Genomic DNA, 283,803 nt, shown 5'->3' with positions numbered 1-283,803 from the left:
ATTTTTAAAAGATGTAAGAGTGGGGCGGGTATAAGGGAGCAACCATTTAACTTCAAGTGAGAGGGGGGTATGTTTTTTTTCTTAGAAATTTTTCACTGCGCAAAGTGGGAACAAAGTTTGTTCACTTTTCAACGCAATCAATCAGATTATTTTTCAATGTTGTACACTATAAGGTATGGAAGGAACTTTCAATCAAAATATTTTTTACGACATGTGCTTGACTTGAATATTTTTTGATTTGATTTTTGTGGTAATAAGCATTGTGTATAAGTTTCCTTCTATTTGGTTGAGGCAAACTAAAGTTAGAGAACAGAAACGAAAAGTTAAGCATTTTTTCCATTTGTATAGGGGCATAACTGTAGAACAGTAAAATTGAAGCCACCAAAATTCAAACTTGATGGGTTTTATGATACTAGTCATTGTGTATATATTTCATAACATTTGGTTGAGGCAAACTAAAGTTATAGAACAGAAACAAATTTGGGACGTACAGACTGACAAGGGTAAAACTTGATGCCCCCTCTGCTACTGTGGGGGGCATGAAAATAGATATGACGTTAACAACAACCAACCAACACTGAATTACAGGCTCATGGCTATAAAATACATACTAGACGTCACATTAATCAAACCAAATGATGCCATCTTTGCTACATTGGAAGGCTATAAAGCATCTTTCTGGAAACCTAAAAGATCCTCTCAATTTTGTTTCCAATTTATTTCCATCTCAATTGTTACACATTTAACTATAACTGGTCCTATATAGATAACTATACATTATTGATGTTGCTCATTGTTGAAGGTTGTACAAAGACCTGTAGTTACTTGTCACTTTCCTTGGTCATTTAATCTCTATTTGATAGTTGTCTCATAGTTAATCCTGCCACATCTCCTCATTATATTTTACATTGTCTCATAGTTAATCCTACCACATCTCCTCATTATATTTTACATTGTCTCATAGTTAATCCTACCACATCTCCTCATTATATTTTACATCTAAAGTGAACACAGTAAATGATGTATAAATATATACAGAGATTTAAATCTAAAACGGACACAAAATGCTCAAACCATTGAAGGTAAACTTTGCCTTAAAGAATTGAAACCTTTGTTGTTCAGCAAAGTATTCATTACCTCAAATACATATACTGAAAATCTCAAGTCTTATTAATACAGTTTAGAAACTTGCAAGTTTGATGGTGACTTAACAAATTCCATCTTATCAATACAAAATATTGAATGTCAGATACAGATTATTTTTGTTATGTCCCAAAAACTGAATTAATTTAATAAATCAAAACAAATTGCATAAATTTGTGGGTGTAGTCCTGTAGTCATAAAGGACCAATACTGTGGGTATAGTCCTGAGTCATAATGGACCAATACTGTGGGTATAGTCCTGAGTCATAAAGGACCAATACTGTGGGTATAGTCCTGAGTCATAATGGACCAATACTGTGGGTTTAGTACTGAGTCATAAAGGACCAATACTGTGGGTTTAGTCCTGAGTCATAGAGGACCAATAATGTGGGTTTAGTCCTGAGTCATAATGGACCAATACTGTGGGTATAGTCCTGAGTCATAAAGGACCAATACTGTGGGTATAGTCCTGAGTCATAAAGGACCAATACTGTGGGTATAGTCCTGAGTCATAATGGACCAATACTGTGGGTATAGTCCTGAGTCATAATGGACCAATACTGTGGGTTTAGTCCTGAGTCATAAAGCACCAATACTGTGGGTATAGTCCTGAGTCATAATGGACCAATACTGTGGGTTAAGTCCTGAGTCATAATGGACCAATACTGTGGGTATAGTCCTGAGTCATAATGGACCAATACTGTGGGTATAGTCCTGAGTCATAATGGACCAATACTGTGGGTATAGTACTGAGTCATAATGGACCAATACTGTGGGTATAGTCCTGAGTCATAAAGGACCAATACTGTGCGTATAGTCCTGAGTCATAAAGGACCAATACTGTGGGTATAGTCCTGAGTCATAAAGGACCAATACTGTGTACCCACTAAACCCACGAAAATTGATAACCAACGAATAATAATGAATCCACAGTACATAAATGTGGGCCAATTTCTTTTTATGGCCCCGCAACGAAGTAGTCGGTGCCATATATTTTACCCTTGTCTGTAATTCCGTAATTCCTTAAATCCGGCATTCCGCAACAAACCATTATACAGAGTTTTTTTCTAAACGCCTTCAGGTATTGGGCTGATTTTTGGTATGTGAGTTAACCATGATGATTTACAGATCAAGTTCAAGTTTCGTTCTGCTTTTCACTAATTTCTGCTGAAATTATGGGCTTTGGACTTAGGTAGCAATAAACAGTTAGGAAAAAATACTAAAATTTGCCCTTATGAATTTTACCATCCCCTTTTCATTGCTTTCTTGCAATATCAAGCTTACTGTTTGTGTCATATATGGGCATATGTATGTAATCAGAATCTTCCATAGATTTTATATCCAGTATATAAAATGGTAAAATATAATTTCTTTTTGGTGTATCCATGGCAACAATCTGCATTTATTTCTTATAAAATATTGCAAAAAGGGGGGAAAGATGTCACATATTTCCCCAAAATTTGGCTAAAAGTAGAATTTCAATCGCTTGAAGTAATACCTTTTCTGAAACTGTGTACTTATATCTTTCAGCAAATCCAATGAAAATCATATGTCTTTTATCTCATTTTTTTGTAAAATTGCGTCAAAAACTTCGTGTAGAAAAAGAGTGTTTGTAAACAGTACATTAGTTTCTGGACCGATGGCCGGTCTAGCTATGAAAATACAGATTGCCAAACAGAAAACAGCCTATAAAACATGTAAAAAATAATCTTGATGCACTTATAAACCATCTTTGAAGGCTAAATTAGCACGCATCTGTCTAAAAATGAATTTTATTACACAATAACTTTTCTATTTGAAAAATCCACAGGGGTCAAAATGCGAAACTAAACTCCTAACTGTGTATTGCTACCTTAGATAAATTGTTGAAAATCACAGTTATATGGACTTTTTTTCTTAACGCTTTCAGATATTGGGATGATTTTTCGCATGTGAGTTAACCAACATGAGTTACAGATTAAGTTTAAGTTTTGTTTCGCTCGGCTATATTTTGCCAAATTACAGGCTATGGACTTTGATAAATTGTTGAATATAACCATTATAGTCTTTTTTTCTAAACGATTTCAGATATTGGGCTAATTTTTGGTATGTGAGTCATACAGATCAAGTTTAAATTTCGTTTTGCCCAGCTGATTATTGCTGTAATTTCGGGGATCTGGAGTTTGATAAATTTTTGAAAATCACAGTTATACAGGTTGGGAACAAACCCCCTGTATGGTGATTATACCTGTATAGAGGGATAATCCTTCTTTAGAGGGATAAAATTATCCCTCTGTAGAGGGGTATTTTTGTTTGCACTGGATTTAAAGCAAATTAGGGCAGAACGGCATTTTCTATTTATATTGGCTATAATCTCTAGCATTATATGCATCAACATATGCACTTTACTAAAAATTGGGATAACCAGTTTTCTGCAAAAAGTGACAAAACTTGCAATCTATTGTATACCTATCTGAACACCTGATCAACAACAAAAGGAATAGTTGACCTTTAAATTTCATGTTAAATCTAACAATAGAAATTCTGTTCAGTGATGCATAAGTGAGTAGAATTTACCTGATCATCACAGCTTTCAATCATGGTGAACAATAGATTTTATTTTTAGTCAGATAAGCATCACTGGGCATGTGCATATTAAATTAAGTACATCAATTGGTGCATCAACTGTTCCAGGTTACTGCCATAATAAGTAAAGAATGCTATTCTACCCTATTTTGATGTAAATCCAGTCTAAACAAAAATACCCCTCTATAGAGGGATACTTTTATCCCTCTAAAGAAGGATTATCCCTCTATACAAGTATAATCACCATACACAGGGTTTGTTCCCAACCTGATATAAGGACCTTTTTTCTAAATGCTTTCAAATATTGGGCTTATTTTTGGTATGTGAGCTAACCAGGATTATTACAGATCAAGTTTAAGTTTTGCTCCGCTAGTTTTTGCCAAAATAAAGGGTTTACAACTTTGAAAATTTTTGAAAATCACAGTTATATAGACATTTTTCTATACGCCTCCAGTTTTTGAGCTGATTTTTGATATGTGAGACTACCATCATGTTTGTGTCCACATGTGTTATTAAAATTGCAGATGTTTTAACTTTTTGGGACAGGGCCATTCATGTGGCTTTTACACATCTAGTTTTAATATATATTGGTTAACAGGAAAGAATTATATAATTTTACTACATTAAAACAATGGAATTTTCTGCAACTTTATTGAAAAATTATTTATATCACAGAAAACAGTAACAATTGAAATATACAATAATTCAACAATAATAAATATATACAATAAAGACTTCAAAAGTATCTTAAATAGTAGATACATATACTTACAAAAAATGAAACTTTGATCTTTAAGATAGAATATTTATTCTATCAATATTTAAACAACAAAAATTTCAACAACAGGCACTTTAAAAAAAAATATGTTGACTATGCGTCATGTATGACAAAAAATACTCTATAAAAACATAGAGATATAAATCAGTGCTTTCTGTGGAAAAAAAAATATGGTGTTTTGGAGAAAATAGTTTTCCATAATTTGTTAATGGACTTCTACCTTTAAATTAGTACCTATTTGAAAGCTTTAATTATAATATCTATCTGTTATATACTTTGATACTGCTGTTATATCCAAATTATTAAAGAATTTATAGTGGATACATTACCATATGATTAAATGGTGGAAATACAATTTCTTGGTTTCATTGTAGTATTGATTTTAATGTTGTAAAATTCTGGTAAATTGCAAAATGGAAGTTTTATTTAAAAGATTTCAGATATGATTAGTGTATGATTATACAAATATTCTGTCTGATTAAAATACTGATTTGCTCACAATCATGTGTGACGTGTCCATGCTTTGGCAACACACTTTAATTTCTGTTTCGGAAATACACCAGTCAATGCCTGACTTATAATTTTTTAAGGTGTGCTTCATTGGGACAAAGCCAGCAAATCCTGAAAGTTCTTAAAAAAAGAAGTTAGAAAATGCTGTCAGATCCTTGTAATGGAATCATGAACACAAGACCTTAATTTTAATCAGACAAACAAATATTCCAATATTCCCTAAAAATTCACACATATATATGTTGATACACACAACAGTTTAATCTACCTAAATGTCTAACCAAGCTTTGGCCTTTTAATTTTCCAATCACCTATAAAAAAAAAATCTAAATAATATTTATTTCATTCAGTCGTTACTACTTTAGAATGCTGAAGATTTGACATTGGTGTGAAGTGTTAATGGGTTACATAGTAACAGAATTATAGTCCTCCTAGTGTGTATCCACCTCCACTACCTCCGGTCCAGAAGTTACTCCTTTGTTGTGTTCCTATTACAGTCTGCCCCTGCATCTGGGCATATTGGGCAGCATTAGGTGCATATCCAGGTGGAGGGGGCTGAAAACAAACAGAAGAAATTAATTCTCTGTTTATGTGAAATCCTTATCAATGAATGTGAAAAATAAACATTACTTAAATAATAAGGAGTAGGTCAAGTAAGACCCCTTTTTTAGACCCAAAATAAATCAGTTTTACAAAATTGTTAAAATGTAAATTTTAAGCTATTTATTTGACAGAAGAATGGTTCTGTTACATAAATATGGGCTGTTTTTGACAATATAATCTACATCTATCGGGGACAAGCATCATTAAATCATGCAAAATTACTGAAATCTTCACAATTTTAGTATTTGACTTAAATTTTGGACGGTTTCCGTCTTAAATGGATGTAGCCGCATTTGAGTTCATTCTGAATATTTAAATGTAAGTTGTATTTGATGATTTTACATAACACATATAAAGGTTGAGAGTGAACACAGATGAGGCTACTTTCATTTTTGACAAAAACCATCTGAAAAGTGACATATTATGGCATATTTGATAAATTTTCATATTAAAGCTTGAATTTGATCTTCTTTAATAACTAAATCAGTTCATATCTTTCACATAAACTAATTGAATCGACTGAAGTAGACACTGTAGTGTTTAAAAAGTGTCCAAAATCTTTCATCAGATGAACCTGAAGTTTGAGACCAAAATCTGCCCTTACCGTACCTACTTGTTTAAAAAAAAATTATCCTAAAAATACACTGGATACAATGTAAGAATCTATATATACATTGAACTTTTAAAAAGTTATCCCAAAAAGACATGACCAAATAATTATTAATTGCAAGTATTGACAAATATACACAAACTCAATATTGTTCAATGTTAAAGATCTGAAGTCAATGAACCATGACTACAATATGACATGATATTAATGTACATGTGGTTACACACAGATCATAACAACAAATAATTAATAGAGTATGTTAGATAGAACAGGATGTTTTAGATTGGCTTGCTTGTTAGAATACTTAAAAGTTGTATGAGCTCTGACATGTATATAAACATTGTTCACAACAAACCCTTTAATAGGATTGACATTATTAAGATTCTTTGATTTTGGAAAGCCAAATCATATACACATTATTTTAACATGTCTAACATGACATTCTTCAAACGCTTTAAGTACACACACTTGGTTATATGAATATATTGTTTGGGCTGTTCCGATCATACACTATAGTCATATGCTTTTTTATGAATGAGCTACCCAATGTCGTAGTAAGATAATGTAACAATATAAGCATTTTACGAATATAGACGCTTGTGAAACTGAAAATCATCACAACAAGGAAACGGGAACAAACAATGCTAAAATGATTTATAAACCATTTTTTTATACATACAAGTAAATTATCATTTAAATTTATCTAAACCTCTCTAAATATGTTATTGAAAATAGTTTAAGCATGTCACTTATTCAGTTTGCTCCTTTCTTTAACATCAAATTAAAAGTGCGTTTATTTTAAAAACGGCAAATATTTGCCTACACCTTGAGCGCCTTGATCCAAAAGAATTGCTGTATTTGTCCTATTAGAAAACAATTAATTCATGGGGGCTTGAATTTATACTGAATTTACAACCAGTTTGCCATTTATGCCACTATTTTAACCCTCGCTGTCGCTCATGGTAAAATATTTAGTATAAAGGGCCAACCTGTGCTTATATCAGTATAAATTCAAGTCCCCATGAATTATTTCATAATTATATACATGTACTTATTGATGATTTTGATTTGATATGATACAGATGTTGTGGTTTGTCTTCAATGAAGCCCGTACAAGCATGACTAATGGCTGGTACAGAACAATTGCTATTACTCTTAAACTTACAGGTATATTGGGCTGTGCTATTCCGTCAAATCTGGCACCTGAATCAAAGACATTATTGGCTACAAATGGTTGTGGTTGTTGTGTTGGATAACCTCCTTGTTGTGTTGGATAACCTCCTTGTTGTGTTGGATAACCTTGTTGTGGAGGGGCCTAAAATAAAAAATAAAAACTTACTATAACAGACAAGAAGGATATGTACATTTTTTACAAAAGTAGTCTGCTCAATTAAATTTAATTAAATTAAATGGTATTTGTTTTGCAAGAAAAAGTATGCTTACTTTTACATACTGAAATGTGCATGTTCATTGATTCCATACTACCTTCTAATTAAGAACAAGAAACTGCTTTCTTGGTTCTGACCTAATTATTATTGGCGAAAGGAGATATTATAAAAACAATTGAACATTTTATTTTTATTCATGAATATTTAGACAATTGACAAGCTCTAATGTTGTTTTTACGATAATATTTCTTTCATTTTATCAAAATTTAGTTTATTTAATCAAAATTGTTTATGCTGTTAAAACTCCCATTGAATAATAACAAAATTATAACTTGTTACAAACATTTTCAGAAAAAAAACCAGATTAGATGAAGGATTGAGCACTCACAAACATGTTTAACACGCCACATTCTGTATTTGCCAGTTCCAATTCATGAGGATCATGTTATTCAGTGGTTGCTGCCTGTCATATTTGATTTTTATATATTGTTTTGTCGTAAATCAAGTTGTTGGTTGTCCATTTAATTTTAAATTTAAGTAAACAAAATTACTGACTAAAGAACTTATGAAATTACTAGACTTGACACTCAGTGCAGGTATATTCAGAAATCCTTAAACATATTATTATGACTCACATGAAAAAAGTTCAGCAGTTACTATACATATGCTATTAAAGACACTTACGTATGAATAGGGTGGTGGTGGTCCCTGAGGTGGTGCACCATAGGCTCCAGGAGATTGATAAGACTGTGCCATGTGAGTTACTGTCATACCTGGAGCTGGTGAGCCATCTGTTAAAAATGTTAAATACAAAGGTTTTCACTTTACATGCTTTATAAGTTGAAGAAACTTTTGATCTTATCAAAAATGCATTGGACATTATATAAAATCATATTTTCATCTTAATCGCATGGATCAGATGTCACATACTTGGACATTATAACTACATTGCGAGTGCGTCATGATTTTGCTATAGGAGGTAAAGCAACAGGGCATGAGTTCAGTAGATTGAGTACCTTTAAAACACTTTGAGCTAACTTTGCCAGTCTGTAAGTGCATTCACACTTTGAGCTAACTTTGCCATTAAGTAGGTGTGTTCACACTTAGATAAGCTATACATGTACTATTTTTAACATCTTTAGTACTAATTTATTTATGTGTAGTTGAGGTTTTACTTTTGTCATCTTGTAAAGAAGAAAGTATGATAAAAGCTATTATTTAGCCCCTGAAATCACAAATATGGTAAAACTTTTCAAACATATGAAGAGATACATGAATAGAATGATATAATCAGTTTATTTTAGTGTATAAATATAACTTTTATAATGTCCCTATGATCATGATGAAGTAATAAGTATAGCATGCATTTTACTCTTAGTATTAAAAATTTGACAAAAGAGATACATGTATGTGCAGATCCAAAGTCTAAAATACACCATTTTTTACCTATACCATGTTGGGAAAATTTGAGTGTTGATGTCTTTTGTGGCGACATATTTTTATTTATTTTAAGACAACTGTGAATACCTAGCTGAATCCACTAGTTTTTACCCTATCATACAATCACCTCTTCAGGTATTGGTTCACTTGATAGAACTACATTCTAGGTTACTGGTATGTTGAATACATGTACTTCAATTACTTACGAGCAAAGCTACTACTGTATCCTGGTGGCCCTTGCTGATATTGTTGAGTAGGGTAACCAGCAGTGGGATAACCCTGGGTAGGATACCCTGGTGTTTGGTAAGGTGACTTATTTGGTTTTCCTGGAGAGAACAAAAAAAAAATTATTGTCATACATATAGCTCAATAATAACTATTTAATTAAAATATATACCAACAGTTAATGGCAAAGCACAAAACTAATAGAATGAAAAAACAACCACTAAAAAACATATATATATATTTGCAGAATATAAAATAAACATAATGTATGTGTAGCAAACAAGTGCAAATAAAAGATGTAGGATATACATGATATATGCAGGGTTCATTCTACATGTTAAAGGAAGATGTACATCTCCAGTATTCATATATATTTAAAAACATCATTAAATGATGTACACTATAACAGTATGACAGTGGAATTAGTTGTTCTCTTTGCTAACAAGCTTCTGTAAATGTTTCCTGAAATTCAGTGGAGATTTGAAATGGTTTAATCATGTTCCCAAGAAGTTAACCATAGACTGTATCTAAATGAAAACTGCATGCATGTCCATTTTTTCCAGGATTTTTCATAGGCCCATATACATTTTTACAGCACTTGCCAGGTATATTTTTTACAAGTGATGATTGTTAGGTACATTTGTACACTTACATGACTTATGTAAAGAAACACAGATTTACAAACTAAGCTGCAGATCATTGTTTTGTATTGGCTGATGTAATTAAGTCTTGATGAAAAACATTTTTTACAAATCACACAAGCCTGAAATAGGTCCTAGTTTTGTTTCCAATTCATGTGTTTAAGTCATGTAAGTTAAGTGTGATGATATGTTGGAAATTGATCTGTTCTCCAATTCATTTTGAATGTTAGCTGTAATCATTACTGTAAAACTAATTCTGGAGATAAAAAAAACTAGCATGGCAGGGATTGCTTCAGATAAAGAAAAACTAGCATGGCAGGGATTGCTTCAGATAAAGAAAAACTAGCATGGCAGGGATTGCTTCAGATAAAGAAAAACTAGCATGGCAGGGATTGCTTCAGATAAAGAAAAACTAGCATGGCAGGGATTGCTTCAGATAAAGAATCAAAGAGCTGAATAGCTCTGAGGGGAAAGACGGCCCTTGTTTCTATTTCATTTTTTTTTTGGGGGGGGGGGGGGGTATCTTTTGATAGTCTTCATATAAAGAATGAAAAAAAAGAACAGCTAGAACATGTGGAAGGTTGACACTATTGGGGGGGGGGGGTATCTTTTGATAGTCTTCATATAAAGAATGAAAAAAAAGAACAGCTAGAACATGTGGAAGGTTGACACTATTGGAATCAATTGTTGTTTAATGTAATTTCGTTTCTTTAGTTTAGGATTCAATTTAGACCAATGGAAGAGATCTGCCTGCATCTTCTAAATCTAAACATTCAATTAAAGTTGATAGTTAACAAGAAGTAATTGTAACAGGATGCTGTTACGAAGTCTCCCAAACAAAGCTCCCATAACTCGCCATTCATATGTTCATTTGATTTGATTTTTTGTCCCAAGAATATATATGGCTTACGAGTAGGGATCTCCACCATTTACAAGTATTCAAACAGAAGGGGGTGGTGGTGACCCCCCAGGAAGTTACCTACATTTCATTTGATTTGTTTTATTGTCCCCTACAAGAATATATATGGTTTTAGGGTGGGGATCTGGACCGTTTACAAGATAATAGCACATTCTCAAATTGAACAGGGTGGGGCGACCCCCAGGAACTTCCCTTTAATTTCATTTCATTTGTTTTATTGTCCCCTACAAGAATATATATGGTTTAGGGGTGGGGATGTTGACCGTTCACAAGTTTTCAAACAAGAGGGGGTGGGGTGACCCCCTCCAGACTTCCCTTTTATTTCATTTCATTTGTTTTATTGTCCCCTACAAGAATATATATGGTTTAGGGGTGGGGATCTGGACCACTTAAAAGATAATAGTACATTCTCAAATTGAACGGGGTGGGGGTGACCCCCAGGAACTTCCATTTAATTTCATGTGATTTGTTTTATTGTCCCATACAAGAATATGTATGGTTTAGGGGTGGGGATGTTGACCGTTTACAAGTTTTCAAACAAGAGGGGGTGGGGTGACCCCCTAGGGACTTCCCTCTTATTTCATTTCATTTGTTTTATTGTCCCCTACAAGAATATATATGGTTTAGGGGTGGGGATGTTGACCGTTTACAAGTTTTCAAACAAGAGGGGGTGGGGTGACCCCCCAGGGACTTCCCTTTAACTTTATTTCATTTGTTTTATTGTCCCCTACAAGACTATATATGGTTTAGGGGTGGGGATCTGGACCATTTACAAGATAATAGCACATTATGAAATTGAACGGGGTGGGGATGACCCCCGGGTACCTCCCTTTAATTGCATTTGATTTGTTTTATTGTCCCAATCAGGAATATATATGGTTTAGGGGTGGGGATCTGGATCGGTTACAAGATATAAGCATATTCTCAAATTGAAGGGGGTGGGGATGAACTCCCAGGGACTCCCCCTATATTTCATGTGATTTGTTTTATTGTCCTATAATCATTTCTGAAGACTGCATGTATCTACCACTTACAGTTTTCAAGTTATATTCATTTGAAATTTTTAGAAAATAAAATCCCATAGGGTTCTATAGTAAAACCCTCCCTTCTTTCTACCCCCCAAAATAGCCCTTAATAGACCCTAATGCACAAACGAAAGATTGATGGCTCACCTAGACATATTAGTCTACCATTTAACGAAATCCTAAGTCAATCTGACAAGCGGTTTTGGAGAAACGCTGCGGACAAGTTCATTTTTTAAAGTGGCGGAAGAGGAAGAGGAAGAGGAAGAGGAAGAAGAAGAATAATAAAAATAATAAGAACTGACCAAAAACAATAAGTCTCCAAACTTTGTTTGGGAGACTTAATTATCTAAAATTCAACTAGTTGAATTCTGTCATTTAACAACAACTACAATTATTTTTGAAATCTTAATAGTGTACGACTGAACTGCAAGCTAGGACCATTTTCCACTTTTTGTGACAGTACTCTTAAGATTTTTAATTTTTTTCTTAAAAAAGTTAGGACTGAAAAATCTATTCAGTTTTAAATTTCCATTGATAAAGTTCCCAGTTACATCTCTCATCACAGGGATACATGTACTAATTAAAAAAACCAATATGATTGATGCGAACTGTGTGAAGCTTGTTTCCAAATCCTACATTTTGAAATATTTGTAAAATTTCATGAATAAATAGGTTTAAACTACAAAATGCAACATTTGTAATTTTTTTTGTTACTATTACAATGATTATGTTGGTACACAAAATTTAGTTTTAATGGAAGACTTCTTATCATATACTAAATGTCACATTTTAAGTGTTTATTTTAGTGGATAATTAGCTCATAAATTGAGGTGCTCCTGAATTGGAGGAAGATTCTCAAAACAGAGTTTTACAGAAAAAAATGGAAAAGATTGTTTCTCTCCCCAATCTTATGTAGCCCCTCGGACTTTTGGTTACTTTGAAAGTTGTTGACCTACAAATTAAAGTATTGCATGTTGATGTTTGAATCATCTACAGCAACCATCATTATGTTTAAATTTAACAAATACTATTTTTTAATAGGTGCACAATCTTTGAGAATGATTTAAATAACCAGTGAAGGATATCCCTGCTTATGCGTAGTGTGGCATTTCAACAATGACGTCACTATAAAATATAATGTAGGTATGATATATTTAGAATATCTCGTCATACTGATTTTTCCGGATTGTTAAAGAAACGTAAATAGTGTAAAGGAGAGCTCAATATACGATAATTTCGGGAGAGACAGAAGGGAAATGTGTAAAAAAGTGTTTAAAGTCAATTTATTCATTTGTGTCTCCCCATCTCATCATTCTCAGTAAGATTTGTTGGGGGTTTTTCCACACTATAAAAACAAAATGAATGATGTGAGGGAATGTCACTCTGGTCAACCCCATTGGGGATTGACGGCTTGAAGCCGTCTTCCCCAAAAACTAGCATGGCAGGGATTGCTTCAGATAAAGAAAAACTAGCCTCTAAAGACTGGTTTTGAAATTTCTTCCTATTATTCAATTATGACCACGATGACCCACTACAGGTGCGGATCCAGCCATTTTAAAAAGGGGGGTTCCCAACCCAGGACAAAGGGGGGGGGGGGGTTCCAACTATATGTTCCCATTCAAATGCATTGATCGGCCCAAAAAAAGGGGGGTTCTAACCCCCGGAACCCCCCCCCCTTTGGATCCGCCAATGCACTATAAGACCATAATTTTCAGAAATCAATGTTTTAAAATTATCATGATTATGCACATTTTGTGAATCATTCATAAAGAATTTTTGTGAAATTAGCTCAGGTAGGTCTCCTCATCAGGGGTCTCATTGAGTGGGGGTCTGATCCCGGATCCCGTTAATTGTTTAGTGAGAATCCTGTATCCTGTGTCTCGCCGTTCTTCGTTTCCAGTTTTCATGCTTAATTGTTCGACTTTCACATGTCACTCTTTAAAAAACCAGCCAATCCTGCATCACGCTTGGACCCAAGGCCAATGAGACCCACCTCATCAAGAACTTAATTTGACAGAACATGCTCATAAAAATAATATGTTGAAATTAATAAAAATGTTTAAATTTTAATTTAACTGATACATGTACAAGTAACTTATCAGAATTAGCTAAATTTGCCTGTAACATTTATTATGTTGTTGTTATCTTTGTAAACAAGGATGTAGATTAACAAACAAAAAATATTAATTTAGTAGAACATGTAGAAATAAACCTTAGTTTTTCTCTTCTCATTTTTATAGACAGTAATAATTTTTATCCTGGATAACTTGATAATTTTAGCAGATCTTTAACACTGTTGTACGTCTCTTACCTGACATTCTAAAATTTCGTAATAATATTGTTTACAATTCTCTCTTGTGAGCTTTGATCATCAGTTCTGGTTGACTGATTTCTCACGATTCCTTATAAAAGATAACAAAACAATATCAGTAAATCTGTAAAAAAAAGTTAAATTTACAGGTTCGTCAATTAGATATGAATATTGTTATAATCATTATTTTCAATTTTCTATAAATTATTATGTATGGATAATAAACTGGATGAATATTTTAAGATTTGTTATCAAATAGTTTAGCATTTAACGCCCTCTGTGGGGAATTTTTGTACAAACGGGAGACAATCCAAATGAGGTCAATCGCTATTGATTCCATAATGAAATGAAATTCAATAGGAAACGACTACATAAATGGTAAAAAAATCAATTAATGTAACACAGTTTCACGTTTTTATATTAATGTCATATTTCATAACAGATTTGTGTTAGAGTTCAGCAGATTTTTCAAAAATAAACACACTTTTGTCAAAAATGATATGGACGGTCGCCATTTTGAAGAGGTTATCTTTTAAAACAACGAATTTTTTGTCCAAGTTCTTTGTAATTTGAACATCTCAACTTGTTTTAATGGGATCGTTTGAATGATTACACTATTATTTAAAAACGGGCTACATTTTTTACAATGAATTTTAAAAAAAGAAACAGAAATATATCATTCAACAGATAAACTCATAAAGGAGGACCAAGGAACTGATTATTCATCTTTATTTTTATCAATGACACTTTAAAGTACAGAGGGAAAATTAACATATTTATAATTCTTGGATTCTTAATGAATTTGTCAGTTTGTTGGTTAAACTTCTGAGTATGAGTGAGAACCTGTTTGAAGTTGAGATGCAACAAATGTCTTCACAAATTTACACCAATAGTCAATATATTCATGTACATTGCCATATTGTCGTGTTTCAGTTAAAAAAAGATGAGTAGGATAGCGCAATCACATATGTTAACTCAAAATTTAATATCATTGTGCAAATGTAGTGTAAGAAGATTCCAATAACTGTCACATTCATGCAGTTCTCTATACATTTCCAATGTCACATGCGGAAGCTATACACCTTATCGCTAATCCCGGCTGACCCGGCCGCTTGAACTTTTGACGCATACAACAATCACTTTTCCATTGTGGCGTCAGATATTTTGTTTTATGACGTCAAAATATTACGGGAACTTGTGTGATATCCAGTAATGGCGGACAAATAGCGATAAGGTGTATTACATATGTACTTCATAGTAAAAGCTGATTAGTGGTTAACTCCAACATTAAAAAATTCTTAAATTGGTCTACAAAATATAATTGCTTAATAAATGTGCCAGATCTACAGAATATGTACATTTGTATCACAAGCTCCACAAATTTCATTAAAAACTTTGACATTTAGTTCTTCTGATCAAACAGAGTTACATTTTGTATTGGGAAACATTTATGATTGGTAAAATGGAAGAAAAAATCCTTTGTCCCTTTTACCAGTCATGCCAGTTCTGATTCTGTATATAGCAGGGGTCTCCACTGATTTATGATGGTGCAAACATCTGCTGCCACCGTCAAATGATCCCCTCCATCGTTAAATTATAGTGTTTCCTACAGGTGGTTTTGGCGTGTAATGGCGCCCTGCCGCGATTTCTCGACGCCCTGCCCTTTTTGGGGAAAAAATTTGGCGCCCTGCCCTAGTTTTGTCGAAATTCCTGACGCCATGCCTTTACGGTACTGAAAGACATATTTTATGAATACCACTCGAGTTATTTCCCTTCAAACGTAAACAAAAGTTCACTAGGACGCCATTTTGTAATCGATTTCGTAATCAGCTGATTAGCAAACTGCAATAGACTGAATAGTGAATACAGATACTAATCACGCGTCCTGATTGTATCCCCCAAGTCCCAGAAACATCGTTTTGCCTAGAAGATTAATGATATGACATTGTTTTGACAAGAAACTAAACCGGAAAACGATTTCAAAACATCGATTGCTTAGATCAATATTTTTGACAGCTGATAGATTTGTAATTTACATAATATACATTGTTTGCATGGTTGAACAAGCCAATGAACGGCGATCATGAGACATTTGTCAAAGTGAAAAGTAAAAATTTTTTGCAAACTATTTTTAAATACAAATGCTTGACTGTACCTTAAATGAAATGAATAAAAATCCAAACTAAATTATTAAAAGCAGAATAATCCAGAAAATAAATGAATTCCTTGATGAAATGTTGTCTTTTGTTTACAAACATGTCACATGATCATTTTAGGCGGGGAAAAATACTTGATAAAACACCTAAGTAATAGACAACTATTTCTGGCTATTTATAGACATTTAAAATAAACAGCTGATATGGTAGTGCCATGAAAGTAATAAACTTGGTGTATCTATATTAATTTAATTTGGAAAAGGGTGTAGAGGGGAAGGGGTTAATTTGTAAAGTTTTTTTTTTTGTAATTTACTAAATTTTGGTTACTAAAAATGACCAGACAAATTCTTTAAGTTAATCATTTTAAATAGTCCATTCATATTTAAAAAAAAAACCAACCTATCACCCTGATCTTTTTTATGAAACTCTGGCTTTGGCAAACCAACATTTTTTTTCAATGTGGTCCCACATCAAGAATATGATAGACCCAGAAAGAAGTCTGTTACATGTATATATTTTGAACAATAACTATTAAGAGGTCATTAAACTAGTATTTTTTAAATGAATCCATTTTATAGAAATTGCCTGTTTATGTTAAGTAAGTGCCCTAAAATTGTTGTCTATCGCGCTTAATGTGCCCTCTGAGCTAACAATTACCCTGCCCTTTTTAAAAGCTGCAGGAAACACTAAATTATCACTATTACATTTCCCTATTTCTCTTTAATTTGCACCATTTGCATTGTTGAAGTCGATTTTGTTAGTCATGCATGTTTTTACTCAGTTTAGACCAAAAAACATGTTGATAATTTATAGCATAATACATGTGATACTGGTGGAAGTATTATTTGACAATTTCAAAGAAAACAAGCTAGTATATATAAAAAAGAAGATGTGGTATGATTGCCAATGAGACAACTGTCCACAAGAGACCAAAATGACACAGACATTAACAACTATAGGTCACCGTACGACCTTCAACAATGAGCAAAGCCCATACCGCATAGTCCGCTATAAAAGGCCCTGATATGACAATGTAAAACAATTCTAACAAGAAAACTAACGGCCTTATTTATATAAGAAAAATGAAGGAAAAACAAATATGTAACACATAAACAAATGACAACCACTGAATTACAGGCTCCTGACTTGGGACAGGCACATACATAAATAATGTGGCGGGGTTAAACATGTTAGTGGGATCCCAACCCTCCCCCTATCCTGGGACAGTGGAATAGGTTGGTTTTGTGGAAAATTAGAGTCAGTTTGGTGAGAGTACAAAAAAAAAATGATAAATGTAAACTTTACTTTTTTTTTATCTTGACAAGAAAACAATATCTTAACATGTTTTGGCTACAAATTATGGGGTCACACACACTTTGGTTATCAGTCATTAGGACTGTTAAATTGGCTAAATTCAGGCCTCGACAATAACGCTTGTCCAATTGTCCGGTACCACAGGTAAAAATGGTCCGACAAGTAAAAGCTATACCAAGCTTGTCCGATGGGACAAGTAGAATCGCAGAAAATAAATTTTAATCCAACTTTGATGAACAAAGTATAATTATTAACAAAAAACAAGAAAAGAAGATTTGTTTGACATCTTTCCTTTTTAAACTGAAACTAATTGAACTTTTTATTTCTCAAGACCCCTCAGACTTGCAATCGATAATTTAAAACTGGTTCTTTGTCAAGTACTTTTAACAGGTAAAAAGCACACTTTTCTCAGAAACCAGTCTTACCGATCCCATTCAACCATGCACTTTTTAGATAAGGTAACTTTAAAAGACAGTTTGTCACCAGCTCGGAAATGATTCGGCTCCAAGTTTAATAGACAGTTGGGCACTGTAGGAGACATATTTCATAGACATGATTAATATACAGTTTGGCAAGGCAGTAGAAATTTCTGGACCAAGACAAACATGACAAATCAGAACTTCTTTTCCTAACTTATTTTGTTGCTTTATAATAATTAATACCAATGTCCATAACATATTTTTTAAATAAGAATGAGGAAATTATTTACCATAAAAATCATCAAATCATGTTTGATCTTTATGTAGAAAAAAAACAATACTTGCAATGCAGTGACCTATAGTTGTTAATTTCTGTGTCATTTGGTCTTTTGTCTCATTGACAATCATACCTCATATGCTTTTTATTGATTGCATTTGAATAAACTTTTTTCAACTTTTAAAAAAATAGGATAAAAATCCAATGAGTGTACATTTAGAGGCCAATCAGATGGTGCCTCATGTGCAAAGTATGATGAGACTTTAGCATTGATAAAAACTAGAACCTAAGTCCTGTGACACAACTAAATTCAGTTGTTCATGGCTCATATCTTTTAAAAGTATTTCAAAGGATATAAATCAAATTCTGTTCAATTTTTTTTAATTCATTTTGTTCCTTGAATCAACTTGAAATGCAAAAAAGGTTAATATTAAGAATTTTTTTGGACAAGTTACAATTTCATTTGGACAGGTAAGTTTTGGTATGTACTTGTCCTACTGGACAAGTTGAAAAAAAAGTTATTGTAGAGGCCTGGAATTTATTTGAAGGAAGATCTGGCCCATGAAGTCTGTTTTCATCCACAAAACATATCTACCAATATCTTCTAAAGTTTTTACCTATTCTGTACATTTGTATGTATTTTCAAGCATGTCAGGCATGTCTTCAGCACTGAATGTATATTGTTTTGTATGTATTTTCAAGCATGTCAGGCATGTCTTCAGCACTGAATGTTTATTGTTTCATATATTATTTCATTCTGTTTAAATTTTAGATCCAGATTTGATTAATTATAAGTTCACAAAATGGATATCAACTGACTTTGATGTGAAAAATTTCTGCTTATAACATTTCTACTCAAGATTTAAATAAGGTTAAAAAATGGCAGGATCACGTCAGAATCCACATGGATTGAAGCAGATTGGATTAGACCAGATTTGGGATGATCTACGAGGAGGAATCAAACATGTATACAACCGACAGAGCATGGCTAGAAACAGATACATGGAACTATACACGTATCCTTTTACATTTAATGTGAATTTGTGATTCATTCAGAGATTAATAAAAACATTTCAGTTTAAACATAGACAAATGATAGATGTGTTCTACTGTAAATTTAACTGAATTTTCAAATTTTTAGTAGGTGGGGAGGGGGGGGGGGAGAGATTAATACCATGAATTTTGGGGTTTATAACCAATGATCTTACATGCTGCATAACATGCAGTTAGAAAAGTAAGGTTTAAACAATTCAAACTTTATATTTGGGCTGCTTGTTTGTTATTTATATCAACTCAGGCCCGTAGCCAGGAATTTCAAAAGGGGGGTTCGTTTGACTCAAAAACTTGACTTTAACAGTCACAATTCGAACAGAACATTGACTTTAACAGTGCTTATTTGTTTTCAAGGGGGGGTTCGTCCGAACCCCCCCCTGGCTACGGGTATGCAACTACACTTGCATTAAGATGCATTATATTAAAAAAAAAACATACTATAGATTCTTTATCTACATATTCTTTAAGAACTTGAATAGTTCTCTGACATTAATTTTTTTTTATATCATTGTTTGTATTGTATTATGAAAATTATTGATGTTGTTAATGTTTATGCCCTTTTGGGCCCATAATTGGAAATAAATATCTTCTTCTTCTTCTTATAACAAATGCAAAAAGCTTTGAACATTATTGGTTTTGAAAATATTAAGCCACTATGAAACACATTATTTTAACATAACTCAACGGTCAGTAAAGCAGGTAAAACAATTCATCCTGTGCACTTCTGTTTTATTCAAATTCTAAATAGCACTGGTAAACATGAACAAATGGAACCACATGTGAACTTGTCATTTAATCAAATAATGCTTCCTTAATGCTTACTTAGACATGTTTACAATTACTGTACAAGTGTTCATCAGTCTGGACAAGCTGGTCAACAGTCATCTTCAAGGGCACAAGGTGGGCGTCGCCCAAAACCACCAACAGGAGGAGCCCAGTTTGTTGGATTTGAGCTGTATAAAAGACTAAAAGATTTTCTTAAATCCTACCTGGTCACAGTGTTGAGGGTATGTTACACATCATGTTATACATTTACTTTCTTTTGTTTGAAATCAGACTTACCAATTTGATTTATATTGAACACTATTCAATGATATGATGTTCAATTATAATTTTATATAATAAAAAGCCTTGGACAATTTTTCTTGATACAAATGCATACACAGAAACATCTACTGTTAATTTTTTTCTTGCAATTTGGACATAACATTCTTCATGAAGCAGAACCTATGGGAAACAGGACGTTAAATTTGAATGCATTTTTATCTGCCCTTGCCACTGTTTTATGGCCTTAAAGGATATCATATATTAGTGATCAACAGCCCATATTTCTAATTGTTTATATTGCTCTTCTTGACACATTTAACATTGTTTAAACCAAAGGGGGGAAAAGTTTTAAACATTATACATTTGGCTTTTATGTCAGTTTCATAGGTTTATATTCTGAACATGGACGTTGCCAAATTTTTCACCAGCACTTTTTTATATGTCAAATTTTAATGTTACATGTATCTCCAACAGGACGGACAAGATTTTCTTGATGAGCAGGTTCTATCATTCTACACCAAACAATGGGAGGATTATCAGTTTTCCAGTAAGGTATTAAATGGAGTGTGTGCCTATCTAAACAGACATTGGGTCAGGAGAGAATGTGACGAAGGAACTAAAGGCATTTATGAAATTTATTCTGTAAGTACTAACAGAAGAATAAGTTATAGGTTATTTAAAACAATAACATTACATCTTAAAGGTACATCAAATTATATTTTTTTTTATTGTTAATCATGTGTTAATAGGATCTCAAACAAAAACACCTACATATGATTTGTAATGACAGAAATCTTTGCCACTTCAGTCAGTTTTGATAAACTTCAAATTTGTGAGTTCATGGATTGTAGTGAGAATTGAAGTAGCTGTCTATATTTGTGTATAGGGAGAAAACTGGAAAAAATATAAGAAAACTACTTTTAACACTTTTTTATTTGTTTCAGCTTGCATTAATTATATGGAGAGATAATTTATTCAAACCACTGAATAAACAAGTAACAAATGCTGTGCTTAAACTAATAGAAAAGGAGAGATATGGTGAAACCATTAACACCAGACTTGTTAGTGGTGTAATTAATTGTTATGGTGAGTAGATATGGTGAAACCATTAACACCAGACTTATCAGTGGTGTAATTAATTGTTATGATGAGTAGATATGGTGAAACCATTAACTATAGACCTGTCAGTTGTGTAATTAATTGTTATGATGAGTAGATATGGTGAAACTATCAACACCAGACTTGTCAGTGGTGTAATTAATTGTTATGGTGAGTAGATATGGTGAAACCATTATCATCAGACTTGTCAGTGCCCCGCTGAGTGGTTTAATTAATTGTTATGGTAAACAGCTGATACTGTCAAGTGAAAAAAAACATAATCAAATAAGTTGAAACCTTTTGCTGTTGTGTTGGCCAATATTTGATTGTAATCCTTTAAATCATTAAAAATAAGTAAAAAATTATAGATTTTCACCATATCATATATCTCTTAATTATTAATTAGAATGGCCAAATATCTATTTTATTAAAAACCCTATTCAAGGCCATTTTGATTTGTTTCTTAAAATATGTTTACTATTTAGTCGAGGTTACAATTTGTCTACATTTTAGTTGAGCTTTTCTTGATTGAAGATGACCTTTCAATAAAAAGGTCTTTCATTGAGTGTTTACTACAAATACCCTGAGAATGTAATTTATTTGAAAGGCTGAATATACTATAATCTTTAAAATCCTATTGAAGACCATCTATGAAATATGTGTTCAAATAGGATGTCAACAAATTTTGTCCATTTTAGTTGAGCTTGGCCTGAATGAAGATGACCCTTCTACTAAAGGTCCCACATTAAGTGTTTATAAAGATCACTTTGAGAATCCATTCTTGGATGATACAGAACAGTTTTATACAAGAGAGAGTACAGAGTTTCTCAGACAAAATCCTGTTACAGAATATATGAAAAAGGTAACATAACTTACTGGTTGAATGTAAGAGATGGCATTTAGAAGTTAAGTTAAATTCTTTTAGAATTATCATTGTTATAACAAATTATACAGGCTATCTATGCAGAACTTGTATTGTGTTTTCTTTAGATGAAAATTTTTCCAACTGTGTATACACCAATATAAAACATATATGTTATGTGTTTTCATCTTTTCAAGTTAACTTTATCAAATCTTTCATAATGAGGACACAATAATTAATTCCAAGAGGACAAACTCATAGACCATTTTGATCAGTTTTCAGATTTGTAGTTATATAAGAAGTATTTTTTAAAATGTATGACAACATTTTGTTGTGAGGGGTGAAATATCTGCATAATGGGTCAACCCATGGTAAAATTAACTTTTGCTGTTCAGTAATTCATAACACTAATAATTTTGATGAAAAAGTTCATGAAAACTGAATTAGTGACATGCTTTAACAACTTGCAATAACACTATTGACAGGTTTTGACAAATTTGACTGATAATCTTACTTTTTTTGTATATTTTTAGGCTGAAGCCAGACTAATGGAAGAACACAAGAGAGTACAGTTGTATTTACATGAAAGTACACAAGATGTTCTAGCCAGGAAGTGTGAGAAAGTTCTCATAGAGAAACATCTGGAAATATTCCACTGTGAATTCCAGAATCTCTTACATGATGATAAAAATGATGGTTAGTATGGGGAAAATTAGAAAACATTTTTAAGAAAAAAGAGCGTTTGCTCCAAATGATTTCCGTTGGAAGTGTCCTCTGAAATTTAACCTTACTGAAAAGTGGAGCTATATTGAAATCCTCTTGTCTAACTGTTTGTTCAAAAATGAAGATTTGTCACATTTTCCTCAGAAACCGTTTAAACAGAATGGTAATTTTTGGTCAGTTGATCTGATGAGTAAAGCCCTTTCCATTTGTCTGTCTGTAACTCAAAGCCAAATTTCCAAACAATTTTTAACAAAACTATTACCGGTATATAGGGTTCAGTACACAGTGTTACAATGTATCTCCTATTGATTGATTTTACTTACTTTGATTTGTATCATTTTTCTGTGGCAAAAAAAAACCACCCTCTAACATATCACAAAGTATTTAGAACCAAAAACTTCATTTATCTTTAGTCATTACAAAGGAGGCAGAAGGTAATTTATACTATTCACATTTTCTTTTAGATTTAGGAAGAATGTATCAATTGGTGTCTAGGATACAGGATGGTCTGGGAGAACTGAAGAATTTGTTAGAAACACATATATATAACCAAGGAATGGAAGCTATAGATAAATGTGGAGAGGCTGGGCTCAATGTAAGTGTATTTCCTGTAGATTAGATCTTCACTACATTCTCATGTGTATTTTACTGTTAACTTGTCCACAGTGGACATCTAATTCACATTAACCTAGTTGTTGTTATCTCCTATTATGTTATTATATTAAATAGAATATTAGATACTCAAATTAACATAAATATGATTTCAAATGTTCAATATGACGAACATTTTTTTTTACAATTTTGGTTATAAAAAAAGATCATGAATAACTTTCCATGGTTTTTGTCGAGCCTTCGACTTTAGTCGAAAAAGCGAGACTAAGCGATCCTACATTCCGTCGTCGTCGGCGGCGTCAACAAATATTCACTCTGTGGTTAAAGTTTTTGAAATTTTAATAACTTTCTTAAACTATACTGGATTTCTACCAAACTTTGACAGAAGCTTGTTTATGATCATAAGGTAGTATCCAAAAGTAAATTTTGTAAAAATAAAATTCCATTTTTTCCGTATTTTACTATAAATGGACTTAGTTTTTTCTGCGAGGAAACAAAACATTCACTCTGTAGTTAAAGTTTTTAGAATTTTAATAACTTTCTCAAACTATCCTGGGTTTGTACTAAACTTGCACAGAAGCTTGTTTATGATCATAAGATAATATCTAGAAGTAAATTTTGAAAAAATAAAATTCCATTTTTTCCATATTTTACTTATAAATGGACTTAGTTTTTTCTGCGGAGAAACATTACATTCACTCTGTGGTTAAAGTTTTTAGAACTTTCTTAAACTATCCTGGGTTTGTACCAAATTTGGACAGAAGCTTGTTTATGATCATAAGATAGTATCCAGAAGTAAATTTTGTAAATAAATAAATCCATTTTTTCCATATTTTACTTTTAAATGGACTTAGTTTTTCTCCAGGGAACCATTACATTCACTCTGTGGTTAAAGTTTTAAAAATTTTAATAACTTTCTTAAACTATCCTGGGTTTGTACCAAACTTGGACAGAAGCTTATTTATGATCATAATATTGTATCCAGAAGTAAAGTTTGTAAAAAGATTACTCAGTTTTTTCTGTAATTTACTTTTAAATGGACTTAGATTTTCTTGCAATCATAAAATAGTACATGTAACAAGAGGAATATTTTTATTGATTTTTTCCCTCATTGTTGTTGAGTCTGCAATTTACAGCAAAAATAGGCGAGACACTGGGTTCCGCGGAACCCTTACAAATTTTTATTATTTTTAATTTTACAGGACCCTAAGATATATGTACAGACAATTTTAGATGTTCATAAGAAATATCATGCCTTAGTGCTGACGGCATTTAGTAATGACTCAGGGTTTGTGGCAGCCTTAGATAAGGTAAGTTATATATCATTAACCCTTTCCTCCATAATGATGCCTTTTGACGCCACCCCTTTACTCCATAATGACGCCTGTGTAGTGCCTAGGTTGAAACGTCTTACCTACGAAAAAACTTTATCAGACTTAATAAAATTTGTATCTAATATAAAAAGGGTATTCATAAAAAGATCTAACTGGAATTTCATTGATGAAATATTCGTTTTCGCAATGCATTAATAATTTAAACCTGATGATTTTTTTTTTTTATTGAAAAAAATCCTGTGAGAATCAAGTATGTAAAAAATAATTTCATAACATTTTTGTGTAAGAATTAGAAATAATTTAACAACATTCCATTTTTATTACAACTGTATCATTTGTTTATTGTTGAAATTAAAAGAATACAACTGTGATGAGGGCTATTCCATTTAAATGGTGTGGTTGGGTAGGAAAAAAAGTTCTTAGTTTTGGTCAAGTGTCATTTATGGTTGTTTGTCTACTAAATGATTGCATCATACTGATAAAAAAGAATGTTTGATACGGAGGGATTTAAGATATGCACTGTTAAAGTAGACTGTTGGTGTATAAACAAAAATAAGGAGATGTGGTATGATTACCAATGAGACGACTATCAATTAGAGTTCAAATGAAGTGGATTTAAGTAAATAATAGCCACCATACAGCCTTCAACAAGGAGGAAAAAACTGTACTGTATAGTTGGCTATAAAAGGCCCAGACATGAAAAATATGAAACTATTCAAAGGAGATAACTAAGGGCCGAATTAAAAAGTTGGTGTGGTTAAACATATTTATTAAGGCTAAAACCTCTCCTATAAACCTAAAATTAAGCTTTTTAAATTTGAGCATTTGCAATGTTGTAAGGGCTCTGTCATAACATTTTCTTTGGTAATAAAACACTTCACTTGAGTAAAAACTTATGTTTTATATTGTAACGCATGAAATTGATGATAAATGATTAAATGACAAAATTAACCTTAATTGAATTGCTAGATAGGTTATTATATAGCAATTAAATATAAACCTCAGGCAAGTAATAGATTATAGATACAACTATAGTGAGTAACCAAAGTTTTATATTTCAGGCGTGTGGTAGATTTATAAATAATAATTCAGTAACAAAGTTAGCTAATTCCTCGAGTAAATCACCTGAATTGTTAGCAAGATACTGTGATCTTTTACTTAAAAAGAGGTATGTCAGTTCTGTTAAAATTTATAATCTGCTTTTCCTTTGTATTTAAAGTTGGAAGCATTACTGTAAATTCAGAAACTATTGCGTGCATTTATTTATTGTGATTTTGTCATGTAAGACTTAAATGCAATTTTAATTTTATGATTTTGAGAAAAATCCTGTTGAATTCATATAAAATATTTCAAAATGCGAGTTTGAATTATTGCGTTAACAACTCTGTTGCATTTTTGCAGTAATGAAAACCTCGCAATAATTTCTGCATTTCCAGTATATGACATAAAGTGTTAACTGATGTTCAAGTATTTGTGTGGGTATTAGGGCAAATTTTTTCAACATTCAGTAAAATTCAGAATTGGAGAAAAAGAAAGTTTGGTAAATTCAACCTCAGTCTAATGAGTTCAAAAGCTTTGGGAATGTAAACATTCTTCGGGTCTATACATTGTTTATTGTAGTTAAGGAAAGTCAATTTGGATTATGTTTGGCTAGATAACCTTTGGACTTTTAAATTAAGTTAAACTCACAAATGTCACATTTTCATGTATAAGTTTATAAGTCTTCAAAGCTTAAATTGTAACATTGTTGAAGTTATTTTAATTGATAAATTAGTTGTAATTTTAAATGAAATATTTTTCATTATTTGCTGCTATGAATGAAGTGTTCAGATACTGACAATACTTATTTTTGACAGTTCCAAGAACCCAGAGGAAGCTGAATTAGAAGATACATTAAATCAAGTGGTATGAAACTTAATTTATTATGCAATAAACGCAACAGAATTATCTTTAAGAAAACTTGGATCTATTGTTTTTGAGAAAAGTAGTGACTGAATATCATGTATAATATAATGATGAGAAAAATTCAGAATTTGAGAAGTAATTGATAAGAAAGAGAAACTATTCTCTTAAGTGTTTATTTATCATTTTGTGCATTCACAGTCACCCGAAACATAAACTTCATTTATAAAACATATCATTTATTCATAATCCTCTTGAAAATTGAGCCTGTTTATAATTACACTAGTATGGAATCAGTCTACCAGTTGAATTCATATGTTATCTACAAATATATATTGATAAAAAGAAGTCGGAAACATTTATTGCTAATTCTGATGCATTCTATGTTCTGATAGCTTGATTTTTAATTTTTTTTTTTTAGTGTAGTATTATACGTTAAATACTTTTCAAATATCTTTCAATATATAAAATATAAAGTAAAATTGCAATGTTAATTATGGGATTATGATAATAAAGTTCATGCTAAGAACAAAAGATATCTTGTACATGTTTGTCCATTATTCTTTTTATACTTCAACCAGTTAAACATTGGCACAAGTAAATATTTGTTCCCTTTTCACATTTTCTTTACATATATTTAAGGTGGTACCCAACACTTTCACTAAAATTCATTTGGCTTGTTTAATTTTCATAAAATGTTCGCAAATTATTTACTTTGACCCTTTTACAAAAATATAAAAAAATATAAAAATTTGAACCAAGCATTTTATCAGAAAAATTACACTGGTTATATAGCAGTTTGACAAACACTAATTTTGATCATTGTGAAGCTTTATATTGCCTTCACAAGGCAACGTAATTAAAACGTTTAGCTGATATTACAGAGTTATCTCCCTGTAGTGTTAGGTACCACCTTAATATCCTCTGTCTTTTGTAGATGATAGTGTTTAAATATTTGATATCCTCTGTCTTTTGTAGATGATAGTGTTTAAATATTTAACATCCTCTGTCTTTTCTAGATGATAGTGTTTAAATATTTAATATCCTCTGTCTTTTGTAGATGATAGTGTTTAAATATTTAATATCCTCTGTGTAGATGATAGTGTTTAAATATTTAATATCCTCTGTCTAGATGATAGTGTTTAAATATTTAATATCCTCTGTCTAGATGATAGTGTTTAAATATTTAATATCCTCTGTCTTTTGTAGATGATAGTGTTTAAATACATAGAAGATAAAGATGTGTTCCAGAAATTCTATAGTAAAATGTTGGCTAAGAGATTAGTGCAACACATGTCTGCAAGTGATGATGCTGAAGCTAGTATGATCTCAAAATTAAAGGTAATATTATATCCCTGTTCAGAAAGGAGGGGAAAAACAAAAATAAAGGTAATATTATACCCCTGTTCAGAAAGGAGGAGGAAAACTGGTTTATTTGTTTTCCATCATATATAAAAAAAGATGTGGTATGATTGCCAATGAGACAACTGTCCACAAGACACCAAAATGACACAGACATTAACAACTATAGGTCAGCGTAGGGCCTTCAACAATGAGCAAAGCCAATACTGCATAGTCATGAATTTTTTCACAATAACAACAGATTAAAACTTCCTGAAATTTAGAATCAAGTTCTTGTTAGAATATTTTACTTTGTGATACCTTTTTACATTAATTCCTATCAACTATCCCCCCAGTGATATCATTCGTGAGTAATAGCTATCATTTAGACTTGTTGTTTACGACACTCATACAAAACAAACAATTTTACTTTCCTAATACATATTAATGTATATTTTTATGAAGAATAGAAATAATAACAATGCTGAATTTTTGGCAAGTGCAAAATAAATATACTTATACTATCTTACATGGTATGTTGATTTAGATTGTATTACATAAATATGATGTGAAGAGTGTTTAAGATGAATGAGAGAAAGCAGGATAAACATCAATGGGACAGCTACCAAACAACACAGATTAACCAAAATTGACATGTAGTGATTGTCAAATCCGTCACTTGTTGATTTTCCAAGTGACAATCCAGTTATACAGTTTGAATAAAGATCTGTTCAATAAATCTCAACTATATGGTTCAGCTTGTCTGTTAGGTACAATTGATCGATTGATTAATGTTTAACACCACTTTCAACACTATTCTGCTATTTCATGGCAGACAGTTTTTATTTGGAGAGGAAGCCAATAAAGACCACTGACCTTCAGTGTGAAAACTGACAATCCTAGTCAATGAAGGTTGATGTTGAGTGTACCTTCTCTTTGCTGGATTGGAACTCACAACCTCAGTGTTTACAGGCTTATAATACAGTAGTTGGACCACTAGGTCACTGTTTAGTACAAAGAATGCCCCCAAATCATCGCACAAATATGTTCTTGATCTAATTTGTGTGTAATAATTGCCACTGAATGTTAGACACCAAACCATAATCATCATCTTTACTGAACAGAGCCAAACTGAAACATTTAAGAATCACATAGTAACACAGTACATTTTATAAAATAAGTGTTTTAAAAACCTTTTGTAAATTAACTATTATATTTATACTTTTGCAAGAGTTGAGCAAAAGGTAATCAATACATGTGTAACCTGTTAAATCATATGTTAATTGGTTTCATTAAAGTTTTAATTCACACTTGATTTGTTTTTATTTTGATAGCAAGCCTGTGGATTTGAGTATACATCCAAACTTCAAAGAATGTTTCAGGACATCAGCGTCAGTAAAGAACTTAACGATCAATTCAGGGAACATCTCAAAAAATCTCCTGCTGAAGACCAGCTGGATAGTAAGTTTTCATTGAGGCACCATAGGTTAAAAAAATAAACATCAGTCCATTTCTGCATGGTAACTATATGCTTAGGGCAATTCAAGAGAAAATGTGTGGGGAGTTGGGGAATTTTTTTTTAAACCCCACTAATGACTACATATAATTTTTATTTTCACTATAAAAGAATTGAATATACAACTATTGCTATAACAATTGACAAGATTTTTCTTGAACCTGTTCTGTAAATTGCTTATATTTTTTGTTGTAGTTGATTTCAGCGTACAGGTGCTAAGCTCAGGGTCGTGGCCTTTTCAACAGTCTTGTACATTCGCTCTGCCACAAGAGGTAAGATATTTGAAAGAAATAAAATCAACTGAATGAGAACAATATTATACCCCCACTATAAAAGTGATATCTTGTTGGTGTTTATTCGAATGTTTGTTATTTGTCCAACAATATTTTCATCACACTTTTCTTGTAAACTTTTAACAGAATGACTTCAGATGTGGTAAGCAGCTGACAGTGATACAAACTTTTGAACATCCACTTCCTGTTTACCAATATTTATATAATGTGGGATCTAATTATCTAGATATGGGATGCATTCTTGTTAATATTGATTAATGAATAGTTTAAACATATTTACAGTAGAAATTTAAAATACAGATAATTTTCATCAGGTAAAATTTCTGTGTTAGATCTCCTGACATAATCGATACCATTAATGTTTCCAGGTTCTGAATTGTTCTAGGTTAATAGTGCATGAATTTAAATTATGCTGTAAGAACCTCTCAAAACCAATGGATACAAACCACGATTACTGCTCTCAGACAAATTTGCTGACTTAAAACCTGCAGAATTCCAAATTTAACAAAAACTATTATAAAGTTTACTGAAATCACTGCATTAATTAGACAAAAAATAGATGTTTAACCTGTATAAGCATGTTTACTTTGATCTGATAATTTCAAGTATAATGATTTTTAATGTTTTCATGTAATAATTTGAAGACAACACATTTTCACTAGTATACAACACAGAATCTTAGGGACAACATCAAAAGTTCAATGTGGGATAAAAAACTTAATTCACACAGTTTTTTCACTGACCACTAACACAACGTCATTTAGATAACAGGGAAAAATATAACACATCATCATCTAGATGACAGGGAAAAAAAATAATGGTTCTGAATATCTATATGAACTGTGAATTGAATGTATGTTGTTAATTTCAGATGGAGAGAAGTTTTCAAAGATTTACCTGTTTCTATAGTAACCGCCACAGTGGTAGAAAATTAAATTGGTTGTATCATATGTCTAAAGGAGAGTTGGTCACACATTGTTTTAAAAATAGATATACATTACAGGTGGGTTTTACATTTCATATTGTATCAAACTAATTTATGCCTACTATGGGATGGTTTTTAGACTGTACTTGACACACCAATGCATATAAAATTTTCAATAAAATTCAAGTTAAAACAAAATGAATACTTGTGTTTTTGGTAAGAATAGTGATCATTTGTCACAACTAATTACTAAAGTCCTTGCCATGATTGATAGTGTTAGAAAAATTCTCCTTATTAAACAAATTTTTAAACCAAATATGGAATTTTCAAGTAACCATGCAATGCTGCAGACAGGAAAAGAAGTCATAGACTCGTGAAAAGTACACATTTTGTGAAAATCTTTTCACCAAAACTTCATTTCATACATATTCTACCTAAATGTCAACAATTGAGCCATAAAAGTAATACTAATAGTCCTAAAGAAAAAAAATACTTTTGTATGAAACTGTCTCACTGATTTTCAATGAAATGTGCAACAAGAATTTTCATCACAAGAAGAAGATTTCATAGAGGAAAAAATCATTCTATGTTCATTTTAATTCAAAATCATGCAGTGTTCTCGCCAGAAATTTTGGATAGCATCACATTTGGCGTAAAACAAATATATTGTTTTCAATGTAATTTGTCTTGTCGTGGCAATGCTCTATTTCCATTATGATATATGCGTTATAGTTTATTACAAAATGTATTATTTTTTTTGTATGCTATAGGTCCTTATTTTGCGTTATAGTTTATTACAAAATGTATTATTTTTTTTGTATGCTATAGGTCCTTATTTGGTGAATAAAATATTCTTTTCAACCCTATCCTTTGTGTCAATATCATTCATGACTGAGAATACAATTAAACTATAACCATGATAACAGTATTCTTAATTTATGTTTTCTATATTCATTTATAGTTCCAGATTTTTTTTTCCTCTTGGGCCAAATAAAAATATATATGTGTGGTGCCAGTTACCCTACCTACCCAGTTAAAAAAATCTTTATCATGTCTATGAAATATATTAGTTCATGGTATTCAATGAATCAGTCCCAGTTGTTTCTTTTTACCAAAATGATATATATTCTTAACAAAGTTATCTAACAAAAAGTCTTTTAATGCTTAGTTTTCTCTTTAGGTATCATTGTTTTCTGTCTACTGTGCCATTTGTGCAAATGTAGTTATTATCGTGAAATACGGATTTTTTTCATATCTGGTCCAGTTCCAACCAGTAGTTTACACTAAAATATTAAATCAGTGTTCTCCCCAGGCCGTTTTAGCGTCGCGGTACCGCGACGCTATATTTTTTCACCGTGATGCTATAATAATTCCCGCGACGCTATAATTATTTTACTTGTCCTCAATTTTGAACTTTCATCTATTATCGATTATGATCATAAAAATTATATCACCTTTAATTGTAATCCCTTTAAGTCGGACACTAAAGGCAATTAAGAGATTAAATAGCTAGGTGTTAATTGCCCTCAGGGTGATAACTGTTTGGATGCGAATATCCCAAGCTGACACTTGAGACACGACTAATACCACGTGTCTGCAATAACCAATTTCGACATGGAAAAATGCAATCACAAAACAATTCGAAATCTACGTTTTGTATTATGAAACTTCAAAGATTGAAACAATTTTTATTTTTTTTAAAAAAGGTCGTTTATTTGTGCAACTCTCCAAAAATTACTTTCTTTCTCTTCCGGTATTTAAATACGAGAGCGAGAATTTTGGTTTAGAGCTAAAATAAGTTTAATACTTCTTTAAAAAGTTATCATAATTGGCTTAAGTTTATGTTTAATTCATTTAATGCATTAAAAGCGTCTTATTCATTCACAATCTCTTGTCAAACAATGTTTATTCTCGGACTCATTTTCGTAAATTTTTCTACGGCCGCCATTGCACATTTTTGTGTAAACTACGGATCGGAAACGGACCAGATATGACAAAAATCCGCATTTTCACGATAATGACAACAGATGGACAGTAGACAGAAAAAATATACCAAGAGAGAATACTATGCTTTAACAGACTATTTGTTAGATGACTTTGTTAAAAATACATATCATTTTAATGTAAAAATAAGAAACAACTGGAACTAATTCATTAAGTGCCATGAAACAATGAATTTCATAAACATGATAAAAAAAAGTTTTTAAATTGATTTTTTTTGCTACTTTTGCTACTTTATCTTTACTTGATATACTATAAAAAATAGTTAATTTTGTGTACTAGATATTTAGTTTTGTATATATACAGGTTGATCTATAATGAACCATTCATTCATTCATTTGACTTATTGTTGGGTAATTGAAACCACATATTTATTTTTATTTGGCACAAGAGGAAAAAAATAATTCTGTAACTATAAATGAATAAAGAAAACATAAACTGAAACAACTGTTTTTGTGGTTATAGTTTAATTGTATTCTCAGTTATGAATTGAACAATATAAACTAAAACATATTAAAGAAATAGAGCATCAAAGCGACGCGACAAACGAAATTAAAAAAAATACAGTTATTTTTATTTACGCAAAATGTGATGCTATCCAAAATTTCTGGGGAGAACACTGATTAAATGACTGCCGAAAGCAATAAAAAATATGAAAATAAACAATGTTTGACAAGAGATTTGGAATGAATATGGCGTTTTTAATGCATTAAATGGATGAAACATAAACTAAAGCCAATTATGATCACTTTCTCAAGAAAGACCAAAACTTATTTAGCTCATAATCAAACTTTTCACTTGCGATTTACAAAATGTGATAGGAAGAGAAAGAAAGTAATACTACTGTAATATTTTACAGACCACATGGTGTTAATCATGTCACAAGTGACAGCTTGGGGTATTCCTATCCAAACAGTTATCTCCCAAAGGGCAATTAACACCTATTTGATCACTCTTAAGGTAGATAGGGTGTCTTCCTCCATCTTGGATTTTGAAATACTAGAAAACAAGGTCTAGATCTTTGATGAAATGTGCAAATTTTTATAGTAGTAGGTAATTCATGTGTAAGAATTTTCATTATAATATAGAAAATGCCATGTTTGATCATATTTATGATTGTATTTTACAAAAATAAGAATTCTTTTGTTTGATTCATTTTTTTCCAACTTTCTCAAATAAGGGGAGGCAACTCAAATGCAAGGGCAGATAATTCAGATAGTGTTACTTTTACAATAGAATGTGTTAGGAATTTACCCATTTTTACATGTAGCAAGAAAACGAGTCCGGTGACCCCATTTTTTCTTTTTCTTATCTGAAAGCATAATATTGGAGCTATCTTCTCATATTTTATCTCAAAAATCTATGGTGTGGTTTGCGTTTTATGGCGGAAAAATGGGTTTTCCATGCATTATCCTGACAATTTTGCACAACCTGTAGTGTGAAAATTAGTCCGGTGACCCATTCTTTTTATTAATGTTTTTAAACAAGCAGGATATGAACTACATTTTGGCAAATTATTAAAAGATTCTATGGATTATAATTTAGACACCCCATCTACCTTAATTGTTTATTGTCCAACTTGAAGGAATATTTTTATGATCATAAGCGGTAATTAGATGAAACTTCAAAATTTAGGACATGGCTTTGCCATTTAGAAACGAGAAAAATGGCTTTGCCATTTAGAAACGAGAAAAATGACATTCTCAAAATGATTATAGCGTTGTGGAAATTATTATAGCGTCGTGGGAAGAAAATATAGCGTCGCGGTACCGCGACGCTAAAACGGCCTGGGGAGAACACTGTGACATGTATGTAATACTACCAGAATTTGGGCACACATAAGTCCACATGCGCTACTGCCTTTAAGTGAACATAGGAAAAAAATACCCTATGCAGGTTGTAATTGACTGCTCTATAGGCTAACATGCAAAACAGCTGATCTTTGAAAATAAAAAAATAAAAAATGCTACATAGAAAAATAAATTCATGTTCATATCATGTATGTACTTATGTGAAATGTTAAATTGAAATTTAATCAAAAGAAAAGTGGGTCATGCCACGAAGAATAAAAAGTAACGTAACTCTGAAGTCCAAACTATTTTTTTCTACTATCTGTTTGCTGTTTTTACTAGGCCACACCACTTCCAGTAAACATGATATACTTACACTTTCCTGGATTGATATCCCAAAAAAGATGCAAGATTTTATTTAGATTTATATATATGTTTCAATTCAGCATAAACTTTTAATCAAACAGAAAAAATTAGTCCAGAAAAAAAATCAGAAAAAAATGGACTATTTTGTTTCCCTCCATTTTATGACATGCACTGGAAACTGGAGTAGTAATACAAGACTGGTAGTACCAGGTACCTTAAGGTTTTATTAGAACATAATTACTGGAGTGCAATTTTATAAAAGCTATTATTTTATTGGTTTAAATTTTTATTGATTTGATATACGTTTTCTTAAATACTTTTCAGGCCTCCACATTTCAAATTGCCGTCCTTTTACAGTTTAATTTAGAAAATAGTTTAACAGTTCAACAATTACTGGATAGTACACAAATCAAATTGGTAAGTATATGTGCAATACTTGGATATAGATAGAACAGAATTGATATCAAAATGAATTGAAACTGCAACCAAACAAAAAGTAATTATGAAATAAGAATGTCACTATTTTCTTTTTACTCTGTGCAGATCTATAAATATTGCTCAGTATTAAGGTTCTTTTGTATTAATGTTGTATTGCATGTCCCACAGATATTCCATATTCTTTATTTATGAATATTTCTGTTTTGATGTATATTTGAATCTTTCTAGATACCAGACAATTTAAATCACTTATTTTGAATTAAGAGAATACCACTTCAAGTTTCAGATACTGTTCAATTCTAAGACTGAAATGTACTGTAACTTTTACATTCATAGCTTGATTTAATATTAGTATATGTTCTGTTTTAGGATATGTTACAGCAAGTTCTCCAGATATTGTTCAATTCTAAGGCTGAAATGTACTGTTACTTTTACACTCATAGCTTGATATAATATTAGTATATGTTTTGTTTTAGGATATGTTACAGCAAGTTCTCCAGATACTGCTCAAATCTAAGTTACTAGTTACAGACGATGATGAAAATGAACTTGTCCCTATGTCACAACTGTCTCTTTTCTTTGGATACAAAAAGTAAGTCTTGACAAACAAATAAAACTCACAAAATGATCAACCTTTGTTTTTAAATTTTTACTCAATATTCTTTATGTCTCATTCTTAGCGTTAGCAAAATTTATGGTGATTATCTCAAGCTTCCATCACTTAATCTTTTAAAAATTTCAGTATGTACTTTCTGAACTGCAATTAGGATGTTATGTTTAGTTTTTCTTGACTGTTAGTCATTATGGATTAACAGGATGAACAAATCTTGAGTTAACTATTTATGTCACATCTAGGGGCATTATGTTTATTCGATCTGTGTGTCCGTTTGGTTAGTCTTAACTCTTTACTAACAGTCATTTTGGAGTTACAGGATGAACAAATCTTGAGTTAACTATTTATGTCACATCTAGGGGCATTATGTTTATTCGATCTGTGTGTCCGTTTGGTTAGTCTTAACTCTTTACTAACAGTCATTTTGGAGTTACAGGATGAACAAATCTTGAGTTAACTATTTATGTCACATCTAGGGGTATTATGTTTATTTGATCTGTGTGTCCCTTTGGTTAGTCTTGACTCTTTACTAACAGTCATTTTGGAGTTACAGGATGAACTAATCGTGAGTTTACTTTTTTTGTTGATAAAATTTGATCTTGATATAATGTCCAAAGAAAATGTTTTTATCTATCTGTATGATAAGGAAGACATAAGCTACAGTAGTCTTGTGACATATTTGTATAGATTTTTTTTTTAAATCTGGTATATGAGAATCTGTGATCTTTGTTCAAAACGGTGAATACCAGCATAGATGCTGTAATGATATGATATATTAATGAAGAAACAATAATTGGATATGATAATATATATTTTCAGTAAAAAGTTACGTGTAAATATAAACGTTCCAATGAAACAAGAGGTGAAAATAGAACAGGAAGCTACACACAAACACATTGAAGAAGATCGAAAACTTCTAATTCAGGTACATATATATAATGAAATAGAATATACCTAAAATGGGAGCATGTTATTTAGGAGATAACTGTATTGTATTTTAAGCTCCGACGGCATTAATTAGGGATTTGATGGTTACAAATTAAGTTTACTGGCGATGCGTTAGCGGAGATAGTAAACGGGTATTTGCGACCATCAAATCCCAAATTGATGCCGTCGGAGCTTAAAATACAATATTGTTATCTCCATTCTAATGAAACTGACAGAAAAAAACATTAAAACATGAATTTAAAATCTGTCATATGCCGTCTGGGCTTGTGCGTATGTCCCATAGCATCAATTGTAAATTGATGCTATGTAAGAATGTGACGTTATCCAATCAAAATAAAGGTTACACACGTTGTTGCATTAGAATAAACTGTGGCATATAAGTGGAAGGCACACTGATTGTAGGACATCAGGCTTATTCTCCTTTCAACTTATTATTTTGCCATCCAATTTTTCCCTAGAAAAAACATAAAATGAAAAATGAAAAAAATATTTCTAATATAGGTATTTTTTTTTGGAAACTCCATTGCAAACTTGCAACTGTATAAACAGCAAATCTTCTACCATATAGTGAGTGCTCCTCCTTCAAAATAAAAGTTAATTTATCCTAACGCTAAATTGTAAACATTTACTTATGATGAGTAATCTTCTACTGAAAATAATAGTTATATTATCCTAACAATAAAAGTGTTATACAACATAGTGTTGAAAATACTGTTAAAGCTTTACATGATAGAATATGAAACACTCCTTCACAAATTACAGTTGAGTAGGACGTCTATGTACAATAGTGATGCTGTGGGCTCAATGGTTTCACTTGATAAATATACAAACCTGCAATACAAGACATTATTATTAACATCAAAACTCTACAGGATGAAAAAAAAACAACATTTAACAAATTGTGTGCGTCCAAAGTGCTTTTCAGAATTTCCTTCAATTAGCAATGCTCAAGGCCTTAGTATTTGAATGCCAAGGATGAATAAGAACCAAATCAGTTGAAGAGCTTTTCAACAAAAAGGACCTTTAAAAAAATCTAAATTTGAACTTGAGTAAATCTAACTTCTATAAGTTTTGATTAAAATGCTTTATGTAAAATCAATGGAGAAAAATAATAAAATATTGATGTATTCATTTCTTGTATGTTTTTAGGCAGCCATAGTACGTATAATGAAAATGAGAAAGACATCAAAACATCAACAACTTTTAGGAGAAGTTTTGAACCAGCTATCATCTAGATTTAAACCAAGAGTTCCTGTGATTAAGGTACTTCATTTTTTTTTTAAAGTTTTGTGTGAGATTTTTGGCCAAGCAGTACATGGGGTAGCAGTACATGGGGTACAAGTTTTTGTAGCAAAGAATTCTATGAGTCAACAAGATGTATGTAAAACTCAATGTGTAAAAATTAAACAATTATAAGTAGGGCCTTTAACATGGAGACTTTGCTTGGCGCACACTGAACACCAAACTATAAAGGGCCCCAAATTAACAAGTATTAAACAATTCAAAGATTTGTAAGGGTTCCACGGAACCCAGTGTCTCGCCTACTTTAGCTGTTAATCGCAGACTCAACAAAAATGAGGAAAAACATCAATAAGATTGCAAGAAGTTTGGTAAAAATCCAGGATAGTTTATGAGTCTAATAAATGTTTTATAAAAAGTCCATTTATAAGTAAAATACCGAAAAAGTGGAATTTTTTTTTTCAAAATTTACTTCTGAATAATATCTTATGATACAAAGCAATCTTTTGTCCAAGTTTGGTAGAAATCCAGGATAGTTTAAGAACATTATAAAAAATTTAAAAACTTAAACCAAAGAGTTAATGTTTTGTTTCTGGCAAAAAAACTAAGTCCATTTATAAGTGAAATACGGAAAAGTGGAAATTAATTTTCACAAAATTTTCTTCTTGATACTATCTTATGATCATAAACAAGCTTCTGTCCAATTTTGGTAGAAATCCAGTATAGTTTATGAAAGTTATTAAAATTTCAAAAACTAACCACAGAGTGAATATTTGTAGACACTGTCGACGATGCCGACGACGGAATGTAGGATTGTGTAGTCTCACTTTTTCAACAAAAAGGAAAACAAACAAACAAATCTATATAAAACATGAGAAAAACTTATGAGCCACATCAACAAACCACAACCACTAAACAACAGGTTCCTGTTAAAAAGTCTGATGTAATGATCACATATATTGTCAAGACAACCACTTGATTAATAAACTAGAGGGTCCAAGGACCCTGTGTCGCTCACCTGATATTTTTATTTACAATTGTTGCATGATAAACGCAACTGTTGTACTGTCGTTTAGATACTAAAAAGTGCATTTGAAACCTATGTTTTATTTCAGCCATGTGGGCAGGCACGGTCATCATACACAGTGGTCCCTGGATATCCTAGTGGTGATTTAAACCAAGTTTGTTTAAATTCAACAGTTGTTTCAGGGGAGAATTTTTGTAAAATTTATCTAACAAGAAATGCAAAGTAATGAGAAAGTTGTGAAGTAGTTTTGTTGTTGCGCAACCCCCCCCCCCCACTTTGCCAAAAAAACCAAAAAGGTAATAAAAAATTATCATATAAGGGCAATCTATCCTATTAATGATTTCTGCAAAATTCAGTTGATTGTGCAAGGGTTGTATAGCCAGCTGAGGTCGTTAAAAACTCTCTTTCTTTTGTTGTTGCAGATAGATCTTGACCTGATAAGCAATTTTATTTCTTATGCAGCAAAAATACTGCAATCTGATTGGTTAATTACCCCGGTGTAAATAACACCCCACCCTGGTTCACCCCGGGATAAATAAAATTTTGCCAAAAATTTCGGAATTTTTTATTTTTTTTTGCCAAGAAAAAAAATTTTTTTAAAATAAAAAAAAAAAAAAAAAAAAAAAATTTTAAATAAAAAATATTTAAAAAAAATTTTTTTCCGGAAAACTCAAAGAACACAAAATTTTTCTGATTTTTTCCAAAAATTAAGTAAAAAGTATTTTACAATGCGCAGCAACATAGACATTGAAAAAAACGTTACACTGTAAATTTTTCATTACCATTTTTTCAATTTTACATCCTGGTTTCAAAATGAGTTAAGGAAATGTTCATAAGAAATAAATTCGTTATCTTGGTGTAATCAGGGGTGTACAGAATTTTACACCGTTGTTGAAAATTCATACACCCATTCGGCTGCGCCTCAGGGTGTATGAATTTTCAACAACGGTGTAAAATTCTGTACACCCCTGATTACACCAAGATAACTAATATTACCACATGTCAGATTTGCTCTAAATGTTTTAGTTTTTGAGTGATAAGCCAAAAACTGCATTTTACCCCTATGTTCTATTTTTAGCCATGGCGGCCATCTTGATTGGTTGGCCGGGTCACCGGACACAATTTTTAAACTAGATACCCCAATGATGATTGTGGCCAAGTTTGGTTTAATTTGGTCCAGTAGTTTCAGAGGAGAAGATTTTGTAAAAGATAACTAAGATTTACGAAAAATGGTTAAAAATTGACTATAAAGGGCAATAACTCCTAAAGGGGTCAACAGACCATTTTGGTCATGTTGACTTATTTGTAGATCTTACTTAGCTGAACATTTTTGCTGTTTACAGTTTATCTCTATCTATAATAATATTCAAGATAATAACCAAAAACAGCAAAATTTCCTTAAAATTACCAATCAGGGGCAGCAACCTATCAACGAGTTGTCCAATTCATCTTAAAATTTCAGGGCAGATAGATCTTGACCTGATAAACAATTTTACTACATGTCAGATTTGCTCTAAATGCTTCGGTTTTTGAGTGATAAGCCAAAAACTGCGTTTTACCCCTATGTTCTATTTTTAGCCATGGCGGCCATCTTGGTTGGTTGGCCGGATCACCAAACACAATTTTTAAACTAGATACCCCAATGATGATTGTGGCCAAGTTTGGTTTAATTTGGTCCAGTAGTTTCAGAGGAGAAGATTTTTGTAAAAGATAATTAAGATTTACGAAAAATGGTTAAAAATTGACTATAAAGGGCAATAACTTCTAAAGGGGTCAACAGACCATTTTGGTCATGTTGACTTATTTGTAGATCTTACTTTGTTGAACATTTTTGCTGTTCACAGTTTATCTCTATCTATAATAATATTCAAGATAATAACCAAAAACAGTAAAATTTTCTCAAAATTACCAATTCAGGGGCAGCAACCTATCAACAGGTTGTCCGATTCATCTGAAAATTTCAGGGCAGATAGATCTTGACCTGATAAACAATTTTACCCCATGTCAGATTTGCTCTAAATGCTTTGGTTTTTGAGTTATAAGCCAAAAACTGCATTTTACCCCTATGTTCTATTTTTAGCCATGGCGGCCATCTTGGTTGGTTGGGCGGGTCACCGGACACAATTTTTAAATAAGATACCCCAATAATGATTGTGGCCAAGTTTGGTTTAATTTGGTCCAGTAGTTTCAGAGGAGAAGATTTTTGTAAAAGTTAACGACGGACGACGACGACGGACGACGGACGCCGGACGCCAAGTGATGAGAAAAGCTCACTTTGCCCTTCGGGCCAGGTGAGCTAATAAAAATGAGAAGGGATGGGAAATCATATTAACTTCACTGAACTGTTTACAAAACTTTTAGAATAATATTTTGTTTATTTTTCTCTTTCAGAAATGTATAGACATTTTGATAGAGAAGGAATATCTAGAACGTGTTGAAGGACAGAAGGATACATACAGTTACTTAGCATAAATTTAAACTCACTGCTGTTTTGTAAATTCACCTTAAAATGTCTGCCAATGACAAGGGAGTGAATTCATCAAAGTATGAAAGGGAGATAACTGAATTTTGTTTTTGTTTTGATAAGAGGAATTGAGGAAATGATGAATTTGCAGAATGTTTGTCAGTTGTGAATGCAGACAAGATTTCTACTAGAGTTCAACAGTTTAGTTTGTTACGCCCTCAGATACAATTACTTTTTGCTGGACTGTTAGTTTTTTCTCTCTATTTTATTGAACGTTCTTGAATTAGATATTGAACATACTTTGTACTAAACTGTCATGTTTGTGCCAACGATGTATAACTCTTTCCCGTTGTATATCTTTTACCTATATATTCTATACTAGGGCTATATAAGTGAAATAACAAACTTACAAAAGGTGTGTAATACTAATAGGATAAAATAACAAAGATATTCTAGTGAAAAAACTGGCATTAGATTCCTGGTAAGGCAAAATCAAGTCAATGAACTGTTATTTATTTACATTGAAAAAATTGATGTCATCCAATTGTCCTATAAATAGCTGCTGCATTGCTATTTTTCTGTCAGATATTTTGTTCTTTTAAAATATTAAAAAAGATTATTTTTTTGTTTAGCAATTACAGATTTCCATGTTAAAAGGAGTGTTTTTCCAGTTTTCATCACATCATTTAAAATGTCCAACAGTTATACCTTTGAGACGACTGCTTGGGTTTCTGTTTACAAGTTTTCGCTGTCAAATATCATACATTTTATGTACCAGATACCAAAACAGAAACTTTCATCAATCAGTTCAGAATTTTGGATTTATTTTTCAAATTTGAAGGTTTCACTTGGATGCAATTTCATTATTAATTAAGAAAAAAACCTGATTAAAAAGATTTGGGGATGTGGGAGTTTTACTTTTCTTTAGTCCTAATTATTTTTTTGTATATTTTGTTTACCACATCAAAACAGCATTTTGTATTAATTTTGCTGTTTATCCTAAGTTGTGCAATGTACATTTTTAATTTGTTTTATTTATTTATGGTTTTTATATCTTTAAGATGGTAGTGCAAGCAGTTTGTACACATATACTGCTTGTATAACACTGAAGAAAAACCAAAAAGTGCTTGTTGTGTGCTTAATTAGTTTGCTTTTTCAACAAATGAAGAGCTTAGATTGCTCCTCTGATTTGAAACATAAGATTTTCAAATTAAACATTAACTGCATTATATAAACTTGATTCCGTAAGTGTTTGACTTGTAAAAATTCATCATTTCACCTTTTTTTCTTTCATTTTAGGATAACATAAGAATTAGCCAAATTAAGTTGTGTGTATGTCGATGAAAGTGTATGTACTGCATTTTTGCAGTTGAGAAAAAGAATAGTATTTGAGTGTAACTGTGATGTCATTTCTGTTTTTAAGAATCCTTTTTTTGTTATGCAAAAAGTTTATGATCTAAATATATATATTACTACTATTAAATTTAACAATACCTCAGATATGACTAAATGTTAATTTGTGTGTTAAAAAACAACCCATATTTACTTTTAGTTTGTGGTAATCAAAACCAATTTTCAAAATTAAATAGTTATATTTGAATTCCTAAAACATCTTTGGATTATAGAACATATCAAATTTTTTAAAATTAATAAAGTTTAACTTAACTGTACAATTTTTTATGTGTTTATGTTAATTAAATTACAAATACCAGATTTCAATATGATTGCAAAACTTCAGGTTCTTTTATTGTACCATCATATCGTCCATTTGATTAAATCATTTCGTGGAGTAATGTGTTCTCATTGATCAGTACTGGAAATGAAAGTAAACTAAGATTTAAACCAAACCCTTTATAGAAAATAAAAAATAATGTATTCTTTTCAATACAGAATAGATGTTTTCACTAAATTAGAAAAAACAAATTTCAACAGAACAACATCCCATACCATTTTCTTGATATTGAGAGTCAGAAAGGACCCATTTCAAAATTTAAACAAATCCAATAAACGCTGCATAGGTTCTCTGTTTTGAAAAGTTCTTTAGATCAACTTTGATATCAGTAGTATAACCATGTCAGAGTCTTAGCTCTGCTTTGTTGATCCATACATAGTGTTGTCATATCATGCTGTGCTAGACACAGCTCAACATTTAGTATTTTCAAATTACTGTTATGACTTTTTTTCGTTGTAGAATAAGTTGAAAATCTATTTTACAATGTACATATATTTAATTGCCAAATATTACAGTGTTGCCCAATCGCTAGGCAATTCTATCTTGTTTCAGACAAATATTACAGTGTTGCCCAATCGCTAGGCAATTCTATCTTGTTTCAGACAATTGTTTTTGTTTGTTGAATATTCTCAAATTTTATATTCTCATTGAGTATTCTGTGTTTTTAAAAAATTATCTTCAAATACTTTTGTCTTTCATATCATGTTCCTGTTTTCATGGAATTTAGAAAAGAAAAATAAATACTACAGCTGTTGATATCGAACATGATGTTATTTGTTTTAACAACATATTGGTTTTTTATTATAGATAGTGTTGTAATTGACTTTTTTTGTTCTTCGAAACTTACCTTCATGGTCCCATAGCCTCTTTGCCTCAATGTCAGAAGTCTTGATATCCTGGACAAGGTAAAACCAAAGCTGTTTTTCCATCAAGCACCAAACATTAAGATGTAAGAATTAAAAAACTGATAAGACTCATCAGTCAGAAAAATTGTGTGTGAGGTAGATGATATGATAATATTTATAAAAAAAAAAGTTATTCTAAATTCAACATTTTTTTTCAAGGTATATTTGATAAATTTCTTTTTTTTTGTTTGTTGATTTTCAGTTGTTTTACCTGAACTTTCAAGAGCAAAAACTATACATTTAAATGAGAACTAAAAGATCCCATTTCAAGGAATACCGATAATGTTTGGTTCATCATAACATAAGACTAAAGACTTTTGGGCCCCTTTCATACATATTCTCAGTTCTGTTGACATTTTAAGTTTCCAACCTATTATATTCCTTGTTGATATATACTCATTCTGAATATGCATAAAATAATTTCCATTGGATTTACAGCAAACAAGAATCAATCAACCATCCTTGCCCCACATGCTCATAAAATAAGGTTATACTATCCCCCCTGCAAAATAAAGTGAAATGCAACACTATATATATTTTACACACAATAATATTTAAAATAGATTGATAGTTACATACCTAGTTTACTTTGACAATAATTTCTTTTCCCTTGTTTAGAAATGTAACAGATTACAGCTGTGCTGTATGAACCACACTAGTTTGGTCACAAATATTTTCATGGTTAATTCAGACTGGCTGTACAAAATAAAAGCAATTACCAAGAATCTCTTGCACCAATAATTGATATAATTTATTAATCTGTTCTTTTTCATCTGAATAAAAAAAATGACATATTGCTGATTTCATTCTTCTTATTTTGTCTTGCCTGCCACGAACATCACATAATGCGGTACATAATGGTAACCCACTGGCAGCTGTGAAACTATTTGTGTAAAGCTTTATACATGTATTTCAGAAGACCATGATGCTTCATAATATTTTACAAAGTTTTTGTTTGTTATATGTCCTTTGTCCTTGACCTCATTTTTGTCTCGCTTGACAGAGTCAAAAAGCAAGACATAGGTATGCTGTTTCTGGCAGCACCGCGTCAACAATGTATTAGTTTATGATTAGGTCTAGTTAGTGGTGAACCACAAGTTGTAGGTCAAATATATTTGGTGTAGTTTGTGATAAGGTCAGTGCAATGGGAACCATTAGTGGTAGGCCAATGTTAATTGTTATTCAGTTGTAATAAGCATGAGCAAATCTCATTTCAATGGATAATGTTTGACCCTGTCCCCTCAGTCATGGTCTATCGACTTTGAAACTTGCTTAGTTTACATGTATTAGTTTGTGATTAGATCAGTTTAAGATCAACTGCTTATATTAAGTCAATGATATTTGGTATGCTAATTAATTGGCATTTGTAAGTATTGTTTCCATGGAGATTTTATACGTCAACCCCTTCTTCATGGTTCATTGACTTTATCATAGTTCTGTTTACAAGTTAATTAGTATGCAGTTGTATTAGCATTGAAACATCTCATTTACATGGAGATGGTTTAGCCATATACCTCAGTCATGGTTCATTGACTTTGAATATTAGCCTAACTTGTTAAGTATTGCCAATTTAATTTCAACATTTGCATTATCAAAATTACATATCTCTGTGATAACAGTTAATCATTGTGAAGCGACTGCTTTCCTGTGAGATAATCATTTATATTTGGAAATGGAATAACCATGTTTGGTAAATGGCTTTAATGGGATCCTTGCAAGGTCTATGTGACGTCCATCAGACAGGGTTTCATGGATCAGTGACCAAGTTTAAGGTTTTGTGGCGAAGTCCATGTTTTAGATAGTTTAAGCAATAGATCAACTATATTAGGTGTATAGATGTACATTTCCAACTTGCATGTTTCCTCTTGACCATGACCTCATTTTCATGGTTCATTGTTCAAGTTTTTGTGGCTTGGTCTGTTTCCTAGATACTATAAGCAATGGTGGATTTATATTTGGTGTATGGATTGATTGTGAAAAAGATATATTTTCAATGGTTGAACAATTCAGGCTCTTAAGAAACCTCTTGTTCAGACATGGAAAATGAAAGCAAATGCATAGAAAAATGTTGTTAGTTAATTTTTGGTCTCATGTTTTTGGCAAAATCTGAAACAATTTGATGGTTTTGTTCCATACTATCTTTCTTCTTGCAATAAAGACAAGTCAACAACCTCACTTGGGGAGAAAATTTGAAGCAATATGAATATTTTTATGCAACACTCCATAGCGAAGTGGTCCTGAAGTTTTACCCTCATTAGTCTTTACATCCTATATGGTTTCCATTCTCTTACTTTTGTTTGCCTCAACGAAATGTTAGGAAACTTATTCACAATGCATATTACCTCGAATCACAGATAAATTTTGAATTTTTGTTGGCATCACTTATACCTTTCTAGAGTTATGTCCCTTTACAAATGGAAAACCTTTCTGAATTTTTCGTTTCAATTCTCATACTTTTGTTTGCCTCAACCAAATGTTGTAAATCTTGTAAACGATGCTCAAACTTCTTATTACCACAAAACTAAGATAAAGTTTGAATTTGGCTTGCTTCACTTTTACATTTTACGATGTCCCTTTAAAACTTATATGCAAGTGAAGGCATCATCTGTGTCCCAATGACATGTTCCCCATTTATTTGGATATCCACAGAAATCTTTGAGAGTTTACCAATGATTTAGTGCACCAAGGTAAATTTCTAGTATATACACTTCTTGGTTTGGAAATAAATTGCTGATGAGTCACTGTGACTTTTTATTTGCAAGCACTGTTGTAGGGTGGTTATTTTGTAATTTTAGTATTCCAGTAATATTTGAATTAAAAATGGACAATGTTAGATTCTACGAATGATTGAAAATTCAGCGAAAAAAATTATTTGGCAAATTAGAACCTAGAAGATTCTGGGTGGTCATCTTTGAAAGTATGCCCCATGACTCTACATGGCAACCAAGAGGGCCACCCCTTAACATAAAACTGAAATACATGAAGGGTTTTGATTAAACTTGAAAGGACAAGAACTATTGAGTTGTATTATCATTTGTAAAATTTTCCACCTGTTTCAGTTAGAAGTTTGTCTATCATGTGTAAATTCAAAATTCAGTTTGGTCTACTGTAAACCAGGTAACTGGTTAGTGATTACAGGCACCTGGGAGCCTCTGTTTTTGGACAAATTGTGTGAAATTTGCCAAAAAATATTGAAGCAGTAGGTTGAAAAAAATATTCAAAGTCCTAGTGTTAGCTTTCTTATCATTTGATGTAAGAGGGTAGTTTGTAGCAATGGCAATCAAAGCACATTCTGGTTCTCATATTGAAATTTCTTACTGGTACTCGTCTACGAAGTTAAGCAAGCAACATTCAATCAATATTAGTTTTCTGATTTCCTCGGTGTAATAAATAAGATTGATGCAACTGTCAATTTCTGAAATAAATTAATAAAAATCTGCTTTGGATTGACATCGAATGCATTTGGTGTTTATCATAACATCCATGGAGCAACGGGGCCAAGAAACATGTTTAAACGTTATTTTTACTGTTTGCACTGTGACCGTCTAAAAATAGAAATCTATGTATCCTTAAGGATACATTCGGCATCTACACCAGTGTGCCAAAAGGATACATTCTGCATGCGCGCTGGTGTGCCAAAAGGATGCATTCGGCATGAAAGGGTTAAAGATAAGGAAATGTGGTATGATTGTCCAAGACAAATTTATATGTAGAAGGGTTTGTACAGGGCTTATCAATTTAATTCCAAGTGAAGAATTTAAAAGAAGCCATTACAGTGTCACTTATACAACCAAGTTAGCAACCAATATGGCAAATGACCACACCATTTTTTTAGTCAAAAAATTTAGCCAGTCAATAATACTATGGTTTTGTGTGATGGTCATAAAAGTTGCCCAATTTATACAAAATGCCCTTTCACAATGGTAAGACTATTGCAACATTTATTTTGAATCAATCAACACTATTTTTCTGCAACTTCACCCTTCTCAAGATTGAATTAAGAATCACTCAAGATTCAGTATTGACAATGATCCCATACTGTAAATTCAGAAATTTTTGTGAGATTTTTATTTTCCAAGTAATGTGACAGAGTATCGCAATAATAAGATCTTGCATTTTGGATATGGTATAGATATATCTGTAAACAGCTTAACAGAATTCACAATATTTGCTGAAATTACAGTATTCAGGTAATATCTGAGTTTAATGTACAGGTAAATTAAATGAGGTAATACACGTCAGGGCCATAAATCAGTGCATTACCAAATCAATGTACTATTGGTTTGACCCAACGAACTCATCAACTATGTAAAAATGTCAAAAAGAAAGGAGACAAAGTCGGTCAACCAATGCTAATACAACACACCAAATAAAATGGACTGCCTATTGTTGTTAAGGGCATACGATACAGTTACAGGGGAGATAATGACGTTGCTAACGTAAAATGTTATTTTCGCGACGTCAAACTATGACATATCGGGAAAAGATGCATTTTTCGACTGATTTTTATCATTCAAACTGATTTAATTTGAAAACGAGTGCATGGACCCCTATTTTTTAAAACGGCAATTTGTTTCATTTTGCAAGGAGATTATGTGACCCAAATTTTATAAAACTGTAAATAGAGGAATTTTTTTAATTTTGCTAAACATGCAGCAAAAAATGACGTTTGTTCCTCTATTCATGAACATTTGATAAATATGAGTTATTTCTGAATAAAAATTGCATAATTTTTAATGATACTTATAAAATACAGAAATTACCGATTCTTTAACAAAAAAACATTTGTGTTTTATCTTTTAAAACAAAAAAGTTATGTCTTTCTTTTCAAAAAGAAAATACGGACACAAATCTGAATTTTGAGCAAATATACAAAATTTCGACCTCATTTTACTCAAAAAGAAGCACATGAAGGTATATTTTTTATTACTTATTTGATATAATCAGGTAAAAAATAGCCTACACGTATATGCAAATTTTCATCAACTTGTAAATACAGGTTCAAAACTGTATCGTAAGCCCTTAATTTCTGTGTCATTTTGTCTCATTTGCAATCACCCACATCTTCTTTTTTATATGACTGTCAAAATATGTATTATGTATCAATTTATGATTTTATTTTAAAATGTAGAATATAATTTTTCATAGATTTCATGGTTAAAGATGAATAAAATTGAGAATAGAAATGGGGAATATGTCAAAGAGACAACAACCCAACCAAAGAGCAGACAAGTCGAAAGGCCACCAATGCATCAACGTAGAGAGAAAATCCTGTATCCAGAGGTGGTCCTCTGCTAGCCTCTAAATGATTTTAAATTTACAATTTTTCTAAAGGCTTATAGATGATAATTCATATTAATCCATGAATCAAATATCTTACAAATATGATTTAGTAACAACTACAGAAATAAATGAATCCACATTATGTCTGGTCTACTCTGACTTTTGTTGCCAGTGGAATAACAATCTTGAGGGATAATAAGTCATGTACAAAAAAATGTAGTAAGATCTGTTCAGTACATTTATTTTAATTACAACATATAACATAATAACTCATTTTAAACAGTTGTGACAAAAATCTGTTGTATTTACGTCTTAATAAATCCACAATAACAAAATATAAATAAAATGACTCTTAATATGAACAGATTGTTTGTCACATTGAATTTTAAATGAGTGTGTTGAAGTCAGTTTTTTTTTTGCTGTGGTAAATAGTATAATCATAGGCATTATTTGCATTCATACTCCTTCCTTATATGATCTGTCATTTACGATTTGCATTCCTTCAAATACAAAAAATTGAAAAATTTTGTCAGCCAAATTCTTTGCTAAAGTTGAATGTTTGTACTTTTTGTCCAAATTCAAAGTAAAAATGATGAAATGATGAGGTGGAATCTGTTTGCTAATACTGTCAATCAATTATGAGCCTCTGAAAAAATGAAAAAAAATCAATTAGTTAAAATAACATACCAGTAACTTGTAAAAAATGTTGTACATGTGTACCCTTTTAAATTTGTTAAAGGTTATCCATTAAATTACATAAACTGTTATCACAGAGATATGTCTCCCCTTTTTGTAATTTTGATTTTAATATTGAAATCCATATAGCAATACTCTAACATCTTACACAAGTTATGCAAATATTCAAAGTTAATGAACCATGACCGAGTTATAAGGCTAAACAGTATCCATGTAAATGAAATGTGCCAATGCTAATACAACTGCATACCAAATACCATTGACTTATTATAAGTCGTTCCCAAATCTAAATACAAACATCAACTTGTAAACTATGTAAAAGTTTCAAGGTCAATGAACCATGAAGAGGTGGTGGGGCTATATAATCACCATGGAAACAATACTTGCAAATGCCAAAAAATTTGCATACCATATATCATTGACTTTACATAAGCAGTTCATCTTAAACTGATCTAATCACAAACTAAGGTAGCAATACACAGTTAGAAGTTTAGTTTCCCATTATGGCTGGCACCTTTTAAATATGAAAGTTTTTTTCAGGTCCATAAATCATTGTAGTGTTTATCAACAAAGATTTTGCGCTCGTTTATGGAAAAAACAAGCAGAAATGCATATGATTTTTTTTAACCACTTGATAGATATAAACATATGATTTCAGGAAAGGTATCACCGTAATTGATTGAAATTTTCCTTTGGACCAAATTTTGGAGACTTTTGTGACATGTTCACCCCCTTTTTTGCTATATTTTGTATCAAAGAAATGCAGATTGTTGCCATGGTTACACCCAAAAGGGATAATTTTTGACCATTTTGACCATTAGAAATCAAATCTATGGAAGATTCTCTTTCTATAAATATATTTGTTAGAAAGCAGGGTAAAGATGGTGTTTAAAAATTGTGAGTGTCAATTTTAAGTTTTTTTCCTAACTGTGTATTGCTACCTAATACATGTAAACTAACATTAGTTTCAAGGGCATTAGACTGTGACTGAGGGGCAAGGCCAAATATTCTCCATGGAAATGAGATGTGCCAAAGCTTATACAACTGAATACAAATTAACATTGGCCTACCACTAATGATTCCCCTTGAGCTGACCTAATCACAAACTAATACACGATAACTTTAAAGAAAATTCAAAGTCAATATACCATGACTAAGGGGCAGAGCCAAATTATCTCCATGGAAATGAGATATGCCAATGCTTATACAACTCCCTACCAAGTATCATTGACCTAACACTTGTGGTTCCCAATAAACTGACCTAATCACAAACTAATACAGGTATAACAAGTAAAAAGTTTCGAAATCAATAGACCATGACTGAGGGGGCAGTGCCAAAGAATCTCCATGGAAATGAGATGTGCCAATGCTTATACAACAGCATACCAAATATGATTGACCAACAACTTGTCGTCCATCATAAACTAGACCTAATCACACACTAATACATTGTTGACGTCATCGCCCTCGTCAGAAACAGCAACCCTATGTCTCACTTTTTGACTCTGTCAAGGCGAGACAATTAGGCCAGGATTTTTTAATTTGTTGGTTTACGGATCCGCCAACCCGATTTTTCCGATTTCCAGAATAAAAATAAAATTGACTTTTCATGCTTTTTTATTCCCGCCGACCCTAACAAATGCATTATCCCTGAAAAATAATTAAATAATTTTTTTTTATGAAATGAAATGCATTAATCACTAACAAAATTGATAACACTTTCTGTTGTGAAAAAATAAAACTTCCAGTTTACGTTTCTAAAAATAGACAAATCAATTATAACTGACCTTGAAATGTCGTTTGCGCAAATAATATTGCGGAACGAAACTTGTGTTTAAAACCAATTACACAATAAGTTCGTTTCCCTTATTTGTCATCAGTCCGTAAGATGCATCACCTCATAGAATTAGACTTGTCCAAAAGTGGACAGGGTAAAGGCATCAAGTTGAAGTACTGAATATTAACAAATCATTTGGAATTTTCTTGTTTCATAGATAATAAAAAAATTATCGTCCATTTGGATAAAAAACGGGAATGCGAGACAACAGATTAACCCGATAATCTCGTTTTGCAGTGGATGAGTCTATTAGGTTTTTAACACGTGTGTTGAAACTTATTTTCGTACGACGTTTTTATATTTTTTTCTTTATCAGTTTTCGTGCTTGAATATCATTTTTCACCAAGTTTTCTGGAATTGATAAAGAGCTACGCGAATTTATTTTTCTTGTTTCTGAAATGACGATTTAATTTCGTCTTTGACCGTGCACCCCCCCTTTTTTTACTGTAAATTATTAGACAATGTCATGCGATGTTTATAACAGTTGAGCAATAATATTTCATCGAACTAAAATTTAAGAAATGATGATAAAATAGCATAACAAACATATTGTTAGAAAGGTGAAATATATATTGATTTTGCGTATTTTTCTGTCTTCAAAGATGATTTTTTTCTTTTTTTTTTCCCGACCGACCGACCCGACTTTTTCATGGGGAAAATCCGTAAACCATCAAATTAAAAAAACGTGGCCTTATAAAACTATGGAAAAAATTACCAATAATTCATACTTAATTGTTCACTCTAAAATCCTCAATACAATAATTTAATTCTTAAGGAAATAAGAGTTGCACTACCTTGTTCTTACAAGATGTAAAATTATCTTCATGAATATGTGTGAAACATGTACTACGCTACTTGATGTTAAACATACGTTTGTCATTTTACAAGATGATAACCAATTCTTATAATTTATGAAAGTACATGTTACTCTTATGCATTTTCCTATTACAAACTCTTTTTTATCTAACATTAACTCAAGCAATGACACAATTTTCTTCATATATTTATATCATCTCAAAATCATGTTTATTGAGCATTATATACATGATATACTTACATATTGATATATCCAATACATTGTACAACAAAAAATGAAATTATAAACAATCTTACAGAAAATTATGTAAATATAATATACAGGTAAAAGTATATCTTTTGTTAAACTTACACAATGATGTTGTTGATTGGGATGTGTATCAACTTAACAAAGAATCCGATGAACCCCATAATAGCAAAACCTATTGCTGTTGCCATGGCAATCTTCTGAAATTCTAAAAAGAAAGAAAAAAAATAATTCTGAATATATAATATTTAATGTATATAAATTATCTTTAAACTAAGGTATATTTTGTACTGTTTAGTTAATATAGAAAACTTGTGGTTTTCAGGTGTGGCTAAGCAGAATACTCAATTGTATTGAGTTGGTCTGTATCTATTGTATTTGCAATCACTCTCCTCTTACTGGATTTTTGACAGCCACATCTACCATGTCTTCTCTATCCTCTTTTCAAATACATTAATTTTAAAGTTTAATAAATAAATCACTCAGAGAACAAGAATGTTACGTATAGAACCTGAAATAAATATAGACATTTAACTAATAAAATTGAGAATTGAAATGGGGAATGCGCCAAAGAGACAACAACCCGACCATAGAAAAAAACAACAGCAGAAGGTCACCAACAGGTCTTCAATGTAGCGAGAAATTCCCGCACCCGGAGGCGTCCTTCAGCTGGCCCCTAAACAAATATATATTAGTTCAGTGATAATGAACGCCATACTAATTTCCAAATTGTAAACAAGAAATTAAAATTAAAATAATACAAGACTAACAAAGGCCATAGGCTCCTGAATTGGGACAGGTGCAAAAATGTGGCGGGGTTAAACATGTTTGTGAGATCTCAACCCTCCCCCTATACCTCTACTCATCCGTCCTCTAGCCAATGTAGAAAAGTAATTGCATAACAATACGCACATTAAAATTCAGTTCAAGAGAAGTCCAAGTCTGATGTCAGAAGATGTAACCAAAGAAAAAAAACAAAATGACAACAATACATAAATAACAACAGACTACTAGCAGTTAACTGACATGCCAGCTCCAGACTTCAATTTAACTGACTGAAAGATTATGATTTCATCATATGAACATCAGGCACAATCCTTCCCGTTAGGGGTTTAGTATCATACCATCATAACATATATGAGAAGAACATAACCCATGTCATGCCAACAACTGGTTTTTTAATAAATGTGTTTAGTTCAGATGCAAATACCCTATAAGTGAATCAATATTAACGCCAAAATATGCAATCTTTAATGACCTGACAACAGTATCGTAACTATTTCCCTTTTTAATAAGTCTATTCAAAAGTTTTGTTAGTTTTTGAGGTGAATACTGACACCTTTGTGCTTTATAACCATTTCAAACTCTATACATGCACCCACCTTTCCTATCTGGTTTTGTACATCTTTTAACTAATCTGATGGAATCTTTGGCAAATTGCTTGGCTGGGTCAACTAATTGCATAACCTGATCCATGTCTATTATAAAGAAAATAAGTATGCATCAAATCTTGGTATGATATATGCAAAAAGATGCTCAAATATCATTTTAAAATTTATTGTGAAAATGTAACACTAGGCCAAAATAAATAAATAGTGTGTTTCCGGTTTCCCGACCCTACCTCCGTTTCTGACGCCGACCCTAAACATTTTATTGACAAAAATAAAAAAATATCAAAAATCCGGATTTTTCGGTCTGTCCGGATCCGACTCTTCGTTTAGAAAACTACAGATCTTCAAAACATTTGATAGCAATGACCAATACAGATAAGTCAAGCGTTTCAAGAACCAAGATTTAAAATAAACAAGCATGGCTTTGAACAACTGTGCAGCATATTAGCTGTCAAATATGCAAAATGTAATCACATGGTTGCAAAATATTTAATAGTAAAATGAGTTCAATTTACTGTTAAAATCCACAGTAACTCGGTAAAAATCCTAGGATTTTTCAAAATACAGATATGGATAGTAAACTGCACACTGCAATAGTCGTGTCAGCGTCAAATACGTTAGTATTAGTAATACATAACAAATAGATAGGAAATACTAAAAATTGACGACAAGGGGCAGACAATGTGTAAAAAGAAATAGAAAGCTTTCTCCAGTAGGCAGACATGGTGTATGATTCATGTTCATTTATAAATGAATCTGCCCCTGCACCATGTCTACTTTTTATTCTTTTAAATTTTCTCAGGCTGGTCCCACAACAGTTTATAAGGAAAAGAAGAAGAAAGAGAAGGGAAAAAATGAGGCCCCTCATGGGGGGGGTCCTAGTAATCACATAATCACCATTTTTTTGCCAATATAATCACATAATCATTAAATATTTGCTTATCTTTAGTAATCAAATAATCATAAACTAAAAATACAGTCCTAGGTAATCAAATAATCATGAAATATTTGGCTTAATAATCAAATAATCATTAAAAAAACGGCCAAGTAATCACATAATCAAAAACCCCATGAGGGCCCTCAAAAATCATGTCCTATTAAAATATCTACAATTTTTTTCCATAAATTTAATAAGAAAGATTCTCACTTTTCTCAAAACCTAAATTTTAACAATATTGTCAGAACCCCACTCTGCAAGATTAAATTCTGTCAACAGGTCAAACATCAAAACACATCTGTTCATTAAATAAAGAGGGTGCAAGAGTACTACCCCTCGAACAATCATAATAAGTCGCTGCTTTAGCATCAATTTGCAGTGTTTTTACTACTAAAAAAAGGGGTAGGAATCTGTTCCCACATGTATACCCTGTGGGACAGAAAACAGAAAATTAAAAAAGCTGTAGATTTGAGTACTATTATCAAAGAAGCATGCAGGCACATCAAATGATTTTTTTCTGCTGTCATCGATAGAAAAAAATAAAAAGTTTTCATAAAATAAAATGTTTTACCTACCTACCCTACCTAATTTTTTTCGGGCTGAAATAGGAAACACACTATTTATTTATTTTGGCCCTATCTCAATTTACACTAAACAGTGGATTATTTGTGAATAAAGGTATAACCCACCATTAATTGTATTAGTTATCCCTGACCTAAGTTACCTGTATATATTACATATACAATGTACATGTGTCTAATATTTAAAAAGTTCAAATCATATCAACTAACATTTAACAATAGCATACATTGAACAAGTGTTTTTAATAATTTGATAAGTTTATTCAGTTATTTGTTTTGCTTCTTCTGCACAAACATCATTTTCTTAAGGCAGTATTAAAAATTAACCATACGTTCTACTTAAAACTGATAAGACAAAATATCACACAGGTTATCTTTCTTTGTAAATCTTGATTATTTCCATTACACTAAGTATTTATCAAGAGACTTAAAAATAATGTGGTAAGTGCAGATATATTTCCAATGATTATAAATGTATTGCTCGTGTAAATAGAAACGAACAATTAACATATGTGAAAACAAATGAGTTGTATACCTGATGAAATATCAAAGAATATTGACACGTCATAAAATTTTAAAATATTTGTAAAGCCTAAATATTCATTTTGAGACTAAAATATAAAATCATTATTTCAAAATCAAAACAATTTGAAACCAAATACGAGAAACATTTTATACCTGTGTCTTTAAGCTTCTGTTTCTGTTAAAATACAAGTAATAAAATGCTTGGTACAAACGACGACTCAAACCGGAAGTTGCTGGCGATTGAAAGGACTTGCCCTGCAGACAAAAATATCGTTGTTTTAATTGGATAAAATTTATAACTGGGAGCTTCTAAAATAAATATCGTGTACCGAGCTAAACTTCAAAATGCTGTTAATATTAACAAGGATTTGTATAATACTATACAAATCCTTGATCTTGAAGGTAAAATAATGTATGAACCTTAACTATTTGCTAACTTTCACACACATCTGAAAGAGCAAGGTCGAATTTCCCCGGCATTAATTAAGTTTTTTTCAAGGATTTAGACTACTATATGATTTTTCATTTCTTATGTTAGATCCATATTTCCCTTGTCAGCATCATATGGTGTTTATATATTTCAACGTGTTCAAATTCGTGTATGTAACAATGTATTATATTTTAACGAATAAATCTATGTAAATACAGAAAAATTGTTACCCGTGACCAGGCCGTTTTCGATATCACAAACTAGTCAGTTAATAAAACATTTACTAAATTTCCTCATCGGTACAAGGACATCATTCGTAAATATAAATGAACATGCACGGACATCTTATACGACGAGGTATTTCACATCCAATATTTTATGGTAATGCTCTATAAAAAAATGTGGGCTTTCACCTGAAAAGCTAACAAAACTTTTAAACAGACTAGAAAGTATACCGTATAACGTTAGTTACAATACTGTTGTTAGGTCATTAAAGCCGGATAGCATATTTTGGCTTTAACATTGATTTACTTATAGGGTCTTTTCATCGGAAACAAACCCATTCATTCTAAAACCAGTTGTTGGCATGATACGGGTTATCATCACGGTTTTTTCCCATATATTTTATGATGGTATAATACTAAACCCCTAACGAGAGGGGTTGTGATTGACATTCATATGATGGAGGCATACTCTTTCAATCAGTTTAATTGATGTCTGGAGCTGACAGGCATGTCAGTCACTGCTAGTAGCCCTTTGTTAATTTATGTATCATCGTCATTTTGTTTAGTTTCTTTTGTTACCTATTCTGATATCGGACTCGGGCTTCTTTTAAACTTAGTTTTTGTGTGCGTATTGTTCTGTTTTTTTTTTTTTTTTTTTTTTTTTTTTTTTTTTTACATTGGCTAGAGGAATAGGGGAGGATTGAGATCTAAAAAAAAAGTTTAACCTCGCCGTTTGTGCGCCTGTCTAAAGTCAGGAGCCCTGGCCTTTTTTAGTCTTGTATGATTTTTAATTTTAGTTAATTTATATATTTCGGAGTTTGATATGACGTCCATTACCAGACTTAACTAATCGATCAGATCGGTAATCGAACACTAATCGATCATATTTGATCAGTACTCGATTGATGACTTGAAGTCATCGATCAGTAATCGATCAAACTCTCTCAGGAGTTTGATCGATTAGTGATCGATTAGATTACTGATCGATTTAAGACCGATTACTGATGGATTAGTGATTGATTAATGACAGATTAGTGATTGTATTGTTATTGAGAAAACAATGCTATTCCAGAAATAATCCACCCCCTTATGGAAGACATCAGTTGTGAAATAAAAATTCCATGCAAATATTTTCACCATTGCCAATTCCAGGATTTACTCAGCAATACATGTTTATACAATATGCAGTCGTAACCAAGAGAAGCGTATCTAAAAGCTTAGTCCTAACATATTACTGATTAAAAACTACATTTTTGTAGGTTTACACGTGTATATTCGTCCTTATAGCTATGACATCTTGAAAGGCTATTGTACTTTTTTTCTTTTACGCCTTTCATTGACGGAAGGCGTCAAAGCAAAATTGAAAATAGCCTTCCAATTATTATAATTACAAATGTATATGGACTACTGCATGTTTATATAATTATATATGACGTACAACATTATTTCCATGATAATTTGGATCCAGCACGTACCAAACCCTTTCAATATCATATTTTTACTTATCAACAATGTATATCTGTCATAAAAGCATATAAATGTTTTTGTATGAAAATAAGATAAACCTAAAGTATTGATGTATTTAACAAATGAAAGATACATTGCCATTTCGTCTAAGCACATCAGAATTTCTTTTCAGGATACATTTGTTGTAATGTAATGTTTCATTATTATATATTGTTAATGTTAATTAAGTGAAAATGTCAAAATAATAGGATCAAAAGCACAAACAGCAAATAAATAGCTGGTAAGATTGCATGGAAAAATTGATTTAGAGATAATTGATTTGACCACACTATTGGAAACATTAACAAACATAAAAAAATAAAAGATTCTGACATCTAATTAGTTTCAGACACTTGTGATATAAACAGGAAAGTTGAAAACTTCACCTCCATCTAAATTTCAAGATTTTATCACGAAATATGTAATTATTATAGAGCTTGAAATAGTGCTCATGGTGACCAGCTCATCCCTACCACTCAATTTATTCAAAAACACTACCTGCTAAAGTTTACTTAGGAATGCAATAATCATTCCATAAGATTTCTAGACCTTGAAATCCTCAAAGACGAACACATGACAATACTGGTGTTTAAGATATGAAATGCTATCAAAAAAAATACAGAAAAATTCCAACATCTTCATAAAAACCGAAACCAACCCATTTGGAACTTTAAATCCTATATTAAAGTCAAAAGTATTCATTTACATAGAAACACAAACCAGAAAGAAAACTCTTTATTAAAAGACTATTTTATTAAATGAAATTGGTAAAACAAATTTTATCAAATTCCATGACAGAAAAGATAAACATGATTAAGGAAAAGGAAAAAGTTTAAAATAGATGTTATGTATCATTCATTACATATTATCATCCTCAAGCAGAAGAACTTCAAAAAGTATTCAGGAAATACTGGTATCTTATTAAAACAGATTCTTCAATAGGTGCTACATTGTGTATCATATCCCATTAAAACCTACCCATAGGATTCAAAAGAAATAGAACATTGGTGAATTAATGAAATGACCTATAAAATAGTTTGTATGAAGGTCACAATTCCTTCAAAATATTTCACTGTGCAGAACTAATTAATGACCATCATCATGTAAACCTCACATGTTTATACAAACTGATATTCTTATAAGAAAAAAATATACCAGGAAACACTTAATTCAACATTTATTGAAATAGGTTAAAATAGTCAGAAAATCAAAAATCCAAAAAATCTAAATTCAAAACAAAATTATGAAAAATCAATAAAATTAAAACAGTAATAAAAAAAAATGACAAACAGAAGAAGTGGTCTCTGCTGAAACTTTCCCTTTAATCAACATATTTCCAGAAAAACTCTAAACATTGCTACACAGTATCAATGAAAGGCCGGAACAATGATTTCTTGTTGCACTATGCAACTACAAATCATAGGTAGATATAACAGCCTTATTTATTTAAAAACAAATATGTAACACATAATAAAAAAAGACAATCACTGATTTACAGGCACCTGACTTGTGACAGGCACACTCAGCAGGCACATACTCAATTCTTTTTAAAAACATCTTTGATTTCTTATTCATATTCATTTTACTTATCTTTAGTAATATATGCTTTCATGTGAAAATAAAACACTAACCACAAATACTCTACTATTGCCTTGTATTAGGACTATTTTAAAATTTTAGAAAAAAGGGGGGATCTTCTGTATGTAAATTCAAAAGTCAATAGACAGTTTTTCACTGACTGATAACAATCTATTTATTTTTATCAGTATTTTGCAATCCATAGAAGAGTCATAGTCCACAGCTGGTCATTTCTGGTCAGTCTTCTACAATATTGTGGTCATTAGACAATATCCTGCTGTGAAGACAAACAAGTGTGTTTGAATAAATGATGTATCAATTTTCTGTTAATTGGTAAATTTCTGGCTATTTAGTTGTGACCTAAAATCTGGCATTTAGTTAATAATGTTATAGGACAAACCCTAAATTTCATCATAAAGTTAAGGTTATATCAAATTGCACAATTTATTTGTGTTGATTAATCCTTATATATGAAAAATTAACTTGGTTGAAATTTTCATCTTCTTAATAACATCACAAGTGTCTGAAGCTAATATTATATGTCAAAATTAATTTTGATGTGTTAACAAAGATCATTAACTTAAAAGGCATCAAATATTTATCCAACCATAGAAGTATATATAAACTACTATATTCAAGTCAAATGTTGTTGTTAAAATCTATTTTTTCACTCTTTTGGTCTTTTGTAACTTGTAACTTGCACACATATAAAAGTTAGAGTTTTTATATCAATAATTATGACATCTTGGATGTCAATGAAAGACGTAAAAGAAAAAAATACAATAGCCTTTCAAGACGTCATAGTTATTGTACTAATATACACAGGTAAACCTACAAAAATGTAGTTTTTAATCAGGAATATGTAAGGGCTAAGCTTTTAGATATGCTTCTCTTGGTTACGACTGCATATTGTATAAACATGTATTGCTGAGTAAATCCTGGATTTTTTTGCATATTTAGACAGAAACATAAATTCAAGACTAAAAAAAAATAAACACTGATGTCTTCCATAGGTATAAGTTCTAACCTTTACACTCAAATTTCCAGACATATTGACAACATCATGAAAAAAAATTCCAGTATCTTCTTAACAGTAAAATGATTTTAAATTTTAGAATTCCAGAAAATTTTGGCAAAGGTGAAAATATTTCCATGGAACTTTTATTTCACAAATGATGCCTCTCATAAGGCTTATTTCTGGAATAGCATTGTTTTCACAATACAATCACTAATCTGTCATTAATCAATCACTAATCCATCAGTAATCGGTCTTAAATCGATCAGTAATCTAATCGATCACTAATCGATCAAACTCCTGAGAGAGTTTGATCGATTACTGATCGATGACTTCAAGTCATCAATCGAGTACTGATCGAATATGATTGATTAGTGTTCGATTACCGATCTGATCGATTAGTTAAGTCTGGCCATTATTACTGAACTAGTATACATTTTTGTTTGTGAGCCATCTGAAGCACGCCTCCGGGTGCGGGATTTTCTCGCTGCATTGAAGACCCATGGATGGCCTTCTGCTCTTTAGTTTTATTGTTCACACCGGTCTCTTTGACACATTCCCCATTTCCATTCTCACTTCAAGTAAACTTTCAAAGAAATATCGTAGAATTGATTTTTTTGAAGTGTATATAACAATATTTTGGTTTTCTCACACTCTTGTATGGACTACTTTTCGTCCTGATATGTCACATGATATAATATTTGTCACTCCATGGGCGTTAAACACAATCCGTCTATCCAACTTGTTGTAATGTTATTTCATTGATTGTGGAATTTGTGGTAAGTATAAAAAGCTTCCACTCCCAAGTTAAACAATAAAAAAAAATCTTCAATGTTTGAAAATATTTAGTAATTGTTGTAAAGGTATCGCAGAAAAATATCAATGAACATTAATTACTAACTAATTAAATTGGTTCTAACCGCACAATTCAGGAATGTGTAGTGTCAGAGCACCAGTGCCAGCCAGATTGACGAAATATGTATCTTGAAAGCCAATTGAATTGAATTGATGATTGAGTTGCGTATAAATAGTGGATACTTAATTGTGACGGTTCTTACCATGGCAAGAGACGATTCGAATAATGTGACCACCGAAAACATTAGCGGATCCCTTAGAGTAGATGCCTGTGTTGTCTAAATTTTTCTTCCGTAGTCATACAATCATCGAGGAAAATTAGGTGTGATTCCTCCTTTTCCCTTCAGCATGTTCTACAGATCCAAAGTCCATCGTATTGCAATTGTAACAGAACAGCTATCTAACATTAACATGCTGTACATGATAGCAAAACAATTATTTGGAATGATGTCAATAGAGAGCTGGTAGATCCTAGTATGGTATCTGTCGTAATAATTGGGTGATCATACCTATTCATTATTTTAATATAGTTCTATCTTTCTTTATTCCAATAAGAAGTTAAAAAGCGCATTACATGATAAACACCCTCATCCCTCTTGAGTCACATTGTATTTCCCTTTTTGCCTGGCTATTGCAAGTGAAAATAAAACAAGAGGTGCTCAACTTCACTGGCACCGAAAAAGGGCTTTATTGTAAACTTATTTCAACTAGGATGGTATTAATATCGTTTTTATTATACAAACAACTAAAACGTGTCACTCAGTTACACATACTTGCTCGCCAAATGAGTTAATCTTTTATTCTCACTTATATGATGTGGCACATTATTTTATGTCTCTAGGATCATGTGAACAGAGAGAATTATTTCAAAATAATTTATTTACAATACCATATTAATAACTGTTTGGAGGTAAGCAAACTGTTTTATGTTTTTTTCTATCTTTCTTCTGACAGATTCTGCTACAATATTTGGAAACTTTGCAAGCACTGCACACCTTCAAAGACGGGTCACTTTTATTGCAGTTCCAGCAATTATTTAAAAACACACTTTCAGAAATATCATTCACTTCTACTTTGAACTTGGAAATCACATATTGAATCATCAATCTGAAGTACTGATCCAGTTGAATTTTATTCCTGGAGAGAGCAAGAGCTTTATCAGAGTTGGACAACAACCATTCAAATTGAGAAACGTCATGGTCGACAATGCCGTGCTGTTTTGTCACGTGGTCTCCCATGTACAGCCCGTCTGGATCTTTAACAGATTTTTTGGTATATTTCCCGAATCGCTTTGTTTTGATGAATATGGGTTGTGGTATATCCTCGACAGAAGTATTATCAACAATATTACCTTCGATGTTTAACCAAACATGAGGTAAATGTATTCCATCCGGATCTATGACACCGTTCGGTTGATGAACTCCATAAACTATTGTAGCTTTTACTCCTACTGCTTCTAGACAACGATTAAGAACAAGATTAACTATTGCACATGCATTTGTTACGCGCAGTGTTCTTGCATATGAAAACTTGTTTTTAAAATGTCATTGATTTTTTCTGCATTCTTCACAGTTTGTGGTACTCCAAATGGAAATTCTGCAAAATTTATTTCTACTAATGTATAGCTCTGAAAATTAAAAAAAGACAAATGAAACGATCATATTGTATCTATCAAGAAAAAGATATATTATTAGCGAAACCAATGATTTGTATAGTAAATCACTTGACACCAACTGCCTAAGGCAAAGTTGACATTACATGAATTTTGACATTCGTTTAACCTCCATGTGAATCATATAGCTCATCAAGTATTCACATCCTTCGGGTTTTTTTTTTTAAATATTCGGGTTTCATAGAATTGTGCACCGGATGCACTAAATTTATAAAGAATTAACTAGACAATGTGATGCTGATTTAAACGGCAGCACAAATCTCATAATTAAAATAATAAAATACCATGAAACTATCTGTAGCTTCAGATAGTATACATAGAGGATACCGGCTCTGGAAAGAACCGGTCATAATAAAAACCAGACAAACATATATACATGTATTTCATTAACCACAAGCTATCCGTAAGCAAGGATTTAGAAACTAATTCTGAACGTATCAACATCGAACATTGAAATTGAGAAATGCTGTAAGGCAATTGTTTGTATTTGTCTTTGTTTGCGTCCACGTTTGTTTGTATGATTTGCCGGATCAGGTGGCATGAGATAAAATAACTACACTACTAGTACTAATAATTATGTTTTATGGTCGGGTGTACCAGAGACACGTATATATCATATATATGTCTCTGGGTGTACGTAATTAACATGTAGTTTTTAGTTTGGTCAGCTGAGACAAGGACGTATAACTAACAACTAACTAATATACGTCCTTGGCTGAGACAAATGTCTCTGGTTTGATGATTCTATAAACACTGCATGACTTTTCAGTCCTATTTAACATAAATTTATTTCATTAAGTAAGACAATCTTTTTCAAAAATTAAGAAATTGGACATTTGATTTAAAGTCATATGTTTATCTTATATCATTATTTAGTTTGAATAAAAACATTTTAAGTGTAAACCTATTTGTGACTAATTTCAATAAGCATTTTCAAGAATTTCTGATGATTTTAATTGTTAAAAAATTATGCAAAAGTGTATCATGTTTTTCTTCTTCTCGATCCTTCTTGTTTATAAGTTATTGTGTGTGCGTGTGTATTTATGTCTTACTTCCTAGTTAGCTGGCAAGCGTAACTAATCACGGGAATAATTAACAGATTATTAAAGAATTTTTGGTTAGATTTATATATTTTGTCGACTTAACTGGACTCGATTTCCTGTTCTATTCTTCAATGGTTTAGATGCAGTACTAAATTATAGATTGCTTGCTGAATTTGTAAAGAAAATAAAAGACCGACGGTCACGGCGGTGACTCAACAATCATACCGCCCAAACCATGTCATGGTCAGTGAATCAGTGATATTAGTCCATCAGCTAGTTTTCAAAAGCGCTCTAGTTAAGGAGTTTGTGTTACACCCCAGGGTACCGCGATTTTTTTTGATAGAATTCAACTTCAGTATCTTATTTATAAAATACAAGGTGTTAGACCAAAAATAAAGTGTCCAAAAGAGGTTTAAAAACGTCCCTTACAATGGTCCCCTTATTTAGCTATCGAGACTAAGTAATTTGTAATTAAAATTTTTAATATTAAGCGATTGAAAAAAAATAAAGTATAGGTTAAAACAACTAAAACAGATATAAAACTATCATATTTAATGTAAAACTAAAGATTTTTTGTTTTAAAAAAGTGTGTATTTACATTACAAACAATCCGATTTTTTGGGTTAAAATTAAGGCATATTTTCTCATTTCATGAAGAAATTCGTAATACAATTATCCTTTTTTGTGAATAAAACTTTAAAATTGACCAGTATGCAATGTTTAAACTATTTACAGTATGTATATATGGTCTAAAATATGAATTATTCAATAAAACATAATGTACGTGCAAATACTCGTAAAATACCGGAAATCATCAAATTACCGTCTTCGATTCAGTCGACAATATATTCATACCTGAGTGCACATATACGCACTTTAAGCTTATCAATTTGCAACTGAAAACCAGGGCCGTAACTACCTATGAGGCAGGGGAGGCAACTGCCTCCCCTGAAATTTCTACACCAAATTTTTTTTTTTAAGTAATAAAATGAAATATGTACAGCAAGAACTTGAATTTATATTATAAACAACACAAGTTTCAGTTTTAACAGTGTTATCAAGATACGTGATATATCTGTCCTTTTCCGGAATTTTGATCGAAAGTTAACCGTTTCAGTATAGCTTTATTCATTTTTTCGTGTGGCCGTCTGTCTGTTATTCAGTATATATTCGTACGAGAACACATATAAAACTTTGCTTTCGACAATTTTGAATAAAACTTAACCATTTACATTCATTTAGGGGCTCAATTAAGCAGAGGAAGTTCCCTTCGTATTGTGAATCTTTTATGATATCGGAAATTCGTTACCGGCTGAATCAGCTGTTGGATCGTTTTTTTTTTAACGTCTCCCGATCGCACGAGAACATTATGGTCAATGCCTTAGTAGTTAAACACTCCCATTCGTTGTAGCAGGGACTTTCTATACTAAGTATATACTTAGAATAGAAAGTCCCTGGTTGTAGTTATATACATGTCTGTTCAGCTTACAACGATATTGAAATTGAAGGTCCTCGATAAAAAAAAAATATCTTGCGTTCTATGATCTTGCTTTATATGTTGTTTTTAAAACTTACCAGTTTAATTTCTAACAAAATTATCTTTAAATACAGATAATAATTGTTTGCATAAAAATTGCTTCCAGGAACCAGCAATACTTATGTGTTTCTTAAAGTAAGGAAATCGAAGGAAACGGGTTATTTTTAGACATTTTACTGAGAGAAAAAAAATCGGTGGTCACCATGTATTTACTGTTAATAATTATAGGTCAAAGTACGGCCATCAAGACGGAGCCTTGGCTCACCCCGAACAGCAATCTCAGGCCCAGACAGCTTGTTTTTGCATAAAAATTGCTTCCAGGTTCAAGCAATACTGATGTTTCTAAAAGTAAGGAAATCGAAGGAATACGGGTTATTTTTAGCCATTTTACTGAGAAAAAAAATCGGCCGGGGGGGGGGGGGGCACCTCTCTTGGGGGCCTCAATCGGCGGCCCCCAAACCCCTGCCTCCCCTGAATTCGAACCCTAGTTACGGCCCTGAAAACAAACATTTAATTGTCGATTATATTGTTTTTGTGAGTCAAATTATTTTATAAAGTAAATGTGTAACAAATTTTTATGAAAAAATTACAAATTAAAGTTAATTTTTAGCGTTTTGAAAAGGTGCACTCTATCGAACTCAATAAAGGTGTGCTTTTTTACATTTTGTGTTTTAGCTATGTGGTGATTGAGTTAAGATTGTTAAGTCATTCGATCGATAAACATTGCTTTGAACGTAGGTCAAATAGTCAGTTGGGGAATTTGTTAAGACTTTTTACTTTCGTTGGCACAAAATTATGTCGATTTGACATACCATCTGGTTATTATTTATTTACTTTTCGTAATATATACATTGTTCCTCATTTGATAGTGCTTTTTATCATTTTTCTTTCCTTCTTGATTGGATATATTGCTTCACTATTGTTTTATAAATTTTGTACATATTGTCACACTACATGTGCTTTTATAACAGTCATTTGGAAACGGTTTGGCGATGCAGGGCTGGGCGCTCTCCTGTTGGAGTCTGGAGTTATTGGGTCAGGTTCTTTGACTGGTGTATTTGAAGGTAAACATTATAATCGAGCGCTGCGATTGCTCAAAATTGTTTTTGAAGCTTTTGAACGATTACGTTGGGAAGCATTTGGTTCTTGGCTGAATTCAAATGATGAGAATGATATTCTCGATCCTAATTTTCAGCATCTGTTCTGTCAATCTTAGCTCAAATCAGACAAAATTTAACAGAAAACAACTTAAAAACCTTGCTAATTTCACCTTATGTTGGTAAACTATTTGAGGCCTTTAGTGTTTATTGCAATCTAAGTGAGGAACTAATGAAAAAGTTCTGGAATTCTTGCATAGAAATGGTCGAACTTTTATTGGTATTTATAAGAGCAACAAGGGAAGGTAATTAGAAACTTCATTTGGCATGTGTTGAAAAAATGTTACCATGGTTTTTCGCATATTACGTCAAAACTATTCCCGATACATGTCAGTCTATTTGCTTCATATGCAAAATCTGCCAAATACATATCCTGATGCCCATGTATATCTTTCATCTGGTGGTTTTTGTGTTCAGAGAAGCTCTCATGGATTTTCTAGATCTCCAGTTGACCAAACAATCGAGCAAACGTTGAACAGAGATACCAAAACAAGAGATGGCGTTGTTGGTTTCAGTTTGAATAAAGGTTCTGTTAAACGTTGGTTGCTAAATGCACATGAAAGAGCTTCAATATCATCAAAATGTCGAGATTTGGCATGAATAGTTAATCCTGAAACATCCACACAAACAGAACTTGACAAAAGTCGAATGAAATGAGATGAAACTGACGTTTTGAAATTGGTTCAAACACTGAAAAGGTGGACAAACCCATTTGAGACATTTGAGCAGCTATCAGGCTTGTCATCGGGCACTGTTTCTTCCTCTGAATTAATGTGCGACGCCTATAAAAAGGGAAAGTTTTGCATCAGACAATTTCATCAGTGAACGGCTTGTTCAAAAGTCTATCGGCATTTTCAAACCAATTAAAAGACAATCATTGCTTACATTTTCAACAAAGGAAATAAAAGGTAAGCAGTTAATAACTGATATATGAACAACAACACATTGAAAGTAGATATAGAGTAATAGCACAGACAAGACAGTTGGATATGCGAGAGGTCCTCAAGTTTGAATAAGGTCCTCTTCCATAGTCTCTTGCAAACGTTGATGGTACACTAGTAAAGACAAATAAATCTGTCCTTGCTGGTCTTTTAGAAAAGGGCGTTGAACAAATGCAAGCTATTCCTGATGAAAGCAAGCATGTGGATATTTGATGGCATGGCAGTCATTCAATCCATCACAAGGATACCAAGTACTTTTTCTGTTTGTCAAATGTTGTTTTTAAAACCACCCTTTCAGTTTCAAATAGAGCTCCCCGCATAGATTTTGTCACTGATCAGTATCCCACAATATCCATAAAAAAAATTAGAACGGGATCGCAGGTCCTTGGGAGGGCAAATCATAACAATAATTTCGAGACCATCACAATCGTGTCCTGGGCAATGGAAGAAATTGTTGTCAGTTGGTAGAAACAAAGTTGCTCTTGTTTAATCCTTGTGTCGGAATGGAGTAAACAATCCTATAGATTTTATACACTTGAAGGAATTGATTTATTTGTATCACTGTTGAAAATGAAATAATGACAAGTGTAAAATGCACTGAGCTTCTAAGCAAACAGGAAGAAGCCGACACAAAAATGTTTCTTCGTGCAAAACACGCAGCTGACAAAGGTTACGATCCCATTGTAATAAAATCAATCAGATGTGGAAGTTTTGGCCTGCTATTTTCAGAATCGCATCAGTTCAAATATTATTCTTCTGATAGGTACGTCTTCCAAATGCAGATTATTAAATGTGCAATCAATGTGCGCAAAATTGGGGGAGAATGTTTGTAGAGCACTGACAGGATTTCACGCCTTTAGTGGTTGTGATTCAGTTAGTGCTTTGTCTGGTAAGGGAAAAAGCAAAGCATTTGGCGTTTTGAATCGTTCAGTGGAGTTTTCAGAAGGTCTATCCCGTTTTGGTGAAAATTTTAAAGAGGTAGGCGAAGAACTGTCAAAACACTCGAGAGGTTTTTTGTGCTATATATGGATACAATTATAATAACATCAATGAATTTCAGATTTTTTTTGCTATGCAAAAAACATTCATTGTCATCTACTGACCCAACAAAAGATGCAATGTTAAAGCACATCAAACGATTCAACATTCAGGCAAAGATTTGGAAATCTACTCTATAACACAACACTGTTCCATCGCCAAACAACCCTGATTGGATTGTTAAGAACGATTTGATCAGCATCAATTGGATAGACCAACCGCCAGCGTTAGATGCTTTATTGATACTGATAAGCTGTTCATGTATAGCTGCGTTGGTTGTGCCACCAAAAGATGTTCATGTATTCCACACGGTTTATCCTGTACAGATGGCTGCAAATATACAAGTGATTGTAGCAACAAGAATAATCAAATCGTTGATATGGCTGACGATGACGACGAAGATGATAAAGATGATGGTGATGATGATTCGGTAGATGGCGTTGACGAAAATGAAGATGATTCTATGGATTGACCTTCTTCATGACCTTAAAAAGTGGTGATTCTGTTGTTAAAAGATCTTTAATATAGATCTTGAAACCCTGACAGTTCTTTTATTTTTTTAATACTATGTGTGTTTTTCAATAATGACTGTGATATACATTGTTTATGTTTGTGTTTGCCATTGATTCCATGTTTTTTTCCCTTCCTTACCTTTGAATTTTGTTCAACTGCCTTCAGTTACTTGATGCTCTATGTTTCAATGTAAAAAATTTACCTTTTTTTATCAAGAAAACTAGTATGTATGATTTGGTTCATTCAACATCATGCATTTTGGATATAACCCTCCCCCTTTTTGTCTTGGTCCTATACGATTTAAAAATTAAATACAAATTAGCCTCCGTATCAATAAGATCTGATTTGTTCAATTTAATAAGGGTAATTGTACCGAATACTTGGTTATTTTTTCTTTTTTCTGTATATATGTGTGAAACAAAATTTTTGATATACTCTTAAATAAGACCCCTTTTAACCCCTTTTGGACACTTTTTCAAAAGTCTAACACCTCTTAAAATATTCTTCAGACATTACTCTTTAGACTTATACTAAAAAATTGCGGTACCCGGGGGTGTAACACAGAACTAAAATTTTGCCTTACCAGCTAATGGACTATATGTGTTATGTCAAGGATTCGTATAGTATCTTAGTATACACATCCTTAGTTATATCAGAACTTATTACCTCATTGTGTTTTTAAAACAGTTATTGGCATTCTCTTGGACTATTTAATTACTAATTAGTCAGCCATCTCAAGGATTTGTATAGTAACTTAATTACTATATCCAGAGACATATATACACAATATGTGTATATATGTCTCTGCTATAATCTGTAATCTGTATAATAAATTCTGCCAGTCAAGGCACACCTCCAATTATAGCTGGAGTGACATCCACCACCACGAATATATATATAATTAAAAACCAATTGTTCAGAGAACAATGGAAGGTCTTTCCACTAGTTAAGATCTATTTTGATATTGAAATATGAAAAATCTGTTTAAAATGTTAGTTCCTATGGCTTTATGATGTATTTATATGAATTTAAAGCAAAGGTCAAAATCTAGAACGTCATATTAACCTATGACCTTGACCTCAATTTCAAGGTCACAAACCAAGGACCTTAAATCAAAAGACCCTAGGTCTTTAATGTGTTTGGTTAATGAGTAATATCACTTTACGTGTAATTCTAAATGTAAGATGGGCAAAAATTCCCATTTATTGTCTGCGCACCCTTTCAACCAAAATATACAAGTAAGGACATGTCGCAACTAACAATTTATGAAAAATTGTTTGTTGATATGTCATAAGGTATTTGAAAATAAATGAAAATAAGCCAAAATCAAAATTTAGAATATGACCTTGACCTTTGATTTTGACCTCATTTTTATTTTTTTGGACCAAGGACCTCAAATCTAAAGACCCTTTGTCTTTATCACTTATGGTTTACCATTTAGAAATGTATATCACTTAATTAAATTGAAAAGGGGGAATAACTCTCATATGGAGTCTTCGTAAAGCTTCGGTCCAAATGAATATCCTAATCCTGAAGATGTAACGAGCAATTTGGTAAAATAAATTTGTCGTAATCTTGAACGGTTGCAAAGGAGTAGTGGCCACAAGAAAAACAGTGTTTGGGGAGATAACTCTTACAACGTTAAGTATTTTGTTACGCAGTTGTAAATTTTTAAAGCGTATAAACTATACGACATCATATTCTAAATATCTAAGCGACATCTTTTGAAACATCAATACTACGCAAGAAAAAAAATTAGGCGGAAGAAAAAAAAAAAAAAAAAAAATAATTAAAAACCAATTGTTCAGAGAACAATTGTAGGTCTTTCCACTAGAAAAGATCTATTTTGATATTGGAATATTAAAAATCAGTTTAAAATGTTAGTTCCTATGGCTGTATGATGTATTTATATGAATTTAAAGCAAAGGTCAAAATCTAGAACGTCATATTAACCTATGACCTTGACCTCAATTTCAAGTTCACAAACCAAGACCTTAAATCAAAAGACCCAAGGTCTTTAATATGTTTGGTTTATTAGTAATATCACTTTACGCGTAATTCTAAATGTAAGATGGGCAAAAACTCCTATTTATTGTCTGCGCACCCTTTCAATCAAAATATACAAGTAAGGACATGTCGCAACTAACAATTTATGAAAAATTATTTGTCGATATGTCATAAGGTATTTGAAAATAAATGAAAATAAGCCAAAATCAACATTTAGAATATGACCTTGACCTTTGACCTTGACCTCATTTTTATTATTTTCGACCAAGGACCCCAAATCTAAAGACCCTATGTCTTTATCACTTATGGTTTACCATTTAGAAATGCATATCACTTAATTTAAGGGAAAAGGGGGAATAACTCTCATATGGAGTCTCCGTAAAGCTTCGGTCCAAATGAATATCCTAATCCTGAAGATGCAACGAGCAATTTGGTAAAATAAATTTGTCGTAATCTTTAACGGTTGCGAAGGAGTAGTGGCCACAAGAAAAACAGTGTTTGGGGAGATAACTCTTACAACGTAAAGTAGTTTGTTACACAGTTGTAAATTTTTAAAGCGTATAAACTATACGATACCATATTCCAAATATCTAAGCAACATCTTTTGAAACATCAATAATACGCAAGAAAAAAAATTAGGCGGAAGAAAAAAAAAAAAAAAAATAATAATAATAATAATAATTAAAAACCAATTGTTCAGAGAACAATTGAAGGTCTTTCCACTAGTAAAGATCTATTTTGATATTGAAATATGAAAAATTAGTTTAAAATGTTAGTTCCTATGGCTTTGTGATGTATTAATATGAATTTAAAGCAAAGGTCAAAATCTAGAACGTCCTATTAGCCTATGACCTTGACCTCAATTTCAAGGTCACAAACCAAGGACCTTAAATCAAAAGACCCTAGGTCTTCAATATGTTTGGTTAATGAGTAATATCACTTTATGCGTAATTCTAAATAGAAGATGGGCAAAAACTCCAATTTATTGTCTGCGCACCCTTTCAATCAAAATATACAAGTAAGGACATGTCGCAACTAGCAATTTATGAAAATGTTTTTGTCGAAATGTCATACGGTATTTGAAAATAAGTGAAAATAAGCCAAAATCAAAATTTAGAATATGACCTTGACCTTTGACCTTGACCTTATTTTCATTTTTTTGGACCAAGGGACTCAATTCCAAAGACCCTAGGTCTCTATCACTTATGGTTTACCATGTAGAAATGCATATCTCTTAATTTAATGGAAAAGGGGGAATAACTCTCATATGGAGTTTCTGTAAAGCTTCAGTCCAAATGAATATCCTAATCCTGAAGAAGTAACGAGCAATTTGGTAAAATAAATTTGTCGTAATCTTTTACGGTTGGGAAGGAGTAGTGGCCACAAGAAAAACAGTGTTTGGAGAGATAACTCTTACAACGTAAAGTATTTTGTTACGCAGTTGTTAATTTTTAAAGCGTATAAACTATACGACATCATATTCCAAATATCTAAGCGACATCTTTTGAAACATCAATACTACGCAAGAAAAAAATTTAGGCGGAAGAAAAAAAAAAAAAAAATAATAATAATCAGAACAAATTCAATAGGTCTTTCCACGGAAAGGTGGAAAGACCTAATTAAAAACCAATTGTTCAAAGAACAATTGAAGGTCTTTCAACTAATAAAGATCTATTTTGATATGAAAATATTAAAATTCAGTTGAAAATGTCAGTTCCTATGGCTTTATGATGTATAAATATGAATTTAAAGCAAAGGTCATAATCTAGAACGTCCAATTAACCTTTGACCTTGACCTCATTTTCAAGGTCATAGACTAAACATCTCGAATCAAAAGACACTAGTTCCTTAATATGTATGGTTCATGAGTAATATCACTTTACACATAATTCTAAATATAAGAGGGGCGAAAACTCACATTTATTGTCTACGCACCCTTGCAACCAAAATTTGTAAGTTACGACATGTCGCAACTAACAATTTAGTAAAAATAATTTGTCGATATCTTATAAGGTTAATGAAAATAAGTGAAAATAAGCCAAAATCAAAATTTAGAATTTGACCTTGACCTTTGACCTTGAACCAATTTTCATTTTTTTGGACCAAGGATCTTAAATCAAAAGACCCTAGGTCTCTATCATTTATGGTTTACCAGTTAGAAATGCATATCACTTATATCATATACAAAAGGGGGGATAACTCTCATATGGAGTTTCCGGATAGCTTCGGTTAAAATTAAAATCCTAATCCTGAAGATGTAACAAGCAATTTGGTAAAATAAATTTGTCGTTATCTTTTACGGTTGCGAAGGAGTAGTGGCCACAAGAAAAACAGTGTTTGGGGAGATAACTCTCACAACGTAAAGTTTTTAGTTACGCCTTTGTCAATTTTTAAAGCGTATAAACTTTACGATATCATATTCCAAATATCTAAGCGACATCTTTTGAAACATCAATAATACGCAAGAAAAAAGTTAGGCGGAAGAAAAAAAATAATAATAATAATCAGAACAAAACCTATAGGTCTTTCAACCGAAAGGTTGAAAGACCTAATAATCAGAACAAATTCAATAGGTCTTTCCACGGAAAGGTGGAAAGACCTAATAATAATAATCAGAACAAATTCAATAGGTCTTTCCACGGAAAGGTGGAAAGACCTAATTATCACACAAATAATGGTTCCATCCACCGGAATATTATATACACAAATGTCAATTTATACTATACGCAATAGGCAATTTTAAAATCTAAAATTATCTAAATAAGAAGTGATAATTTGGACTGTCTTATGCTGAGTCACTTACATAACACTTTAATTATATACAATTATATATAATTAACTAATAGTCTTAAACTTTCCTCCTCTTTTTGAGTTGTTTAGTATCCAGACCAAGAAGTCTATATCTTGTTGTATGGAGTAGGTGTAACATTTTCCTACATTGAGGTTCAAGAATTTTTGATATATTATCAAATATTTGATCACTGTTATTTTTGCAATAGTTGTAAGGATCGCAAATCAATCGGAGTAGTTCAATGTTATTGAGTCTGTTGCTCTCAGAGAAAATTCTACCAGCAGTTCTCACTATTTTTTCCAATATGGGTTTTCTTACAGCATCTAGAGTTACACAAGTAAGCAGGAAATGGGATAATGTTTCTTCTCCATTTTTGCATAATTGACATGTTGGGTCCACTGCATTAGAGTTATATTTGGCTCTTTGTGATTGTAGGATGTATACCCCTGTTGCAATTTTCACTCGTGGTGGCAATTTTTGTATTATTTTTGGGTCAGAAGTAGATATACTGATCAACGGATGACAATGACCAAGGCTGTATATTGGAGATAAATATTGTAGGCTATTGAAATGTTCTTTCTCATCCAAGATCTTTCTATGCCAGTATGTTTTAATTTTATTCACCATGCTTCTTTTCCATGTTTCTTTTGTTGTTATTGTATCCAAAAATTCTACTGGGTCTGTTAGTTGATATTTAAAACAAATTTTCTTTGCATCTATGAACCAACTGTTGCTTTTGCACGATTTAATTTTCAATTGACGGTTTGCTATTTTCCATTCAACAGTTGATTTGTCAGAACATAGAATATTTCCAAGTAAAGTTATAATTTTTATATCAATTTCAGCATTTATGGGTAGTAATCCAGATAATAAATATATAGCCGGGTCTGCAGTTGATATTGGTAAAGATAATATTTGCTTTATCGTTTTCTTGTAGAAAGATTGTAATATTTTCAAAGATTTGCTGTTGGTCATTACAACATCTAGTCCATATAGTAGGATAGGCATAACATATGTTCTGAAGGTGGATATAGATGTGGATGGGTCTAGTCCATTTTCTCCATGCAAGCCACTTGCCATTAAACTGTATAAAGCTCTTCTTGCCTTCTTAATGTTTTCCTCCGCAGTTACTAGTTGTGTGTTACAGTTCGATCTTTGTATCCCAACATGTGTGGTTTTATCAACTGTAGGCATTTCCCTATCATCCATAAGAAGTGGCATATCATTATGGGCATTGGTGTTGGTTTGGATAGGTAGTACAACGCTTTTAGTAGGTTGTATTATATATGACTCTCTTTTGCTGTAATCATTAGCTATGTTGACTAGTATTTGTGCTTCAAACTGAGAATTACTAGTTATGGTAAGATCATCAGCACAAGTAGGCGCACTACAGTTGATCGTTCCAATATGTCCTCCAAACCCAGTGTTACATATTTCGTTTAATAGATCGTTTACATAAACTTTGTAAAGGTCGGCATTAAGAGTACCTCCTTGTCGGACACCTTGTTCAATATTAAATGCATTTGATTGTTCACCGTTCAATTTGACACTGGATCTTGCATTTTTATATAGATCATCAATCATGAGTATTTCTTGCGGTGTGAGTCCCATGTGAAATAATTTGCGTATAAGGCTCGAATGTTTTACTACGTCAAAGGCCGACTTAGCATCTAGCATAACAAATATTGTTTCTTTTTTCAGATCTTTGTTCTCTCGTTGAAATTCCTCCATAATTAAAGAGCAATATAAAGGAGATGCATTCTATATCTCAAATACAATCCTTGGCATTCAATTTCTATACTTCAATAATTACAGGGGCGGATCCAGGACTTCGATGTCTGGGGGGGGGCACCATGAACCAATATTTTTGTTGTTAAATATATATATGCGGATTTGAGTGGGTGCTAGGTTTGTTTTTGTGTTTTTTTGTGTGTTTTTTTTTTTGGGGGGGGGGGGGGGGGGTCAAATCATTATTTCTGTATTTCGATATGTTTTAAGTTTTTTACTTTTGCACTTTATTGCCAATTGATCTTTATTATATTCGACCTAAACATGCATCAAATGTTTGCCACTGGACGTTTAACAACCATGCAACAATTTAAACAATATTTTCTTTATATTTCATCAACTCTATATTCTGTTATCTATATTTTTTGGCCCCGACTTATACTTTTTTGCACATTATTCGAATATCTGCAAAACACCTTTATATCTTCATAAGTGGTGACCTTTTGCATAGCCTCGTCCATGTACATGCATGGTAATTGAAACAAGACCAATAAAAACAAATATAACTGCATGCTTCGGCTTTTAGAGAAATGTTTAAGTCCAAGATTCTGTTACAAACTAAATTTTAACGAAAATCAAGTAGCATTTTATTAATGATTATTTAATAGGAAATGTCAATTTATTTTTCCTGGACGAGGGAAAGCATTAGGGTAAAGGGGAGGGGGAGTAAATTTTTTTGTTGATTTCCCTTCCATAAGAGGGGAATGAAATATGATATTATTTAAAAAAAAAAACATATCTTCTAAGTTATCAAAAAATAAATAGTTTAATTTGTTGCTAAATAAATTCAAAAAAAGAAAGTTTTGGAAAAAAGTACATTTACAGGAAATGTTTGTACCTTTTCTTCAAAAACACAGATCAGACGTTTCACCTGGTAATCGATCTTAATCGGTATTGTATTATAAACCAATACAATTTTGTACTATTCCAATCATAATGTAAATGTATTTTGATCTATTTTACATAAAATCTTTTGCATAGACATATTACACACAGGTGTCAATATTTACACACCCACCGATAAGTTGTCATAAATCACGCATGGGGACGCTGGTATTAATTAACGGCCAGTTTAAGAAGCCTAATCAAGCTGTGACAATTTCCGCACTAGATAAGAAGTTTCAGTATCAATAAAATTATGTTAGAAAAAAAATTGTTGACCTGAACTGGGGGGGCACGTGCCCCTTGTGCCCCCCGGTAAATCCGCCACTGAATTATTATTAATAACTTATGATCATTATTTTAGAAGTTACAAAATCCCTTGTTCCACACAAACAGATTAAGAATATTCTTGTTCAGATTTCGTTATTTGGAATTTGACAGCTAATAAAATTTTGCGTTATATTTTTGTTCGGAGTCGAGTGCTTATTTTTGGTAAAAGTAAACGATAGGATTTTCCCTACAACCTCGTTTTCATCTGTCAACACACAGTTCAAGAAATGGTTGCATCAACATTTGGGTTATGTAAGTTTCAATGTAGGTGTTATAAAGCATCTGTAACCTATCGTATTCAATTATTTGTGACAGTTGTTTACTGTATTCTTGAATTAGGTAGGACGGTCGGTATATAATTCCGGACACTGTGGAAAAAGCGGCTCTTGGCATATACCACATTTCCTTATAATTTAGACATTCTCTGGTTTTATTTATAATCTAGCTTATGCAACCACTTATTAAAGTCAAGTTAATAATATCAGCTAACATTATACATTCTAATTTACCAAATGTGCTGCACCTCTGTAATAACATATATAGTGAAAGAGGTAAAATCAATGCCATATATATAGTGTATAATAATTATTATAGTCGCAGGTAAAAATTTAAACAGTCACATGTAGGGTATCAGGTCCGTTCGTGCCCAATACAGTTTCGCACCCTACACGTTCGCACCTGGCACGTTCGCTCCCAAGGTCGGTTTGGACCCAATTTTATATAAAATTCCAGTTGAATAATTAGAAAATCAAGATTGTTTTTTTTTAGTTGATTTGATGTAAAAACTGCATCTATTTAGCTGGGTATGAGTAAAACACAAAAGATTTTAACAGCTTGGCCCCTTCGATCTGAAACAATGGAACAAAAAATCATAGCAATGCACTAACGGAAACATGATTAAAATTTATTCAACACAAAAAAATACGTTGTCATAGTCTCACTTTATTTTGAAACAATGAAATAAAAGTGAGCAATACACTTAACCAAAACATGATTAAGATTTATTCAACTAAAAAAAAAACCACATTGTCTCACTCTAATTTAGGACAATGACAAAAAATATACTTATAGGAATACACTTGCCAAAACTTGATTACAAAGTTATTAAAGACAAAACCGATAAAAATTGGGCGCGAATGTGATAATGTGCGAACGTGAATGGGCGCGAACGGACCCGGATTCCACATGTACAAGGTGTACAAGGAAGATATAGGACATCAGACTTCGTCTGGTTATATCATACCATGTGACAAATCTTTTGTGTTAGTGATACATAAGGACCATCACCTAATAGTCTGATTCATCTCTATTATAAATTTTGAATTAATTTACAGGAATCTTCTACCACGAAGTGCTTCGTTGTTTATAGTTGTGACACAGTTATTTAAGACAGGACCACCAACAGCAAGCTTCTTTTCTATGGGAGAAATGTCATCAAAGATCCAGATGCCTCAGAAGGATGAAGCCCTTGCAGGTAAAACCACCTTCTTGTGCAGTTCTTTATACATGTTATATATACAAACTAAAATCATAAAATTGAATTGAAAATGGAAATGGGGAATGTGTCAAAGAGACAACAACCCGACCATAGAACAGACAACAGACGAAGGCCACCAATGGGTCTTCAACACAGCGAGAAACTCCTGCACCCAGAGGCTTCCTTCGGCTGGCCCCTAAACAAATATCTATACTTGTTCTGTGATAATGGACGTCATACTTAACTCCGAATTATACTCAAGAAACTAAAATTAAAAATCATACAAGACTAACAAAGGCCAGAGGCTCCTGACTTGGGACAGGTGCAAAAATGTCAGTATTTATTATTTATTATTCATTATTAATGTTATTTGTATGTCCCCATTATATGGAAGAACTTTTTTTGCTTTTCACAGGCAAATTTTGATACATGAATATCTTGTGAAATTCATGTGAAATGACTTTTCATGATTTTAATTCACTAGACAAAAAACCAAAAAATGTTTTTAAAAATATCACTATGAAAATGAAATTTTTATTATATTTATTATACCCTCAGGGCTGAGCCACGCAAACCTCTAAGTCAAAAAAATTAGTTATCAATTAAAATCAATGCCTCCCCACAAAAGATGAATGGTTGTGCTGAAGTACATATAGAAATCTGAAAGCTTAACCTGAGTGTGCATAAGGTGTATGTTAATGAAATTTTCTACTTAAGGAAGACCAGAGAAAATGACAGTATCACCCAAACATGCTGTTAATGGTAACACTATCAAAGAACCATTCCTTGAAGGCATGGAAATGGCAATGTTTGGTAAGTACATCTACTGTTAATGGTAACACTATCAAAGAACCATTCCTTGAAGGCATGGAAATGGCAATGTTTGGTAAGTACAGTGAAGTACATGTATTACAGACAATGTAAACACTGTGTATCATCGGTACAGCAGATATAGCTGTAAAGGTATTTCTAAGGGTAAAAAGCTTTATACCATACATGCATTTAACAATGCACTGTACAGAAGTATTTATGTGGTCAGCTATACACCGTACACAACACTTCTTTTCTGAATAAAATATCTAAGAATATTAACATATATATAAAAGATTTCAATGCCATTTATTTAAGATACATTTGAATTAGGTTGACAGTAAACAGTGTGACTATTTGGAAAAGAATGAATATCAATATCTGAAAATAAAAAGTTTTATTCTATTTTTAGGACTTGGATGTTTCTGGGGAGCTGAAAGAAAGTTTTGGAAACACAATGGAGTATTTTCTACTATGGTTTGTGTTTAAGATTAGCAATTGTTAAAAAAAGATTCAGTCATTGTTAATGTTATAAATTTATGTTTTGATGTAACACTACATGCTTTATGTGTTGAGATTTTCCCTGTCAAAGAATTTCAAAGTCTATTGTAAAAAAATTCAGTAACTATAGTCATTATAACAGATTGTCTCATTTTGTTATTAAAAAAGGTGATGTGGTCTGATTTGAAGCAAGAAATAACATTTTTCAGAATGCAATTGATTTTGATGTAGGCAACTATAGGCCACTGTACTTCCTTCAGCAATGAGTGAAACTCATTTAGTATAGTATAGTCCAGCTATAAAAGGCCAAATCATGACAAGATGTAAAACAATTCAAATGAGAAAACCAACAGCCTGATTTTATAACTGTAACCATGTATGTAGTCAAATGTTTGATAACTTTTGTTCAGTAAAAATTATGTTTTTAAGCAGGTAATGTAAGAAATCTAAGATATGTAAACCATTTTTTTACATTTTATATCAGTTCATCTATTCCTTTATCCTAAAATTCTGCAGGCGTTGAATTTTTATTATTTTGTTTTAACAATACTCCACTACAGCATTTTACACTTTTTGTCTTAAAGGGAAAATTCGGGATTTTTTACTTATGGTTTAAATATGTTCATTATGACAAAATATATATATTCACAAAGTTTTATCGGTATATGTCCAGTAATAAAGGAGAAATTCAACAATTAATGAAAAATTATTAACTACTTCCTGTAGGTCGTGACGTTTTCTCCTGGTTTTTGCATGCCGGGATTTAAAATACAATCAGTAAAAGTCTTGGTTTTTAATGATATTTAAACGTTATCGTAAGCGCGCCGATGACTTATGGTTTATCTAATAAACATCCGATAATAAGAAGATAAGACGCACAGACGTGCAATTGTACACATTCATGAGATAAATTTTCTATGTTAAACGTATATATTCGAATTATTTTTGTAGACAACCAAAAAAGTTATAAATTTATTAATTAATGCATTTTCGGACTGATATATGAGGTGAACAAATTAAAGTACAATAATCTGTAAAGACAATATGTTGGTGTACTCTTATTGACCTTTTACTATCTCTGCTATGACTAGATTTATACGATGTGTGTATTCACGGTTCTGTGGCAAATTGAATACTCGTAGATAGCTTGTTGAAAGGTAAATTGTTATTTGCACTTCGGTATTTAACCACGCCTCTAGGGCACACCTTGCCAGGTGTGACTGTCTATTCAGATCAGTGGATTATAAAACAAGGGAGCATTCAATATACACATCTATAATACTAATTCAAGTTTGTGACAAATAAAAATAGATCGCCGTGGAATTATTTAATTATATTTGCTGTATCATTTATTTCAATTCAAATAAATTAATTTACTAAGTAATAAACAATTTTCGGTTAAAGACGGGAAACTTAATTCATGTGTCAGAATGAAATGATATACACCTCTTGTCCTTGATTTAAGTCTCATTAAAAAGGGGAAATTAGAAATAGCTTTACCAAAGCATTTTGATTTTCTTTATTAGGCAAAAAATGTACGAGAACACTTACATTTAGACTTTTGAAAGCCATGTATTAATTGATATCTGAAACTATCTGAAGATATGTATAACTCTACCTAAGCGGAGTATAATATGTACGAACAAAGAAAAAATACTTTTGTTTTTAAATCTTTGCACATTAATGATTAATTATTGTTATCTTTTGTTCATTTAATTACTTAATTAGTACCTAAAATATGTCTACCGCTTGGCATTAAAACTCGGTTTAGTAGGAAGGGGTTATGTCATATACTAGATTATATTATTTGGATGAGGATTTGAGCTATCCTATAAAACACATTTATTAGTTAACTACATTCGAGACCAAAGGATATTAATTTAAATGATTCAATTAACTTTACTCACATATTACTTATATGTCCATCTTATGATTTTTGCGTGCTTGTTTTTATAGAACAGTTTATATATGGTCAAAAATTTATCATAAAATCATAACTAAAAATGTCTTGTTCGGAGAATGATAGTACTATAACAGTGGTTCCAGTCAGTCAAAAGAGTCAGATTTTGACGAGTATGGTCATTTTGGGTACGCACTAGAGCCAGAGTATACCGAGGAAGAGCTCCATGAAATGGAAGCTGCAGAAAGTTCCCGAAATCAAGATATCCTTAGCAACCATCGCTAGTTTTTAAAACACAGATTGGTGTTCGTGTATTAAATGCATACTTATGCCGTTATTAACAGAATGTCTTTGTTGCCACGAATTTACTCTCTTTGATGGTAATATTGAATTGGGTGAATGCATTAGTAACAGCATCGATTTCAGAACAGTTTGTCTGAACCCGGTTGTTCTTGAAACTAACTATATAAGTTTTTTTTAAGTACAATCGTATTCATATTATACATGTTAAATGAATGAACAAATATTAAACCTATCTGTTTATTGTTTTCCGCCCATGTCTGCTCATCACCCTGCAGAAATAAAGTTTGTCGCACGAAAAAATGGTGTTAATTCCAGAGTCAAAATTTAAAGAACTTATTTTCCATGTTTTTTGGTATTGTTCGAAAGAGAATTGACCTAACAGAAGAATTACTATCTTAGGCTGTCAGTAACACATGTAGAGCAGTGGGTCGTTGTTGGACATGTAAATCTTATAAAGTGTATCATCTGTTAAATTTGCAGGTCACTGAAAGGGGAAGTTCCATACGGAAGTAGGTTTTGAGATTGATTTTTTTTATATCCAGTGACACATTTTACATGCGTATTCTTGAACGTTTGATACATCATTTACTCTCAAATTGCAAAAAACGAAAACTTCCACTTGTATTTATAGTATTTGTTGAAATAGTCCTCGTCTCACAACGTATAATACTCTATCTATTTGACCAACGATGTTCAAAAACAAAAGACAACGAATTTTATGTCATCTTTCCCTATTTTTGAATGTAACTTATAAGGCTGTTCAACTGGCAAGAATACCGCTAAAGCGGATAAGCAGTTTATTCTTTAAATTGCTATCATATCACGGCAAGAAAGAAAATAAATCCTGAAATTGATTTGAAACTTTAATACTCAATAGTTTTCCTAGAAAATACTCACACCCCTTTGGGATTATTAGTGTACGTCCAGCTGCATATATTTTACATGAATGTCGGAACAATTGTGATGATGACGAATTTCTTCCTTTATTCGAGAACAATCTAATTGATATATAAAACTGGGATTTTACTATGTTCATAACTTTGATGAACCAAAGCAAGATATATATCGACCTGTATTTAAATCAAACTGGTTCTCTTCTTCTTCTTCTTCTTCTTTTTTTTTGGTATACAATATAGTCTGATACATGTATATATTTTGAATTGCACTATAGTTCCGTAACTTTCTATCCAGGCGTATAAGCCAACATCGAAAAGTGCGTACATTTTTTAAATCAATATTTTGGGTATGTTCCAGTCTGTCCTTTACTATTGACAAATTACATTTTCCCAAATTAACCCTCGGAAAAAATATGTATATAGATTTTTATTTCTTCAAATCTTTTTTTTTTTGTGGTATTTTTTATATTTTCATAAATAATATTCTTTACACCAGAAATGTTATTTATAAACATTCAAGCGTACGAGTTAAGTTATTGGCATCATATCACTTTCTGACACACAAGACAGAGATGTGTATTATACACCTGATAGTTCAAAATGAAAAGTTATTAGTCTGCCGTGTACACTGATCAATACCTACAGAAGTGAAACGATGCATGAACTTGCAAGCCCGACAGGAAATCGCTTGAATACCTGGACGTGTCACCTGAGTCCTCACACCCCTCACAATACCTTTGGGAGTAATACCTTTAGCCATGCTGGTGATCAGATGAGGAAAGATCCGAATTTATTTGAATAAAGTTTATTACTTTAAAGAATTATGAAAACAATTTTCACGGAACACTTATTTATTATTTGAACTTTGACTTTTTAACTCATTCCAATATTAACTGTTTAAAAATAACAGATATATAATAATGGTCATTTTCCCTCAGCATTTTCCGTATCAAGTTTATAGTTAGTCAGATAAAACAATCGTACGATTGACAAGATATCGACACGCAATTACGACTACATCGGTTACTGTAGTTTTGGTTCTTTGTGTTTTATAGACATATCGTGATTATAATCGTAGAAGATGACAAAATGGCGGAGCGTAGAAAATTGATACTCAAAATTTAAAATCGATGTTGATCTCTTATCTAGCGGAATAAAACTTTAATATCTATAAATTTTAGCCTTTTTATACAGAATGGACATAATATCAATTTTTGATTTTTTTGCGAAGTTTCCCTTTAATTCAGCTCTTATATAATCTCATGTTTTCTATATTTTTCACCCCTTAAGACACTGTGTTTAAACTAAATACCAGTGGCAGATTTAAAGGAGTAGGTACCTGCCTCGACCCTTTTGTAAGAAAATTGTTGATTATTGAGGGATTGCTGGACTCTAGAGAGGACCCCTTCTTATGCTAGTTTGTGGCATGGGCCCCCTTATAAAAAATTCTGAATCTTCCACTGAGTACTGAAGGGAAGACAATTTAAGAATTTATAAATTTGCCTTTCACACATTGATTGCAATATTGTATGTGTAATGACATCTGTATCAGTCTGAAATACATTTTAAAGGTTAAATTCTTAATGAATTCCTAAATGCCATTTTGAGAGAAAGGTTTGATTAAATGATGTGTTTTTGTTTTCAGGTAGGATATTCTGGTGGATTTACACCTAACCCTACATATAAAGAAGTTTGTTCAGGTGGAACAGGCCATAATGAAGTAGTCAGACTTGTGTTTGATCCAAAGAAAACATCTTATGCAGATATTTTAAAGGTAATAGTATAGAACTTTTCTTCAAAATTAAACTACCATTGCTTGTACTTTAAAAAGTCATCACTTTACCAAATGAGGTAGATAATAAGCTATGATAGTCAAACCTGCTTAAAAAGACAACCTGTATTAATGCAAAAACTGTATAAAAAGACTATTAATAGTGCATTTTGTAAAGCTTGTGTATTAAAAGACCACCTTTCTTTATATGAGACTACATATTTGCTCTCCCTTAAAAGTGATCTCTAAAAACAGGTTCAAAACAGGTTTCACTGTTTTTTTAATAGTTGAGTTTATAAAAACCAGATACAGACGGGTTGAACATGGAATCTAACCTTTGCACACAACCCAATATAAAATGAATAACTCATTGAACAAACAATTCATGGTTCATCTATATCCACATAATCCATGGAAATTAGAATCCAATGAAGAATAATGAATCTGCAGTAACCCTAAAAATCTTGCTTGAACATTATAAATCATGGTTGTGGCTGAACATGTTTAAAACTGATTGACTGACATTTTTAAAACAATACAGGTACCATAATTAGTTACATACTTCTGTTTCAGTTATTTTGGGAAAGTCACAACCCAACACATGGAATGAGACAAGGAAATGATGTTGGCACCCAGTATAGGTCAGGAATCTATTACTATGGCGAACAGCAAGAACAGGAAGCTAAGGAATCTCGTACAGCCTATCAAAAACTTTTAACAGAAAAAGGCCATGATAAAATAACAACTGAAATATTACCAGCTGAAGAGTTTTATTACGCTGAGGACTATCATCAACAATATTTACATAAAAATCCAAACGGATATTGTGGACTTGGGGGCACTGGTGTTTCATGTCCTATAGGTCTGTTTGCAAAAAAGTCAAATGATAAAGAAGAATTGTGATTAAATTTTTTTCAACCCCGAAGATTTCACATTCATTGCATAGTTTAAATAATGTATTTCTTGATTAATTAACTATTATTATCTAACAGAATAGTACCATTAAATTCACCATTACAGAAAAGGTCCTAGAATATATTATCACACAATAGCAATATGTTGGTGAAATGCAGATTCAAAGAACTTAGAAAAAAATGAACATGTTGGAATGTTATAGTTAAAAAAAATCAATTGCTTATTTATGATATTTTATGTTCGATTGTTTTCAATTCAGGGACTATTGTGTTTGGGCATATTTTTCAATAAATCAGTGTTGTGGAACTTTATTTTAAGATATATGATATAGGTGATTGCATACTATCAGTGAAAGAAAAAATATGTATGAGTATTCAAGAAAGCTATTTGTTTTTCTACATTTTCTGTATTTTGTTATTTGCTGTGTATTCAACAGGCATTAATTTATTTGTAAAATAAAGAAAATCAAAACAGTTATAATTGGTGTGTTGAATATTAAAGAATGCAAGCATTATATGTATGATCTACTTTTGTACCTTTAATTCATATTATATTGGTTTTAATTATCACAAAAAGAGGCAGAAATAATCCGAGACATTTAAAACTCATAAACACTACATAGAAAACTAAAGACAGAGCAATTTAAACACCAGCAATAGCCTTGTGATCTCAGGTATCTTATGGTAAGTAAAGATATGTTTCATAACAATCTGATGTAGGAACATTGTCCTTGATCTAATTTATATGGTTAAGTGAATGCTTAAAAATAACTGTAATTTTATGTCTTGAATTTTCTGTATCAGTATTCAAGGTTAAGTCGGTTATTTATTTCAGACAATAAATCATCTATATTTGGTGTTAAGAATTACTGAAAGGTATAAATATCTACATGTCAGGGTTATTTGACCTTTGTATCATTCATGGTTCATTTGTTAATTTTATTTTTTTATGGTTAAGCCTGCTTCTCAGATCTATAAGCAAATGGTCACCTCTATATGGTGTTTGTAATGATTGTAAGGGTTACAGAGATATACTATAGGAAGATGTGGTATGAGTGCCAATGTCTGTCTGATAGAATTCATCTGAAAGTGATCTCATTTAAATTAACCATTGGTAATGTTATGGCTTTTTTGTAATAAAACCTTTATCATTAAGACTTTCAACAATAATTCAACACTGTTATGTAATATAACTGTTTTTACCTTGTCCTGTGAATGAAATTCATTCAGAAAATGTGTATTACTATATTGGTTTACTTTTATAAATTGTGACTTTGAGTGAGAGTTGTCTCATTGGCACTCATACCACATCTTCCTATATCTATTATGTCTATCTTTAATACTATTTAATCCATCCAATATTCAGAACTTTTAAGCTGTGGTCAAGGTCATATGGCACATGAAATATGCACATGATCAACATATTGTATAGTTTAAAACAAACCAATCATGTATCAAAACTGATACATAATAATTAAGTGTGTAAACATATAGTCATTCGGTACAATGTCTAGGACCAACAAGTCCATGTGACATATGACAGACAGACATAATGTTTACTCTTCACACAGAATCCACATACACTGTACCAAAGAGATCTATTTCTGAAAATTCACCATGAGAACAATGTAATTGTAAAAGACACAAGAGAAAGGAAAATACTGTCCGACATTTACTCCTCAAAACAATAATCAATAATTACATTAGATGTATGTTTCAGTATATTACGTTATTCTGATTGGCCAACTGCACATCACACGTTATTCCATAAGCAATTGCATTACTCAATAAAACTTTTCATTCATGATAACACGAGGTCCCACAATAAAGTGCACAGGTGAATTAAATAACAAATTGATAAAATTTGTGCGCTTCATACAAAATGTACTTCAATCAACGCTTTTACGCCCCAATGAATTTACAAAAAGAAGCATTCAATTCTTAAATATCAAATCATATATAATATTGATGGGCATACCAAATCTAAAAACCATACCCAGACAAAAAGAAATTGAAATAAAACTGAGTCAAGGTCAGGTAACAATGACTCGCTGACAAGGTCTTGTATTGTTTTAGCCACCTCCATATCAATTTTGGTAGATATACGTTGCAGAAGGAATAAAACAAAGGTATTTGAAATTGCTAATGCTGTAACCAACATGCAGTAGATACAACAAAACAAAACCAGTTCTATAGATTTCATTGCAGGCAAGACTAAAGTACCATATAAAACAAGCAGTTTGTGAGTATTGCATGGCAATACAAAGTCCCCTGCTGATTAAAAATTGATTGTGCTGGAACAAAATCCTAATTTGATCTATAATTTGACATGGTGTAAACTATATAACAAATATTAAGTCAAAATTTTCAAGCATGGCGAAAAAAAGATGTGGAAAACTAATTATTTGAGTGAATTTTCTAGATCCAAGAACCATAACTCTGCATAAAAATTACCAGAACGAAATTAAATTCCAATTTGGTCTGTAACATGTCACAATAAAACTATATACCAATTATAAACTGAATATCTTCAAGCATGACAAAAAAAAAGTTTTTCCAAGGACCATAACTCTGCACAAAATTATCAGACCAGAACAATATTCCAACTTGATCTGTAACTTGCCATGATCAAACAATATACCAAATATCAGACCAATATCTTCAAGCACAAAAAAAATAAGTGTGGAAAACTAATTTGCCAGACTGACGGATGGACAAACAGACAGATAAGATAGACAAACAGATTGCAAACCGAAAGTCCCCTTCGACTTTGTCGGTAGGGGACTAAAAACAATTCTAATCATATCATTAATACCTGTATTGTAGATATTTATTACAGGCAAGACAAAAGTATCATAAAACATAAATCTGTATTGTTACAGGTATAAAAAATGTAGCATATAACATAACAAAAATCTGACTAAATATTAATAAAGTTCCCTGAAATAATTTAACATTCTTCATGATTTTTTAAAATAATTAACAATGTAAATATATCATTAACAATTTTGGCACAATTTGGTAGTCAAGATACAACGACTAGTTCTAGTTATCACATGATAAACATATAGAATCCTTATTGTCACGCATATCTCATCATGAGTTTAATTTCTTTATTATTCAACCAAGAGTGGATCTCCAACATATATTCTCTTCCCAACAGCAGAATCATCATGTCTTAAATGGATTCCAAAGGGAATCTGAAAAATAAACACAGAACCATGGTCAAACATATTTATTGTGGATTTAATATCAATTGTTGGATACCAATTTCTATGGATTGTGTGGGTGAAGGTGTAATTTAAATCTCTAACAGGGTAAACATTTATCTGAAGTTCGACTCATCATAAACATCAACATTTTATTGTCAATAAGCCTTCCTAATCCAACAGTTAAGAGTTTTGAACGATTATTATTACATCATTTAAAAGTATGAATTATATTTGATAAAATCATAACAAAAAAGTAACATTTACTCAAGACATTACTAAGCATGCATTCAAATTTCAAATTAGTGTAAAATTTTAGAATACTTTCTTACCTTCTTGCCCCTCCATGCTGCTAATGTTTTCAGAGGTTCCTTACTCCTTTCACTTGTGTCCTGATCTAGACACACCATCTGACATCTAGTACAACCACCCTGACTCTGTAAATTAAAAAAAATAAATAAAAAAAAGACAGGATATTTATTTTATTATTGATAAATGTTTTCTTTTTTTATATTTGCACAGATTGACTACACTTAACTAAGGAGTAGGTTCAATAAGAACCTTTTTTGGCCCCAAAATATAGCAGTTTTACAAAATTGTGAAAATGTTATCTTTTAGCTATTTATTGGATAGTTGAATGCTTATGCTACATAAATATGGGCTGTTTTTGACAATGCAATGCACATATATCGAGTACTAGCGTCATTAAGACATGCTAAATTACTGAATTCTTCACAATTTTCGCATTTTAGTTAAATTTTAGATGGTTACGTCTGAAATGAAAGTGGTCGCATTTGTGTTCATTCATTATATTGAAATGTAAGTTGTATTTGATGATAAAACATAACATATATGTAGGACTCTAAAGTGCGATGGTACTCTAAAGTGCGATGGTCACGCTAAAGTGCGATGGTCACGCTAAAGTGCGATGGTCTACGCTAAAGTACGATGGTGTATCACGCTAAAGTGCGAAGGTTGTTTGTTCGCTAAAGTACGATGGTATATCACGCTAAAGTGCGATGGAACAAAAAGTTAAAGATTAGAGGGATCAAAACATCGAGGTTTAAACATAGTTTTTTTTAGCAAAAGCAAGTATGCTTAGGTATAACATATGCTTCATAATTTATCTATAGGCTAAAGTGATTGTTTCTAAATTAAAAAGACTGACCAAAGTACGTAACAATTGCTAAAAAGGTAATTTATGTGTCGCAAAATATTAATATGTAAAATGAAGCGTATTGAATATTTGGATAATTGGTGTAGATTGCCGTAACGTACACTAATGGGAACACATCCTCTTACAATTGTCCTTTTTACATTACAGATGCAAAATTGGATTATTGTCGGAATATGTAACATTTATTTGTTTAATTTAAATGACAAGGATTTACCAACTAAGAATATCATACTGATATACTTGACCTGTATTTTATGGTTAATACCATTGTGCTTAGATCAAGAAATATTTTATCATATGGTATTTTTACTATCACCTGGAAACCATAAAAATATCTATGGTTGAAAACTGTATGTTGCTCTTATGATGTGTATTGGTTATTTTAGTTGTTGGGTTGCTGTCTCATTTACATATACCTTACACATCTTTTTTTCGTGTGTATATCACTATATTTCATCACCTGTAAGGATGAGGTATAGCAAGTTCTGATAAAATAAAAGGCTAATATATACAATTATGCAAGTTCTTAGCTTATTACTTGTAACAACACAATGGATTAAATATTAAATTACCAAGAATTTGTTATTTCCAATATTAACTGTTGCCCAACCGTCTTCTTCAAAAGCTAGGCCACCACCTATAACAATATTAGCACGGAATCTGTTTAGAAGGTTCTCCAGTTCTGTAAATGGAAATATAGTCATTTTTTCGAATTTTCTTGTAAAACTTAATATCAAAGTGTTGACATAATTAGTGAAAGACATTTACTTGTTTTTTATTTTAATTTGCACCATAAATAATACAGTTTTATGATATTTTTTTCCTACTTTGTAGAATAGACAAAATATGGTGTATTGATTCATATAACAAAAAAAACTTGACAAAACAAAATCAAAGGAAATTTTTTTATTGCTGTACTTCATCACAAAGTCACAACAAATACTTCACACCTAACTGCAATTTCATGATGGTCCCTAGCAACAGGTTGTGTGTAATACTTTACTAATTATTGATCATATTTATTAAAAACAAATTAGTTGTAAGGAAAATTTTTGAACTAAAAAGTATAATTGGCAAAGTAATTTGAGAAAAACTGTCAATTATTATACTTCAGTCTCAATAAGTATTGGCACTTATTTATATTAATAAATCCGAGTCCTGTAAAGCAAAGCACAAACTTGAACTGATCCTAATTAAACCAAAAGTGAGAAAATAAAAAAGCCAAAATTGGGAATGTGTCCATTGGACACAGGTGATGCACCAGCTTGCATTAAACGATATAAAGGGAAATAACTCAAGAACGTTAAAAGTGACACCACCATAATTCACACTTGAGTGTTTTGTGTATAAAAGTCATAACATTTGGTTGAGGCAAATTTAAAATGTAAGGTTTAGGTAAATACCAAAATTAGGATTCTCTTCACTCTGTTGTATTCTGTGCTGTAAATCTTCAACACTCTGTCTACATATCAGTAAATATTGGGACTCATTGGCTAAGGAAAGTTTGGAAACATTTTCTGTATCTGAAAGATAAGAAAATACATTTAAATATTCATACAGGGCATAGCTATTGTATATGCACTCATACACAAGATCTAGAGTTCAACAAAACACAAAATTGGTACCCATGAAATTAAAAGAAAAAAGAATTCATACATTTGCTAAGTACAGAAACTTTTGCCAAAAAATCTTAAGATTATGTTCTCTTCTAAGCATCTGAATGAGTAATTTGCGAAATAAAGAAAGATATTTTTTTAACAAAAAAGCATAAATAATATTGGTATAAAATAAATTCCAAAAATGTTACAAATAAAATATATTCAGAAAAAACATATGAAAATGTAAATTTTAAATTCAGGACTATACAAAACACCACAAATTAACTAAAATAATCATCTTGTTGATTTTTACCATCATCTGTTTTATCCAGTTTACATTTTCTTGACCTTGTTCTATCTTGCTGGATAAGCCTACATCCTGGTTTATTTAACACCTCACTGATCCACTGTCCCACTGTATCTCCACAATCTACACCAGTAATTCTGTTTGTAAAACAAATACCAAGATCATTAACTCATCAACAGACATCAAATTTATAAAATAAATACTAATGCTCATATGACAAATTCATACAAATATAGTGTTATAAAAGCTAGATGTGTTATGATTGCTAATGATACAACTATCCATCAAATACAAATGAAGTGGATATAAGCAAAAAAATATTATAGGCCACAATAAAGCCTTCATCAATGATAAAAACCAATAGAATACCATTAGTTATGGAAGCCCTTGACTTGACCTAACCTAACCAAGAACAAACCCTTACTTAGTTCTTAAATACAGCAACCTGTAATGTAAAAGAAGGTCCATTTTATTTGCTTAAATTCAACAACTGTTTTCACTGGTATGCTGAATTAGTAATTACTGTAAATTCAGAAAATATTGCCATGTTTTTATTAGTGCGAATAATACCACTAGGTAAATAATGCAACAGTGTGAATTGCAATATGATTTCTGATATATAAAAACATTTCCTGAAATGGCAATAAGCAGTCTCACAATTTTGTCCATTTTCATAACTTGCAATCATTAATGCACAAATTAATTTCTGAATTAACAGTACTTTTTTGTTTAAATTTTATACCAATGATCTGATGTACTGTCTGACAGGTTTAAATCAAGGTTCAATATATTAGTGTAATGTCCATGTCATACCTGTCTCCACACACTTTCCCAACACATGGTAAGATTGATTGCTGACCTTGACCTTGGTCACTGCTGTCTAAAGGAACTGTTACTGAACACATATCTGAAAAGGTAGAAATACCAAAAATGGGTCAAAGTTTCTAAAAGTCAAGTAAAGTGAAATTAATATAAATGTGAAGTTCTACAAAGAAAAAAAATAACCACACAGAGAAAATGAGATGTTGAAAGGGGTGAGCTTTCAATAAAGTTATGACATTTTTAGGTATTACCAATGTTATTTCAACTGATCGGGCGGAGCTTACGTTTTAATTTGCATAAGGACAGTCTATTTAAAGATTTGTGTGATAAGGATGATTGTCGTTATAATCATTACTGATTTCTAATCACCTATCAGTCTCATCAAAGGAATTTACAAAAGAATGACTGGACACTTCATTGATGAGTTTATTCTAAAACACCTATCTATAGATGGACTGGTTTATTAATGAGCGAATCGGTTAAACTCCGCCCAGTCAAGTGAAATAAATTGAGTAATATTTCTGATCATAGGATCAATACTTAGGCTAAATGAGATGATTTGTATTGTTAATGCTCACCTTCTTTTTTATGCAATACCTAGTTCTTGTCTTTATTTAAATGACAAAACAATTTCTTACTTTCCTTCAAAAAAACTTGTTTCTATTAAGTTCTTTGTAAAGACAAACCAGGAAATTTCCAAATTTAGTAGGGTGCTAAATTTTATAACAATTCCAACAAAAGTCTAAAGTTTCAAGCTAATTGATCCAACCATTTGGAGTTAGTGCATGATACCTGAACAAAATGCCTTAAATAAGTCAGACAGGTGAATGAAAACAATATTATTTTTTATTATACCTCAGTATGTTTTTTCTATATGCAAAATAATGAAATAGTTGTGCTATTTCCTTCCACAAACTATTTGCCAGTTAATAGTTTCACAGACTATTACCCTGGTGAATAGTTTAATCATCATTTTTCTCGTACTTTTTCATACTTATTTTTCATTGGTCAATAATGACGTAATGAACAATTCTGCTTGGATTTGTACACTTGGCAACGGCAAACTCTAATATTGTAAACATTATAATCTGTTCGTGTCTATCTTAATTTCAAATTAATATATCACTTACCAGAAGGAATTAAAAAAGAAAAAGAAAATCTTCGTGACACATTTTTAAAAGATAAAAAAAATCGTCGTCTTCATAAACTGTGATTGCTTTGGTGTACAGTACTTTAGCTAGTCTAGTAGAATTCATTTGCATGGAAATTTTAATACAAGTTTTCCTAGATCTCTTGATTACAGAAAATAAAATATTAACAAATACAACATGGACTATAAAAGATACTTATGGTTCATATTGTGCATGTTTATGTGACATTTCTATTTTCTTTCAGATGATGTTTGTAGACTTTTTGGAAAGTTGTTTTCTTCGGTATAATAAAACACTTATTGACTGGTTATGATGGTAATATCAACTTTGTTGTCCCTTTGATACTAACTAAAATGGACAAAAGACTTACAGTTAGTTCTGCAGGCATGTTCACCAGTCAATCATATTGTAACAAAAATTTGCCTCTATCCTGTTAAATTATGCAGTGCTTTTGAGGTAATGTATATTTTGTCTTTATGCAAACCTTATGCTACAAATGCATTTCTTAATGGACAATTCAATATTTGTTTTGCATAATTGTTTAAATCTTAAATACATTTCAGACCATTTCTGACTAATTATTATTTAAGTAAAGTCTTGGACATAACTCACAATCTGAGTTCAATCAATGCATGTGAAAATAATTATTTTGTTCGTCCAATTCATACCCTTTTAGCATTTAAGTAAAATAATTGTAGTTGCGGATTTGATAAACAATTTCTTTGATAATTGAAGTTCAAAAACATGCCTACCTATTTCCCACGTACACCTCTTTGATACTAACTATTGCCCTTGCCTCGTCTCGAGCAAGAGTTGGAATCTCAGGGACAACAAACTTGCTATTACCCTCATAACCAGTCAATAGTTGTATAGTAATTAACAATTTTTTACCTTGATACCTAAGAACTAAACATTTTCTGACTAGATCAATCTGTGTTTTAATGAGACAAAGTTTGGGTACCCTCTTCTGACTGATGGTAACACCACTCTCTGAGACAATCATCCATTCTCTGTCAAACTTTAGGCCTGTTTCACAAATCTCCCAATCTCTTACCTAAAAGTGAAATACACAATTACATGACTCTTCATTATCAAAATATTTTTTTCTAAATGCATGTATTATAAATTGCAAACTGAATGAGGCTATTGTGGAGATATAAGATATACTGTTAACAGGAAAATTTCCTTGGCAGTTTAATTTTTTCGCTTTTTCTTGATAACAGTTGAAATCTACTATTTCACAGAACTCTGACCACAAAGATGAAGACCATACATGACCGCATGCCAATAGAATAAATGCAGATAAGTCGTGAGATGAATTATTCAAAACATCGGTCAATCAGACAGTAACCAAACAAAGTCATTTGACCTTTGATTCTTTAGAAATGAATATATGATGCATATTTTAGAGATTTGCTAGTTTATTAACCAGACCGTTTTGTCAATTTTTAAAATACATTCTACAAACAAAACACGAAAATATATTCAAAATTGCTTATTATCATTCAGAAAAACCATATAGCAAAAATTTTATCAGAAAGTAAAAAGTCATAAATTTAAAGAGATGACTGCCTTGCATTACAATATGAATTGGACAAACAAAATAATTATTTTCACATGCATTGATTAAACTTAGATTGTGAGTTTGTCCAAGACTTAACTTAAATAAAAATTAGTCGGAAATGGTCTGAAATGCATTTAAAATTTAAACAATTATGTAAATCCTATATTGAATTGTCCATTAAGAAATGCATTTGTAGCATAAGGTTTACATAAAGACAAAATACTTTACCTGAAAAGCACCACATGATTTAACAGGATAGAGGCAAATATTTGTAACAATATAATTGGTTGGTGAACATGCCTGCATAACTAACTGCAAGTCTGTTGTCCAATGAGAATTTGTCTTTTGATCAGAAGCTTTGTTTGAGCATAAGGTAAGATCACATTGTTCATTATCTTGTTTTACATTGGATATCACAGATTGCACACTAGATGACAAATAAAAATCAGACACATCTGACTGTTTCTCAGTTATCACAGAATCTAAAGTTTTATTCACATCACATTTATATTGTTTGGACTGAACATCTTGAGCAAAATTTGGTTTGTTTTTATTTTCCATAAAACAGTCACATATAAATGTAAGACAATGCTGAGCATCTTCAATGGTGGACATATAACTGAATGATATACGGACAGATCCTGTTGGTTTACCATTTATCAGATCTCTGTCATCACCACACACATGACCTGCCTGTAGAAAAAAGATTAATCAAATTTGATTATTTAGAAGTTCCTAGGATTAGTCTCATCTGTTTTATGATTCCCTAAGCAATTTGCAAAACCATTGGTATTTTGGGTTCTCAATGCTTTTCGACTTCATAATTTTATTTATCCTTTTTAAAATTTTTGATTTGATTTTATAGATGAAACGCCAATCTGACATACATAATTTTAATCCTGGTATTCTGCCATGGTGATCAGAAAATGGCTCACTTGACTCAACTTAGTTTTATCTACCTACAATATTTTTGACCAAATATAAAAAATTTCCTTATCACAGAACCTGAGAAATATGTCACCAAAGTTACTGATGCACTGACAGAAGGGTGGACTAACAGAGAAATGGTCAGACAAGGTCAATGCAGAATACAAACCACAATCTAATAATGCTATATCAATAAGTGGTGAATCATATTATTATTTTCAAATAGAAGTCTGTTAATTTTCTCGTTTGAATTGTTTTACATGTGTCATTTCAGGGCTTTTTATAGCTGACTATGCATATGGGCTTTTCACATTGTTGAAGTACAGTGACCTATAGTTGTTAATTTCTGTGTCATTTGATCTTTTGTTGAAAGTTGTCTCATCAGCAATTATACCACATCTTCTTTTTTATATTAAAAGTTTCTATTGAAATACTGTACCTCAAAGTTATCTTTGATTTGTTCTGCAGTTAGTTGTAAGTATTTTTGACAGGCTCCTATATTACAGAAACAACCAGTCCTCAAGTGTATATTATATAACTGGGCCATTTTATCTACCTACAAAGAAAGATTCATGTACAATAACAATATGTTTTTGAGAAGACTGATAAATAAAAATAATCATCATGAAATCAAAACTAATAATTTTTCAATTTGTTTCAAGTGGTGGGAGCAAGTTTGACAAAGAAATATTTTTTGATGTGGTAAAATATGTGTCAATATTCTAAGTGGTGTATGCTTGTAATTATTTTCCTGCTATGTTATTATTCATGAGATATTTTTTATGCTTAAACTTTTCTTCATCCTCGAGTTTTCATATAGGTAAATTGTTGTCATCACTTCAGTTATCCCTAGCCTTGCTTGTTTTTATCTTTATATGGGGTGTGAGTTTATTGCGAATTACAAATAATTTAATTTGATATTTCTGTAACATTCAATACCTCAGCAAATCCAATATAACTTCCATCTGGTCTTTTAAGATTAAAGTTCACAATTGGTCCTTGCTTTGATGGGTCAGAAAAATCTCCATGGCAATAAATATCTGCTACTTGTTGACTGTTACCATGGTGAAGACTCTGAAGATAATGATGGAAGTACTGTGCCACAATAAATGTGTGTCTAGATATAGACTTCATTCCACCTATTATAAATAACAAAAGTTTAAGCATGTATACATGTATATTTGCTTTGGATAAAATTGAAATAAATTGATACTGACGACTCATTTTAAGATCTTATCATAAAAAGTACAGGTTCCAGCCCCGGCGGGGGAGGAAGTTACGAATCAAATCTACTCTAACATCGTTAGGTAGATTTTCTAGGCACTTTATATATATATATATTTTCTCAGAGCAAAAAGTTGATATCAACATTTTTGGGGGAAAGACTACTGTTGATATCATATAAATTTTATATAAAACGGTCAAATTTTTGTAATTTTTTGTAAAACATTACATTGATGATGTGCTTGAGATGTCAAAAGGATATCACAAAAACATTTTTTTTTCATAATAACTATTTTTCATAACCTTTTCCTGTGAATCTATAATCAGTATAGTGTCCTCATGGAGAACATGCAAAATATTGATTAGCTTCCGTATCACAGTGTTTTATGGGAGGTACTATTTTGTCTGTTAATTTTTTGATACTGGTTATTCCACAAACATGTGTCAAGTACATTGACAACATGCATCACTTTTTTTTTTTAAGGTAGACACTGTGTTTCATTTACCTCCAAGGTTCTTGAGAGAATCCAAACCATGTCTTAATGCTATTATATCTAAAAATGGTACTGTGCCATCTTCAAACCTGAAAAATATTCAAAATGTTTCAATTACAATACAATTAATATGCTGTAATAATCTTAATACATATAATTTAAAGGCTGCTGTAGTGTAAAATAGACAACTCAATCTTCCACAGAAACTTCATAAACACCTAAAATAGTTCTACCTTCACTATGACGTTTCATAAAAAAATCTTCTACTAGTATTGTAAACAAAAAGTTTATATCCACCCCTAACCCTGAACCCCTTGATTTCTTCAACTGATATCTAATTGTATTTATACTGGTAAAACTACAAAGCTATAAAACTAGAGGCTCTAAAGAGCCTGTGTCGCTCACCTTGGTCTATGTGAATATTAAACAAAGGAAGCAGATTGAAAATTGACTACAAAGTTCAATAACTCCTACAGGGGTCAATTGACCATTTCGTTCATGTTGACTTATTTGTAGATCTTACTTTGCTGAAAATTATTGCTGTTTATAGTTTACCTATATCTATAATAATATTCAATATAATAACCAAAAACAGCAAAATGTCCTTAAAATTAACAATTCAGGGGCCGCAACCCAAAAACAGGTTGTCCAATTCATCTGAAAATTTCAGGGCAGATAGATCTTGACCTGATTAACAATTTTACTTCATGTCAGATTTTCTCTAAATTATTTGGTTTTTGAGTTATAAGCCAAAAACTGCATTTTACCCCTATGTTCTATTTTTAGCAGTGGCGGCCATCTTGGTTTGATGGCCAGGTCACCGGACACATTTTTTAAACAAGAAACCCCAAAGATGATTGTGGCCAAGTTTGGATCAATTTGGCACAGCAGTTTCAGAGAAGAAGATTTTAGTAAAAGATATATAAAATTTACGAAAAATGGTTAAAAATTGACTTTAAAGGGCAATAACTCCTAAAGAGGTCAACTGACCATTTTGGTCATGTTGACTTATTTGTAACTCTGACCTTGCTGAACATTATTGCTGTTTACAGTTTACCTATATCTATAATAATATTCAATATAATAACCAAAAACAGCAAAATTTCCTTAAAATTAACAATTCAGGGGCCGCAACCCAAAAACTGGTTGTCCAATTCATCTGAAAATTTCAGGGCAGATAGATCTTCGCCTGATTAACAATTTTATCCAATGTCAGATTAGCTCTAAATGCTTTGGTTTTTGAGTTATAAGCCAAAAACTGCATTTTACCCCTATGTTCTATTTATAGCCATGGCGGTCATCTTGGTTAGTTGGCGGGGTCACCGGACACAATTTTTAAACTAGATACCCCAATGATGATTGTGGCCAAGTTTCAAATAATTTGGTCCAGCAGTTTCAGAGGAGAAGATTTTTCTAAAAGATTACTAAGATTTACGAAAAATGGTTAAAAATTGACTATAAAGGGCAATAACTCCTAAAGTGGTCAACTGATCATTTTGGTCATGGTGACTTATTTGTAGATCTTTCTTTGCTGAACATTATTGCTTTTTACAGTTTATCTCTATCTAAAATAATATTCAAGATAATAACCAAAAACAACAAAATTTCCTTAAAATTACCAATTCAGGGGCAGCAACCTAACAACGGAATGTCAGATTCATCTGAAAATTTCAGAGCAGATAGATCTTAACCTGATTAACAATATTACCCTTGTCAGATTTGCCCTAAATGCTTTGGTTTTTGAGTTATAAGCCAAAAACTGCATTTTACCCCTATGTTCTATTTATAGCCATGGCGGCCATCTTGGTTAGTTGGCGGGGTCACCGGACACAATTTTTAAACTAGATACCCCAATGATGATTGTGGCCAAGTTTGGTTAAATTTGGCCTAGTAGTTTCAGAGGAGAAGATTTTTGTAAAAGTTAACGCAGGACGACGACGGACGACGACGACGACGACGGACGACGACGGACGCCGGACGCCAAGTGATGAGAAAAGCTCACTTGGCCCTTCGGGCCAGGTGAGCTAAAAAAATCTGGTAACCAGTAGGTAAACATAACAAATCATTTATGAATATTAAGAATCTCTCCAAAAGAGGTGGGGTTTCTAAATCAACTTTATTTTCAAAGTGCAAAATATACAGATAGCAAGCCTAATTTTGGGTGTGTGCTCACAACACACAGCAAAATAAGTTTACAATTAAGCCCCTTAGCACTTTATGTGTATGACTCAAGCAATTATTTCCCTCCCAAAGCATCTGAACATATTGCTGATAGATTAACAATTTCTTAGGCTAATGTTTTTCCCAAACAAATCTAGAATGCATTAAATATAATTTAACACTAACAAAAAAAATTGATAAATTCTTCCAAAATATGAGAAAATAATTTGTATATCTATAAAACAAAATGATACAATCAATTTATGTAATTGTGTAATGACAGTTTTCTGAAAATCTTAATAAAAACAATAAAATTTGTTATCACCCATTTTCCATGACCGATAAAAGATTTTTTTAATTAGTTTTTCATTGATGCACTTTTATTCTGTTTTGAAAATTGTCATGACGACTTGAAAGTTAAAATGAAATCAAGCCTTTAATAGCATGTTTAGGTTGTGTTATTTATCAGCCGATTCAAATTAAATCCATCAAAGTCAACTAAAGAAAGCCAATTACGTAGGGGAGCTAATTTCAGGATATACTTTTATATCCTAGCATGGAAAAACAACATAATCTCAGAAATTACAATTATAGAAAAACGCTGTTGTTTAAACTTCCCTATTTTCCTTTTGAAATTCAATTACCTTACGTCATTCGGTGTATAAAAGCAGCATAAATATAAGAGGATCAAGTATTTTTACTTGATGTTTACGTAATTAGCAATTAATCTTTAATAATAGAGAAGCTATTAGGTTTGAATTTTTCTGCATTCAAAAGATTTCCATGGTTTTGAATACTATTGATCTAAATTAAATTCTTTCCATTAATATTCAAAAATAAAAAAAGAACATTTACGTCAGCTGAAGTTGGCTTCTGTACTTCTCATTGGTGTTTAATATTATAATATGCCAGCTTCTTACAATTAAATAGTGATTACAGTCGTATGGTTTGATTATCAAATTTAAATGAGGAAACCAAAATAATACTTGTCAGCAGGTGTACTGAGTGAAATTTTTATCCAAAGGTTTGGAAAGTAGTCATCCAAAATATTAATGCAAATCCCAATTAAGATTATAGCTGACCACAAGGATCCAATTCATACAGTGTAGAACAAGAAACTGTTCAAACATTAAACAGCAACCATCAAAGCTCCAATGAATAGGTTTTGAGTGACACAATCAGTGCAATTTGGCATCGTTTTGTAGAATCATTTTTATTCAACTAGTGAAATGAATTGTGCATGTCAGTTTAAAAACTTCACATAAATCTGCAATACAGTCAGGAACAATACTTAACATTTTCTCTCAAGGCCAGCCTGGATCCAAAAGTTTTTTCAAGGGCCCTGTAGAATTTTTTAAGCTCTACCAGGTTTGTTTTTACTACAGGTACATACTTATTAATAGTCTGGAATGTTCTTATATAAAAGCCAAAAATATATGTGTGAAATACCTTATACATGTAGCTTGTTTCTGATTATGATGGAAATAATAAAGGAATTAAAAAAAACATGAGTTTTCCAGATTTAAAATCCATTTAACCATGTATTTTCAGACTGGTTAACTTTATATATTTGTAATATTATTGAAAAAAAACCAAAAAAACCCAGCCCCCCTTTCCATACCCCTAGATGTAAATTATTTTAATAAAAAAAAGTATTATCAGTTTCACCCCAAGAAATTATTAATTTCTCATGAATAAATCTTAGTAGTTAATCAAAATGATTTCCAAAATGAAATGCCTATTGTCTATAAATAAGAATGAAATGTAACTGTTTCCTGTTAATAAGGAGTTTCCCGAATTTTTCCCGTTAAAAAGCACATGGCTTTCAACAATTGTAAACAAAGCATTCAATTTGTGATCATGGATTACAGCTTTAATTAATTTAATTTGGATATAGATATTCAATTTAAGGTACAGTCAAGCAATGTTTTTACTTTCTTCTGGATTAAAACTAGTTTGAAAGATCAGTTTGAAAAATAAAATTATTTTTGACATCAAAACAAAAACGATCTGAATTGTGAATATTCAGTGACCCATAACTTTTTGAACTCTGCTACGGAGGTCAAAGTTACATCATGTTTCAACCCAATGATGTGTATTCTCTGTTACAACTAATCAACTGTGTTTGATATAAATATTTCAATGTCAGACTTATGATTTCAAAACGTAAAATTTATACTGCAAAAGGTTTACTTTTTATTTTTTCACGGAAGGATATTTGGAAGCTGTATCAGGCTATAATATTTATCATTAAAACAGTTTGAACTCAATATTTCTATTATGCAATAGAAGTCTTGAATGTTGTTCTATCTAATCATGGAAGTATTATATTGTCAATATAATACTTCCATGATCTAATCAACATGATTGTAAAGTCAGAGCGTTGCATCTAATTATGATCAATTATCAGTCCAGTGAGTTTGAAACACCTGTAGAGTTTTGTCAATTGTCACTTCATAATATAAGATAATAAAAATTTCACACATAACGGGATGCAAAGCGGATGCTAAGCGGGTATGATAAGTATGATAAACGCATGGCAGCCGAAATTTTATGCTTAGCGGTACCGCAATGCATGAATAACCAAGGGAAAACACTGACAATTATAGTTAAAGGTTGCACTTTGTAAATACAGCTGTTTCTCCAACCACACTTCTTTTGGTAAGATTTAGAATATTCATAGATAATTAATTTTGTTTACATACTGGTTCCAAGTTCTGATCTGTAGATTGCATCTCATAGAGACATAACTTGGGAATGTTACCAGTAAATATACATGTGAATATTGTTTATTTAAATTTGTGGTAACCCTACAGTAGAGGTTGGGGTAGTTAAGATATTTAGTGTTAGTTTAAACTCTTAAGTTCAGGGCATATAAACGTTGAAAATATGCTACACAGCCCTATATTTTGACCTTTGAATATGATAGAAGTACATATGAACTTTCCATTCTAGAATATATTTTTTTTCAAAACTTCATAGTAAAAGTGGTACAGCTTTAGCCGTAAAGGGAAAATACATAGTAAGTATTTAAAGAAATGCAACCTAAAGTTATGTCCCTTATATCCCTAAGGTCTAAGAACACATATTTCTTTATAAATCAACCTAAAGTTATGTCCCTTATATCCCTAAGGTCTAAGAGCACATATTTCTTTATAAATCAACCTAAAGTTATGTCCCTTATATCCCTAAGGTCTAAGAACACATATTTCTTTATAAATCAACCTAAAGTTATGTCCCTTATATCCCTAAGGTCTAAGAACACATATTTCTTTATAAATCAACCTAAAGTTATGTCCCTTATATCCCTAAGGTCTAAGAACACATATTTCTTTATAAATCAACCTAAAGTTATTTCCCTTATATCCCTAAGGTCTAAGAACACATATTTCTTTATAAATCAACCTAAAGTTATGTCCCTTATATCCCTAAGGTCTAAGAACACATATTTCTTTATGTCCCTTATATCCCTAAGGTCTAAGAACACATATTTCTTTATAAATCAACCTAAGGTTATTTCCCTTATATCCCTAAGGTCTAAGAACACATATTTCTTTATAAATCAACCTAAAGTTATTTCCCTTATCACCCTAAGGTCTAAGAACACATATTTCTTTATAAATCAACCTAAAGTTATGTCCCTTATATCCCTAAGGTCTAAGAACACATATTTCTTTATAAATCAGCCTAAAGTTATTTCCCTTATACCCCTAAGGTCTAAGAACACATATTTCTTTATAAATCAGCCTAAAGTTATTTCCCTTATATCCCTAAGGTCTAAGAACACATATTTCTTTATAAATCAACCTAAAGTTATTTCCCTTATATCCCTAAGGTCTAAGAGCACATATTTCTTTATAAATCAACCTAAAGTTATTTCCCTTATATCCCTAAGGTCTAAGAGCACATATTTCTTTATAAATCAACCTAAAGTTATGTCCCTTATATCCCTAAGGTCTAAGAACACATATTTCTTTATAAATCAGCCTAAAGTTATTTCTCTTATATCCCTAAGGTCTAAGAACACATATTTCTTTATAAATCAACCTAAAGTTATTTCCCTTATATCCCTAAGGTCTAAGAGCACATATGTCTTTATAAATCAGCCTAAAGTTATTTCCCTTATATCCCTAAGGTCTAAGAACACATATGTCTTTATAAATCAACCTAAAGTTATTTCCCTTATATCCCTAAGGTCTAAGAGCACATATGTCTTTATAAATCAGCCTAAAGTTATTTCCCTTATATCCCTAAGGTCTAAGAACACATATTTCTTTATAAATCAACCTAAAGTTATTTCCCTTATATCCCTAAGGTCTAAGAACACATATTTCTTTATAAATCAACCTAAAGTTATGTCCCTTATATCCCTAAGGTCTAAGAACACATATTTCTTTATAAATCAACCTAAAGTTATTTCCCTTATATCCCTAAGGTCTAAGAGCACATATTTCTTTATAAATCAACCTAAAGTTATTTCCCTTATACCCCTAAGGTCTAAGAACACATATTTCTTTATAAATCAGCCTAAAGTTATTTCCCTTATATCCCTAAGGTCTAAGAACACATATTTCTTTATAAATCAACCTAAAGTTATTTCCCTTATATCCCTAAGGTCTAAGAGCACATATTTCTTTATAAATCAATCTAAAGTTATTTCCCTTATATCCCTAAGGTCTTAGAGCACATATTTCTTTATAAATCAACCTAAAGTTATTTCCCTTATATCCCTAAGGTCTAAGAGCACATATTTCTTTATAAATCAGCCTAAAGTTATTTCCCTTATACCCCTAAGGTCTAAGAACACATATTTCTTTATAAATCAGCCTAAAGTTATTTCCCTTATATCCCTAAGGTCTAAGAACACATATTTCTTTATAAATCAACCTAAAGTTATTTCCCTTATATACCTAAGGTCTAAGAGCACATATTTCTTTATAAATCAACCTAAAGTTATGTCCCTTATATCCCTAAGGTCTAAGAGCACATATTTCTTTATAAATCAGCCTAAAGTTATGTCCCTTATATCCCTAAGGTCTAAGAACACATATTTCTTTATAAATCAACCTAAAGTTATGTCCCTTATATACCTAAGGTCTAAGAGCACATATTTCTTTATAAATCAACCTAAAGTTATTTCCCTTATATCCCTAAGGTCTAAGAACACATATTTCTTTATAAATCAGCCTAAAGTTATTTCCCTTATATCCCTAAGGTCTAAGAGCACATATTTCTTTATAAATCAGCCAAATCTATTATTCTGACTGCTAGACTTTTTGGAACAAGTTTATTCATCACTACTATGTACAGCATGATCAAATAAGAAAATCTATTATTTACCCTACACACAGACAGCAAAGGGATATAACTCACTGACTTCATATAGAAACCTATCTATAGTAGAAATTTAACTCTCCCTATTAGAGAAATGCCTCATTGTAAAGAAGGAAGTGTTATTTTAAGATATGTGCATAAACTATACAAGATATTATTGTCTTCTAATGAGTTTATCTGTGTTGTCAAAAAAAAATAAAAAAAATTCATGCTATCACAATAGAAAAATTTGAAATGAACAAAGACATATTGGATCTCATTATAAAATTCTAACAATATAGAAGTGCCCAAAAAAAAAGTAAACCTTGCAATAGTATATAATTATTTTTTTACAAAATTATGAAAAAGGAATTAATCTGCAATGAGAGAAAATAAGATACTTTACATGAATCAAAATGCTTAATATTACAGTATGTTATTGTTAAGCAAACTGAGTTTTCAGCACCCTGACAGGAACTGGATATATTTGTAATTGGATTGTTTTTCTATAGTACATACTTGGGTAGCCATAACTAGATAAGCTCAGTCAGAATTAAACCACTGTCTTTGAACAAGGGTTCATTTTCCAGTGTTGACTAGATGAAATTTCCAATAGAGAATCATACTATCCATTTACATAGGGGGAAACATGATTTTTCTCATTAATTTTCTGACAGATCCTTTACAGAAACTGATCAAACAGTGACCTTTACATATTAATTGTAAATTAATAAAAAATCTTTTTTTATCCATATATTTGGTGCATAATGATTCCAAATTGTTAATATCAAAGTGCTTGTGAAACACATTGAGGAAATATTTAAATTGAGTTATCTCCCTTTGTCCATGACTACAATCTATTTTTGATCCTATTTTTAGAACAGAGAGATGTATATATAAATACATCTTGAACAACTTTAATATAAAATTTAGAAAAGTTAAATTCTTGGGAGTATAACAGTTACATATATACTCATCATATTCTTACTTGGGAATTCAAATATATATTATTATAAATTTCTTGACAGGGACAAGTTGGATCTAATGAATATTCACCTTTCTGCACTTTGTTGATGGTGCTCTCAAAGACAGATGATGTCTGGAAAGTGACAAAAGGATCTCATGCAATCTATACCCAATAAAAAACTTGATACCTTAAAATATGCAATAATTCAATTTAAAACCAATTACAATTACAAAATCATAAGTACAAATTAATTTGGCCTATAGATCAGAAAGTAAATTAGAAAAGTAAGGGAACTATTCACCATGCCTTCAGGTCCTACCCAAGATTTAAGTCTGTCTGGAGCAAACTTTTAAGAGTACAGAAAATATTGCTTGTGAAATCCTAAATCACACAAACTCATAACATTGTACTCCTATTTTTTTGTTCCCCAAATTAAAAGCGTTTTCAATTATCTATAACATGTCTGCTTCATCTACTTGGGCTTTCAGAAGCTCAATAATTGTATAAAGAATCAATGATTAATTCATTACAAAGTAAATAGATATATAGATACCTACTAGGCAAGTCATTCTAAGAGAAGCAGAAAAAATTTAATCAGCAAATATTAGTCAGCTGAAAATAGTTTAATTAGATTTTCATGAGAAAATAGTGACAAAAATCAATACTTCACAAGTTAACTGAATTTACCATGCTTCTGCTATACATTGATAGATATAAGAAGCTATCCTCAGGACTCATAGCCACTGGAAATAGTCTTATTTATTTTAACAAGTACTTTTCTGCACAAGAAACTTAAATAGGAGTGCTGAACATACTATACATAAATATATTACTTCAGAAACTAATGCATGCATTTACTACTGCGAATCTTGGAATAATGGAAAAAATGCAAAATCTAATTAATATGCTGTAGCAAAAATTTTATGAAGGAATATCACTATTGAATCATAAATGCAAGTTTTTATCATTGCAAATCTGATACTGTTGCATTTTTTTTGCAATAATAAAAACATCGCAATAATTTCTGGATTTGCAGATTTTAAAAAAATCTTAACACAACAAATTTTTCTCCCATAAATTTTCCAAAATGTTATTTCCTGCTAAAAAGTGTTTTCTGATACTAAAGTGCAACTGCCTTAATGTCAAAACTCAGTGCAAGCTAATTTACTAACAATCTACCTAATATCAATTCACAATGTCCTTAAGTTTAACAACACTACTAAGCTTGTTCAGTAGTTCTTTTCACAAAATATATTACAAACTTAAACTTATTTTTCTTGTACAAATCTTTAGTTTGAACAGCTTCCTCAACAACCCTAAGTATGATGACTGTCACATTTTAAATCAGAATGTCGACCAATCATTTGAAGTTGAAAATTGTTTTCGTTTTTCTCACCTGAACTGATTCAAAATAATCATTATTCCAGACAATTTTGTCTTTTTGGTTATTAGTCTAGTAATTTCATAGAAGAATATAAAAATGTGATTTCCCAAATGGAACAAAAGAAATCTATAATGCATTATGGCTATCATTGGTTCCAAATGAGAATCTTGCTAGCCACGCACACTATCACCCTACCTCTATATATCTGGTCTTTAAAGGGTTAAATAAGAATCAAGAATTGCCTTTTATTTAAATGAAATATTAAAATCGTACAAAGGACTTTCAATATTATTCTTGACATCTTAAAGGATCCGATTGGTCTAGGAATTTTAGAAAGGATGTGAAAGTGATTTCCCATAGCGTTAAATGGGGTCAAATGTCACCAAATATACCACTAAATCAGTTCAAAATGATTAATCTTTGATAAAGTTATCTCAATCATCAATACCAAGAAAAAGACTTTCATTTATAGTTTCATAGCACTTAGTGAGAAATTCAAACATTTATGAATAAAATCCAGAACGTTTGTAAAAAAAACGCATAAATTTCTTTATTTCATTCATATTTTTTTTATTTTTTCTGTAAATGCTAATTAAACAAAACGATTAATCTTTGTTAAAGATATCTTTTTGCATTTCTCTTTAAAACCAAAACATTTTGCACAAGTTCTTTTATACATGTAACTATCTTTTATAGTTTCAAAGAAGAAGAAGTGATAAAAAGTAAAGGTTAAAGTTCAAATATGAAAACATATGAGTAATATATACTCGAGAATATATATAGGCAAATTTAAAATATAACACATACAGTTAACCCATATAAAAAAAGACCATGCAAACTTAATTGTTATCATCATGTCCCAAATAAAGTAACAACTCTCTGGAAAATCCAATTCTACGGCTTTTAGTCATCTGTCATTTCTAACTAACAATATGAATGGGAATCTAACATTAATTTGTTTACAGGCCTGGGATTCTATGTATTCAATATCACAGCAACTGATTAAGAAACGACAGGAGACTAAAAAACATTTTATCAACGCTGTCTTGCTGGTTTTGATCTCGATCGGTTCCTCTATTATAGTTTCGTTATGGTTACATTTCTTTCAATTTGCATCGTGCTTCTAACAATAATGACATTTCTAAAAATATAATATGATATTCCCAATGTGATTGACATACAGTTATCAATGATAACAGATGAATTATCTCCCCTTACAAAGCTTCGGAAGGTGATCTGTTTTAGAATGTAAGAGCCATCACTCATTAACGTCTCCAAATTAAACCATAGAAGCAGTTTTCATCAAAGACATATTATATCCCGTAGAGAAGAAATGAAATGGTAACAAGAGGAAACAGCATCATATTCTCTGCGACAAACAACTTCAATTATCTGGTTCAACAGTTTTGTTTGTGCATTTTGAAAAAAATCAATAATTAATTGTTAACTTATTTTTCCGTGGAAATTGCCAATTAAGCTGTAAAAAAGATTATCTAAAGCAGACAAACACCTGAGATTGTTTAGTTTGATGGAACAGAGGAGTTAATACATGTAGCAACTTTTCCAACCTGATAAATGAATAAAATAATTTTATGAAAGACAATGACCTGAACATTTGGATGATGTAATTTTAAAATGAAATGTTACTGAATAATGACATTTTTAGACTCCACAAAGAGTATAATATGAAAGAAGAAGAATGTTGTATTCTGTAATGCCAAATTAAGCAGTTTATTTGGCAGTATGATCTTATTGTGTATTGTCAGCAGTATCTTTTGTTCTTCAATTGATCCTTATAAGTCAAATGAAATCTAAATTTAATCTACTACTACTAATTACATGACTATGTACTAGAAATTTAAGTTCACCATCAGATATGATGGCTGATAACAATTTATTATTTGAAAGTGTTATAAATAGGTCCATTGTTGATCAGCAAAACCAAATAAAACCCACATCTTGTATATCACCAAAGATTGTTCCATGGACTGTTAAGTAAGAAACCAGGTTAATATCTTACAGGAACATCCATAATTACAAGACAGTCTATTTCATGTTCTTTTATAGTCAAGATACCAATGTTGTTATTACGGGGACAAAAAAATTCGCAAACTTTGAGTTAACTTTCTTAAATTTTTCAGGTAAAGTTAAGGTTGATAAGATATAGTTTCAGTTTATTTTTTTTTATTTTTCTAAGGAACAATCAAGTCATCTTGTGATGATAAGATCCACATAGTATAATTGTTCATGTTCATATGGAAACTTGCAGTAAGGAATAACTTCAAAGGTCATTCACATATACTAACCTGTCAGATAAACTGGAGCGGTTGATATGGGTACATTCAGTAGGGGAGCTAACTCCAACAGTACCACCACCAAAGTAAGTTTTCTTCAGAACATCTGCAGACTTATTTTTCACAAGTAAAGCTCCTGAATAATCAAAACATATTTTTGATATCAAATAAAATCAAAACAAAATAAAATAAATAAACAGCATTCAAACATACATTTCCAAGGGGAATAACTGCTATAAAAATAGTTTGGACACATGAATTTCATAAAAATCTGAGTGAATCTTGCCACATTATGTATTAGCCAGCTGTCCAAAGTCAGATGATTGTAATTCAGTGACCATCATTGGTTGCTGTCTACAAATTTAGTTTTTGTATTATTATAAATAAGGCCATTGTTTTTCTCATTTGATTGTTTTATACTTTATCATGTTTTGGCCTTTTATAGATAACTATACAGTATGGGTTGGGCTAATTTTTCAAAGCCTATATTGACCAAAAGTTGCTTAAAGAAATTTCATTTGGTCTTAAGTGGATCGGCCTCATAGCGATCATACACATGCCTTTTTTTTTTTTAAAGTAATAGTGATTAATTACAATGTAATTTCCATAAATATTAACATTTCAAAATTCTTGACTGCCATGGAAATAATTGATCTCCAACAAATTTGAACTCTTCCAAAAATCTTAAATTATCATTTGATATAAAATTTCCTAAAAATCCTTTAGAAATGTAACTTGAGAGCACTTCTTATGCAATTTTCCGTATAATTAACATATCCAAGGGGCACAACTCCTCTCATTACAGTTGATTGGACTAATTTCCTAACTAATCAGACATTACTGAATAAAACTTTGATATGAATGTTAGAAAAGGCAGGCAAGACATGTTGGGCCTTTGCAAGTCATGAAATAGGTTTGGATAGGCACTCAGATGGGTGCACCCATGGATGTTGTGGTTGGGGCAAAACGATGCAGAGATGGATAGGCTAATTATAAGAATGAGTGAGGATATAAAATTTGTGACCAAACACAGTGGTATCAATTGCACTTTAGTTGTCAGAAGAAACCAAGTCCAAATGGTAATGATGTCTTGGAAGGCTATTTTAAATGTAAGGCGTCAAAGAAAAGAAATATAATAGTCTTTTAAGATGTCATAATTATTTGGAACAGAAGAAACCATGCATAAGTCTCTTAGGCTATTTAATAACACTATCACATTTTGTGACAGTACCTATTATAGTCCAAATCAGACTAATATAACCCAATAAAATATATAAATGTAGTCTCTTTGAATGTCATCTGAACCAATTAGTTTAAACTGTTTTAACTGGTTTTATAGTGTATCTGTTATTCATACTTACCATGGATTCATTATTTTTTGTGAGAAACCTTATTTTTATGGATTTCATTTGAAAGTTCAGCCCTAATTAAAAGTGTTAAGTGAATGTTGAGCGCTCACAAACATGTTTAACCCTGCAACCTTCTTTATACTCAGGTCCCAAGGCAAGTTTTTATTAAAGTATTTGTTTTTCTTGGTTCATAAATGTCTTATTTGTTTTTCGAATTTTTGTTATTTTGGAAATTAGGCTGTTATATTTGTTAATTGAATTGTTTCATATTTTTCATGTTGGGACTATGCAGTATGAGTTTTTCTTATTGTTGAAGGCTGTATGGTTGCCGAAATTGTAATAAATCCACTTCATTTGAACTTTGATGGATAGAAACTGTTATCTCAGTGGCAATCATACCACATCTCCTTTTTTTAATATACAATTTCCATATATCCATAAGCTTTTTTATGCAAAATTTTTCAAAGCTGTGAAATCCTGGAAAAGTACAATTTGTTGTCACACCATGAATATAGACATCAATAACATTATCTATTCATTAATATATTTAGTAGTTTAATGTGACGTCCATCATAGTCCACTAGTAAACATGTTTGTTTAGGGGAAAGCTGAAGCACGCCTTCCGGTGCAGGATTTTCTCGCTGTAGTGAAGACCAATTGGTGGCCTTCGGCTATTTCCTGCTATACGGTCAGGTTGTTGTTTCTTTGACACATTCCCCATTTCCATTATCTATTCATATATAGATATCCCTTTACCTGTTCATCTAACACATCAGCATCAGAAACTTTGTATCAGTAGAAAGTAATTACATAAATCACATCTTCCATGTAAGATAGGATATCACTGATACATGATCACTGAAGGAAATCAATGGTAGAACTAACCAATATCATATATTGCACTTTTACAGAGCTTATAAGTACATATAATGTAGTATTGGAAGATACATTCAATATATTTTTTTTCTCTTTGATTTACCAGTCTGCATCAACTATTTATAAGAGTTTTGTATATCTTATACAACACAATGTAGCTGTACCCTAATGTAAACTACGATAAGTATACAGAGATAAACAGAACATAATACAGAGGAAAAATGTGTATCATATGTTGTATCAATCTAAGGACCAAAGGCATGTGCACTGATATTGATTAAACTTTTATCCCTTATCTCCTAAAGGATACCGAAGTCAAATCCCCCACAAAAAAATAAAAAAAATATCATTTTGCTGTTAAACTGGAACACAAAGTTTATCTAATGAATGTAAAATAGACAGAATACAAAAAAAAAAAAACAAATAAAAGTTTGTATTTCAAATACTCCTCAAATAACACACTTAAAAGTAAAAATAATTAATTCTCCTAGCTCATAGCAGAGACATATAAAACAATTGTATTATATGTCTCTGCTCATAGCAAAATAAAATTATACAAATGTTTCTGGTAATTAAATAATCAATTTAATTTATCAATATGTAGATAAAAAAATACAGGAACCTCTGAAATGATAATAACAAGTTTATAAGATGGGAGCTCATAGCAAACTAACATTATTATCTATTAACCTTTTTACAGTGGGAGATAACTCCTTAACTATAATTGTGGCATCAGTGGAAATCATACTTTTCCTTCATTCATCATAATTTTATTGTAGTTTAACCCTTTCCTCCATAGTGACACCTTTTGACGCCACCCCCTTTACTCCATAATGACGCCTTTTGACGCCTGTTTAGTACCTCTGTTGAAACACTTTAACTACAAAGTGTCTGCAGTAGACTTAATAAAATTTGTATCCAATATGAAAAGGAATATCATAGGAATATCTGACTTAAATTTTTTTGACGAAATATTTGTTTTCTGCAATGCATTAATACTTTAAAGCACATTTACAGGATTTTATTGATTTTATTTTATGCGAATCAAGTATGCAAAAAAAAAAATTCAATGGAGGAAAGGGTTAAGTGAATGAATGAAAATATTATTCAGAACTTAGTATGTTAGAAGTGAAAATAAAAACAAATAAATAAAACACACCTTTGAGTGACCTTATGTCTCTTTATCTGTTGTACCTAATACATGTACCTTTAAAAAGCACTTTGTATGAACCAAGGCAAACTCATATTTTAGTTTGCTTTGCTTTATATAAATGAAAAAAAAATATTAATAGAATAAAAAGGCTGTTAGATGTTAGCAGCAGATTCTTTCAATCAAACACTTTTTGTTTGTATATTACAGCAAATAATATTACATAATATCATCTACCTTAACGACCAGTCAATCATACCTAAACATACCTAGGAGTGTTCTGACATTTTATACCTTGTGCCAATTAATACATCCCAGCAACAAATTAACAACATCCATAACATGATGGAAAGAACAAATAAGACAAACTCAAATATTAAAAGTCTTACTAAGCAGTAAAAATCAAACATGATTTGATCTTTAAAATTTAGAATTTTAATGTTAAAAGGAAAGCACCAAGGGCAGATTCAATTTGCCTCTCCATTCATAGAAGAATTTACATTTGGCAAGGAATCAGTTAAGAAAAGCAATCACAAAGGATGGATAAGAAAGGGGAAAAGAGTCATTTCAATCACAGTTAAGGCATCCTTATAATAATGAACTCTGGACAGTTGTCTCATTGGCAATCATACCATATCTTCTATTTTTTTTTTTAAAGAATGCATATATTTTTAACTTCAACCATCAGCAGTAACATTACTAGTTTGAATACCTAAGTATGAGGGTACTTCTTGGCCAGGCTAAAACTCAAAACAATATTCTGTTTTATAATGAGTTATGTCCCTTGTTTTCATTCTGTAAGCAAACTTACCTATTCCTGTAGGAAATCCAAATATTTTGTAGAATGAAAGTGAGACAAAATCTGGTTTGTTCAGACTTAGGTCAAGGTGACTTGTACTGACATAAGATGCTGCATCCAGTACAATAAACCATCTCCCTGGAAACAACATCTGAAATGGCAATTGACCTTGATGTATTTTGTTGATCCATTTCATTGGATATTTACGGCCACAATAATTAGACTGGGCTGGATACACAAACAGTGAGTTTCCATCTTTACTTTTCCCTTTTTTAACATAATGTATTTTAAAGTTGTCATCTCTAGTTTCTTCAACACATAAAATGTCCCCTGCATTTACAATTTCTCTCATCCCCTGCACAGAAGTGTGGTTATCTAATAAATAGGCGAAACATCCTGATTTGATCTTGAACTCATTATTTCCTGGGTCATCAACTTCTTCATCAACTTTCTCTTTGTCACATTTTTCTATTTTGCTTATTTCATTTTTGTTTCCATGACAATTGTTTTCTGTGTAAAAGTCAAAGGACTCTGCTACAAGCTTGAGTGCACCAGTGCACCCAGATGTAAATATAACTGTATACTCATCACTTGTTGTATTGAACAACTGCAAAACCCTAAATATAAATAAAATAAATGCTTAAGGTCCAATTTACTGTTTACTTTTCAGTATCTTTAAATGTTTTTATAGACTGTATAGGTGGCTTCAAAAGGCCACAACATGAAAAATGGGAAACAATTCAATTCAGTAAACTAGCAGCTTAATTTACAACAAAACAATTTCAAAAAAATATATGACAGACATGAACCAACAACAACCACTGAACTACAGGCTTCTGACTTGGGACAGGCATATAAACAATGTGGTGGGTAAAACATTTTTGTGAGCACTCATCTCTCTCCCTTACATAAGACAGTACAAGACTATTTTTATTAAGGCTCACACTAAACAGAGTATGTACTTAAAACAACCGAGGGGTTCAAGTCTGCTTAGAATGTCCACAAAGTACTAGCTAACAAATCATAGTTTTACTGTCTAAAAGTGAAATAAGTATAATGTTTGTATAACAAATAATCTACCTGTATCTAATTTGATCAATGGCATCAGTTGTTAACCGACTACTTTGGCTACGACTGTGTGGATTACCATACAGGTTGCTAAGCAATTCTTTATGATGAGCCTCAATCTGAGATTTACTGTACAACGTTGTTCCAGCATGGTCAACATAAACAGAATCTGAAATAGCAAGGAACTTTGATAATGTGGATTTATATACATGTATTTTCATGAATTGAAAGAAATGCATTCGCATGGATATTTATTGGTTTAGCCAACTCTCCATACAGGCCTTATAGAAAAAGAGTGCACATACTGAAATGTCTCGCCTTCTTTACTAATCATTGATATTATGTTGATAGTCCTAAGTATAAAGCTTTATTACAACTGCCACATAAACTTAACATAAACCAAGATAGCTAAACAAAGACCAATGAACCATGAAAATGAGAACAAGGTCAAATGAACCATGCCAGGCAGACATGTTCAGCTAACAATGCTTCCATATAACAAAGATAGTTGACCTATTACTTATAGTTTAAGAAAAACAGACCAAAAAACAAAATCTTAACACTGTGCAATAAACCGTGAAATTGAGGTCATGGTCAAATAAAACCTGCAGGACTTAAGTATAGATCATAAAATATTTCCATACACCAAATATAGTTGACCTTTGACATATAATATCAAGATAAAAAGACCAAAACTCAAAAACTTAACTTTGACCACTGAACCATGAAAATGAGGTCAAGGTCAGATGACATCTGCCCACTAGACATGTACACCTTACAATCATTCCATACAACAAATATAGTAGACTTATTGCATAAAGTATGAGAGAAACAGACTAAAACACAACCAGGTGCTCCACAGGTCGCAGCTTTATACGACCGCAGAGGTCGAACCCTGAACAGTTGGGGCAAGTATGGACAAAACATTCAAGCGTGATACAGCTCTGAATTTGGATTGTGATCAAATTTTTGACATTACATGTTTTTTTTTACACAAAACAAATGTCAAGATTACAAATTAATTAAAGATTTCTTCTTCAAACTTATTTAAATCTAAAATTAAATAGTTGACACAGCATAGGTTTCTGACACAGAATGAATGTGGTCTAATGAACTTAAACATTTTTTTTTGCCTTTGAGCAATTCACTATGCTGTTGAATATTAATCCTCTAAAAAAAATGTTTGAAGAAATTTTCTTTTTATTTATGAAATCTGAATCTGAAATCTGGCAAATGTCCAACATACATTATCTAAAAACATTTTAGATAAGATAAGGAAAAAAAGCTTCATCAGCAACATTTTATATTGGCAAATTTCCAATGAAGTTATTTACATAAAGTTATTGGCAAATAAAAATAGAAAATGACATCATAGTCATGTCTGGCAAATTTCCAACATATATTATCAACCTCTATTCTATACAAAGAAAGATAACTCCAATTGAAAATTAATTGCTATTGCACAATATTGTGCAATTAGATATTTCTTGCTATTGTGCAATACTGTGCAATTGAAAATTTCTTGCTATTGCACAATACTTGATATGGAATCCTGATTTGGACCAACTTGAAAACTGGGCCCATAATCAAAAATCAAAGTACATGTTTAGATAAAGCATATCAAATAAGCCCAAGAATTTAATTTTTGTTAAAATCAAACTTAGTTTAATTTTGGACCCTTTGGACCTTAATGTAGACCAATTTGAAAACTGGACCAAAAATTAAGAATCTACATACACAGTTAGATTTGGCATATCAAAGAACCCATTTATTCAATTTTTGATGAAATCAAACAAAGTTTAATTTTGGAACCCCATTTGGACCAACTTGAAAACTAGGCCAATAATTAAAAATCTAAGTACATTTTTAAATTCAGCATATCAAAGAACCCCAAAGATTCAATTTTTGTTAAAATCAAACTAAGTTTAATTTTGGACCCTTTGGACATTAATGTAGACCAATTTGAAAACGGGACCAAAAATTAAGAATATACATACATAGTTAGATTCGGCATATCAAAGAACCCCAATTATTCATTTTTTGATGAAATCACACAAAGTTCAATTTTGGACCCTTTGGGCCCTTATTCCTAAACTATTGGGACCAAAACTCCCAAAATCAAACCCAACCTTTCTTTTATGGTCATAAACCTTGTGTTTAAATTTCATAGATTTCTATTTACTTATACTAAAGTTATGGTGCAAAAACCAAAAATAATGCTTATTAGGGACCCTTTTTGGCCCCTTATTCATAAACTGTTGTGACCTCAACTCCAAAAATCAATCCCAACCTTCCTTTTGTGGTCATAAACCTTGTGTTTAAATTTCATTGATTTCTATTTACTTATACTAAAGTTATTGTGCGAAAACCAAGAATAATGCTTATTTGGGCCCCTTTTTGGCCCCTAATTCATAAACTGTTGTGACCTCAACTCCAAAAATCAATCCCAACCTTCCGTTTGTGGTCATAAACCTTGTGTTTAAATTTCATTGATTTCTATTTACTTATACTAAAGTTATTGTGCGAAAACCAAGAATAATGCTTATTTGGGCCCTTTTTTCCTAAACTGTTGGAACCAAAACTCCCAAAATCAATCCCAACCGTACTTTTGTGGTCATAAACCTTGTGTCAAAATTTCATAGATTTCTATTCACTTAAACTAAAGTTATAGTGCGAAAACCAAGAAAATGCTTATTTGGGCCCTTTTTGGCCCCTAATTCCTAAAATATTGGGACAAAAACTCCCATAATCAATCCCAACCTTCCTTTTGTGGTCATAAACCTTGTGTTAAAATTTCATTGATTTCTATTCACTTTTACTAAAGTTAGAGTGCGAAAACTAAAAGTATTCGGACGACGACGACGCAGACGACAACGACGCCAACGTGATAGCAATATACGACCAAAAAATTAAAAATTTTTGCGGTCGTATAAAAACTTAATTATAACCACTGAACCATGAAAATGAGGTCAAGGTCAGATGACACCTGCCAGTTGGACGTGTACACCTTACAGTCCTTCCATACACCAAATATACAAGCCCTATTGCTTATAGTATCTGAGATATGGACTTGACCACCAAAACTTAACCTTGTTCACTGATCCATGAAATGAGGTTGAGGTCAAGTGAAAACTGTCTGACGGGCATGAGGACCTTGCAAGGTACGCACATACCAAATATAGTTATCCTATTACTTATAACAAGAGAGAATTCAACATTACAAAAATTCTGAACTTTTTTTTCAAGTGGTCACTGAACCATGAAAATGAGGTCAAGGACATTGGACATGTGACTGACAGAAACTTCGTAACATGAGGCATCTATATACAAAGTATGAAGCATCGAGGTCTCCCACCTTCTAAAATATAAAGCTTTAAAAAGGTAAGCTAACACCGCCACCAGATCACTATTGTCGAGCTTTCTGCAACAAAAGTTGCAGGCTCGACAAAAATTTATGCTTTGTTGGACTTTCAAATTCATGGTTCACCTATACTCATAATGGCCATAAAAATCAAAAATATCTGTATCCCAGGAACAATAAAGAATTCACAGGATTTAAAATGAATGAACATATAGAAAATATATATGGTGCTTCACACATAAGTACTGGCTTAAATTTTAATAAAAGTTGTCCTTTTACTCACAATAAGTGAGAAATCCCATGATTTAAGTTTGAATGTAGTAGCTGAACCTTGAAAATGAGGTCAATGACAATAGACATATGCCAGATGGAGAAAGCATAACTGATGCATCTGTAGTATTTAGGCAGATTTTCTATATTCCGAATTATAAAGCTTTGTACCAATATTTAGGCTGTTACTTATTTTTGTTACTTCCTTCAGCAACTAGCAGCCCCATGTCTCACATTTTGTGCCATTCGTTGAAGAAAATATAACAACCCACTAAAATCTATTGCAATATATATTCACTCACAACAATTTTTCATCTATGAATTTTAAAAATTTTAAATAAGCTTTGTCATTTGATTGCTGATCATTCATTATGTCATGCATGTCATCTGGAAGAGTTACATATTGCAGATTTATTAAAATACTCCTGATGGGTATATAAGTCAAAATCATATCCCTTGCTAGACCTTCTCTTTGACAATTATATATTACACAATCATAACTCCATTTTTGCTTTATCAATTAAAATAGAAAGAAGGCAGGCTTTATTAATAGATCGTTGATTTGAAAAGAAAGGATATATGGGGTATCCAGTTATGACACAAAATCAATACATGCACAGTGAAAATTACACAAATACAAAGGAACAGTGCTTTTATTGCTGTTCTTCATCTAAAAGTCAATGAGGCCTTCAACAGGGAGAAAAACTCTCTCACCTCACTGCATGTTTTAGATGGTACCAAGCACTAGTTTGAGAGGAATGAAGATAATCCACAACTTAGAATTGAAGAACAAAGCTACCGTAGATACTCGCCTAAAAGTCGATCCGACTATAAGTCGGATGCCCTTTTCAGCTCCAAATTCTGAGGATTTAGTCTTGACCCTCGTATAAGTCGGACAAAATTTTGACATTTTTTTGGCAGCTGACAGTTACTGAACGCCGGTAAAACCAATGCAAAAATATTCATTTTCTGCATGAATGTTTGTTTGGTTTGAATTTAGTTGAATGGTTGATGTTGATCATGATAATTTATATAGCTGTTAATAATAAAGATGTATTTATTCCTGTTGTTTTGTTCACTGTTTGATTACAGATTAGCCATGTGTTGTTTACGTAATGCATCAATGATTTTGTAGGGTATGACTAACAACCTATTGTTTGAGAAAAGCGAACACAAACCAATATGAACCTGAAAAATTCAAAGTCAATCAATATTTTTCACACCACACATAACTCAGTGTTAAAAGAACATGTACACTTCATAATTCTTATTATATTGTGATGATAAAGGATTAAAAAAAATAAGTGAAGCTAATCAACTTTATATTAAAATAACTTCTAACTCATTAGTGTCATCTGTTCACCTATCACTGATATTTTTCACACCTTTAGTGAATACAACTCTTTGTCTCTTAATTAGGGGTTATCAATGGATTATATTGGCTTGCCAATCAATTTTGTAATCTTTGTGTTTACCTGAGACATTTTAATGAATAATATTTTGATCTTGGGAATGAATCTTAAAATTATTTTTGATTATTGTATGATTTATAAGTACTGAATTGATATCATGATATCACAATAATGACACAATAACTCCGCTGAATACATCCTTTTACATAGTTGGTACATTGTTATCTCGTTTTCATTTTTGGTTCTTGGCTCTTTCTTTTGGGTTTATGCACAAACCATTTGACCATGAAAATCAATACACAAACCGGAAACAGTCGGAAATCAACACAAATTGACAGAACAAAAGTTAACAAAGTACAAATAAAACACAAAGACAGTATTGTAGTCATTTATTTTCAACAAAAACTTTTTATTCAAGGATTTATGTAGGTTTGGCAATAACCAACGTAGTTTTGACCAGGAAATTCACTCCTGACCACTTTTCTCGAGCTTGGATTTTTCCTCTGGTCTCGGGATCTCGCTTATAAGTCGGTACCCCTCTCTGGATTCTGAATTTTACTCCCAAACTTCCGACTTATAAGCGAGTATCTACGGTATGCATGGAGTTACAATAATACAAATCTGGCAATGAAATTATTTACTGTCATAATTTATCCTAACAATCTCACTGAATCATGTGAAAACAATATAAAGATATAACAACAAAATTGAGAATGGAAATGGGAAATATTTCAAAATGAAGGTAGCCTGACCAAAGAGCAGATAACAGCTGAAGACAAACCAATGGGTCTTCAACGCAACTAGAAAATCCTCCATCAGGATGTGGGCCTCAGCTGGCCCCATAATAAAACTGTGTACTATTTCAGTGATAATGGAGGCCATACTAAAATCTAAAACATACAAGACTAACAGATGCCACAAGTTCATTGACTTAGGACAGGTGCAAAAATGAGGCAGGGTTTAACATGTTAGTGAGATCTCAAACCTCCCCCTATACCTCAAGCCATTATAAACAGTGGCGGATCCAGAACTTTTCCTAAGCGGGGGCCCGCTGACTGACCTAAGGGGGGGCCCGCTCCAGTCATGCTTCAATGATTCCCTATATAATCAACCAAATTTTTCCCACGAAAGGGGGGTCCGGGGACCCCAGGGCCCCCTCCTGGATCCGCCTATGATAAAATAAAGAAACACTCGACAATACACACAGTAAAACTCTGTTTAAAAGAAGACTGAATCTGATGTCAGAATAGGTAACAAACGAATCAAAACAAAATGACAATTATACATAAATTAACAATGGACTACTAGCAGTTTCTGACAAATGACTGACATGAGAGCTGAACGAATCTAAGCAAAATGACAATGATACATAAATTAACAATGGACTACTAGCAGTTTCTGACATGCCAGCTAAAGACCTCAATTAAACTGATTGAAAGATTATGAGCGCATTTGTTTCTAACCTAAACGATTTAAACGATTACTTGCGTAGTTGTTTAATCCATTTGTTTCTTACAGTTTTTGGTCAACGTTGACATCGTTCAAATAACGATGTACGCGCAAAATAGTCCCGTAGTCGTTGATCGTTTATCGTTGAGACGTGTAAACGATAAATTTGTTTCTGTATCTGTCGTTTAAATAATTACGAGCACGTGTTGTTTTCATACAGTCCTGGTTATTTATTTCCCGCACTTTTACCTGTTTGTTTACAGTGCGTGAGTGTAATCTATTTCTGTCTGACTACGCGGGGTCGATAAAGTTTATAAAACGATATATTTGTTTCTAGCAGCTTAACGTTTACTAAAAGATAGTCATCGATGACAAAATTTCGGGTTAGAAACAAATGCACTCTATGTCTTCATCAGGATGATTAACTTTTCAAACAAGAATCACATATCACAAAGGAGTATTAATGTATAAGAGTGTAAATAGTCTTGCACCTGATTATATTTGTCAATTATTTAACAATAACCAAAATGTTAATGCAAGATATTCTTTGGGTTCATTGGACAATAATTGTCTTTTCATACCAAGTCCAAGAACAAATTTTATGAAAAAAACATTTCAATATTACGTTACAATTCTTTCGAACAGTCATGACAGTATTCCTGTTGAAATAAAAAAAATAGAAAAAATAGAACAGTTCAAAAAAAGTTTTTATAACTTCTTGTTTCTAAACAAAAAAATGTAATTATCAGATGAAATTTATCTATTATATAAAAGTCCATTTTTTGTCTTGTATATCTGACATTAACAAAATATGTTTTTGAACCGATTCTGTATGTTGTTATGCCTTTTGTTTTGCATAAAAAGTGTGTATGTAAATGTATATACATGTATTATATCATTGTATATTTCAAATTATTCAGAGGGCATCAGGGTAGATTAGTATTCTACTAACTGATTAAACCCTCTTTAAATAAAGTATTAATTATTATTATTATTATTATCATATGAAAACAAGCACAATCCCTCCCGTTAGACATCTTCTGTATTTAGTATTATACCATCATAAAATATAAGAGAAGAACATAACCTGTATCATGCCACCAACTGGATTTAGAATAAAGGTGTTTATTTCCGATGCAAAGACCCTATGAGTAAATCAACATTCAGTGGCGGATCCAGAGCTTTTCATAAGGGGGGGCCTGCTGACTGACCTAAGGGGGGGGCCACTCCAGTCATGCTGCCCTACTCCAGTCATGCTTTAGTGAATCTCTATATAATCAACGAAATTTTTCCACAAAAGGGGGAAGGGGCCCGAGCCCCCAGGACCCCTGGATCTGCCTATGATATTAATAGCAAAATATGGCATACTTAATGACCTAACAATAAGTGGAGCACAGTTAGTCCTCATGGGAATTCTGAAAACTTGAAGACGTACAGAATCTCCATAGCAAACAAAAATGATCTCTAGTAAAAATTCAAAGGCACCATAAACTCTGGGCCCGCCAGTTAATAAGTACAAATCAGAAAGAAGACAATATAGTTCCTACACACAGGTGTAAATACAAATATATGTTGATTGTAAATATATATTATATTTGAGTTCAGTATTTATGTTTATTTATCTTTTTAGGTATTAAATGAAAGGTACAGGATTGGTGATCATTCGACATTGTCGAACACCTTTTTGACTGTTATTTTAGAAAAATAAAAGAAAATATGTATGAATAAATAAAATAATATATTGTAATTATTTTGCTCATTTAGGGTGCCGTGATTGGCAAATAAAATATTTGTATTTTAGGTTAAAATTGGCTGATTAAATATTATTTAGCTGATTGACTATTATTCAGACAACAAACAATAACCGAATCAACTTGATTGTGCATGCAATAACAGGACATCATATCGCAAAGTCCCAGTCTAGCCCCTCAAACCTAGTTTATTTATTTATCTAATACAATGTTAAAATTGATTTCTGTAATATTCCATTGATTTTATGACCTTGATAAGATAGATAAGCGATGGTCTAATAGTTATCTTTCAATTGCCTTAAAATTTGACGAAAATAAACAGCAGGCGATAAAATTCAACCTTGCACAGTTCAGGTGTTATGATTTAGTTCGCAGGTAATCATTCCTATGTTACCTTTTAGTTGAGGAAACTCGACAACCCTATCAAAGTTGAGGGAACTGTTGAGTAGACCATCTTTAGCCATCATATTCAATTAAAAAGTTTTAAAACTAAATCATTATTGAGTTATTTGACATAATAACTTTCTTCAAGTTTACAATCGTGGAGGCTGCCATTTGTTTTGGTCATGTGACAAGCACCTGCCAGGAGTGACCTCAAACATGGGGTTCACTGTATTCATCCGCGTTTCATTAATTAAGTCTTAAAACATCGCCAAATAAATGAAATACACTATTAAAAATTCTAATAATTAGTCTTTTGATAATAAATGTCTGATTATGGTTCATTAAAGTTCACAAGTCTTGTTAATAATTAGCTCTCTTATAAACTAGCGGAATAATCGATTTGAGTAATTTGGTCTTCTACACATGATTATTATATTCCCGCACTGCTCACCTAATTGCATCTTTTCCCTGGCTGTGTATTCTTGTGTGTTATATTTACTGTCAACCAACCTGCCTATCCCTTGCTAGTTTATCCAAAGGTATGTTACATCACATTTCCTTTTTAGCTTTTGACCTTTCACTTTGTTAACATGTTTTCTTTTATTTTTCCATTCATTTTTTTTCATCATGCGCGCACGTTGCCATGAACGCACGTGCATTAGTGGTGTATTAGAATAGCTAAATATATTCACGTTGCTTTTCATAAAACTGTTTACCTTGCATGTGTGTACTGTAAAATACCTTTTTTAATTCTTATTAAAATCACGGTAAATGGAAAAAATCAATTCTTCTTTCCTACGATATTTTCCCGTAGAAAAATAAATATCTGTACATTTGTATATATATCGAACATACGCATTCCTTCCTATAATCCCGTTATTTAATTTTTTGTTACCCTGTCTTAATCCTGAAACCTTTCCTACCGATCGCGACCATCTTGAGGATTTACAACGAAGATTTCAGCATGCAACGGAAAATCCTTCCTCACCTTATACTAACTAACCAGAGCTTTTTCCTTAAGCCTAAGAGCAGTGCACTCACAGGATATCTACAAAAGTGAATACACAAACAGAAAGGAATACACAAAACTGGTGGAAAAAATGTGTATTGGTGACATTTGTGACAATGTGACATTAATTTGGAATTTATCTTATTTGTTAAAAATCGATTTTAAATTTGGAATAAATTTGCAATAAAAGGTGGAGTATTTTTGTTATTTGTATGTCATTTAACTTGAGAAAAGTGTTTACAACACAAATGTCTGGATTTAATCCTATCCACAGGTTGTCTCAGCTGGTGATTTGTTGTGAATAATAGGTCTGTGGAAAAGTTTTACTTTCTCAGTGGTGAGTGAAAATGTATCCTGCGAAAAATGTTGAAATAAAAACCCTAATCTGATTTTTGACTATATCAAAACAATTTTAAGATGTATATGTTATAATTAAAATAAAATAAATGTTAAAATGTTTCAATTAGAGGAACATCATTTCAGTTACTTTGTTGAGCTGTAATTGAGATAGTCCATATTTTATTAACTTGTTAAAAGCAACTATTATCTCCCTAAGATTATAATTGCAAAGTACATGTAAATGTCAATGAGACGGTCTCCTAACAATATTCACAATAGACAAACAAATGTGTTAGGAATTACACACATGTATATTCATTAAATAAAATTTTATCTGTGTGAAGTATATATTCAGAATAAAATATAGGCCTTAATTTAAAAAAAAAACTTCCAGAGCCCAGAAAAAATACTATCTTGATACTTTTCATTGTGCTCAATTGTGAATTATTTCTTTTTCCAAAAAAAAGGGGGGGGGGGGGTAATCTTACCAGTAAAATTAAAGGCTCCCTGACTAGCCTCTAATCCATTTGTTTTTAAAAAATGATAAGAATCTAGAATTCACTTTAATAAAAGGGAAATATGTCTCTAAAATTGTGATTTATAACAGTTACAAGAAATCACAAAAATCTATAATATTGAAACAATTTAGTTTTGGTTTACCTTCTGGTTCAATTGAAAACAGGAATCTTGAAGGTAAACCAATATTTCTACATTGTACCTAAAAGTCTAACTGTTGTTTTGGCAGGGTTGCTGCCTAATTAATTGATTTTGATTCATTTGAACATTTTATAGTTACATTGTAACATAATTAAGAAGGTATGACTTGTATTTTTGGAATACACAAATTAGAGGAATTATTCTGGTCCTTGTCAACCTTTTACAGAATTACTTTACAATCCTGAAACATGTTTTTTTTTCTGCCCAGAAATCAAAGTTCTACTTCAATTTCTTTTTTTCAAGACTGAGTGAAACACTAAGACTAGATTGAGTGCTACAGGTAATATTTCAAAAGTGAAGATTGTTTTAATGACAATACATGTATTTGGTGAGAAAAAGACAACAATGATGACTTTCCTGTGTTTCTTTAGAACATCTGCAGGTGTAAAATCAGTAATAACTTGCGAACCATAGTACTAAGTGTTTATCATGGTGTAAGCACAAAGGAGAACATTGATGAATGGTAAAAACTGCTGACTTTGAAGAAAGGTTTTACTTTTATCAAATCAAAACATGTTGTCTGTATAACCTAAACAGTTTACCAAAATCATTAACAAAAACACATAACAATGCAGATAATAAAATATGTGATTGTTTTTTTGCAGTTCTTACATACAAGATAAAAGATAGATAATGACTGTGTAATACACAATACGTACATATGTATAAAACTTTTGTTAACACCTTAGTTAGACCATTTATTATACAGTTATAATTACCTACTGAGCATTATATGTCATCAGTAATGATTACTATGTCAAATTTGATTATCAAGAACAAAGAAGTGATCAGTCATAACATTTGGGCCAATTCTTGTTGTTTTTATGAGGTTATTTATTGTTCAGTTCTTGTGGTTTCTGTTTTTTACTTTGCACAACTTCTGGCTATTGTCAGAGTAAGATTTACAATGGCTGTATCTGCATGGAAATGCATCAGTTTGGAGTCTACACAAAAAATTTTCCTCTCTCCAGAGAAAAAAGAAATAAATATAAAACTGCAGATGATGTTTAGATACTTTGTGTAAATATGTGGACATCTAATTTAAAAATTAAAAAAAAAAAAAACTGGATTTTTCTCCCTGTGAGCTTATTAAGATGGATAGAACTTGTTTCAAACATGATAAATGTGATTTTGATGAAAAAATGAAAAAAAAAAAATACAATGTTTAATAATTATGACAAGGTAATATTTTGTAAATAAATATTATGACTGAGCAGTGGCGGATCCAGAAATTTTCATAAGTGGGGGCCCACTGACTGACCTAAGAGGGGGCCCGCTCCAGTCACGCTTCAGTGATTCCCTATATAAGCAACCAAATTTTTCCCAAAAAGGGGGGGCCCGGGCCCCCTGGGCCCCCCCCCTAAATCCGCCTCTGCTGAGTTTATCTTAAAGTTTGTATTGTCATAACTTTAACACTATGTTCTTTGTAAAATACATGCTTTTGACAAAGTCTTCACAATGTGGACTCCTCCAACACATGATAAACTAAAAAGACACATAAAGTCAACAGATTGTCATCAACAATAAGCATTTATAGTGTCTATATACAAGATGCCATACCCTGAATAAATCACCTGTAGTCTAAATAAGTGTTGTGTTACTTTGTAAATACTGATGCTTTGGGATACATGTTTTGTAGAAAGAAGAGGATGGTATTTTAATGTCCTGATACAATACTCTTTATAGCTTTTAATGTTCCCATCATAATTGAGGAAATAGCAGATGTTGACATATTTATATAATAATAAAAAATACAGAAGAAATATGTTGCATGAAAAAACACACTTGAAATAACCTTCCTTGAAGAGCTTCAGCTGTGGGTTGTGAAGATAAATAATATGAAAATGTGTCATAACATTATTTTGAAAAGCTTATTAAATGAATATAAAGGTATTCATTTGAACATTTAAGGATTTGAAATGCATCATGGCATTTGAAAGTACATTGAAGTTTAATGTATAGATAATTCTATAGGGGAATTATGAGATTTTAGATTTGGAAAATAGAATTGTTTGACCAAAAATATTGTTAACTTCGGTTAAAAAAAATCGTATATAAACAAGTCCATATTTGTCAACATTAATTAACATACATATACTTCTTATGTTAATTTAAATTAATCTTAAAGTAAAATTAGAATAAGTTTTTAATCCTTATTAAATAAAATCTCCATTATATCTATAGATAGCTATGAATAAGTTATAGATATTTAAATTTTGTTCATTAACATCAGATATTATATAACTTTAAATCTTAAGAAGTTATATTGATTTATGGTCATTAGGTTTTGTTAAAAAGTATCATTTTCTGACTGAAGTAACAAATTTTTTACCTATTGTGATTTAATTTAATGACTGATTGCCTCTTTTGTTAAAAGGTGTTAAAATTTAAGATCTACATCTGATTTAAATATTGAATGTGCCTTGCAAGTCATAAAAAAGATCTTTATTGAATGTTATCGCATTGTGGATCGAATCTCGAGTTTCATTTAAATCTAATAATTTTATTTCTTCTGTACCGATCTATTCCTTCAATAGTCTCCCTTGAGGTAATTTGTGTTTGGTATGAAATTTGAATGATGAACTTTATAAGTATGCATATAAACGCATTTTAAAAATTGTTGGTGTTATATTGTTGAAAGTCTGGTTTTGTTGGTGAGAATTTAAAGATACTATTATACCACACTGGCAAATCTATATTGTAAGGCACAGAGGTAGGCAGAAATTTTCATGTGATAATGTCTAGAATTTCATAAAATGGAACAAAAAGTTTGACAAAGTTTTTTGGCACTCAATGTTGGGATAAAGATCTCAAGAAAAAGGCAGGAACTTACTGAGGGAGAGAAGTTATTTCATTTTTTTTTTAAACCCTAATACATGTAATATATAAAAGTTAAAATTTGAAGAAGTGTACAAGTTAATCTTTGTTTGCCATTGAAGGGTATATTAGTCATGTCATAAAATAATATTTGTTCTAAATTTGATCAAAGTTTAGAGGGGATTGTGAAGTTTAAATCCAAATATTATTCAAACAAAGTGAACATAAGTACCTAATTCACTGAGATGGTTTTCCACTTTAAAGGGAGACAATTACCAGTTAAATTTATGTATATTTTAGCAATGTTTAAGGTTTAAAGTTAAGTTTAGAAGGGATATTGGACATTAAACCTAATCTTTTCTTTTGAAAGTAAATATTTGTACTTGAAATGTCCAGATTTTTAGTTTTTACATGTACTTGTTTTAGAATTAAGAGGATTTTTATAATACATTTATCCTAAAGTTCTTTCATTTGGGTCACAATAACTATTTGAAAAACAAAAACAGATATTTATAGGTTATTTATCCAACCATGTATTCAAAATCTTTTCCATAATATGTTCAGATATTTACAAGTAAACAAACTTCCAAGTTCATGACTTGGAATGATAAAAAAAAGGTCAAGTACGTTTTTTTGGGGGTCTTAAACCCCATTTAAATGATTTAAAGCATCTATAGCATTTAGTATATCTCGTAACCTGTACAAGGACTGAAAAATAAACTATTTTTTCCTGTAATATTTTTAGGGATTCAGAAATGTCATTGTACCATTATCTGTACAAGAGTCCACCCTAGATTCTGTACTGAGTATAAGGAGAGGTCAATGAGACAGCAACTCATTCACAAAAATAAACATTAGAAATCTAGAGGGTAACATTCTATTTTCAACAATAGATATATCATTGTGTCAAATGACAATGATGAATTCAGAGTTTTGAGCCCCCCTCTTTTTTAAGACTATCAATGCATTTGAATGGGGACATTAAGTTGGAAACCCCCGTTATCCTGGGTTAGGAACCCCTCCCCTTTTTATGAAAGACTGGATACTCCCCTACTTCAATATGTTCAACTTTAAATTGTTTCAAGTCTGTAATAGGTCTTACAGAAATCAAAATAGAAGTTAAAAAATTCATTTATTAAAAAGACCATAAAAAAATTAACTTGAAAAAACTGATTACATGTATGATGATGCATGTAAAATACATCAAATATTTTATGTCAGCTGCTAGTTTTAAGAAGTCTTACCAATTTCTATTCATCTCAAGTATGTTATTTTCTGTACCAGTCGAAAATGTAATTTTACAAGAGCCCCTTGTACTAGAGAAGTACAAGATAAGAGGGAAGATTATATTTCTCTCTTGAGACAAGAAGTCATGTGCTTCAGATGACTTTATCAAGGACATTACTTCCTTAAATTAAGCTTACATAAACAGGCCAGAGGTCACTGAAGTTTAAACTTTGAATTCTTACCAGTATACCTCAGAAACTCAGTTTGTTACCTTTCTTATAAATGAAGTTGTGTTAATAATTCACAACTGACTGTTTTACTAGTCCGCAAAACATGAAAAGAATGAGCATCATTATGTAAATGCCACTGCACATTGAGCAAGCAGCAGTAAAACTCTTTTTATTACCCAGCATATAACAAGACAGAATTTACATTCAGATTTGCAATAGACATGCAGTAAACTCTAAATACAACTGGTATCATAATTCAAAATGTATTTTGGCAGTATTTGTTGTTTTCCTTGGGATGATTTTGACCTCTAAAACTTTCCTTTTCACCTTCACAGATTTATGATTCTTTACAGATTTTCTTCAACATTTTATCAAGATGAACAGCTCTTCTGTGAAAAGTGACTATGTTTCTTTCTCCACAAGTGTGAAATTAATTAATGGTATGTTTTTCTCATTTATGTATGCCTCTCAGTACAACGTTATGAGAAAACCTTGATTTTTCTGTCTTTGAGGATATATTTTCTGAGATTATACTTGGAATAAATATTGAGGCTCAAAGGGGTAGTGACATTTCTATTTTAATACATGTATTAATATCTTGAAAAATGTTGATTTTTTTAATACCTTTTACAATGCATTACTGATGCACTTCTAAAGTGTGTATATATATATATATATAGTTGTGTACAAATTAGTTGTGTCATAATTTTATATGTAGGAAAAAAAAACATCAGTCTTTTAAAATCAAAGAAAATTGTATTGATTAAGAAATACTTTCCGAACCTGATATCAAGGCTATAAAACGTGAAATGTTTCTGAAACTTCATTTATTTCCCATCTCAAATCCCCCTTTTATGGTATGTTTTAGGATACCTGACATGTTTCTGAAACCCTTTAGCTATCTCCCATCTCAAATCCCCCTTTTATGGTATGTTTTAGGATACCTGACATGTTTCTGCAACCCTTTAGCTATCTCCCATCTCAAATCCCCCTTTTATGGTATGTTTTAGGACATCTGACATGTTTCTGCAACCCTTTAGCTATCTCCCATCTCAAATCCCCCTTTTATGGCATGTTTTAGGATACCTGACATGTTTCTGAAACCCTTTAGCTATCTCCAATCTCAAATCCCCCTTTTATGGTAATTTATTATGTTTTAGGATACCTGACATGTTTCTGAAACCCTTTAGCTATCTCCAATCTCAAATCCCCCTTTTATGGCATGTTTTAGGATACCTGACATGTTTCTGAAACCCTTTAGCTATCTGCAATCTCAAATCCCTCTTTTATGGTAATTTATTAGGATACCTGACATGTTTCTGAAACCCTTTTGTTATCTCCCTTCTCTAATCCCCTTTTATGGTATGTTTTAGGATACCTGACATGTTTCTCAAACCCTTTTGTTATCTCCCTTCTCAAATCCCCCTTTTATGGCATGTTTTAGGATACCTGACATGTTTCTGAAACCCTTTAGCTATCTCCAATCTCAAATCCCTCTTTTATGGTAATTTATTAGGATACCTGACATGTTTCTGAAACCCTTTAGCTATCTCCAATCTCAAATCCCTCTTTTATGGTAATTTATTAGGATACCTGACATGTTTCTGAAACCCTTTTGTTATCTCCCTTCTCTAATCCCCTTTTATGGTATGTTTTAGGATACCTGACATGTTTCTGAAACCCTTTAGTTATCTCCCTTCTCTAATCCCCCTTTTATGGTATGTTTTATATCTGACATCGCTTCTGAAACCATTAAGAGAGATTATTTACATATGATTTTAGTCTGAACATCTTATTATTCAGTACTTTAGTATTTCTAGTCATGTTGATCGGAAACTTGAAAGGGTAAATTTTAAAGGGATTAACGAGGTTCGCTGCAGGGGATAAACCAGTCATTAAAATATTATATATATGCCAAGGTTTCTTAAAAGTTCATATGAGGATTTTGTACAAATTCACATAAGATTGACACTCTATTCCTGTAGATTCTTCTTAATTAGTAGTACTATGAACTGTGATGGTGAACAGCTACTTTTGGTCATTGAAGTACACTCAAATGGGAATGTTCAACACTACATTTTTGGAAGTGTCAGAAGCCAAAGTGTTTAAAACTCCACCTAGATAAAACAAAAATAAAAAAAATAAGCATTCTACTAATGAGGTTTATTTCATTAAACACCAACGAATCAATTAATCTAATTATAAACAAGCCAAGTGCATTTTTGGTATATCGAGGAAATCACTTCATGATTCATATGGGGAAACCATGTATTTTTGTGTGAAAATATACAAATGACCAACTGGACGTTTTTGATGCAGCAGAAAATATTCTGGTCTAATAGTCCGATAGTTATTGATGACTGAGGACCCTTCTTCAATGACCTGATACAAGTATTTGATGATTTTAACTTGATTAAGTCTTTTATTATAAGGAGTATTATCAAAGGTAGATTTGCATTTATATGAGATTTTAAATGTGGTTTATTGTATTTGATTGTAACGGAACTCCGTAATTCTCATTCAAACTAATATATGCTTTATTCTTAAATAAAATCAAGTATATTCAAAGGTTAATTCTCCTGTTATGTTCATCAATTCTGAATAAGTATGCAAATTTATACTGGTTGAAACTGTCTCAGATGAAAGACCAAACATGCCGAAGCATAAGTTATGAGTAACAATGTTGGGTCTCTCGTTACATTGTGTATTAACCTGATACATTTGATATATACAACCAAACCAGGTGGTTTAGATAATAATGAAAAACTGTCTAAACCTAGGGAAAAATTTGCCTGCATATATATACTTTCTTCATACTATTTTCAACTTCTGACATAAACACCACATCTACTTTTATAAATACTGAAATAATAATTTGTGCATTTAAAGCATGAAATCTTGGGGTAGACTTTCTATTGAACTATGAAATATTTAAATCTGAAAGAATCACTTTACATAACTTTTGAGAAGGCATTACATAATTTTAATAATATCATGATTTAATTGATCTCCTAGTGATATGATAAAGGTCAATTCAGTGCGGAAAAAACTACATGGATTAGACTTTAAAGAACCCACACACAAAGAGTATGACTTGAAATACATAGTTTACATTACATCAAAGTTAACGCCTTTCTTGCTATCATATATAAGCGCCTTGGGTCCCCTAAAAACACCTGTACGGTGTGTGGTGATAATTACAATTCCTACCTATAATTATCACATAGAAATACAGAATTATTTATTATTATGTAACTTTATTACTTATCAACCAAAATGTTTCAACCTTGGGTAGAGAGGTTAAAATTTGCAAAACTAAATATATCCTGTTAAAGAAGAGACAAAACCCAGTTTTGTGGGTGGTTGTTTCATTGATGTGTACCCTGTTTAATGGCCATAGATTTCATACAATTTTTTAAAGGTTCAGTCAATGCCTTCACAGAACTTCAGCCTTTTTCTCATTTGACTGAAATGCTGAAGAAAGAGCATGGTTTATCAGTTTATGACTTGATAAAATAAAGGAACATTGTCGTACTTCATCTCAAAGTAACAGTGATAAAGATACCACGAAGCAAATGCTCACATTTCAATAAGATGGCCAAATAAAAACACCATGATTATGCCTAAACAGTTTCAAACCAACTCAGATTGTCAATACTTTTAAATTGTTGAGGTGGATTCTAATTTTGTAGGATTGACTAAGTTATGGAACTATGAATATCATGTATACAAAGTACTATACTGTAAATTCAGAAATTATTGGAGGTTTTTATTATTGTGAAAAATACGACAGAGTTGTAAACGCAATAATTTAAACTCGCATTTGGAAATGTTTTATATGAATTAAACAGGATTTTTCTCAAAATCGTAAAAAATAAGTCTAAGTCTAAATTGACAAAATCGCAATAATAAATGCAAGCAATAATTTCTGAATTTACAGTATACTGCAATTGTTGGTAAACTTTTTAGAAAACTGTAACTTGTCTTGGATTAGAACTTGTAAATTATTTGAGGAGAAAAAATTAAGTTTGCACATTAAGAAAAACTCCAAACCCGGAGTTTCATAGTTCATTCAGTCTAGGTTGAAGTTTTTATAGGGATCCTACAGTGTAAAGCAATGAAAGTTTATAACACTATAATCACACTATCTTCATTGAGAATTCATTGAGCGAGTCTAACAGATTATATATGAATCAATATGATATCTGGGAACTTGGGATTTATATGAGAGAGACACAGGTTCATAATCCAAGAAAATAGATTTTCTATAAAAATTCTTCTAGACCTAAAATCTTTCAATTACCTGGTAACAGAAATAATTACTGTTTTCTCATGTTATTCTATTGATTCTTTGGTCATGTAATGACGAATTACTTTTTTGTGTCCTAGGGCATGTCAGATAAAAATGTCTTTTCTCTAAGAATAACAAATGAAGAGATAATACCCAACTTGTACAGTGCTTAGGGTCTCGTAATATTTGCTATCAAACTATTATAATGTTTAGGTATGAGGAATTTTTTTAAACATGACAAAAAAGGTGATTTTCAGATTTGTGCATTTTAAGCATACATTGTATTTGGAAAATTCACTGTTGTTACAATCTTCCATAGAATTTGTAACTTACAAAAACTGTTATTTTAACTAAGGATGTACACTGTATTTTGCTAAAAGTCCTCGACACTCATTAAGAATGACAGTCCATTCAGAATAAACAAGGAAAAGCAATGGACCAAAGTCTTGGTTTTGAAAGGCATGGGGATTTTAATGGACAGGTCTTTCCAAAGATCTGTTGGACATTTTTAAAAAGGTTTGAATAAAATTTGGTAATTAGTTCATTAAATGGTAATTTTATTGACTGAAGGTAAAGAAATTGTTAGACTTGGGAAATGCTGTGGGATTAGTCATTGTAATTTTAAGTGGAACCATAAAAAAAATGTGACCTTTAAAGGTACTGGTGAAGGTAATTATATAAGTAAAAAAGATAAGTGAAAATTTGAAGTCTGTATAAACTGTATCTAAAAATTATTCACAATTCTGATGTAGACAAGGATTGAAAAATAAATACATATTGAAAAATTTACATCATTTATTCATAAAAAAAAGACCAATAATTATGATGGAATACAATGATGTTACAGCATAGAAGCATCAACAGTGACATAAAATTGATCAATGGTAACCAGCCAGCTGCTGACTTGTAATACTCAAAATATTATATACTTTTGACTGAAGACTGAATAACTTCATAACTGAAGTTCAGATTTCATCCATATAACCTGCTTTCACATTATTATGGACCCTTAATGGAAAAGAATGGTCTTTCCTTCAGTCCAGGATTTTTTTAACTGCATTCTCTGATCTTCTCTACTTTTCCAGGTCTTTACAGCACTTATAATCCAAATAGTCCAAAAATAGGCCATACTAATCTGGCACACTAAACTATTATCAAGACATGCTGATGGTATAATACAGAGATGGCACAGAATTCGACTATTACTATTAATACAAATTTTCTAGATTTCTGTGTTGTATATAAAGATGAGATCTTACGATAGTTGCATAATACAAGTAACATTGGATTATATAAGGTTGATATTCATTCTTATTTTCTGTGAATCTGTAAAAATGCCAATGCCCTGATCTTAAATATGTAAAAGGGGTAAACATTTTGTAATTTAGATATTTTAGGAAATTAATGATTGGGTTGATTTTAACCAATCTCTGGTACAGTTATTTTTCTGTGCAGTATTTTGTTTGAATTTTTGTGGCATCACTTTTACTGTTCTTGAGTAATACTCCTTTACAAATAGAAAAATTGCTGGATTTTTTCGTTTTAGTATGCCACAACCAAGTGTTTTGAAATTTATACACAATGCTAATTACTGCGAAACACAGATCAAGTTTGGATTTTGGTAGTGTCACTTTTACCATTCTTGAGTTATGCCTGTTTACAAATGGAAAATTTACTGTTCTGCTACTTAAGTTATATAGCCACAACCAACTGTTATGAAACTTGTACACACTACAAATATTACCACAAAACACAGATCAAGTACAAATTGGGGTAGGGTCACTTTGACCGTTCCTCATTTATGTTCATTTTAACTTAATACAACATAATACAACATGCAAATGGCTGGACATCATCTGCTTGTTATGGACATGGTCACCATTTATTTAAAAAAGTGCATTTATTTATACCAGTATATATGAGAAGAAATAGTTGCATAATATAAGTAACATTTTTATTGGATTATATAAGGGGGATGTTCATCCTTCTTTTCTGTTTATCTTCGTTTGAAGAGTACATCTGTGGAAATAAAGGCCAGTGCCCTGACTTTGAAAAGGGGAGGAAATACTATAACACAGATAGTTTAGGAAAATAATGTTGTGTTTCCCTTGGTTTCAGTTTGTAACCCGGATTTGTTTTCTCTCAATCGATTTATGACTTTTGAACAGCGGTATACTACTGTTGCCTATATTAGGCATCATCAGCTACTTGTAAATTATTCTTGTGAATGCAGTGAACGTATATGTGTTCCACGTATATGTGTTCCACCTAACAGAAGTTCCAATGGAAACTTTGTTATAAACATTGTCATAATATCTATTCTTGTTGGAACAAATATTCTATACCATTTATTCCGTTGGGAACATTTACTGTAATATTTCTTCCTATGGAAATAATATTCCAGAACATTTTTTCCCTTTGAAACTTATATTATGAAGGAAATTCTATTCCTTGACACAAGTATCTGAAGTCACTGATATAACTATTCCTGTACAAATAACGACTACCATATATATATTAAGGTTCTGATTCACTAAGGTTGAGTGCTTTATACTATCGAAGCAAGAATTCAGTTCCAATTTGTTTCAAACAATTTTCAAAATAAACAACAAAAAAATTATCTGATCGATTATTATTAATTTGCTAGTACATGTTTATTTCAAATGATACAATTGAACAGATAATTTACAAAGACAAAAACAGCATGCATTCAGAGTACACAGTTAACTATTGACTCAAGAAAACTTGATTTTTGACTCCCTAGTCATGACCCTTTCACACTTATGCAGCACTTTGCCATAGATTAAGACGTGCTGATGGTATCATAGATGATGTTACAAAAATAAGCTATTACTGTTACTGCAAATTTGTCTCTATTCCTTTGTTGTATACAAGATGAGATCTTATAATAGTTGCATAATTTACCTTACATTTATTGGATTATATAAGGTAGCTGCTCTTTCTAATTTCACTGAATATTAAGAGTACATTTCTTAAAATGTAGATCGGCCGGTGCCCCAACTGTATGCTTGATAAAAGTGCAGGATAAATACCAAGGCAGAGAGTTGGCATGTATATTATACCAATGAGGTTGTCAGTTTTGAATCCCAAATTGAAAGGTGCGCTCAACTCCATTGTTAACTAGTTAGAATTGTTGTTTCCCCCAAAAGGCAATGGTCTCTCTGGGCACTCCAGGTTTTAAGTGACAAAAGTAACTGATTTACATATTCCTGTAAAAATAACCATTTTTTTTTTCATGATCAGGTCAGGCAGTCAGGCACTACCAGTGAAGAAGAAGCATTTCAAAAAGCACAGTTAACTTGACTGTTAAATTGAAAAACAAAACAAAAACAGCCAGATTTGACATACTTGGTAAACTACTGAATTGATTTTTTACCTTAATCCCCAAGAGAAGTTATTTTTCTGTTGTTTTTGAATCCCTATTTATCACACTTTTAAAATATACATACATATATGTTGGAGAGATATTTTTTATAGTCGAATTCCAGTTTTTTTTATATAGAACCTTTAAAATCATCAACAGTACATAAGGAAAGACAAATTGTAAAATATTTTGATATGATAATTGGGAAATCATGAATTTAATCTATATTCTTTTTTCTATGTTGGGTGCTATGTGTACTGTTATATATCTTTTTATCTTTCTCTCTTGAAGGCAGACCATCACAAATGAAAAATACACATTGAGATCCTTTAGTTGACTATTAAACAGCTCTGTTTACTATAGATCAGCTCTGTTTACTCAGTATAGTTATGATTTTGAAGAGGAATGTACATACATAAACTTGTGTATACAAATCATTTAGTATTTACATATATGGCGACTTATTATAACAATAAAGTATTTGATCTGGATAATAACGGTCATTTGTCCAGTTAATCAATGGGATTGTTGTGGTCAGTTGTTCACCTTTATGATTATTGTCAATTATGGACTTTAATTGACCAAAGAAATTAGAAATAGTATTTTAAATGTTTATATATCTAGTTAAATGTATTAGTGGAGATTTCTTGCTTTTTGGAACAAATTGTAAATTTTTATGTTTGTTCTACTATCATAAAAAATTGTAAGTTGTAAAATAAAGTTGACCAGAAGTAGAAATTATTATTTAATTGGTTTTTTTTTCTCTGGACTAATAATTAAGTATGTATCTGGTTGACAAAAGGACATATGATGAAAATGTTCTGACAGCAATCCAACAACAACAAGATTAAGATGTGAACATTCAATTCTCGAATTGAAATGATAGATCATTGTCATGGGTGAGTACAAAACCTAATGGAGGCTGCAAACATTTAGAAAGAAAACACAGAAAGAAAGCCATATTTTAAAAAATTAATCATGATTATAAGTTACTGTCCCCAGACCAATATACAATATGTAAAGAAGATATGGTATGATTGCATCATTGCAAATGTTTTAGGAATCTGTTATAGTGTATACATAATGTTTGTGAAAGTTGAATAATACTGACCTACTAGGGGCAGGGGCCCTTTATATTTAAAATAGTTTTAAAATATTCTTATTTTTATCCAACCGTCCAATTGAAGTGGTTTTAAGCAAGTCTATAGGTCACTGTATAGTCTTTAACATTTAACAAAACCCATACCATATACCCCACTAAGACAAAATGTGAAAAATATCAAAAGAAGAAACCAACAGCCTGATGTATTGAACAAATATGACAGAGAGCAACAAGAGAAAACCACTGAACTTCTGACTTCTTGATTGACAATAAAACAAATAGAATGGGTTTAACAAGGTTGTGAGGGCTCAACCCTCTCTCTCACCAGTGACCAATTATTCAACAGCACAACATAGAAAAAACTGAAGAGTCTGTTGAATATGATTTGAGTCACTTTGTCAGATCATCAAGAAGCACAAAAAAGACCCCAAAGGGCTGATCTAGTAGGAGTTGACTGGAAGTTACTGAAATGTGGAAATTTAAACATGAGAGATGTAGAAGTAATTGCAAATTGACATACAAGAAAGAAAGCATGTATATGTTTACAGTTGTTAAAACAATCTTTTTCTACAACATTCTCAACAAAATAAGTTTTAGAGACTTATTTTGGACCATAAACCCAATAAAACAAACAATGAATTGAGCAGCAGGTGAATAACCAGCACATTTACCATATTAAGATTTTATTGACAAGTTTCGCACCTCTTTATCTGACAGCAGATTATTATTGTATTGTCCTAGATGTTAGGTCATTATTTACCTGTCATTTACAAAGTCGTTAAAGGTGAGATCTTGTCAATTTCTTAGTCAGGTGTTCCTGTATGTTGTCTATGTATATATGGCTTTGATTGATTTTGTAATTCTCAAATTTTCAATAGAAACTGCTATGGGAGATGTAGTTCTGTAATTTGATATTATAGCAAAAATGGAACTCAAGTATTTGATTATCTTGACCCTTTTCTGACATGTCTGAGTATGCAATCACAAATTTGCATTGTGGTCATTCACTGAAATCCTAAATTATGTCTGAATATTAATCATCAAATTTTAGTCTGTATTTTTTTATTTAAATAAGCTTTAAAGTGTGAAATTAAATTATCCTAGATTTATAAAATTAAATTAGCCGTTTAATTCACTTTACAATTTAACGATACAAAATAAATTGACATAATCACTAGTATAGACTGTAACAATACAACAGAATAGTTCTATGGGCAGTCCAAACATTGCAGTATATTGATGAACAAATAGCTAAAGGTGTTTCATTTGCTTTTCACATGGTATATACCTTTCACATGTAAACAGACCTTTCATTGGTTTTTCAATGAGATAGGTAAACAAAACCAGGCCAGATTTATTATTAGGTGTTTGTCAAGTAAATACTTTTTCAATGGGTCGAGAGGTTTTATATAGAAAAGAAAACATTTGAGTTTATATAAACCAATAAAGTAAATTATATCTTAAGTACGTGGATAATGATGTAAATTGAAAAATAATGTTTTGATATTATATATACTGTGTCTGGCCACTTTTAGCCTTTCTTACAGTGAAAGTGCAAATTTATTTATTAAATAGACAAATATTTGTATGAAAATTTGATTAAAATCAAAATGCTGTCATTTAGGTATTAGGTATAGAATATACACTTTTTTACCATGTTTACATCTGTTTTGACATAATGAGTTATCTCCACTTAGTTTGTCTGTGATTTATGACTTTTATCAATTTGTCTATTTATTGTCCAAGAAAGACTAATATAAGCCAATTTTAATTCTAAATTGGCAGAAATAAAGAAATAAATATCTTTCATTTTATTAGATTATTAAAATTTTTTCTTCTGATTTTTTTATATAACATATTTACAATTTGACAAGTTTACAGTGTTTCTTCATATCCATGATTATTTCTGAAAAAAATATAATTTTGAATTGTTTCATGAAGAAAGCTTAATGATATTAAATTCTCTAATGGACTGGGAAGTAATGATTCCAAATAATTGACATTGACAAAAGTGTATAGATTTCCAGCTGTTTACAAAATAATTATTTGAAATATTATGGTTAATTTGAATGTTGGTTAATTCATATGAAGAATTCCAACTGTTTGTGTTATTACATAAAATCTTTGGTTTTATTTGTAGTTTTGAGTTTTGTCCTTTCGAGGCAAGTTAACAATATATGAATAGTGTATTTTCTAATTTACTTGTTCATATGTTTAAATTTTTAAAAGAAAGTTAAGGTTACTATTAAAATAGCTTGATGGTTTTTCATGTTCATTCTCTATTAAGCAGTATTTTTGAAGTAAAGGGACTCATTTGAGGTTTTCTGTAGTAACATGCTGTTTGGTTATAATTAGATCATGCTTTTGTGTCAATAAGGGTGCTCTGTCTGTGGCCGAGTAGAGTACAACTTTCACTAGCCTGACCTCACTGAGGTTGTTTGTAGGAGTCTTGCATGTGGCAGGTGCACTTAATTCCAATCTTAATTGACAAGGATTGTCAGTTTTCAACCCAAGGACGTGATTCTCTATGGGCACTTTGGTTTCCTACGCAAGTAAAAACTGACTGCCATGAAATAACACAATTGTTTTGAAAGGGGCGTTAAACACCAATCAATTGATTCTTTTTGAGTGACAGACTTATTTTTTCCCCCACATGCAAGCTTTAGTAAGTCAAGTTTCTGTATTTTTATATTTGATGTTTTCTTTTTCTTTTGAAGAAACTTAAGATCATTAAGGTAAAAATCTGAAAGACTTATTGTATGAGAAGAGTGGTAAATCATATAAGCTAACTGTAAAAAAAGTACAGATTCCTCAGTAGATACAGATGAGGCAAACATTGTTTAATAACACCCCAGTTTTTGGATACAATTGCAAGAAATGTTACCCTGCAGTGCAATGATAAGTATACAGTAGACGTCTATCAAGAAATGTTACCCTGTAATGTAATAATAAGTACAATGCAGACGTCAATCTCAAGGATATCTCATCAGTAGTTAAAACATCTGTTCTATAAAATGTAGGTATTTGTTTTATCTGTGTACCTGGATATCTGTGATAGAAATCTAATCAGCTGCTCTCTATTTTTCATATTCTTGATCAAGATGACCTTTTCAAATAGAAGTTATTTTTACATCAGTGTTCAGACAATAGGTTATTTTTTTCTATGTGGAAATGTGGCATGATGTTTACTTTGGCTCTACCTGGTTTTAAGTGGGTGCCAAGACTCAAGATGGCAAGATCTTATATTCCAAAGTAAGACAATAGCCTGAAAAACCACTTAACAGGGTGCCAGGTTGATTGATTTATGATCTATTAATTTTGTCAAGAACATGCATCTTGGGATTGAAACTTAATAGTCCTATAAACAGTTTAATTAACAAAGTAGGGGCAGAACCAGGATTTTGTAAGAGGGAGCATAATTCTTAATAATTAGGGCCCCGCCGACGGCGGATCGCCCTATAGTGATCAGTCTGTCCGTCCGTCCGTCCGTAACACTTTCGTGTCCGCTCCATATCTAGAGAACCGTTATGATTTCATACTTAATACTTAACATGATTATTAACCAACACCAGAGGGTGTGTCATGTTGTATGTACAACTTCCTAGGTCAAAGGTCAAGGTCAAAAACTTTGGTTTCAGTTGACAACCCCGTGTCCTGTGGTGAAGATCGTGTCCGCTCCATATCTAGATAACCATTATGATTTCAAAGTTTATACTTGACATCCATTTTAACAACCACCAGAGGGTGTGTCATGATGTATGAACAACTTCCTAGGTCAAAGGTCAAGGTCAAAAACTTTGGTTTCGAGTTGACAATCCTGTGTCCTGTGGTGAAGATCGTGTCCGCTCCATATCTAGATAATCGTTATGATTTCAAAGTATATACTTGTCATACATTTTAACCACCACCAGAGGGCGTGTCATGATGTATGTACAACTTCCTAGGTCAAAGGTCAACGTCAAAAAAACTTTGGTTTCAGTTGACAACCCTGTGTCCTGTGGTGAAGATTGTGTCTGCTCTATATCTTGAGAACCGTTATGATTTCAAATATTATACTTGACATCCATTTTAACCAACACCAGAGGGTGTGTCATGATGTATGTACCACTTCCTAGGTCAAAGGTCTGTCTGTCTGTTGGTCTGTCCATCGCTAACAAATTTGATCCACATTATATTTTGAGAGGACAGCTGTTATTATTTCATACTTTATACCTGACAAACATTTTCAACTTAACATATATATTAACCAACACAAGAGAATGTGTCATAATGTATGCATCCTAGGTCTAAGATCAGTCTGTCGGTCTGTCCATCCGTTCGTTGTTCTTAACAAATTTTGTCCGCTACCTCTCGAGAACCATTTATATTTCATACTTTATACTTGGTGGGTCATAATATATTGAAGGCATAATTCTAAAAATATGTGACAAATATCAATTGGGCAGCACCTTTAAACATATTGTTCTAACATCAATCCATATATCCAGAAGTCACCTTAGAGTAGTAAACAATGAGTTCACATCATGCAGTCATATCACTATTATACTATGAAAGTAAGATGAGAATATTTATCAGTTTTAACTTAAAATCTTAGATCAAAATCACACATGAGACTATGTAATAACTTCAAATAATGCTTCATATCAGATTATCCATACAACTTATTTACCCCACGTTATTGACAGCGGGCCCCACAGAGATGGCTCCCATCTCAATGATATCTAGTTGATACTTTTTTGCACAAGTGTTTGTGTTGTGATTGTCGAAGAGGGGTGGGGGGATGAAATGTGCCACCTAGGTGGCCTTCTTGAGGACATTGCCATCAGGTGTATTTTTCTTGGTTTAGAAAGATTTAACTGTAGGGTGCATTTATATTCATTGTTATTGTAAAGATTAGGTGTGGGAGCTTAAGTCAACCAGGATGTTTCTATTGGTTGTTGTATCAAGCATGTTTCTGTTGTTGGTTGTATCAACCATGAGGTTTATGTTGTTGGTTGTCTGGACCATTACCTTTCTGTTGTTAGTTGATTAGGTTACACAGGTGAACATTTTTCTGTTTTTCTGTTTTAATATTTGTTTTTATCTTGTCTGTCTGCCGGAATGGGCCATGAAGAGCATTTGTCATCACTTGGCATATGTAATCCCCTTGCATGTTCTAAATGATCTTCTCATACACTGCTGAAGTTATTTAACCCATTAAAACCAATCTTCATATGGTTGATACTTAAGATGTATTAATTATATTTTGTGAATTATATTACAGTTCATCAACCAACATGACCAACATGGCTTAAATTAAACACAGGGAAAATGCAACCTGTTGTTTTGAAAACCAGATAGAGAATTTTTGACCGAGATGAAAGTTTTCCAAAAGTTGTATAGGCAAGATTGAAAAACAATACCAAATACTAGTAACTAACTTCAAATATCATAGTGTTTATAGCAGTTGTCTGTCCTTGAATGTTTTTTACTTATTCAGAGCATTTTGAAAATTGTTGAATAATCAATGTACATGGAAATTTTGTTACTTTTTGTCCAATCTTTAATGTTAATCAATGTAGTATAGCTTTTAGTTAAAATTTATTCATCTGTCCTGATGAAATATCAGCTGTCTCAGTCTTTTATTCTTCCAGTATTTTTCTTCCTGTCTTTAAATTCTCTATGGAAATCTCCTAGATAACTCACTGAGATATCATTCACTGTTCAATAGAATGTTTCTTGAGTATTCTTCAGATTTTATTAAACAAAAAAATGTAGTGGAGAAATTGTATAATTATTGTATATACCCACCACAGTATCCAATGCCCTAAACCATTGCCAACATAACAAATATAAGAGATTCTTTGCTGCTGATATGGATTCATAAAAAAGGCATGCTAACCATGTAATAAAAAGAACATACATTTAACAAACTCTAAAGGGAAGATGTTTTAGACCTGAACTGAAATTAAAGGCTTTCATTGTTCTTGCATTGTTGATTATATGTTTACTTGATAATTTATCAGACTCCTACACAATGTGTTTGTGGACCAGTTTCTATAACTGTCTGATTGTAGGTGTATTTCTATTGGAAAATAGTTTTTCAAGGTTTCATTGATATCTCATTAAATACAAAGAAACCTAAGGCTTCAAATCAAATCTCCCAAGAAGTTTATTCCTATAGAAACATGAACTTTCCTTTCATCAATGATTCTTACAAAAAAAATAGTTTCTAGATTATGAAAACATATGTTTATACGGTAGATTTCATACCAATTAATATAATGAGAAAGTTCACCTTTGCTAGGACATTCTGTCAACATGGTTACCAAAATTCAAAATGATAATGTTCCTGTACATGTAATATCTTTTGAAAGATATTATTTCTAATTTTCGTTTCCATAATTGGCCAATAAAAATAACTGTATCAGATAAACTATCAAACAAGCTCTTTCATCACAGTAATTCTGAGGTGGAAAAAAACAATTCCCAGAATAAAAAAAACACATGTTTTTTAATGGTAGATTTCATACCAATTAGTCTAATGAAAAAGTTAACCTTTGCATGGACAATCTGTCAACACAACATTATGAAAATACTTATACAACATGTTAATAAACGAAGCATGAGCAATCACCTGTCATATATTCCTCTATGATAAATGAAAATTTCCAACCTCCCATTGAAGTCTAAATCTTTTGATAGATTTCGTCTTCTCCCATTCACTTTTGATTTTGTTTTCTATGATGTTGCTAGAACTATGTCATATTAGATGGTTTGCTGTAATAAAGCAAACTCCCTGATATCAATGTTGATGAGCTATATTCATAATTTTTATAGGAGGAATTTTGTCCTCCTCATATTAGATGGTTCATTGTAATAAGATATTCTCTCGGATGTCAATGCTGATGAGCTACATTGTTATAGGAGGAATGTAGTCCTCATGAAAGCTGCTGGGATGAAGTTTATTGTATAACTGTGTTGAGATAAACAGGTATTTACAGAGTTACATGACTTTTATTGTCCCTGCCATTGACTGTGGTGTGAAAAACAGATGGAATAGGAATTCTTAGGAAAATTTATTTCTACATAGCTTTACACAGCTGATATACAGCAATTAAAAAAAAACTGCTGTAATTGCATGTTTTATGATTGTCGATTATTAGCAATACTTCAAATACTCCAAAGGTTTATATTTTTTTTCAAAATTTATCCAAAATCTCTATATCTCAGGTAGTCCTCACAGAGTAAGACACCACAGGGATATTCAAACTCGTATGGTGAAAATAAGCTTTCAACACTATGGCTAAAATGGAAAAAACAACAGTATGCAAAACAACATAGACAAAATAACTAAAGACTGAGCAACTTGAAGAACACTACCAAAAATTGGGATTGATCCCAGGTGCTATGGAAGGTCCGCTGCTCCACATGTGGCACCTGTCTCAATTGGTAGCTGTCATTTGGAGAAAAGTTGGAGATATTGTAGTTTTGAAAGTTGGAATATAAAAGCTGTCATCTGTGAATCAGATATTCCATTTACAGTCAATCAACTCATGATGCCGTCCATAAAATGTACAAAGGGGTGAATTTAACTTCACCACTTAGAATTCTTGGTTTAATAGCTTCCTTCGTGAGCAGCAACCCTCTAAAGATGAGGTAGTCTTCTTTAATTTAAATATTTGCATTGCATCCTCACTCACTCACGGTACTTCTGTTGGAATAAAAAAACAATTGCAAAACCAGTACAGTACTTTCACAATTTTAGATCTTGATCTTGTGTAGTTATCCCCTTGTCTATAGTTTCTGATGTTAATTATGTTGACCAGTGTAGAAGTATTATTGTGTAGTATGTTTGATTCTTTTTGCAGCCTCTTGATGTATGCACACATACTCTTGTTCTTATTCAAGGCCTATTCCAGGTATGCTGTAAGCCTCCTATTTTAAAGAGATAGATTTTAGTCCTGAAATAAGAGATAGACTTTAGTCCTGAAATAAGAGATAGATTTTAGTTCTGAAATAAGAGATAGATTTTAGTTCTGAAATAAGAGATAGATTTTAGTCCTGAAATAAAGAGATAGATTTAAGTCCTGAAATAAGAGATAGATTTTAGTCCTGAAATAAAGAGATAGATTTTAGTCCTGAAATAAGAGATAGATTTTAGTCCTGAAATAAAGAGATAGATTTTAGTTCTGAAATAAGAGATAGATTTTAGTCCTGAAATAAAGAGATAGATTTTAGTCCTGAAATAAAGAGAGAGATTTTAGTCCTGAAATAAGAGATAGATTTCAGTCCTGAAATAAGAGATAGATTTTAGTCCTGAAATAAAGAGATAGATTTAAGTCCTGAAATAAGAGATAGATTTTAGTCCTGAAATAAAGAGATAGATTTTAGTCCTGAAATAAGAGATAGATTTTAGTCCTTAAAAGTATGTATAGGTATATACACCTACAAGTATAGGAGAGTTAAGTAATAAACAAGACTCTGATAACTTTGATGTTTTATTGATATCAGATGAAGATAGAGGGAACCGTTATTACCTATCATGTAACTTTTTATGTAGGATTATCAAATAAAATGACATTTATCTACACAATTATACAGTTATCACTTGTTAATGGACGAAATCGGAGTATTTGATGGAAGTTAAATCTCTGTGATTAAATGATATTTGTGAATGAAATGTGTATATGAAAAGTAGATTGGAGTGTGTCTATGTAATTATTGGGAACATTAATGTACTAAATATTAATAAATAAAATTATATGTATTTATTGGGCGTAACATTTAAATGTTTTGTGATTATAGTAATGGATCTATTTGAATACACAGAGTTTTTCATATAACTAAATTTGCTTGATTCTCTAGTGGCAGTGCAATTTTACAGTAATCAATTCCAAAAAAAAAAATCATTATAGGATATTATTATATAGTGAGGGAACCTTCTTTTAGTTATGATTTACTAAAACGACATGTAGTTATTAAAAATAAAAACAGGCTCCTGTCTGAGCTCCTGTAAAGCCTTGGCATTTTTATCAATTTATTGCAGTGTTTGAAACTTTTAATTAAAAAAAAAAACAAGAAAAAAACATTTGTAATCTGTATTCCTTTTTAAACTGTAATTGAGGTTCATCTAGTACCCATATTTTATCTTTGTAATCAATACATCATTAAACAAAGGAACATCAGACCTCATTTATCAATTTCACAAATAATACTTTAGGAGAGAGCTGTAAGGTTTTGTAAAATGTTCCATCTAAATTTTAATATATGATAAAAGGCGATCTTTACATAACCTTTGATGTTTCTTTTCATGGATGTAAATTCCATTTTATTATGAATTATCTGCATTAAATGAATGAATGAATATTATTAATCACTGATCTACTCAGATCAGATTTGTATGTGAACTGATAGTAAGACAGCTAGGTTATAAATACAGATTTTTATGGAAGTTCACTTGTGCTATGTAGGAATTTGGCATATTCTTGTGTAGGGTTGGAATATTGGACTGGAAAACAAAAACAAAAAAATATGGAGAAATAACAGCTTTTTGTTAAGGTTTATTCAGTCTCACAGGAAACCTTGTTGGATGGATTATAGAAAATTTTGCAAAATTATTATTCAAGTTTGAATTGAACTTCTACATTATCATACGAAGTAACTTCTGCATTATCATGAGAAGTGTTCATTTTTTCAGTTTAAATGTAAATGTGATTTATTAGTCAGTATCCTGATCTTGCTGTAAGGTATGAGGTTTGTTTGTTACTGAAGATTTGAAAGAAAATATTCAAAGGAAGAAAAGCAATAAAATGAAGGGTGGTCCTTTATTATATTGTTAAAAGATTTCTTAGATTTTGTTGTCAAGTTTTGGTAATCTGGACCATGTTTTTTCTTTTTTGTTGTCGTTTTGTTTTTGCGTTGGTTTATTTTTAACAGAGGTCAGATGCTAGGGATTTACATGGTCTCTTGTTCTGTCATGAATTTTAAATTATTATTCCTGTTTTCCTTTCAAAGTAATAATATTACAATCCCTGTTTTCTTTGTACTTTAATAATGCATTATGATTACCCCATTCCATTACACCATACAACATTTTAGTACTTCTCAGATGTTCTGCTGATGATACTGGTTGGCTATCAGTTTATAATTACATAGATAAAGTCTTAGTGCTGTTTTATACATAATCAGTGTTATAAATCAAAAGCAGTAGCAGTATTCCTGGGATAATCTTATCATATTCTATCAATTTCTTACAAATTAAACTCCCATTAAGAATTTCTTATTTTTCAAACAGATTGAGATAAGTTATATAAGATTATTAGCGGCATGTAATTTATTGCAAACAAAGCTATTCCAAAATGAGAAAATAATTATGTTTTAATGTGCATGGCAGTAATTAACTGCAGGAATTTTATCTGAATTGAAACAAAAAAAAAACAAATTATTAGATGATAATCAAATTCATTTGTCCAAAAATATGTGAATGCTAGCGATTAAATCATCAAACAATGTTGACCCTCTCAGAATTGTGGACATGCATATCATACTTTCTTGGCACAGCCGTTTATATAACTCATTTAATATTTTGGCTTGCAGTTATTATTATATCAACAAGAATATTATTAACTTATGTGCAAAATTACCAAAGAATTTAACATGCGTCAAATATGATTTATATATAGATTAAACTATCTGAAGCCAGCATGATCAAAGAGTCCAGCTACATTTTTTTTTAACTTTATCTTTTCCCAAAAGTTAAAAAGTATTCATTTTGAAGAAGTGCCATGATTTGTTAAGAGTATATTTAAAAATTAAGAAAATAATAAGGGTACTAGCCAATTTTCATGCAAGTGGTAAATTCTATTCAAATTTTACTTGAGAATATATATATAAAAAAATAACAACAAAAAACCCAATCAGTTTTGTTTTGGTCAGATTTATGATCTTTTTCCCGGTTGGTTAGTAATGATTCTATATCCAGTCACTTTATTATGATCCCTTTCATGTCTGTTAGTAAGTCTATTATTTTGCTACAACCAGTCAAACTATTATGATCCCTTAGTCCATTCAGAATAATGAGCCTATCTTTTATGGGTATTTATGTACCTACAGGTTCCTGAACAATTTGATTGTAATAATTTAGTTTTATTTTCATCACAATTTATCCATAAATGTCTTCAACTGAATTAATGATTTGCAATATTCTTGGACAGTTTTGAAAAATAGTACCTGTAACATCATCAACACTTGTACTATAAAGGGAGATAATTTAATTCTCCTGACAATCCAACTGTTGTGATTTTATAGCAAGACTGATTACATTTTCCCTAGCCTGTGGTGCTATTTCTACTTTGTATTCATGGCCTCATTGTCAACTGCTTATATTGATTTTAGCTTTAATTCAAATCACTCTTGCAGAAAAAAATACATTTCATATAATAGTGTGCATAAAATGAGAATGAAAAACCAAATAAATTCCCATTCATTTGATTACTCAAATGTGCAATAGAAATATTTTATTTATTATCTGTATGAGTTCTTCTGTGGTAGTGCAATCATCACATTTTGTATTGAATATGTATTGGGGGAAATTGTGAAAAGCTAAAGTCTACAAAAGGTTTATTTGCAGAGCTATTTCCCCAAACCCCTCAAATTATCTTCTGTCCATTCACAGGTGATTTCAAGCTATTGCTATGTGAAATTGAAGCTTTCATATGTTATTTGTTACAAAAGCATGCAAATTTCTGTAAAAGTGGACATACATAATCTGTACTAAAAGTAAAAGTTGATATAATATGAACAAATCTGAATAAATAACATGATAAATCTTGGATGGTGCCATTAAGGATAATAATATTATTTATCTTTGGTTATGTAGGAGTTGGAATGTGTCTTCCATTTCATTCATGTTAACTCTTAATTTACACTGTTACCGGTAAATTGGCATACCGGTAAGTCTTTGTCCTCGTAAAAAGTTTGTTCTGCTGTTATATGAATATGAGATTTATTTTTAACATTATAGAAATTTTAAAAATAAGTCGACTAGCCTGACAAATATGGAGTTAAAGGCAAAATTTAAAATGTGGCATACCTGCCAACATGCCAATTCCAGGAGGGAGAGTGGGAGACTCCCTGTTTTCCTTAAAAAGATTGAAATCTCCACCTTTGGACTATTTATCTGCTTGACAGAATTGATTGTTATTTAATCAGATTTCATTGAACCATTGCAGCTCCTTTGCTAACATTGTATGCATTTGGCTGGATCTTTTTATCGTTGGTAACATGAATATTGAACTTTTTTACCATTAAGACCAATTTGAATACACCATAGTTTGGACAGCGGCTTCACTGGATGGTAGGTGTTAATAGAAGCACTTATCTATTTTTATTAATTGAGAATAGTAGACCATATATTGACATTAAGATGTCTTTTTTGCCATTGGGTTTCTGTCTAATTGATCTGTACCCAATTCTCCTTTTATTTATATCAATTAACTTTCACCAATGAATCATTATGACATAAACAAAAGGATCTGTGTTTGTGATGGCTATTAAAAAAAAAGTTTTTTGCTATCTTGTACAGCAGATTTTTTCCCCTGCCATTCTGATTGCCTTTCAAATTGTAAAACTGTTACCTATATGGTATCTGCATTGCCTTTAGCAGGTTCTATGGTACCATGAAGATTCCAATATGAAATTTAGAAACCTATCAAGTATGCAGTTTTAATTGAGACACTCGAGGACGATTAGCCTAAGACCATATGAAATGTTGCGATTGTATAAGACTTGAACAAACACATGCCTGTACTGTTTATAATTCTGCAATATGTCTGCTGCACTTTTGGCAGGTTTTCTTGTAGTATATTTTATTTTATTTCACATGTGTTACAATAACATGATGTTGATCTGTCGGTTCTGTTGAAAACCAGGATTAGTATCTTTGAACTTTATAGCAATTATTATTCATTCAGATTTGTTTTATACAGTCTATAGCAAACAGAACAGCCGAAGTCATTTGATGTTCTCTTTTTTGTGTCTTGACCAAGGAACTTAATGGTCTATATTCACTCATATTAGTCTTTACACATTTTTTTGGCTACAATATAAAAATAAGAAGATGACACCAGTTTGATTGCTAATGAGGTTTTTCTCTGCCAGAGACCAAATGATGTAGAATTTTACACTGGAACAAGTGTTTAATGTTGTCTTTTTGAATTGAGATTATTTGTATCACGTTCGTTTGCCACAATCCTCCCTTGTTTGTTTTCCATGGACATGGACACTTGAAGACACCACTTGTAAAGTAAAGTGAAAAGACTTAAAAAGCAATACCCATTGAGTTGTATTTTGATGTTACCAATAAAATATCACCACTATGCTGTTTAATGTGTATAGTCAGATCATTGACATGCTAGTAGTCTGATATAAATAGCAGGTGTAATTAACAACTTATTAATTATCAAACTGAAATCTGGATCAATATATATCTATGCCAATAAATCAGCTATGTATATAAATTTCATTCATTCACTTACCCAGGCTCATACTTTTCTACACATAAAAATATTTAATGTTTACACATCATTAAAGAGAAAATGGTATCAGATTATAAGAAATAGATGTATAGAAGAATATCAGTGTATAGCACTTGCACTGCTTGTTATGATGTACTTCTGATATCAGATTCAGACTGTCAATGTTTACAGGAGTGCATTGAAAGCCCTTTGATTTGGAAGAGGAGACCATTTTCTGCAACAACAAAAAACCAATCATCATGATGCAGCTATTACAGCCACTCATAGGCGGATCCAGGGGGGGCCCTGGGGGGCCCGGGCTCCCCCTTTCGTGAAAAAAATTTGGTTGATTATATAGGGAATCACTGAAGCATGATTGAAGCAGCCCCCCCTTAGGTCAGTCAGCGGGTCCCCCCCCCCCCCCCCCCCCCCCCCCCCCCCCCCCCTTAGGCAAAGTTCTGGATCCGCCACTGCCACTTGTTCAGAAATTTCAGTTATATTTTATGACACTAGAATGTGGAATATTTGTAAGAACAGCAATATATATATACAAATAGTTGCATTAAAAGTATATAGTATGACTTTTTACATAGAAAATGAATTGAAGCGTAAATCTGAGTTATTTCTTCACAATTTTTGGATCTATTCAAGACCTACATTTAAGTCACCTTTTTTGAACACTAATCTTACAGCTTATCATCATAAACTACAATTGCAGCCTCAGTGACTGAGGTTATATTTTGAATGGTTCACTTTTCTAAATAGTCGTCAGTGATATTTATCCATTCAGTTCTAGCTTACATTTAGTATCTAGAATTGTAGCTTAGTATCTGCCATGGTAGGACAACTATAGAGATACTTCTTAGGCACATAAGATAGAGTTGTATGATTAGTTTGTGTAGATGGGTTGTAATCATTATATCTTATCATTATATTTTGTTATATAGCAGAGAGAGAGAAACAATAGCCTTCACAACACACTTTTTACTCTACTGTTTCCAAGGTTATCAGATCACTTGATTTATCAAATGTCAAGGTCATCATTAGATGTAATAGTACAGTATGGTTCATATCATTCTTGAAATCTGCAATAGTTTGACCTTTGCTTAAAATGACATCTTGTGATTACATTCTACTGGAATCAACATACTTTCTGGTACATAGCATTAGCTATCTGTTTGTGGTATTTTAATGTAGATATTCTGCTTTTCAGTATCAAGGAGTTGTCTATCTTCTGTCTGGGTTGCTTCCCTTGGGATGTGTGAAAAGTAAAATCTGGTAGAAATTGCTGAAATGTTTGACGTCAAGAGTGGGTGGTTCAGCTAGAATTATGTATTATTTCTATCAAATTATCTGAATTGGAGCAATTGATTAAAGTCAAATTTATATTTGAGGCCATATAAACTTTGGTCTACCAGTACATGCAGTATCAATAGATAATGTTAAAAAACAGTCTTGTCACAGTGATAGTTAAAATGTAGCCGATTGTTTTGCCTTTAGTGACCTCATATTGCAAACCAATTTTAAATAACTAAATTTTCTCCCATATGTCCATGATTAAATAGATTTAATTAAGCATATGTGTTAGCCATATAACTAAACAAGTGAAACAGAAAATGAAGTTTATATTTACTCCTTTCATAATTAAGTTTCAGCAGTGTGGATTTTCCATAATGGTGTAACTCTTATACTTGTTAAACATGAAGTAAATTAGTTTGCTTAATGAAAAATCCAGGAGTTAGGCATCTACAGCTTATAATGATGGCGTATTTCAGTGCTTAATACTGTGTAATTGATGCAAAAGTAGGAAAACCAGACAGGGTAACTAATAGGAACGTGAGAAAAACCATTCTACTGTAGGTGTTTGAAAAATCGGTATCAATAACAAGACAGATAATTGGTTGCATAGGGAGTTTCATAACAGTTAAAAAAATATTCACATCTTTTTTTTACTGAATTTTCTTGGAGAACATTTATTGACAATTATCTGTTTATCTCGGTCATTATAAGTTGAGTAGTCTTTTTCATCACATCATTTGCGATTGGGTGAATTATTAGTTGTCTCATTGGCGATAATGTCTGCATCTTCCTTTTAATTTTTGAAATTTAGAAAAAAATATTGGCACTTTATCCAGCTGAAGAAAAAAATATTCTCTCTATCATTCTATTGTAGATGTTGGCTAAGAAATATGTCATTTGTTCTGCTGCTACTCAGTACAGTTTCTGTTGTTGTCTTTCTTCTAGGTAGGTCAAAAAATGAAGAAAAACTTGGCACCAATAGATCTGTTCAATCTGTGTTCCAAACAGGAAAAAAAAGTGATGTTTCTTCCGATATAATCCCTAAGACTGAATAAACCATAGAGTTTAATTATAGGATAGTGATCTGTAGGAACTGATCTGCTATAAAACAATCAATGGACATTAGGATTTTAACACCCATTCCTTGGTTAGCAAACCATAAACATTTATGGCTTCTTATCATTTATATATGGACTGGTAGTGCTGAAAATCAATTAATGCTTACCAGTTTTAATATCCTTGTGTGGCTGTCAAGTTGGTATTGGTCATAAAAAAGGAAATTGGTGGAAGCAGGGACACCCAAGATGGTCATTATTGAATGATTAGATTGGAACCTGATTTTAAATAGTCTTGCATAATGGCCTCCCATCATGACGCAAAGTGTTGTCTTTAAATTCAGATGTTATTGTGAATGGTCAGTTTCCTTAATGTGTTGAATTAGGATATTTTGCGAGTTATCTTTTGTGTGGTTTGATTATACTTTAAAACATGTATTTGGTAGTTTTCTATACATATATATCAATATATATATATTTTAAGCTAATTTGTACCAGTTTGATTTTTGATTGATTTTCATCTTGGAATATGGAATTTTAGGGGTCACATGAGGGAAGTGTTAAATGAGGGCCCCCTGTATCCAACCCACCCCTCCCAAGTTATAGTATGCTCTGTTTGTCTCATTCTTATTTGACTCTTATTTATATTGTAGCCAATTGAAATGGAATCAGTAAAATTATTTGGTATTTTTTTAGGGGTGCAAACTTATTACATCTTCGGTGGCCTGTAAATGTCATTTCTCTTGTGAGGCTGTTTAAAAAAAATTAATTAGATTAGAATTAAGATGGAACTTATGTTTTAAATTTTCTTAAAAAGGAATTTACACATTTAATTGATGTACCGATATGTGTTTCTCATATTTAAATGATGGAATAAAAACTGAATCCTTGAAATGCCGTTATATTTCCATTATAATTCCTCTATAAATAAGGTAATAAAAGTTGTAAAAACTTTTAAAAAAAAACTATAATTAACTCATAATTTATATATATTGATATGATGAAAATCAATTGTTATATTATAAGAAGATTGTAGGATGATGTGATTGAGTTATAAAGTGTGATCAGACATAAAGATACCATACTAAAGTGTGATTAAGTATTAACTGTCAGATACAAAATGGAGGTCATTATTTGTTTCACCGATGTATTGATTTAGTCTGAATTTGTTAGAACAAAATGAAATGTGGGGTATACAATGATATAGGAACTGTAACTATAGAAAATTACGAGAATTTTGCTGTATATAAGTGACACATGTTGAAATAGTTTTAAATTACGGATACAAGTTTTTGAGACTGGACCAAGTCTTAAAACAGTTGAAGGTTTATATGTTTTCAAAGGATTTATTTTTATAGAAATTGTTGAAAATACTATTCTATTCAACTGTTTTCCTGATGTTTGGAAAGTTATAATCAATGGGTGTTATTTCTGACCTAAAAAATAAAATGTCCTTTCTAATTTCAGCAACCAGACAATTCTTATAGGAAATTTTTGAATGACGATATATCGGGATTGATCAATAGCTGTCATCAAAATCATATTAAGTTCAAAATAAATGTCATTCTTTAATTTAATTTTGTGGTAATTGAATTTAATGATTATTTAATTTGGTTTTGTCTTGAATTATGCAATTGTGAGACACCTATTGATGTATATCTTGTCATTGGTAGAAGAAAAGGATTGTCACTCCGCTGTGGTGTAAAAAAAAAAACTATGTTTAATAACAGCATGTATTGATCTTTGTATTAAAGATAGAGAAAAAAACAACTCTCAAAACATATCAACAACTAAAAGAGGTCATTCAAGTCCAGTGAATGTTAGTAGCTGCACAGTGTACAAAAGTTAATTTCTCTGAAGGTACTAAGGCCTATTGGAACCAAAATTTGCCACAACCATCCTTGGGTTATCTAGTTTATCAAATAATGATTCCGCCAAACTGACATGGTAATCCAGATTAGAAATAAAACAGAAGGGTAAAATGTACCTATTGTCTGTTATCTTGTGCATTATTAATGAACTTAATGTTCACGGCCGACACTCGGCTAACCGAGAGATTGGTCGGTTAATCTATATTGAGTATGCGGCTATATCGGCGGTTGGTCTGTTAATCGGGTTGGCTAAAGTCTGTTAATCAGGTGTTATCGAGAAAATCATTGAAAGTTCAGCATGTTTCAATGTATACCTTTCTAAATATATTTTCATCATAAAAAGTATTCATGTCTAACAAAACAATTCAATGTACTGAATCCAGTGGTGTAATTATTATTTTTCTAGCTTCGATGTACGATCTATAAAATGAAAAGGCGGGTTACTCATCAATAAATTTATACACATTTTACACACATAAAATGTACACAAAATGACACATTGGTTAAATTTACTTGCATTCAATATTTTGAACATTGAAAAAAGAAAGGCATTATGTTTGTTAACCATATTGATATCATTGTGTGAAAAATCTACACGAAAATCTGTATTTTGGTGACATAAATCAATCTTTATTTAAAACCTGGTCTGTTAATGGGTCGGATGCATAAAACCCGGTCTGTTAATTGGTCTGTTAAGAGTTATGAATGGCAATAAAAGTATAATTTTATTGTCGAGCCTGCAACTTTTGTTGCAGAAAGCTCGACATAGGGATAGTGATCCGGCGGCGGCGGCTACGGCGGCGGCGGCGGCGGCGGCGGCGGTGTTAGCTCACTTCTTAAAAGCTTTATATTTCAGAAGGTGGAAGACCTGGATGCTTCATACTTTGTATATAGATGCTTCATGTTACGAAGTTTCCGTCAGTCACATGTCCAATGTCCTTGACCTCATTTTCATGGTTCAGTGACCACTTGAAAAAAAAGTTCAAATTTTTTGTAATGTTGAATTCTCTCTTATTATAAGTAATAGGATAACTATATTTGGTATGTGCGTACCTTGCAAGGTCCTCATGTCTGTCAGACAGTTTTCACTTGACCTCGACCTCATTTCATGGATCAGTGATCAAGGTTAAGTTTTGGTGGTCAAGTCCATATCTCAGATACTATAAGCAATAGGGCTAGTATATTCGGTGTATGGAAGGACTGTAAGGTGTACATGTTCAACTGGCAGGTGTCATCTGACCTTGACCTCATTTTCATGGTTCAGTGGTTATAGTTAAATTTTTGTGTTTTTGTCTGTTTTCTCATACTATATGCAATAGGTCTACTATATTTGTTGTATGGAATGATGGTAAGGTGTACATGTCTAGCGGGCAGATGTCATGTGACCTTGACCTCATTTTCATGGTTCAGTGGTCAAAGTTAAGTTTTTGAGTTTTGGTCTTTTTATCTAATACTGTATGCCATAGGTCAACTATATTTGGTGTATGGAAATATTTTATGATCTTTATGTCAGTCGCGCTGGTTTTATTTGACGGTGACCTCATTTTCACTGTTCATTGCACAGTGTTAAGTTTTTGTGTTTGGTCTATTTTTCTTAAACTATAAGTAATGGGTCAACTATATATGTTGTATAGAAGCATTGTTAGCTGTACATGTCTGCCTGGCATGGTTCATCTGACCTTGACCTCATTTTCAAGGTTCATTGGTCTTTGTTTAGTTATCTTGGTTAATGTTAAGTTTATGAGACAGTTGTAATAAAACTAAGCTTTATACTTAGGACTATCAACATAATATCAATGATTAGTATAGAAGGCGAGACATTTCAGCGTGTGCACTCTTGTTGCTATATGGGGTGTTATCGGATCAAATGAGTAGGCTCAAGACGAGCAGCTAAAATATACGAAAACAACACATGAACAATGAAACATAACATATGGTCCGAGACCACCATTGTCGTCCCTTGATTTTCGTTGTCGAATATAGTCCCTAGTGTTGACAGTGGGTTACTTGCCATTAATTTTTATACCCCTTCCAAATTTCTTTCTCCATGTTTAATGCCTCAAATTGCAAGTAGGGGGTGAAATTACACTTAAAAAAAATTTGGGTCCAGAATTTTAAAGGAAAGGAGTGATTTGGTCCAGCTGAAAAAGGTTTAAAATTAGCACTTTGGAAGCTTTCAAAAGATTTCAAGACGCCCTAAACATAAAATTGTCCATATTTTTAGTTAGAGACGATGAAGTTTTCTATAATTTTGATATAATTTGTCCCAAAAGTAGTACAACACACTGTAAAAGTTTCTTTCAGAAAGCGCAGGTGGGATTTTTTTTATTTTCATTTATGTTCTAAAAGAAATGCACTACGAAATAATTGTGGTCTTGGACCATATACGGAAACAACACATGAAATTGAAAATTGATAAAAATGGTTTCAAAAAGTGTAATATTAAAGTAATATTAATTTCATCCATGAATGATCGCATATATCATGTTGATTTTGTTTAATTATCATGAATGACACAAATTTGTCATCTACATTGGTAACCAGTATATAAATCAGAGATAAACGTCGTAATGTAAATAAACATCAGTAAGTAAAATATATTGGGATGACAAAATATGAAAAATAAAGAAAGAAAAATGAGTAAGATAAATAAAATGTAGAAAAAAATTGACATAACAATTTAAAGAATACAGAAATAAATAAACAATACCCCCAAACCGGACCCTCATGGTATACACGAGAATCTTGATGGAAACGTAGAGACAGTAGAGAGTGGAACATTGCTAAAAACTAGAGAAAAATAATACTTGTTTAAGAATACACACATGAAACACCGATGGCTGGTTAAACAGCAACGGATTGCGATGTACTTATATTGGTGACAAATTCTATAAGTTTACATGCGGACAGCTATGGTGGCAGGTTAATGCCATTTTGCGTTTTAGCGCTTTAGCGTTTTCGCCTTACATATTCTATATGGCGAAAACGCGAAATTGCGAAGTCGAAAACGTGAAACAGATTTCTTGTTTTCGACTTCACGTTTTCGACTTCGCAATTTCGCCTTTTTGCGATTTCGCGTTTTCGCCCTATAGAATATGAAAGGCGAAATGGACTACACCGGCCACCATAGGCAACTGTAGTTCTCCTCTGCACTTATGTAGAAAGGAACTAAACGGAATAAAATGAATTGAAACTTAAAATAACCAAATGTAGCTGCATTCGCTCCTTTCCGTTTACTTCTTTAGAGTGATTTGTAAACAATATATGATTAAGTAATAGAAGAAAAAAAACAATTGGATGATCCTGACGAATTAGGGTTTAACGTCCAGTGATAAATATCACGTTATATGTACCCTGTGTTGTATTAGAAAGACACTTTCAGTCGGAATTGAGAACGTGCTACTTCGAACAGACACAAAAATTAAGGGTGATTGAAAACGTCAATAAAAAATTCATGCATATTCCAGAGGCCAATTGATATCACGCTATATTGAAGTGACACACCCTTCAATAAAATGCAAAGAAAGTCAAAATAAAAATGCTCTTTCTAGGATACTGTGGCACCGTATTCTCATTTTTGTTTACTCAGGAACATCTCATTCTTAATTAGGTTCCCGCCAAAGGCGGTCCCCTATAGTGATCAGTCTGTCCGTCCGTCCGTCCGTCTGTCCGTCCGTCCGTAACACTTTGTGTCCGCTCCATATCTAGAGAACCGTTATGATTTCATACTTTATACTTTGCATGTTTATTAACCACCACCAGAGGGCGTGTCATGATGTATGTACAACTTCCTAGGTCAAAGGTCAAGGTAAAAAAACTTTGGTTTCAGTTGACAACCCTGTGTCCTGTGGTGAAGATCGTGTCCGCTCTATATCTTGAGAACCGTTATGATTTCAAAGTTTATACTTGACATGTATATGAACCAACACCAGAGGGTGTGTCATAATTTATGAACGACTGCCTAGGGCATAGTTCAAGGTCAAAAACTTTGGTTTCAGTTGACAACCCCATGTCCTATGGTAAAGATTGTGTCCGCTCTATATCTTGAGAACCGTTATCATTTCAATGTTTATACTTGACATGTATATAAACCAACACCAAAGGGTGTGTCACAATTTATGTGCAACTTCCTAGGTCAAAGGTCAAGGTTAAAAAACTTTGGTTTCAGTTGACAACCCCATGTCCTATGGTAAAGATCGTGTCCACTCTATATCTTGAGAACCTTTATCATTTCAAAGTTTATACTTGACATGTTTATAAACCAACACCAAAGGGTGTGTCATAATTTATTTACAACTTCATAGGTCAAAGGTCAAGGTCAAAAACTTTGATTTCAGTTGACAAACCCATGTCCTATGGTAAAGATACAATTTTTTAATGCACATTATTCACAGCGGGGCCCACAGAGATGGCTCCCATCTCAATGATATCTAGTTTTTTCAAGGGGAAAATATAAAGGAAGCAAGCAAAATTATTGTCGTGGCTAAATAACTCTTAACTGACACAATTTCAATTGTCCAACCGGGGCATTAACAAACTTTATTCCCATAATTTTCACTAAAACATGGTTTTATTCACGTTATTTTACAATTATGAAATATTTACTAATGTCAATTTATTTTTTAGAACCACAGTACTATTTTTTGTCCTTTAAATGATATCTAAATTTGTTTGTTTCGCCTTTTATTAAAAAAATGCTATGCGTATAAGCATAAATACTACATACTTGCGCGACGCCTTTTAGTTTTACTGAAAACTACGCAGACTAAGAAATGTTTTTACAAGTGCAAAATGTTCTATGATAGATATCGTTTTGTCAGACACTTTTCTTTTTTTGATTTGGTTCTTATAACATGCTAAAAATCTGTATATTTAATAGACGTATAACCAACCCGATTAACAGACCAATCGCCCATATAGCCGCATACTCAATATAGATTAACCGACCAATCTATCGGTTAGCCGAGTGTCAGCTGTTACCAGATTTAAGATCCGAACTAAGGCTTGAAACTGCAATTTGCCTGGTTGATCATTTTGCTGTGTTCCCGTGTCAATGAGAGTATTAATACTGTCATCTTTTATTTACATGTATTAAGATTTTCTTTTTTGTTAAATTGAAGGGGTCAAGAACTATTTTTGTGAAGATTTTTACTTTGAATTTTGATAATTATTTTGAATACTTTTTTCTGGTGTAAAGAAAAACTAAGGTTGATAGGTGCTGAGGTCTCTTTAACTCTCTTGAGAATTAACACACTGTGACTTTAAATGTTGCTGACTATGGTTATTAAAGCCAATCGGACACTAACTTTGAATGTTGCTGACTATGATTTTTATAGAAAACATTTACAATGATGAATCTAATGTCACATTCTGTTTTTAACCTCAAAGTTTTATCACAATACATCTTCATTCGGAAGCGATTTATTTGATACCTTTATATTAATTATTCTTTGAAATCAATCTCAAATGTTAGTTTTTGTTTTTATGTTTTATTTGAAACCAAAGATCAAAGTTGTTATTATTGAACTGTAAAAACTATATTCATCCATTTTATTCCTATCTAAATTACATGTCTTTGTCTTGTTAACTGACAGACCTTGACAAAGATACATTAAGACAAAAATGTTAGTGATTTTTTTTTTTTTGCCATTATAATTTACAAAAAATTCTGTTTATGTAAAATCTATACAGATAAGGCACCTGAAAATATAATTCTAATACAACAACGTTGGTAACTTTCATTTTGATTGGATAATGTCACTTTCTTACATGGCATTAATTTACAATTGATGCTATGGGACGTACGCGCCAGCGCAGACGGCATATGACAGATTTTAAATACATGTTTTAACATTGTTTTCTGTCAGTTTCATTAGAATGGAGATAACAACATTGTATTTTAAGCTCTGACGACATCAATTTGGGATTTGATAGTCGCAAATACGTGTTAACTGTCTCCTCTAACGCGTTGCCAGTAAACTTAATTTGCGACCATCAAATCCCCAATTGATGCCATCGGAGCTTAAAATACAATACAGTTATCTCCTATATATTCAGTCTTGGATTGAAATAAAATTAGAAAGTCTATAAACTTCTGAGTGTGTTGTCTCCCTTATAAATTCATAACAGAGTCATTTCCTTCTCAATGTAATTTATCTTCTGATCTTTGAAACTGCTCAACAAAAAACAAAAAGAAATATTAAAAAAAAAATGAAAATTGCATTTGACACCAATAATTAATTAAGCAATATCTACCTAGCCAATGAAGGAAAGGGCTAATTGTATTATAAAAGTCAATGTCCACACCTTCCCTGAATTTGACTTTGGAAGATTCAAGTTGGTAGCCTTTCAGTTTAATTTTTGTTTCATTTTTCAGTGTTCTTTTATCATTTAAATATCATTGTTCAGGTGGCTGAGGTCTATAGTATCAGGTTTTGTTTTTCTGCTTTAAAGGATCTATAACATAACAAAGAATTATTTGAAACTGGAATAATTTTGAATTTTGAAAAATGTATGATGAAAATTCAACCCAATCAAGTAGGGCTAGCCATGCATTGGGTTAGTTAGTTCATATTAAAATCAATGATGAAAGAAAAAATAACTTTAGCCATGCCCTCTTTAGTTTGGTAAGGCTTTATCATACATTTTATCAATTTTTCAAAATGATTCCAAATTCAAATAATTCCATGTTAAAAAGAGATAGTCATAAGTTTCTATTTTCAATAATTATTAATTAGTTTGTTATGTTTGTGTACAGTGAAAAACATGCATTATGAACAAATGCTTCAGCTTTCTACACTTAATCTGTAAAAACATGTTTCTACACAAGAACAGGAAATGAGGAATTTCTTTACAACTTGATCACTAAAAAGTCTAAAAACACCAAATAGGGTTTTACATCATCCTAAAATACCGGAACTTCAATTTCCAATAAAGCAGGCTTACATTGCTTGTAATTGCAGTATTGAATGGCAAGGAATAGGAATTGCTTAATTGAAGTAACTTTATTGAATTGACTTTTCTAAAATTGAGTCCACAGGATAATTATCAGTAAACAGTAAAACTATATTTGAACAGGAACCCAGTCAATATTGAATTGCAAACAAACACTCAAATGATTAAGATTTGCTCAGATGTTACCTACTAGATCAATGAAATAATGAAATAATAAATCAACAGTTTGAAAGGAGGAAATACAAATGTATAAATAAACAGAAAAGGAAAAAAAAGCAACAACAAAAAAATGAGGTCAACCTATAATGGAAATAATACATTTTTTGCCTTGCTTTGACTGAGTCTAACATCAAGACCTACGAATTTTTCAGCATCGTCAGCAGCATCAACAATAAATTGGTTGGTGATAAGGTCAGTTTTTGGAAAACCCTTGTGGTAGGTCAATGATATTTTGTATGCAGTTGTATTGGAATTGGCATATCCACATTTCACTGGAGATTGTTTGACCCTGTACCTTGAGTGAGTCAAGGTTCATCGAAAGTATTGCAATTTTTATTTCAACATCTCTGTATTAACAGTTTAATATGTTTGGTAATGTGAATAGTCTTTTCAAAGGAACATTTTTAATGATTTGAAACTTTGGCTACTTCCATTATTAAGTCATTCTCCCAATGGGATTTAGACTCTCGCTTGATACTTAAGTTAGTTACGCCTGAAAGTATGAAAAAGAAGTTGCCCTTCATGGTTTCTTCATATAACAATTTTGATTTAAGTCTTGTGATATATCTGAATATTTTAACAATTCCATGAACGATATGTTACAAGTATATTAACATTATTTATACATTAGCTTCAATTTATAATACACCCTGCTTTAAAAATCGAATGCTGTAAGATCCCTTTATATATAAGTTTGGCAGATTGTGATCTTTCCATTGACAGAAGATATTGATAAAATGCATATTTCTTTCCATCAAATGAGGATCTACCTCATGTCATCGTGGCCGATTGTGTAACTCGTGATGGGAGATCATGACAAATAGATTGTTTCACTATTGACTTGTCTATCACTGTCAGGAAGTTGTAGCTAGACCAAGATCACAACGCTTGATTAAAAGCAGCGTTAGTGATGGTTCCATTAAAAATCTGTGGAACAGAGCATATCAGACAAGTAACCAGCTTAAATAGAGGAATCCATTTATTGTGGACTCGGAACAATTTGCTACATTGATCAAGAAATGATAGAGATGATAGAATCGCATTTATAGATATCAACACTTGTCCCTGCCTTGTAAATAGTCTAAATGCAAAATGCTTTTTTGTTCTAATTAGTTTGTCACTCAGCAATCAATGGTTACAATATTTGTAGAATTTCTCATGTGACAAATTGACAAGGGTTCACCAAAAAAACAATTTCAAAAGTTGTTAGCAAGACACTGATCAAAGTGACCTACATTTCATGCTAAATTAACTTGGGTTACGTTTTCCACCTAGTTTGGCTAATATGTTCATTAACATTAAGGTAACTGACAGCTGAGCTTGGCGCTTTACCAAATGCATTAAAAAAAAAAGATATTTCAACTCTAAAAGTACAGTTTTGTTTTTTAAAACTTTTCAGTTGTTTCTTAGTGACAAACTTTTTTGCATAACTGTTTTAGGATGATAAGTTCTTGTCTTTCAGACACTGTCAATGATTCATCTATTTCATTTTCTGATAATTTGAGACATATTTATACATGATATAAAGTGAGATATGAATATCTGTATTTTAATGTTTGCCCAATTGAACTATTGTGCAACTCTTGTTAGGAGATTTCCAAAAAATAGATTTCTACATATTAAATTGTCGATTTCTGTCAGTTTGGTAGATAGACCATTATCGGCTATGTTTGATTGAAAGTGCCTTTTTACCAAAGTTATTTATCAACTGGCATCCGAAGACCTGATTCATTTGTTACGAGGCAAAAGTGACAAGCTAGAATTCCTAGCTTCATTACGTGGTTATATGGCTGTACTTAAAATATTATCGTATCGATTCTTCTGTGTTAAAGAACAATATTCAAGGATGTATATTGTTAGTCAACACAAGATGTTACCTGCTAATCAATACAAAAATCGTCAAAGAGTCCGTTCTGTTCAAGATTTCAATAAAGCCAAAGCTGATAAAATCATCGGATTAAGATACGAAAATACCCGCTATGAAAAATCTTGGTCTTGGCTAAAAATCTATAATACTGTCGATAGGATTGTGTCATCAGGAGATAGATTTGGATTTGTTTAAATCAAAATGTGTAAGATTATTGACTTGTTTGAAAATATTTGATCTGTTAGTTTTAAATGTCAAATTGATTTAATTGTATAAAACCTGTGAAGACTTCTCTTCTTACCTTTAAGATATAAAATATCAAACGAGTTAAAAATAAAAGAGTTTGATTTATTTGGTTTGTAAATTAATTCTTGCTTCTCAATGATAGAAAGTTGAGGCAGATTTAAGGTTTCTTGATGAAAGTTATGAATGAAAACGTTAGCAATGGAAATTGGTAACCTGAATCTATTAGTAAAAATTAGTTTAAAATTTCTTGAAAAAGATGATTTTAAATCTTTGACATAATTTAACCAGGAAATGAAATCATTAAAACAATATTTAAAGGGCTTAGGTATTTATAAAAAAGAAGATGTGGTATGATTGCCAATGAGACAACTATCCACAAAAGACCAAAATGACACAGACATTAACAACTATAGGTCACTGTAGTGACTGAACGGCCTTCAACAATGAGCAAAGCCCATACTGCATAGTTAGCTATAAAAGGCCTCGATAAGACAATGTAAATTAATTCAATCGAGAATTTAACGACCTTATTTATATAAAATAATGAACAAAAAACAAGTATGTAACACATAAACAAACGACAACCACTGAATAACAGGCTCCTGACTTGGGACAGGCACATACATAAATAATAAGGCTGGGTTAAACATGTTAGTTGGATCCCAATTTGACTGGTTTTTATACGACCGCAAAATTTTTTTTTTCGTATAATACTATCAAGTCGTCTGTGTCGTCGTCCGAAGACGCATTTAGTTTCCGGACAATAACTTTAGTTTTAGTGAATGGATCTTTATAAATTTTTACCATAAGGTTCAATACCACTAAAGGAAGGTTGGGATTGATTTTGGGGGTTATGGTCCCAATATTTTTGGAACAAGGGGCCAAAAAGGGGGCCCAAAATAAGCATTTTTGTAGTTTTCAAACATTAACTTGTTTATGTGTATGGATCTCTCTGAAATTATACCACAAGTTTCCATACCATGAATGGAAAGTAAGTATTGATTTTGGGGGTTATGGTCCCAATAGTTAAGGAATTAGGGGCCTAAAAGGGGGCCCAAAATCGGCATTTTTGTAGTTTTCAAACAATAATTTGTATTTAAGTGTATGAATCTCTCTCAAATTAAATGGCTCAAAATGTTTTGGAAATAGGGACAAAAAAAAGGAAAAAACTAGGTTTTTCTGGTCAATGGACAATTAAGACAATTTAAAAGCAGTGTAAGGGAGGTAATTCAAAAACATTTAAGATGCAATGTTGGGTGTGTTCGGATTTACCTCCCTTACACTACTTGTGAATTACGTATAAAGGAATATCAGGCTTTGGACTAATTGCAAAAAAAGGGGGGTGGTAGTAGTTTACAATTTTTTAATCTTTAATTTGTAAGATCTTGACATTTGTTTTGTGTAAGAAACCCATATAATTTCAAAAATTTGATCACAATCCAAATTAAGAGCTGTATCAAGCTTGAATGTTGTGTCCATACTTGCCCCAACTGTTATGGGTTCGACCTCTGCGGTCGTATAAAGCTGCGTCCTGCGGAGCACCTGGTCTAACTTTCTGGATAAAATGAGCATTTCTTATGAAGGTTATTTCAAAAGGAACTTGTCATTTATTCTCTGGTGAAGAGTTGTGTCATTGGTAATCATTGTGACCCCATATTCTTTTTTTTCTTCTCCTTACCCACACTATTTAAGATATAATACTAAGAGCACTTGTAAAGCTCAATATGAATGTACTGAAACACTAAGCACCCAACCATCAACCAGCTTCCTCCACCAGCAACTTGCCTGCATGGAATAACCCAAAAGTGGTGTAAAACACCAACAATTAATCAATCCTCTATTTTGATACCATCATATGATTATTTAAAGTCAAAATACTGTCATCACCAAGGTTTAAGGTTGAATGTCACTACTTAAAAGTTTAACAAAACTACCTCCTTCCAGTCCAAACAATTGTTGAAAAGCTGATGTTAACTGAGTTCTTACAGCAGACATAGAAATAGCTGTGAAAATAAAGATACACCAGAGAATACAAAAAGATTCTGCATGCAGACATAAGATCAGGACCTTATTGTAAAAATGAAATGAAATGCCAGATCTTTGTTTAGCCTCAGGGGTAATTTAGTACCTCATAACTTTTTATCAATTTGACATCCATCATAATAGCTACATGTGTGAAGAACCAGTCAATATTCATCAGAATTAACAACCAAAATATGGTTATTTAATATCCCAAGGCAGTCTTAATATCTTCTCCTATGGAAGAAATTATTAAATCAGAGAGAAATAGGTTGTCAACAAGAGGCTATGATCGGAATTATATAGATCAGCTGAGAGATTACGAGTATAAATCATCTGTGTTGGATATTAGCATTGGGGATGTATTCATTTAGTATGGTTTTAATAGCTTTGACTAAATAAGGCAAATTGTACTGAGTATTTGATAGATTTATAGATGATGGGTTGATCTTCGTGATAAATTACGGAGCTTCCGAGTTATGTATCTTTAAATTAAGCTTGTATCAGTTGATTCATGTGTGTTCAATCATATATTGGAAATAAAAGTGGCCCAAGAACATATTGGTATTTAATAATGTATGGAATAAAAAGATAAGATAAGAATCTGAGAATTAAATATCTAATATCCATACCAGTAGGATTTTGTAATTGAAATAAGAAAGGAGAAAAAAAGTGAAAAATCTTATCCAATTTATTGAAGCAGGTTTCACCTTTGCAATGGTTGTTTTATGTCATTATAAGGTTGTTGGCTTTTTTGTGGTTTGGTGTTTTTCTTTTTTCTGTTATTTGTAGAATTTCATGTTGATAGCAGATGTATGATATATATGTCTGTGTTTAGTTTATTCACAACTTTTACAAGCTGGTAGACAAATTGTAAAGATACCTGTCTAGTATATTTGATTTCCTGATGCCTCACAGTCTTGAGGTTATTTGAATCTGGTGAAGACTCTATGTTGTCCTCTTAATGTCTTGATATTATTTGAGACGCATTTCTTTCTCATTTAAGTCAATACCCAACATGCCCTTTTATTTATATTCAGTTAAGTTGGAATGTGAAACCTAAAACGAGACCAAATAAGTTCTAGAAACACCAAAAAGGATGAATGATAGAATATCCCCCAAAAAAGTTCCGTCAGAAAAAATGAGAACATTAATTCCTTACTAACATATAATCTTGCAAAAATTCACAATATTTATTGGAATATTGAATATTGAAATTATATACTGTAGCGCTTTACAATAACAGAAAAATTGACTGGCAAGCATTTGTTTTGGGTAATTTAGAAAAAGCAAGTGGGGAATGTTTATATAAAGCCATGTCAAAAACATTATAATGATGTCAGGGCAGAAAGAGGTATAATCTATTCCCCAAGTTCAAGTAAGATATTCAAAGTTATCTCCCTTTCTGTGGATTAAGCTTTGTTGTAATCTGATATTGCTCTGCTATTTGCAACATAACAGTAATTTGTATGTAAAGTTCTATCTCTTTTTTTTGTACGATTTCTGTGTACAAAAGTTTTCTCAAATTGAACTATTGGCACAAACCTTTTTTTCTATTTTCAGTTAGCAGAAGAATGAGTTGTATAAAGTATCCAGTTCCAGTTAAAGTAAGTGTAATGAATAATTATAGTTCATGATAAAATGCAAGATTTTGATTGGTTAAACAGTGTCAATGTAGACAATTTACTATCCCATGACTTAACGATAGACACTTTCATTGGCCCAAATGTAGTGGAGGGGGAATTAAGTTCTACCCTTTTCCGTCTGTACGTCCCAAAGTTGGTTCTTGTTCTGTAACTTTAGTTTGCCTCAACCAAGTGTTATTAAACTTATACAAATGCTTATTACCACAAAACACAGATCAAGTTTGAATTTTAGTGGCATCACATTAACTGTACTCGAGTTATGCCCCTTTACATTCATTTCCATTCTCATATAACTTATAATATTATGTACATAAAGTCAAAGACAATTTCTTTCAATTTACAATTAAAAAACAATAATGGAAGATTTAGTATAAGAAATTTAATAACACCCTCCCAGCTATTTGTTATTTATAGATAAACTCTGTGTTCCATGATCCCTGAGTCACTCTACTGCAATTAACAATTTATCAGGCAGCTGGTTTCCTCATTTGAATCGCTTAAATTTTGTAATGTCAGGGCCTTTTGCTTTTGAGTATAAGTTTTGCTTATTTGTTGGAAGCCACACAGTCCCCTATCTACTTTATTTGGTCTCCGGGGATAGTTGTCTTATTGCTGATTTGCATCCAATCATACCACATCACCTGGATTCTATTCAAATTTATCTAGTTACAAAGATCTGTTATAGTAAAAACATATTAGATTTATATCTTTCCTTGTTACTAAAGGTATGTGGTTTTTAATGGAATATTTCATGACTTTTCTGTCCTTACTGGTCCAAGCAACCAACCCAAAATCAATCAATCAATTTTAGTACTGGTCATGTTTCAAGGTCAATTATTACTGAACTTTGCCTAAAATGTCTCTTGAAAAATCCGTCAAATTTGGTGTCCTTTGGTATCCTTTGGTATCCTTTGGTACTTTGGATGGTTGGTATATAAGAAAGAAGGCATTTGTGATTGATTATTTAATCTGATCTTGTTTCTATAAAGGTCAAACCAGATAAATGACAGGTGTTGAAGTCTAGGTCAGGCTGACTTTTTGCATCCTGCTTTTTTTCTTGGCCTTTGCATGAGTGAAAGTACATACAGATTGTTAGTTTACCTGTTTGCTATCTGCCATTTATTTTTGGAAGGATCATCATACACTATTAAAGATTACAACCAAAGCTGCTGTAAAGGTCACCTATCTGCCATTTATTTCTGGTAGGATCATATGTTGTTCTGGTAAACAATTTTGAACTACTGTCAAATCTGCTGTAAAGGTCACCAGTGTAAGGGGGAAACCCTGTAGTGTCAGGTCACTTTTGTTTTGTCCATTTGTAGTGAAACCTATTTGTATTTAGAAGTTAACCTCACTAATAAGGTCAGTTTTCTTTTCACCCATAGATGACCTTTATATATAGGTTTGGCTGTATTTGTGAATGTCATAATACTGCTATTTTATTACAAACAATGCAATGAAACATTTTTCCTTAATCTAAATTTTAGAAATTCTTTTAATTTGTAACACGTTTTACTATTTTAGTGTAATAAAATTGTCTATGTCTGCATAATTTCATTCTACTTAATAAACTAAATGAGTTAAGTTCAATTGGTAACCCTTTAAAGTCATAAAGCCTCATCCCTGCTTAATTATGCATTGATTGGAGATGAATATCTTTGGTTATAAACTTATTAGAGACTTGCGTGTATTCTTGTCTGAGATGATGAGAATTTTAGCTATGGCTTTATATAAGGCACATTAACTGGCTTGAAGAGGGATTGTTTAGACTTATCCTTGGAATTGTAATTAATCATTAATTAATTTATAGATTACTGATCCATCTTTGGTTCATCTGTTATTACTGGTTGTAGAAAATATAGATTATTTAGTAAATTAGTACATAAAATTGAGAATGGAAATGGGGAATGTGCCAAAGAGACAACAACCCGACCATAGAGCAGACAACAGCAGAAGGTCACCAACAGGTCTTCAATACAACGAGAAATTCTCGCACCCAGAGGCATCCTTGAGCTGGCCCCTAAGCAAATATATACTGGTTCAGTGATAATGAACACCATACTAAACTCCAAATTGTACACAAGAAACTAAAAGTTAAAATAATACAAGACTAACAAAGGCCAGAGGCTCCTGACTTGGGACAGGCGCAAAAATGTGGCGGGGTTAAACATGTTTGTGAGATCTCAACCCTCCCCTATACCTCTAGCCAATGCAGAAAAGTAAATGTATAACAATACACACATTAAAATTCAGTCCAAGAGAAGTCCGAGTCTGATGTCAGAAGATGTAACCAAAGAAAATAAACAAAATGACAATAATACATAAATAACATCAGACTACTAGCAGTTGACTGACATGCCAGCTCAGGACTTCAATTAAACTGATTGAAAAATTATGAATGTCTTCATTAGATTGGTTTTGCAAAAGGTTACCTGAAGTTATCCAGGTGTACTAGGAAAAGTCTGAGTAGATCGCCTGGCCCTAATATTAAAATAGCATATGAAAATAGAGAATGGCAATGGGCAATATGTCAAAGAGACCGTCACCCGACCAAAAAACAGAAAATGGTAATTGTTTTGTTTAGGTCCATGGAAAGGAAGAAGATCATCATAATTTTGAGGTTTATTCTTCATAATAAAATCTGGTCTTTACCAAGTGCTCAGTAGCCATGTAGCCATCATAAATAACAACCATCATCTCAAGTTATCTTTTTAAAGATATTGAATAGAAACTATAATTCTCACCATTTATTAAAAAAAATCCTTTACTCTACCTCCATCTCAGCTTAGGCTAACTTTATTACCTTTACTCTACCTCATCTCAGCTTAGGCTAACTTTATTACCTTTACTCTACCTCCATCTCAGCTTAGGCTAACTTTATAACCTTTACTCTACCTCCATCTCAGCTTAGGCTAACTTTATTACCTTTACTATTCCTCCATCTCAGCTTAGGCTAACTTTATTACCTTTACTCTACCTCCATCTCAGCTTAGGCTAACTTTATTATCTTTACTATTCCTCCATCTCAGCTTAGGCTAACTTTATTACCTTTACTCTATCTCCATCTCAGCTTAGGCTCACTTTACTACCTTTACTCTACCTCCATCTCAGCTTAGGCTAACTTTATTACCTTTACTCTATCTCCATCTCAGCTTAGGCTAACTTTATTACCTTAACTCTACCTCCATCTCAGCTTAGGCTAACTTTATTATCTTTACTATTCCTCCATCTCAGCTTAGGCTAACTTTATTACCTTTACTCTATCTCCATCTCAGCTTAGGCTCACTTTACTACCTTTACTCTACCTCCATCTCAGCTTAGGCTAACTTTATTACCTTTACTCTATCTCCATCTCAGCTTAGGCTAACTTTATTACCTTTACTCTATCTCCATCTCAGCTTAGGCTAACTTTATTATTTTTACTATTCCTCCATCTCAGCTTAGGCTAACTTTATTACCTTTACTCTACCTCCATCTCAGCTTAGGCTAACTTTATTATCTTTACTATTCCTCCATCTCAGCTTAGGCTAACTTTATTACCTTTACTCTATCTCCATCTCAGCTTAGGCTCACTTTACTACCTTTACTCTACCTCCATCTCAGCTTAGGCTAACTTTATTACCTTTACTCTATCTCCATCTCAGCTTAGGCTAACTTTACTACCTTTACTATTCCTCCATCTCAGCTTAGGCTAACTTTATTACCTTTACTCTACCTCCATCTCAGCTTAGGCTAACTTTATTACCTTTACTCTATCTCCATCTCAGCTTAGGCTCACTTTACTACCTTTACTATTCCTCCATCTCAGCTTAGGCTAACTTTATTACCTTTACTCTACCTCCATCTCAGCTTAGGCTAACTTTATTACCTTTACTCTATCTCCATCTCAGCTTAGGCTAACTTTATTACCTTTACTCTATCTCCATCTCAGCTTAGGCTAACTTTATTATTTTTACTATTCCTCCATCTCAGCTTAGGCTAACTTTATTACCTAATTAACTCTACCTCCATCTCAGCTTAGGCTAACTTTATTACCTTTACTGTACCTCCATCTCAGCTGAGGCTAACTTTATTACCTTTGTATGACTCTTTTCTCTACCTCCATCTCAGCTTAGGCTAATCTTATTACAACTGTGTTGAACACAAAATTTGGAAAATTGAGAAATTAAAATTTTTCTGCATTTGTTTTTTTATAAAATTGAGAAATTGAGAATTTTTCTGCATTTGTTTTTTTTATAAATTATGATAATTATTAGTAAAGATTTTTAAAATGAAAATTGATTTATTTTTTTGGAAAATAAACAAATTACATCCTTGTTTTAAGAATTTAAATCAAATAAGTAATGACAACACATAAGACCTATCACAAGTGTTGTCTCTCTCGGGAGATACAATGTCACTTTCTCCCGTAATGAATATTGATTTGGATAGAAAATGTGTAAAAACTGATTTACTTCAGCCTTCATCCTGCTAATACCACTTCCTCAGAATTGCCTTACTGGAATTATTTAACAATCAAGATAGCCATTGTGGAATTATTTAACCATTTTTCCCCCATAAATGTGTAGATTTAGTGGCTGATTTCCATACATGTTCGTATTAATGGCGTAATTCTAGTCTAAATGAATGTTTAAATACTCCTTTATGATAATTCTTTGACAATTGTTTGTGTTTTGTCTTTATCAAAACTAATATGTGTAATAATGTCATAACTTTTGATTAGGTTGGTAGAACTATTCCCTACTTTGTAAATATCCCAAATGACTTTAAAAAAATGCAAAATACGAAAATGAATTCAGAATTGAATTTAGAATTTGCTAACTTGATTTAATTTATAAACTTCAGTTACTTAAGGTGGTACCTAACACTACATGGGGATAACTCTGTAAAGTCAGCTAAAGGTTTTAATTGCATTGTGTTGTAAAAGGAATATTAAGCTTCTCAATGATCAAAATTGTTGTTTGTCAAACTTCTATATAAGCAGTCACAGTAATTTTTCTGACAAAACCGTTGGTTCAAAATATTTGAAATTTTTATATTTTTGTTAAAGGGTCAAAGTAAATACTTTGACAAAATTTTATGAAAATTAAACAAGCCAAATTAATTTTAGTGAAAGTGTTGGGTACCACCTTAAATTCTTTTGCTACATACAATGTTATTGAAAAAGTTGCTCACAAGTTGTACAAAAGAAATAATTTTTGTTATTAAAAAAAATTTTGTGAAAAAATTCAAATAAAAGTAACTAAAGCTTTGTATGGAAAGGAAGATAACTCTATATTGTAAAGTTTACTCAAAGATAAAACTAAATGACTATCACATTGAATATCTAGTTTTTTTGTTAAATGACAAACATGCCACAGTAGTTGGAACTACAGACAGATTATCATGCTGATTTGTTTATATGTTTGGTATTGATTGATTGATTGTTGGTTGCTTAACGTCCAGTGGTATATGTTTAGTAAAGTTGTTGTCTAATGTATCTATTAGAGTTCTGTCTTTAGGTACCTTTACACAATTCCTGTGTTTTCCTTATAAGGAATGTGTTTAATTACATTAAAAATTGCCAGTTAAAATGTGTAGAACAAACAAAAAGAATGTAAAGTAATATCATTTGGTATGTTCTTAAAAAAAATCGTCTAAAAAGTTGTAATATTGCATCACAGATATGTTGAGGAATATACTTATGTCATAAACATGAATCATTAAGTTTCTGTAATTGAGTGGTATTTTAGATTTTAATGATATTTTGTGTTCCATTAGAACTCAATGACCTGCATCTGAATGTAGACATAATACTGGCATACAATCAAGATGTCTTATTTTATTTTCAGTCCTTCATTGCTTTAAGTGACAGATGTCTTTAATAGGAGACAATTTATTGCAGTCAATCTCCTCCTCCATAAACATAAAATCTTAGAAAAAACAATGGTTATGTCTTTGTCTCTGGTAAAGACAATTACATAACTCTGTTTGAGTGTTATGTCACGAATAGTAGTTTGCTGTTAAATAGCAAACTTTCTCGCTTTCTCGGAGTATTTATTGTTAAGAAATAAGTTATAATGAAGTACCATTAGTGGTATCCCTTTAAAGGAGCTAATTAACTGGGGATTCCACTCTAATAGCTGCACGACTTTGACACTATGTTGATAGCGGCGCTAAAATAATTGATATCTGGTAATAATTTGTTCTTTCGTTGAAATCAAATATGTTATTACATACACAAGCAAATCAAACAAATTGAAATATTTAAACACCTTAAGATTGTGACAAGGGGACGTCACCATAAAAAAATGGATAATTACCTATAAAAAGTATCATTCTGCACTTGACAAAAGATAAACCAATTCTGCCTAATGCCCTCTAGGTGTAGCTAATACTTGTAATAATTTGACTTTGGCTCTCATACTGTCATTTCTTGTTGGATTCTTATGAAATTTAATTATGTTTTAATCAGTAGTGTTGAGCTTTTTAATAAGAATAATTTATATATATATATGCCCTCAGAAATAAAACTGTATGAAAAATTGATGTAGAAGCTCTCCCATGTCTGTAACATTTCTTGTTAGATTATGAAATTTGTATCAACGGTTTATATCAAAAATGACTTTTAGTGCTAATCTACCATTTGAACTTGATCAATTTTTAGGTCAGAGGTCTTAGTCACAGCTTCCAGATAAAAATTTTGGGTGCATTTGTGATTTATTGTGATTACTTGAGGTTAACTTTATTAATTTGCTAATTGAAAGAAGTGTTTATAAAATGAGAGGGAGGAAGGTTCTCTAGTTTAAGGCCAATTGGTAAGTGGTTGATACCAGTATTTAGTTCATAGTTTGAAATTCTTTAGAAAAAGTCTTGAATTCTATATTAAACTTAATATATGTGCCTGAAACTGTTATTGTTTTTGGATTTTTAAGTTTGAAAAAAAAACAAAAAAACCTAAGTATTAATCAGAACCGTTTTGAGTTACCTCCCTTTACATATTAAATAAAGAAAAAAGAAATTATGTGCCATTGATCTTATAAAAGCCATTAAACTGGTGCTTATACATGTAGTACCATTTATGAGAGATATGTGTAGATCTTCAGCTGACTATCACTAATTTATTTGTTGTTCTTTGAAATATTAAAAGAAAAATGGCCACAAGAGTTAGAAACTATATTATTGTTATTTTTGGCTGGAAAAGTTTATTCCTACAGAGAAAGTTGACAACTTTTTAACTTAATTTCTCTTCATTCAAATAAATTAAGAAAATGACATTTAGAGTTCCATGTCTTCTTATACAGCTATTTTGTCATGCTGTAGATTTCCGTTTTCTGTAAACCAATCTTCTGACAGTTTATTATGCCCCACAATTGTAGAGGGGCATTATGTTTTCTGGTCTCTGCGTCCATTCGTCTGTCCCGCTTCAGGTTAAAGTTTTTGGTTAAGGTAGTTTTTGATGAAGTTGAAGACCAATCAACTTGAAACTTAGTACACATGTTCCCTATGATATGATCTGTCTCAATTTAATGCCAAATTAGAGTTTTTACCCCAATTTCATGGTCCACTGAACATAGTAAATGATAGTGTGAGTGGCCTAACCGTGTACTGGGGACACATTCTTGTTAGACAATTGCCCTTTTTTAGCTCACCTGGCCCGAAGGGCCAAGTGAGCTTTTCCCATCACTTTGCGTCTGGCGTCGTCCGTTGTCGTCCGTCGTCCGTCATCGTTAACTTTTACAAAAATCTTCTCCTCTGAAACTGCTGGGCCAAATTAAACCAAACTTGGCCACAATCATCATTGGGGTATCTAGTTTAAAAAATGTGTGGCGTGACCCCGCCTACCAACCAAGATGGCCGCCATGGCTAAAAATAGAACATAGGGGTAAAATGCAGTTTTTGGCTTATAACTCAAAAACCAAAGCATTTAGAGCAAATCTGACATGGGGTAAAATTGTTTATCAGGTCAAGATCTATCTGCCCTGAAATTTTCAGATGAATCAGACAACCCGTTGTTGGGTTGCTGCCCCTGAATATGTAATTTTAAGGAAATTTTGCTGTTTTTGGTTATTATCTTTAATATTATTATAGATAAAGATAAACTGTAAACAGCAATAATGTTCAGCAAAATAAGATTTACAAATAAGTCAACATGACCGAAATGGTCAATTGACCCCTTTAGGAGTTATTGCCCTTTATAGTCAATTTTTAACCATTTTTCGTAAATCTTGGTCATCTTTTAGAAAAATCTTCTCCTCTGAAACTACTGGGCCAAATTAAACCAAACATGGCCACAATCATCATTGGGGTATTTAGTTTTAAAAATGTGTCCGGTGACCCGGTCAACCAACCAAGATGGCCGCCATGGCTAAAAATAGAACATGGGGGTAAAATGCAGTTTTTGGCTTATAACTCAAAAACCAAAGCATTTAGAGCAAATCTGACATGGGGTAAATTGTTCATCAAATCAAAAACTATCTGCCCTAAAATTTTCAGATGAATCGTACAACCTGTTGTTGGGTTGCTGCCCCTGAATTGGTTATTTTAAGGAAATTTTACTGTTTTTGGTTATTATCTTGAATATTATTATAGATAGAGATAAACTGTAAACAGCAATAATGTTCAGCAAAGTAAGATTTACAAATAAGTCAACATGACCAAAATGGTCAGTTGACCAATTTAGGAGTTATTACCCTTTATAGTCAATTTTTAACCATTTTTCGTAAATCTTAGTAATCTTTTACAAAAATCTTCTCTGAAACTACTCGGCCAAATTAATCCAGACTTGGCCACAATCATCATTGGGGTATCTAGTTTAAAAAATGTGTCCGGTGACCCGGCCAACTAACCAAGATGGCCGCCACGCCTAAAAATAGAATATAGGGGTAAAATGCAGTTTTTGGCTTATAACTCAAAAACCAAAGCATTTAGAGCAAATCTGACATGGGTGAAAAATTTTATCAGGTCAAGATCTATCTTCCCTGAAATTTTCAAATGAATCAGACAACCTGTTGTTGGGTTGCTGCCCCTTAATTTTTAGGAAATTTTGCTGTTTTTATACGACCGCAAAATTTGAAAAATTTTTCGTCGTATATTGCTATCACGTTGGCGTCGGCGTCGTCGTCGTCGTCGTCGTCGTCGTCGTCGTCGTCCGGCGTCCGAATACTTTTAGTTTTCGCACTCTAACTTTAGTAAAAGTAAATGGAAATCTATGAAATTTTAACACAAGGTTTATGACCACAAAAGGAAGGTTGGTATTGATTTTGGGAGTTTTGGTCCCAACATTTTAGGAATTAGGGGCCAAAAAGGGCCCAAATAAGCATTTTCTTGGTTTTCGCACTATAACTTTAGTTTAAGTGAATAGAAATCTATGAAATTTTGACACAAGGTTTATGACCACAAAAGGAAGGTTGGGATTGATTTTGGGGGTTTTGGTTCCAACAGTTTAGGAATTAAGGGCCAAAAAAGGGCCCAAATAAGCATTATTCTTGGTTTTCGCACAATAACTTTAGTATAAGTAAATAGAAATCAATGAAATTTTAGCACAAGGTTTATGACCACAAAAGGAAGGTTGGGATTGATTTTTGGAGTTGAGGTCACAACAGTTTATGAATTAGGGGCCAAAAAGGGGCCCTATTAAGCATTATTTTTGGTTTTTGCACCATAACTTTAGTATAAGTAAATAGAAATCTATGAAATTTAAACACAAGGTTTATGACCATAAAAGGAAGGTTGGGTTTGATTTTGGGAGTTTTGGTCCTAACAGTTTAGGAATAAGGGGCCCAAAGGGTCCAACATTGAACTTTGTGTGATTTCATCAAAAATTGAATAATTGGGGTTCTTTGATATGCCGAATCTAACTATGTATGTAGATTCTTAATTTTTGGTCCCGTTTTCAAATTGGTCTACATTAAGGTCCAAAGGGTCCAAAATTAAACTTAGTTTGATTTTAACAAAAATTGAATCCTTGGGGTTCTTTGATATGCTGAATTTAAAAATGTACTTAGATTTTTAATTATTGGCCTAGTTTTCAAGTTGGTCCAAATGGGGGTCCAAAATTAAACTTTGTTTGATTTCTTCAAAAATTGAATAAATGGGTTCTTTGATATGCCAAATCTAACTGTGTATGTAGATTCTTAATTTTTGGTCCAGTTTTCAAATTGGTCTACATTAAGGTCCAAAGGGTCCAAATTAAACTAAGTTTGATTTTAACAAAAATTAAATTCTTGGGCTTATTTGATATGCTTTATCTAAATATGTACTTTGATTTTTGATTATGGGCCCAGTTTTCAAGTTGGTCCAAATCAGGATTCCATATCAAGTATTGTGCAATAGCAAGAAATTTTCAATTGCAAAGTATTGCACAATAGCAAGAAATATCTAATTGCACAATATTGTGCAATAGCAATTAATTTTCAATTGGAGTTATCTTTCTTTGTATAGAATAGTAGTTGATAATATATGTTGGAAATTTGCCAGACATGACTATGATGTCATTTTCTATTTTTATTTGCCAATAACTTTATGTAAATAACTTCATTGGAAATTTGCCAATATAAAATGTTGCTGATGAAGCTTTTTTTCCTTATCTTATCTAAAATGTTTTAGATAATGGATGTTGGAAATTTGCCAGACATGACTATGATGTCATTTTCTATTTTTATTTGCCAATAACTTTATGTAAATAACTTCATTGGAAATTTGCCAATATAAAATGTTGCTGATGAAGTTTTTTTTATTGTTTTATACAATAAACAATGTATATTCACTTTTACTACCAACCAATCTTTACCATTCAGTGATAACAAGCACTTTATTTTACATTTTAATATTTTATGATGTATTTAAAAGAGTAGTTATTGTTGCAAACTCCATTAGAAATTTGAATTGATATCAGTTTTGGAAAAAGGGAAACGGGGATGTGAAAAAGGGGGGGGGGGGGGGGTTAAATTTTTCTCATTTCAGATTTCATAAATAAAAAGAAAATTTCTTCAAACATTTTTTTGAGAGGATTAATATTCAACAGCATAGTGAATTGCTCAAAGGCAAAAAAAAACTTTTAAGTTTATTAGACCACATTCATTCTGTGTCAGAAACCTATGCTGTGTCAACTATTTAATTTTAGATTTAAATAAGAAGAAATCTTTAATTGATTTGTAAAATCTTGACATTTGTTTTGTGTAAAAAAAACCCATGTAATGTCAAAAATTTGATCACAATCCAAATTCAGAGCTGTATCACGCTTGAATGTTTTGTCCATACTTGCCCCAACTGTTCAGGGTTCGACCTCTGCGGTCGTATAAAGCTGCGCCCTGCGGAGCACCTGGTTGGTTATTATCTTGAATATTATTATAGATAGAGATAAACTGTAAACAGCAATAATGTACAGCAAAGTAAGACCTAAAAAGAAGTCAACATGACCAAAATGGTCAATTGACCCCTAAGGAGTTATTGCCCTTTATATAGTCATTTTTGTTTTAACAATTTTCACAAAATTTGTAAAATTTTACTAACATTTTCCACTGTAACTACTTGGTCAAGTTCATTATAGATAGAGATAATTGTAAGCAGCAAGAATGTTCAGTAAAGTCAGATCTACAAACACATCACCATCACCAAACCACAATTTTGTCTTGAATCCATCTGTGTCCTTTGTTTAGTATTCACATAGACCAAGGTGAGCGACACAGGCTCTTTAGAGCCTCTAGTTGTTGAATTTGCAGCGATTTATTTTTTGGATTTTATAAGTTTCTTGAAGTATTTACATTCATATTAAAGAGAAGATACATGTTTTAAACAAATTTGTAACTATTTTTTAGCTCATCTGGCCCGAAGGGCCAAGTGTGCTTTTCCCATCACTTGGCGTCCGTCGTCCGTCGTCGTTAACTTTTACAAAAATCTTCTCCTCTGAAACTACTGGGCCAAATTAAACCAAACTTGGCCACAATCACCAACCAAGATGGCCACCATGGCTAAAAATAGAACATAGGGGAAAAATGCATTTTTTGGCTTATAACTCAAAAACCAAAGCATTTAGAGCAAATCTGACATGGGGGTAAAATTGTTTATCAGGTCAAGATCTTTCTGCCCTCAAATTTTCAGATGAATCCGACAACCCGTTGTTGGGTTGCTGCCCCTGAATTGGTAATTTTGGGGATTTTTTGCTGTTTTTTGTTATCTTGAATATTATTATAGATAGAGATAAACTGTAAACAGCAATAATGTTCAGCAAAGTTAGATTTACAAATAAGTCAACAGGACCAAAATGGTCAGTTGACCCCTTTAGGAGTTATTGCCCTTTATAGTCAAATTTTAACCATTTTTTCGTAAATCTTAGTAATCTTTTACAAAAATCTTCTCCTCTGAAACTACTGGGCCAAATTAATCCAAACTTGGCCACAATCATCATTGGGGTATCTAGTTTGAAAATTTGTCTGGTAACCCGGTCATCCAACCAAGATGGTCGCCATGGCTAAAAATAGAACATAGGGGTAAAATGCAGTTTTTGGCTTATAACTCAAAAACCAAAGCATTTAGAGCAAATCTGACTAGTGTTAAATTTTTTATCAGGTCAAAATTTATCTGTCCTGAAATTTTCAGATGAATCGGACAACCTGTTGTTGGGTTGCTGCCCCTAAATTGGTAGTTTTAAGGAAATTTTACTGCTTTGGGTTATTATCTTGTTATCTTGAATATCATTATAGATAGAGATAAACTTTAAACAGCAATAATGTACAGCAAAGTAAGATTTACAAATAAGTCAACATGACTGAAATGGTCAATTGACCCCCTAAGGAATTATTGTCCTTTATAGTCAATTTATAACAATTTTTATAAAATTTGTAAATTTTTACTAACATTTTCCACTGAAACTACTGGGCAAAGTTCATTATAGATAGAGATAACTGTAAGCAGCAAGAATGTTCAGTAAAGTAAGACGTACAAACACATCACCATCACCAAAACACAATTTTGTCATGAATCCATCTGCTTCCTTTGTTTAATATTCACATAGACCAAGGAAAGCGACACAGGCTCTTTAGAGCCTCTTGTTTCACATTATTTTTCTACTCCCATAAGTAAATGTGTAGGGATACACATTCAGCAAAAAACAAGGAAGGCATAGAGTGCACCTTTTTATTTAAAACAAATAATGGCCTCAGCAAAACTTAAACTTCTAGAAATAGATGAAAAAGTATTAAATAATCAAATCATAAAGATCTTTCAATGATGCCCTCAAAAATGACATGTTCCCATTCGTTAATCCTGCAAGTGATTTTTCATGAAGAAAATTTAACCTTAAACAATCTAAAGTTTATATGCACCCTGCAGAAACAAATAATTTGTGCACATCATATAAATGATTATGCACTGTATTCCAGAAATATCAAAGTTTAATACTCATCTTAATACTGCATCATTAAATGAAATCATAAAATGAAATATGATTTTTACATCAGAGTTTTGGATTTCACAAACGAAGAAAAATCCAGGTTATTACTAAATGGCTCCATATTTATAGCATAATAATGTTTGATTTATATTAGAAATGCATCTTTGATGTAGTGATCTTCAAGAGAGGGTATTTTTACGTTGATATTATATCATACCATCAGATCATACCTTTGTTAAAACTGTACTGAAATACTTTTTTTCTCCAGAATATGTAACCTCTGAAAGTGGATACCATTAACAGTACATATATATATATATATATATATCAAGAGCATGCCCTTCAGACCTCAGTAGCCATCACCATTTGACGTAAGTATGTGATTATTTAGCCAATCATACTGCATCTCCTGTTGCTTAAATATCTGATGTTTTCTGTTTAGGCGAATTGTTAACTGTCTATAGTATACAGTTGGTCTTATTACACAGGTACTATGTACAAATTTTTGGTGCTTTTCTATGATTTGATATAATTTGATATTAATAAAGATGTATACATGTACTATTAAACACTAAATGCTTTACATGAAATATGATTGAATCACACAAATAAAAGCAGATTGACCATAACTTGGAAACTGTTAGTTGTAAGAACTAGTCAGTGTGACTCAGGTAGATTTGAGACCATTATAATGGTGAAATAGAAAAATCAAATTTCAAGTCTGCCTATGTTAAAATTGAACTATCTTATCCTTCCTTTGACACGATATAGTCTGGTAGTCTGTTTTTAATACATAAATCGTTTTAAATCTGCCCTTGTTTTCTTTACATATTGCTTGGGTGTATGTATGCAGCTGCATGTTCATTATTAAACGCTTATTGATGCATATTTCACAAGGTAATATAACACATGGTGAAATAACTATTGGTTTGACAATTACACTTAAAAGATGTCTCATTGTACATCAAATGTAATGTCATGATAAGCAAAGAACTGGGTAATTGGTACCCATGAGTATTAGCAGTATATTATCTGCCAAATGTTTATTAGATACAGACAACTAAGAACAGAACATAAAAATCAATGCTAATTGAAGGACCTATAATGGACATAAATATTCTAGGAGATATAATACTGATCAACAATATAAATCTGCTCTAATTATCACCTCCTAATGATCTGTTAATTAGAGGCTATCATTTTGTATAGCTTGCATTTGGGAATAATTGAGGCTGATAGTTGTTTATTGTAATCTGCTGGTGATTGGTCAGACTGATGGCAATAATTATTACATGCTATTGGGAGAAATTATGGAGGGCAACCTAATAACCTAATGTTTGTTTACACATATGTTTCACCTTGGTTTCAAATCCAGATAATATATTTTTTACAATGGAATTGACATTTCCAAATATCATTTTGCTCCACTCATTGAACTGTTTAGAATAGATTGATTCATGGGTATAGAAATAGGTTGCTAATGAGACACCTATTAGAGACTTTATAAAAAAACATTTCCCTTAAACTAGTATTCACATTGAATATACACATTTTTGGTTCACAAACGAAACATTTTGTTCTTAATATGATAAAGTTTTTATCATTTATCCAGGCTGATAATAAAATATCAACATGATTCCTTTCAATCATCGATATATATACATCTTTGGTTTTTTTTTGCAGAATTCTCAAAATCTGTTTTCCCCTGTTGGTCATTGAAGAAAATCATCTAAGAGGCCCTCACTATTATTTCTATTGCAAAATACCCAAACTGTGTCATTCCTTTGTGAAATTTTGATTGTCAAAACTTTAGTCAGTATCATTCTAATTGCAGCTTCAAAGGTTCTTTATCATATATTTTTACCTTTAATGTTTTGCACTTTTCTTACTACTCTTATGAAAATTTAATATAAAAAGTCAGAATTTCAATCTCTCTGCCGTTCTGATTGTTATAGAATGACAAGCTTTAAATTTTCCTTGGAAGTTTTTAAGAAAAAGACACAATAAGCTAATCTCAATTATTTTGATTGTTCACAAATGACAAGACATATATATAAGAATATGGAAATTTAACATTTTTCTCTAAACTTGGTCATTGTAAGAATCATCATTAAAAAGAAGTTCTTCATCAAAGTATAAGCTGCCAAGAGATAATGGCGCTGCAGACTTGACAATGAATATTAACGACAGGTTTTCCTGTGTTCATTAAGACTTAATGCTTCCACGGGGAGTCTTACTTTCCTTTACCAGAGATATATGTAGTACAAAGAGAAAATAAATAAAAAGTTTTGTTATAACAAGCAAAGAATTAATCTCACTCTTGGACAAATTGATGTGATTCATTTGTTTTCATTTGTACAGTTTTAGTGTTTTCCAAGAAGAAAAACAGATTTTTTAATTAAGGGTTTCAGTGTTCAATGGAATGCTGTAAATGAATTGAATAAGTAGTAAGAAAATTTTAATTTGGATGTTACAAGTCACTAGAAATAAACTTTAAATATTTTCATAGACTCCATTCAGTACATTGTACACAGCATCTACAAAAATATCAATCTTCAATATTTTTTTATCGAAAGCTTGTTATAGTGCTAGAAACACTTAATAATTTGCAAATTTTATCATCTTTGTCAAATTGACAAATTCTTGATTCATCCCTGACTCTTACTTAACTATAGAATAAAAACCCATGAGTCCATGAAATTGGTGCAATTGAAAACTTAGTCTAAATTATACCTAACTCCAGAAAAAAATATGTCAAATTGCACACTGTCTGCTATATGGTAAATTGTCAGTTTATATTCATACCTTTTAAGGCCATTGGACCCGATGTCCCCTTAGTAAAACAGAAAAAGTAAGTTTATGTAATGTTAAATGGGTTCATCAGAAGGTCTGTTGGAAAGACCTTGGGTAGAACACTTTGATCAGTTGACTTCTATGAAAGAGCGATTTTATATTTGATCTTCATCTTGATAATATTAAGTTGTAGGAGTAGATCTGCACAATGTAGAAATTATACTTTCTTAGATCTAAACATCAACAACAAAATTTGAACAATTTATTATACGTTGTGGTTGACTTTTGGTCAAATGCCATACGGAATCTTTCCAACTTATTCTTTTAGGAAAAAAAAGGAAAATTCAAAAAAATTGATTAGAATGTACATAAAACTTATTCTAATTACGTATAGGTTCTTGTATAGGAATATATACTTCTAAGATAAAAGTCATATAGAATGTACATAAAACTTATTCTAATTACGTATAGGTTCTTGTATAGGAATATATAGTTCTAAGATAAAAGTCATATAGCTTCTGATGTTGCATCAATTTAGAATCTAGTTATTCTCTACACTTTAGAATAGCCTAAGTAAAGGTTTACTAATGAGCATTCTTTTAGATCTCCCTAATTAGTTGATATGTATTTTCCCAGTAACCCTTGGTACATTTCCAGCCAAGTTGTGAAGTTATTTGTATAAAATATTAACACATGTTGAATGGAACCTCTCAGTCGTCTGTTCTTAATAATAATAATAATGTCAGAGTTAAAAAGGGTGATATAGATGTGAAATGGCAGATTGACAATCAACTCAGAGCACCCCCGTCACACAGGCAGAGGACGATATTGTAGTGACGTGTTTTACAGAAGTAAAGCTAGATAGCTAGATCGTTCCCTCTATCGTAGGATTTAATTGCTTATTGCAGGTAAAGAAATTAGATTTATTTATTTTATGAGAAGATAGCTTCTCATGCAATGTAGTTTTCTCTTTTTAAATTATTTATTTATAATTGAGATAACAATTTTAACCTTTCTGATAAAAGGTTCTAGGTTTTGTTGTTGTCATATTGAAAATTTCGTCAACTGCTTTTATCTTTTGTCATAAAAAATATTTTTAATTGGAATCGTCATTGTGAACAATTTATTTGCTAGAATTGCATAATATGACAGTTAATTTCAAAACTTGAGATTTTGTGAGTTTTGGAAGATGTAATTAGCTAAAAGTTAATGAGCAAAAGTAAAACATATTTATCATATCTGTATGGTTGTATTAACCACTAGATATAGAGAGACAAAGCTAATCATTTTAAAGGTCTTACGATTTTTAACAAGGAATTTGAATAGTTCATTAACCAAAATGATCTTATTAAGTTCATTGTTTGTGTAGATTTTTCATGATTTTTATCCCCCACAAGGAGCATTATGTTTATCAGTCTGTGCGTCAGTTTGTTTGTTTGTCCATCCATCCAGCTTCAGGTTAAAGTCTTTGGTCAAGGCAGTGTTTGATGAAGTTAATGTTCACTAATTTTAATGCAAAATTAGAGTTTTGACCTCAATTGCACGGTCCACTTAACATATAAAATGACAGTAGAGGTGGGCATCTGTGTACTATGAAAACATTCATGTTTTTATTTGTACACATAATGGAAGCACAACATTTAAATGTATTAAAATTTATTTTGGGAAGGATATAATTAGGCAAATGGCCTTCTGATAGCAAATGCATCTGTTTTTCTCATTAACCTTTTCAAATCACTGTGCCAGGCCTACAATATGGATTGCAGCATAGTTTCAGTCCTTAAAGTTTGTGGTATTATATTCCATAGTTCTCTCACCAGTTAAGCAAACTGAGATAAATTGTTTATTAAAACTGAGACAATGTGTATATATATATATTAAACATCTGATACAAATTGAGGATGTAAACTCAAAAACATTTATAAAGCAATAGTGCTGCTGAAAAGAAATAGTCTTTTTTTATAATTTGTACAATGACTTTCCCATAATACCCTTACTTAAGTTTTTAAATCTCTCAATTTGTTTAGAATTTGTCAAACTGGCTAAGTAGAGCTCTGCTTCCATCATTATTTGTGTCTGTAGACAGAGATATTATCATAGGTTTGCTTCAGGTAGAGAAGGTCATCTTGAGAAAAGAAAATGGAGAAAATATTGATTCTTAAACTAAAAGAAAATACAAAATTATTGTAGATGAAATAAATTTCATGTTTCAAAGAAAAATAAAATATAGCATTGCTATAAATATTAAGTCTAGTTTTACCTATACATTTTAACTATTGTTTTACCTCAGTTTTTAATCAATATATAACAATGCCATATTATTTTACTCCTATAATTATCTACATCAGACTCTCCAAACAGAATCAGAGTAAATATAGAGTTTAGCTTTAACCTTGATCTAATATAAGCAATGGATTTATTTACCAACTGATCCCATTGTCATTTCTTCTCATAATATGTTGTGTGGTTCCATTGATGAAGCTACCCACGGTTGTCAACGAGACATAATAATTAGATGTATGCTTGGATGAAATAGGTTGGAATTTCTTGGTCATTAACTCTGCTGTCTTTAGGTTGGCTTACAATCCTTCTAGATGTAATTATTTTCCTTCAGAAAGAAATGTAGAAAATGTATAATGGTTTCTCTACAATATTATTACAGATGTGTAAAACTTCCTACATATAAGTGTCAGTTGTTTACACAGAGTTGGTTCCACTAGGCTTCAATTTGTCCTTTATTCATTTCACAAGCCAGAGAGGTAAGCTTTATTTGTCCTGTATTTATTTCATGAGCCAGGTTTTCTTTCAATAGTCTTCTCATAAAATAGCCTTTCATCGTTTATAGTTTTAAAGTATTGCAGCTTTTTATGTTCACTATGAAAGTTCTGACAATATTATGTCATACTGATTTCTGAGCCTATTCTGGTAATCAGATTATTAAAGAATTTGATAGATCTTTGGCAAATTTTAGAATATTTGAAAATTAGAAGATTAGTAACTTTCCCAATCCAATATGTTTTTTTTCATGAAAAAATATATCCATGCATAATGGTACATAATCGGATAATTGATGAAAATAAGGAGATTTAGTATGATTTACAATGAGAGAAATATCCACCAAAGTTCAAATGAAGTGGATGCAAGCAATTTAAGGCAACTGTACAGTCTTCAGCAATGATAAAAACCCATACCGTATAGACTGTAGAAAATATAAAATACAATTTAATTGAGAAAATTAACAGCCGAATTTATAACAAAATTTACAAAAACAAATATGACCAACATGAACCAACAACAACCACTGAACTACAGGCACTTTACTTAAGACAGGCACATAAAGCACTGTTGACAAGGTTTAACTCGTTAATGAGTGTTTAACCCTGAACAAAGTTAGAAAAGGCTTAACTCATCGCTGTGAAATCGATACAAGTTTAGCTTTTCAATGTGATATAGAATTCTGTTATGCACCATGCATACAGAACTAGGCAGCTGCTTCTCGTAGGCAGCTTGACCTTCTGAAAGCTTGTTTGACTGGTATAGGTACTCCATCATAATTAATTACAATTGTTGTGAGGTGTCAAACTAGATTTTGACTCTCTGAAGGTTATACCTTGTATGACTGGCCACTGAATATCATGTTGCAGCAGGTATAATGACTAACACAGATTGATTGGACTACAACACAGATTGTCTGTAACTTAGGTTCCAGACTTTAGGCATAATAAAATTGTTTTTGGAGTTTAGGATGATTTCCATTTCACTGAACTAGTTCAGATTTTTGTTTAGAGGCCAGCTGAAGTCCTGGTGCTGGATTTTCCTGCTGCGTTGAAAAGCCATTGGTGGTGTGGCCTGTTTTCTGCTCTTGGTTCAGGTTGTTGTCTCTGTGACATGTCATTTCCCGTTTCCATTGTCAATTTTACAGCTTGCATTGCTAAATATTAAAAACAAATAGTTGAACTAACCATAACAATTACTTTATTTTCTTAACCTGATGAACATTGAGCTCACTAATAACTTCAAAGGTTGTTTGGTTAGCACATGTCCTAAACAAAGAAAAAACATTTTGGCATTCTTCTAATTTGTTGTTTAAACATACCAATTAGCCATCATGCATTGTCAGTTGGGACCTTTAGATTCTGCCGCATCAAATTGCTATACCATAAACTTTTATTTAACAAAAAATTCAAAAAATGCTTTATAGTATATAGGCTGGTATTAACATATAACTCAACATTTGTCATGATTTTCTGTTAGTTTATATTTCATTCATTATTGCAAACAGCCTTGAAAAAGTCATTTTGGTTTGAATAATGACAATCTTAACAAAAAATTCAAAAAATGCTTTATAGTATATAGGCTGGTATTAACATATAACTCAACATTTGTCATGATTTTCTGTTAGTTTATATTTCTTTCATTATTGCAAACAGCCTTGAAAAAGTCATTTTGGTTTGAATAATGACAATCATGCATGTAAAATGTCTTCATTCTTCTATGGTGGTGATAGAACTGTCTATAGCCTACAGTATTAAGTTTGCCAACATCACTACTCATGGGATCTGTTGAAACAATTATACAGCTTTCATTGGAGAAACAATGGATTGCTTAACAATAACAAATGCAAGCTGCTGTGTAAACAGTTTATTTAGTCATTTGTTATACTGCCAGACAAGGTGGTAACAAAATGTTGAAAGCAAAACTGCAAAAGCCTGATAGTACTGCTTCCAATGCCAATATCTTTTGTAAGAGTGTAGCTTTTGCTGAACACTGAATTCTTTATTGTCTTGGCAAGTAGTTGAGTTGTTCTTCAGGGAATATCTATCTGTGCTTTGTTTTAACATCATTATTGTTTCCTTAGCTGTTCATGATAAAGTAAGTATGTTATTGCTATCTGACTTTTTTTCTGGCTTGAACAATGTATTTTTATGGAAAATGTTTGTTTCTGTCACAGCAAATCAGTGTTTTCCTTTTTTCACTAAGGTAAGGTGGGTGTTTTAAAAAAATAACTTGCTACCGGGTGGATGTCCAACCTTTTTTAATTTACTGTGGGTGCACGTGGGGGTCACAGAAATAAAGATTAGTATAATATTCACATTTAATGGAGTTGAACAAACATAAATAGAAGTAGTCATATTAATTGTCAAATATTCTTTGATTTTATTTTTTCAAAAATTTATCTCTTTTATCTCTTCTTTCATTTACAATTTTATGCATCAGCATGGATTTAAGGCCTTTCGATCCAGGTTTCTGTCCTGTTTCTTGCTTTTATGCTGTGTATTTGGCACACAGAACAGTAGTATCCTTCCTCTGTGACTATAGGTCATTTGAAGTCTTGCTCATATTTGTCTTCACTTGCGTGTCTTTTCCGTTGTTTGGTTGATTTTTGTTCAATTTCCACAACTTCAACATTACTATCAATTTTATTTAATTTATTTGGTCTAGTCATCTGCCTTTCTTTTCCCCCGATTGATTAATGAAAACATTAAAATTTGACGATTGGACGCCATCTTTGTCAATGAAAACAAGGCGGGATTAGTATTCAAATTTTAACGGTACGGAACCAAAAAAAAGCCGGATTTTGAAAAAAAAAGCCGACCACCTCCTAAAGTCGAAAGGTGGTCGGCACACCCGGCTTAAATGCCGAATGGAAAACACTGCAAATGCTGAATTTTTAAGCACATTTCTATTTTGAAAATTGATATAGTGAAACTTGTATAAATAACATTTCTTTAATCAGATCCCTGTATAAAGAGGAATTTTTTATGGTAATATGTATTGCAATATAAAATAAATTAAAAACCAATTGTTCAGAGAACAATTGAAGGTCTTTCCACCACTAACAAGATATTTTGATATGAAAACATTGAAATTCAGTTTAAATGTCAATTCCTATGAGTTATATCACTTTACTCATTATTCTAAATATAAAAGGGGGAAAACAATCATTTACTGCCAAGGTATCCTCACAATCAAAATTCAAGTGTTAAGACATGTCGCAAACTTACAATTTAGTGCAAACAATTTGTCTATATCTTATACGGTTTTTGAAAATAAATGAAAATAAGCCAAAATCAAAATTAAGAATATGACCTGGACCTTTGACCTTGACCTACTTTTTATTTTTTTGGACCAAGGACCTCAAATCTAAAGACCCTAGGTCTCTATCACTTATGGTTTACCATTTAGAAATGCATATCACTTAATTCAATGGAAAAGGGGAGATAACTCTCATATGGAGTCTCCATATAGCTTCGGTCCAAATGAATATCCTAATCCTGAAGATGTAACTAGCAATTTGGTAAAATAAATTTGCCATAATCTTTTACTGATGCGAAGGAGTAGTGGCCACAAGAAAAACAGTGTTTGGGGAGATAACTCTTACAACTTAAAGTATTTTGTTACACAGTTGTAAATTTTTAAAGCGTATAAACTATACGACATCATATTCCAAATATCTAAGTGACATCTTTTGAAACATCAATACTACGCAAGAAAAAAATTTAGGCGGAAGAAAAAAAAAAAAAAAATAATAATCAGAACAAATTCAATAGGTCTTTCCACGGAAAGGTGGAAAGATCTAGAACGTCCTATTAACCTATGACCTTGACCTCAATTTCAAGGTCACAAACCAAGGACCTTAAATCAAAAGACCCTAGGTCTTTAATATGTATGGTTAATGAGTAATCACTTCACGCGTAATTCTAAATAAAGGATGGTTGAAAATTCCCATTAATTGTCTACGTACCCGTTCAACTAAAATAAAGTAACGACATGTTGCAACTAACAATTTAGTAAAAATAATTTGTCGATTTGTTATACAGCGTTTGAAAATAAGCCAAAATAAGCCAAAATCAAAATTTAAAATATGACCTTGGCCTTTGACCTTGACCTCATTTTCATTTTTTGGGACCGAGGACCTTGAATCTAAAGACCCTAGGTCTCTATCACTTATGGTTTACCATTTAGAAATGCATATCACTTAATTCAAAGGAAAAGGGGGAATAACTCTCATATGGAGTCTCCATATAGCTTCGGTCCAAATGAATATCCTAATCCTGAAGATGTAACAAGCAATTTGGTAAATTAAATTTGTCGTAATCTTTAACGGTTGCAAAGGAGTAGTGGCCACAAGAAAAACAGTGTTTGGGGAGATAACTCTTACAACGTAAAGTATTTTGTTACGCAGTTGTAAATTTTCAAAGCGTATAAACTATATGACATCATATTCTAAATATCTAAGCGACATCTTTTGAAACATCAATACTACGCAAGAAAAAAATTTAGGCAGAAGAAAAAAAAAAATAAATTAAAAACCAATTGTTCAGAGAACAATTGAAGGTCTTTCCACTAGTAAAGATCTATTTTGATATTGAAATATGAAAAATCAGTTTAAAATGTTAATTCCTATGGCTTTATGATGTATTTATATCAATTTAAAGCAAAGGTCAAAATCTAAAACGTCCTTTTAACCTATGACCTTGACCTCAATTTCAAGGTCACAAACCAAGGACCTTAAATCATAAGATCCTAGGTCTTTAATATGTTTGGTTAATGAGTAATACCACTTTAAGCGTAATTCTAAATGTAAGATGGACAAAAACTCCCATTTATTGTATGCACACCCTTTCAATCAAAATATACAAGTAAGGACATGTCGCAACTAACAATTTAGGAAAAAATATTTGTCGATATGTCATACAGTATTTGAAAATAAGTGAAAATAAGCCAAAATCAAATTTTAGAATATGACCTTGACCTTTGACCTTGACCTTATTTTCATTTTTTTGGACCAAGGAACTTAAATCCAAAGACCCTAGGCCTATATCACTGATGGATTACCAGTTAGAAACGCATATCACTTATATCAAATGCATAAGGGGAAATAACTCTCATATGGAGTCTCCAGATAACTTCAGTCCAAATGTATATCCTAATCCTGAAGAAGTAACGAGCAATTTGGTAAAATAAATTTGTCGTAATCTTTTACGGTTGCGAAGGAGTAGTGGCCACAAGAAAAACAGTGTTTGGGGAGATATCTCTTACAACGTAAAGTATTTTGTTACGCAGTTGTAAATTTTTAAAGCCTATAAACTATACGACATCATATTCCAAATATCTAAGCGACATCTTTTGAAACATCAATACTACGCAAGAAAAAAAATTAGGCGGAAGAAAAAAAAAAAAATAATAATCAGAACAAATTCAATAGGTCTTTCCACGGAAAGGTGGAAAGACCTAATAATCAGAACAAAACCTATAGGTCTTTCCACGGAAAAGTGGAAAGACCTAAAAATAATAATCAAAACAAATTCAATAGGTCTTTCCACAGAAAGGTGGAAAGACCTAAATATGTGACACTGCTTAAAATTGGTAGACCATCATGGAGTCTTGTTACCTGAATTGCAGTGGATGTTTTCAGGATTTATATTTCAAATATATATGATTTCGTTCATATTACAAATATTGTATTTCTATTCTAGAACTACTCCACATCACCGTTTGTGACGATCAAATCAACAATTGATGATGGTAAATATTTCAGGGGGATGAAGAAAATTTAGAATGCCACTCTGGAAAATGAGGGTAATTGGGATAGGTAATTTGGATTATACCTTACATACGGCCACAGACTCCTTATAGAGTTATTACAAGGGTTTTTAACCTGCAGAGAGTGTGGCAATCTATTAGAGGCATCAGATTTTATGTTCCCTTTCTGTATGAATAGGCATGCATAATAAAACAATTTGCAAATCAAAACTTATAACCAACTTTTACAAGGGTCTTACAACCAATCAGTGACCAATATTTTTATCCTCCAGCCTGTAACCCTTGTGGTGCTCTAAATAAACCAAAAAACTCATAATCTTTCTTAATTGTGGAAGAAAATCTGGAAAGTAATAGCTTTGATTTATATTTGTGTAAATCACTATGACAAGTAAGTGTAATATTGTAATATGTTTATACAAGATAAAGTTAGATTCAAGTTAAGATATCGTAAGATAGATGTGATGATAAAAGATACAGGGAGGTATATGTTATAATGTCTGTCAGTCTTCACATCTTTACCTACTTATAATTACATGAGTTAAGGAAAATTAGTAATTGTCAGCCTTCATTGTTACACCTTGTGGTTCCTTCCTTTTATATGGTTGTTTATCTGACTTTTCAGCTGTTTATAAGCTTGGGCAGACATAGAGTTATGCCCCTTTATCAATGGAAAACTTGCTGAGTGTTTGTTTCTGTTCTCTCACTTAAGTTTGCCCCAACCTCAAATCAATTTGTATATATTGTGGTTTCATCTGTCAGCAGAGTTGTTTTTGTCTCAGGTCTTTGCAAAATGCAGAGACATGCTTGCTATTTTTGGCGTCAAGAGTTCAACATTGTGAAATTTTGTCAGTTAATGGAGAATCATTAATGGTAAGTCAATGATATTTGGTATGTAGTTGTATATAAATTGCCTGGTGAACTATAGCATATAATTGTGCTATATTTTGACATGGTAAATACCAAGAAGTTTTTATGTTAGTTAGTTCTGTAACATACAGATACACAGAGATAGTCCAGTCAGTTAATAGGTTTATTAATGTCATTATGTGAGAATTACCACAGGCAGGAGATGTGACAACCAGTAATACCTAGTGACATTTGTGTCAGTGTTTATATGTTACACTGCTGTGATGGTGCAAGATTTGTTCAGTAAGAATCTAGAGTGATGACTGTCAGATTTGTTTATCAATAATTTGTGGTGATGTGGTATAAGGTCATTTACACCATACATGTAGAAATGTAATGGTGTTTGCACTCTTGTGTTTTTCACTAATTTGTAAATGCCATATCTTTGATAAAGATCTTTGTTTAGAATAGTTCAAACTTCCACAATTTCCACATCCTTCAATCTCTAGTGGAAAGTGTCTCCTTTGCAATCATGCTACATTTCTTTATTTTTTCCATCTTATTATATTCTTAAGGAGGCTCGAGGGTATAAAAATTTCAGAAAAAAATCAAACATTTGTTTTTCATTACAAATTTTATTTATTTCCTTTTGTAGTTGTTACTTTATCATATGGTACAAAAATCATTCAAAACAATCAATTCGTGTTGGCCCCAGATGACTTTCAAAATGTATACATCATTGAAAAAGTTCCAAATTATCTCCCTTTGGTGGAAAAATGCCATTTTTGGCTCTAAAATTGAAATATCTTTTTCAGCTCATCGGTGACCTATCTTTTTTAATATAATTTCCATATAAGCTGTACTTAAACTAAATTATTGTAAAATTTTAGCGATTTCTGTAATAAATTTCTTTCTTTTATTTCGATATTACCTTTATTTCTCCTATTACTTCAACAGAAAAAAACCACCTTTACAAAAATGTATGCTTCTTTCGAAGGCAGATTGTGAGCGCAAATGAACGGTGACCCCACTTTTTTATTTTATTTTTCTATTAACTATAAGATAAAGTTCATTTATAGAAAAATATAGAGAAATCCTATATAAATGATTTAGACCCGCGAACCCCTTAACATATATTTTAAAGTTATTTTAAATATACTTCATATTTACTTCAGTTAAATTTTCATTATAATGTCTGACTGAGGGTGTAAAATTATTTAAAAAAGACTTGATTCTCTTAGTACTGATCACATCCTGGTATCTAGATATTATATTAAAAAATGTCAAAATGCACTATCTTTATTGCATGGATTGAACTTCTTAAAAGCATAGTTCATATGAAGAGCCACTTATAAAACCTGCAATATTTGAATACACCCAAAAGATTGCACAAAGTTTCCAACTTTCATCTGTAATATGATTATTATAATCAAATTGTTGACTACCGGGTACTTTATATTTCTAAAGAGTTTTTATCCTGTACTACTTTCGCCCATCAAGGACCAACACTTGAATTGGCCTATTAGTAATTGATTCAGGAGAGAGTATATATATCACAAATCAGAATAGTTTGGGAGTTAAACTGATTTATTTTCTGAGATTAATTTTAGATATATAATTCAAGTTTACGTTTATCAAATTGATCAACATTTCAATTGTATTTATATTTCATGTCATTATTTGTGCCAATATGAAGATTTGTTTCTGATAAGGCTTTGTTCATCATAGTATATGATGTTGTTACATTGAATGTGATTGGTAATTGTTTTGTTTACCGCCACAATTTTTCTTTGAAATTAAGAACTAACATATAAGTGAAATTTTACACTGTAAGAAAAGACTATTTATCTTAAAAAAGAAAATTGGAAAAGGGCCCTTTTTTTACCATGCCTCTTTTCTTTCATTCATGGATTGCTTTTTGGCCTGTTTTTAGTCCACATCAAATGGAAGAGCCTTGCTATGTGACTGACACACAAACAACTGTCCTTATTGTACACTAGCTTAAGTATCATTTTTTTGATAGCTTTGTTTCCTTCATCACTCTAATTCTGTCAGATTCTTTGATTTTGTCTTGTCAGTCTTTCCTGGTATTACGCAATAACATTACATAATGTCCACCTTCTTCTGGTGATTTATGGTCAGATATTGGTCTTGCATCTGTGACAAATGGGAAGATATATTTCACTCAAGAAATATATATATACCAGTAGATAACTCATCCTCCTTTAACCTTAAGACATTAAAAGAATTTTTGTACAAGAAGATACAAGATTACCCAGAGATAACATGATTGATTCAATTTGTCAGAAAAAGGATATATTTCAAATTATCTCCCCTGAGTAGTACATCATAAGGATTAGAACAAAATACTTGATTTATTAATTGAATGATTTACATTGTTGTAACTGTGGATTCATTATTGGGATACCTATTTTCTTGGATATGAGTTGACACTATTTAAAGTGAAAAAATCATGTCTCCATTCCATGGATGTCTTAAGGTCTGTTACAATAGGTAAAGAATCACAGTTATTATAATACTGTCTTAGTGTAGACTGTTTGGAGAGGGTTCTCTGCGGGTATAACGGGTATGCAGCACATCAACTCTGAGCTAGAGATTATTATACAAAGTGACAAGGATTTTAAAAAAAAAATGTCTTGAAAATTTCAAGTTGAAATCAGTTTATAGTATTTCTCTTCTTTGACTCTGTGTACTGTTATAAGGTGAAAATTCTTTGAATTAATCTAGACCTCATGTGAACATTGAGAGTTGTGAGTTGCTTCCCCTGATTAAATTTGGCGTTTTATTGTCAGTTTTAACAGCTCATTAGAAATATGATTCTTGATTACAAGATAGATTAGCTCATTTGTGTGCCTTAGTGTTTTTGTCTGTATAAACATTTGCCTAACAGATGCCAAAAGATGAAAGGGGTGTTCTGCTAGTAACAATACATCATTAGATATTTATTTTATATATATGTAGGTCTGGAAATCAAACAATAGATACTAGCTAGGCTTTTGGTTTCTGGCTTTTAAATTTGTATTGCACAGAAAGCCCTTTCAAAACATATGTGAACTTAATGATATTTTTATACAACCGCAAAAATTTTAATTTTTTGGTCGTATATTGCTATCACGTTGGCGTCGTCGTCGTCGTCCGAATACTTTTAGTTTTCGCACTCTAACTTTAGTAAAAGTGAATAGAAATCAATGAAATTTTAACACAAGGTTTATGACCACAAAAGGAAGGTTGGGATTGATTTTGGGAGTTTTGGTCCCAACATTTTAGGAATTAGGGGCCAAAAAGGGCCCAAATAAGCATTTTCCTGGTTTTCGCACTATAACTTTAAGTGAATAGAAATCTATGAAATTTTGATACAAGGTTTATGACCACAAAAGGAAGGTTGGGATTGATTTTGGGAGTTTTGGTTCCAACAGTTTAGGAATTAAGGGCCAAAAAAGGGCCCAAATAAGCATTATTCTTGGTTTTCGCACAATAACTTTAGTATAAGGAAATAGAAATCAATGAAATTTTAACACAAGGTTTATGACCACTAAAGGAAGGTTGGGATTGATTTTTGGAGTTGAGGTCACAACAGTTTATGAATTAGGGGCCAAAAAGGGGCCCAAATAAGCATTATTTTTGGTTTTTGCACCATAACTTTGGTATAAGTAAATAGAAATCTATGAAATTTAAACACAAGGTTTATGACCATAAAAGGAAGGTTGGGTTTGATTTTGGGAGTTTTGGTCCTAACAGTTTAGGAATAAGGGGCCCAAAGGGTCCAAAATTGAACTTTGTGTGATTTCATCAAAAATTGAATAATTGGGGTTCTTTGATATGCCGAATCTAACTATGTATGTAGATTCTTAATTTTTGGTCCCGTTTTCAAATTGGTCTTCATTAAGGTCCAAAGGGTCCAAAATTAAACTTAGTTTGATTTTAACAAAAATTGAATCCTTGGGGTTCTTTGATATGCTGAATCTAAATATGTACTTTGATTTTTGATTATGGGCCCAGTTTTCAAGTTGGTCCAAATCAGGATTCCATATCAAGTATTGTGCAATAGCAAGAAATTTTCAATTGCACAGTATTGCACAATAGCAAGAAATATCTAATTGCACAATATTGTGCAATAGCAATTAATTTTCAATTGGAGTTATCTTTCTTTGTATAGAATAGTAGTTGATAATATATGTTGGAAATTTGCCAGACATGACTATGATGTCATTTTCTATTTTTATTTGCCAATAACTTTATGTAAATAACTTCATTGGAAATTTGCCAATATAAAATGTTGCTGATGAAGCTTTTTTTCCTTATCTTATCTAAAATGTTTTTAGATAATGTATGTTGGACATTTGCCAGACATGACTATGATGTCATTTTTATTTTTATTTGCCAATAACTTTATGTAAATAACTTCATTGGAAATTTGCCAATATAAAATGTTGCTGATGAAGTTTTTTTTATTGTTTTATACAATAAACAATGTATATTCACTTTTACTACCAACCAATCTTTACCATTCAGTGATAACAAGCACTTTATTTTACATTTTAATATTTTATGATGTATTTAAAAGAGTAGTTATTGTTGCAAACTCCATTAGAAATTTGAATTGATATCAGTTTTGGAAAAAGGGAAACAGGGATGTGAAAAAAAAGGGGGGGTTAATTTTTCTCATTTCAGATTTCATAAATAAAAAGAAAATTTCTTCAAACATTTTTTTGAGAGGATTAATATTCAACAGCATAGTGAATTGCTCAAAGGCAAAAAAAAACTTTTAAGTTCATTAGACCACATTCATTCTGTGTCAGAAACCTATGCTGTGTCAACTATTTAATTTTAGATTTAAAAAGTTTGAAGAAGAAATCTTTAATTGATTTGTAAAATCTTGACATTTGTTTTGTGTAAAAAAAAACCCATGTAATGTCAAAAATTTGATCACAATCCAAATTCAGAGCTGTATCACGCTTGAATGTTTTGTCCATACTTGCCCCAACTGTTCAGGGTTCGACCTCTGCGGTCGTATAAAGCTGCGCCCTGCGGAGCACCTGGTTATATTTATGTCAATATAAACTTTCTGTTTCGAACTTTTTAAAATGAACTTGATTAGATAAAATTTATATTATGACATAAGAACCGTCCTTTCTCAACTTGCTCACTCTGAAATCCTGAATTTGCTTGACATATTTAACACAGATATTAATTTCTTTATTCAAAAGACTCAGACTCAATAGGCAATACATTTCTTTTGTACCAACTCCTTATCAAGAATTTTTTATGAAAGTTTTAATATATATAAAATAGAAGATGTGGTATGATTGCCAATGAGACAACTCTCCACAAGAGACCAAACTACACAGACAATAGGTCACCAGCCTTCAACCATGAGTGAAATCAATACCACATAGTCAGTTATAAAAGGCCCTGAAATGATAAATAAAAAACAATTGGTAATAAAGGTAATGAAGCCATTTGCTTATAATTTGAATAGAATTATGCTTGAGCCATATAACATTTTGTAGTTTGCAAATGAACTCTTTTGCCTCTTTTTTTTTGCATGGTTCTTATTAATATACAACTGTTCAAACTATACAACTGAAAACCTACTTCAGCTTTGATTGAAGTTAAAAACTAAACTTTAATACATAATTTGTTAGATTTCATGTTCTCTTAGAAATAAGCAAAGGAGTGAAATTCTGTTTCAAATAAGTGCTTGTAGGCTTGATTAAGTAATCAAGGGAGAATGATGATCATACAAACGCTTAGAGATCCAAATCTCTGAGAATAATGAAAAGAATAAGAGGAAGATTTTATTTTGTGAACAAAAAATTGTCTCACTAGTGGAAACTGAAGAGGAGTTGAAAGTATAATAACGCAATGCTCTTGGTAATTGTTAAAAATCTGCTAAAGGCTATATAACATACAGATTTTGTTTGTATTTTTTTCATTGATCGAGATTCAATAGGGAAGAAATTGGATCTCTTACAGCTCCAGTTTCATGCCACCATGAAATGTCAAATTATAAGCATGAAAAAGAAAGTATTGGGTTAGTTGTGAAAGTGAAAATATCATTGAACTACAAAATATCTAATTATTGGTCTTTTGCCTCAGCTGAAATAGCCGAGAGAACATTCCTGATTTACCCTGGTATCTGAAACATATTTTTACAGAGACTCTTCAAAGATCGGAAACATTTCTTCTCTTGTTGGAGGAGTTACTTGGTGGCTTAGTCATCTAAGTAGTCAAACTTATAATACTATATCACTAGCCAGTTAACACTGAGATTGTGACTGAATCCCTCACAGGGTAGGTTGAAAATTGTGGCAATTATTGCTAAATGTTGCAAAAAAATCTAATTTCTTTCCAGCAAATTGCAAGATCAGCAAAAACATAATGTATCAGTATTAGACCAGGAAAGTTGGGATTTTTGTTCTTTAAAGTTTCAGAGAAACATTAGGAAAGGTCTGCAAATATTTTAATAAGTATCAATGTTTTGCAACTTACGGTGTAGTAATGTTTTATTTTCATAAGTGTTTTTCTTTGAAAGTTTATCCCTACTAGATGTTAAAATGTTATATTTATATAATTAAGCTTTAGAGATGTCTGATGCACATAAGCCACAACAAAATGCCTCTTAAATCCAACATGCAGTCTGAGGTATTAAAATTCCTAGCTGTATAACAGATGGGGGTGCTTTTTATTGCACCAGATACACAAAATATTTTAAAGTTTGTTTTTTTAAACACATCTATTTATGTTGCAGTAAAGATCAAGTTTATTACCCTGTGCTGATGACACTCAGATAGAGACAGCAGTCAGCAGTTACGATATAATTAAGTTTGTTATTGACTTTTTAATTATCAAACAAAGTTATTTCTACCGATTAAACATATATTCTGGCAAACCTATTTATATTGGCAATTGTCTTAAGTAGTGTGACGTAATATAACAAAATGTGTTTATACCTCATAAGAAACTGAGCATTGGATTATGACAGATGCACTCCACAAGGTTGACATCGTAACGTAGTTCATCAGCTTGCAATACTCTCGTTCACACTGGAAAGATGGTGTTACTCTTCACTGCAACAAAAGCATCAAATAACAAGGCATCAAATTGCAGACTAGCAGAACGCAACAGTATGAAATATAGGGTTAATTAGGAGAATATTTCTTAAACAGTGAAGTCAACCAGTACTCTTATGTTGACAATATGTTTTCAGCTCATATCATTAATCTGTTTCAAGACCACTAATGCCAATAACAGTATATTACTCATAATAATTATAAATAGTCAAAGATAGTGTATTGACTTGACATAATAATGATAAAGGGTTGAGGCTTGGAAATGTGAAAGAGACTGATGAGCATTTTGCCCCATTTTTAGCTGAAGTCTGTACACTCTTGTTGTCCTGATATTGCAATCTTTAATAAAAATCAGTCAGTCTGTGATCTTAAATGGCAGTTAACTTCGAAAGTGTTCATGTAGTATTTATACGGGTCAAGTTTCTATGACAAAAAGCAGTAATGATACTCCACACAATAAAGCTGACGAAAAGTCATTCTTTAAGAAAGTGTATACACCATGAAGATTATCTCCCATTGTAATGATTATCTCTTCAATAATGAGTTATCTACCTTTGACAGTTAAACAGCTTAAATAATCCAAAATTGGTTTTCTCAGAATAATTGAACCAGGATTTGTTATTTTACTGCCACTCTAGTATAACATAAGGGTATGATTGATAAGGGACTATAATTTTACACAGAATCTAGCCACCTTAACACTGCTCAGTGAGATGTCTATTTGAATTGAAAATATATGACATTTAAAAGTATTATATAAATTATATGAAACTGATTGGAAATGGTCATTTCAAATAATTGATTTTGGTGTTGTCTTGTTAACAATTATCAGAAGATTCAAATTTTATACAAGGTTTGTTCACAATGTTTTGTGTTGGTCAGTAGAAGAGTTGCAATGAGCCTCTCTTCAGAAAAGTTTACTGTAGGACATTGCATGTGAATTGATCTTGTTTGTGTACCGTACAGCAGTGATGTCTTCAAGAGAAAGTGAATTCTGAGGCTGTTGTTTTGGCAGCAGGTTTCAAAGGGGTGGTATCAGCACCAGCTCAGTAATCTGTACTTGATTAACTATAGACAGATTAATAAAAATACTCTTCAGAAGTTTGGTTTGTTTGTCTGTGATGTTGTTTTCATTTGATATAGATTTACCCATCATTCCTCCACCATGTGTAGGATGATATTGCATGATGGGATACCATCTGTCAGTTTGACATTATCTTTGCTGGGTTAGAGAGTATACTGCTTCGTCTTTGTCTGTTTTCAGTAAAACTATAAAAATAAACTTTCATTGGAAATGAAGACAGATCTTCATTACAACTTTTATTCACAGAAGCAAAGCATTGAGATTGATATAAAATGTTGCTGGCTGTATTACACACAGATGTGATTCCTATACACTTGGCATGCCAAGCACAACTTGTAAATTGGTAATAAAATTCATGTTGGCAGACTTATCAAATTAAATTTAACTAAAACTAATAAGGTAATTACAAGGTCATTACATTTTTTGCTTGTTTTATCAAGAAATTACATGATTTATCAGAGATTCTAAAAATTTTCATTCATAAATTCTGACAAAGAAAAGAAATTTGTGTAACAATGTTGTTGAAATAGATGGAAAGAAAATTCATTGAGAAAGGTGTAAAGAAAAAATTATAAAGAAATTATAAAAGAATTTTCTTCTTTTTGCCAGTAATTCAAGTACTGTAACTTTGGAAGTTCAAATATTTTCTTGAGTCGTCTTATATTTATATTATGTTGAAGAAAAACATATTTATTTTTATTTATGGTTAATACAAATAAATATGATTTCTTCTACCTTTCATGATTGTGTTTTTCTCCTGAATTTTCATAATGTTATTTACAATTGCAAAGTGTTTTGAATTAAGCATAGTAACCACTTATGTTATGCAAAGAGTTCATTGTAGTAGAAATAGTAACTTCAAAATCAGCTTAAAGTTATATAATCAAAAAAGTTTATGATTTATAATTCTATTTTGGATTAAGATTTAATTCCTTAATGAAGGGATAATTGACCTGTGGCAAGCTATTGGACGAATTTCAAACAGTTTATGTTTATTTACTGTTGATGTTTTGTGTATTGATTCACATAGGTTGACATTCCATTATGAGAGAATTGAATGTTCTGTGAATGTTTTGGGAGACTGTGAAGACTTGTTATATCATTTTGAAAATTTTCCATTTTTCGGGTAAGCCAATTTAAGTGTTCAAATGGTTAAAAGTAAAATTCTTTATTTTTATTTACAATGCTGTTTATATGTAGGGCTGATTGATTGATACCTTGCTTAACTCACAGTGGCAAATAGGTTATGTTATCTTATTGCAGATAATATGATATTATTCCAGTAAAAAACTATTATTAAAGAAGTTCTGGCCTTCTTCAGTTTCTTTATTTTCCTTCTTAACTACATGTAATTATGTTCCCTATTGGAATTTTTAAAACAGGGGTAATATATGAGATAAAAAGTTGTATTTGGTCTGTCATTCTAGTACCAGTCATTGCAAAATCAATTCTGGATTTTGACCTGAAACTTTTTTTTTGGACACAAACCTTGCTTATTTTTGAACCTAGGTTTATTTCATCAATTATGACTGGACAATATTGACGAAGGCACAACAATTTGAAATTTATTATTGTGTCATTTCAGGAAAATCTGCATACAGTTATATGTTTTTTTTCATTTCAGAATGTGAGTTCTTATCATACCTACAGGAGTCGTATTGATAAAATACTCACAATAAATTCTAGATTAACAGTAGCCATTAATAATTATTTTACAAGAAAAAACCCAAAAAATATTTTTGAAGATAAATCTGTTGTTTAAACTTTTCATCCCTCATTAATTATTAAATTTGAACGCAGAAGGAACATCAATAATAAATTTTGATAAATAATTTTATTTTACTGATAAACAAGAAAAAGATTGTTTGAAGTCCTGGATATCTGTTTTAAGACAATGTCAAGATAAAACAGTTTCTTCTTTAGATTTGCAGGATGTTATGTAACATTGTGTGAAATATTAAATAAATATCCTGACAGATATAAACAATATATTACACCCACTGAGTAATTATCAACTGTTAATTACCTTGTACTAGTCCCCTGTCAGGGTGGAATCTTAAGTCAGGAAGTTTATCATCATACATGGAGTTAATTAGTTAGTACATTATGTCATCCTTCCCTGGAATAGTTATTTGATAAGAACCCCATGCGAATTATAATTGTAATAAAGTTTCAGATAAATTTCAAAAGAAAAAATGTAGATTTTTGCCAATTAATATCCTTCATTTATACTAAATTTTGAAGAATTTATGTAAGTCTATTGGTGTACTTGTTTATTATCAATTGGTTGCTGTCTCATTGACAATAACTTGAATCTCCTTATTTACATAATGAGACAAAAAATTCAAATATTTGCTTATTGGTCATTTTCAATTTATTAATTAATAATTATCTGCCTGTACTCGTTAATATTTTTTCTTGTTATTTATTTTAACGAGTAGGGTAAATAAGCACATGGCCATACATGTCGCGGAGAGTGCACAAAGTTGTCCAAAACCTTTTATCTGCACAGATAATGATGAGGCAATCAGTGTATTATCTGGTCCCATGAGAAATTTTGGTTGACAAGGTTCCAGTATCATGTGACAAATTCTCATTTGCTCTGATTTTCTCTCTTAACCTAATTGAGACAAAAGTTATCCCGAGTCATTAATTTCCTTTAGACTAATGTTTTACCGACTGAAGTAGTTGCGTTTCCTTTCCCTCTTAATTAGCGAAACCTCAACCAGTTTCATTTATCCCCAACAGTTTGACTTGCTTTTGAACAGGCCAATTCTACACTTATATTACAAAAGATTAGGTCACATGGATTTTTAATTGCTAATGGTTTAAGCTTGTATTGCAAAGTTAATAATGTAGCTTTGAATATCAAGCTGTATTTGAAGTCCAAGGTTCGTTGATCAATAGCAAAATCTGGAAATTTTGATGAATAGGAATAATAGGAGACAGGAAGGTAGGCTTTTTTATTAAGCATTATTAACGGTCTTTGATATAAAGTCTTGGAATTTCAAATATAAAATATTATAATTGTCTTAAATGATAATTATCTTTATGCTTTACAACAATAAAGATTATTATCATCACGTTGAACACTTCAGAATACAATAAGAATAAAATTGAACCTATAAAAAGGTTGTTGACAAATACATAAGCATAATTTGATTATTTGACATTTGACTTAGTTCAAATGGACGCAGCTGTCAAAAACAAATGAGCTGTAGGGCTAAGAAATGCCTGCAAGTCTAATGTCTGATCACCATTTACAAAAATTTTAAACAGGAAAAACCCCAATTTTAGTCTAATTTGATTTAAATGTTAATTTTTATCCAATTTTAGCTTACGAGAAAATTTATATATCATATTTCATAATGTATTTAGAACAAACAAGAAACATTGAAGTATATGGATTAAACTATGACAGACATGATTGTAAGCAAATTTTGTTTGTACTGTAACTCTGTTTTTTTATGTAATTCTTATAATTGAATTCAAAATATCCGATGAGATTTAAATACCAACATTTTATAAATGACAAGTATATTTGAATTTCTTGGGGAAACATTAAGCTTTTACCTCTTGGTTGAAAAGTAATTCTATGCTTCAGGTCTCCTGTTGCAATTTTGTGAAAATTTAATTTCAGAATGATATTAGCATTGTCATGAATGTCCTAAGGGGAGATAATTCTTAGAATCTTGACAAATTTGATCAAAGTTATAATGCATGCTTCTAAAGTTAATAGAAGCTACTGAAAATTACATTCCTATTACATCATGATAATGTAATGCAATTTGTTTCAGAACGTTATTAAAAAAGTCTATCTATATCTTTTCATATCTTATAGAGATGATGTGTATAATGTGTTAACTATGAAATGTGTAATGTGCAAATTGAATACTTATAACCAGCATATATACCCTTTTACAATAGCATATGTCTAATGCCTGTTTGAATCTTATTCAGCTTCAAGTTCAAATGTCAAAGGTTAATATCTCAATATTTTGAGCAATAAAAGCATGTATATTAAATTACACTTCAATAGCTAAGGTTTGTGTGAAAATAAAGTTTGCCTTAACAGCGCATTGGGAGATACACTGGACAACAATTTAATATCAATACGCCCTATTTCATGTAGTGACTTATCTTTTTGGACATTGGGTGAATATTTTTTCTTGCTCTTTGTTTTAATAAAACTTAATTGAACTTAAAGGAAAAACACTACAGTCCTCTGAATATACTACTTTTAAATGTATGTTTTCTTCATTATAAGTCTTCAAGGAGACATTTCATTTTACATTTGATACACAGCTGATGCTGGCCTCAGAAGCGTTGTTTTGGTTTTACTGCTCTTCAGCTTTAGATAATTGAGATTTTTCTATGTTTGGTTTGGAGCATGGCTGATCAGAAGTTTTGAAATGTGAATATGCTTAATGTCAGGAATAAAATCATTGTGAATGTCATATTATTTATCATTAAAGTTCTGTTTGGTAATCCTGAAGTCAAAGAACTTAAAACATTTAATCCTTTCCTCTATTGTTTAGATAGATGAGAAAATGTTTATGATAAGTTAAAAATTGTCACATCTGAAGTTCATCTTTGATTATAAGAGCACAGATTAAAATCTCTGTTTTCTTTTGTAAACGTTTTAGATGATTTCTTTGATGTAGTTTTACGGGGAAGATTCAATTAGCACTGATAGAAAATTAATTTGGTTCATAGAAAATCTATAAGATTACTGCAGATTGTTACTTTCTACTAAGGGTTAATTAAGATGGAAAAAACATTAAGGTATCTGTAATATTGTGTGATCAGGATTGTATTTAATCTTTCAGCTTATTACTTCTTTCAAAACCACCTTCTCATTATGAAAATTATGCATTGAAATGAACATTTAGGATGAGTTGCTGTTAAAGAAAGGCAGTCCAAAAAAATATTGTTTAATTCATAGCTGCTGATATATTTTGTATAAATGAATGTATTCTTTTATTTCATTTTTTGCTGTATTTTTTCATGGCTTTAAAGTGACATCATGTTTGGATTTTCATAATATTAGCATTTGAATATTGCTCTCTCACTTGAATTCTCTTGAACATTTCTCTCTCACTTAAATACTCCTGAACATATTACCCTCTCACTTGAATACTCCTAAACGTATGGCTCTCTCACTTAATTACTCCTGAACATATTGCTCTCTCACTTAAATACTCCTGATCATATTGCTCTCTCACATAAATACTCTTGAATATTGCACACTCACATAAATGCTCTTGAATATTGCACACTCACTTGACTACTCCTGAACATATTGCTCTCTCACTTGAATACTCTAGAACATATTGCTCTCTCACTTGAATACTCTAGAACATATTGCTCTCTCACTTGAATACTCCTGAACATATTGCTCTCTCACTTGAATACTCTTGAACATATTGCTCTATCACTTGAATACTCCTGATCATATTGCTCCATCACTTGAATACTCCTGAACATATTGCTCTCTCACTTGAGTACTCTTGAACATATTGCTCTATCACTTGAATACTCCTGATCATATTGCTCTCTCACTTGGATATTCTTGAACATATTGCTCTCTTATTGAATACTCCTGAACATATTGCTCTCTTACTTGAATACTCCAGAACATATTGCTCTCTCACTTGAATACTCCTGAACATATTGCTCCATCACTTGAATGCTGATCATATTGCTCTCTCACTTGGATACTCCTGAACATATTGCTCTCTCACTTGAATACTCCTGAACATATTGCTCTCTTACTTGAATACTCCTGAACATATTGCTCCTTCACTTGAATGCTGATCATATTGCTCTCTCACTTGAATACTCCTGAACATATTGCTCTCTCACTTGAATACTCCTGAACGTATTGCTCTATCACTTGAATTTTGCTCTATCACTTGAAATACTCCTGAACGTATTGCTCTCTCACTTGAATATTCCTGAACATATTGCTCTCTCACTTGAATACTCCTGAACATATTGCTCTATCACTTGAAATACTCCTGAACGTATTGCTCTCTCACTTGAATATTCCTGAACATATTGCTCTCTCACTTGAATACTCCTGAACATATTGCTCTATCACTTGAAATACTCCTGAACGTATTGCTCTCTCACGTGAATATTCCTGAACATATTGCTCTCTCACTTGAATACTCTTGAACATATTGCTCTCTCACTTGAATACTCCTGAACATATTGCTCTCTTACTTGAATACTCCACTCAGGCTCCAGAACATATTGCTCTCTCACTTGAATACTCCTGAACATATTGCTCCATCACTTGAATGCTGATCATATTGCTCTCTCACTTGAATACTCCTGAACATATTGCTCTCTCACTTGAATACTCCAGAACATATTGCTCTCTCACTTGAATACTCCAGAACATATTGCTCTCTCACTTGAATACTCCTGAACGTATTGCTCTATCACTTGAATACTCCTGAACGTATTGCTCTCTCACTTGAATATTCCTGAACATATTGCTCTCTCACTTGAATACTCTTGAACATATTGCTCTCTCACTTGAATACTCCTGAACATATTGCTCTCTCACTTGAATACTCCAGAACATATTGCTCTCTCACTTAAATACTCTTGAACATATTGCTCTCTCACTGAATACTCCTGAACATATTGCTCTCTGACTTGAATACTCCAGAACATATTGCTCTCTCACTTGAATGCTCCTGAACATATTGCTCTCACTTGAATTATGTTAAACATTGTCAATGAGACCAGCACTTCTTACTAAAAAAACTTGACATTTAAGGAGCATTTTATAATAACCATGATGGTTCTTGATGCATAATTAGTAAAGTTTTAGTAAGAGTTGAAATTAAAAGATAGCTTTATTATTGTTATATAATATATATGATTATACTTATTGCAATTACCATACCCACCACTCCACTGCACAGTACATTCTGTCATAATTGCTATTTTGTTTAAATGTCACTACCTCAAAATAAATACTGAAAACCAATAGATTGAAAATTTAGCTTAGTTTTATAGTTTTAATTTGAAAAAAAAAATGTATCTTAGCCAAGCAAAACATTACCATAAAGTTTATGTACCAATAATTTATCAGCAGAGAGAACTAAAAAAATCGGTCAGATTAATATCAACATGTTGTGAAGAATTTTCTTACGTGAGTCTTAAATGGATGTTGTAATTATTGAGGACATTAAATAAGTTTGATCATAATTAGCAAGGGCTTAATCAATATCCATTTTCTAAATGCTTTAAACAATTAAATATTGATTAATGTTTGGTCCAAAATTACCTTCATCGCTAGTCTATACAACTATTAATAAAGCCATTGTGCTCCTTCGCCAGAATAAAGGCAGAAAAATTATTAAACCATTAAAGGTCCCTGTTCTTCCCTGAAATGACTTCCTTCGGTAATAACTGTTCAATTTCCTCGTATTCCAAAAGAAGATGGGGACATTAATAATGTATGTGCCTTTGACAAAGGTAGCATAAAAAACTCATCTTCATTAGAGAATCTTAAAGTTTACGTGTCAAATGACACTCTCCCGTATTTTATTATGGTCTCCTTAAATAAGATCCTTTACTTTTATATGTTGACTAAAGAAGAATACAACAACGGTTCCTGTGGTTACAGGGTTTTTGATGTTGTTGACAAGAATTTCCTGCACAGACAAATAAGTTCTCATGTCTTTTAATGGGAAAGTTTAGGTTGATACTGTTTTGTCTTCATTTCTATCAGAAATCTGAAATTTGTTTTGAACTTTAATGATAATAGCAAGTGCAAGAGTTTCTGAAGAAATCATTTTCTAAAAAAAAAGGAACCAATTTCTTCAAGAATTTTTTTATATCAATTAAAAAGATTTAAAAGCTGTAGGTTCCTATTCCAGACTTGCAAGCTGACTTTAAATACCAATGGATCACTGACTTGTGCCCATTATTACTTATATTCTACTTTATGTAGATTAAATGCATCAAATACAGATAGATTTTATATTTATTAAATTACTTAGAAGTGTTTGAAATCACCAGTCATATAACATCTTTTTCCTCTCCTGATCATTTTACAATATGGCAAATAAAATATGGATTTCTAGTAAACAACTCATTTATTCTTTATAATATTATTGTGAACATGTGATAATTATTTTAGATTTATTATCCTCACATTGTAGCTTTTTTTTTGTCAGCAATTATTGAACATTTGATAACAGAAAATTATATAGGTACTTTATCTTTGTTGTTGGTGGATTAACCTGTAGACTCATTATCAATGTGCTTTGTGTACCATTATAATCAGTCATAAATGGGTGATAACCTCTTTTCCAATTATCAGTTCTCAATTAGGTTTGCTATAAAGGCACATGAAATAATTAACTTTCTTCATAGAATCTAATTGTGATGAAACTGACGTTGATTGCAAAATCGGTATATTGGATTTATGATTTTTTTTTTTCATATAACTGTTGAACAGTTTCATTCATGTTGTCATGTTTCTTTTTGTATTGAGTAACAAACAGTAATATTTGGAATCTTTATTGCTAATTTGTTTTAATTAGAGAACTATCAGTATTATATATAATCTAGGATTCTATTTTTGTTGACGTCAGCATGGACATAGACTATGATTAAAAAATAATGAGATTTTATATGAATTTGGTTAAATATACTTACCATGAAATTACATTTATATTATATAGAATATGTTTGCTTTCACAACATGTTCTCATCGCAATTAACTAGGTGATTAAAAATTACATCCATGAGATGTACTCACCTACATCATAGTTCACCTGTGTAACATGTGGTAAGTATATTTAACCCTATAAATTCATATAAAATCTCTTCTTGAGATTTCAAAAATTACCATTTGTTATTACGGTGTAATGATATTTATATATCTAAATAAAATGGTTACTTGTACTTTTACAAATATGGTCAGTAAGTGCTTCAGAAAAATCTTCAAACCAACTGGTCTTGTAAGTCCTTAATATGAAGACAATATCAAAGGTCTTGAGACATTCAAATTTCCTTAAACATTAAGCTTAGGTCTGGGGCTTCATGTTTTCTAGCAAAACTATGTGCATGGACAGAAGTTGTATAGCGTTCGGTCTGGAGTTGGCAATGTTTACTTGTCTTTATGATGACCAGAGGTTCAGCTAAGCTCATGTTAGATTTTATGCCTTAATGTATTGTTACTATAATGTGGACATAATTTGTGGCTCATATCTGTGCCAATTTGGCATTGGTTGGTAAATGTATCGATGGGTAACCAGAGAATGTAGGATAGAAAGTTACAGGACAAAAAGTCACAATACAAAAAGTCACAATTCATTTTTTCTGATTATTTTCTTTGAATAAAATAGTTATCAAAGATACCAGGATTATAATTTAGTACGCCAGACACGTTTTTTTCGTCTACATAAGACTCATCAGTGACGCTCCTATCAAAATATTTATAAAGCCAAACAAGTACAAAACCCTTATTTCTACAAAAACATTTTTGTATTTTTCTTGAACTATTGTATATAAACCAACTTAGTTAACAAAATTTATCAAAAAAATATCAAAGATGATTAAATAATTGTTAAAAAAACAAAATGTCAAAGTGGCTTGGCAATTAAATGGCTTCATGGTGCAAAGAAATCTCTCTTTTGCATGATTAAAACTAAATAAATCTTTATTTTTCAAGTATAATGACACATTTCCTAAACTTTTATATGAATATATGTAATAAATAAGAAATATTTCAAGATATTTCTCTTACATATTCAAACAATTGTCAACATATTATAGTGACTATTTGTCCTGTGACTTTTTGTCCTACCAATTCGAATTTGTGACTTTATGTCCTGTGACTTTTTGTCCTTTGTCTTTCTGTCTGTTTACTTTGAACCAACCTCCAACAAGCCCACACATATCATACAACTTAGATATCAGTATGGGCCAAATGTAATAAAAATCTTTAGATGTTACAAGATTATCAGTCATATGGCTAAATGTCACTTTAAAACACTGTTCTTTTGGCTTTTTGTATTTATGTTGTCTGTAACTATTATGCTTAAATTGCAGATGTTGATATATTAGTCATATATATTGTACCACTATTTGAAAGTACTGAAGGCCAAAAGATTCTTCTGGTCATACTATTTACAGCAAAATTCAGTTGTTTAAATTCTATCAACAATAATGGAATCCTACGAAAATATATTCAGGCTTTCTGTATTATTCAATTATTATTTGGTGCAAATGTAAACTAATGGTTCATTTATTATCCTTCAACGTTTACAATAAAACAAATCAAGCAGTATATATTTACATTGCAAAAAGGCATGTGTGATACCAAATATTTAAATATCGCCTGTTGAGAAAAACAGCTTATCCCTGGATTAACTATAATCTTCCCCAGAATGTCAATAAATTTCCTTGGATTTATGGATATATATTCACAAGTTTACATAAGAAGTCAGTTAATCATATCAGCCCTCATACAATCAGGGTCTATTGTTTGTTTGGAAAATCAGGAGTAATCCTGTGGTGTGTCCGTAATTATTAATAGTTTAATTACATGTGTGTGTCCATACTTATTAATAGTTTAATTACATGCATAAGTGAAGTAATTAATGGACTTTTGTTATCATCGTGGATTATCGAGAATGCACATCAGAAGTATGTAAGTATTTATTTAAATGTGTCTTTATCATGATGCAAATAACTTCACATGGTAATTAAATTGCATAAGCATCATGAAAAACATATTTTCCATCTAACTTTCTTGTAAATGTAGATTGTGTCTTTAACCAAATCCCAACAGGGAAAGTGTCAGATTGGCACTAAATATATTAAATATGCGATTTCTCCTAGAATAAACAGTGTCATATAAAGATCTTGTCAAAATTGTTTTCATTCTTAACAGTTTTAATTGTGTCATAACTTCATTATCAACTAATTGAGAGTATTGTTGATAAACTGTATTATATGAAAATTTATAATATAAAGAAAACATGTAAGTGTATATTATGATTTTAGAGAGTTTATTTGAAATTGAATTATAAACTCTACTTCCATATTTATTATTTATGTAATTCATAGAAAACTGTATAATAGTGATATTAATGAAAATGAATTTAAGAGGTAAATTTTTTTTGTATATTAATTTGTGGATAAAAATCAATGCCATCTCTGATACAGATTTGTATGATTTCCCTCATTGTTCCCCGATCTACCCATATTGCATACTAATTAGTTATGAAATTAGGAGAAAAACCAAAGCTTGCATTAATTAATTAGCTAATATCATGCAGAGACATGTAATGGAGAGTGGTAGGGCAGCACAGGGCCATGATATGTAATACCTTGGTGTTAATTGGGACTGACCTAGAGGGGGTGTGTCCTCAGGCTTTCTTTCAGTTATCAGCTGACAGTTGACAACAGAACATCTATTAAGGGTATTCACATAGATTATGTCAGTGTGTTTGTGAAATATTAATAACTGGATTGTTTAGGATTTAGTCTTGGATTTATAGTTTATTGGATTTTTCTGTATTTTCGTGTTTTGACTCAAGGTAGGCTTAGATTATATTAAAAAGAAAGAGTTGTGACATTGAATTTTCAAGCTGTTACAGATCGGCAATGAGAAAACTAGAAGGATCAGTTATTTATTGAAAATATTTCTTTATTACATGATAGCAGGTAAGGATTTTCTTTTCATAAAGGTGAGAAAAGGACTTATGTACTGTCATATCGAAATAGACAGGTGCTTGTATTTATGGGGTGTTCAAAATCAGGAGAATGATGCTCAAATGTGTAAATCACAGTTATACATATGTGTTACAATATTGAAAATTACAGAAATATTTTATATACATATGTATAGAACACACTATTTAAAAAAAAATTATCAAAAGGATAGAGAAGGTTACAAAGTCACAAAGACGTTTTTCCTTAATTATACTAGCAAAGTAATGTATCCATTAGTATTGACTTTCAAACAATTTTGTGATACATAAATTCAATAACTATTTGTGGAAAATAGAAAGTTAACTGTCCCACCAAATGTTACAAATATATTCAGAAACAGATTTTCTTAAGAATTTTACGTCTCAGTTCACTGTATTAAACTATTCAATGTCACATGTGTTCAGCTTACGTCTTCAAAGTTTATTTTTTTATGTTGCTTGATTTGACTGTATATTCATTTGCAGTAAGTCTTTTAAACTTGGGTGACAACATTCTATGGAGTTTATAACACAACTTCTTGCTTGATTTGAACTTTAAAGACATTAGTGCAAGAGTTTTAAAAGATTTACATATTTTTATATATAACAAAGAGATAATTAAACATGTTAGTATATGTTGGTGTATAAATTGATTTGATTTTGTATATTTACAAAGTGTCATTTTACAATGAAAAACATCATCTTTTCATTAAACTTGTAAAATTTATTTACATATGTTCTTTGCATAAGAAAGAAATCTCATTTGAAATGCATCTTGGAATATCTCAATGTGAGCAGCATATGTTTAGTGATTTTAAAACAACTAGAATTTAAAATAACCACAGAAAAAAGTTTCATTATTTTCAAGAATTCATTGGATTACAGATTGTTGTATTTCTATTGTGCCTGTCATGGTTTTTTCATGTTGCAAATTTTGGAAGATTATATTATTTTCAAGAATGATTGAATTTCCATTGTGCTTGTCATGGTTTCAAGTTGAAGTTTGGTTAGCTTCAAGTCATTTTGGATAGCTAATACAGAAAATAAGTAAAATAACTTTTCCAAGGACCTTTATCTATAACATCTTTTAAATGATTGAGAAATGTAATGTCAGCCATGTAGTTGTGAGGACAAATAAAGAACTGAAGAAGGCCAATGGCTGAAACGTCTTGAAAAATTGGTTTATTGATACATTTAAATATAGAATAGCCAAGAATAGTTTGAAGTGTGTCAGAAAAAGAAGCTAAACAAAAGCATGGTGCATTTGTTTTCAGGCAAAAGTACAATTTTGTAGTTTTTTTATGCAATATTAAATGTGATAAGTGTTTTTTCTCTTTGCAGATAGCATTGTAGAATCACGGAGACAGTAGTGTTACCAGTAGAAACAACCCTGTACGGACTATAAACCGTACCTTTCCCCCCTTACTTGCTGTTGTGACATGGCCACAGATATTAACAACATGGTCCAGAACGACAATTCCCCACCCACGATGCTTACAGTCCGAATGATTATGCAGGGAAAGGTTAGTACTTACACATATTTCCAGTCTTTGACAGCCTCGGCTGAAAATGAAACATTTTTCTTGTGCATTTATAAAATGTGCTTGATGTCACATGCTTGTTATATAAAATGGTTGTAACAAAACATGACAGGAATATGTTTCATATATTCAAGGCATTATTAATATACATGTTGAAACAAAACATGACGGGAATATGTTTCATATATTCAAGGCATTATTAATATACATGTTGAAAAAGCCTCCATTTCACTAACACTGAAAGTGTAGAATTTTAAATTATCTCCCTTACTTTCATTGTAAATTAGTATTTGGGGGGGTATCTAATTACTTTGTCTTGCTGTGCTATTATCATTTGTAAAAGAAAATTTATTAAAATGTTAAACTAAAAAAGGGGGATCAAAACAACAAAAAATCATTGATAAAATGTAAGATTGCGGCACAGAAAGCGTATGATATTGCCAAGTATTATTTGCATCATTAATGATACTGTAGAGGAATTTTACATAGAGTGTAATTAAGTTCATCAGTGATTTATGTGGTAAATTTAACACTAAAGGGTTAATGCTTCATGCTGCAGGGATTATATTTTTTATCTTGTCTAATTTTTGATGGAGATTTAATCTTCAGGCTATCTCAGGTCTGAATCTATTACGGCACATATTTCAGAGGTTTGAAGCAATTATACTGTGGTATCTGCAGTTTGATCCTGCGATTGAGAAAATCTAAGGTTTGGGTGACAGAACATATCTGGGTGTGCTAATTTCTGGGCTTTCTTCTGTTTGTTAAATTAGATGGTAATCTTCCTTGGTTATCTTACTAGATATTATAGCAGTTTTTCAGTTATCTTAAATTTTGATTTTTGTTGGGAGAATTTTTGGAAACGGCTTACTCTACAAATTCACCTAGGTTCATCTAAAATATTTTTCATAGTTTGTGATACTCACTCATGAATTAATGTCTTTTCCTTGGATTTCCAGTTCTAAAATTTTTCACTTTGAGCTATTATAGTAATGTGAATCTCAACATTATATTATACTTTGAGCTATTATAGTAATGTGAATCTCAACATTATATTATACTTTGAGCTATTATTATAGTAATGTGAATCTCAACATTATATTATACTTTGAGCTATTATTATAGTAATGTGAATCTCAATATTATATTATACTTTGAGCTATTATAGTAACCTGAATCCCTTTAATTATCTTGATGATTTATATTTTAAAAGAATAACCACCTTTCTGATTTCTTCATTAGTTTGTAAAGAAATGGTCATTAAAGACATCCGTTGACAACAACATTTCTTTTGTTGAGCTGTGATGGATAGACGTTAGTTTGAAACACATTCGTTGTTCTTACTTTTTACTCAATAATGAAAATGAATGGCCTTAAGATCTGATCTGATTTCTTGCTGCCATTTTCTAAAAGAAGCAATGTTTCTGATCAGAAAATTTCTCACATTATTTTTTTCCCTATTGCAATATTAACATGGAGACAATGCTTTGTGACAATTAAATCAGAAAATGTTACGATGTAGACGCTAAAGGCCAACGAAGGTTGTCTTTAATGATATTTTACAATATTAATGTTCCTTTTTTGGATCAGATGTCTTTTTATTCAAAATGTACATTTGGTTTTGTCATCAGCTGAATCTTTGGGGACTCCTGACTTTGTAATAGATTATCATGTCTACTTTTATATGACTGAATGACATGATAAAATAGGGATGCTAGATGATTGTCGAAGGTACTCAGGAAATTCAAAAATAACTATTAAACCTTCTGAGCAAACATGGTAAAGAATAGATTACAGCTATTAAACTGTGGACTTTGGGTATCAATTGGACTTTAATTTGTTAGGAATAATCAGTGTTTGTTTATTTATAATCACAAACTTTACACATCTTATCAAAATATTTATGATAATGGTAATCTATAGTCCAGGGTCAAATTGATAAATGAAAATTAGAAGAGTAACTGTTGTGACTTTGTGACAAAATTTTGTGGCTATCATAGCTGAACGTAATGCATGTTCAAACAAAACTGATATTTGGCTATAAAAGCCTTACATTGCAAGAGACTAGCCTACTCCTAGGCCTATGTCACTGCTTTTTAGCTCACCTGGCCTAAAAGGCCATGTGAGCTTTTCTCATCACTTGGCGTCCGTCGTCGTCGTCGTCGTCGTCATCGTCGTCGTCGTCGTCGTCGTCGTCTGTCGTCGTTAACAATTTTTCAAACATCTTCTCCTCTGAAACTACTGAATGGATTTGAATGAAACTTAACATGATTGTTCCTCAGTATATCCTGCACAAAATGTGCGCTTCGATTTTTGATCCGTCAAAAAACATGGCCGCCGTTACTTAAAATAGAACATAGGGGTCAAATGCAGTTTTTGGCTTATATCTCAAAAACGAAAGCATTTAGAGCAAATCTGACATGGGGTAAAAATGTTCATTAGGTCAAGATCTATCAGCCCTGAAATTTTCAGATGAATCAAACAAACCATTGTTGGGTTGCTGCCACTTAATTGGTAATTTTAAGGAAATTTTGCAGTTTTTGGTCATTATCTTGAATATTATTATAGATAAAGATAAACTGTAAACAGCAAAAAAGATCAGTAAAGTAAGATCTACAAATAAGTTAATATGACCAAAATTGTCAATTGACCCCTTAAGGGGTTATTGTCCTTTAATGACAATTTTTCACAATTTGTTCATCATATTTGCTAACTTTAAAAAATCTTCTCCTCTGAAACTACTGAATGGATTTGGTTAAAACTTAACTTGGTTGTTCCTTAGATTATCCTGCACAAAGTGTGTGCTTTGATTTTTGATCCGTCAAAAAACATGGCCGCCGTTACTTAAAATAGAACATAGGGGTCAAATGCAGTTTTTGGCTTATATCTCAAAAACGAAAGCATTAAGAGCAAATCTGACATGGAGTAAAAATGTTCATTAGGTCAATATCTATCAGCCCTGAAATTTTCAGATGAATCAAACATCCAATTGTTGGGTTGCTGCCACTTAATTGGTAATTTTAAGGAAATTTTGCAGTTTTTGGTCATTATCTTGAATATTATTATAGATAAAGATAAACTGTAAACTGCAAAAAAGATCAGCAAAGTAAGATCTACAAATAAGTTAATATGACCAAAATTGTCAATTGACCCCTTAAGGGGTCATTGTCCTTTAATGACAATTTTTCACAATTTGTTCATCATATTTGCTTACTTTAAAAAATCTTCTCCTCTGAAACTACTGAATGGATTTGGTTAAAACTTAGCATGGTTGTTCCTTAGATTATCCTGCACAAAGTGTGTGCTTTGATTTTTGATCCGTCAAAAAACATGGCCGCCGTTACTTAAAATAGAACATAGGGGTCAAATGCAGTTTTTGGCTTATATCTCAAAAACGAAAGCATTAAGAGCAAATCTGACATGGAGTAAAAATGTTCATTAGGTCAATATCTATCAGCCCTGAAATTTTCAGATGAATCAAACATCCAATTGTTGGGTTGCTGCCACTTAATTGGTAATTTTAAGGAAATTTTGCAGTTTTTGGTCATTATCTTGAATATTATTATAGATAAAGATAAACTGTAAACAGCAAAAAAGATCAGCAAAGTAAGATCTACAAATAAGTCAATTTGACCAAAATTGTCAATTGACCTCTTTAGGAGTTATTGCCCTTTAAAGACTTTTTTCACAATTTGTTCATCATGTTGACTTACTTTAAAAAATCTTCTCTTATGAAACTGCTGTATCAATTTCAGCCAAACTTAGGCTGAATGAGTTTCAGAGTTTCAGAGTATCTAGTATAAATTTTATATTTCATTTCCTTGTATGTCAAGAAACATAGCTCCTATGGCTAAAATAGAACATAGGAGAAAATGATTTTTTTTTGCTTTTGAAGAAAATAGGACGATTCAAAGAACATTTAAATAAATTGAAAAGCCAAAATAATCATTGATGAGAGATTAAACCAAAAAAATTCAGGTGAGCGATTCAGGCTCTTGAGAGCCTCTTGTTTAAAATTACCAAATATCAAACCAAGTAACCTAGATCTGATAATGTCACTAGAATAAATTACAATAGGTTAAGTTGATTATTCATGTAGACAAATTTTATGGACACCAGGGTATAAATGAGTTACAAAATACTCTATTTTAAAATGTAAAAAAAATGTTTTCTGGCCACTGAAACACTATAAATGAATTGCATTTTAATTTTTTTGACTGGCAAAAGATGCAATTAATTTGAGGAATAAATGCTTATAAGAAAATTTTCTTTGTCAACAAGGTCTAAATATGTAAAATATACAAATAGCATGCTACAATCTAAAAGCCTTTTTCTCTAATTAGTTAACTGACAAGTAAGCACCGTTTTGCCTGAAGATTTCTGACCCAGAACAATAAACCCAGGACAAAATCATGTCCAACATCTTTTTCATCATAAAATTAATGTTCTAAAGTTCCTGTTTCAAGTTCCTATTTCAGCTAATATTTGTGAAAATCAATGAACTGAATTTAGCTGGCATTAATTTCCATTATCTTTGGCATCCTGATAATTAAACAAGTATTGTTAAAAAAGAATGGTAGAGAATAGCTTGATAATTACTTTACTTAAATCTTTAACTCAGGTATTTTCCTGTTTTCATGTAAAGGACTTGTATTGATTTGTTTTAAAAGTATTAGATGAAGTTATCAAAATATAAATAAACAAAACTTTATACTTTTGTGTAAATACAATAAGAGGTGGCTTTTTTTAAAATTTAGATTTTATATTGGATGCAAGGTGAAATTAGCCGAAAACAAAAATGTATACCCAATTTTATTTGTTTATTGTCATTTTATTCAAAACCGTGCGGTTTCTAATTTTAACATTATATCATTGGAAAAATTGACTTCGAAGAAGACCTAAATAACTTAGTTCCAGGGGTGGTATATTTGAAAATAATTAAGATTTTTTTTTATTAAAATCGATGAACCAAAAGCCTGGATATCACCAAATGTTCCCTAGACTAATCAGTGTCAAACAGTAGGATTTTCTAATAAAGGTAAAAAGTCACCCCTGAGAATTGAGTTAGATAATTTTCAATTGTTACATCTGGAATACTTGTTAAAATTGAAATAACCGACTTTTTATATACTGGCTTCTATCAACTAGACACATGTAAGGATGGGTTTCAATTTAAGAATTATCTAGAACTATCATTGATGTTGAGAAATTTAGTTGTTTGAGGAGGAGACTTGATTTCTAATGTTTTATGAAAGATGGCTCAGTACCTGTATTTCCTTAAATGATTTCCAGGCTCTTTGTTTTGTGATAAGCCATTTGTTGACTTCTATGTGTCTCTTGATATTGCTATGTTTATGGATTGCTGTCTCATATAACCAATGTTTAACAGGTCTGTCCTGGTGAAATGATGCCCCAACTACTGCATTAAATATGGAAAACAAAAATTTGGCAAAATTATCTTTATAGCTATTATATATAAAAAAAAGAAGATGTGGTATGATTGCCAATGAGACAACTGTCCACAAGAGACCAAAATGACAGACATTAACAACTATAGGTCACCGTACGGCCTTCAACAATGAACAAGGACCATACCGCATAGTCAGCTATAAAAGGCCCTGATATGACAATGTAAAACAATTCACAAACGAGAAAACAAACGGCCTCATTTAAATAAAAAAATGAACGAAAAACAAATATGTAACACAAAAACAAACGACAACCACTGAATTACAGGCTTCTGACTTGGGACAGGCACATACATAAATATTGTTCATAAAGATCTATTTTGAATTTGCATTTGTTCGTGTTTGAAAACATTTCATTGTCATCTTTTTGTATTGTCATATCATTCAGGGGCTAAACAACAAATGAAAATTTTAAAAAATATATATAAAGAATATATCTTTATAAGATGTCAGCTCTATGTAAATATACTCCTGTGAGAGAAAACAATTCTTTTATAAATTTGCACAGAGTTTTACCTATGAATATATTGTTATTGATTACTGGGATTTATATGTTAGTAATTTCAAAGATAGTTAAAAGAGAAAGGCTTAATCCTCAATATTGTTATTGTGGGGGCAACATGTGTGTTTATATATATATATTATAAAAACAACTTATTGACAAATCAATAAAGCTGTGTTGTGTGAGCTGAAATGAACATGATATGATTTTGATTAATTAATAGTACCTGGTGTGCAGCTCTGTAGAACTATCAATTGGATTGCTGTTTTCTTATCTTTCTTATGATGCTTCATTATAGTTTCTCTCGTATTCATTGATGTTCCACACAAGGCCTCAGATAATGCTGGCTTAAGCAGTTTTAACTAATACTGCCGGTCTTAAGAAGATTTTTTTTAACCAACTTTGTAACACTATCTATTTATTTGTATTCTATCATTAAGAAGCTTATGAAATAAAAAAAATGAATAATTATGATTTAATTTTGAATTAATCTTGCTGTGACTAATTGATTTCTACCTATAGTATTTTATTTCTATTTTCAGGAAGTGGGCAGTATCATAGGAAAGGTATGCATGTACTATAGAAGCACAACATTTTCACATATAAGATAAGAAAAAAATCAGGGTATAATTATGAACATCGAAACTATTATACCATAAAATACTGGAAGGAAAAAAAAACAAGAAAATCTAGAGAAAAAACATAAGTTCTTTCCTCACATTGGGGAAAGACCTCAAAAATCCATCGATAACTTATTATTTGTATGTATTCTTCTACTAAACTACAAACTAGTTATGAAAATCTAATTTAGTTAATTGCGATTAATTTATATTGTAAGATTTTGTCATATTTTGGTTTTCTTGTTTATGTTATTGCTATAAAGATTTTTTGCCTTATGTGTTTCATCAACACTCTTACAGTCCATTCATACACTGATGGTAATGTGACGAAAGATGTCATATTAAATTTGACACATTTCGTCATATCTTTCTATCATATTTAATTATATTAAACCGGAATCAAATTACTTCTTTTACCAGACACTGCTTTACTAGAGTAGGAACATACTTGTTGAATTAGCAGTAATATTCAAAGATATATTTCATTTGACGTAAATAGCTAGCCTGCAGATTGAATTATAGAAAGCACCTGCTAGATTGTGGGAAATCAATGTCCTTTAAGCTGAATGGATCATTAATTAAGGAATGAAAGCATGGACAAACACTTGTCATCATAAGTTGTGCTTAGCCACTTGTCATTGACTTTCAGGTGTATATTTCCAATCAATAATAAATTGACATTTTGTTTCCAATTAATTTACCTGTATTGTAAAAGACCCTGCTGGTTTTATCACTGATTCAGTTTTAATGGAGTCGTTTGAAGTGTCTTTTACAGAGCATGTATGCTATAATAAGGGAATCAGGGTTTCAGAGCTGATTATAATCAATTGTCAGTAGTTTATACTTTAATTAATAATCTATTTCTAAGTGAAGTACAAAAGGTGTTGGTCATCTTGATAAGTACTTGGATGGTCAACTTGATAAGTACTTGGGTGGTCAACTTGATAAGTACTTGGGTGGTCAACTTGATAAGTACTTGGTTGGTCAACTTGATAAGTACTTGGGTGGTCAACTTGATAAGTACTTGGGTGGTCAACTTGATAAGTACTTGCATTATCACTTTGTTTTATAAATATTATATGTTAGGGAATAAGGATGGCTTGGTTCATAAGAAGATGTGGTATCAGTGCCAATGAGACAACTCTCCATCCAAGTCGCAATTTAAAAGTAAACCATTATAGGTCAAAGTATGGTCTGCAACTTGGAGCCTTTGCTCAACCCGAACAGCAAGCTAGAAATGGCTCCAAATATGACTTGTAAAACTATTCAAACGGGAAAAAAAACATGGGTCTAATCATAAAATAGATGAAAAAAAAGGTCTTTGTACCATTTAATGTTTTGGGAGATTGTATTAAGATTACTTTCCAAATAAACTCCTGAGCCTGAGGAATAAAATGGCCAAGACAAATCTTTGTTATGGAACGGTAAAACTAAAGATAACAGTACTGGGTTTGAAGAACTGCCACCATCAAATCCAAGTTGATTGCTGCATCTTTTCAAACATATTCCTAATGCAATGCTTATAAACAAATTTTGATAACACATCCTGAAAAGGTCAATTGTAATAAGAACAATATAGCCTAAATAGAAACCTTTTCAAGTTGTCTTTGCATGTCTTTAATACTGTCTAGTCAGCACATATAATAGTTGTACTGGGACATAGTGAGTGTATATAATGCATATGATAGCTATACTGGGACATAGTGTATACAATGCCTTATTTTCTTTTTCAGAAAGGAGATAATATAAAGAAATTCAGGGAAGATGTATGTCAATTGTTTAATTAGTAAAATATGTTTATCTTCTTAATTTGTTTCACAATTTAACATTGTGAAAATGTTAGTTTCTTGTCATAGCATTTAGTAAATTTTCATTTTAATAAAAGCTAAGAACAAAGAAAATAAAAAACATTTTTCTGCAATTTAAGAATTGTTAAATGACTAACATTAAAAGCACATGGGTAAAAAACATCAATAATGAAAACTAAGTGTGATGTTGTATCATAAAAGTACTATATAGGATACAAAATGGGCGAAATGATTGGTAATAAGAATTAAAACAGCAATAAGATTCACTTTTGATGAACTGACTTCACAGAGTTTACCTTTTGCACATCATATAACATAATAGTTAAAAAAAATAATAATTAGCAATATAGAACAAGTAGAAAATAACTTAATAATGTTTTATTGATTTGGAAAATTACTTGTGGGTATTTTTTAGTTAACATTGAGATAGAATAAAGGAAATGGAATCTTGAGTATTTTTTCAAGTACTTTATTGTAAATGCTAACCTTTTTCATTGTAGAGTGGTGCTAAAATAAACATATCGGATGGATCTTGTCCAGAACGTATCGTCACAGTAACAGGAACTACAGATTGTATAAATAAAGCATTCACATTTATTTGTAAAAAGTTTGAAGAGGTGAGATTCTCTTTTGTGAGTTGTCTCCCATATTGTTGTATCCTGTAACTAAAAGAGAAGCATGTTTAAGACCCAAGATTTTACTTAAATAAGGCTGTCGAGGATGGTTGCAAAAAATGAGGTAAAAGTAATCAGAACTTTTGGTACATCCTTCTTCCCATTTACATTTTCCTAAATTTGAACCTTGCTTGCAGCTGCTGCTTACTCCTACAAATATAAGAACTGAAAAAGTGCGTGAAAAAACTAAAAAAGTTTATGCAAAAATAACACTGGGAATACAAATTAGAAGTGTTACTTTGTGACTTTAAAAGATATTTGGAATTAGTTGTATAACACATTGTTCACTTGAAGCTGTTGTTTACAACACATTATTACAATTTACCTAACTGATTTGGTCTTTAATTTTGCCATTGCTAAAGTAATTGAGTACAGCATCTGATTATATAAACAAATGCTCTTAACTAGATACACACAGATTTTGGTACTTAAATTTATGATCAAGAAAAAGCCATTTTAGAAATTGTGTTTAAGTGGTAGCCCCATCTTCATGTCTTAACAACATTTAAAGAACATTTAGATACAAAAAAAAGTTTCAGCAATTTATGAGAAAACAAAATCATTGTACATGCAATAAAATGAACTTTATATCTGTAAAAAATAAATATAGGTTTTGAATGGTCATTGCATGCTTTTTATCCACCTCATTCCACCATTTTGTTTGTAGTCAAATACATGCATATCGAATGAGTTATTTTTGTTAGATTTCATATTTCAATTTTGATAAATATTTTCATGTATATTTTAAATGCTTAAAGAAAAAATAAGCAATTTTTCAACTATTATGTAATTTTGTCAAATATATGTTTGAAATATATACTGTTAGATAATTATATGTATAAGAATTTTTATTGCAATTTTACAATACTGTTGATTAAGGTGTTTGTTATATGGGGTTATCTTGGAATTCCACCAAACAGTTTCCACTATCCATCTATTCTATACATGCATACAGACAATCCTCCTGGTAATTTAGGGACATCATACATTGCTTACACACATACACTACCTCATTACTTCCATACCTTTACCAATATGGTACATTGTATGTTTTAATTGTTTAAATTGGTCATGAGTTCCGTTGTGATACCATTATACTATATTTTGAGAGAGAAAAAGTATGTGTTATAATCATGCATTTTATCTTGTATGGTGAAAGTAAATATTTTATCAATGTAAATTAAAACTTTCTTCTATATATTTTGCACCTCAAAAAAGGTCAAAACATCTCAAAGTTCCCGGTTGTTTTGGGTTTAAATTTGGAAAAAATAGAAATTGAAAGGCTGTTCATATGGTATCACCAGTTCATTATTGACCTATTTAGATATTGTGTACAATATAGTGCATGATTAAAAAAAAAACACATTAGATCACAATTTACTATTATTGAAATAGTTTTCAATTATGTATTGACAAACACTGCATTTATTCAAATGAATTGTTCATCATATGAAATTAATGTTGACATTGTATGTTATTTGAGTGACATAAAATGAGCACTATATTGTATTTTTTGTATTTTAGATTTTAGTTTTGTGCATGATTTGTTTTTTGGAGCATGTGATTTATTGTGTGTCCCTTTTGTATTTTCCAGGATTTACAGAATGCCTTTGTTTTACAGGACTTACAGAATACACCAACAGTGCCTAAACCCCCCGTTACATTACGATTGGTTGTGCCCGCTAGTCAGTGTGGATCACTGATTGGCAAAGGTGGCTCCAAAATTAAGGAAATTAGGGAGGTATGTCTCCTGTTAAAAACATTTTTATTGTGAACTAATATATGTTGTGAAATTGATTTTGTATTTTAAGCAGGAAAAAACTTCACCAAAAAATAAATTATCTGGTGCAGGCGCAGGTAAGTAGAAAAAGAGAGAGAAGAAAACAGCCTGGTTATACCTTTTTAGTATTAACATTCATTCACCAAAGAATGTCAAGAACTTTCAGTGCTTTGATTTTTCTGGAAATTTTATTGAATTCGTTTCTTTGGTTAACACCACTGGACTTCAGGATTTATTAGACAAAAAATATGATTTTACCTCGCATTAAAAATAATCTTATTATTCATAGGGTATAATTTGAAGCATAGGATCGTAGGATAATGAATTAATGTCAAATGGCAATATTCTGACATTTTTTCCATCATGATTCATTAAGAGATTTTTTTTCTCTTTCTATTATTACTGGTACATCACTCTATTAATTATGACCTCTCATAATTAGATCCAGAACACTGCGAGCAGGGAGGTCAAAAGAGTAGTTTATTGTCTTAACACAACAGACTCAGTGGCAAACAAGTCAAACCACAATCGTTTATCTATATGTCTATGAACTAGGGAAAGTTTTGTTTCACTTGTCTTATTAGCTGTCATTGTTTGCTTTATATCAGATTTGTATTTCCAATATTGTTTTGTCATCAATCAAGCTGTTGGTTTTCTTATTTTATTTGTTTCACAGTATAGGTTTTGCTCATTGTTGAAGGCTGTAGGAAAAGGTATTGATATAAAAGGTTATTAATTGAAAATCAGGGGGGGGGGGCTTACTGTGTTGAGCTTCTTAAATGGCTGTTGCCTATTTTCAATATTAAAAAGAAAGAAAACAAGGGGTGTATAAAGTATTTTATTCAAAGAAAAAGTTGCTGCAATGTTTTAATTTTATCTAGGTAGCAGACTTTTTGTAGTGAGAAAGTGATTGTATGCACTGAGGGTTGGAAACATTAGTATGTTATATTATTTCTATGTAAGAAAGGTTTGTATGCACTGAGGGTTGGAAACATTAGTATGTTATATTATTTCTATGTAAAAAAGGTTTATGTTCTTCTGGACAAATTATGACAGACTAACTCAATTATCACACTTGAAGGTCTTTGTCATTACCTGATTATTATTTTTGGCACTGCCATTAAATTCTCTTTCTATCTCTCTAATGCAAACCATGTGCTGTGTTGGCATAGATAGATCTGATGTGACAACAAGGTAAACTCCACTAACATTTACATTAAAGATGGTCACTTGGGTCCTGCTAAGTATTACCACAGAGGTTCAACCATAAAATTGAAAATCATTACTTCCAGTAAGAATATGGTTGGGAGAATTTGGTTGATTATAAAATGTGTACTCTGCTTTGTCTAAAGCTTTCATGGTCATTTAATTGATTGTCATATTTTTAATTCGTAATTACTATGTATATTGTTTTCAAGGTTACATGGCTATAGTTGGTTGAATTTGGTGGATTGTTTATTTTTGTAATTCTGAAAATCTGTTATTAATCAGCTTTGTTATTTGAACTATTTTTGTCCACAATTTTCCACCATCAAAGGACACTCTAATATCAAGATATTTATCCCTAGAAGAAAGGAGGGAGCATGCCCATGTTAACTTTCCTCTGATTCTTCTCTTGACAGGTCAACATATGTAGAAATATGCTTTATCTCTTCATTTTATTAAGACACTTTGTTTTGGGCTAATTTCATTACAAATCTTTCTCCCCAGATGTAAATATATAGTATACAACATGAAAGTAACAGTAAGACAAATTAGCACCTTTATCAGAGACTACAAGGCAGATTAGACTTATCATTACAAATATTGGGGGTGTTGTCTAGATGATTGAGATGATAGCATAGTGTTTAGTCTTTATGAATGGAGTATAACATGTGACTTGTAAAGATTTCCCTGCCATGTCAGTTACTATACATACTAGTACAGAAAGTGTAAGTCTTCACAATATAGCCAATAGTAGTAAAAGTGGGTTAAACACAAACAATCTATCCATCTTATTCTCTTTTTTGTTACGATTTAGCAAAATTTGCTAAAATATATGCTTCGGACATTGTGATTTTAATGTCAATATCAAGTGAGATAAGCTGACTGACTTAGTGCTGAATGTTTGATCTTAATGGTTCATTTCATGTACTGTGGAGACTTTTATATCCCTTCCTTAAATACTGTCATTCACATAAAATTTAAGTCACTATTGAAAAATTAATTACAATTACTTATAATTTTATTTGAAATGAATAGTTTATTATCCAAATTATGTTTTGTTGGATAGTATCTGTTTTATGACATGTTAAGGACAGGTGTTTGTTGGTACCTTTTTTACCTGAAATTGCACCAAAAAAATGCTGCATTTTTTCCACCTCCCAAGTTTTTTTTTTCAATAGTGAAATGAATCTTAACAGCAATCGAGGACATAGTTCAGTGTGAAATTTTCATTCTCCACAAAATGTAGATATTCTTAATAGAGAATTGTTTCATAATGCAATAGGACAATCAGATAAGTAAATTACACGTCTGTGAAGCCTCATTGTCAGGAATTACTGTAATTTTGTCTGATAGGTCTTAACGAATGTATGTTCTAATTACACCTATATGCTGCAGTTTTACCTGTTTGAGTAATAGACTTCTAATGACTTGTTACATTAATGTGCATTTTTTGTTCAATATAGTAGTAAAGTATTCAAAAAATCTGTTCAGGTTGTCTCAATATTGTGGATATTTAAATGAGTTGAAGAAGTTGGTTTCAGAGAAGAAAGCATGTAAAATATTTGGATATTTTGGAATGAAAATGGGTTTTAATAGCTGACTATGCTGTATGGGCTTTGCTCATTGTTGAAGGCCGTACGGTGACCTATAGTTGTTAATGTCTGTGTCATTTTGGTCTTTTGTGGATAGTTGTCTCATTGCCAATCATACCACATCTTCTTTTTTTATATTTAAGGCAGATAATTATTGTTTCTAATTCCTAAATGCATTGTTTGGTTTCATTTAAAGTTGTTAAACATTACCAACCTGTTAAGGGTATGACTGTTTTGTAGAAGGGCTAAAGGGAAAGTCAATACTAAATAGCAGTCGTATAACAAGGACTGGTCTTTTTATTGGTGATGTTTAAAGGTCAAAAATAATAGAGCAGCTATGAGGATAAATCCATGTCCTCTGGTCTGTGTTTGGCAGTTGTCTCATTGGCAATCATACCTCATCTCCTTTTTCCTTTTGTATACTAATATACTTATAGTTCAGTAAACAAAAGTAGGGAATTCCCAACCATTAGGAATATCTGTATGCAATCTTATCAACAAAAATGATACTTTTAGAAAAAGCCTAACCTTTGATGGCTTCCTTAGTGATTTAATGACTGAAATTATGTCATTGCTCTTGTGAGCATTAGACATTGCCTAAGTGGAGGCATGTGTTGTTAATTTACAAAATTATTTAATGATCAGATGTGAGGGTGTTAGATTCCTTGCTTATGGATCTGTCATACTTTTGGCAGAGAAGGTTGCCAATGTGTATTTATAGAACGGCTAATATTTTGATGGACTCCCTCAAATATAAATCTATTAATGAATGCAATATGTCTATCATCTTGTCATGTTTTTGTTAGCACATTGTAGTAATTATTATAACTTCTTGTGTACACTTAATAATTATGGTCTGCATTCACTTAGGGCACTAAAAAAATAAACAGGGTCAAAACAAATTAAAGTATGTCAATGGAATTTACAATACTTTGATTACTAAAATGCAAACATATTTGACTCGAGTTTATGTTAAGGATATACATTAAGGTGTTTATGATCCTGAGAGTATTGTGGTTAAGCTGCCCTGTTTCCTTTGTATAAGCTGTTTCTTAAGACATATCTTCCTTTCACTTTGTTCTTTAGGTTGGTAGTAACCCTTTTTTTAACAAGTACTACAACATGTTGGTTTATTGATTCTTTTGGATTGAGTGAGGTCTTTTAGTATAAGCCTATCTGTCTTTGTGTGTGGTTATTAATGCCAGGCTCTTGACTTGATAGGTTTCTTATAATCTAAAGATAGGTAAGCAAAAGTGGCCCAAATTCTAAAGATATTCTTGTTGAACCTGATTCAAAATGGTTGACTGAAATCTTAAGTTTTATTTCATAGCTATACATGTAGAAGTTTACTACAGAAAAATTTCTTTTTGTTACTGAACTGTTATATTATTTTGTCTTGTAAAGTAGATCATGATGTCTTTTAGGACCTCAAACATTGAGCCTCAACTTAAAAGCCCTATGTTAAGTGGATTTTTTAGGGTTATTTATATAGAACATTTCTCTTGTCAGTACTAAAGAAACCAACATGAAAAAAAGCATCAAAAACTTCCTTTCAATGAAAGTTAAAAAAAAAAAAAAAAGCCTTAATAAATCAATTTATTGAATTCATTTTCCATTTCCAGACAACGGGTGCACAGATACAGGTAGCATCAGAAATGTTGCCGAATTCCACAGAGAGAGCTGTGACTGTGTCAGGCACAGCAGACGCCATTACAGCATGTATACAGAATATCTGTAACATCATGTTGGAGGTACGTGTGTTTATGTTGTGTCATGTAGAGGCTTACTGTGTATTCATCATACATTTATAAAAAGAAAAAATCAATTTCTATTAGAATTTCTTAATTTTCAATGTGCAGGAGTTCAAAATTGTTTCTTCCAGTTCAATTTCACTTTTGAAAATTTTATTGAAAGCTTTCTGATCAAGTTTTGAAGTTATATAGAAAATTATTTTTCTGGCATTATCTATATTTAAAGATTTTTTTTCAAAATTGAATTATACAAGTTCATCACCAAATATTAAAGATTATAGATATATTTTGAACTCTGCAGTATTAGATCTTAATTCGTATTGTTCCTGTTTATTTCTAAGGCAAATTTAGCTGTGCAAATATTATATTAAAGTAAAGAAAAAACTGACATTTTGAAACTTTGTAAATGATTGGTCATTCAGGATACGAGACATACCATGTAATTTTTCCCTTATTGTCTTATTCAGTATATTAAAATAATGAGAATTGCTAGTCATTCGTACATAATAATAGTTTGCTAATTAGAAGAAAAAATTTGTGTTAAATTAACCAAAAAAATAAAAAGGTTGTTTCTAATCTTTCTGTAATCAAGATAAAGCAGCTGACATCTGAGTTATACTTGCAACAAATACCTTCCAGCCTTTCAGCTAAACAAAATGAAGCAAAAGATATAACATCACGTTCATTTTTAGTCAGCTTAATTCTTTATATAAATCAAAGATTTTAGGATTAAAAGGAAAACGTGCAGAGTATTGATATTTTGCAAAAAAACTTTTTATTGATCCAAGTTTTCTAATGCAGAAAAATATTGAAATACTTGAAACTGCACTCTGTGCATTTTCACTCTGAATAAAATAGCAATAACAAAATTGGCCCTGCGCATATATAAACATTTTGAAATATCATAATGGGGCTTATTAGGGGTTGTTTCCTGACCATTTTTTTATATGTGTTCCTTTTGAGACAAATCTTTCTTTATATATGAGTCAAACATGTAATGAATGAAAGTTTTACACAGTTTCTCATTATAAAAATTAAAATTTGATTATTTGCTTATTGCTTTGCTTAAAATTTTACATTTCCATCAAGAATTGAAATATTCATTTAAAATCACAGCTTTGATTGAAAGTTTTGCTAATGAAGTATAAAACTAAGAATAAGTTTAGATGACTAGCAAGAATAACTTAATGTTAAACAGGCTTATTTATCATAGACTTTTTATTACATCCAATATATTTTTTTAGGAAAAACAGGCAATCTTATATAGTTAGGCATGTTTATAATTGATCAAAAATATATAACGCTGCAATTAGTGGCATGAATTAACAAAAATGCCCATTTTCACTAATAACTTGTGCTGAAAACTTTAATTGATATTCTCTTCAGTTATAAAAATCATGCATATTGAAAATTGTAAAGATTTGTTTCATTTTGTGTTTAATTTTTTGAAAAATAAATTTCATTGCTAAATTATTTTTTATTAGTTTTTAGAAGGAAAAATTACTGTTATACAGAATGTGTTTTCATGTATTTATAATTTTTTTTAATTCTATTTATATATTGATAAAGATCATATTTAAAAAGCACAAGTTTGAGAAAATTGGTGCAGGATTATTTAACGTGTTTTAATGTTCAGTATAATCTCAGATAAACACATTTTTCTCTGTAAATTTTTCCAGCAGTCAAACTCGGGATTAATAAATGCCTGTCTCCCTCAATGTTTCCATGGTTATTGCTTAATTCCTTGACTTAATTTAGTACCGAAACTTGTAGCTATAACTACTTCCTGTCGATGTTACCTTTAACCTTTGGTTCCTTTCCTCTTTCCTCTGCAGTCCCCTCCCAAGGGAGCAACAATCCAATACCGTCCAAAACCCGTTGTCCCTCCAGTAATCTTCACTGGGGGTCAGGCATATACAGTTCCGGGTGGGCAGATACCACTGACAATACCAGAGGTGAGTACACTTTATCGCTATAGTAACCTAACTGAATCTTAAATCATATATGTATGCTTTTTCAAAAATTTATTAATTATACAATTTAAAAGTATACAAATTTTTTTCTTCAAAATCTTGGATCATTTTAACTGTGGGTTTCCTCTTTTATACAAAATTGAGGCATATATAATTTAAGAGTTAAGTACTTTTAACTTTGATATATAGATTGATGTATTTTTCTCAAGACTGTTCGAAGATTTTTTGGAACTTTTTGCCATATGAAATAGACACCAAAAATTTGAAAAAAAGAATTATGGTCTGTCTGAGATAAATATTCTATAAAAATTTGAAAAAAGAATCAGGAATAATGTCATAAAAAAATTCTTCATTAAATTTTCTCCAATAGAAGAATCCATGCTTGAGAAAGATATCTATGTTATTATAAAATTGTCTTTTTTAAACCTTAGCTTCTTCTTGCCCTTGTAACAATAATGGCAAGGTGTTGTGAACTAATGCTTCAAGTCAAACATACCCCTATATATAGACAGCTGTTTTGTAGCCTGTAGCTATGTGTTGTACATAATAACCGCATTATAACATCAAACAATTACTATACACTTTTCTCTGAAAAGATGGCTGACTTATGAAAAATGGTGGAATTATTGACTTGCATAAATATACTACAGTTTGATCTTTTAATGGTTACCTATTGACTATTGTGTAACGTGGACATGCAGTAAGAAATCATGCTTTTAGATAGAATAAAGGGGGATGCATTTTACAAAAGACAAATGCCATCTTCCATTGATGTGTCGTACAATGTTTTTGCTCTTTAAATAGCAAAAGTGTTACGTAATTTGGATTGTCATATTAAAGGTAATCATCTCACGGACAAAAAAAGTCTTCATTTACACAGAAATAATCTAAATTTCATGAAATTAATTACATAGAGATAATATTTCGTTAATAATAGTTTTTGTCGAGCCTGCAACTTTTGTTGCAGAAAGCTCGACATAGGGATAGTGATCCGGCGGCGGCGGCGGCGTTAGCCAACTTCTTAAAAGGTTTATATTTTAGAAGGTGAAAGACCTGGATGCTTCATACTTTGTATATAGATGCCTCATGTTACGAAGTTTCCGTCAGTCACATGTCCAATGTCCTTGACCTCATTTTCATGGTTCAGTGACCACTTGAAAAAAAAGTTCAGAATTTTTGTAATGTTGAATTCTCTCTTATTATAAGTAATAGGATAACTATATTTGGTATGTGCGTACCTTGCAAGGTCCTCATGCCCGTCAGACAGTTTTCACTTGACCTCGACCTCATTTCATGGATCAGTGAACAAGGTTAAGTTTTGGTGGTCAAGTCCATATCTCAGATACTATAAGCAATAGGGCTAGTATATTTGGTGTATGGAAGGACTGGAAGGTGTACATGTCCAACTGGCAGGTGTCATCTGACCTTGACCTCATTTTCATGGTTCAGTGGTTATAGTTAAGTTTTTGTGTTTTGGTCTGTTTTTCTCATACTTTATGCAATAGGTCTACTATATTTGTTGAATGGAATGATTGTAAGGTGTACATGTCTAGCGGGCAGATGTCATCTGACCTTGACCTCATTTTCATGGTTCAGTGGTCAAAGTTAAGTTTTTAAGTTTTGGTCTTTTTATCTAATTTTATATGCCAAAGGTCAGCTATATTTGGTGTATGGAAATATATTATGATCTATATGTCAGTCCCGCAGGTTTATTTGACCATGACCTCAATTGCACGGTTCATTGCACAGTGTTAAGTTTTTGTGTTTTGGTCTATTTTTCTTAAACTATAAGTAATAGGTCAACTATATTTGTTGTATGGAACTTTTGTTAGCTGTACATGTCTGCCTGGCATGGTTCATCTGACCTTGACCTCATTTTCATGGTTCATTGGTCTTTGTTTAGCTATCTTGGTTAATGTTAAGTTTATGTGACAGTTGTAATAAAGCTTTATACTTTGGACTATCAACATAATATCAATGATTAGTAAAGAAGGCGAGACATTTCAGTGTGTGCACTCTTGTATAATTATGTTGTGAAAAAGTACTTTAGAAACACCATGACAACTACAGACTAATAACAACAATATGATTCACTTACAAATTAAGACTGAGAATTTTATGCAAAAATAACCGATTTGCCACTCGAAGTGTATAGTAAGGCAGTTGTCATAAAGAGGTCTATTTTAGTTGACTGTGATCATGGTGATACTGACGCAGTATATTAAAATATGGACTGGCCATATGTATTTGAATGCTGAAATATTCTGCTAACAGCCTTTAGTCATTTTAAGAAAAAAATCTGTTATACAAGGACACAGAACTGAGCAAAATAAACGTGAACCAGTTAAAATAGAAGGATATTAACCTTATCTATTAAGACTGATGATAACAAAGAGAGAGCTTTTCATTACTCCGTACTAAATATCATGTAAATCCTGCTTCGTTCGTATAATGAATCCTGCTTATATGGAATATAAAGTGCGTGAAATTAAATCCCTTACGATCGTCACTAATCCATAGGCTTTCCTGTTTTGTACTGCATTATTTCTATTTACTATCAGTCTGTAGGCAGACGTTTTCTGTCTTTTATTTATCCAGAGGTATTATTTTTATAACAACACAACACCACTGTCGACATCACATTTTATAAGCAGCTTAGATATTGAAGGATTAGACATTTCTCACGTTTTTAGAGGACAATTGAACCTCAGCAAGTTTTGTATAAAATTTGATAGAAGTACAGGACACTTTGTTTGATATTGACAATTGGTCAGGCCTGATATGTCCAAAGTGGAAAGAGTCTAAATATATAAGTAAGGAGTTGTAGTACGATTTCAAATGAAACAATTATCTATCATGTTTACTTTAAAAAAACATTGAAACAAAGGTTTTACAGTTTTGTTGGAAAACACCAAGTATGGCTTTTTTTAGTTGGCCACATTAGATAATAAAAGCATTTGCATTAAACATATCTTTAGAAAACTTTATTTCATTTTTATTAGTAGCAAAATGAAGATATATTTAGTTGATGACTTGTTCTCTGCAACAACCATACAATCTTGTATTTCTTTAAAAATAAATCAAAATCGAAAAGGAATCTTACAGTTTGCTGGATTTGAATATCAAGCATACATGCATATAACTATAGTTTGTTTGTTATAGTTTTTAAAACACAAAGTCACTGTTTTAAAGTTTACGATATCTTTAATACAATGTTAACCTTTTCATGACATTAAACATTAGCTATTAGGACTCTTCATGACAAAAAAACATTAGCTATCAGGATGCTTCCTTTTCTCATAACTTTGATCCACTAGTGGAAATAAAACAATATTAATACAATATCTACCTACACAATTAATAAGATATATTCAAAATGAGATATATATATAATGGATTATGATCGATTTTTTACAATATTAAAAAAAAAATTTTGATTTGCATTCCTTCCTTTTATGACATTTCTACAATGAAAATACCATTGTCATCGTAGGGGATTACCGTCTTCTTCAAAAGATATTAGTCTTGGAAGCGTTTGAATGTCAAACTTTATGTACCATATATTGTTTGCTTGTCATCATCAAAGCTGAATAAGAAAAATGAATTATTATTATACAGTCAGTATACAAGTTCATAGGAAATCATAAATAAATCATCTTAACAAGGTAGAAATGATACATTACATAGAAGGAAATGGCCTTTTATTAAGCTTAGTTTTATTTCTTAATGTCAGGTATGTATAAAAAAAATCTCTGGTAAATAAATATCAAGGAGACAGTAACCCACCATTGAAAAGACCTGTTATTTTATGGATACATAAATTGTGAGATTTTATTCTGATTTATTCAAATAATAAAAAGATCAAAGGAACTTTCCAAAAAAAATAAAGGTGAAAATGCAAATTTCACCTTAATTGAATGACCGATAACTAAATAACACACAAAAAAGATAATATTCACTGTATAGTCTTCAATAATGATTTAATCCCAGTCGTAAACCTTATATAGTGCAGTTTGATAGTGTCAACCCATTTGTAAATAAGTAATTATTTTTTTTGTATTATGACATGTAGTCTTCTATTGTTTGCACTATTTTTAATACTTTCATATATCGGTATCACAAAAAAAAAAGAAAACTTTAAAAAATATTCCTACATTGTATTACCAGATCTGTATTTCTAGAAGAAGTATGCAACCTGCTACTTGACTAAGGAGATTTCAAGGTCTACATACCTTAAACTTTGTTCAAAGTGGTGTAAAAAATGGTGTAAAATACCAAAGGGATTTTAAAAACATTTGTTGAAGGCTAACTGACAGCCATGACAAACAAAGTCTCTGTAATTAAGGATGTGGTTCTATACCTAACACTATCAAAAATTCTGGGAAGAGAAAATGTATAAATTCTACTACATGATTTGATTAGCATGTCTATAATACTGTTAATGATGATACAAAAAAAATCAGTTTAAGAATGTTTATTTGCAGTCAAACTAATCACAAATCGGAAATTTTCAGATATTTTGAAAAGACAATATTTCTACTGATTCAATATGATTTCCACAGGTGTTGCTATGAATAGAAATGCCAAGCGTTTTTACCAAATTACTTTGACAACATAAGCCAAGCTTTTTTACCAAATTCACTATGGCAACAAAAGTCAAGCATTTTACCGAATTAACTATGACAACAAGAGTACCAAGCCTTTAATAGTTATATTGTATTGCATATATAGAATTTTACGCAAAGGTCATACAAGCGAGAGATTTAGCTAGCTTTAAAACCAAGTTTAATCCACCAATTTGTACATACGAAAATGCCTGTACCAAGTCAGGAATATGACAGCTGTTGTCCATTCATTTGATGTGATTGAGATTTTGATTAGGGACTTTCTGTTTTGAATTTTCTTCCGGGGTTTAGTATTTTTGTAATTTTACCTTTTTCTATATTTCAGATGAACAAATTACATCAGATATCATTACAGCAGGGTATTCCAATAATTCCAACATCACAACCTTTACTTCCAAGTAAGTCTCTTATGATAATATCACGGTTGAATCTAGGATTGAACTAAATGTAATTGCCCCTCAAAAGTTATGAAATATTTGAAGATAGAAAGGACACAAAGAGAATATTAATATTGGACTTTATGGAATTTGTGTTTAATTAATGGAAACAATTTCTTCCTGTTTTTGCTAGACAAGGGGTGGTTGACCCATTTATTTGTCAAAATCCTAGATACAATCCTTATAATCTGTTCACTAACCTGATATAATGATTAGGTCAAACCATTATAGATAAAATGTTCTGGACACATAATAAAATAATTAAAAATCATTAGGGACGTTAAATAACAGTACTAACATTTTATTGACTCTTGATCAATTCTGAATTGTAAAATAAATGATATGATGCAATGTGCAAAGAACATGAGGATTTTGGACTTTGCAATTACATAGGGGAAAAATAGCAAACAAAACTTCAGAATATATTAAGGAAATCAGATGTCCAGTCATACTTGCTACTACATGATAAAAAATCTCTTGACATCTGCATTTGGAGCAATAAGCAAATATTTTGACCTATTTCACCCCTATATTTACAGCATGCCAAGTCCCTTGGTACCAGGGAACAACTAATGATTTTCTCTGTAATCAAAAGAAAGCAAACTATTTCGTAACAGACAGAAGCAAGTAGATTCTATTCTTTGTTTTGATTAAAATCAGTAAATAAAGGAACACAATGAATCGTATTTCAAAAACAAACTAAAAGAGAATTACATCTATAACATTTCTTAGACTAGTCAAAAGACATGATTATTGTAATAATAAATATTTTGTAATGGTGATACCACCATCTGTTTTTCTGAGAAATAGATGCAGAACAGATGTTTTCAGAGTCTACACATTTGGTAACTGAGGATTTATTATTTTTAGCGGGATACCAGTTTTCATAAATTTTGTGGGTATAGATGAAACTGAATTTATATGTTAGGTGTAGAACAAATTTTGCTTATATTTAGACTAATAAAATCAAATATCTTCAAAATTATTTTTTTCTTCATCCACGAAATTTGTTGTAACCCATGAAAACAAATGATTCAACAGTATATAAAGAGGTGATGATATAAAGTAAGGGACCTGCTATCCACTACATCATACTCCATACTAGATCATCATACTCCATACTAGATCATCATACTCCATACTAGATAAAGTATCTGAAAAAAAAAACTGAAAACAACAAAGCAAAATATTTGTATTCCACATAATTTGCAGAAATATTACGATTATTTCATGTATGAATTTCCCTCTTTCAGTGCATCATGCTCCTGGTATTCCCGTAGCCTACAGACATGCCAGTCCGGCAGCTATTCCCCAGAATACACAACAGACACATGAGATCTCCATACCTAACGACTTAATAGGATGTATTATTGGTAGAGGGGGACAGAAAATTAATGAAATCAGGTAAATAGATGAAATGCTCATCCTTGTCAAACTTACAAATTTCAATAGAAAAGGAAGATCGCTTATGTATATATATGGTAAATAAACAAGTATATCTTCTACAAAAAAGAAGATGAGGTATGATTGCCAATGGAACAACTCTCCACAAGAGACCAAATGACACAGAAATTAACAACTATAGGTTAAGTTACAGCCTTCAACAATGAGCTATCCCATACCTTAATTTATTTTAAAAAAGATACATAAAGATCCATTTTCAATATGGTCATGTTGTTTGCGAAAGAAGTGAAACATGTAATGTCATAATATAAAGATGAATTTCAACGATCAACCTCTCTTTCATTTCAGACAAATGTCAGGTGCTATGATAAAAATTTCCAATGCAGAGGAAGGGTCCCCTGACCGTAAGGTGACAATTACTGGTACAATAGAAACCATTGGATTGGCACAGTATTTAATTAACACAAGGTTAGTATAACAAACATATTTGTCAGACATTGTGGGAGACCTCATTTATTAGGATTTGACTATGGCATTAGATATCAGGGAGCCTTAATCGTTTGTTAATTATTCACACCAACAGTGTGAAGAGTTGAGTCTTCCAGTAAGTCAAAGTAAAGAATTGTTTGTGCAGTTTTTTTTCAATGTATAAAGAAAATGAGGTCTTTCACTTTGCCTGTTTTTATAATTGAACAATAAATTATGTATCTTCTTGTGAGAGTGCAGTAATGTGCTAGACCTTTGGCGTTTGAATTGAAATTAGATAATAACACTTAATTTAAGATGAAAATAGAATGAATAATTCTACATTTAATTATTAATTTAATAAGCATGGTTTTATATTGCTTTAAATATAACAGTAGGGATGAGTGTAGGCTTGGGGTTATCAACTGCTTAACTTTATAGTAAAACAGCAGTTACTTAATTTGAGTGCTCAATGATTGTTGCAAAATTACAAACATTTTAAAATTCCACTGCCAAAGATAATTTGATATAAAGTTCTATTAGAAAACTGTTATTGTTAACTTGTTAGGCGTAAACAAAATTAAAGAACAAAATAATTAGCTGCTGTTGTTAGACCCAAATAAGATGATTTATTAATCGTTTGAAAGTTTTATGGTATATAAATAATTTTATATCATAACCTAAGACTATTCTGATTATTAGAAAGTATGACATTCTTAGTGGTCTTTTTTCACCTTGGTTGGTGTAATTTGATTTAAAAAATTCAGGCAAAACTGTTTTTGCTTTGCAGTATAATGTATGTCCAGCCTTGGTACTGATAGTGACAATATAACGGTAAATGAAATTCATCTTCCACAATCAATTGCCCCGTTTTATACCATGTGTTCTTGTGCTTTATGGTCAATATTTATACACTTGCCCTGAAGATTAAGATGCCTGGATTTAAGATACCTGTAGGCATCTTAATCGTCTAACATTTTGAAGGGAGGTAACCTCAATCGTGTCTGATTGCCATAACTGCACTTAGTGATATCCTCTTTGTTATAAAATGTTATTTTTGTAATTCTCCTGTTTTCCTTCCCAGATAATTGTTGTAATTTGTGTCTAGAGAACAGTTTTTATATTTCATTATTAACATAGCATGTTTTTTGTAAAAAATCTTCCTAAATAACAGTATTCTGTCCTTTTTATACAATTCTTGGCTTTTTCTGCATGGTATATTACTTGTTTCAACAGATATTTATAAAACTTAGCTCTGAAAATTGACAATATTATGCAGAAGTTAAAAAGATTTTAAATAATTTAGAAAGTTAATTAAAAAAAAAATCATATTCACAAAATGTTTCTTGTTTCATTTGACATATACAAAAAAATCAAGCAATTGCTCAAATAGATAATTGTCAAGAATAGGTGTTAATCATTTTGCTGTGAAAATACTGAAAAGTAAAGACTATCTGAATTTTTTTGCAAAAACCAGACCTTAATAAAGCACAGCAATTTGTTAAGATTCATTAATCTGTTATAAACATTTGTTTATTTTATTGTTAACTATTTTCACTTTCGACCAAGGTCGGCAGAATGAAAAAAATTATATCCATGGTATGGATGGTTTGCCTTCTGTAGGTTGGGGAGAGATCCAAACAAAATAGGCCTGTGACATTTTTATATTGTAAGCAAAAACATGTTGTCTATTTTTCATAAGAAATGTTAAGTACTACTAGGAACCATTTGTCAGAATTTATACTTAAATAAATATCCAGCTAAATGTGAATTATGCAAAGATCAGTTAATCAAATTTGATTGTTGTTCAAATTTATTAAAAATTCCACTTATTTTTTTTTCCTTCTGGTTATAAGCTTCTTTTAACACTAACTTGATAGCAAGGTGAACGAAGACTTTTTTACAAGGGTTCAAAACATGTCTTTCAGATACTTTGTCTATTGTATCTGATGTCATACTATTTGATATTTTGAAAATCTTTTAAGTATTTAAATTGCCACTTGACATTAAGCAATTAACAGTCAATCTAATAATTAAGAACTAAGCCTCTGTAAAGAGAAAACACAACAGCCAAAAACAAGAGATACAAGACTATTATTTCACAATTCCATTGAAATCGGGTGGCTTGTAAAGAGTTATCTCCCTTAAGTGTTATAGAATCTTAAAATCTTTGTATTATATGCTACTTTCACTTTCAAAAGATATTTGTCGACTGAATTTTAACTTTCTTAATTTCAAGAAAATGAGTATAACTAAAATGGGGCTGAAGAAATTATAAATTCCATTATTATTATTTATATGTATAGTTTTAGTTCACACTTTAAAAGTATTATTTGGCATTGTGTATAATGTAGACATGTGCCTGGTTTGTGGATTTTATGTTTATCCTGTTCTAATACAGATCCCTCCCTTTTCTTTTTTTCTCTGCAGCATGGAATTGCATAAGAATTTGACCCTTGACCCGACTACCTCGAATATCCCAACAACATCTGCATCACCCTTGACCTCTGTTGTTCAGTCCCCTCAGCAGCTGCAGGCCTCTCCGTATGCAATTACATTGAATCAACTTGCCATGAACTCCATGAATTCGATGAACTCAATGAACATGAATGCTATGAACATGAACTCTATGAACATGAACTCCATGAACATGAACGCTATGAACATGAATGCCTTGAAACAAATGCCAGCAGTTCCATATCAACTGGGCCAGTATTTTGGAATGATAGATACAGTAGGACAGGCTCCTGTACAACAGAATAAAATGCGAGTCGGGGTGGCAGCAAATGCTATGTTGACTGAGAGGAAGAAAATAGCACCCTACTAACTGTCTTGTGTTGATTGTTATTGCACACAATCGGAGCACCTCACTAGATCGTTGTGCTTAACAGGAATAATTATACAGCTTTACATCATATTTTTCATCAGTGAAGCTGACAATTAAATGCCTTTTTTTCAAGGATCTCCTTGGTATGAAAGAATTTTTAAAAAGCAGCCTTGAATGCTGATAATTAGTTCAACCGGAAAGAAGTGAGCTGCTCCGTTTGTACATAGATGTGATGTGGTCACATGCTTGTCATGTGACCTATGTTACTTTGTCTCATTATTTATTTTGTTAAATTGTTTTCCTTTGAAATCATTATTGAATATGATAGATTCATACAGAAATGTATCAGAGTTATTGATAATTGCTAAAATGTTTATTTTTGGTTAATACATTTAAAGGTTTATTTTTTTTTTTGCCAAAAGTTTGTTTTTGATATGTATATATTTACACAATTTAGTGTGCAGTATAGATATGAATTAAAGTAATTGTTAAAAACTTGTTAATTAGAAACATATCACCTTTTTCTTGACTGATTCAAATTTTATATTTTCAATTTTGTGTATAAAAAAAGACGAAAACAATTAGAAAAATAATCTATTTTTCTTATTTTATAAAATAAATCATAAATGTTGTGTTGGTGTTGTCAACTTGAATCTTTTCTCAATTCTTCAATGATTTCATTTTGTTGATTTTTTTCCGCCAAAAATGATGTATAAAGTGTGTAGGAGTTATATTTTCCTATGATTAGCCAGAATGTGTCCAATCAATGTTAACCTGCATGTATACAGACGTTTTAATAGTTGTTATATTTAATAAGCAGTTTCTTACATATTCATAAAAAATATAATTTATTTTTTTGTATCAAAAAATTGTACTGTTATGGCAATGTTAATATGAGCCAGCATGCTATACTTTAAATTTTCAATATGGTACCAATTATTCCAACTTTCTTGTTTAATATTTAAATTCATTGAATTATCAGATTTCTTAATCTTACAATGAGTTAATGAATTTGTGCATGATAGTGCTTTAAACTTTAGTATGATTAATGTTAAAAAGTGCAATAGAATTTCTAATGATTTTTAGTACATCTTGTGTAAAGTCGATTAAAAGACTCTTTAACATTAAAATGGCTGGCAATTTGGGATGATTACCCATAATGCTTTTCAATTTTACACAAGATAACACTTTCCAATCATTTGTGATATTCAAATATGGATACTTCCATTATGTTTTATGTGCTCCCAAATAAGATAATAATTTAGTATCCAGTAGTATTACCAGGACTAATGTTAAAGACTTAAGGATCACAGAGTTATCTCTCTTTGGTTTATATGCCATTTAATCATCAGGGATTGTCCAGTAGTGAATGTTTTGTACAGTTCTAAAGACCTTTGACCTTAAGATATCATGACTGGTGGTACTGCTGTATTACTGCATTACAATCTGACCATCATAGTTTGACCGGCACATTTTATTTCACTTGAACATTTAGCACATATTCATAAAACTGATGGTTATCAGTACAGTTATGGTGTTATGTATGTATATTTAGGTGTATAAGGTCATCCATTAGAAGGTTAACATTCCAAATGAAAAAAATCATCCGTCAATTTTATCAGGGTAGCAGTGTATTTTTTGTTTAATGCCATTTTGTTTGTTTCAAGGGCATTTAGCCAGATTCTAAGTCATTTGTATTCCATAGTTATATATCTTTAGTCTTAACTTATATACAGGTTATTTGTCCATATCAGAAACGGCAGATATTCTTAATATAACATCCAGACATGCTGAGACAATGCTGTGGATGGCATAATGATCAATTTTCTATCAAAAAATTGAACATAAGAAACATCCATATTTATGGGATAATGTTACATTTTGCCATCAACAAGTGACACAATTTGAGCATGTTTGCATAAAACGAAATGAAAAGGTCTTTACAAGAAAACGTAAAATAGGCCAAATTAAAAAAATATTTTTGATACTTGTTGAAAAATTACCTGAACTCTTTATCATTGGATTAGAAACCACAAATTTATTTAATCTTTTGGTGAATGGAAGTAAAGTGATTAAAACCCCCTAAAGAGAAGTAGGAAAATAATAAAAGTTTATATAATATAAGGTGCTGAATAGACAGAAATCCTTTGAAAATATTACTGATTTAGTTGATGTGAACAAAAAACTTGTATTATTAGGAAAGTAGTTCAGTTTTTATATAGGTTCATTGTTTAAATTTGATGCTTGCCAAATATTTCTTCCCCTTGGTATTTGTTAATTGACAAGTATTTACATAAATCCAAATGAAACAATTACTTGTTACCTTCACATAGTACAAATTGTACCGAATGATTTGTGTGTTTTCTGGAAAAATCATCAATATATTTATTCAGCACCAAGAATATTATAGGTCTAGTTCAATCTACACATTATTTAAAGAACACAAAACCATTTCCAGAAAAATGCAAAATTAATAAGTTACTCAGTTTTGTAGTTTTCTATACTAGTTCAACTATTTGTTAAAATGAACCTGAAATTTCTTTTCATAAATTTTCAATATGGGGTGTATTTCCAACAAAAACCTTTATTTTATTCAGTAAGGCTGACAAGTAATTGTTTTAGAAATATGTCTCAAGAAGTTGGATTTTTATCCATACCTGATGCTCATTATATTTTGTTATATAAGATTTATGTACATTATTTAGTCCCAATATTTGCAATATTCCATTTTAAAACTTAAATCTTGTTTTGCATGAACAATGTATGACTCTTGAAAGTTACAAAAATCTGTCTCCTCAAAGTCCTCATATAGACTTAAGATTTATATTACTATAGTACCCTAAAGTCGATAAGAAAAAACTGGTGACCTGCTGGGTTTTTTAATTCTCTGTTTGCCAGTTTTGTGTTTAAACTTAAGGTATCAAGACATGATAAACTGTAGATTAAATTGGCCAATACCTAAAAAAGAGGTCATAGGTATACCAAGTGGTCAAATGAGTTTGAAGCAGCAGATAGACAATCTACTGTAACCTACCTAACATCTGAAGCTTGTATAGAGTCATATATATATTTTGAATTATCTTTAATTCCCTTTTGAGTACCTCAGCTTTAGTGATTTTGCATAATTGATTGGTTTGCTGCAATATAAAGCATTATGTTTGCAATATTAATCACAGATTGTTGTGGGTTTATCATAAAGATACAATATATATATATATATAACTTGCATTTTATTTATATATAAAGTCACATATATCATAGATTTTGAATTTTAAGTGCAGTATTTTTAAATGTTTAAAGTTTTGATTTTTTTTTAAATGTTTTGAAAATTGTTCAAAACAGACTGCCAAACTTTGGTCACACTTTTTTGAAGTTTTTTTCTTGTATAAATTCTACCCATGTGAGCTAGAGATCACAATAACAAAAATTATGTAGATATGTAAAAGGCAAATGGGAGCATAATTTCTCGATTATTTTATATTTTCTTTTTTAAGTAAAAAGGATAAAGAAAATTGTCTGCAGAGTTCACAAACTAGTGCTGTTGTTCCTTCTATAGAAAATTAACACTTTAAATTAGTAGTACATGCCATGACTTGGTTGCTGGATCAAATGCCATTTGGAATTATTGCACTTGAAAAATGCTTTCAGAAGGAACTAGGCATACTGGGGAGAATTGCTGCTTGGCACTAAATTGTTCCTCTTGCCATCATAGTTATACTGTAGGATCTCAAACCTCCGTCAACAGGCAATTCATATTCACTTTTTAAAGCTAATTTTTCTAACATAATTAATTTTGTAGTACTACTCAAAAGTCAAAACTCAAAACCATGATTTATTAAATCATTTTCAATACAAACGTTATATTGAAAACTTCATTTGGACCTTACAGTTGAGTGATCTAGCAAACATGGGTTGATTCTAGTGTTCAGGTTGTACATAATTAATTCCATTGCCATAGTTCTTGTCCTGTATGTATGTGGTATAGGTTGGTTAGTAGAATTTTATTGCTTGGAATAATGGCTTGTTTAAATGTCATTTTACTCTATTTATTCCTGGAATATAATTGGGTGCTTTCAATACTTAGTTCTTTCTAGTCTGTAAGTTTTCTGATAATCTTGGTTACTTTTGGTCTTTGGTTAAACAAGAAAATAGTATACTTCATTTTACAAAAAGCTTCCTAATTGGATGTTGGAAAATAAACGGTTAAGACATGGTTTTTTCTAATTTTCTAAACTTAAATTAACCCAAGATTATCATAAAATGCTATAGTGTTCTTTTTTTTAACATAGATACCTCTATTTTCAGTATTTTGATAACTTGACTTACATCTTTAATGGCATTTATTTTTTTACAAGGGTAGTGAGTGCAATTTTGTAAAAAAAAAAATATTTTAATGTGGATGGTTTGTTAGTTAATTAAGTAGAAATTAGAGAGAGATTGTTGAAAATCCTGCCATTTATAAAAATACATTTTATTAAGGGGTCCAACTCTAATAGCCCCAGTTCATTGTCCTGCCATTTGTTGTTTATTGCCAAAAGTTTTTGTGTTCTAAGTTGTTCAAACAGTTCTTCTTTATCTGTCTAATCTTTAAATCTGTTCGTACTCTTCTATTTTTAGGATAACATCAGAGATGTGCGGAATGGGAATTCGTTAAATGTGGAGAGGACCATAGATTTTAATAGATTTTATCACTTGTTGTTATTTTTAAAAGACAATCAGCACTTAAAAAGTTTAGTGTCTGACTTGATTGGAAAAAAGACCAAAAGTTTTTACAGAGTTGTCTTTCTTGAAATAGCATTTAGTTAATGTTTTTTTTTTTTTTTTCATGCCAAAAATATTTCAGTGAGAATCATTTACATATTTTTTTCAGATTGGAAGCATAAATTAAATTTTTATAAATTTACAAGCATATTATGGCTTGATTGTGAAGCCATGCTTTACATAGCCAAAATTAAGTTGTTTTATAGTGCAATATTTGTCATATTTTCATACTCAGTCAAATATTTGCACATTTTGTTTTTACTATTTATACAAATATTTACTAAGTTGGTCGTCTTATAAAAAACATTTATTTCATTTTAAATAACATCTTTCTTTAAAATTTTGGAAGCAAGTTATTTTGTTCATAAAGCATTCCTTTATGCTGAGCTAAAATATGAAAAAAACATTTTTGTGGAAAACGGAACAGATCTTTTCAAAAAAATAAGATAAAAAACATGTTAAATTATGTTTATAATTTATCAAAAGTCAGAATTGCAATAGAATGATAACTTTAAGAAAGTTCAAGAAAACTTGATTATTTTTTTTAACTTGTATCGAAGTAGCAATGAAAACTTGTACTAAAAAAGCATATCTCAGCTTCACACCACGATGACAGCTAATGGCATATATATATTGTAATATTACGACTGTGATAAATTATGTGTAATATGTGTGCATGGTTATACAATCATTGATTGACAATGTGTAATATGTGCGCATTGTTATACAATCATTGATTGACAATGTGAAATGGAAAATCATTTTTATTTTGCAACAAAATATCCTTCTTAGGTCTTTTGTGGATCAAAATATCCTTCCTAGGTCTTTTGTGGATCAAAAGTTTTGAAATTTGTTTCACTTTTAAGGAATCTCCCCTGCCGTATGTCCTGCACAGAGATTTACTAAGAAATGATTCAAATCTGCAAAATGTTTGGTTTTTTTTTTTTGTATTTAAAATACCCTAGTGCAGAATTAAGAAATGTAATTTGAATTTGAGGTCCTAATTAATTAAACTTAAACATATACATATCAAATGATTGATTCAAGTTATTGAAGTACTTCAATTATAGACAGGCAGGTCAGAAACATTAACAATCCTTTATTTAGTGAAATATGTCAACACTTGGAACACCTTAAGATTTTGATCCAGATTTGACAGGTGTTTCATGAATACAGGTTTAGAATACTAATGAATATTCATTACTTGTCATTGTACAATATTCTCAATGAGGACATCACACCATTTGTTTGACGTAAAGACTGAGGTGTTACCATGTTGTTCAAGTAATAGATATCAAATGTCTAGTTGAAGAGGATATCAAAATGTCTGCTTAAAATGGGGGTACTTCTATAGCTTATGTAACAATCCTTTATTTTTAATCATTTGATTTTTATGATAGACATTTTGTAGTATTTTTAACAGTTTTGTTTAAAAATGATGAAAATGCACTTTTAATATGTTGATGGAAAATATACTCATAATTCTCAATCCCCGCGTAATTAGCATTATCTAGACATTTTTTTCTAGTTCAGTTTTAAACCTAGAGATTTGTTACCTTGATAGGTATACTCTAATATTTTGTTTATGGGGTACATCAAGGGATTATTGTGTTAGGGGTATGTTTGGGATTTATTATGGGGTATACTTTTTGTTTTGTGTTCTTTTGACATATTGTATATAACTGTTGAATCTTGTATATTGAATTGATTTGTTTTTTTTGTTTTTTTTTTGTAGAAATCTACGTAATTTTATATAATTTCTGAACCCATTTATTGACATTCATCCTATAATTGAAACTGGGGGAAACTTCAAAGCTCAGCAGCCACATGATTAAATTTTATAAAATGAATTAAAATATTAAAAACAGAATGCAGCTAGGTTGTAAGATCATTTTCATTTCTGCTAACATCATTTCAACTTCATTGTTTTACTAGAGAAGAAACTCCATGTATTTTCCCATTTACCAAATTATGTCCTATTATCTTTGAGAAGTTAGAGACTTAACAGTATTTTAGTGTTTTGATTTTTACATGTGACTGTACTTTTTCGTACTTATAAAGAGTGACCGTAATGAATGTTTATAAATGGGACCAGAGAGGTTTTTTACATGTGAAAATGTGTGAAGTGAAATCGGACTGTTTTTCAAAAGGGTAATTATCATCATAACTATTTATCATTTATTTATTATTATCATGATTAAAAGTCATTAAACAGGTGCTGCACCTCTTAAGATTTACTTATTGTTTGTTATTTATAGGAAGAACACAAGCCAACTACAACATAAATCAAACAATTAAACTAGAATTCTTTATTCTTTATTATTGTAAATGATGGGCAACTTTTGTATAAATCAAGGCAAGTTACAGATTCTACCAAAGATCTGTTAACACATATTGTCCTCAAATAAGACAAGAAAAAAACATTGGCTACATGTACATATAAGGAGGAACCTCGGGACTTGAATAAGAATTAGTATGAAAATAAAAGACATACTTTATAATTGCCATTGAGACAACTATCCAATGATTCTGAAGGATTATGCCACTGTATAGCCTTCAACGATGAGCAAAACTCTTCTATTATATTTATATATATATATATATAATAGCTATAAAATGCCCTGACATGACATGTAAAAATGAACATATGTTTGGATTAAGGTTTCTTTGTGAGTGCACAACAATCTTATCTAATTTAGAAATGTTAATATTCATTAAATGGGTTTGACCTGACTAGCAAATTTTGACAAGTACCACCATAAATCTGGAGTGTTTTATAATAGAATTCAGAAAACGATGTATTAACAACCAGAACTGACAAAATCAAAATAGATTTCAACAACCATGATTTTCATTCTGGAAAATTGCAAAAATTCATCTGAGAAGAAAAAAGTATACCTATTGAATAATAATAAGTTTACACATGTTAAAGCTCCCTCTACAGTACCCACTGGAACTAACACAGTACGAGAAAATGAAACAACAAGCACTTGGTACATTTTTTGTGTCCTTTACAATTTTCATAACCAAGTTTGATGTTGATCAGTAATGTCAACTTTGTAAGACAAACAACACTGAATCAATCAATCCAATGATGGACTGATGTTTGTGTATTAGTAGTACCATGTGTATTTATGCATCACGTTGTATGCAGCTCCAACATTCTCATCCTTTATTGAATATTCAACTCATTTCAAACAATATAGCATACATTTTTATTTCTGTGCCTTTAATGAGTGACTGGTATGGGTTTTGCCTTTGTTGAAGGTTGTACGGTGACCTTTAGTTGTAAACTCCTATGTCTTTTGGTCTCTAGTGGAGAGTTGTCTCATTGGAAATCATACCACATCATTTTTTATAATAAACAGATACTGCCAACAAACCAACAAAATGAGTGAAGTTAAGATGAGGCAAAGATCTTGTTCATAGTTAACCCCTTAACATTGCTCAAGCAAGAGGTTAAACTTTTAAATCTTTTAAAAGGGGGATTTATTCTTAATATGCATGAAATATATGCCACTGGACGTTCAGCACACGATCAATTCAAAGAACCTGAAGTGAATCTACTGTTTTCAGTTATCATACGTCCCCTTATCTAGGAGTGGGGTCTACATTGCAATCACATTGTGGCTGTGCGTTCCCCCAATAACAAAATCCGTAACTTTCACAAAAAACACTTAACAGTTTTAAATGATATTCTCAAAGCAAGGCTAACCTCCTTCAAACAAAGTTTAACTTCTTCCAACAGTGCTGACTTCCTTAATATTAGCAGACAAAGTGTATCTCCTTCAAATACAACTGATATTCTCCAAACAAAGTGTATCTCCTTCAAATACAACTGATATTCTCCAAACAAAGTATATCTCCTTCAAATACAACTGATATTCTCCAAACAAAGTGTATCTCCTTCAAATACAACTGATATTCAAGTACATCTCCTTCAAATGCAATTGATATTCTCCAAACAAAGTACCGCTTCTTCAAATACAACTGATATTTTCCAAACAAAGTACAGCTCCTTCAAATACAACTGATATTCTCCAACCAAAGCTAACCCCCTTCAAACAAAGTGTATCTCCTTCAAATACAACTGATATTTTCCAAACAAAGTACAGCTCCTTCAAATACAACTGATATTCTCAAACCAATGCTAACCCCCTTCAAACAAGCCTAGCTGCTTTAAACAGAGTTGACTTCCTATATTCTATCTACAAGCAAAGCTGATCTCCTGGAAGCAAAACTGATATCCTTCAACAAGCGGGATGGGGTAATAATCTCCAAATTAACAGATAATAAGAGCCGACAAAATATATTTGTTTGTCCACAGTATGTTAAAAAATCTGGTCATCATATCTGTTAAATTCGTACACAATTAACTACAACTTACACTCCCTCCAGTCCGGTGAACAACGTTTCTCTATAGGCATAAATTAACTAAATTATCGAACAAGTCTTTGGGTGTGCATGCAATAACAAGATCATCGAGGTCTACAGTTCAATACAGTATCAAAAGTAAGTATCCGACAAGACACTACGCAAATTTTGGTAACAAGGATAATAAATGACAAAGTTTTATTAATTACTTTAAATACCAGAATATTAAATATGAATGGTGTAATCAGTATATATTCTTATGACCTTTTTAATTAACAAATGAATAACATTTTTAAAGACACGCAGAACAACGCAATTCAATATATATTATGCTATAAACTTTTAAATAATACGTTGGTAATTTCAATTCCTTTTCAATTGTCTCTTTCTTATAGTGATTACCTACACTGAACTCATTAATTAAAACTTAAATTTAATAATTCATTTTGAAATAAATGTCATGTTGATTTACTCCCATACAAGGTTTTATAACCGGTTTAATTGTTTCGTCAATACTTCTAATGACGATCTTCTCAACGTCAGAAAAGTGGAATTATTAAAAACCCAGAAATTAGAGATATTTTGTTATCAAGGAATCATGAGAACAGAACAGTGGCGGATCCAGCCATTTTAAAAAGGGGGGGGGGGGTCCCAACCCAGAGTAAAGGGGGGGGGGGGTCCAACTATATGCTCCCATTCAAATGCATTGATCTAACGCGTTAGTCTGGATAGAACAGAAGGAATATCGAATAGTTAGTTAGGTTCCCAAACTGAGAATGTAATGTCAAAATAAAACAAAAAACGATTGAAAGACAAAACAAATAGTATATAAAAACACCACATAGAAAACTAAAGACCGAGCAACACGAACCACGCCAAAAAGCAGGGAGGTTATCTCAGGTTCTCCGGAAGCCGGATGGGCATACATATACTTCTTTAATGTTACAGAATATATTAAGTTCGTGTGATGTGTCTGAATTTCCTCCATGAAAACTAATGTCAGACTACTAGAAAATATATATTAAAATGAAATGTAGCAATAATTCAAATAAAAATATTTTTCCTCCTCCATTTTAGAATGGTTTGTTTTGCTGAATTTTGTTGTTTTTCATTGGTTTAGAGATTTGCGGATAATTGTCCTTCATCTCTGAGACTACACCAAACAGTATATATTATACACGGCAGTTCATCTTCATTGTTTTAGGTCCACATACTGTAGCTTGACCTTCGTTGACTTATTGACAGTGGTGTCGCTTAACTGCCAGTAACTACCCGGTTTATCCTTGCGTCGTCCTACACCATGGTGTACTAACAATGAATATAACAACAGCATACAAACTAATAACCATACTTTAAATTATAAAGGAAGAAAAAACAAAACAAAAACAAAAAACAAAAAACAAACAATAGAAAATTTAGTCCTTTATAATTTTTTGATTGTCCGAATTGCTAAAGTTTCAATTTTCCTGGATTGACGGTAAAGTGCATCATGAAATACCTTATAAGGAAATGAAATCATTTTTCGTTCAATGTATATCCATTTATCAAAGCGTCAAAGACGTTTTGTATTTATGCAAAACACCATATTAATGTGCATACTGAGTACAACCATTAACGTTATCACACATATCATAATTTAAAATATATTCTTTGCATGTTTTGTAAATATTCTACTGCTACAAGCTATGGTGGAATTCAATACTCAATTAGTTTAATCAACTAGTGTCTCACTCATCTGCATATTTAAGCAAAAAGAATATGTTTAAACTAAGAGAAATGATTAAAAATGTTGAATTAACATGACATCCTAGAAATCGCCACTTGTTACCCATCCTTAATGGCCTTTTTGTCAGAACCCAACGCAGTGCAGTTCTTTTGTGTTTTATACGTGTCCAAAAGGTACACAAAGGGTTGATACATTTACAAACACGTCAGGAAAAAAATCTAAATAACAAATGATCAAAACGTTAACAATATTTAATTTAAAAAATCTATTCTTTTCTTCAGATTTTCCTATAAATCAACATATACATGTAATTAAAAACATCATTTGAAGAACCCCACACATATTTTAAATGCACCACAAAACGTGTTAATTATGAAATAATTTGGTGTGGACATAAATTGATTTAAAATGAAACGTCAATCAACTTCTATTTAAAACAATTAACTGACGTACGAATTCATGTCCTCATTAGCATAACTTTACATAAGTAATAAGTACACTTCCCTCTTTCTTACAATAACACTAGGTAGTTCCAGGAGTAAATAACAAATTAAACAGGTATGATAGTTTAAAAATTGATTATGTTTTCTCTTACTGTTATATATTCCTGAGAAATCTGCAACACGTTATATTACTTTCTTAATTTACGTAAAGTTATGTCCAGTGACGGATTATATGGACTTGAGATCCTGTTGAAACTGACTCCTCTTGCCGAGTGCTTTTATACACCAATTGTGTGGCAAAGCTTAAAGGGGAAAGGATCCATTTATTCTGAAAAGTCTCAAATACAGGATTCGTACCACTGATACATAGTAATTAAAATACCGTTTAGAGAAACCGAGAAGGTGTGATTTTTTTTCTCCATCGGAACTGAGAATATATGAGCAAATGTGTCACTATTTGAAGTATTACCTGAAATCGTGTCATTCTTAATTTTTTTAATCCTAAATGTGACAAAGATATTAATATGAAAATCCCATTACGATGATACATGAATTCAAATGACATACAAGTAACCGATGATTATTACACCTATTGACAGGAAGAAAATTTAGTAGACTTTTTACCGAAAGACGTGCACATTTTGATTTAAAATTCAATTTCCTTGTACTGGAAGTAATAAAGCAGTATGACATATGCACTTGCTGTGCAACTCATTGTGTCATATTAAAACAACGTCTTTGGTTCTGTTTTAGAGAATTTAATTGTCGGACTAGATTAGATTGATTTTACTACCACTAAGTGAAGGTTGGTTGAATTTTGGTAAGGACTGACTTAGATTAGTTTTTTTTATTAACATTGAGTTTTGTTAATCATAATTTGACTACGATGCTATTTTCCCATATTATATGATCATTTATCATATCGGATGAAAGGAAATACTAACTTTTATCATTACATATACCAATAGATGTCTCAAAGACAGCAGGAAATATTTTTCATCTCTGACTACTAATGATGACGTCGTTTAATTTTTAAATCTCATTACAATACAGATACTGTCTTTTAGATTTTCTTACACGGATCTGACAACTGTCTGTTCTGGTAATTGTTACACCCACCAATGAAAGTTCAATTTTTGAAAGTGTGTATTAATTTTGACAAAACCAGAGGATCTCGAAAGGTCTGTAAAACAGAAAGTAGAATGAAGTGTTTTCAGACCCGTGTAAGAATTCTGAAAAGCTTGGACACAGGATTCTATTTTAATCAGATTATTAGTTTTCATTTTTCTTATTTAGTATTACACACTTTTCTGTCGGCTTGTTATACTTCAGACGCATTATGTAAGACAAATCAAAATCTGTTGTACATGGTTGCAAAATCCATTGGTTTGTACTACTAATCCGAACAAGAGACAAACATCTGCTGTTCATGATAGTAAACATAATTGTTTTTTTCAAAAGGCAATCTGGAACATATAATCTTTTGTATTTGCCGTAGATCTCGCTATTATGAAGTATGTATAGTTGTCCTTTGTTTCGTTTATTTAATGATATGCTTATCCTCCTAAAACTGGATCTAAAATATTCAATTTAAGGTTTGCTTCCTTTTAGTGACGTCCATATTATGCCGTTTTTGCTAATATCGATAACACTAGTTGTGTGAATCCACGATCGTGCTTTCGATAAAAATGTATTTATTACAAAAATAAATTATCTGTTTATTCGTAAAAAAATATTTTACAATTCAAAATCATGTGAACCTGTATTCCTTCGGCTTTGCCACCCTCAATGTACGCCTAAGCAGAAGTTCGGTTACGTTAAGCATGCCCAGTTATTGAAAAGAAAAAAAAAATGTTAAAATTCAAAAGCGAAACAAAGGAGTTACCGGGAAGAACCGTTTAGTTGACTTGTTCATACAAATTAAACGACGATGTACATATTTCTTTTAACTATGACATGAATCAAACACACCTATGAACATTATAATTGTACGATTGCACGTGCTTGTTTGTGAATTTATTTTTGTTTCATGTTTATATCAGATTATGTAACTATCGACATTCACACATATATGCATTCCTCGGGGTTTTCTAGATGGTTGATTTAAATGGTGTCTAGTCTATAATACACACGAAATTCTTAAAAATTGTAACGAGTCCATGAACTTTAAATTGTTTCTTTGGGCAAACAATTTTATTGGTTAATCAAATATAGGAATTTGTGTCACATCGATGAAAATGAGTTAGCCCGCTTTTCAACTACTTATTTTCATAATCAACATTAGGTTTAATGCAAGGATATCGAATCATACCGCATCTATTCCTGTCATTATCCATTTATCAATTGTTGATTAACGCCTTGGTTTGTATATACCTGTTTGTATGCAGACATAAATTGTTAACGTGTTCGTTCATTACTATCTACATTTTTGGAAGTCATTTTACTATTGTTTTTGGTGCAATATGACTTATACTTCGATTATATTATTAAAAATGTTAATGTGAATGCAGGGACGTTCTAGAAAGTCCCTGGGTGTATGTGAGCAATATTGTACAGTTTATATTTTTTAACATGATTTTATTTGCTAGTGACCATTTTTTTTTTATTTCAGATATCTGCATGGTTTCAGCAAAATGAATATTTTAACTAAATTAACAATTTTTATGCTTATGTGCTATGGTAAGTCTTGTTTTGATTCATATGTGTTGAATTAATCCTCACATCAATTAGGTTATTTTCTCTTTCTCGAATTAAAGTTGATGGATTGCATATGCCCTTATTGATAAATGAATGAACTACTCATGCAGCTTTTAAGTTAACTGTTGGATCTCATTAAAAAAAAAAACATTTAGTTTGTGTGTTTTTGAATGATGACAAAACATTGTTTGTAGTTCGAGGACACCAACTAGTTTTGATTTGGAGCTTTACATAACAATATGGCGAAAAACAAAACACAGATGTTCTGTACATAACATGCAAGCAAAATAATTGTTTTTGTGACAGTTGCTCCCGGAGATACTTGATGCATACATATGATTTTTAATTTTAGTTTCTTGTGTATAATTCGAAGTTTAGTATGACGTCCATTATCACTGAACTAGTATACACATTTGTTTAGGGGCCAGCTGAAGGACGCCTCCGGGTGCGGGAGTTTCTCGCTACTTTGAAAACCCATTGGTGGCCTTCGGATGTTGTTTGCTCTATGGTCGGATTGTTGTTGCTTTGACACATTCCCCATTCCCTTTCTCAATTTTATAGTAGGATAAGGTTTTAAACATGTGAATGCATCTGGTCTGTTCAGAGTGGTGGAGTTTCCGAATGTGTTGACATCAACGGTTATACAAAATAAGCAGATACGGTATGCTAACCAATAGGACAACTATCTACTAGAGACCATATGAAGAGAATGTAAACAGCTATAGAACAATATACAGTCGTCAACATTGAGCAATAGTTTGTTTTAATGTGTACTTTGGCTACTTGAACTAATATCAGTTAACACATTTTACAACTGTCTTTACGCAACATCTTTTGAATTTGTATGGTCAAATTGGTGATTTTTTCCTAATTATTATGATTTTAAGTACGGACATTCAATGTTATATCTTTAACATAAGAATTGATATTTTAATTATTTTCTTTAGTATCAGCAAAATATAACTGTAAGATGGACGGTTGTCAAAATGGCGGGAAATGTACATACTTTGGAAACTGTGAATGTGCACATGGTTACGTTGGATACGACTGTGGTGTTCAGATGGGTATGTGTAAAATTAAAATAGGCATATATTTTGTCAGTTTAAGCAGTTCAAATAAACAAATTTAAAGTTCTGATCAATAGAAATTCACATATTTACTTTGTACCACAGTATTTCACACCCTGTTTCTAATATCACAATATTTTTTTTATAAATGTTGATATTCTCAATAAAGCAAACAAGTGTAATGCTATAAATCTTTCTATTATGTCTTAACAGACTAATTAAAGGTTGTTGTGAAATTATTACTTTTTGTCTTTACTGCTTCTTTTATTTACAGTTTTAAACATTTGCATAAATTGTTTTCTGATTAGAAATTCTTAAGATATTTTATTTTGAACAGCTAACAAGGTCAGACATGCACTGTAAATGACGTTTATGTTGGATTATACTCGGAAATACATCGACCAAAATGTGCATGTAGGCAAAACAAAAATGATTTCTATATCAAATGTTCAACATAAGAAATTTTTATTTAATGATTTATACGCTCTTTTGTTGTAGCTTTAAGAAGTTTTGGACCTAGTTGTACGATTAAGTGCTTGAACGGGGGCACGTGTTTCAACACTAACATGTGTTACTGTACAGAGTCATTCCACGGAAATCGTTGTCAATATCAAAAAGGTAAGTATAAACATAACCCGTTACCGTCCAACCATTTGAATACTGTCATACAAGTGAGAGGTTTAGCTAGCTATAAAACCAGGTTTAATTCACCACTTTCTACAGAAGAAAATGCCTGCACCAAGTCAGGAATATGACAGTTGTTATCCATTCGTTTGATGGGTTCGAACTTTTGATTTTGCCATTTGATTAGGAACTTTTCGTTTTGAATTTTCCTCGGAGTTCTGGATTTTTGTGTATCGACCGTCTAATTGTTTTAAATACCGAAAAAAAATTTTTTGGAACGGATAGCAGGAACAAATCTGTTTAGCTATATATAGTTTAGTTTAAACATATTTATTTATAGTGGATTGGGAAACAAGTTTTGCAACTTATATAAATCCCTTTCCACTTTGCGGGTGCGAGTGCTGCCTTGTAGCGGCATTAGCCTACTCTTTTTCGAAATCTACAAGGGTGTCTTTAACGTGCAAGAGATATGGCTCTCTCTTAACACGGGTCAGCCATTTATCGTCCCCGTCCGACGGACTATCATCGTTTCCTCAAGACCATACTCGCGAATGGTGTCAAGGGAGAGCCGAAAATTGAGTTCCTGAAATTTTCATCCCAAACGGGAATCGAACCAGGAACCTTTGTGTTAGTAGTCCGATGCACTAACCACTACACCACGGCTCTCATAGCTATATATAGGAAAAGGGTTTAAGAATAACACAATCTGAAATGACCGGTGTAATTTCAACCATACCTCAAAAGCTTTCATTCATTCTCTTAGGGGTTATGTATTGAGATTTATGGTTGTTTGCTTCCCCCGGAGATCCCTGCCCCCCTTTTTCTGTTTTTGTTTCGATTGAAATTCTTACTTCAGTAGAAAGATTATAAACCAGTATAAACAATTAACTGATCTACCAAAACATATATAGTTTGTACTGATAATTCCCTTAACTGTTATAGAAAATATCCAATGTGGATTGGAAGGAATACAGATTACTATTATGACATCAACAAAATTCCAAGGGGAGGTTACAACAAAACCTAACAGCACAGGATGTCAGTTTACAAACTTCAGGGCTTCGAACGCCACTTTACTACGATCATACAGACTGATAACTCCATTATCACTTCAAACAACAAACCCATGTCACAGAGCAATAAACAGAACGGTTACTGTAAGTATATAATCGGTTAAAAAACAAATACAGAATTAAAATTGAAAATTACAATGACTTCTGGAATCTGTTCTTTTGTTAAAATCAACGTGAGAGGAACATTTTTATTTACAGTTTTTAAAGAAAAAAGTGTTGTACAAACATAATCATATCGTTTGTTCTCGCAATCTTGTGTTCGTTTTTTAAATCGAAGACTTACAAATTAAAATAAAGCGGGTGCTGGATTTTCTGGCTACATTGAAGACCCATTGGTGGCCTTCGGCTGTTGTCTGCTCTATGGTTGGGTTGTTGTCGCTTTGACACATTCCCCATTTCCATTCTCAATTTTATTTTTAGATTTGTTCTACTTATCCATATATAGGTATACGCTTCGTGGTTTTGAACTTAGCTTTTTTGGTGTATTCCTTGGTTTTATAGCTCGATTTAGCTTTGGAATGAATCTATTGAGCGTATTGTTATGATATTTGATTGTTCGAAAAATCTCTTTTTCAAATAATAGTTGCACATGTACAGTCAAGTTTTAAAGTAAAACTATGTGTGAGTTTCACCAGTAATTATGAAACACATTTTTACATGAGAAATAAAAAAAAAAAACACACTGTATGGGTCAGTTTGTGGGATTTATAAAAATTGACAACGACGTCGTGAGAAATCTCATTAAAGACTTTTCGTCTTCAGCAGACACATCAGAAGCGCTAGAATAAAAAAAGTGAGAAGGCAAAAAGGTACTCATTTTAAGAGCAAGTAAAATGACAGTTACTAGTAATGTATAAACGCTTATGTTATGATTCCCGTGTGCATAACATGTGTATCTAAAATAACCATCATCCAATACACTTGATACCACAATTTTTGAAAAGACAATAATCCAATACAGTAGGAGAGTATACACACAAAGGGGCATTTAAAACACATATAAAACAGAATGTGATCGATGTTGGTCGAGGGAATTGTAACCTTAGTTTATGTACAATTACACTATCTTGAAAATAAGATTTTACAGATGAAAATTTGAATGATGTAGACGCAAATGCTACTGGACGGAAGGAATGATGAGGGACTCGATGGCAAAAATACTGAACTTTGAGGAAAATTCAAACGATAGGTCCCTTATCAAATGGCAAAATCAAATGACAAAAGACATCAAACGAATGGACAACAACTGTCATATTCCTGACTTTGTACAGACATTTTCTTATGTAGAAAATGGTAGATTGAACCCGGTTCCATAGCTAGCTAAACCTCTCACTTGTCGTTGTGATAACAAAAATAATACAGAAACTTGACCCATACATCGTAGTTAATTAATATATTTTTAGTATGTTTACAAAATATTGAGCATAACACAAACTATTTGACTTCAGATTTCATACAAAATTTGATTGTCATGACGTTCCCATTCAAATTAAATGATTTAAACAATTGCAATCAGCATAGAACCAAATCGACAATGACCAGAATTTTATGATCAATTAAAAAAAATATATAGCCAAAGCAAACTTAAGCCATGATCACGAAAAAACGTTCATGGAAAAAGTGAATCTGCGGGAATCATCAATATCAATCAATAGGTACACAGAAAATTTCGTTTGATATTATATTGCAGATGAAATGAAATGATATGGAACTTAATTTTGAATTGCACCAATGTCATATGAAAACCTTTTATTCTAAACGAGCAGACATTAATCGATAATACCAAACAGAATATGCAGTTAAAGACACTTGAACAGATAAAAAATTTGAAGCAAATAAAACATTTCAAATCGTTGCAATTTGAAAATAAGTATACTGATATGATTGAAATGAAATAGGAAAAATCTTCACCAAACGTCATGGATAGACAGTCTTAGTCTACCAAAATCAATAAATTATCGTTAGCATAATATTGCTTCGGAATAACATTGCTATTACAACCTCGTGACTTTAAAAGACTAACAACTGTCTAAATTTTGAAAACTACTTCAATATATTACAGAATGTTGCTACCGTTTGCAGATTAAGAATTTTATTTGATTCTGGTGTTTTGGCGATGACTTTGTTATATTTGGAATGTTTTGTCATGAATTAAAGTATGATTTATGTTTTGTTTTGCAAACAGACCAACTTTTTCAATTTTTAATATCTTTAAAACAATATACAAAATTCTTCCGTTTGAATTAGGCCATTGCAATTGCGCGGATGAAATCATCGGAGACTGAATGTAAACCACCAACAGTACCGAAAAATAAGTAATATAATTACATAAAGGAAATTATTCTTCAATGCCAGTGAAAAGACAAGATAGAATTTTGAGATCCCCCTAATGTCGTACTAGTCTTACTCACGTGTTTTGGATTATTTCGATTTATGTTAAAAAAATTCGGTTTGAAGTTTAGTTAAGTTATTATTACAATCGCAACTTCTTGATTTTTTTTTATACAAAAATACTCACAGAAAAATTATTTTCAGGAGAAATGAACAAAATACTTTTTAATTGCAGCCTGATAAAGTGACATATTCCATAGATGTAGCCGTCTCAGAGAAGGAAGGAGTATACAACCCTCTGAGAGATAGAATTGTCAACTTTAAATGTGTTTATCCAAGAAGGTAATATAGTTAGAACAGTGATGAATCACCAAACCACAAATTATAATGATAATTTATTACTTACAATTTTAATGAACATATATAGAATAATTAATTGATGTTAATTTTCTCTGTTGTCGTGTTGAATTTTTTTTTTAATGCTACATTTTGACATAATTCCCCATAAAGTTTCTAATTTATAAACAAAAATGCCCCCTAAACCTCAGCTAACTAATCAAATCCAAATCGAAAGACATTCTAATTTCTACTGTCTCGATTGAAATGACTTATTTTTATATAAATATAGGAAGATGTTGTATAAATATAAGCCAATGTATACTTTTCCTATACAAAATAGTTACACCCGCCGATTACATTCTTCAACATTCATATATGTATTGAATTCCTTACAAAAGGTAATTTCAATATGAATTTAATCTATAACTATTGGGGATATTCCTGAAATTAACATTATATAGTCGAACCATCTGATTTCAGGCAACTTTATCTTAGATTTACTTCATTTCAATTTCAACATCGTATATGTCTCTAGCATCACTGGAGAGACATCGATTGTCAAAATGCGTTTCGGGTGCAGGAAAAATGCTACCGTTTATGTTATTAAAAATTTTCATTGAAAATATGAATACAATTGGATATCTTAAAAGATTGACCAACAAATGTATGTTTAATGACAATAAATTTGCACCAACTTTCAGAGCTTTTGCTGAAAAAGTAATCGCAGAGTCACATATGGTTTCCAAAACAAAAGGAAAATCATTTTCCGTCCAAGTTGAGCAAGCAAAAATCAAATTTTCACATTGGAATATTTTAGAACTACAATGCCTTTGTACTATTTAATATCAGTTTTTGATAACCATATCATTTGTAGTGCAATGTGAACATAATTATTCACATTGCATAAATTTTTAAATTCAAACTTGAAGAAAAAAATATCCCTTTTCCTAAAATTGTGATTGCCTGACTTACTTAGACGCTCATATAAAGTACTATTTTCGCGTATTGTTTACAGAATAGGTGAAGGTTCAACACAAGATAATACACAGTCATATACTCCAGTGGAACTACTTTATCTGGATACTAGGCTGCAGCCTCTTACACAAGGAGTTCAAGAAGGGGATGTCTTCTATATAGATTTTGCACCTACCACAGAATCAGGTGAAATAAGTACAAATAAAGTGTAATTTGCAACATTGTCAACGACTGTATATAGAATTTCAGTAATGAATTATCAACTTTGTTTAATTGTTAATATACAGAAGAAAAATCCCTAACCTGCTTATTAAACTGAAAAAATACTTGAGGGATACAATTTTTAAGAAAAAAAAAGAATGCTCTTTAATTCATATCTAAATCTTTTATATATCAAATTTTTCATGCAAAACAGGAAATATATATGAACCTGGTAGCTATTGCTATTATCAACGTAAGTTACAAAACAAAGTTAAAGGTAATCTACTACTGTTTTTTCGTCGTTTTTCGTTTATTGTCATGGCATTGTCAGTTTGTTTTCGGCTATAGAGTTTGAATGGTGTGCATTTGTATAAATCTGTAATCATATCTGCTATGCTTTATTCGTAAAAATTTGAAACCATAATGTTTATGTTATGTATAACATATAAAATAACCAAACATGAGGCAGCATCTAATACCATATACATAGTAGTAGCCAGTGCTTCGGTATCGGCATACTATAAAGTTATAACTTTGACTCATTTTGATTGTAGATTTTTAGATAACAAATTATGATACTGTATTTTATTTTAAACTAGGTAAGGCAAAGTTCCAGTTTTTGTTTGATTTTTGAATGTTGTAATTTTTCAAATTGGCAATCACAGCTTGGTCTCTAAGACTTTGACTGAAGGATGTGTTTACAAGACCATTTTTATAATACAAATGTATTAGAGATTACATTTAAAAACAATGATGCTGTTTTCAAGCTTGAATATGACAAATCAAATGTATTGGTAGCATCATCTCACGGATGCTTCACGATTGAGTATAAATAACAACTGGAACATTATTGTATCCGGGTTTGTCTTTACTTGGTGACTTTTTAATCTTATATTTTTCATCTATTTATATGTTTGCACTTACAAATGACTTATTGAAATGCGCACCTGGCTGAAGCAGCAATATTTGTACCGTTTGTGTTGTAACATGTTACCATTTCATTATATTTTCCTGTTGAAATTATCAATAACGATTATAATTACGTCTTTAAGGAACAAATGGATTACAAGTAATTAGTATGGAAGCATTTAGTGTACACAATGGTAAAGTCACCACATTCAAGATGATTGAAAAAGGGTATGTCAACAATTTACTTCTTTATTTGTAGATCTGAATAAATCATGAAATAGAATAATTCTAAAAAATATATTATCATAGTCTTCTGGGAGACCATATCATTTTGGCATTGGCAACCAAATAAAAGACGGAGACTTCCTTCAGTTTATGTATGAAAAGTCGCCAGAAATCTTTAAAATAACCTACATCGGGTTGTATAAATCTAAATTTCAAAAAGAATTAAGGTAGTTTTTGTGCTTTTATTTGCATGATTCTCAAACATTACTTGATATCTAGATAAGAGGTAATGTAGATTATTTCGATCATCATACCAACTTGTGAACAGAAAATTACTGTTAATTTATTACAAGGTAATTAAGTGAGTTTTTTGTTTTATATTTTTAATTTAATAAGAAATGCACATTTGTACGCTGAGGGATTGACCGTGAACAAACATTAAAACAAGACAAAGCAAATAATTAAAATATTAAAGCATAGAAAGTAATAACAAGACTCTTCAGTGTAAACGACTTTTAATGACTGATACAACAAGCCCCAAGATATTAAATGATTAGCAAGGTAGTTCAAGCCAGTTATTACTAAGATAGGTGACATAAATATAACTTTATGCATGTGCCATGAATAATTAGACAATAGTTTTTAAAAATCGCTTCATTCCTTAAACAACTGTTTTAAAATGAATTTGTCTATGATGAACATATCTGAGCATATCAAATATCGCATAACGTGTTCACCCCAACCTCATTTTTGTGCCTGTCCAAGTTCAGAAACCTGCAGCCTTTTTAAGTCTTGTGTGTTTTAATTTTGGTTCATTTATATGTTTCCAAGTTACGCGTGTCATCCATTTCGCTGAACTAGTATACATCATTGTTTAGAGGCCAGCCGGAGCCTACCTCCTGGTGTGGGATTTTCTCGCTGTAAGCAGACCCATTAGTGGGTTGTTGCGTGTTTGACGCATTCCACGTTTTCATTATCGCTTATTTGTTAATTTTTATTTGAAAAGGTATTATAAAGAACTGAAATACTTATTTAAGGTACTGTAAGGCATAAAAACCGTTTCATTTTAATTATAGTTAGATCATAAGATCATTTAGTATACTATATATAAATATATATATATATATATATATATATATAATAAAAACTATAACGCAAATTCCCATACGTTTCGGCCATTACGGCCTTGTTCATTGGAATAAATTACAACATTGAAGCAACAATTACATTGCTTGGATACATTACGTTATAATAACTTCTACGACGTTCATTTGCCGCGTTTTTCGCTTTTTTAATATAAATATTTTTATTATCGTTCATACATTGTGTTGAGTCCTTCAGGTTCTAAAGTTTTTAATTTTTTATCCATAAGGCCTCTTTGGTTTTTCTGTAAGTTTCTGTCCCAAATACTCTTTCTGTGGCGGTAACTTTTAAATTTGTCATTGAATGATTGTTCTGAATGGAATGGTTAGCTACTGGATCTTCTGTTTTCTGTGTTCGTATTTTTGAAAAGTTCAATAGCATTCGTTGATATAGTTTATTACCCGTTTGTCCTTTTTTCACATCTTGTACAATTAATTGCATATACCACGCCTACGGTTTTACAATTTATTTGTCCCTGAATACCGGCAAAGAATATACCATTCAGGGACAAATAAATTGTAAAACCGTAGGCGTGGTATATGCAATTAATTGTACAAAATGTGAAAAAGTTATATATGTAGGACAAACGTGTGATACACTATATCAACGAATGCTATTGAACTTTTCAAAAATACGAACACAGAAAACAGAAGATCCAGTAGCCAACCATTTCATTCAGAACAATCTTTCATTAACAAATTTAAAAGTTACCGCCATAGAAAGAGTATTTGGGACAGAAACTTACAGAAAAACCAAAGAAGCCTTTTGGATAAAAAATTAAAAACTTTAGAACCTGAAGGACTCAACACAATGTATGAACGATAATAAAAATATTTATATTAAAAAAGCGAAAAACGCGACAAATGAACGTCATAGAAGTTATTATAACGTAATGTATCCAAGCAATGTAATTGTTGTTTCAATGTTGTAATTTATTCCAATGAAGAAGGCCGTAGTGGCCGAAACGTATGGGAATTTGTGTTATAGTTTTTATTATACAATCATTCAGAGACTTTACATATATATATATATATATATATATATATATATATATATATATATATATATATATATATATATATATATATAAACGAGTCTAAATTGAAAACTACGTTCAAACCTATGATTGCGTTTGATAAAAACCGCGATTTCTATACGTGTTCATGTAAAAAAAAATCGTTGTAGAAGGGTCTAAAAACAGCACAAACAACATTTTCCAAAAGACCAAAAAAAGTGAAAAAGTATATTTAAAATAAACGCATTTGACTAACAGGTCGAACAACTGATGTTCTTTAACCCTGCTGACTGCCATTGGCGATTGCCAAATAAAATTGATCACAAGATGTAACAAAATGGATCTTAATATAAATTTAATACTAAACAGAAAAAAAATTATCTTGTGGCCACGATGTTATGCCGGCCCACAAACATACGGTGTCAATATTTTTTTAGTACACCAGATCCGGATTTCGACAATAAATGTCTCTTCAGTGATGTTAGGGATCGAAACGGTATTTGGAAGGCCATATAAAAAGTACCCTCATTTTAAGAAAAGTACCCTCATATTTAGATAAACTCTTGAATTTTAAGAGTCAATATAGGATGAACGGATCATATAAACCGGAGGAAAAATATATGATACAAGCCCAAACGAAAAAATATAAACTAGACTAGAGTCTAAATTGAAAACTACGTTCAAACCTATGATTGCATATATATAAAACTCGTCTAAACATCAACCCAACAATGTTAAATCTGTGAATTTGCTCTCCCAAATTTTTTGTTCTTCCCTCGCCGGGATTCGAACCCATGCTACTGAGATATCGTGACACCAAATCGCCTGCACTGTAACCGACGCGCTAGACCACAGGACCACCTGGGCTTCATAAAAAGAAGCTTTCGATGGCCGGGTGTTACCTTTCCACTTCAGTTTTAATGTAGCGTCGCACTACAGTCCATGATATATAAGGCATGAAGATGTTATTTTTACAGATCAACTAAATTATCTATAGTAAAGGATCCTATAAATTATGTAAGATACAGTCACAGAAATAATTATATTTATAAGTACGTCTGAACCAGTGACAACTCTACAACAGATTTATCCATCGGATCACCAGCAGTGATGGTGATACATGGCTGTGTACATTCTGTATATACAACTCGCGTACCAAACAATGTTAGATCTGAAAATTTGTTTTCGCAAATTTTTTGTTCTTCCCTCGCCGGGATTCGAACCCATGCAATATATCTACAACGAAATTTGTTTTACATGCACACGTATAAAAATTGCGGTTTTTATCCAACGCAATCATAGGTTTGAACGTAGTTTTCAATTTAGACTCGTTTATATTTTTTCGTTTGGGCTTGTATCATATTTTCCCTCGGGTTGATATGATCCGTTCATCCTACGTTGACTCTTAAAATTCAAGAGTCTGTCTAAAAATGAAGGTACTTTTTCTGAAAATGAGGGTACTTTTTATATGGCCTTCCAAATACCGTTTCGATCCCTAACATCACTGAAGAGACATTTACTGTCGAAATCCGGATCTGGTGTACTAAAAAAATATTGACACCGTATGTTTGTGGCATAACATCGTGGCCACAAGTTAAAAATTTTTTCTGTTTAGTATTAAATTTATATTAAGATCCATTTTGTTCCATCTTGTGATCAATTTTATTTGGCAATCGCCAATGGCAGTCAGCAGGGTTAAAGAACATCAGTTGTTCGACCTGTTGGTCAAATGCGTTTATTTTAAATTTACTTTTTCACTTTTTTGGTCTTTTGGAAAATGTTGTTTGTGCTGTTTTTAGACCCTTCTACAGCGAAATTTGTTTTACACGCACACGTATAAAAATTGCGGTTTTTATCCAACACATTCATAGGTTTGAACGTAGTTTTCAATTTAGACTCTAGTCTAGTTTATATTTTTTCGTTTGGGCTTGTGTCATATTTTCCCTCCGGTTATATGATCCGTTCATGCTACATTGACTCTTAAAATTCAAGAGTCTATCGAAAAATGAGGGTACTTTTTCTAACAAGAGGCTCTCGAGAGCCTGAATCGCTCACCTGGTAAACAATGCCTTATTGAACATATTGAACCATGCCAGGCAAACATGTACAGCTAACAATTCTTCAATATTACAAATATATATGACTTACTGTTTATAAATAAAGAAAATGAGACCAAAACACAAACACTTAAAACTTAGCAATGGACTGTGAAAATGAGGTCAACTTCAAATAAAACCTGCGTAACCGACATATAGATCATAAAATATTTTCATACACCAAATATAGTTGACCTAATGCATAAAGTATTAAAAAAAATTGAAAAAAAACTACAAGAGGTGAAATGTACAATCTGCTCAGTTTTCCCATAAGGGGCATGCTCAGTTTTTCTGTTTTTTAGGGAGGACAGACTCCTCAGGCTCATTTTCAATAGTATTCCCACAAGGGGCATTTGTTTTTCTGTTTTTATAAATGAGGGCAGACTCCTCCTCTCTGTCATCTACTGAGTGTTGGTCACCAGTCTTCGTCATTTGACCCCTATGTTCTATTTAAAGTAAGGGCGGCCATGTTTTTTGACGGATAAAAAAATCGAAGCACACACTTTGTTCAGGATAATCTAAGGAACTATCATGCTAAGTTTCACCCAAATCCATTCAGTAGTTTCAGAGGAGAAGATTTTTTAAAGTTAGCAAATATGATGAACAAATTGTGAAAAATTGTCATTAAAGGACATTTACCCCTTAAGGGGTCAATTGACAATTTTGGTCATATTAACCTATTTGTAGATCTTACTTTGCTGATCATTTTTGCTGTTTACAGTTTATCTTTATCTATAATGATATTCAAGATAATGACCAAAAACTGCAAAATTTCCTTAAAATTACCAATTAAGTGGCAGCAACCCAACAATGGTTTGTTTGATTCATCTGAAAATTTCTGGGCTGATAGATCTTGACCTAATGAACATTTTTACCCCAGTCAGATTTGCTCTAAATGCTTCCGTTTTTGAGATATAAGCCAAAAACTGCATTTGACCCCTATGTTCTATTTTAAGTAACGGCGGCCATGTTTTTTGACGGATCAAAAATCGAAGCACACACTTTGTGCAGGATAATCTAAGGAACAATCATTTTAAGTTTCATTCAAATCCATTCAGTAGTTTCAGAGGAGAAGATGTTTGAAAAATTGTTAACGACGACAGACGACGACGACGACGACGACGGACGCCAAGTGATGAGAAAAGCTCACATGGCCTTTTAGGCCAGGTGAGCTAAAAATGAGGGTACTTTCATATGGCCTTCCAAATACCGCTTCGATCCCTAACATCACTGAAGAGACATTTATTGTCGAAATCCGGATCTGGTGTACTAAAAAATTATTAACACCGTATGTTTGTGGCATAACATCGTGGCCAAAAGTTAAAAAAAAATTCTGTTTAGTATTAAATTTATATTAAGATCCATTTTGTTACATCTTGTGATCAATTTTATTTGGCAATCGCCAATGGCAGTCAGCAGGGTTAAAGAACATCAGTTGTTCGACCTGTTGGTCAAATGCGTTTATTTTAAATTTACTTTTTCACTTTTTTGGTCTTTTGGAAAATGTTGTTTGTGCTGTTTTTAGACCCTTCTACAGCGAAATTTGTTTTACACGCACACGTATAAAAATTGCGGTTTTTATCCAACACATTCATAGGTTTGAACGTAGTTTTCAATTTAGACTCTAGTCTAGTTTATATTTTTTCGTTTGGGCTTGTGTCATATTTTCCCTCCGGTTATATGATCCGTTCATGCTACATTGACTCTTAAAATTCAAGAGTCTATCGAAAAATGAGGGTACTTTTTCTAACAAGAGGCTCTCGAGAGCCTGAATCGCTCACCTGGTAAACAATGCCTTATTGAACATATTGAACCATGCCAGGCAAACATGTACAGCTAACAATTCTTCAATATTACAAATATATATGACTTACTGTTTATAAATAAAACATTTTGAAGATGATTGATTGCAATCGTTTACATCTGCTGGAATTTAATTATTTGATTTTCATATGAGAACTGTTTTGTAATTTATAAATATATATAAGTCAAATGCTTTTTGTTTAAATTTACTTTTTCACTTTTTTGGTCTTTTGGAAAATGTTGTTTGTGCTGTTTTTAGACCCTTCTACAACGAAATTTGTTTTACATGCACACGTATAAAAATTGCGGTTTTTATCCAACGCAATCATAGGTTTGAACGTAGTTTTCAATTTAGACTCGTATATATATATATATATATATATCCATAAGACCAAAAAGTGAAAAAGTATATTTAAACAAAAAGCATTTGACTTATATATATTTATAAATTACAAAACAGTTCTCATATGAAAATCAAATAATTAAATTCCAGCAGATGTAAACGATTGCAATCAATCATCTTCAAAATGTATATATTAAATCTTTGTATTATCAAATAATGAAGTAATGCAACTTTACAAACACATTATATAGTATAAAAATATTGACATTAAAACTGGTTTACCACTATTGTTAATAACGCAATAGGCTAAACTCATTAAAATCATTACGTGAACCGCATCATTAATTTCATTTTTTATATGTTGTTTCATTACATTGCTGTAATATATATGATATATTTAATGATTCGTGATATGAATAATCATTATATGGTACTAGCAATGGTCTTAAGAAATAAAGTTGCATTTTTAAGAAAGGGAAAAGGAGACACAGATATAAATAAATTGAGGGGGTAAGATAAGAGCTATATGTGGACCCTGAAATGAGATATCGAGCCATTTTGTCACTAGTAACAATATATATTAACATTCAAACCGCATTGGTTGAGCGGAAACGGCCTGCAAAAATCTATTTATAATTCATTATCCATTACTCATATATATCCTTAAGTGAACTTGTCTTTTGTCAGATCTAAATGTGATTGTTGTCAACTATGAAAGTTACATATTATACATATTTTGATTCAGAGTTTTTGTGATAAGTGAAATGAATGGTATTAAAAACGTTGGAACTAATTAGTTTGAGTACCTGAAACCTTTCTAACTTATCATACGGTATTGGTCGTTTTCTGTTCAAGAGATAGACTACTTGTGTTGTTAGTTCGTTAAACTGAAATAACATCGTTTTTGGTCTTTGATGCATTGTTGTCTCATAACCAATCCCATCCTGCTTCATATACTTCTTATACAGCAATTTTAATTTGTTTGTGTGTTTTCGTCGTTTTAGATGTATTTTACCGACAGCTGAATCTCGTGTCAAGTCGATGAAACAGGTAGAAGGCACTCGTCCAAATGGAGAAAAAATCCACAAAACAAGAATTGAAATGACCGCTTTTTCATTGTACGGAAACAGCTACCTCCATTTCAACTATGACCTGAAATTTTGTCCTGGAGCTTGCCCTGAGGTAAAATAAAATAACAAATATTCTAGTGTTTGTGTATCTTACAACTTTTATTTCCATGAACAGTTGAAAACAATTGCGTTTTCTTTACAGTATTTAATCCGTCGGACGGGGACGAGAAATGGCTGACCCGTGTTAAGAGAGAGCCATAAAAGACACCCTTGTAGATTTCGAAAAAGAGCAGGCTAATGCCGCTACAAGGCAGCACTCGCACCCGCAAAGTGGAAAGGGATTAATATAAGTTTGCAAAACTTGTTTCCCAATCCACTATTAATAAATATGTTTAAACTAAGTATTTAATCATATTGTGCTTGGTATACCATTGGTAGCATGACAATTAACTAGGTGAAGACCACACACGCGACTGTGCTGCAATATAAATCGAAATATCTAATTAAAAATCACTGGAATATTATTGAGCATTTTACATAAGAATCAGCTCAAATGCTCGTATCAAAACTTTCAAAAAGTCAAAATCAATAACAAAGTTTAAGAGAACTAGACCTAATATACAAAATTAGACCCCCTTGTAAATGCAGAGGCACATCAGTTTATATAGTCATATACTAAGATTGTTTACCTTTTACAAATTGTGACTTGGATGGAAAGTTTTCCCATTGGCACTCATACCACATCTTGTCATATATATATATATATACCGGTATGTTTATTAATTTTTGTTTGAACATGAACTACTGAATTATGATATGGTATTCCGATTTGACATCACAACGCAATTACCTGTTTATGAAAGTAAATGATAGACACCAATGAATTTAAGCATTGGCAATATTAATTTGAGCTACTGAACAATTGTTTTGGCATTATGTAAATAGAAAACATAACATTCCAAAATTCTACCTTTGTGTAAGTTCTTAAAGTTGTTAATGAATTTGTGTAGATAAGTCTTTAATTTTTTAAATAGTGTAGGAGAATTAGTTTCGTTCTCTCGGTTGAGTTTATAAAGACATACGAGTTTTGAATACCACTTAGTGTACTCCACACTCGTTTTTTTTTATTTATCAAACTCGAAATTATAAATAATACAAAAATGATGTTAAGTGGTCAACCGATGTTCCAATCTCATAGTTCGATTTCGAACACAAATCAAGGAAATAAACACACATTTTTTTTTTAAAGAAACTCCATAAGGTACGAGATTATATACGTCTCCTCTTATGCCTGCATTACGCGCCATGCTAATCAACTCTCAATCAAAATTTCACAATTATAAACAGAAAAAAATTGTAAATACACAGATTACGAAACGATAATTTGTTGACAGTGTTTTTTTTTTTTTTATTAAAGACGTACCTTCATTGGAGACAGACATTACTTTGTTATATTCTTCATTCCAGATAAGATGTATCCGACGACAACCAATACAACCAACTCAGCATCAACAACCTTATCATCATTTTGGTGGAGGACCTGGATTGAACATTGTCATTTGATGATTTTGTCTAAAGAAAAGAGATATGATTTGGGAAAAGAAACGCAAAATCTTGATATCACCAGTAGTTGCATTTACTCTTCCAGAATACTACCAAAACGATCTTCGTCTTCTGACATCTACATCACACATCTTTTCATCGTTTCATTTGATCTCATGTCGTCTTACATAATTATATTATGTCTCAATTTTGTCGCCAATAATTCTGCTTTGAAATGGACTTGTAACTGAAAGATGAAGACATATCTTAAAGTATATATACTAGTATAAACGCCGTAAATACATTTAATTAGTATAGCTATGATAACTAGCATTTCTGTCGTGACTGAATTTTACTAATAGTGTTTTTTGTTTAACTTTATGCTCTTTTGTACTACAATATTAGGGTTTAATTCACATTCAACATAATATACGTATAACGTTGATTAAAGGGGTATTTATAATTCTTGCATAAAAAAAGTCCAAAAAAAATAAAATTAAAAAGATACTTAACTGCGAGGAAAATTTAAAACGGAAAGTTCCTAATCAAATGCCAAAACCACAAATATGAACCTCTTTGTTAGAAAAGGCTTTTATTTCTTGCTACACACTTTATGGAGCAGTCATAACTTAAACTCCATGTTTAGTTAAACATTTGCACAAATTCTCAACAATTTATTAAGTGGTATAGAAAACCATTGGAAATATAAAAATTTGAGTTTTTTAAAGAACTCTATCCAAAGTAATAAAAAAATCACTTTGAGCCTAAAAAAAACAATATTGTAAAAAAAAATACACTGAGAACACGCCCATTCAAAAGTGAAGAATAAATGCTCGTTAAAATATTTACCCAAAAAAGGTTTTTTTAAAATGATCATTTCATGTCAATGATGGCAAAATATCTACTAATTTCCTAGACTAGCAGTGCCTACAGAAGATACATAAATTGAGTTATGATGTCATGTTTATTCTGAATCATATCTACAAGTAAAGTTTTGTCGTTTAACTATTTATTATATCTTTTGCTGTATTTCTCGACACTGTAACACAAATAAAATGTAACCCTAACGAAAAATTACCAATGTTTGATTTTGGTACTATTTGTGACAGTTATTTACAGCTTGTCAGTGTATTTCCTATGAAAATACAGTTAGACACTTCACGAAGAACAGTCGTGTTTCTTTTTGGCTAACGGTTCTAAAGTAGATCCTGGTTTATTCTCAATTATGTGTTAAGAGTTTATAGCAACAGTAGAAGGAAAAGAAATAAACTATTTAAAATGCAATGTAAAGATTCTTGTCATTTTGATGTCAATGTTATAGGAAATAAAAACCTATTACAAGTCATGTTCTTGTAGTCTTATTTTCTTTGAGCAAGTAATATGTAAAATTATAAATGAAACAATCGATTTTCAGAACACTATAAACTGTTGTTATATGATCATAAGTGTTGTTTTTATCAGTGACAAATTGTTCTCATTGAAATACTGTGTTGTACCTTTTGTAAAGTTGCGAAAAATGACATTAGTCAACTAGCTATGAACATGGATAATTTTATCGTCGTAATTGACATGACACATGTGTTTTGAATAACTTCATCATGAGCAACAAGACGGGTGCCACATGTAGAGCAGGATCTGCTTACCCTTCCGGAACACCTAAGATCACCCCAAATACTTTGGTGGGGTTCGTGTTGCTTAGTTTTTAGTTCTATGTGTAATGTCTTGTGTACTATTAATTGTCGTTTGTATTTTTAGCCATGGCGTTGTCAGTTTATTTTCGATCTATGAGTGTGACTGTCCCTCTGGTATCTTTCACTCTAGTGGAAGATATTAGCAGGCAAAATCGAGGGAATTGTGCAAATGATGATACAAGCATGACAATTACCACAAAGCATCATTATTATATACTTTTTAAGAAACAACTGCTGGCCATTGAAAAAAATCATTTTTTCAAGATGGACACGGCCTTTTTCCAAAATGGCTGTTTTTTCAGTTTTTAAATACTGATTTTTTTCTGGAATACTTTTCGTTAACCTTCTTTTAATGAAAAACAACTATCAGGTTTGGTAGCTACCTTCCTTGAAGAATTTACTAGACATGAATATTTGACATATACAGAGTTTGCGCATGCGCGAAAATGTAACAAAATTCATTAAAAATACATTTTTACTATTTACTATGAAATAAGTGTTTTGGGATTTTCAATGATATATTATGATTTGGTTTGATGACATTTTTTCAAGGTTATGATACACATGATTTAACAATTTTGCGCATGAGCAAACTATTTATAGACATAATGAGCGATTTTTATTCACTACCAGGGCAAACTGGTATAAATCGTAGTTCATCTCATTACTCTAAAAATCAAGGCTCTTGTAGAGCTTTTTAAGCCTCGGTTTCAGCAAGTGTAAAATCTATGATGCAACTGTTTAAAAACAAGCCCATTCAGTTGCAATGATCGGGTATTCGATGGATAAGGCGGAAAATATGGTTAATACGAGAGAAACATCAATAGTAAAGGCAGATCAGCCACTTTTGGTAATGACTATTCAGTGGGAATGGCCTGATTTGTACGGAGAAGATAAGTTTATCGTCATGTGAGGTGGATTGCACATTGAAATGACTTGTTATAAAATTCTGGGTGATATATTACGTGATAGTAGATGGACATGTGTCCTCACTAAAACAAATATTGCAACATCTAGAACGGCATATTCTTTGTATGTATGTTCAAATGTACCTAGGACTAGACACGCGCATCAGATAACTCTATGTGTTTAAGCTTGAATGATATATATCGGCTTAAAAAAAACTAAACACAGAAATTATAATCATGTCATGACTCTGTGACGTTCAATGATTTGATAAACTGGTGTAAGAAAATATAGTCATCTCGACCACAGTTTAATTCCTGGCGTTCAATTATAAAATAAAAACTTCTTATGAATTTGGTAGTATGCTCATTTCATGAGTCAGATTTTGTACAAACAGTCCATATAAAGCTTGATACCGTATTTACCTAGGTTATGGTCGTGTAAATTATTCTCGATCGTTACCGACCTTCTCCGAGATATGGCTTTCCTTCTCTTACATCACCCACAGGTGGCAAATAAACTCATCATAGATACCAGGACTAAATTTAGTAAATGCGCCAGACGCGCGTTTCGTCTACAAATTGAATTTTGAAAATGATAATTTCACTGTACGTAAGACCAGCAAATATTTTTCTGATAACACAATTGATCAGGCAAAAAAAAAAAACCAGAATAATGCAATTGTGAAGGGCGATGTTGTTGTCACAGACCCCATTTAGACGTATTGATGGAAGCTAGACCAGAAGTCAGTAGACTATCAGATGAAGTTGCAAGATCTAGTTGTTTGAGGCATTCTATAACAGATAAACGACTTAATGAACACAAAAGGATTTCTTTTAAAAAATCAAAGGCAAACAATACGAAGATCGTTTGAAGCATATGCAAAACGAAGGAGAACCTGTTTCTTATGACCAGATCAAAAAGAACAACTTCCTATTATGTCCGTAAAATAAAACTGTAAACGTTTTTATCAAAAACAAAGCTAGAGAACATTAAAAGTGATTGCGATATCTTTTCTAGACTTTTATTTCTTGTTGCAGTGGACTAATTAACTTGGTATATTTCTTAATCCATAAAGACACATTGCTCCTCCGTTTTTGTTTCAGGATGTCATTTTGTAATATTAAATCGGTGCAAATGGATAAACTTGAAACATTTTGCAATTTGCAGATCCAAATTCTGACGCATGTATCGTTAATGGGGCAGCAATGGTTAATTCCAGGCCACCTTGTTGGGCAACAATATTTGATGATTTTACAAATGTGTCATACTGCCTTACATAAAATCTTGCATCGATCAGTATTCAAGAGTAGACATTGTGTTAGATGAATAAATGAATAATTTATAGGCTAGATGTGACAAGACAAATGTTGGTTCTGGTAGAACACCAGGGAATTGGAGTAGTTTTCTCTGTGAAGATGACAACGAAAAGAAACTTTTCAAGTTTCTTGCCGACAGAATTGCTTCTTTAGAGACTAATAATGATACTTTCCAGCTACCCCCTTGTAAGCATGGAGAAGCAGATATACGAATGTTTGTCCATGTTTGGCATGATCATGCAAATTGTTGTAAGACGATAATTTTAGGTAGCACCAACACAGATGTAGTAGTATTAAGAATTGCAGCACTCCAAAAATATGGTGGAACAAACTGTGGATAGGTTTTGACAGGAATGAAGACTTTTGATGACTTCCTGTACGTGACATATCAAATGCGTTTGGTCCTCGTGTAGCCACTCTTCCTTTCGTTCATGCATTCAGTGGGTGTGACACTTTGTCGGATTTTCGTGGGAAAGGGAATAGGTCAGTTTGGATGACATGGGAAGTATTGCAAGATGTAAGGGATGTTTTTTTTTCTTTGCTGAAGTATAAAAACACATACATGGACATCATAGAAGCATTTGTGTGCATCATGTATGACAGAACAACATCAACATATGCTGTTAACGAGGCACGCTGTAAATTGTTACCCAGGAAGCAGCGGCATTGTGATGTACTTCCGCCCACAAGAGTTTTTATCCGGAGCACATCCAAAGAGAAGCACGTCAAGAAGGAAAAAGTTTGGGCTCAGCCTGATGTATGTATTCGACAGGTACATGTACCAATTCATGAACACTGGGGTTGGATGAAATACAAAAAAATCGATGACAGTTGAAAACCAAAAAGGACTTCTTCGGCTGCCGTTAAAGTTGCATCCTCCTGTCGGGAAGTTTTGAAATGCGGAGGCGAAAAATCCAGCGGTATTGGTAACTTTAAATGCTACCGTTCTGTCCTTCCTTGTACGTTTTTTTATTGGCTACTGTCAGATAATTAAAAGATAACCAACATGTCTTTCTAACAAAACTAGGCATTTAATCTTAACAAAGAATGTGAGATCCCTTGTTAAGTTGATGAAAATTATCAAAAAAATACATTTTCTAAATTTTTGCCGACATTTTTGAACCGGAAGTCACTCTTTTTTTTTTGTCATCTATGTGTTGTTTTTTTGTACTTTAGAAACTGTAATTTACGTTTTAAAAAAACTTACATTGGATTATACCTCTAACTCAGCTTTCAAGAATTTACGAAATGTAGCCAACTGGATATGACGCCATTTGCAAAATGAACGGTGGCCATCTTGAAAAAATTGAAATTTTTTATGGCCAGCAACTGATTTTTTTTATTTATCATTTAGTCCACCTTTATACCAAATTTCATGCTTGTATCACGATTTGCACAATTATGTCCATAATATCTCCCACTACTCCCCTTTCCACCAGATATGCTCACCCCAAATATATAAAACGTTTGACAGCATTAGACTTGAATGTTATTAACAGTACAACCAAAACCGTTCATTGCTTACCGAAAGGATCACAGATATGCGTCACTAAACATATATAACAACCATCCTTTTAAATTGTACCCTGAAACAAATATAACCAAACTTGGCCACAATCATTTTTGGGGTTACTAGTTTTAATCAAAGAGCTGAAAGCTCTGAAGAAAAATGACGCCACTGTCTCTAATATTGGGATAGTTTGTATGCAAGTCTTGATTTTCACATACCGTAATTAGTTTAATAATGCAACATGTATCGTAAGCATATAATTGATATTCGTATATGTGTGTGTGTGTGTGAAGTGAAGGTGACAACTGGCTGGTTTTTTAAGACAAATGAATAGGTCAAGACTAGCTGAATTGTACAAATAAATACCGTAGAAAGGCTTGTATATTTCTCACTGGTACATAGTCTGAATCTGAGTCCGTTCGCTTCCATTCACGTTTGCGCCCACTCATTTTCACCCCTTTCACTTTCACACCCTACATGTTCGCACCCAATCTTAATTGGTTTTGTGTTTAATAACTATGTAAGCAAGTGTTTTCTTATAAGTATAATTGTTGTCATTGTCTCAAAATAAAGTGAGACAGCAATTTTTTTTTTGTGTTGAATAAATCTTAATTATGTTTTGGATAAGGTATTGCTAAAAATAATAATAATCCTTTCTAAATAAAGTGGTATTTTGTCAACGTTTTATTTTGTGTTGAATAACTCTTAATCATGTTTTGGTTAGTGTATTGCTATAACTTGTTTCATTGACTTGTTTCAAAATGAAGTGAGATTCTGACTATGTTTGTTTCTGCGTGTTGAATAAATTTTATCATGTTTTGGTTATATTAGTGGATTGCTATATTTTGGTTTCTATGTTTTATTGTTTCGTTGTTTCAGATCAATGGGACCAAGCTGTTAAAAACAATTATCTTTTGTGTTTTTTCCTTTAAAATCTTCAATGTTTAACTCATACCAAGCTATAAATACATTCAGTATTTACACCAAATCAATTTAAAACAACAGTCATAATTTTCCAATTATTCAACTTGAATTTGAATTAAAATTGGGCGTGAATGAGTAGAGTGTGAATGTGCGAACGTGTAGGGTGCGAAAATGTATTGGGCACAAACAGACCTGATGCCACACAGTCTGAACCCCCTTCTCCCACAAAATATTAAGTAAATAATCTTTTTGTTACTGCTATCAAAGGTCTAATGAAACTCAGATAGTTTCAAACATTTGTCAAAGAATTCTAGTCAAACTGGCACCTAGTTAAATTGGCACCTGAACGTCGTAGGAAGGCGTCCCAGAAAAATAATAAAATAGCCTTGCCAGACGTCATAATTATTTGGACTAATACATGAGATATTGTGTATTTTTCTGCATTATTTTAACCAGTTGAGCATTTTACAGGATTGTTGGTTTAATGCTGTTTAAACTTTACTGAAAAACAAACACCTTAAATTTGCTCATTATTTGGCATGAAAGTTTGATTTATTGAAAGGGACTCATAGTTTTCCATTTTATTTTAATAATTGACTTGTTTTTACAAATACACAAATTGTCTAATTGTTAAAACAACAGCTTTGGTAAGGGCTTCGTTGTTTACCTTTATACACTACATATTCACTTTCGTTTCGTGGTTTACCAAAATACACAACAACATATTCACTATGTACTTGGTAACAGTAATTAATTAATTGAATAGAAAATATTATATCAAATATTATTGGATGCCGAATTGACGTCGAATAGGTGCCGATTTGACTAGATGCCAATTTAACCAGGTGCCGACTTGACTTGTACGTTTCAATTCCTCTGCGATCGTTTGCGGTATTTTCTTGAGAAAACCTATTTTCCATCATCAAAGAGAAGAAGAAACTGCTTTAAAATGATTCTGGAACGCTTCATGATTGTTAAAATAAGTTCAATTCACTCAAAAACAATTTTAAAACTTGCGATTAAACAGGAAGTTTCCAAAGCACGTGTAAAAGAAGAAATTAACCGGTGAGAGTGGAAATCCGTATATGACAGATATCCCTATAGTACGACTTTGAAAGTAAAACAGTTCAATCCTTTTGTAAAACAATCTTTAATATACCTATCACATTAATGTTTGAATGGTCTTAAGCTTATTCAAACCATATAAGTCGGTATGAAACACCAAAACGGAATGAACAATAACCGATTACGTTTTGTAGTTTACAAATTCTAAAACTGGTTCCCGTCAAACTACAACACTTTGTTCGAGTGTAGTGGAATACAAGCAAAAACCAGTGTAAACTGGGTCCTGGCTGGTTTAATACTACACAATGATGCATATTGATAACACAAGCAGATTCCAGTTTGTTTGGAAAATAGGAAATACGAAACCAAGCGCGGTAGGCAGAGCAATGTAATGAAGTTCAGGTCGGCAGTTATGGAACAATGACTGCGTCATTTTCCAAAAATGTGTCTGAAGACCTGCCATGCCATTTTAAATGGCCGACATGAATAACAACAGATC

The 283,803-nt window shown here is 31.5% G+C and overlaps 7 protein-coding genes across 24 annotated transcripts; 4 read left to right on the top strand and 3 right to left on the bottom strand.

Annotated features, from left to right (window-relative positions):
• Nucleotides 1-4,342: 4,342 nt before the first annotated feature.
• On the bottom strand, nt 4,343-14,311 carry LOC143063223 (uncharacterized). Its single transcript, XM_076235229.1, has 5 exons — nt 14,159-14,311; nt 9,244-9,363; nt 8,282-8,388; nt 7,375-7,524; nt 4,343-5,551 (listed from the first exon to the last, which is right to left on the bottom strand). The coding sequence occupies exons 1-5, from the start codon at nt 14,163-14,165 to the stop codon at nt 5,417-5,419; spliced, it is 519 nt and encodes a 172-aa protein (XP_076091344.1). The 5' UTR covers nt 14,166-14,311; the 3' UTR covers nt 4,343-5,416.
• A 126-nt stretch (nt 14,312-14,437) lies between these two features.
• LOC143063218 (cullin-1-like) lies at nt 14,438-45,354 on the top strand. The gene is made up of 20 exons (XM_076235222.1): nt 14,438-14,536; nt 19,097-19,340; nt 20,204-20,384; nt 20,899-21,066; nt 21,369-21,510; nt 22,221-22,384; nt 22,918-23,080; nt 23,572-23,702; nt 24,922-25,029; nt 26,115-26,221; nt 26,910-26,958; nt 28,165-28,296; nt 29,631-29,757; nt 30,008-30,084; nt 30,977-31,108; nt 35,512-35,604; nt 36,102-36,217; nt 37,058-37,163; nt 38,336-38,449; nt 41,844-45,354. Exons 2-20 carry the CDS (start codon nt 19,204-19,206, stop codon nt 41,922-41,924), a joined length of 2,328 nt encoding a protein of 775 aa, XP_076091337.1. The 5' UTR covers nt 14,438-14,536; nt 19,097-19,203; the 3' UTR covers nt 41,925-45,354.
• A 4,711-nt stretch (nt 45,355-50,065) lies between these two features.
• Nucleotides 50,066-57,176, bottom strand: LOC143063215 (protein transport protein Sec61 subunit gamma). The gene is made up of 4 exons (XM_076235217.1): nt 57,020-57,176; nt 54,815-54,910; nt 53,538-53,640; nt 50,066-50,482 (listed from the first exon to the last, which is right to left on the bottom strand). Exons 2-4 carry the CDS (start codon nt 54,906-54,908, stop codon nt 50,473-50,475), a joined length of 207 nt encoding a protein of 68 aa, XP_076091332.1. The 5' UTR covers nt 54,909-54,910; nt 57,020-57,176; the 3' UTR covers nt 50,066-50,472.
• On the top strand, nt 56,689-87,226 carry LOC143063214 (peptide methionine sulfoxide reductase MsrA 2-like). 3 transcript variants are annotated; one of them, XM_076235213.1, is made up of 6 exons: nt 56,689-56,782; nt 79,508-79,647; nt 80,368-80,463; nt 80,873-80,937; nt 85,706-85,834; nt 86,405-87,226. In XM_076235213.1, the coding sequence occupies exons 1-6, from the start codon at nt 56,778-56,780 to the stop codon at nt 86,732-86,734; spliced, it is 765 nt and encodes a 254-aa protein (XP_076091328.1). In that variant the 5' UTR covers nt 56,689-56,777; the 3' UTR covers nt 86,735-87,226. The 3 variants fall into 3 exon arrangements, with proteins under 3 accessions (XP_076091328.1, XP_076091330.1, XP_076091331.1); XM_076235215.1 differs by lacking the exon at nt 56,689-56,782 and adding an exon at nt 78,335-78,425; XM_076235216.1 differs by lacking the exon at nt 56,689-56,782 and adding an exon at nt 78,358-78,437.
• A 2,331-nt stretch (nt 87,227-89,557) lies between these two features.
• On the bottom strand, nt 89,558-125,393 carry LOC143063213 (molybdenum cofactor sulfurase-like). Its single transcript, XM_076235212.1, has 15 exons — nt 125,216-125,393; nt 116,591-116,747; nt 115,523-116,127; nt 111,349-111,472; nt 99,231-99,307; nt 98,440-98,639; nt 97,940-98,056; nt 96,802-97,266; nt 95,901-96,063; nt 93,850-93,943; nt 93,043-93,173; nt 92,535-92,654; nt 91,704-91,813; nt 90,287-90,391; nt 89,558-89,945 (listed from the first exon to the last, which is right to left on the bottom strand). Exons 1-15 carry the CDS (start codon nt 125,286-125,288, stop codon nt 89,862-89,864), a joined length of 2,625 nt encoding a protein of 874 aa, XP_076091327.1. The 5' UTR covers nt 125,289-125,393; the 3' UTR covers nt 89,558-89,861.
• Nucleotides 125,394-125,652: 259 nt separating this feature from the next.
• On the top strand, nt 125,653-252,130 carry LOC143063210 (poly(rC)-binding protein 3-like). Of its 14 annotated transcripts, none has more exons than XM_076235200.1 (15): nt 125,653-125,744; nt 170,912-170,955; nt 184,635-184,737; nt 217,801-217,982; nt 224,513-224,536; nt 226,324-226,356; nt 226,899-227,015; nt 228,667-228,813; nt 233,273-233,401; nt 235,237-235,356; nt 240,325-240,397; nt 240,976-241,059; nt 241,690-241,840; nt 242,189-242,308; nt 244,736-252,130. In XM_076235200.1, exons 4-15 carry the CDS (start codon nt 217,899-217,901, stop codon nt 245,130-245,132), a joined length of 1,479 nt encoding a protein of 492 aa, XP_076091315.1. In that variant the 5' UTR covers nt 125,653-125,744; nt 170,912-170,955; nt 184,635-184,737; nt 217,801-217,898; the 3' UTR covers nt 245,133-252,130. The 14 variants fall into 14 exon arrangements, with proteins under 14 accessions (XP_076091315.1, XP_076091316.1, XP_076091326.1 ...); XM_076235201.1 differs by having other exon boundaries at nt 125,662-126,404; XM_076235211.1 differs by lacking the exon at nt 240,976-241,059 and having other exon boundaries at nt 125,669-126,404; nt 228,694-228,813.
• Nucleotides 252,131-256,511: 4,381 nt separating this feature from the next.
• LOC143063209 (EGF-like domain-containing protein 2) lies at nt 256,512-277,234 on the top strand. Of its 3 annotated transcripts, none has more exons than XM_076235195.1 (10): nt 256,512-256,551; nt 259,048-259,115; nt 260,081-260,197; nt 260,699-260,818; nt 261,767-261,981; nt 264,464-264,570; nt 265,583-265,728; nt 266,796-266,880; nt 274,282-274,459; nt 275,815-277,234. In XM_076235195.1, the coding sequence occupies exons 2-10, from the start codon at nt 259,070-259,072 to the stop codon at nt 275,908-275,910; spliced, it is 1,110 nt and encodes a 369-aa protein (XP_076091310.1). In that variant the 5' UTR covers nt 256,512-256,551; nt 259,048-259,069; the 3' UTR covers nt 275,911-277,234. The 3 variants fall into 3 exon arrangements, with proteins under 3 accessions (XP_076091310.1, XP_076091309.1, XP_076091311.1); XM_076235194.1 differs by lacking the exon at nt 256,512-256,551 and adding an exon at nt 257,128-257,256; XM_076235196.1 differs by lacking the exon at nt 256,512-256,551 and adding an exon at nt 257,221-257,241.
• Nucleotides 277,235-283,803: the final 6,569 nt, after the last annotated feature.

This window comes from Mytilus galloprovincialis, chromosome 2 (genome assembly GCF_965363235.1).
Source record: "Mytilus galloprovincialis chromosome 2, xbMytGall1.hap1.1, whole genome shotgun sequence".
Taxonomy (NCBI): domain Eukaryota; kingdom Metazoa; phylum Mollusca; class Bivalvia; order Mytilida; family Mytilidae; genus Mytilus; species Mytilus galloprovincialis.
This window is presented reverse-complemented; position numbering and strand designations above follow the sequence as displayed.

Coding starts and splice junctions, on each gene's coding strand:
- LOC143063223 (XM_076235229.1), bottom strand. Junction 8,389..9,243: donor ATACAGTAGTAGCTTTGCTC/GTAAGTAATTGA, acceptor CATTTTTAACAG/ATGGCTCACCAGCTCCAGGT. Junction 5,552..7,374: donor TAGCACAGCCCAATATACCT/GTAAGTTTAAGA, acceptor GTTTGTTTTCAG/CCCCCTCCACCTGGATATGC.
- LOC143063218 (XM_076235222.1), top strand. CDS start 19,204: ATGGCAGGATCACGTCAGAATCCACATGGATTGAAGCAGATTGGATTA. Junction 35,605..36,101: donor ATAGTACACAAATCAAATTG/GTAAGTATATGT, acceptor GTTTTGTTTTAG/GATATGTTACAGCAAGTTCT. Junction 37,164..38,335: donor ATCGAAAACTTCTAATTCAG/GTACATATATAT, acceptor GTATGTTTTTAG/GCAGCCATAGTACGTATAAT.
- LOC143063215 (XM_076235217.1), bottom strand. CDS start 54,908: ATGGATCAGGTTATGCAATTAGTTGACCCAGCCAAGCAATTTGCCAAA. Junction 53,641..54,814: donor TACAAAACCAGATAGGAAAG/GTGGGTGCATGT, acceptor CTTTCTTTTTAG/AATTTCAGAAGATTGCCATG.
- LOC143063214 (XM_076235213.1), top strand. Junction 79,648..80,367: donor GAAGGATGAAGCCCTTGCAG/GTAAAACCACCT, acceptor TTTCTACTTAAG/GAAGACCAGAGAAAATGACA. Junction 80,938..85,705: donor ATGGAGTATTTTCTACTATG/GTTTGTGTTTAA, acceptor TTTTGTTTTCAG/GTAGGATATTCTGGTGGATT.
- LOC143063213 (XM_076235212.1), bottom strand. CDS start 125,288: ATGATGGCTAAAGATGGTCTACTCAACAGTTCCCTCAACTTTGATAGG. Junction 111,473..115,522: donor TGGATTTCCTACAGGAATAG/GTAAGTTTGCTT, acceptor TTGATTATTCAG/GAGCTTTACTTGTGAAAAAT. Junction 89,946..90,286: donor CAGCATGGAGGGGCAAGAAG/GTAAGAAAGTAT, acceptor TTTATTTTTCAG/ATTCCCTTTGGAATCCATTT.
- LOC143063210 (XM_076235200.1), top strand. CDS start 217,899: ATGGCCACAGATATTAACAACATGGTCCAGAACGACAATTCCCCACCC. Junction 227,016..228,666: donor TTTGTAAAAAGTTTGAAGAG/GTGAGATTCTCT, acceptor TGTATTTTCCAG/GATTTACAGAATGCCTTTGT. Junction 241,841..242,188: donor CAGAAAATTAATGAAATCAG/GTAAATAGATGA, acceptor CTTTCATTTCAG/ACAAATGTCAGGTGCTATGA.
- LOC143063209 (XM_076235195.1), top strand. CDS start 259,070: ATGAATATTTTAACTAAATTAACAATTTTTATGCTTATGTGCTATG. Junction 259,116..260,080: donor TTTTATGCTTATGTGCTATG/GTAAGTCTTGTT, acceptor TATTTTCTTTAG/TATCAGCAAAATATAACTGT. Junction 260,819..261,766: donor TCGTTGTCAATATCAAAAAG/GTAAGTATAAAC, acceptor TAACTGTTATAG/AAAATATCCAATGTGGATTG.